Genomic DNA, 233,486 nt, shown 5'->3' with positions numbered 1-233,486 from the left:
GGGGATTGCAGATCTCTGTTTTCGGGTACTCTCATATCAATATATATAGTTCTCTTGAATTTTTGAGAAACCTAAAGAATGATAAGGGAAACAGAATCCCTCATATCAGCTTCTCTTGATGTTGTAGATAATAACTATGAAGGAACCTCTCTGATGAAGTTTAACAGCAGTTAAGATGCTGAGTTTTCACATCACTGGTAAATGAGGGCTAATTAACAGATAAAATGAAGTACTCATTTGCACTTGGATTACTATGCGATAACACTGCTCAAGAGAATTTATATTTCAGTGATTTTTACTGTTTTATAAAAATAAACAACTTTTTATCAGTCCAGAGTTTGCCTTTATATCTTTGTTGTGGTTTTGCCAAAAGGTTAAAAAAATAAGTCTTTGGCTTATAGAAATGTTGAACCATGTTTATACTTACCAGTAAAATATCTCTTACTTGCTGCTCATCAACAACCATTCCTAATATTCTTTAGTTTTTGTAACAGAAGTTTACATACCAGAAATAGTTTGGCAAAAGAGAGAGGAACTCAGTTTCTTTCTTATTTTGCCCCAGTTGGGTAGTTGCCTTGAAAATGATGTTGAATGGGCTCCATGAAAACAGGGCCTTTGGCTCTCTTCAAAACTGTACCTCCAATGCCCAGAACAGTGTTAGACACATAGGAGGTGCTCAAGAAGCATGTTGAAAGAATGGACGAGGGTTGAGAATGTGACTTTCTGAAGGGATTATATGGATAGAACCTTTAGAACAGTCTAGGGCTACCAACACCTGTTAAGAAAGCTTTCAGGACATTTTTACCATTAGAGATTTGTGGGCAAATACAGAGATTTTCATTATTAAAAAATGGTTCTGGAATGAGTAACAACTGGCTTAATTAAATCCTTTGCCTACCATTTTCTGAAACTTTCCCACAGCAAAGGCCCACAGCTAGAACTCTGTGTTTAACTTTGGAAAACTCTTAAAAGCAGTTTGCCAAGTTTTGTATGCAAGGAAGAGGTGAGCCTGGAAACTTTCCCAGTTTGTTTTATTCCTGAAGCTCAAGTAGTGAGGAGTTTTTTAAGGGAAGAAAGGAACTCACTTTTAAAACGCATGATTTGATGAGTCATTGGGTCCAATTAGCTTGATACCTACACTGCAAAATTATTAAGACAGGGTATGAATATATTTAGTATGAATAATAAAGATACATGTTTGGGGATGAGGTTTGCATTTTGATCACTGTATGTAGATGGATGGAACCCTTCCCAGTTACCTAGAAAATAAGCAATTAAAAAGTGTCTTCAGGACAGAATTGTCATGCTAGGGTGCACCAGCAGGTGGCAATATGTCCTGGTCTGACCATTAGGAAAGTGACTTGTAACTTTTAATTCCCTTCTATTCTTTCCCAAAATAAACTTTACAAAATTAGCTAGCTGTGCCCGAATTAAAAAAAAAAAATCAAGTAATAAAGAGTCATCTTTGGTCGTTGTTCATCTTTTCCTTTTTTTAACCCTTCTAACGTCGGCTTTAGTTCATACTCTATTCAAGAATTCGGTCTTTTCATGAATTGTTGGCGACTGACTTTTAGAAACAACATTTTAAAGAAATAATTGTTTCCCTTTCCATATCCACTGTTTACTAGATTTGTTTTGCCACTTGAATTTTCACAAAAAGATTGTGGTCCCGTACCCATCAGCATGGGTTTAAACTCCAAAGTCTGAAAAAAATGTGGATAAAAGTTTAGCCGCTTCAGATATTTGCAGAGGGAAATAAGAAACTATAATGTATGTGGTACTTAAGTAGTTACCATATCTAATTATGCAATTACGAAACTAGATGGATATCTAAATCAAGCCGGTAGAGGGGAAGGAAAATCCAGAACAACTTTTTGCGAACACTTGAGAAAGAACTGTACTGCTATTTACCGGATAAACATTCTTTATTTTCTACTCCCACTTATTTCCACAGCAAGCTTGCTAAGCCGCTGTGGAAAGCACCATGCTTTCTTAATTTGGCAAGTAATACATTTCCTTTTGCCAAAGCAATATTTTTTACCAAGAAATCCTGGCTCCAATTCCCAACTTTCTTTCTCCCCACCCTACGCACCACCGCCCTTCAACCCTCACCCGCAGCCAGGACTTGGGCACAGAGGCCTCTGTCAGAGGACGTGACAAGCAGATGCCCCAAGTGAGTCGCCAAGACCAAAGCTTCTCTTTGCTGGGGTTTGCTTCAGAGTAAAGGACGGTGTCCAGGCACCTGGACTTGAGGTGGTTTCCACTGGTCTAAGAGCAGTCTGTAAGTATTATCAGAGTAAGGAGAACAATTACATTCCACTAATAAAAACACAAGTTTCTAGGACTACAGCCGCTCATCCTGAATTCCTCGGTATAGAAGGAGTGCCTTTTGGCAGTCTCTGGTTAAAGCTAAGCTCAAAAGTACAGGTCCCCGACACCCCCAGGGCCTTCTGGGCGACGGTGGGTCGATGGGTGGGGCTCCCACTTGGGACAATTCCCACCACCCTCTGCCCACAAACAAGATCCCGGGGAACGGGTCCACATTGAGAAAAAGCAGAACAACAGTTCGTGCCGGATCGGTGGCCTCACCGGGACAGCCAGCGACCCCCCCCTGACGGAGGGATCCCGGGTGAGGGGTCTTCCCGAGGTCTGAGGGAAAGAGTCCAAAAAGCCGGCGGGGGAGGGGACGAACAAAGGCTACGACGGAACCGGAACCTGTCAGCGCGCCGGCGATTGTCGCCCCTCACCCACTCTGTCCTAAGATCCACACTACTGCAGGCGGCTCCTTCGGCCTCCTTCACGGCCACTCGAGCTCCCTCGAGGGCCTGGTAAGCCTGCCCTTCGAACACAGTTACCGGTACTGCAGATACCACGAACGCCCCAGCCACCGCAGTCGGCCAGCGTTTCCAGGCGAGGCCTGATGGGAACCTCCCGCATCTCGCGAGAATAGCCGCCTACCGGCTTGACTGGGAGGAGCCGTAGCCACTACTGTAGACTGCGGAAGCACCCACCCGAGTTGCCCAACGGTGTTTAGTAGACTGCAGTACTGACAGGCCAGGTTCTTGTCACTACTCCGTGCAAGGCTCCCTATTCCCAGTCCCTGCTTGTCCCAGAGTACGAAGCCTGGTGGGGGTGACGAGGAAGACGACAGGAATCTCCTGGCTTGCGGGCATGGAGCCGTGCGAGCCTGGCGCAGTACGACCTGAGACGCAGCGGAGGCTACGGCCACCCGCCAGCCCCAGATAGAAAGAGGAGGCCAGAGGGCCCGGTTCTGCGGCAGCGGGAACTTGCAGGCGCTCAAGACCTCAGAGGAGGAGTGGACGCCAAACCCTGAGCTGATCCTGTTCTAGCTCCACAGGGATTCCTGGGCCCAGTTCCCTGCCGCTGTCCCACTGCCTCCGTGAGGAAGTTTTCTCCTGGAGCTTTCTGGAGGATTTATCTCTATCTGTAGAACTTGCTTTCTGGCAGGCCTCCTCGGTTTGTTTTCGGAGATAACTTGTTTTGCTTCAACCCGCATCCCCTTTCCCGGACCCCTTCAACCGGATGTTCTAGATGACTGAATGGAGTTTTGAGTTGGACTTTTTTGCCCCTTCCGGAGTCGGGCCTGGTCCCAGAGCTTTGTGGGTAGGGTGGAGGTGTTACTGTAAAATGCAAGTTGGATGAAAGGAGGACCTTTTGCCAGGGGCCCCGATGAGTGGCACGCAGTCTACTATCACCGACAGGTTTGTACGAACCTACGCTTATTCTCCCTGGATTTGTCCCAACCCAGCAGAAAACTCTGTGATTGCTTTTGACTAGTGAAGTTGACAGGCAAAGGAGAAAGGGTTGTTTAGGAGCTCAGCAATTAAGTCTAGGGTTGCTTCCAAGTTACTTGGTTGATTGAATTTGGAAATGTAGTTTTTTTTTTCTGGAGAGAAACTTAATCGCAAGATTCTCAGAGAAGGGATGTGTCTGGAGCGTGCTGGGATTCGGTACTTGTCCAGGAACTAGAGGAAGGTAATTTTGAGTGAAGGTCGGTGCCCGAAATTAGCTGGGTATTTGTACATTATCAGTTTTACTCCTGTCTTGTAGTTCTGTAGACACTCCAGAAGTTTCTATTTGTGAACTTCATTCTAATACTGCTGCATAATGATTTATGAATTTGATCTCTTTTAAGTATTGTCCTGCACAGTGTTTACCTAATAATTTTCCAGAATGTTGAAGTTACTAGTAAATCACAGACTTTTGCTGGGAGCAGTATCAAGGGGCTTGAATAAAGGTGAGGGAAAATTATAGGTCTTGTTTTTAATTAATGCATTTTAAGTATTTCATCTTCCAGAAACATTAGAGTTTAAGGGATACAAATACCAAGGGAATTTGGTAGTACAAGCATGGCAAGTGGATTTGTTCTGTGAGACTTTTATAGTACTTACCTACATTGCCAGGTGGTGTTCGGTGAATTGAGCTAGATCATTTGTGATTCAATTGGAGTTCCCTTACTCTTAATAGTTATTCTTTTGAATATTAGTTTAAGTGATAAAAGCAGATTATTTTTTACTACAGTTTATTTCTCAATTTAATTATGACATTGTTTCATTGTACCAGATTTCAGCTTGTTTTTTTTCAGTCATCCTTCAAGCTATTACATCATTTGAAAAAAAGAACGAAAAACTCAATTAGGCGCCCAAAGAGAGAGGGCTCTTTGATGAAAAGTGGAACAATAGTTAGTGCTCCTGCAGAAAATAGTTGAATTTCCTAATAGTAATTTCACCTAAATTGTAAGACTCATTTGTTGATTTTAAAAGGATCAAATTCTGTTATCATGGCATAACAGCCACTCCAAAACCAGAACTTCCTCTTCCTGTTTATGCTTTCCAGTGTCAAGTGACTGTTTATCTGAAAAGATGCCATTAAATATTTAAACTGTATTAATTTTCTGTTTGTGTATTTAAAAAATACATTTTAGTTTTCAATGAAATGAAATAATTTTCAAAGTTTTGGGGATTACACTTAACATGAGTAGGAGCAATGCTTATCTTGATTTCTAGTTATCCTCATTCCTTTTCTTTTCAAGGTGTTTTGCTTTTGAGAAATAACTTTCATGGGTGTGTGGGTAATTATTACACTGGCTTTTTCAGTTCTTTCCCACTCTTGAACCTGTAGACAAGAAGTCTTAAAAGAAGGTAGTGTAATGTTGCTAGTTTTTATTGTGATAATAGGGGTGTTTAATTTTATAGAAACAATTTAGAGTCATCAACTCATTCCACTCACACCTACAAGCCCACAAGTAATGCCCTTTCTTCCTTTTTGCTTTTCAGAGATTTCCTTACTCTTTTCATTATCTTGGAAGTAAAATCTTGGGATTTGTGTTCTTTTTATAAGAGAGGAAATATAAATATACAATAAGCATAGAGTGAACAAATGCCTGTTCTTTGCCAGACACTGTGCTAGGCCCAAAGGATTAAATGATAAGGATTAAGTATAAGATGAATATGCAGATTGTTTTGGGTATTAATATCCTTGAATTGGTTCAAGTGCTGCCTGATTTTACATATTTTTTAACATAAAAAACTTAAAAGTCACTTAATTGAATAAGCACTGTGTAGACAGTATGGGTATCTGTTTCTTATAAATTTACTAGTAGTTTTTTAAATAAGAATTACTCATACATGACCATACTTTTTCTTTAAACATATTCTATAAATATCAAGTGTCCATTTGCCCTTTAGAAAAGTAATTGTTTCTGATTTGAATATATGTTAGGGAAAAATACTGGTTTATTATGATTTCTGTGCCAGGATGCCTTAACTTCCTAGCCCTGTCTCCTTTATCCTTATTTCTCACTAACTGCAGTTTCTGATTTGAATATATGTTAGGGAAAAATACTGGTTTATTAAGATTTCTGTGCCAGGATGCCTTAACTTCCTAGCCCTGTCTCCTTGATCCTTATTTCTCACTAACTGCAGTGTACTTGAGATATATTTTGCTGATTCTAGAATTGCTGGCAAATTAACAGTGCCAATGTAGCATTTTAAAGATACTTGGAAGTTTAAAGTACTGTTATGTGATCTGTCTTTGTTTTGTAGAGTGTGCAGACCCACTAGACCAGCTGTCTGAATTAGAGTTCGTTCTTTGTGGTGCTTCTGACTACAGGGTCTCTCTGTCCTTAGTTGAAATCACACTAGATGGTTTTGGATGTTGTTCTGTTCTGCAGTTTGTGGCAGGGGACACATGGCTGAACAAGATAAGGTTTTATTCTTGTGTTAGGGACAAGCTGGGGCTGGGATGAAATTCAGCTATGTTTAGGCTCTGATTAGTCACTTGGGATACTCAGAACTAATGTCCTGTCATTTTGCAGTAAAATTAGCACATTCATTTATTCTCTTTCCTTCTTTTTATCTACTCTCCAAACCTCCCACTCCCTTTTTAAAAGGCATAGTCATCAATTAAAAAGCCAAGTATGTTTTTGGTAGCTACTTTTTTTTATGTAGTATATCTGAACAGCTTAAAAAAGCAGCTTACCTTCCACTCTCCTGCTTTGTAGTACCTGTGAGACCTGTGGACTATAGTTTTCAATTTTTAGAATCATCACTCAAAAAGTGGTAGAGATAGCTGATTGCTACTTTTCAGTTTGCATTGATTCTGCATACAGTCCTAAAATATTTGTTTCCAGTTCCTCTAGATTTCTGTCTTCTGTCTCTGAGAGTTTAGGGGTCCTCTGGCAATTGGAATTTCTTCTGAGAAATAGAAAAGAATGATTTTTCATTGGATTCAGTAAATGATTTCAGGCTATATTGTAGAACACTGATTTTTTTAGGGACAGTACAGGAGGGATTTTGTTATAAGGGTCTTCCTCGAAATAAATGGACCTTTGTCTTGTCTTGAACTTGGATTTTTATTTATTTATGAGTAAACAGAGGTTTTTAATGCATTGGCATTTTCTTAACACTGAGTTCAACTTTAAACTTGTTTAACTTAAGTAAACTTTAAAAGTGAATAGAGGAACCTGTGACTTTATATGCATATACTTATTAATTAGCATTTTAGTTCATCATACTTTTTAAAAAAGATTTTATTTATTTATTTTCAGAGATAGGGGAAGGGAGGAAGAGAGAAACAGATTTGTTGCATGTCCCAGACCCACAACTGGAGACCTGGCCCCCAACCCAGGCATTGAAGGTCTGACCAGGAATTGAACTGGTGACCTTTTTGGTTCCCAGGCTGGCACTCAATCCACTGAGTCAGACCAGCCAGGGCTTGTTACACTTTTTCTGCCAGCATTGCCATATAATGCTTTTGATTAAAGAAAATACAGAAAACTAGTGTAACTGTGCTATTTTGAAGGTTGCTTGAGTCATGTGCAAGGTGAAATTGTTTGTGGTATTTACTTATGAAATCAGTCATTTGATATATACAAAGTTGAAATTGGGTATCAGGATCCCAGTGATGTCTTCTAAGAAGTCAGTATAAAACCCCAATTCATATAGGTATGCAATAGTACTTTTATTTGTTTAGTTTTAAGTGAGAAGTGTGTACAGTCCAAAGTAAATCTTAAAAAAATACAAAGCTGATAAATGGCACATTTATTAGATGCTCTTATTAATTCAGTGAGATGGCAAGAGAAGCTTTATTTGAATCAATATAAAGGTATTTGAACTTGGAAATACCACTTCACACACTCATGGTTTCCAGTTATTTAAATGTAGTATATAATATTGAGTTAACATGTAGGACTTTTTAAAAACTAAGTTTGAATTTTTAGGTGAAAGAATGAATTTTGAGGCATACATCACTGGAACTCATAAATGGTGTGTTTATTTTGGGGGGGCTCCATATTTTTCTGTGGAGCATTGTGGTTCCAGGGAAAACAGTTGGAAAATCTTTATGTAAACATATATGGTTGCTTCTTATAAAAGCCATCTAGAAATAGATATGAATTGCCTACCACATATATGGGTCACAGAAACAGCAGGATATTTTAATAGTTTTTTTCAGAGGTAATTGGAGAAACTCTTTTATGTCATGGTTGTCTGACATAGTTACTAGAGATAGTTCTTACTATATGATTTCTTATCTGCTAGAAACTGACCCAGGCCATATTTTCAGGAATAGGGAGTTTAACTTCATTTGGTCTCATTCTTTAAAACTTGTCTTTGATAGTTTTCAAATTTTATATCAAGTCATGCTCCTTTCCCCTTTAATAATTGAGAGTCTTCAAAATAGTGGCATTTCAACAAATTATAAAATCAGCCAAATTATAAATATTTTGTTCCCTTTCGAGTAAAATACCCTCATGTATGAACTGATATCCTGTAATTCTATAGCATTTACAATGTTTTCAACTCAGCATAGGGCAGATCACCTTTTGTACTTCCGGCAACTCAAAGTTTAAGTCAAGATTATAAAACTGAAAAAGACAGACCCAAGATTTTAATCTACCTCTTTTTGGCTCTCAAGTCTCCCACTTTTTCACTTTAGATTATTGTCTTACTATATACTTAATTTTTTCTTTCCTACTTTCCTTCAATAACTTTCCAAGCTGACCATGTCCAAGTGGGAATTTGTCTCCTAGAGGATATTTTTAGTATCTTATCCATTCTAATTTTAAGTATCTCTAGAGCAGCTACTTATCACTTCCTCAGGAGACTGTACAGCAGTCTGATAGATCTTGTAATCAGGTAGCTTTTCTGGATTTTAAGCTCAAAGTTTTGTTTTGTTTTTTTAAGTTTTCTGGTTGCTTGTATAAACTTGCTATACCAGGCTAAATAATGTTCTCCCCCCGTTTCTGTTTATAGGACTCTAAATGGGTCCGACAGTGATCCACCACTCCACCTTAATCTGTGCTTAAACAAGTTGTGTATTTTCTCGATTCATTGTCTAAAAATCAACCTGTTCCTCTTAATATTTTATTAGCTATTTCCCAATTGCTTTTCTAATGCAAAATGATTTTTCTCTTAGATGTTCTCCTTGTACAAATCAATGTGATATTCTGTATGTTTTTACTCTATTAAGTTCCCTTTTAGAGCAGCACATTTCAAGGGTATTTTAGAGTAGCAAGTTTCAAGTTTAGTTTTACTGTAATTCAGGTTGTTCTCAGTTTTCTTCAAGCATAGCCCAAAATTAGAGGTGAAGAGATTCTGAAGCTCATTTTAATTCCCTTTTATTTTAGATAGTTTTTAGAGTGGATGTGAGATATGTCACAAATAAGATAGTAAACATTTATATAAACAGCATAATTATCAAATTGACTGATTAAGCAATTACTCCTCATGTTACAAAAGGAGTTTTTTAAAAAATATAAGTACCCACAGGGTTGGGATTATAAGACAGAAACCTGTACTTGAACAAGAATTAAATAAAAATTATATTTAAAAAAATATATATATAAGTACCCTAAGGAAAAAAGTATTACATTTACATGACAAAAGGGTAGCAACAAACAAATAATAAGTGTTAGAGGCTGTCTTTGGTTGAAAATCAATCAGAACTGAAGATAAAACATCTCTGAATTTAAAAGTAAATAAAGGGATGTAATTGCAGCTTTCTAAAAAATTTATTTAATTACTTATTTTTAGAGAGATGGGAAGGAAGGGAGAAAGGGAGAGGGAGAAACATCAGTGTGTGGTTGCCTCTGGAGCACCTCCTACTGGGGACCTGGCCTGCAACCCAGTCACATGCCCTACACTAGGAATTGAACCTTTTGACCCTTTGGTTCATAAGGGGTACTCAAGCCTCTGAGCCACACCAGGGCATAATTGTAGCTTTAAAGTAAAAAATCTGTTGCAGTGTGTTGAAATATATCTGGAAGTTGTCTCCTAGAGGATATTTTTTCTTTTTGTAGTGCTTTTTCAGTCTTACCTCAAGTTGCATGTCATTTTTCCCCATTTTTTGTTGTTTTACTTTTTTTTATTCCCACATATTAAGAAATAGGCTACTTAACAGTACATTTCCAGTAAAACATAATGCTTAACAGTACATTTCCAGTAAAAAGCACTATTGTTAAAACAGATAACATTTTACTTTCTTGCCACTGAATTTATAAGAATTGTTACTGATAGTGAAAGAAAATAACAGAAGGAAAAAGTGCATATTTAAGTTATAAAATATATATTATAGAAATTGAATATTAGTAGACCTTTCTCAATGATAACCTAGTTTAAAATTACTTAATTAGATGTTTTTGTACTTTTTAATGTCTTTTTTAAGTGTTCTATTGGTTATACTATTACAGTTTTCCCTCTTTATCCCCCTTCTGCTCTGCATCCCCAAGTCTCCTGCATGCCCCACCCTCCTTGTTCCATGTCCATGGGTTGTACATACAAGCTCTTTGAATTCTCTGTTTCCTATACCATTCTTTTTATAAATTTATTTATTTTTTATTTATTTATCTTAGAGGGGAAGGGAGGAGAGAGAGAGAGAAATATCAATGTATGGTTGCCTCTCGGGTGTCCCCTGCTGGGAACCGGGAACTGGCCTGCAACCCAGGCATGTGCCCTGACTGGGAATCGAACCGCGATTGTTTGGTTCGCAGGCCCGCACTCAAGCCACTGATCTACACCAGCCAGGGCTCCTATACCATTCTTAATCTCTTCCCATTTATTCTATGCCTACCAATTACGCTTCTTATTCCCTGTACCTTTCCCTCCCTACTGAAAACCCTCCAGGTGATGTCTATTTCTCTGATTTTGTTTCTATTCTAGTTGTGTTCTGTGAGCATCTTGATTACCAGGGTTTTGAACTATCCATCAGATAGGTTGGCTATCTCCTCATTGCTTAGCTTTTCTTTAGAACTTTGATTTGTTTTTTCATTTGGGCCATATTTCTCTGTCTCAGCATACCAGTCTGATTGAATGCTTCCTTGATTCCTTTGTTCTCAGAGCTCTGTGCAGTTTGATTTTCTGGCACTTCTGGTTGTTTAGTATTTTTAGATTGGTTGTTATCCTCCTTTTGGTTGTGTGAGGAAGTAAAGGGCTTCTACCTATGCCTCCATCTTAGCTGGAACTCTTTACTTTTGTATTTTGTTAGTGATTGTTTTATCAAAGTTTAGAATTTTGGAAACATGCCAAATTTAGGGCATTTGACTTTTTCAACTTAGAATTTGTAGAGTACCAAAATAGCTTTATGTGAAAGAAGTTTGTAAGACAGCTTCCAACTTACGTTAGCTTCTGATATAGCTTCTTAAGCCCATGAAGCTGTTGGGCTTAAGTTTTTGCTTCTGCAGAGGTACTTACATGATGCTGCTGAAGGTCAGAGGTTTTGCTGAAATTTGATAAGCATGCATTATTGACTTTAATAAAAGGAGAGACACACTAAATTTACTTTGTTGAATTAGCATGCCCCAGTGCAGCTGACAGTTTAGATTTTTACTGGCTTCCTAGTGTTGAGAAACATGCAAATCCAGTGGCCAATGAAAAATTACATTTCCTGTCTTGGAACTATGAGTAATAATTCATGAAGAAATTGGAAATATATAAGAAAATCGGGTCTAGTTGCTGCTTACAGTTAGTCACTTGTCACACTGCTTTTTCTTTTGTTGTTGTAAAGCCTACTGTCATTTAAAGAAACTACTTTGGGACTACAGTTTTGGTCAAATATTATATTGAAATGCTGATTTTTAGATTCACATACAAGACATTAAAGAGGATTTTGTAGTTCTTCTGTGGACTAAGAAAAATGTAGGTAGCTATATCTTGTCCAGAAGAGTAATGTATTCTCAAAATGCAATTAAAAGCATATAGGAAATCTTGTGGAGGTGCTTAGACATATTCTTTTATAAATTTTGGATGAGTTGTCTGTCTGTGTTCCAGACCCAAGTTGTTGATACGTTGTGGTTTGCCCTATACAGTCTTTGTGGTTTACTCAGAGGAAATGGGTTTTTTTGGTGAAAGTCTGATCTTCTCAGAGATTGTTGGTGGCATATGCACTGTCATCTTATTTCCTGTTTTATTGGCTGTTTGGGCAAGACCTCAGGTCAAGTACTGCTGGAGGGGTATTTAAATATTTTGTAGTGAAAGGATAGATGATTGTAATGTTGTGTAATAGCTACCTCTCAGGCTAAATGAAGGTTAATGTTTGTCAGGTGCTTTGAGATTGTAGTCTAAAATGTGTAGACGTGTTCCTAATCATATTTTCAAGATACTGCAATGTTCTAATATTGTTCAAATTTAATTAAAAATATGTTCATGTAGTAACGTCTTACCCTACAGAACTTCAAGTGTTGTTGAATCACTGCAAGATTCATAGTTAGAATTTTTTCCACTTATTTTTTTCTCTTTTAAAATAATTTTAGCATGTATGAGCTAATTTAATAGAGTAAAATATTTTATCTGTAGTTGAGGCTTATTCACAAAACTTAAAGCCAGGAGCAAGCTTCTTCACCAGTTTAACTTTCGTACTAAAATAATTCAGTTGAATTTCCTTTGAGATCAGTAGCCACATAACCCATATAAAAAACCCTATATTTGCTTTGCTGAAACCTATGTCATACTTTTTTTTTTTTTTTTTTGGCCATCAGCAGCCTTTGCCAGTGAAAAGTTAACACTGGATGTTTTTTGGGAAAAGGCTTCTTTTTAATCCTAAATTATCAACTATTTTTTGAGTTTCTCAAGGGTAGGAGGATAGTTCTTAATCATTTTTAAGTAATTATTACTTGCTTAATTATATTTTTATTCAATTTTAATACTCAAAATCATAAGAAAGAAAAAGTAACCCAAATTATCCAAGTACCTAGATGATGTTGTTGAGGTTTAAAAAACATACACAAGAAAATTCAAATGATATATGATAGTATAAATAATGTTTCGCACTGATCTTAATCCCTATCCATGCACCTACTTGGTTCTTGAACTGTCTACTCAGAGGTAGCCATAGTTAGAATTCTTTTTGTCTAGCTTCTAAAACATCCTTATAAAGGTACCAGCCTTTTATTTTAATATTCTTTGTACCTAGCCCATAGTAGGTGTACATATCAGCTGTTGCTAGTTTATACTACCATGGCAATAACTTCAAATTTCAATGACTTATGACAGTGATTTCTTTCTTTCTTACATTATATCCTGTCAGCTGTGGATTTGGCTCTAGCATTTTTGGATACCTGGCTGAAGGAGCCAGGGATATGCCATTATCCTGTTATAAGGACAGAACAGGAAAACTGATGCAAATGTAAGGGTCAGTCATGGTATACATTAGTCATACCAGCTCACGCATGTCATTGGGCAAAGTAAGTTGTATGGTCAAGCTCATCGTCAGTGGGGCAGAGATGTATACTCCACCCATAGGTGGACAATCTTGGCTCATCTGTTTCCTTTTCTGCTTCCCCACTTGATTATTTTAAAGCTATTTCTGGACACCATCATTTTACCCATAAATATTTTACTATCTCTGAAAGAGAAGGTCTGAAAGTATGACTTCTTTTAGTAAATTCTTACTGTCTAATAAGTTGAGGTAATGGCACTGCGGACTGATAGGTGTCAAGTAGGGGACAGTGTTCATGGAGGGTACCTGGACTTTGACAACCAGAAATTTGTTTTATTTCATTTTGAGTATTTCTGGAGGAGGCTTACACCAGAATGTCATCTCTTTTTCTAGCTTCTTTCCCGAGAGAGAGAGAGAGGGGGGGGGGGAGGGAGGGAGGGAGGGAGGGGCAAGGAAATAAATAGTGTGCATGTATGTGTGTGTGTTTATAGGGAAACAGGTTATAAGCCTCTGGAAAAAATAACATTGCAACAGATTTTATTTGCAAGAGTTTTCATTTCTCACTGAGCCTCTCTCAGTTGAAATGATCCTATTTGAAAGGAATCTCAGCCCTTAATGGCTTTAAGTCTTCTGGGAGTTCCTAGTCAGTGATGTTATTTACTCTAGAGAAGATTGGAATCATTTATAAAAATGCTGTATTCACCTATGGTACTTGCTGTGCAGAGAAAGGCTTTAGCAAATCTTTAAAGAGATCCCTAGGGATGATACAAAAGTAAGGAAATGGGTCTAATTTTAAATTAGGAATAATTAAAGCCACTTTTAACTGCTCATGTTTGTTAAAGCCTCCATTTTGACTCAGGACTTTACAGATTTTATTAACATACAGTGTCATACAATAGGTTTCTTTATAATTTCTCTGGTTATAGGGAGTAATAATAGGTGTTACATTATGGATCTAGGATCATCAGTTTCACAGGACATTTCTTTGGAGAAGTGTTATGTAATCAACAGTGGGAAGCAAATAAAACAGACTGGTCTCTTTAGTTTGTAGATTGGTGGATAACAATAAAGTGATCAGAGAGAATTTATATAGGCCAGTAAATAAATAAATTATTGCATATAATGTGAAAATAGCTTGTTTTAGTATAGTGCTACTGTTTTTCTTTAAAAGTTTTTTTTAATTGATTGATTTTAGAGAGATAGAAGAAGGGGGGTAGAGGGGGGGAGAGAGAGAGGCAGACAGACAGAGAGACATTGATTTGTTGTTCTACTTATTTATGCATTCTTTGGTTGCTTCTTGTATTTGCCCTGACTGGGGATCAAACCTGCAACCATGGTGTATCAGGATAATGCTCTAAAAAACTGAGCTACTGGGCTAACTTTTTTTTTTCTTAACTGGCTTCTTTCACTGTATATAGAGACACATAAAGTAGCCTTTCTAGTTTTACAAATAGCTCTAGTTTTCCTTAATTAAGTTGTATTGTTAACCCGATTTCAGATATGTGACTGCAGTAGAAAAATGGCTACCATTGACTTACAAATAAAATTTTTATTTAATTTGAGTTTTCTTGGCCATTGAATTCATTTGTGCTTCAGTTGCTTAGGGCAATATAATCCGTTTAAATGGTAAATAATTTTTTCCATAGAGTATAACTCTTTTTTAAAAAAGATTTTATTCATTTATCTTTAGAGGGGTAGGGAAGGAGAGAGGGAGAGAAACATCAATGTATGGCTGCCTCTTGTGTGTCCCCCACTGGGAACTGGTCTGCAGCCCAGGCATGTGCCCCAACTGGGAATTGAACCGGGATCCTTTGGTTCTCAGGCCTGTGCTCAATCCACTGAGCCACACTAGCCAGGGCAGAGTATAACTCTTTGACTTGCCATTGTTCATGTTATTTTTCTGTTGTATCATTATTGAAAAACATTTATTTTTGGAGATAGTTTGTCATACCTTAGAATAATATACTTCCATTTTGGTTGTATTTTAGTTGCATTTGTTAGTCACACAATTTGGAGGAAGGTTTGTGGTTTCAGTTACTGTAATTTACTCAGAAGCCCTACATGATCAGGATTCTCAAGACAGTGTTTAAAGGTAAATTAGATATGTTGCCTGAATGTGAATGGTGTAAAAAAAAAAAAAAGAGCTTCTCACCATGCAGTTATTGCTTAGTAGGATACAAGGTATAATTCTGTATCCCCCAAAAATAATTTAGTAAAATATTATGTGGATAAATATTAGTAATTACATTAATTTTTACTCTCTGGCAGAATTATTTTTTAGACTCTCCTGTTTGTCAGAGATAAAGAGTAGCTTTTAAAGGAAGAGTTATTTCAGCTCTTCATTTTACATGCTTTTATTTATTTTAGTCTTTGTAGGAGAGGAGCCATAGAATGAGAATGATGTAGAAAAAAAAGCTTGGGTGTTGTGTCAGGCTTGTTCTGCTTCTAAGTAGTTGAGAGTTCTTAGGTAAATTTACCTCTATGAATAAGCAGTTTGGTTTTCTCATTTATAAAAAATGGGAATAACAATTTGCCAAATTGTCATAAAGATTAAGTAAGAATGTGTCTAAATACCTAGCAATAAAAGGTCAATCAATTGTAGTAGCTGTTACTGTTGAAATCTTAGAAATTAGTTATGCTTTTCTAAAAATTTGAGCTATGCATATAAAATGATTTTGAATTCATATGTATTTGCTGCTGTGGTTCTTTTTTCCCTTGTGATAATATTCCTTATCCTTTATATTTCAAATTATAGGCTGTGTTTAAAATTAAGGTGCATTTAGAAGTGAAGAATAAACTTAAGAGATAGTTATTTCAATTCCGACTATGAAACAATAATATTTCTAGTTGCAAAATTGGCAAGATTTTTAGGATGGCTATCAACTTTTTATTTTATTTTTTAAAATTTTGTTTTGTGTCTTTTTTTAAAATTGTTGTTCAAGTACAGTTGTCTCCATTTTCACTCCACCATGCCTCCCCGGATCCCTGCCTCCCACCCCTGCAACTACCCCTTTTGGCATTGTCCATGTGTCTTTTTGGCAGTCAACTTTTAAATCTAGCTTTGGTCACTCAGAATTTGTTCAGTTCTATCTTTACAACATTATTTATTTATTTATTTATTCAGTAAATGTTAAATGTCTGCTCTGTGTAGGTCATTGTTTGGCAGTTATTTTGAGTTCTTGTTACCTGCTAATTTATACTTAAGAATTAAGAAATTTACCTGTAATGTGAGAGTGATATTCATTGATTAGTGCTGAAGATTAAGGTGAGAAGTCTTGTGTATTTTGGGGAAGTAGTGGTATGAAATCATAATTAATGATTAAATTTATCTTTTTCAAACTAAAAAAATTAATGTTACTTCCTATCACATACTGTTTATTGTTTAATTTTTTCTTTTAATTATGTTTTGGTGAGTTACCTAAACTAAAAAGGACACATGGTTTAAGCTGACATTTAAGAAACTAGGTGTTCATTGCTTTTGAGTAGAGGACGTCACATTTTGTTGACTAGGCGTTACTTTAGTCACAACTTGAAGGAAAACCCCTCTACTCATTAGCTACTTCTTTGAAGGTAGCAACCCATTAAATCAATTTGTGCATCCAGTGAGAAATACAGTGATGAAGTTAGATAAGGATTCTGAAAACTACAGTAAGATGGTACTTAAATTATAATAACTTTTTTCTCTAATATTTTACACTTCAGAAAGGTGGCAAGATTAATGTAGGTGAAAATGACTATTTTAAATTAGATGAAATTTAATATTATAAAAGAAATTTGGCAGCAGGAAAAAAAAAAACACTCCTACCCTTCGTGACAGCATGGATGGAACTGAAGAGCATTATGCTAAGTGAAATAAGCCAGGAGGTGAAGACAAATACTATATGATCTCACCTCTAAGTGGAACCTAATGAACAAAACAAAGAAATGAGCAAAATAGAACCAGAGACAAACTGACGATGACCAAGGGGGGAGAGGGGTAATGGGGAAAGAAGGGGAAAAGTCCAGTCAGGGAACATTTATAAAAGGCCCATGGTAATGGACAACAGGGTTGGGATTGACTGAGGGAGGGGGTGATGGAGCAGGGAGGAGCAATGGGGGAAAAATTGAGACAACTGTAACTGAACAACAATTTAAAAAAAAGAAATAGAAAGAAACCATCGGAAAAAAATAGAAATTTGGGAAGTGGTAAAGGATATTTTTACTTGTTGAGTACACACAGAACTAAGTTCTGGGCACTGTCCTAGGTACTTCTTGGACATCTTTTAAAATCTCAGCTGTGTAAGTTAAATATTGCTGTCCTCATTTTAAAACAGAAAAATGAGGCTTTAAGACACTTACTAACTTGTTCAAGGTCACCTGGTTTCACAATGAAAGATTTGGAATTATGACTCAATGCCCATGTTCTTTTTCTTTAAGGCCTGCTTGTACTAAGATTGGTTCAGCTGGATCAGTTAACCTTTTGAATCAGTTGGGTGAAACTCAGGAGGTGGATTTTGTCTTCATATAATGTTGCCTTCATATAATTTCATAACTACACTTTATCTTTCATTTATTTACCTACCCTTTCTAAGATTTCTGACACGGGTTTTGCCTCCTTCCTCTAAGGAATGGCTACATTGTGATTTGGTTTCACTTTTCTTTTTTAAACATTTATTTATTTATTTTAGAGAGAGGGGGAGGGAGGGAGAAAGGGAGGGAGAGAAATATCAATGTGTGGTTGCCTCTTGGTGTGCTCCCACCTGGGAACCTGGCCCATAACTCAGGCATGTGCTGTGAATGGGAATCGGACCCTCAACCCTTTGGTTCACAGGCAGGTGCTTAGTCCACTGAGCCACACCAGCCAGGGCTCAGAAAATTTGTATACTGAATATGTAAAATAAAGAAGAGGCAACAAATGATTGATTTTAATAGTAGGTGATAAGACCTTTGTGAAATATAAATGATTTAAACAAACTGGGTTTAAGTTTTTTTTTTTTTAGCAAGAGTCTGTTTGCTTAAGTGGCAATGGAGAGGTTTTCTTTTTGAAGATTTTCTATAGTAGTGATCTTCCCTTCCTTTCTTTTTTTTTAAATCCTTATCCAAGGATATGTTTATGGATTGTAGAGAGAGCAGAAGGGAGAGAAAGAGAGAGAGAAACATCAATTTGTTGCCTCCTCTGTGCACCCTGACCTGGGATTGAACCTGCAACCTAGATATGTGCCTTGACTTAGAATCGAACTCGCAGCCTTTTTTGGTGTATGGATTGATGCTCCAGCCAGCTAGCTGAGTCACATGGCCAGGCTATGCTCTTCCCTTCTTTATCATTTAGTTTTAATTTTCTATCACTTAAAGAAATAAGTCATTATTTATTTTGTTCTAGCTCCAGATTCATCTCCTGAGCCACAAAACATTGTTACTTGTAATCTTCATTTCTTATTTGTAAATGATTTTTTCTAAGATTCTGTGACATGAGTCATTTTATTCTAGCCACTTTTTGTGTCATAATATTGGAAAGGAAATTTGCTTAAGAGATATTTAAGTGCGTAATTTTTTAACCACCTTTTTAACTATAAATTGTTTTCTTTAATTTTCTTAGTAACCCCTGAGTATCTACAAGAGGTAGGCAGATAGTTGCTTTGAAAAAGGTCACAAATTATTTATTGAATAACTGCTATTTCTCAGTTGAGAAAGACTTGAGAATTTTACTACATTTAAGACTTATAAAAGAGGGTACATACAAAAAGGCAGTGCCCTTTGAAGCATTCTTATGGGTGCAGAGATTTTTGTAGCTCTTAGGGAGTTTTACAAATATCTGCTATGGTGAATTCTGGGAAGAATTCAATGCTGAATTCTTTCCCATTCTTGCCACCTCCCTATGGGGTAAAAGTTCTGTTAATTTAGTATAAATATTTACCATATCTCATTTTAGCAGGTATTGCTTCCTCATTGTTAACAACAAAGAAATCTTTGTTTATCCAACTTGAAAAGTTTACTAGTATTGATAGGACTAGTCTGGAGAATGTTCTGGTAAAGCTTTGAGGGTGATGAAGTTGAAATATAGAGATTGGAAAAATAATGAGATAAACAACCAATTCACAGTTCATAAATAATCTGATTCCTATAGAAATGTTTGCTCATGCTTATTTTTCCATATTTAAAATGAGAATATTGTTGTCCTGGCCAGGAGGCTTAGTTACTTGGAGCATTGTTCCTTGCATCAAAAAGGTTGCAGGTTAGATTCCCAGTCAGGGCACATATCTAGGTTGTAGGTTCAATCCCTGGTCAGGGTGCATACGGGAAACAACCAATTGAATTTTCTCTCTCACATCCATGTTTCTCTCTGTCTCTCTCTCCCCACTCCTCTCTAAAAATTCAATAAGTATATTTTCAGGTGAGGAATAAAAAATGAGATTATTATCATACAAACAGTATAGTTCACTTTAGTCTTGTCACATGTAACAAGAGGAAGTTACTGTCACTTTCATGTATTTATTTGTATGATACTAATAGTAATTTACATTTGCTACATGTTTACAACTGTTCCATCATTTAATAACAATAATAAACAGCTTCTGTTTATTAAACATCATTCTAGGTGCTTTATAGGCCTTATATTTAATATATGTAACAACACTATGAGACATGTTATTTCCATTTTACTAAGTAAAGAAAAAGTTAGATTCAAAGACCTCATTGACTAATTCAGTATTTCCCATCCTAGTACATTTTGGGAACCAGGTTTAAAATCCAGGTCTCTTTATCCTTGGTTCATTGTATTTGCTACTATACACGATTTGGGGAAGATGTCATTTCTTTGAAGTTAGATCCAAATATAAATTGAAAGTGTAAAATTCAGATGACAGGTTTCAGCCAAAGAAAGTTATTTATTTAGTTTATTGTCTTTTAATGTAAAGTACAGTAGCAATTCCTAAGTTGTATTCTAGGGAACATCTAGGATACTTTAATAGGGATGTAATTTTTTGTTTTGCTTAATTTTATTATGAACCCCTCATTATCTTAGGAATTCAAGGCAAAAAGTAGGCTGTAAAATGGAATTAATGTGTAACACACTGCACCTTTTATTTTATTATTTTAAAAAGGTCCAATCTATTTTATCTATTAACAAATCCAGTATTTGAAATTTTATATGATTTAGCCAGGAGTTTCTATTATTGCTTGGAAGGATTCTCTTGTTAAACTTGTGTTTTTCTGCCTAACCATCAACAACTTCTTTGTCTCCATATCTTTTTATATGTACTCTTTGCCTTCATTGTCATCACCAGGTTTTTAACTCTCCTGTCTGACCCCATCTAGAACCTCTGTTCTTCCTCCACCTTTGATTTATTTCTACTTGAGTTCTTTTGCCATTCCCTGCAATTTACTGATGACGTAGTAGATACATAATAGGCTTCCTGGATTGCTTCTTATTTTTCTCTAGAGTAGCCTAGCAAAAGTTATTTCAAAGATGGTACCTTCTATTTTGAACTTTCTCACCCTATTCTTACATACCTAACAGGTTAAATCTCTCTATTCAACATTTTATACATATTATTTTACTTAGTTCTCACAGTGACCCTTTGGGGTAATGGGTTTTGTTATATAATCTCCATTTTACAGGTGAGGAAACAGAAGCCCACAAATTTTAAGTAGCATGCCTATTGAGTGGTAAAACTGGAATTTTAGTCTGAGTTTGTCTGACTTTCCAACTTATGCTCTCAAACATTACGCTATACTGTCAGATATAGTCAGCATTGAATCAGGTACTGCTTATGTCCTTTTTAAAAAATGTAGGGACTTCTGGCCAAGATGGAGGTGTAGGTAGGTGACACACTGTGCCTCCTTGCACAACCAAAAGAAGGACAACAACAAATTAAAAACAAAAAAACAACCATAACTACCAGAAAATTGAACTGTATGGAAGTCTGACAACCAAGGAGTTGAAGAAGAAACATCCATCCAAACCAGTAGGACGGGCAGAGATGGGCAGGTGGGTGGAGAGGACGTGCTCAAGGCAGCTGCTGCAGAGCTGGGGTGAGCAAGGTGGTGCCTGGTGGACCAGGCAAGGTGGTGGCTGGTAGACTGGGTGGTGGCTGGTAGACTGGTGGTCCCACATTCGTGTGCAGATAAACCAGAAGGAACAACTGGGGAGCGAGACAGATGGCACAACTCGGCTCCAGTGTGGGGAAATAAAGCCTTAAAACCTCTAACTGAAAACACCTGTGGGTGATGAGGCAGCACCAGGAGAAACTCCCAGTCTCACAGGGGAGTTTGTTGGAGAGACCCATAGGGTCCCAGAATGTACACAAGCCCACACATCCAGGAATCAGCACCAGAAGGGCCCCATTTGATTGTGGGTAGCGGGAGAAGTGACTGAAAACCTGCAGTGTGGAGAAGTGGCACTTGTTTCCTCTCTGACTCTGCCCCTACATAATAGCATTACAGTGGATCAACAAGTGTTGCCCTGCCCTGGTGAATGCCTAAGGCTCTGCCATTACTACATAAGAGGTGCCATGAGACCAAAAAAAATGACCCAAATGACAGAATAGATCAAATCTCCAGGAAAAATACAACTAAGCGATGAAGAGATAGCCAACCTATCAGATGCACAGATCAAAACGCTGGTAATCAGTGCTCCAGGAACTCACTGGGTACTTAAACAGCATGAAAAAGATGCAGGCAGCAATGAGGGTAGTCTTATGTGAAATAAAGAAACATCTACAGGGAACCAACAGTGTCAGGAAGGAAACCAGGACTCAAATCAATGGTTTGGAGCAGAAGGAAGAAACATTCAACCAGAACAGAATGAAGAAACAAGAATTCAAAAAAATGAGAGGCTTAGGAACCTCCAGGACATCTTTAAATGTTCCAACATCAGAATCATAGGGGTGCCAAGAAATTGAAAACTTATTTGAAAAAAATAATGAAGGAGAACTTCCCCAATCTGGCAAAGGAAATAGACTTCCAGGAAATCCAGGGAGCCGAGAGTCCCAAAGAAGTTGGATTTAAGGAGGAACACACCAAGGCACATCATAATTACATTACCCAAGATTAAAGATAAGGAGAGAATCTTAAAATAGCAGGAGAAAAATATGAACAGTAAAATGACAACAAACTCACAGCTATTAACAACCAAACCTAAAAAAAAGCAAAAACAAAAACAAACTAAGCAAACAACTAGAACAGGCACAGAATCACAGAGATGGAGATCACATGGAGGGTTATCAACAGTGGAGTGGGAGGGGGAGAGGGGGAAAAGGTACAGGGAATAAGTAGCATGAATGGTATGTAGAAAATAGGGGGAAGTTAAGAATAGTATAGGAAACATAGAAGCCAAGGAACTTGTATGTGTGACCCATGGACATGAACTAAAGTGGGGGAATGTGGGTGGCAGGGGGTGTGCAGGGCGGAGGGGAATGAAGGGGAAATTGGGACAACCGTAATAGCATAATCAATAAAATATATTAAAAAATAAAAAGCTCTAGAAAATAAAGATTTTTATTTTTTATTAAAAATTTTTGGGTTGAGATTGGTTAGATTTCAAGTGTACAGGTCTATAATACATCATCTGCATATTGCGTGGTGTGATTTCCTCCTAAAAGTCAAATGTTATTTCATCACTATATACTTGACCCTCTTTACCTGTTACTGCCAACCCCCACACCCGTTCCTCTCTTTTAGCCATCATACTGTCATCAGTGTCTATGACTTTTTTTGTCTTGTTTGTTCATTTGTTATTTTTACTTCTATATCCCACATGTGAGTGAAATCATATGGTTCTTGACATTTTCCATCTGACTTCATTTAGCATTATATTCTCCAGATCCATCCATGTTACTGCAAATGGCAGTATTTCATCTTTTCTTATGGCTGAGTAGTATTCCATTGTGTGTGCATGTGTGTATAAATATATATATACACACCCCATGTTTATCCAGTTATCTGTCTAAGGACACTTTGGTTGTTTCCATGTCTTGGCCACTGTTAATAATGCTGCAGTGAACCTAGGGGTATATACATCTTTACGAATAAATGTTTTTAAATTTTTAAGGTAGATACCCAGAAGAGGGGTTGCTGGGTCATACAGTAGCTTTATTACATTCCCAGTGGCAGTGAATGAGGGTTCCTTTTTCTCCACAGTCTCTCCAATACTTACTGTTACTTGTCTTATGGATGATAGCCATTTTAACAGGTGTAAAGTGGTATTTCATTGTAGTTTTGATTTGAATTTCCCTAATAGCTAGTGAAATTGAGTATCTTTTGATGTATCTCTCGCCCATTTCTGTGTCTTGGGAGAAGTGTCTGTTCAGCTTTGTCTGCCCATGTTTAATTGGATTGTTTGTTGAGTTGTGTGAATTCTTTATATATTTTGGATAATAACCTCTTATCAGAGGTGTTGTTTGCAAATGTCTTCTTCCATTCAGTTGGTTGTCTTTTTGTTTTGTTGACAGTTTCTGTTTTTGCCTTTTTAAGAAGTTGTGGTCTGAAAGAGGGAGACAGAAATGTAGACAGCAGAGTGCACAGGGTGCAGTGGAGATTCAAAGGAGAAGAATGAATACTTTCTGGATAAATTAGAAACAGCTTCATAGACAGATGAATACTTTCTTTGAGTCCTGAAAGATGGGGTGTAGTTACCAGAAATGTAAGGTAGAGAAGAACAATTTAGAAGTAGCAATATAAACAAAAGGCACAGGATGAGTTAGCTCACATTTTCTAGGAATGCATATATTTGTGTGTTTAAAGCATGGAGGTTGATAATGGGGATAACAGTTGGTAAATTTGCAGTAATAAGAGGCACCAGAATATTTTTATGTTGTTCTGAGGAGTTTGTGTTTTATTCTCTAGGTGGTGAGGAACCACTGAAGGCCTTTATTCACAGAGGTAATATGATCAGTGTTATGTTATAGAAAGATCATTCAGTAGCAGTGTGAAGAATGGATTAGTTTTGAGAAACAGTTTTAGGAACACAGAGACCAGTAAGGACACATTTTTCAAAAACCCAGAAGAAAAATGAAAAGACCTAAACTGAAGTTGTAAAAATACAGTTTGTTGTAACAATTTAAAGTAGAAAAGACTAATAGAGCTATTAAGGGACAAATTAAGATACTAAGAACACCTACTGGTGTGAAAATGGTAGGTGGTGAAAGCTAAGGCCTTTCTGTCTTGAATATCTGGGTGGGTGTCGTTACCATTTACTGCAGGGGATATTCATTTGGGGTGTGTAAAAGGGAGTAGGCCTGGTTTTGTCTTGTTATTTTTGTTTGGTTGACTGATGAGATGAAAGATGAAGAAGAGAACGAATTGTAGTAAAGAACAGAATTAGTTTGAGGTACTGTATTAGTTATCTATTATTGCATAATAGAATATTCCAAAACAGTGTATCAATTTGCATTATACAATATGGTAGACAAAAGATATGTGACTATTTAAATTTGAATTAGATATAATTAATTAAAATTGAAAATTTATTTTCTTAGTTACATTAACCACATTTAAATGTTCAGTAGCCACACGTAGCCAGGAGCTACTGTATTTGACACTGGACATAGAGCATTTTAATAATTGCTGAAAGCCCTAAAAATAAAACCCAGAACAGGGGCATAGAATGACAGCATGGTGATTACCAGAAGAAAGGGTGGTGTGAGAAGGTAGAAGAGGGTATAGAAGGGATAAATGATGATGGAAGGACTCTTGACTTGGGGTGGTGAACATACAATATTGTATTGTATATCTGAAAGCCATATAATTTTATTAACCAATAAATTAAATTAAAAATAAATAAAAGTCAGTAAAAGAAAAAACTGCTACTGAACAGTCCTGCTAAATATTACAGTTTACTGTGATCAGAAATCTGGGAGCAGTGTTCAGTCACTGGGTATTTATTGTTCAGGGTCGCTAATGAGGCTGTAGATGATCTGAGAGCTTGACTGGAGAGTAAATGTTGGTTGTTAGTAGGAGGCCTCATTTCCTTACCAGGTGAACCTCTCTGTGGAGGAATTTGAGGCATCAGGCTTTACCCAGTGCAAGATCATAAAGAGCAAGGTGGAAGCCATAGTAGCTTTTATGAGTTGAACTCAGAAATCAAACTCTCCTTTTTGTTATATTCTGTTGGTAACACAGATCAACTGTATTTGGTGTGTGAGGGAACTGTACAAAGGCATGAGTTCCAGTAGGGAAGATTCATTGGTGGTTACTTCAGAGACTGCTCATCACATTATATCTGGAATATCAGGGTTCAAGTGTCTGATAGGCGACTGGATGTATAGGAGTGAGTTCTTGGCTATTGCTATTGTGCTTTCTATAGCATTTGAAGTAATTTGAATAGGTGAGTGCAACAATAATGGGATTACATGAGAAGGATGGCCAGTATAGTATCTTGGGTCACAATTTTGGGAAAGGACAGAAGTTTTCTCAAAGGCTTTTGAGAAACAGTAAAGAGAATCAAAGGAATGGTTACAGAGAAGTAGGAGGACTACCACGAGAATGCACTTCGTGAAGGAATAAAAGTTGAAAGTAGAATGTAATTAACATTTCTACATGATACAGAATAGTCAGGTAAGAGTAAAATGTAAGTTATTCTTTCAAAAATTATTTACTGAATAAATATGCTAGCAACCAGAGAAATATACATAGATAAATAAGACAAAGTCTGTAGTAATATATAATACAGTCTTGAGGAGACATGGTTAGGGAAGATTTCTTGGAGGAAGGTAGTTAAGTACCTTAATGTAGAGCCTTTTTAAAAAGTAAGGAGTTGCATTTGTATGCATGTGTGTGTGTGTGTGTGTGTGTGTGTAGGTGGTGATGTGGATAATAGAATGGACATTGTTCTGTTGTGTGGAATATTACTAGTTTGTTGAGAGAAAGTAGTGAGAAAAGAGACTGGTAGGACCAATAGAGTGATACTGAATGCATGGTGAGGAACTTGCCTGTGTATTGTTGTAGAGTACTGTTGGACACTGTTTGAATGATTTGCTAGTCTTATAATCTCTGAACCATCAGTTACTTAGTGCTTTTTAAACATTACTTTTTAAGTTAAAATTTCATTTTCAAAAGAAAGTTTATTTCATTCTTATATATGGAAAATGATATTTTTGCCACGGACAGAAGGCAACGATAGTAAAAATTACAAACTATTATTCCATTAACTTTTTAAAAATGAAACACAGTAATGAATCCTTTCAAGTTACAAAAATGTCTGCCTGAAAATTAGTTCCTCAAGTGTTTTTAGTCAGCAGTAAAAGGATATTTGTTTGCACACTGCTTGGTGTATAACTAAGATGAGATTTGAGATCGTAACAATAGTTCCATTTAAATGTTTTGATATTAACAAGTACCAAGAATCCTAACTCTCAAGTCTTCTATTTGTAGCTGGAAAGATCAGAAGATAGTATGGTCAACTTTGATGTACAGTAAAATTCTAATAAAAAATTAGTCCTTTTATTTTAAGAAATCACACCTAGAGAAATCTTTTGAATCTTTCCTCTGAGTGTGTCAAGTTATTTGTTAGTTGGTCTTCGTAAGGTGGAAAAGGGTTTTTCATCTACTTTTTGCTGTCATGAACTTTGGGGAAATTCTTGTGAAAAATTATCTTTTAAGATCTTTTAAGCACCTTTACAAATACTGAGAATGTTTTCAGAGGAATCCTTAAGTAGTCCTTTTGTAAAGGAAAAAGAGTCCATCCAACTCACATATATCTTGTAGTTCTAATTTTGCAATTACTTTATTCACTTGTTTTGTGCATGGCAGGATAAATTTAAGTTTGACAGGATAAATTTAAGTTTACAAGAGCAGATATGCTTATTGGCAGAGCTTGTCTCAGTCATGCATGTGGTCTTATAAACTGAACTTTTTTTTCCAGAAATATTTGAAATTCTTCCTGCAACTCAAATGAATGTGTGAAGACTTTTCCAATTTTCTGCAAAACTCGTATATGTAGTTCCAATTTTGAAGTTAAAATAAGAAATACTTTTATAAGATTTTTAATGAATGGTTTTTAGTGTAATAGCTGACAAAAAAACTTGCAAATAATAGTGTCAGGGATGCTGCAAAAGTTCCAAGAAGGTGTATCATTCTTGATGTTAATGTAAAAGTTTTAGAGTGTCTCAGGGTGACCAAATATGTTTAAGGAACTGTTAGCGGAAATGTGTTCAAGATGGGTAGTCATTTAGGAATCCTTGAAGTCCTGTAATGTGAAGGGAAGTTAAACATTATCAATTCTTGAAATGTGGACAAAGTATCTTTTTAGAAGAGGGGGGAAAGAATAGTTGAAATCTCTTGGTTAACCTCAATTAACTGGACTCCATAACTTGTACTCAGAATGTGTTAAATATTGTGTCTGGTAGGCTACTTTTCAGAATGTTTGAATATTTCTACTACTTCCATTTGAACTGTATAATCACAACCTATTGTACTGGTATGGGAATTATATAGTTTCGTTAATATTAAGAACACTGAAGAAATATGGGCATAAAAGAGAAAGGTATTTCTATGAAAACTGAGTTGTCTGCACTTTGGATATGTGAATAGAGACAACACTAAAGAAATTGCTGTCGAATTAGATGCGTGTGAAAAGAGTCTAGTGAGCATCTTTAGTTTCTCACTTCACTGTAAGGAAAGTAAAACAGGAAATATAAATCATAGCCAGTGTACTTTATTTTAGTATAGTTCTTATAAGAAAAAAAAATAATAGGGTACTACAATCAGCAGAACATCCTTACTTTAAGAAAAAACCTTGATCCTATATTTAAAAATTGGTGAATAAATATACCCTTAATCATTTTAAATTAAAACAAAGTTTAAGGTATATAAGTATTTTTTAAAAACAGTTCCTTACTTTAACTGCACTTTTCCATTAAATGAGTAATCACTGATACCGGTGAATTGAATAGGACAGTTTTTACTCTGTGGCTGACGGCATGTTATAATGTTAGGAGATTTGAAGAGAAGGAAACATGAAATGCTTCTTTTTCAAGGCTGCTATAATGATGTATTGCAAGTGTACTGTTACTATTCTTGTTTTCAAGGGCACTTTACTTACATTTCATTTTTTAAAATTTATTTTTGCAAAAGCAGCTGATAAACTATTGTATGTTTCAGGTATACAACATAATGATTAGATACTTACATACCTCATAAAATGATCACCCATTTGACACCATACACAGTTATGATGTTATTGACTATATTCCTTAGACTGTGCTTTACATCCCTGTGACTATTTTTATAACTGGAAATTTGTATTTCTTAATCCCTTTCATCTTGAAAAATTTTTTAAAAATTATAGTTGACATACAGTATTATATTAGGTTCAGGTGTACAACCTAGTGACTAGATATTTGTATACCTGATAAAATGATCACTCTGATAAGTCTAATACTCATTTGACACCATACATAATTATTGTAATATTACCGATTATATTCTCTATGCTGTATTTTGTATGCCCATGACTATTTTGTATTTGATATTTTTTACTTCTTAATTCTTTCATGTTTTCACCCATCACCTGAAGCCCCCTCCTATCTGGCAACCATCAATTTGTAATTTGTTCTCTTTATCTGTGAATTTGTTTCTGTTCGTTATTTATTTGCTTCCTTATATGCTTGCTTATTTATTACTTATTTAGATCCCACAGATAAATGAAGTCAGATGATATTTGCCTTTCTCTGACTTATTTCACATAGCTTTAACCTATATAGATTGTTACAATAGTAAGATTTCATTGTTTTTATGGCTGAGTAATATTCCATTATATTTACATTTCACATCATCTTTCTCCATTCATCTATGAATGGATATTTTGATTACTTCCATATCTTGGCGATTATGTTGCATATAATGCTACAGTGAACATAGGGGTGCATATATTTTTTCAAATTCATGTTTTGGGTTTCTTCAGATAAATAATACATGGAACTATAATTGTTGGGTCATATGGTAGTTCTATTTTTAATGTTTTGAAGAAACTCCATACTGTTTTTCATAATTTCTGGACCTATTTGCAATCACACCAACAATGCAAAGGGTTCCTTTTTTCCATATCCTTGCCAAAACTTTTGTGTTCATATATTGATGATATTCATTCTGAAAGGTGTGAAGTGAGACCTCAGTGTTGTTTAATTTCCATGTCCCTTGTGATTGTTGATCTTTTCATGTCTGTTACCCATCTGTATGTTTTCTTTGGCAAAATGTCTATTCAGGTCCTCTGCCAAAATTTTAATCATATTGTTTGTCCTTTTAGTGTTAAGTTGTATGACCTCCTCATTTATTTTGTATTATTAACCTCATATTGGATATATTATTGGCAAATATCCTATCCCATTAGTAGGCGGTATTTTTGTCTTGATGATTTCCTTTCCTGTGAAAAAACTGTTTAGTTGGATACAGCCTCTTTTGTTCATTTTTTTTTGTTTTGTTTCCCTTGTTCAGGAAGACTTATTAAAAAAAATATTGCTTAGAGCTATGTCAAATAGTCTGCTGCCTATGTTTTATTCCAGGAATTTATGGTTTCAGGTCTTACATTTAAGTGTTTAATCTATTTTAAGTTTAACTTTGTGTGTGGTGTAAGAAAGTAGTTTAGTGTCATTTTTTTTGCATGTGTTTGTCCAGTTTTCACAGAACCATATGTATTAAAGAGACTGTCTTTACCCCATTACATATGCTTGTCTCCTTTGATGGGGATTAATTGACCATATAGATGTGGGTTTATTTCTGTTTTCTCTCTTTTGTTCCATTGATCTATATGTCTGTTTTTATGCCAATTCCATGGTGTTCTGATTACTATAACCTTGTAGTTTGATATTAGCTGGCATGATACCTCCAACTTTGTTCTTTCTCAGTATTGCTTTGGCTACATGGGATCTTTTGTGCTTTAATATAAAGTTCGGATTATTTGTTTTAAAAAGTTCAGTGGTACATGTCATTGGTATTTTGATAGGGATTACAATGAATCTGCATTGCTTTGGGTAGAGTGGACATTTTAATGATGTTAATTCTACCTATCCATTAGCAGAGTATGTGCTTTCACTTATTTGTGTCTACTTCAGTTTCTTTCTTCAACATCTTATATTTTCTTCGTATAGATCTTTGACCCCCTTGTTTAATGTATTCTTAAGTATTTTACTCTTTTTGATACAATTGAAAATGGTATTGTTTCTTTGTATCTTGGCTATTGTAAAAAATGCTGCAGTGAACATAGGGGTGCATATATTGCTTTAAGTCAGTGCTTCAGGTTTTCTTGGATGTCTTCCCAGAAGTGGAGTCACTGAGTCATAAGGCAGTTCTATTTTTAATTTTTTGAAGTAAGTCAGTACTACTTTCCACAGTGGCTGCACCAGTCTGCATTTTTTGTTTGTTTATTTATTTATTTATTGTTATTCAAGTGCATTTGTCTCCATTTTGGCCCCGTAACTCCTCCCGCCCCATCCTTCTTTGCCTCACACCCTTGATCTTACCTGCTTTGGCTTTGTCCATGTGCCCCTAATATATGTTCCTTGATAACTCTTCTCTTATTTTCCCCCATTATCCATCTCTCCCCTCCCTTCTGGTTACTATCAATTTGTTCTTAATTTCATTGTCTCTGGTTCTATTTCAGTCATTTCTTACTGTTCATTAAAGAGAACAGTAAGAACTGTTCATTAGGTTCCACTTTTAGGTGAGATCATGTGGTATTTGTCTTTTGCAGCCTGACTTGTTTCACTTAGCATAATACTCTCCAGTTCCTATTTGTTGATTTGTTTATGATGGCCATTCTGACCGGTGTGAGGTTGTATCTCATTGTGGTTTTAATTTGTATCTTTTTCATGGCTAGTGATGCTGAGCATCTTTTCATATGTCTCTGGGCCCTCTGTATGTCCTCCTTGCAGAAGTGTCTGTTCGGGTCCTTGGCTCATATTTTAATTGGGTTGTTTGTCTTCCTCAAATGGAGTTGTGTGAGTTCTTTGTATATTTTGGAGATCAATCCCTTGTCCGAGGTATCATTGGCAAATATATTTTCCCATATGGTTGGTTCTCTTTTCATTTCACTGCTATTTTCTTTAGCCATGCAGAAGCTTTGTATTTTGATGAAGTTTCATTTCTTTATTTCATTATGTCCCTTGCTCTAGGGAACATATCAGTGAAAATACTGCTGCATTGAATATCTGAGATTTTCCTGCCTATGTTCTCCTCTGCAACTTTTATGGTATGGGGACTTATGTTTAAGTCTTCTATCCACCTTGAATTTATTTTTGTGTATGGTGTAAGTTGGTGATCAAGTTTCTTTTTTTTTACATGTAGCTGTTGAGATCTCCCAACAATATTTGTTGAAGAGGCTATTTTTACTCCACTTTATACTTCTGACACCTTTATGGATTAGTAATTAACCACAGAGAGTTGGGTTTATTTCTGGGCTCTCTTCTATTCCCTTGGTGTATGTGTCTGTTCTTATGCCAATAGCATACTGTTTTGAATACAGTCTCCTTGTAATACAGTTTTATGTCAGGTATTGTGATCCATCCTGCTTTGTTCTTCTTTCTCAAAATTGCTATGGCTATTTGGGATTGTGTACAGTTCCATATAAATTTTTGAAGTGTTTTATATCTGTGAATATGTCATTGATACTTTAATAGGGATTGCATTGAATCTATAATTGCTTTGGATAATATGGATGGTTTGATGATGTTAATTCTTCCAATCCACAAACATGGTATGTGTTTCCGTTTGTGTCTTTCTTAATTTCTTTCTTCAGTGTTCTGTAGTTTTCTGAATATAGTTCTTTTTACCTCTTTGGTAAGATTTTTTTCCTAGGTACTTTATTTTTCTTGTTGCTGTAACAAATGGAATTTATTTGTGTGTGTGTGTGTGTGATTTCTGATTCTGATCTTTCATTCTTGGTATATAAAAATACTTTTGATTTCTGAATATTGACTTTGACCTATGCTGTTTTGCCAAATTAATTTATTAGGTTGAGTAGGGGTTTTTTTTGGTTGATTCTACAGGGTTTTCTATGTGTACTATCATATCACCTGCAAACAGTGACAGTTTTACTTCCTTCTTTCCAGTTTGTATGATTTTTATTTCTTTTTCTTATCTGATTGCTGTGGCTAGTATTTCCATTGAATAGAATTGGTGAAAACTGAATCCTTGCCTTGTTCCTGATTTTAGGGGGAAAGCTTTTAGTTTTTGCCCATTGAGTATTATGTTGGCTGTAGGTTTCTCATATGTGGACTTTATCATGTTGAGGGATGCTCCCTCTACTTCCACTTTGCTGAGTGTTTTTGTGATAAATGGGTGCTGTACCTTGTCAAATGCTTTTTTCGCATCTATTGATATGATCATGTGATCATTGTCTTTCCTTTTGTTTATATGATGTATTATGTTTATTGATTTGCAATAATTGTGCGATCCTTGCATTTTGGGGATTAATCTCACTTGATCATGGCGTATGATCTTTAAAATGTGTTGCTGGATGCGGTTCGCCAGTATTTTGTTGAAGATACTAGTGTCTGTGTTCATCAGTGATATTAGCCTGTAGTTTTCTTTCTTTGTTGTGTTTTCTTTCTGTGTTTTCTTTCTTTCTTTCTTTCTTTCTTTCTTTCTTTCTTTCTTTCTTTCTTTCTTTCTTTCTTTCTTTCTTTCTTTATCTGGTTTTGGGATTAGGATGATGCTGGCTTCATAAAAAGAATTTGGAAGTCTTCCCTTTTCTTGAAATTTTTTTGTAATATTTGAGATGGTTAGGGGTTAGCTCTTCCTTAAATATTTTGTAAAATCTCCTGTGAAACCATCTGGTCCAGGGCTTTTGTGTGCTGGGATTTTTTTGGCTACTGCTTCAATTTCATCAGCTGTTATTGGTCGCTTGAAGCTTTCTGCTTCATTCAGTTTTGGGAGATTATATTTCTCTAGAAATTTGTCCATTTCATCCACGTTTTCAAATTTCATGGTATATAGTTGTTCCTAGTAATTTGTCACAGTCCTTTTTATCTCTGTGGTATCCATTGTAATCTCTCCTCTTTCGTTTCTGATTTTGTTTGTTTGGGTCCTCTCTCTCTCTTTTTTTTTTCCTGAGTCTGATTAAAGGCTTGTGGATTTTCCTTATCTTTTCCGAGAACCAGCTTCTGGATTTATTGATCTTTTGGTGTTTTGTTTTAGTGTCTACATCATTTAATTCTGCTCTGGTCTTGGGTATTTACTTCCTTGTATTTGCTCTGGGCTTTGTTTGTTGTTGTTCCTCCAGTTCTTGTAAATGTAGTGCTGGGTTGTTTATTTGAAATGTTTCTTTTTTAAGCACACCTCTGTCGCTATGAACTTCCCTCTCAGGACTGCCTTTGCTGTGTCCCATAATTTTGGACTGTTGTGTGTTTATTTTCATATGTTTGCAGAAACTTTTTGATTTCTTTCTTGATCTCATTCTTAAAACCTATTCATTGTTTAACAGCAGTGCATTCAATCTCCATGAAATTGAGTGTTTTTGAGTTTTTTTCTTGAGTTTGGTTTCTAGTTTCAATCACTTGTGGTAGGAGAAAATGCTTGGTATGGTTCCAGTTTTTTTGAATTTGTTGAGGCTGGTTTCATGTCCTATTATGTGGTCTATGTTTGAAAATATTCCATGTGCATTGGAAAAGAATGTATATTTTGCTTCTTTTGGATGAAAGGTTCTCTCTATATATTTGTTAAGTCCATTTGATCTAGGGCATTGTTCAGTGCTGCAGTATCCTTGTTGATACTTTGTTTAGGAGATCAATCCATTTTTGACAGTAGGCTGTTAAAAGTCCCCTAGTATAAGTATGTTGCTGTCTGTATCCTTTGTTATGTCTTCCACAAATTTCCTTATATATTTGGGTGCTCCTATGTTGGGTGCATATATGTTTATAATGTTTATGTCTTCTTGATGGATTCTTCCCTTGAGTAGAATACCCTTGAATTTTATATAGTGTCTATCAGTGTGTCTTTTATAGCTTTCCTTTTGAAGTCTGTTTTTATCCAATACAAGTATTGCCCCCACTTTTTTTCCTGTCCATTTGCTTGGAATAATTTTTTGCAGTCCTTCACTTTTAGTCCCTGTAGGTCTTTTTCCTGAGGCAGGTCTCTTGTACCAGCACGTGTGTGGATACTCCTTTCTTAACTATTCAGCTACCGTATGTCTTTGGAATGGAGCATTGAATCTATTAATGTTCAGGGTTATTGTTGTTAGGTACTTGTCTATTTTCCTCGCTTCGTACCTGTGTTCCTCTCTTTTTCACTCCTCTTTGTCATCTTATAGCAGTCCCATTAGCATATCTTGCAGTGCTTGTTTGGTGGAGGTTATTCTTTCATCCTTATTTTGTTTGGGAAACTTATTTCACCTTTCATTTTAATTGAGAGCCTCGTTGGGTAAAGTACTCTTGGTTGCAGGCCTTTACTTTTTATTACTTGGAATATTTTTTTGCCACTCTCTTTTGGCATGTAGTGTTTTCGTTGAGAAACCAGCTGTTAGCTTTATTGGAACTCCCTTGTATGCTACTTGTTGTTTCTCTGTCTCTGCTTTTAAGATTCCTTTTGTCTTTAAAATTTGGCATTTTAATTATGATGTGTCTTGAAGTTGGCCTCTTTGAGTTCATCTTGATTGGCACCCTCTGTGCTTCCAGAACTTGAGTGGCTTTTCCCCTCTCCAGATTTGGGAAGTTTTCTGTCATTATTCTTTGAAACACGGTTTCTATGTCTTGGTCCTTTTCTCCTCCTTCTGGTATTCCTATGATTCAAATGTTGCATTTCATGTTATCTTGGTCCAAGTATCTATTCCTAGATACCTTGGTCCAAGTTAACTTGGTCCTTTCCTTTATCCAGCCTGCTTATAATGCGTTCCAGTGTGTTTTTCAGTTGAGATATTGTATTCTTTCTTTATTTTTTAAATTGTTGTTCAACTACAGTTTTCTGCATTTTTCCTCCACCTCCCAGCCCTCCCCCAGATAAAACACTACATGCCAAAAGAGAGTGTCAAAAAATATTCTTCATTTCTTCCTGGTTCTTGTTTATAGTTTGTGTTTCCTTATTCATAATGTTGTAGTTCCCACTCAGTTCCTTGTAGCTGTCTGTGAGTTTTTTGAGCATCCTTATCATCATTCTTTTCAATTTTATATCTGATTGTTTGCTTGCCTCCATTTCATTTAGCTCTTTTAGTAGGGAGCTCCCATTTCTTTGGATTGCAGGTTCTTTCTTTGTCTCCCCATTTTAGGTTACTCTGTTTGTTTTTGCAATTTCTGATGCTCTTCTTTTCTAGCTGCCTTGGTAGGGTTAACTTCTATGGTAGGAGTTCTGTGGTACTTAGGGGTATGATTTCTTTGATCCCCTTGTCTGGATGCTCTAGGGTTTCCTTTTTCTTCTGTTTATGAGGGCTCTCTTGTTGTATTTGGACTTTGCCCATTGGTGACTCCTTTGTTGGTGGGTGTTCTTCAGTGGGTTATCTATTCACAACTCCCACCTTATCTTGTATATGATTGGAGCAGGACAAAGGTGGAGTGCATTATGACAGCGGGACAGGACTCATCTTTTTGTTAATATCCTCTGCAATCTTTGGCTTACAAACTTCATATAAGCTGGGATTCTGTTGGCCATTCACTCTGTTCTTCAGAAAATTGGCTAGGTGTCCCACTTGGATGCACAAGCAAGTGGGTTCAGCTGCCACCTACCTCACTGCCATCTTCCTCCCTCTCTCACTTATTTTCTTTTGGCATTTATGTTATGATTAATGATGTTGAGGAGTTTTCATGTGATTTTGCCATTGTTTTCTTTGTGAAGTATCTGGTTAGATGTTAAAAACTGGCTTACTTTCTACTGAAATGTAAGATAGGAGTCCTTTATCAGGTATGTGTTTTAAAATTATTTTTCAAGTTTGCAACTTGTTTTACTTCCTTAATATTTTCTTTCAAAGAACAGAAGTTTCATTTGTTTATTTTTTTAATTTTGATGAAGTTCAGTCTATCAACTTTTCCATTCTATGTTTTTGTCTGATAGGTTCTTTCTGAAAAATCTTGACCTAACCCAAGATCTCAAGGAATTGCTCCTAACTTTTTAAAAAGTTTAAGAGTTTAGCTTTTATGTTTAGGCCTATGATACCTATTAGGTGAAAGCTGATGGTCATTGGTGCCAATTCAGCACCAATAGAAATCCCCTATTTGGGGGCTGGTGAAGAAGGAAAGTTTATTCAGTAAAAGAGCTCAATTGTGATACCAGCGTAACTGCAAAAACAGCATAGCTAAGAGGCATGCCCTTCTCAGGTTAGACACCTGTGCTCTGCTCTTTTCTAGTCTGTGTGCTTTGCACTGTGCTGGTCTGCTCTGCTCTGCTCTGAGTGTTTCAGCTCAGCCAGGATAACAGTCTTCATTCTTGGATGGAAAGGGAAAATATACTCCCAGAGCTTATATAGACAGAAGTCCCCATTCCTGGTTCCTGATTGGTCTGTCCTTATGCAAATGAGGTCCAAGTTCTCACAGTTTGGTACAAAAGGCACTTTCCTGACTGGTCCAAATGTAGCTGCTCTGATTGATTGTTGATGGGGCTATAGCTGTGTACCTCCAATTAGATGGGGAAAGCCTCAGTCCCTGTGTTTGAAATAGGATTGCAGTAACACTTTTATAAGGGCTGGCTCAGAACCCAAACACAGTGCAGGCAGGCAGTTCCATGTAGAGGCACGTAGCCCCTTTAGTGCAGGCTTTTCCATGACATGAAGTTTGCATGAGAGACCCTTATGTTAATGGCTGTTAGGCTCTGTTTTTTGTTTGTTTGTTTGTTTTTTATTAAAGCCCAGTTAGCTACCAGGAGCCCTTCTTAGGATTCTTGGGAGGTATCTTTTTTTCTCAGGATCCATACAAATTAACATTTGTATATGCTATGAGGTATGGGTTGAGGTTGGTGTGTGTGTGTGCGTGCATGTGTGTGTTTTGGTATATGTTTCAGTATTACTTACAGGAAAGATTATTCTTTCCCTGTTGAATTACCTTGGCATCTGTGTTAAAAATTCAGTCAACCATCTATTCATGGGTCTGTTTATTCTCTTCATCAATGTGCCTGTCCTTAAGTCTCCAATTTTTTCCTAAAAATTGCTTTAACTCTCTTAGACCCTTTGTATTTCTATATGGTTTTTAGAATCAGCATGTTTCTGTTTTAAAAAACATGCTGTGATTTTGAATCTAGATCAGATTGGGGAGAATCAACATCTTAACAATATGTGTCTTCTGATCCATGAACATAATCTCACTATTTTTTGAGGTCTTTAGTTTCTCTCAAAAGACTCTGTAATGTTTAGCACATAGGTCTTACATGGAGTTTAACTTCATCTGTATGTATTGAATATTTTATGTGCTTTGAGATTAAGTGATATTTACAATTAACTTTTAATTTGTTGCTAGTATTTAGAAATACAGTTGCTTTTTGTATATTGATCTTTTTACTGTTGTCTTGCTAAACTTATTCTACTAGTTTTCTTTATAGAATCTTTTGGACCTTTTATATAGATGATCATGTTATATGTGGTTAAAGACAATTGCAGTTTTTTGTTTTCAGTTTATGAGCCTTTTATATATTTATTGCCTTACTCCTTTGGATGACATGTTAAGTAAAATTTGTGAGGATATGTAGACATTCTTGCCTTGTTCTTGATTTTACGGGAAAGACATTCAGTCTGTTACTATTAAGTATGATGTTTTGTGTTTGTTTTTTCTATGGATGCCTTTTATCAGCTTAGGAAAGTTATCTTCTGTTTTAGTTTATGATAAATTTTATCATTAGTGGATATTGCATTTTGTAAAATGCTGTTTTCTGCATCTATTAAGATAATATGAATTCTTTCAGACTGATAATAATGATAAATTACATTGAATTTTTAATATTGAGCCAACCTTATATTTCTGTGATAAACCATATTTAGTTATTATTTACTATTATTTGTATATATGATAGATTTGGTTTGCTAATATTTTGGTGAAAATTTTACATCCACGTTCGTGAGCAATTTACTTGGTGTTCTGGGTTTTTTTTGAGTCTTTGGAATTTTTTTATTTTTATTTTTTAAAATTATATTTTATTGATTATGCAGTTTTCCCAGTTTTCCCCTTTTTATCCACCCTCCACCCTGCACTCCCCAATCCTCTGGCATTCTCCCCCCCTTAGTTCATGCCCATGGGTTGTATACATAAGTTCTTTCAGTTCTCTGTTTCCTATACCATTTTTGACCTCTCCCTATCTATTTTTTGCCTACCAATTATGCTGCTTCTTCCCTGTACCTTTCCCTCCCTATTCCTTCCTTCCCCCTCCCCACTGAACACCCTCCATGTGATATCCATTTTTCTGATTTTATTCCTGTTCTAGTTGTTTGCTTAGTTTTTGTTTTCGTTGTTGTTTTAGTTTTTTTAGTTTCATTTGTTGATAGCTGTGAGTTTGTTGTCATTTTACTGTTCATAGTTTGGATCTTCCTTTTCTTAGATAAGTCCCTTGAACATTTCATATAATAAGGGCTTGGTGATGATGAACTCCTTTAACTTTACTGGGAAGCACTTTATCTCTGCCCTTCCATTCTAAATGATAGCTTTGCCGGATAGAACAGTCTTGGATGTAGGTCCTTGCCGTTCATAACTTGAAATACTTCCTTCCGGCTCGTTCTTGCCTGCAAGGTTTCTTTTGTGAAATCAGCTGATAGCCTTATGGACACTCCTTTGTAGGCAACTCTTTCCTTTCCTCTTGCTGCTTTTAACATTCTCTTTGTCTTTAAATCTTGAGTAACTTAATGATGATGTGCCTTGGTGTGTTCCTCTTTGAGTTCAACTTTTCTAGACTTCCTGGACTTTCTGGACTTCCTGAACTTCCTGGAAGTCTGTTTTCTTTGCCAGATTGGGGAAGTTTTCCTTCATTATTTGTTCAAATAAGCTTTCAATTTCTTGATGTTGTTCTTCTCCTTCTGGCACTCAAATAATTCGAATATTGGAATGTTTCAGGTTGTCCGAGAGGTTTGTAAGACTCTCTTCACTTTTTTGAACTCTTGTTTCTTCATCCTGTTCTGATTGGATGTTTATTTCTTCCTTTTGTTCCAAATCATTGCTTTGAGTCCTGGTTTCCTTCCTGTCACTGTTGGTTCCCTAAGTGTTTTGCTTTATTTCACTTTGTGTATCTTTCATTTGTGTTTTCATTTTCAGGAGCTCAATCAGTTCTGTGAGTATTTTGATTACCAGGGCTTTTTAAGTTCTACATCAGATAGGTTGGCTGTCTCCTCATCGCTTAGCTCTCGTTCTCAGGTTTTGCTCTGTTCTTTCATTTTGGCCCTGTTTCTTTGTTTGGGACCCCTCTTAAGTTGTAAGTTGTAAGGGGGCAGGGCCTTAGGTATTCACCAGGGCAGGGCAACCATTCTTCCTGCCACCATGCTGCTATGGGAGATGGGCCAGAGAGATGATAATGCAGCACACCTGTTTGTGTGAGACTGGGAATTTCTCCCACTGCAGCAACCTTCTTGGTCCACAGCCACCTCAGGGTCTCAGTTTCCCCTTAAGTCAGCCTGCCACCTGACTGCAGCTAGCCCTGCTCCCATGGCCTACCACCTCACTGTGGTTTCTCACTGTGTACCACCTTACCAGTCTGGTTGTTCTGTCTGACTGTTCCTTTAATTCGGTGGTTGTTGGAGTTTCATGCAGTTTGATTTTCTGGCACTTCTGGTTGGCTATTGATTTTAGATTGGTTGTCGTCGTCCTTTTTGGTTGTGTGCGGAAGCCAAGGGTTTCTACCTACTCCTCCATCTTGGCTGGAACTAGGACTTATCAGAATCTAGTTTTTCATTTTCTTGTATTGGCATTGACTTGTTTTGATTTCAGAGTAATGTTGGTCATAGAAAATGAGTTTGGAAATGTCATCTGTTTCCAGAAAGTATGTATAGGATGTTATTATCTTTTTGCAAGAATTCACCAGTGAAGTCACCTGAGCCTGGTGGGTTTTTTCATAGGAGGGTTGGGAGGAATGTTTGCAGCCAACAATTGATGTCACTACGTAAGAGTACCTATTGTTCTGACTTTCAGCATCATAGACTAATTACTCAATAACTTTCTTATTTTGGAATAATTTTAGATGTACAGAAAGTTACAAAAATAGTATGGAGAGTATATTTCACACTGTTTTCCTCATTGCTAGTGTCTTGCTGTACTATGGTACATTTGTCAAAACTAAGAAACTGACATTGGTATTAACTAAACTACTTTAAACTAGACTTCTTTGGATCTCTCCATTAATGGTCTCTTTCTGTTTTAGGATCCAGTCCAGGATACCATATTGCATTTAGTTTATATGTTTCCCTGGTCTCTTTCATTTATGACAGTTTCTCAGTTCTACTTTGTTTTTCATGACCTTAACAGCAAGAGAAGTACTGGCCAGATATTTTTAAGACTATCCTCTGGTCTGAGTTTGCTGGTGTTTCTCATATTAGGGTTATAAATTTTTGTGAAGAATACAACAGAAGCAAAGTACCCTGTTTATTTTATCATATCAGGGATATATGATGTCTACATGACATCCATATGACATTATATTAATCTTGACCACCTGAGTAAGGTGGTGTTTGTCGGATTTCTCCACTCTAAAGTTACCTTTTGTTTTCTTTCCAAACTCTGTTTTTAGAAGCAAGTTCTTAAGTCCAATCTATACTTGGGGGAGTAGTAAGTATGTACACATGTGATTCTTCTGTGAGGAAGATTTGTGTTTTCTTCTACTACTGGTTTACTAAATTAATATCAGTACAGTCTAATATATATTTAATTTTATACTTTGAATTTTAATCTAATAGTATATTTTTATTTTGTTGCTCATATTTTTGCAATTTTGACCATTGGAAAAGCTTTCAGGTTGGTACTTACCCTATCCTTTTGTATTTTGAGCCCTTCCTTACTTTCTGGTAGTATAAGATAGAGTTGTGATTCCTTTTATTGGGTAATTGGGAAACCAAAATGTGGGTTCTGGGTGTGCTCATTGTTATTGAGATGCCATTTCTTTTAGGCTCTATCAATGGACAGGGTTAGGTAATATATGTATGTATACTAACCCATATGTACCCATATATATATATATAAAATTGTTTCTTTATCCATTGAGTTCATACTGATGTCTCTGATTTTAATTCAGTACCACAGTCTAGTTTTCCTTTCTTGTTTATACATGACTTTGTAATCTGACAGTATGAAACCTGGCTCCAACTATGTAGTACCTATTTACTTATTTGTTCAACTCCAATAAACATGAAAAGTGTTAACTTATTTACCCATGAGAAACAAATTTTCCAAGTAGAGTATAGTGTTTATTTTTGTCTACTACTTCCAGTCTAAACATTGTTTCCCAAAGTTAGTTAGGTCGGCTCCTTTTCTCACCCACTTCTTAATGCCTTGTGTCATGATTTGTAATGTAAGTAGTAGATTCATTTGTCACAGTCTACGTTTCATCTTGAAATCTTCCAACATTTTGGTTGATGGTTTTTTGAGTGTTGCTTGTCAGCATTCATTGAAGTTCAGTCTTTGTAATGTTCTGTGGGTTCTGACAAAAGAGTAGAGTCCTGTATCCACCACCCTAATCTTAGTATCATACAGAACAGATCCTGCATTTTAAATGCTCCCCTGTGTAGTCAACTATTCTCCCCTTCCCTATTAACTGCTAATCTATTTTTAATTTTGCATTTTCCTGATTTCATCTGAATGGAATAATAGGAAAACCTTTGTTTTTTGCAGCTGCTTTCTTTAACATAATAAAATGCTCTTAAGATTTATCTGTATTGTTGTATGAATAAGTAGTTTATTCTTTTCTTTCTTTTTTTCCTCCCCTTCTCCCCAGTAGTTTATTCTTTTTAAATTGTTAAGTAGTATTCTATTTTATAGGTGAATCACAATTTCTTTATCCATTTCTCCATTGAAAGATGTATTGATCAAAGATAGCCTTTTCAACAAATGGTGTTGGGAGAACTGGACAGCTACATGTAAAAAAATGAAACTCGAGCACCAACTTACACCGTACACCAAAATTAATTCAAGGTGGATAAAAGACTTAAATATAAGCCGTGAAACCATTAAAGCCCTAGAGGAGAACATTGGCAGGAAAATCTCAGATATTCCACGCAGCAATATTTTTACTGATACGTCCCCTAGAGCAATGGAAATAAAGGAAAGAATAAACAAATGGGATCTCATCAAAATTAAAAGCTTCTGCATGGCTAAGGAAAACAGTATCAAGATAAAAAGAGAAGCAACAGCTTGGGAAAACATATTTGCCAATGATACCTCAGACAAAGGTTTAATCTCCAAAATACTCAATGAACTCACTCAACTCCACTCAAAGAAGACAAGCAACCTAATTAAAAAATGGGCAAAGGACTTGAATAGACATTTCTCCAAGGAGAACATACAGAGGATCCAAAGACACATGAAAAGATGCTCTATATCACTAGCTATCAGAGAGATGCAAATTAAAACCACAATGAGACACCTCTTTACACCAGTCAGAATGGCTATCATAAACAAAGAAACAAACAACAAGTGTTGGAGAGGTTGTGGGGAAAAGGGGACCCTAGCTCACTGTTGGTGGGATTGCAAACTGGTACAACCACTATGGAAAACAGTATGGAATTTTCTAAGAAAACTAAAAATGGATGTGCCTTTTGACCCAGCAATTCCACTGTTAGGAGTATATCCTAAGAACCCTGAAACACCAATCCAAAAGAACCTATGCACCCCGATGTTCATAGCAGCACAATTCACAATAGCCAAGAGTTGGAAGCAACCTAGATGCCCATCGGTAAATGACTGGATCAAAAAGCTGTGGTACATTTACACAATGGAATTCTATGCTGCAGAAAGGAAGAAGGAACTCCTACCCTTTACAACATCATGGATGGAACTGGAAAGCATTATGCTGAGCGAAATAAGCCAGGCGGTGAAAGACAAATACCATATGATATCACTGTTAACAGGAATCTAAACAACAAAACAAACAAGCAAGCAAAATGTGACCAAAGACACTGAAATACAGAACAGGCTGACAGGGAACAGAGGGGAGAGGGAAGAGAAGCACAGAGTAAAAGAGGATGGACTCACATGAACAAATATAAAGGACACATGGACAATAACTAAGACGGGGGGCGGAGATGGGAGGGGGGTGGGGAGCACTGGGGGGGGGCAGGGCTGGGAATACAAGACAGAAAACTGTACTTGAACAAGAATTAAATAAAAAAAGAAAGACGTATTGATCATTTAAGTTTAGCAATTATGAGTAAAGCTGCTACAAACATCCAAGGACAGGTTTATGTGTGGACATAAATTTTCACATTACTTGGAGATATAAAACTAAAAGTATGATTTCTGGGTCATATGGTTGTATAATGTTGTAGCACTACCTCTCTGTTAAGTACTTACAAACCATAAATTGAATAAAGTAGTTCTTTAATATTGCCCAAGCAGAGCATTAAAATCATTGGTTTCTACTTTAGAATATGTACATAATTACTCATTTATTTGTCCTTTGGTTCTTTTATTTATTACAAACTACATTTTGCCATTGTGTGGTTCCTTGGAACCTGATTTATCATAGACCACTGACTTTAATTCTGTAGTTTTTGTGAGTGAAGTGATTACTGGATTTTAACTTAAAATTAGATACTTTAAAATGTTTTAGGGAATATGTTTCATAAAACAAAGAATATGTTTTTCATTATTACTACTATATTGATCCCAGAAATTATGTGTGTGCAACTTGTCAAGTTGGGTTGTTGCTTCAGAAAGGGAAAGTAGAGGCTAAATGTATCTTCTTCCTATGGCAGTGCATTTGTAAGAGCAGTGTTTGAAGCAAATTACTGCTTTAGCAAAATTACAGGGCTTCTAAAGATTAGATTGAATGAATATGTCTCTTGTCTCTTTCTTAACTTAAAGTGGCAGGGATATTAGTTAACAGAGGGCTTGACATCATAATGCCTGCCCGCCTAGTTAGAGATGAGGGAAGATTTACAATAATAAGATACAAACTGACAGAATAACATGAAGAAATTTCAGTGTTCCTAGCCTTGCTCACAACTTTAATTAGGCTTGTTGGGACAGAAAAGTTTTTTCCTCCTTCCATTTTTTATGTTTTTCCATAAAAACATTCCATCTCCACCTCCTATCCCAGATTATCTTTGAAGAAGTCACACACCAACAAAAGGAGTCTTGTTTTTAATGTAAATATCAATTAATCTGTTTTATTTGGCTTTAGGGAAAGGAGCAGTAGCAACAACAAAATTTTAAGATATTTGAGGACCTCCAGTTTTGGTAGAGACACTATGTTTTTCTGAAAATTGTACTTTATTCAGGACATTCTGACAAAAATTAATGTTAATATGTTGTGGTTATATAATTGGATCTTTAAGCAAGTATTTTTAATTTTGTAGGAGCTGTTTGTCTTAGAAAATTGTAGGAAAGTTTTTGCGTTCTTTATCACTTATGTATTTTCAGTGTTTTTCTTCTAAAACAGTGTATACAGATGCTGTTCTTTGCCTTTCCATTAACAGTGAAGTGTTGGGCTTCAGTGGATGATGGTAGATGATTGGGAGTGAGAGAAGAGGTGGGGTTTATTCATATCATCCCTCTGCAGCCAAGGATCTCAAGTATATATATAAAGGAAAAGCCTAGGATTGTTAAGGGAGTGGTTCTTTGGTGAGGATTTCATTCTCCTGTATTCCATGGAAACAACCTTTTGAGCTTTCACTTCTTTGCTGAGTTGTCCTGTGATCCCAGGTAACCTATAGCAGTCTTTGTTTTCTTGATGGGTGTGAAATGTAGCAAAATGGTAGAAAAATAGCATACGTGAAAGGGTTATACCTATAACAGGAATAAAACTAAGAGGGAAAAGGATATTTTGTATTGTTTATTATTATTACAATAGCTTTTAAGATTTCTTCATGTTTAAAAAAGCCTAATTTGACCTTAAGGAAGCAAACTCTTGTTTTTGAAAACCTGGTGCTTTAATTGCTCAGCTTGAGAACAAAGGTTTTAATATCCAGCATTGCAGGGATATTTTTTATTCAGAAGGATAGGAAACAGCATCTTTCTTTTATTGTTTTAGAGCTGAATTGACATTACTTCTGAATCCTAGCTAGGAACTTTGATTTATTATTCTCTAAATTGTGATTTAATTATCTGAAGCTCCTGGATGGTTGTTTCCCTTTTATACCCAAGGGACATTGGTTGGGCTATTGAGAGTTAGGGGCAGGGATTAATTCTATAGTGGGGGAAGGGAATGTTTTTACAAAGCAGTTTTTATGATTGTTTTCTATTTGAAATTAAATCAGAACATACAGTTATTTGGAGAAGATGATATTCATGGCATCAAACACTTACCCATTTGCATTATTTTATCCTTTGTTCAGTTTGTGGTTATTTTGCCTTTGTCAGCTAAAATGGTTATGAATACAAAGAAGCTGCTAGATTACTATGTGATGGCATTGGAATTGCATTCTGCTATTTTTTCTTTTGCACTCATATTTGTGAATACAGGAGCAGAGGCATGAATATGAAAAGCAGACATGGTATAAAGTACTGTAGGCTTTTTTTTCTTTTAAGGTGCTTTTCACAGTGGAATTTATTTTCTTGTGGACAGAAAGATCCAGGACCATAGTTTATGACCCTAAAAAGTGTTTAGTGCTTATAGACTTCTCTGTTTAGAAAAGATAGATCAAAAATATTTTTAAGCATACACTAAAGTTTTCAGTTGATTTGATTATTGCCAACTTACTGATGTGAGTTATCATAACGTTTGTAACATTTTGAAAGCTGGTTGATCCCTCAGAATATTAACAAATTAATGAATGCTTATTTAGCATTTACATAATATTTAGTATTTTATATGTGTATGAGGTTTATAGTCTCATAAAGATATAAAAACTCATGAATATGATACACTATTTTTGATGCTAGTATATTAGTATTGGTTATATACCTATGTACTGATATGTAAATTATATAAACTACTATATAATCCTCCTGACAACTCAGTAATAAAATTATCATCACTCTTTTATAGATTATGAAATTTGTACTTTGTGACTGGTTAAGTAATTTACCATAAGTAACAAAACCATGAAGTGAGGAAGGCCAGATCAAACTTTGATATTTTTTCAACTCTCCACATTAGCACATTAAAAACATTTTATCATAATTATTTGACTTCACAAAGAGTGATGCCAGTAGAGTGAACAGAAGATAGGGCTCCTAATTTCTGCCAAAAACTGAGTAATTTCACATCATCTGTAAAGTGTAAAGGTTGGACTAGGTTACCTAAACTTCAGTTCTAATATTACATGATTCTATTCAGTGTAAGAGATTTTTGTGTGTGGCTCTGGAAACAAGTCTCATTGCTTTGAAGTTTTTATTATAAATGTATTTAGTCTATCCCTGATCCTTCATATTCTGCTTTACTGGTTTTTTCTTTGGGGTGGGGGTTATACCTATAAAGCATATCACATTCTGATATATTACAGTATACATTTATTTATTGAGAACATTATTGTCTGTTTTCTCCCCTTCTCTTTTTCCCATATGTATTGAGTGCAAGGACCTAGACTAGTGCCTGGCCATATAATGTGCAGGTATAAATACATGAATGATGTGTTTGTATAGTACATTGGTATATAGAAGTAATTTTATACTTTTTAATACTAACAGACTCTCTTGGGACTCAAATTATTCACTTTACTATTACAGTGATCCTTTAGGGAACTAGTTAGTATGAGAACCTTGAAAAGAAGAAAACGTATCCAATAATTAAGTTTAGGCAATATTTTTTTAAAAAATACTTTACCTAAGCCCTGGCTGGTGTAGCTTAATGGATTGAGCCATGGGCCTGTGAACCAAAGGATCGAGGTTAAATTAAATTAATTAAATTTAATTAATTTAAATTAATTAAATTAAAAAATGTTAAATTTTTAACATTTTAACAATGTTAAATTGTTATCAATTTAAATTATATTTAAATTGATATATCAATTAATTATAAATGTTAAATCAATTAAATTATAAAATGTTATCAAATGGTTAAAAAGAATAGGGTAATTATGGGAGGTAGTAATACGAAGGGCCCAATTTAAATTGAGGGGCAGAGGTCAAGAAGGGCTTTTCTCAGTCAGCATTCTTTAAGCAAAGACCTAAAGCATAATTATGAGCTGGGTTGGTAGAGAGAGTGGCCTAGACAGCGACATGGAAAATCATGCATGTGAATGAAGCACTGAAAGAAGGCCACTGACTGGAGCATAGTGAGTGGCTGAGATTAGAAAGGCAGCAAAAACTACATTTTATATTTGGGCCTTGTAATGTCATGTTTGGTGTTTGGATTTTTTTCTACCCTAAATGCAGTGTGAAGCTATTGAAAGAATTTAAGCAGGGGAAAGACACCATAAGATTTGTCTTTCAAAATTATGGATGCTCTATGGCAAAATGAATTGGAGGTTGTGTGCAAGAGAAGTGGCAAGACTTAGTAAACTACAGCAACATTGTAGGCTTGGGATGAATCAGGTGGCTAGCTCTAAGCTAGCATTGGCAAAGGTCAAAAATAGGCAGATTTGAGATATGTATTTACGATAAAATCAGTAGAATGCAATGATGAATGTTAACTCCACAAAAATGGGGAGTTTTATGTATTTTGTGTTTCAGTCTTTAGAGCAGTGCCTGATATGTAATACATGCTCAAAAATTTTGTTGTATAGATGGAGAGTTGAATGTTTGGGATTTGAGGCCTGAGGGAGAGGTGTCAGGTGGATGGAGGTTAATTGAGATGGACAATTGGATTTTGAGAGGAAGAGTCAGAATTTAGTTTTGGATGTATTGAATTTGAGATATCGGAAATATGTCCAGATGGCAGTTGGTTAAAGCCCAGAAGATAGAATAAATCCATATGCTCATATCTGTTCTTCTATTAGACAAATATGTATTGAACACCACTCTATGCCTATCAGTCTCCTGGGATTTGGTAGTAAAACAGGAATCCTGCCATCAAAGAGCTTATATTCTCCTTCAGGTCGGGGAGTTGAGTGGGTGATATTTCAAGTTACCCTCCTAAAAAGCATTATTTCTTGAGTGCTGTGCGCAGAGAAGTACCATCTGAGGTATAGTGAGGGTACAAAATTTAAAAAACCCACTATTAAGCTAATACTGGTGTTTCACTGGATGGCAGTGGGTGGAGGTGGCTTTGATTAGAGGTACAGTTGACCCTTGAGCAACACGGGTTTGAACTTGGGTCCAAATATAGGCAAATTTTTTCAATAAATATACTTGGCTCTCTGTATCCCCTAGTTTCACATCCTTGGATTCAGCTGGCCATGGTGGTTGAAACAGTATCTTCGATCCACAGTTGGGAATTCCTAGAGGTAGAGAACCAACTGTCTGCTTTGTTGTATACCATTTTATATAAGGGACTTGAGCATTCACAGATTTTCGTGTCTGGGGGGGTCTAGAACCAATCCCCAGTGGTCAAAAGTTATATAAGAGCTTTGACTCAAGAGGAGTTGCTACCTCTAATCTCTAGGTTGTTTGCAGGTCAATGGTATTTATTATTTCCTGGATATTAATGAATTTAGTGCTTACCCTCAATCCTTTTACGTTAGTTTCTATATTCCTGAGTTTTTAAATTTTGATTATGTAGTCATTGGATGGATTTTCGTATTCAAGTAGGTTTTTTCCCTCTCCAAGAATGGATTGTAGGTACTTTATTTTGCTAAATGTTCTTTATGTCTCTATGTCCAGTGTGCATAGAAACTTCTAAAAGAAATTTCACATGTTGCCTCACATTGGAGTCATATCTTCTGGCATATGGAACCTTGTTTGGAAGCAATCTGGAGGCTAATTTAATCTTTCCCACTTGCACATGATTTAAGATTTTTTTGGGGGGGGGATCTAGGTGCTTATATAGCTCTTTATTTTTAAAATCTTAAATTTTCAAAAATTTAACAGTGTATGTGTTACTCTTGATTATTTTGTGTCTGTTTTTATAGGGTACAGCATACATACCCTTTCTGTCTTCAGAATCAAATTATTCTTTATTTTTTATATTTTTAAAGATTTTTTAAATTGATTTATCTTAGAGGGGAAGGGAAGGAGAGAGAGAAATATCAATGTATGGTTGCCTCGTGCGTCCCCTGCCAGGAACCGGGAACTGGCCTGCAACCCAGGCATGTGCCCTGACTGGGAATCGAACCGTGATCGTGTGGTTCACAGGCCCGCGGTCAACCACTGAGCTACACCAGCCAGGGCTACTCTTTATTTTTAAGATATTCTTTTTATTCTGTAAAGCATAATGATTAAGAACGAGGCTCTATAACTATGGGTCTGGGTTCACATCTCAGCTTCTCTGTTTACTGTCTGACCTTGGGCAAGTTCCTTAATCTTTGTATACCTTAATTTCTTCATCTATAAAGCAAGGTTAATAATAGTATATACCAAGAATTAAATGAGTTAATATATTTAATGCAGTTACAACACTTACTAGTATATGTTACATGCACAGTGTTAGCTATTAACTGTTCCATTTTTCTATTACTTACTGTTTGTTTCTCAGTGTTCAAAAGGCCTGTGTTGCTTGTAGCAAAATTCTTGGGGTCACAGGTTTCTCTTTATTGTGTTCTGGTGGCATTTGTTCTGTCTTTCCATTATTATCTTCATTACACCTCCAGCAGTACTCTAAACCTAGGAATGTATCAGCATATTATTTTACTTTAATTTTGTTTGGTATTTGAAATGCAACTTTATTCTGATTCTAAACAAAAAGGGATGGGAATGACAGTGACAAACAAGATTTTACCACCGAATATTCTGATGTGGCTACGGCAGTCTTAGAGTTTTGAAACTCAGTAAGGAGATAACTGTTACAAAACAGTTAAACATGCAGGTCCAACAAATGGATGTATTTTTAAACTGCCACATTCACTCTGAAGCCCATTCATCTCTTTCAGCATCCCAAAGATCAAGCACAGGTTCTGCTTAGCTATGTAATAAAGTGGCAAACACACTGCACCACTGATGTCACAGGACAGTTGCCTATAAATCTAGACCTCTGGTGCTGGGCACCAACTTCCCTTTCTCACAGGTCATCGTCCTCATCTGGGAGAGTGGTAGTCTGAGCAGCCTTGAGGCTGTGCTCATCCTGTGTTGCTAATGCCAGGGCCATGACAACCTCCGGTGGGGCCAGATCAAGCATGGCGACAAAGTCTAAGTTATGGTCTCCAATTAGTTTTCTAGCAAGCCAGAGGAAGGGTTTTTCAAAGTTGTAGTTACTCTGGGCAGAAATGTCATAGTACTGAAGATTCTTTTGGTGGAGGACAATTGATTTTGCTTTAACTTTTCTGTCCTTAATATCCACTTTGTTGCCATACATCACGGGGGGGATTCTTTCACACACTATTACCAGATCTCTATGCCAGTTAGACACATTCTTGTGAGTAACTCTTGAAGTGCCATCAAACATTATAATGGCACACTGTGCTTGGATGTAGTAGCTGTTCCACAGTGCGTGGAACTTCTTCTGGCCTACTGTGTCCCACATGTTGAGAAATTGATGGGCACTCGGTTGTCGTGGAATACCGGTGGATGGACCTCCATGCCCAGGGTGGCTACATATTTCTCAAATTCACCCATCAGCTGGCATTTCACAAATTTGGTTTTCCCAGTCCCACCCTTGCCAGCTAACACAAGTTTGAACTGAACTTGGGGTTCTCCGTGGGACTGGAGAACATATGATTCTCCATGGGTGGTCATGGTGATGTGACTTCCAGAAGCATCTCGCAGCCCATCTGACTGAGCTTACTTTAATTTTATTTTCTCCTACTGTTCTGGATCTCTACAGAGTCCCCTACTCCCTTTCTAGTTAGATTTACATTTGAGCTCTGTGATCCTTATGTATGGGGAAATCTGTTTTCTGTTCAAGTCTATCAAGCCTTCTTTGGTATGTATGGATCCAGAATTTAATAGATATGGCAAGTATCTTTTGTAGTTAATGTTTCAAGGTTATAATCATGTCCTTCTTTCACAGAAGATGGATTTTTCTTCTATTTTTTTCTTTTTAATATTGAGGAGGGCTAATAGAGTAAAATTGCTTTTGTTTTATTTCTTTTATCTTTACCTGTACTTTAGTACATATTTATTGAAGGAATGAGTGGTTTGTGAGAATGTTGCCAGGAAGAAACATGTTCAAGTGGTATAGCTGGCAAGTGGCCCATGTAACAGGTAGGTATTAACTGAATTCACCAAGCTTTGGGGTTTGGAGACACATTCTGTAAGATTGGAAGTTCTTTTGTAACCAGTCTTTATCGACTTACCATTGGCTAAAACTATATAGAGTCTGAATACCTGCCTTTCTAGCTAAGTATTTTGTAGTTGTACCAGATGTAGTTTTTTGAGTACACATGTGAAAACTTTTAGTAAACTGTTAAAAAAAAGCTATGCAAAGGGAAAATAATGTTTTGTGGTAATGCAGTAGTCTGGAAGCTGAGAGCAGGGGCTGTAGTCAGACTGTGAAGTTTGAATCAAATGTTTTTCATATAGTTATACAACTTCTGTGAGTTACTTTACTTGTTTGAACCTTGTATTTTTCTGCTATGAAATGAGGCTAAAATAATATGTATCTGTGTTTTAGAATAATTGCTAGAATTGACTGTGGGAGCGGGGGTGAGCTGGATGGGGAAAAGTTGGGACACCTGTAATTGAGCAACAATAAAAAAAAGAATTATTGTTGGAATTAAATTAACTAATATGTATAAAATACTCAACACAGAGACTGTCAACAGTAAGTACACAGTAAAATACTGAAATAACTTTTTACCTATTATCATTATGATATTGGTAATCATTGTTATGGACAATGGAGAACATATATTTAGATCGATCTGCCTAGCATAATTTTTTGCACTTTTAATAAAGATTTTTTTATTAAATATTTTATTTTTGCTCAATTACAGTTGTCCCAGTTTTCCCCCTTTTTCTCTCCTCCACCCACTCCAAATCCTGCTCACAGAGTCAATCCCCACCCGGTTGTTCATGTCCATGTATCATTCATACATGTTCCTTGACTAGTCCTTTCCCTTCCCATCCTTATCCCTGTCCCCTTCCCCTCTAGTGTCCATCTGTTCCATGTTTCCATGCCTCTTCTTGTATTTTGCTCGTTTGTTTCTTTTGTTCATTAGGTTCCTCTTATAGGTGAAATCGTATGCTATTTGTCTTTTACCGCCTGACTTATTTCACTTAGCATATTCTCCAGTTCCATCACTATTGCAAAAGCTAGGAGTTTTTCTTTCTTTCTGCTGTGTGTGTAGTATTCTGAAGCATAAATGCACCACAAAATTATATTCTACTTATTTACTGATAGGCAATTAGGCGATTTCCAGCACTTGGATATTATATATAGTGCTGCTGTGAACACAGAGGTGCATAAGTTCTTTTGCATTGGTGTTTCAGGATCCTTAGGGCATAATTCCAGCATTGGAATCACTGAGTCAGAAGGCAGTTCCATTTATAATTTTTTGAGGAAATTCCATACTGTTTTCCACAGTGGCTGCACCAGTCTTAATTCTCACCAACAGTACTTTAGGATTCCCTTTACTCCACATCCTCACCAGTATGTGTTATTTTTTGATTTTCCCCTCCCACCATCCCTCCTTCATTCCTTCCTTGGTTTTCACTTACAGTAGTCCCACCTTTCCCCCATTGTTCTCCCCTGTTTTGTTTGCCCCCAACTGCACTGTCATCATCCCCCATTGTCCCTGCCCATAAGTCCTCTATTCATGTTCCTTAACTTCCCTCTTCCCCTTCTTTCCTCCATTATGTCCCTCCTCTCTCCCCTCTGGTCACTTTCAGTTTTTTCTTTTTTTCCATGTCTTTGTTTTTATTTTGCTCATTGATTTGTTTTGTTGATTAGGTTACACTTATAGGTGAGGTCACAAATTATTTGTCTTTCACTGCCTGGTTTATTTCACTTAGGATAATGCTGTCTAGATCCATCCATGCTGTTGGGAAGGGTAGGAGTTCCTCCTTTCTTTCTGCTGCGTAGTATTCCATTGTGTAAATGTACCAGTTTTTGATCCACTTATTTACTGATGGGCATTTAGGCTGTTTCCAGCTCTTGGATGCTGTAAATAACACTGTTGTGAACATTGGGGTGCACAGGTTCTTTTGAATTGGTAATTTAAGATTCTTAGGGTATAATCCCAGCAGTGGGATGGCTGGATCAAAAGGCAGTTTCAGCTTTAGTTTTTTGAGGAAATTCCATACTGTTTTCCACAGTGGCTTCACCAGTCTGCATTCCTACCATCAGTGCACTAGGGTTCCCTTTTCTCCACATCGGCTCCAACATTTGTTGTTTGTTGATTTGTTTATGATGGCCATTCTTACCAGTGTGAAGTGGTATCTCACTGTGGTTTTAATTTGCATCTCTCTGATGGCTAGTGATGTTGAACATTCTTTCATATCTATATATCTGTGGGTTCTCTGTATGTTCTCCTTAGAAAGTGTCTGTTTAGGTCCTTTGCCCATTTTTTAATCAGCTTATTTGTCTTCCTGGTGTGGAGTCATGTGAGTTCTTTATATATTTTCGAGATCAAACCTTTGTCTGAGATAAATATGTTCTCCCATACCGTCAGTTTGCTTTTTATTTGGATGATGCTTGCTTTAGCTGTACAGAAACATTTTAGGTTGATGTAGCCCTATTTGTTTATTCTTCCCTTTATTTCCCTTGCCCTAAGACATATATCAACAAAAATATTACTCTCTATATCTGAAATTATATTGCCTATGTTTTTCTCTAGGATTATGGTGTAACAACTTATATTGAAGTCTTATATCCCTCTTGAGTTTATTTTGGTGTATGGTGTAAATCGGTGGTCAAGTCTTCATTTTATTGCATGTAGCTGTTCCAAACTCCACTTATAGATGAGGCTGTTTTTACTACATTATGTGCTTCTGCCCCCTTTGTCAAATATTAGTTGACCATAGAAACATGGGTTTATTTCTGGGCTCTCTGTTCTGTTCCCTTATCTATATGTTTGTTGTTATGCTGGTGCCAGACTGTTTTGATTACCATTGCCTTGTAGTATAGTTTGATATCAGGTATTTTGATCCTTCCTACTTTGTACCTCTATCTCAAGATCGCTGAGGTCCTTTGGGGTCATTTTTGGTTCCATATAAGTTTTTAAAATATTTGTTCTAGATCTGTGAAATATGCCATTAGTATTTTGATAGGGATTTGTATTGAATCTATAGATTGCTTTGGGTAGTGTGTACATTTTGATGTTAATGGGTCCAATTCATGAAAACGGTTTGTGCTTCCATTTATGTGTGTCTTTCTTAATTATTTCTTTAGTGTTGTCTAGTTTTCTGAGTACAGGTCTTTTTCCTCCTTGATTAAACTTATTCCTAAGTACTTTATTTTTTTCATTGGTATAGCAAATGGGATTTTTTTCCTGACTTCTGTTTGTGATATTTCATTATTGGTGTACAAAAATACCTTTGATTTCTGAATATTGACTTTGTATCCTGCTTTATTGCCAAATTCTCTTATTTGGTTGAAGTAATTTTTTGATAGAGACTGTAGGGTGTTCTGTGTGCACTATCAAGTTATCTGTAACCAGTGACAGTTTTACTTCCTCCTTTCCAATTTGGATGCCTTTTATTTCTTTATCTTGTCTGATTGCTGTAGTTAGAACTTCCAATACTATGTTGAATAACAGTGGTGAAAGAGGACACCCTTGCCTTGTTACAGATCTTAAGGAGAAAGCTTTTAGGTTTTGCCTGCTGAGTGTGATGTTGGCTGTAGGTTTCCCCTATATGTCCTTTATTATGTGAGGTGTATGCCTCTTTTCACATTCTGGTGAGTGTTTTTATTATAAATGGGAGCTGTACTTTATCAAAATCTATTGATATGATCATGTGATTTTTGTTTTTCCTTTTGTGTTATGGTGTATTATGTTTATTTGTGAATATTTTATCATCCTTTCATCCCTGTGATGAATCCCACTTGATCATGGTATGTTTGATCTTTTAATGTTGCTGAACCCAGATTGCCAATATTTTGTTGAGTATTTTAGCATCTATGTTCATCAGAGATACCGGCCTGTAGTTTCTGTTTTTTGGTTATGTTTTTATCTGGTTTTCAAATTAGTAAAAGTAATCTCCTAAAAAGAGTCTGAGAGTCTTGCCTCCTCTTGATTTTTTTGGAATAGGTTTAGAAGCTTAGTAGTTATTTCTCTTTTAAATGTTTGGTAACATTCTCATGTGAAGCCTTCCCATCCAGGGCTTTTGTGTGGTGGGAGTTTTTTGATTACTGCTTCAATTTCACTTGTTCTTGGTCTATTTAGGCTTTCTGCTTCTTCTCAGTTCAGGTTTGGAGGATCATATTTTTCTAGAAATTTGTCCATTTTCCCCAGGTTGTCCAATTTCTTGGCATATAGTACTTTCTTAACATCATTTGTATTTTTGTGGTATCAATTGTTACTTCTCCTTTTTTCTTTTTTGTTTTATTTATTTGCATTCTCTCTCTTTTTCTTGATGTGTCTGGTTAAAAGAGTTGACAGTTTTGTTTATCTTTTCAAAGTACCAGCTCCTGGATTTACTGATCCTTTGAATTGTTTTTTTTTCCTCTCTCTTTTAAGTCTCTGTATTTAATTATGCTCTGATCTTTATTATTTCCTTCCTTCTACTCTGGGCTCTGGGCTTTGTTGTTGTTCCTCTTTTCTTTTAGATATGGCCTTAGGTTTTTTATTTGAAAATTTTCTATTGTTTTTAGATGGGCCATATTGCTGTGAACTTACCTATTAAGACTGCCTATGCTCTGTAGCATAGATTTTGGGCTGTTCAGTGTTCATTTCCTTTGGTTTCTAGAAACTTTTTGATTTCTTCTTTGTTCTTTTTGTTAACCCATTCATTGTTTTTTTTTATATTTTATTTATTTATCTTTAGAGGGGAAGGGAAGGAGAGAGGAAGAGAAACATCAGTGTATGGTTGCTTCTCGTGCATCCCCTGCTGGGAACTGGCCCCTGCCCGGAACTTGCCTGCAACCCAGGCATGTGCCCTGACTGGGAATCGAACGACGAGCGTCTGGTTCTCAGGCCCACGCTGGTGTAGCCCCGCTGAGCTACACCAGCCAGGGCTAACCCATTCACTATTTAATGGCATGTTATTCCGTTTCCATGTATCTGAAAGTTTTTGAGTTTTTTCCTTGAGGTTGGTTTCTAGCTCCAAGCCATTCTTATCTGAGATGATTGATAGGATTTCACTTTTCTTGAATTTGTTGAAACTTGTTTTGCGTCCTGTCATGTGGTTTATCTTAAAAAATATTCTGTGTGCATTTGAAAATAATTTATATTTTACTGCTTTGGTGTGAAATGTTCTGTATATATCAATTACTTCATTTGATCTATAGTGTTGTTCAGTGCCACAATATCCTTATTGTTTCTTTGCTTGGAAGATCTACCCATTGTTGACAATGAGGTGTTAAAATACCCTACATTGAATGCATTGCTGTTGTATTTTTCTTGAAATCCTCCAACATTTTCCTTATATATTTAGGTGCTCCTATACTGGATGTATATATGTTTACAAGGGTTATATGTTTTTCATGAACTACTCCCTTAAGTGTTATAGTGACCTTCTTTGTCTTTTTTTATAGCCTTTGTTTTATGGTCTGTTTTGTTTGATGTAAGTATTACTACTTCATCCTTTTTTTTCTTTCTTCATTCTGTTTGCTTGGAATATTTTTTTCCATTTTTTCAGTTTCATTCTATGTAGATCTTTTGTTCTGTTATGGTTCTTTTATGGACAGCATATATACGGGTCCTATATACTTGTCCATTTAGCTAACCTGTGTCTTTTGATCAGAACGTTTACTCCATTTACCTTTAAGATTATTGATAGGTATTAATTCATTGCCATTGTTTCCCTTTGTACCTGTGTTCCCCCCCTCTCACTCTTTTTGTACATCTTCTTAAAGTATTTCCTTTATCATATCTTGCAGTGCTGGTTTGGTGGAGCTATATTCTTTTAGCCTTTTATTGTCTGAGAGATTCCTTACGGCGCCTTTATTTTACCAAATTTTTCGAACTGTAAGACATACCCCCTCCCCAATTTGGGAAGAATAATGGTTTTTAATGCTACTGTTGAGTTCTGTTTACATTTACACTGGTGAAATACTATGTTGTTTATGTTATTAAATATTTTACCACATTTTTTGCTTCAAAATTTTTTTCATACTTTCCTCCTCTAAAACCTAGGTGTGTTGTATGGTCCAAAAAATATTGTAATTGAGAGCCTTGTCAGGTAGAGTAGTCTTGGTTTTTCGCCTTTGTTTTTCATTACTTGGAATATGTTCTGCCATCCCTTGTAGCTTGTAGTGTTTTTGCTTAGAAATCAACTGATAGCCTCATCAGAGCTCCCTTGTATGTTACTAGCTGGTTCTTCCTTGCTCTCTTTAAGATTCTTTGTCTTAAATTTTGCCATTTGAATTGTGATGTATCTTTGAGTGTGTCTTTTTGGGTTCATCTTGATTGGAATCCTCTGTGCTTCCTGGACTTGTGTGACTTTTTCCTTCATCAAGTTAGGGGAGTTTCCTGTCATTACTTTTTCAAACAGGTCTGCTATCCCTTGATCCTCTTCTTCTCCTTCTTGTATCCTGTGATATGAATATTGTTATGTTTCATATTATCCTACAACTCCCTTAAACTGTCTTCATTCTTTTTGAGTCTTTTTGTTTTGTTTTGTTTTGTTTTGTTTTGTTGCTCTGGGATTTTTTTTACCATGTCCTCTAGCTCGCTGATTCAATCCTGTGCTTCATCTGTTTTTCATTTCAGATACTGTATTCTTCATTTCTTCCTGGCTCTTATTGATAGTTTCTGTGTCCTTTATCATGCTGATGTAGTTCCCAGTAAGTTGCTTGTAGCTTCCATAGGTTTCCTCATAGTTCTCACTGTGCTCCTGAGTATCCTTATAATCATTATTTTGAATTCAATGTCTGATAGATTTATTACCTCAGTTTCATTTAGCACTCTTTATGGGGAAGCCTCCTTTCCTTTTAAGTAGGGTTTTTTTTTTTTGTCTCCACATTTTGGGTGACTCCTCTTGTTTGTTTCTGCATATTAGGTTCATTTGCTTTGACTCCCTGTCTTCATGGATGACATTTTGTGGTAGGAGACCTGTGAGAGTCAGTGGTGCAATCTCCTTGATTTCCTGAGCTGGATGTTCTTGGGATGCCCTTTATGCCGTTTATGTGGGTTCTCTGGTTGAAATTGGGTTTTGTTTGTCATTTATGTGATGTTCCTTCCTTCTAACTGTCTGAGATTCACATAGCCCACCACATATTGTATGCTGTTGTACATGTGCTGGCAGAAAAAAACAAAACATCCAGACATGAACCCCCACCACACACACAGTAATTACTGCCACCCAAAACAACACTATCAACAGCAAATGAGCAAATATTAATAAAGGTTTTAAAAGATTGACTTGTTATAATAAAGGAAAAATGAATATGAGTGATTAACTGAAAGAAAAATGATTTTGTGAGGGTAGAGGGAGGAGAAATAATATGACTCAAGAATAAAAAGGTGAAGAAAGAAAAAAATAGAATTTATATTGTAATTTTTAAAAGCTGGGGAAGAAGGCAGAATGGAGTGAGAAGAGTATAGTCTGAGGTTTATAAACCTCAGAAATTTGAAATAGTAGTGAAAAAAGTAGGAACCATATTGGAGGAAAAGGTCCACTAAGGGAGTATCAACAAAAATGAACAAAGATTAATACTGGTGGAATGGGAACAAAGAAGGACAACAGGAAGATGAAAAAAGCTTATGAGATGTCTAGAAAAAAGAGAAGTGATTTTGAGAGGATAGAGATAGAGGGATACTAAGAGTGAGGAATGAAAACCAAGCTAAAACAGGGAAAAAGTACAATTTGAAACAAAACAAAAGAAGGTCAGGAGGAAGGCAAAATGGAGTAGGAGAGGGGAACAGTGAAATTCGAAATACAAAAATAGTGAAGATCTTGGAATAAATTTGAAGAAATGCAGTAATAACCATCGTGTCAACAACCAATGAAGAAAGATTGATAAAAGTTAAGAGAGATTAAGGGTATTTTAAGAGCGAGGGAAAGAATGTGAGATGACTAATGAGAAAAGTGGTTTTGAGAGGCTGGAGGGGGGGTGAATAGGAAGAGTGTGAAATAGAAACAAGTTGTAGCCAAAGAAAAAATATTTAAAACAAAAGAAGAAGGAAGAAGGTAAAATGGAGTAAGGGAAGGGAGGAGCAAAATATGAGATTTGAAATAAACTAAAATAAAAATCTGTGGGGACAGCTTTGCTCGCAGAGTCCCCCTGTCCGCCACGGATGAAAGTGAAACTACCAAGACATGATCTGCTTGGTGAGGAGAGGTAGCCAATCTTTCAGAGCAGAAAGGCCGAGAGCCCTTTCCTCAGCAGCTTTTATTGGGTTGTAATACACAGGAATACAGGCAGCAAGGATCAAACAGTAGATAACATTTCAAAGAAATCTGAGGGCTTAGTCTGAGTCAGTGTCTATCAGGTAAGGGGGTTGCAAAAACTTTGGGAGACATACTCATTTCCTGCTCAGACCCTTATCATATGAATGAAAGCACTCTTAGCAAAGCAGGCTTCACAGGACTTTAGGAACTCTTTCTTATGCCCCATCACCCCGGATTTCACTCTAGCTGGCAAGGGGCTGTACCACCTCCCCATCATAGGTTTTCAGGCTTAAGTGGATTAGATCCAGGAAGAGCTTCTCCCAGCGGACATGGGGACTCAGGCTATGTCAGAATAGCTGGGGGGGGGGGGTGCGGGGTGAGGGTCCATCTTTGTTACAGCCCCCTGAGTCCTTCCATGATGGCCTCCCAAGTGGTTGTGTCTGGCTTAGGTTGCCTCTCTCTCTGAGGGATCTTACCCATCATTGACTAACTAATCAAGCATTGGGGGCAGGTGAAGAAGCAGAGGCAGTGCTTGCTGCCAGAGACAAGCTTTGTTTCCTTAGTGGCTCGCATTCCGGAGGTCGCTTACTCAGCCTTAGCCATGGGAGTCAGTTACAACTCCTGAAGCCAGGAGAGCAGTTCCCAACAAAAATCCTAGTGAAATAGGTACAAACTTGAAGGAAAAGAAATGAATGTTAAAAAGGTATACAGGAGAGAATAATGCAAATAATGAAGAAAACAGTGGTGGAATTCATATCAACAGAATCCATTGTTTACCACTGTCTTCTCTTTCTGGATCCATCCCTTGTAATGTCAGATGGTGTCCTAGTCTAGCCCTAGGAAGCTTGTTTGAGACAACAAGTGATCCACAGTCTATGACTGTCTCCTTCAGATTTGGCTGGTACGCCCTGTTCTGCCCTGCTTGCTTTTCATCAGCCTGGGGCCCAGGAGTGGTTCATTTAATGACCTGAGAGGACTGCCAGTACCTTCTCCACCTGACTCGAGGTTGCCTCTGGTACAATTGGGAGAGTGAGAACCCTGGGTTACCCTCGGTGGGGCACTGTTCGGTCTCCAGGGAAGATGGCAGGAGTGTTTCCCTGCCCCCTTGCTGTGTGTGTTGGTCTGTCTCATAATCTTTCCAATAATGAATGGTTTCTGTCAAATAATTTGTTTCCTATGAGGGGCTAATCTGTGTAAAAGGGGCAGCTTTTTCCTGCTTGATGCAGACCTGCTCTGTCTAGGTGCTGAGGCTGGGCGTGGCTGTGTACACCTCTTGTTGTACCTGTGTGTAATTTCTCTGCTTTGCAGTTTCAGTGGATCAGGGCCTGGGGAACAGTGTAGCTCACGGTGTCTGGAAAAAAGGGCCAGCCAGCCCTTTCAGAGCTTTACCTTCTTTTCCTTATGGACATATTCCCAGCAGAGGGCTCCTGAGCCTGGCTTCATTGGTTTGCAGAGCCTGCAGGTGAGGGTTGCGCATGCCACCTTGGCTCTTGAATCTCAGGTATTCAGCTCCTGGACATCTAGTCCTTAGCCTGCCGCCCTCGTAGAAGACCACCAAACTGTCCACTCTGCACAGTCCCCTGCTCACCAGCTGTGCTGGGTTGAGTACCACAGTTCCTTGAGAGTAACTCTATCACTCTTGAGTTCTTTGTTGGGAGAGCTGCTGCACATGCATGCACACATTTGTGAGCAACAGGCTCCCTCCTGTTCTAGAATCTCCACTTAGCTCCTCTTTTAAAAGAGTTTCTCTGTGGCCCCCCCTGCCCCACAGCGCTGAGCCCTGGGAGATCCTGTCATCCACGTGCTCCTCCTGCTGTTAAAAAGCACAGGCCTCTCAGTCAGGGTTTGCCACAGTTTGTCAGAGCCTCTGACAGTTTTAGGTAAAGTTTCTCTCTGGATCTGTCTCAGATGGCTCTGAGAAAAGTCCCACAGCTATACTATAACATGGGGCGGGGGGGGGGGGGCGGCGGGCAGGGTGTTCTCTCTGCTCCCTCCAGTGTTTCTCAGCCCTATCCCACCACGCAGTTTCTACAGTCAGCATTGCCCCAGCTATCTTTTTCCACCTCTGGTCTTCTCAGTACATGAATCGATCCTCAGCCTTCTGAGTCAGATTCTGTCCTGTTTTCGGTTCCCATAGCACCCCGAGTTAGGAAGGCTACAGCCCCTTCCCCAGTAGGAACCACAGTCCCTGGATCCTGGTTGGTGGTGACCATTGACTGTGTGGCTCTGCCTGGGGCCGAGGACAGAGTCAAGTCTGGGCACCAAGCTCTGGGCACTCCAGAGGCGTTCCCAAGGATATTTTAAATTCCTCAAAATGTCTCCCACAGATATTTTAAATTCTGTGCAGCCGGAAGTGCTGGGATGGGCAGTGGCAGCAGCTGCTCTGCTGGGAGAGCCCAGGCTGCCTGCTCTGAAGTGCCTTGCAGGTGGGCAGGCTCTTGCTCACTCTTTCACATGCCCCACATACTTGTCCCTATAACACTCACACATGCTCCCACTCAACTCTCAGCTGGATTTTTTAGTTAATTGTTCTGTGGATTAGCTGCAAGACTGTTCTGGATCTGGGAGTAAGTGGACAGAGCTTCCAGCTACTCTGTAGCCATCTTGGATCTCTCTGCTTAGCATAATTTTTGACTACCAAGTGTAACTGCAAGATACTAAGCATTCCTCAACTAGCCATTCTTCTCAAATGAGTATTTTTCCACAGTCTAATACCAGGAACAGCTTACTATTATTCTTTACCACTATAATTTACATTTATTTTTAGCCTGTTCACCTCCTCTTTAGATGCAAGTTCAGCAGAATGTTTTTTTTTCCCACAAGAATTCAGAAACCTTTTTTCTGACAATGAGCCCATTTAAATTTGGATTTGAACACTGATAGAAAACAGTTGGGTTCCCTAAGTGGGTAATATGGACACATACACACACACCCCAGGGTAGAATTTGTTTTAAGAACTAAATAGTTTTATATAGCAGGGTCTTCCTGCCCTTAGCAGTAGAGCAGTAGAAAGGCTACATTGAGCATAGCTGCTGGGGAAAACCAGTTTTTCTTCTCTGGACTGTAAATACTGTTCTGTTTCTGTGAGAAAATACTGATATTGCAGTATACTCTTGGAAAAATCCAAATACTTGTGTTAGAGGAGGGCTGGGCAGAGATTAAATGACCAAATTATAGTTGTAAGTTGCCTCTCAGTCATGCTATGCTTAAAAAAAAAAATCTGGAAGTTTCAGCCCTGGGTAGAGTGGCTCAGTGGATTGAGCACCAGCCTGTGAACCAAAGGGTCACAGGTTGGATTCCCAGTTAGGGCACATATCTGGGTTTCAGGCCAGGTTCCCTAGTGTGAGGCACAGAAGAGGCAACCACACATTGATGCTTCTCTCCCTCTGTTTCTCCCTCCCTTTTCCTCTTGTCTAAAAATAAATAAAATCTTAAAAGAAAAAACAAACTACCAGTTTCAGACATTATCTAGAGTTACTAGGTTAGAACAATTTAACAGCCCCCTACTTCCATTTTTTTTGCTAGTTTATCCTAATTTTATTTATTTATTTTTCCCAAATAAAAGCTAAACTCAAGATAATGTGGAATTCATGCTTGGTGAGCACAAGATGTATCAACATTATAAACTTTGTGTAGTGTTCTCCACATATTGGGTGCACTCTAAATATTTGATGTTTGGAACCAAATTCATTGTTAACTGTAAATGTAGACTGAGTTTGACTTTCTTAGTATTCACATCCATGAAATATAAAGGTTTATTTATTCATCAGCGTGCTCCTTCATGATATACTGAAAAATGGTTCCTAGCCTAAATATTTATAAAAGAGAATTGATTAAATTAATTAAGTAGCTCTATCACAAAGCACTTGGCAGCTATCAAGCATTATTTAGAGGTCTTTTTTTCAAATCTTTATCTTATTTGTAAGTTCAATATATAGCATAAAAGCTGAGCACCTCTGGTATATGAGGAGGCTAGAGTTCCCACCTACTACTCACTTTTGCTCCTTGAGGTACCTCTTTTGAACCCTGAGAGTTCTATGAAGCATAATTTAAAATTAGTGCTGTAGTGAAATATTTAATGATGTAGAATTATGTTGACATTTTATAAAGTTAAAATTATTAAACAGTATGTTCAATTTGCTTCAATTTTTATTAAAAACTATATACACTATGTTTCTACTTTATACAAATAAAGAAATCTATACTTAAAAGATGGAGGAAATAATCATAAAAATGCTGGTTATTGATAATGTGGCTGGCTTTTATATTTTATTTTTTAAATTTTATACATGTACTTCTTTGGGAATAAAGACATTTCTTAGTATTAAAAAGTAGAGAACTATTGCTTTATATAGAACTTTATATTTTGGGAAAGGTAATCTTATTCCTCAATCCTTTGACAGAGGAATTGTCTTGAAAATACTATAAATATATCAGTAACAGATTTATTTAGACATTAGTACTGTCAAAAGCCTTATGCATTAACTATGTTAGGGTAACTCACCTTTTTAGCATCTAAAGAGAAAATAGAACTGCATGTCAGTGAAATTTAAGTGAACTGAATTTTGTAAAGTAGTGATTCCCATTCCAAATTCAGTGCTGTGGTGAGCCATTGGTACTTACAAGAGTATACCCCAATTCTAATGCATTGGCTTTGGGTCAAGAAAAGCTCTTGTAAAGAAAGTTAAGAAGAGCCCTGGCTGGTGTAGCTCAGTGGATTGAGTGCGGGCCTGCGAACCACACGATCACGGTTCAATTCCCAGTTAGGGCACATGCCTGGGTTGTGGGCCAGTTCCCAGCAGGGGACTCACAAGAGGCAACCATACATTGATGTTTCTCTCCTTCTCTCCTTCCTTTCCTCTCTAAAGATAAGTAAATAAAATCTTAAAAAAAAAAAGAAAGTTAAGAAGACATGAATATAACTAATTTACCACCTTTTCCCCAAGAAATCAGAGGTATTTTTTCTTTGTGGTGGTTTGAAAGCTTGGAATATTCAGATTTGGTTTCGTAAGTGAATAGCTGGGAGTAATTGTTAAGATTTGATGCCAGAGCCAAAGCATTTGTGAAGAGGTATTTCTCTACTTTTGAAGCAAAAAATTTCATTAAAGTGTTTGTTATATACATATCCCATAAAAAAATATTTGTAATGAAAAAGTGTTTTTTTGTAATGTTTTTTTAAAAATTTTAATTGTCAACTACTGTTGACATACAATATTATATTAGTTTTAGGTGACCAACATGGTGATTAGACATTTATATACCTTACAAAGTACTACTCAAGTAAGTCTAGTACCCCTCTTCCAATATACATAATTATTACAATACTTTTGACTATGCATCCAATGCTGCACTTTACTACTGGTAACTATTTTTTAATAATAAACTTTGTTTATTCATTTATTCAACAGTTATTTTATTTTTTATTTTTAAAATATTTATTTATTTATTTTTAGGGTGAAGGGAAAGGAGGGAAACATAAGTGTGTGGTTGCCTCTCATGTGCCCCGTACTGGGGACCTGGCCTGCAACCCAGGCATGTGCCCTGACTGGGAATCAAACCATCAACCCTTTTGTTTGCAGGTCTGTGCTCAATCCACTGAGCTACACCAGCCAAGGGTGGTGACTATTTCTATAATTGATACTTTGTATGTCTTAATTTTTTTCACCTTTTCACGTGTTTCCCCAACCACCTCTCCTATCTACCGATGATCTGTTTGTTCTCTGTGTGAATTTGTTTGTTTTGTTTATTTTGGTTTTCTTGGCTGGAACAGAGGAAACAAGTGAAATAGCCAGGAAGGCCCTTGACATAGTTAGTTATGTATATGTGTAATTACACGTATATATTAACATAAATATACGCTTGTATACCAGTACATTAAAGTGAAATTTAGTAGAGAAAAAGTATTGTGATTAAAAAATTTATTTCCCTCTTTTTCTATTGCTCACCCCCATCCAGCCAGCCCAACTCCCATGGTCAATGCCCTCGCTCATTTTCCATGTCCATGAGTCCTCTATTCATGTCCTTTTGCTTTCCTTGCCCCCTTCTTTTCCTAGTTATTCCCCTGTCCCCTCCCTTCTGCTCATTGTCTGATTCTTCCTTAATTCTGAGTCTCTGGTCCTATTTTGCTCATTTGTTTGTTTTCTTGATTAGGTTACACTTAATAGGTGAGATCACAAAATATTTGTCTTTCACTGCCTGGTTTATTTCACTTAGGATAATGCTGTCTAGATCCATCTGTGCTGTTGGGAAGGGTAGGAGTTCCTCCTTTCTTTCTGCTGCGTAGTATTCCATTGTGTAAATAAACCATAGGTTTTGATCCACTTATTTACTGATGGGCATTTAGGCTGTTTCCAGTTCTTGGATGCTGTAAATAACGCTGCCGTGAACATTGGGGTGCACAGGTTCTTTTGAATTGGTAATTTAAGATTCTTAGGGTATAATCCCAGCAGTGGGATGGCTGGATCAAAAGGCAGTTTCAACTTTAGTTTTTTGAGGAAATTCCATACTGTTTTCCACAGTGGCTTCACCAGTCTGCATTCCTACCATCAGTGCACTAGGGTTCCCTTTTCTCCACATCGGCTCCAACATTTGTTGTTTGTTGATTTGTTTATGATGGTCATTCTTACCAGTGTGAAGTGGTATCTCATTGTGATTTTAATTTATATCTCTCTGATGGCTAATGGTGTTGAGCATCCATTCATGTGTCTCTGGGCTCTGTATATGCTCTATATGTCCTCCTTGGAGAAGTGTCTGTTTAGGTCCTTTGCCTATTTTTTAATTGGATTGCTTGTCTTCCTGGTGTGCAGTTGTATGAGTTCTTTATATATTTTGGAAATCAAACCCATGTCTCGGGTATCATTGGCAAATGTGTTTTCTCATCCGGTTGGTTCCCTTTCCATTTTAGTAATGTTTTCTTCAGCTGTGCAGAAGCTTTTTAGTTTGATGTAATCCCACTTGTGTATTCTTTCCTTTATATCCCTTGTCCTAGGGGATATATCATTGAAAATATTGCTGGGTGGGATATCTGAAAATTTCCTGCCTATGTTTTGCACTAGGACTTTTATGGTGTCACAACTTACATCCAAGTCTGTTGTCCATCTTGAGTTTATTTTGGTGTGTGGTGTAAGTTAGTGGTCGAGTTTCATTTTATTGCATGTATCAGCCCAAACCCCCAACTCCATTTATAGAAGAGGCTATTTTTACTTCATTTTATGTTCCTGCCCCCTTTGTCAAATATTAACTGACCTATTGACATGGGTTTATTTCTGTGCTCTCTATTCTTTTCCATTGGTCTATGTGTCTGTTCTTACATCAGTACCAGGCTGTTTTGATTACAGTGGCCTTGTAATACAGTTCGATATCAGGAATTGTGGTCACTCCTACCTTGTTCTTCTTTCTCAGAATTTCTGAGGCTATTCTGTGTTATTTATGGTTCCATATAAATTTTTGAAATATTTGTTCTCTGTCTGTGAAATAGTCATTGGTATTTGTATAGGGATTGTATTGAATCTATAGATTGCTTCGGGTAGTGTGCGCATATTAATGATATTAATTCTTCCAATCCATGAACACAGTATATGTTTCCATTTATTTGTGTCTTCCTTAATTTATTTCTTTAGTGTTGTCTGGTTTTCTGAGTATAGATCTTTTTCCTCCTTGGTTAAACTTATTCCTAAGTACTTTATTTTTCTTTTTGTTATCGCAAATAGGTTTTTTTTCTTGATATATCATTGTTGGTGTACCAAAATGCCTTCAATTTCTGAATAGTGACTTTGTATCCTGCTACTTTGCTAATTTCTATTATTTAGGTTGAAGTAGCTTTTTAGTAGAGACTGTAGGGTGTTCTGTGTACACCATCATGTCATCTGTAACCAGTGACAGTTTTACTTCCTCCTTTCCAATTTGAATGCCTTTTATTTCTTTATCTTGTCTGATTGCTATGGCTAGAACTTCCAATACTATGTTGAATAGAAGTGGTGAAAGCAGGCCTCATTGTCTTGTTCCTGATCTTAGTGGGAAAGCTTTTAGTTTTTGCCTGCTGGGTATGATGTTGGCTGTGGGTTTCCCGAATATGGCCTTTATTGTGTTGAAATATGTTTTCTGTATTTCCACTTTGCTAAGTGTTTTTATCATAAATGAGTGCTTACTTTATCAAATGCTTTTTCAGCATCTGTTGATATGATCATGTGGGTTTTTGTCTTTCATATTCATGTGGTGGTGTATTACATTTATTGATTTGCATATATTGTACCATCCTTTCATCCCTGGGATGCATCCCACTTGATCCCATTTTTAATGTAATGTTGGATGCATTTTGCCAATACTTTGCTGAGGATTTTAGTATCTGTGTTCATCAGCAATATTGATCTGTAGTTTCATTTTTTGTTGTGTCTTTATCTGTTTTTGGAATTAAGGTAATACTGGTCTCAAAAAAGAATTTGGGAGTCATCCCTCTTCTTGGAGATTTTGGTATGGTTTGAGAAGAATCAGAATTAGCTCTTTTCTAAATGTTGGGTAAAATTGTCCTGTGACTCCGTGCAGCCCAGGGCTTTTGTGTGCAGGGAGTGTTTTGATTACTGCTTCAATTTCACTAGCTGATATCGATGTACTCGGAGTTTCTACTTCTTTTTGACTCAGTTTTGGAGGATTATATGTTTCTAGAAATTTGTCTATTTCAGCCTGGCTTTCAAATTTTGGGCACATAATTCATAGTAGTTTCTTATCATCCTTTGTATTTCTGTGATATTGGTTGTAATTTTACTTCTTTCATTTCTGATTTTATTTACTTGGGTCATCTCTCTTTTTCTTAATGAGTGTGGTTAAAGGCTTTTCTTGAGTTCATTTATATTTTCAGAGAACCAGCTCATGGATTTATTGTATCTTTGAATTGTTCTTTTAGTCTCTGTGGCATTTAATTGTGCTCTGATTTTGATTATTTTCTTCCTTGTCCTCTCTCTGGGTTTTGTTTCTTGTTGTTCCCCTAGTTTTTGTAGATGTAGGGTCAGGTCATTTATTTGAAAAATTTCCATCATTTTTAAGTAGGCCTGTATTGCGATGAACTTCCTTCTCAGGCATGCCTTTGCTGTGTCCTACAAGTTTTGGGTTTTTGTGTGTTCATTTTAATTTGTTTCTAGAAAATTTCGATTTTTTCCTTGATTCCATTGTTTACCCATTCATTGTTCAGTGGCACGTTACTCTTTCTCCGTGTATTTGATAGTTTCTGAGTTTTTTCCTTGAAGTTCCTTTCTAGTTTCAAACCATTGTGATCCTAGAAAATGCTTGATCTAATTTTGTTTCTACTGATTTTGTTGAGGGTTATTTTGTGTCCTATCATGTGGTCCATCTTTGAAGAGGTTCCATGAGCATTTGAAAAGAATGTATATTTTTCTTCTTGCCAAATATCGAAAACTATTGTAAATATTGTATTTGAAAACTTCTATATACCATATTTTCGGATCATAAGATGCACATAAGTTTTAGAGAAGGAAAATAGGAAAAAGAATTTGAAGCAAAATATTTGGTAAAATATTTAATAACATAAATAACATAGTATTACACCAGTGCAAATGTAACTCTACATTTGGACTATAAGACACACCCCACCCCACCCCCAATTTTTCTTCCAGATTTGGAGGGGGGGGGTGTGTCTTATATTCCAAAAAATATGGTATACCAGTTCAGCCCATTTGATCTAGGGTATCCTTCAGTACCACAATGTCCTTGTTCATTCTCTGTTTGGCAGATCTATCCATTGTTGATAATGGGGTGCTAAAATCCCCTGCTATGTGTGTTGCTGTCTGTGTCTTTCTTTAAGAGCTCCAAGATTTTCTTTATATATTTCAGTGCTGCTATATTGGGTGCTTATATGTTTACAATTTTTATAGTGTCCTGATGGACTCTTCCCTTTAGAATTATAAAATGGCTTTGTCTCTTTGGGCTTTGTTTTTATCATGCATTTTATATGATGTAAGTATTGCTACCCCGGCTTTTTTTTTCCTGTCCATTTTCTTGGAATTTTTTTCCAACCCTTTACTCTCAGTCTGTGTGGGTCTTTTGTTCTGAGGGGATCTCTTATAGGCAGCATATGTGGATCATGATATCTTATCAATTCATCTACCCTATGTCTTTTGATTGTAGTATTTAATTCACTTACATTTAAGGTTATTATTGATAGATACTCATTGCCATTTACCCCCTTTGTACTTTCGTTCCTCTCTCTCACTCTGTTTCTTCCATATCTTAAAGCTTCTTTGGCATATCTTGTAGTGCTGATTTGGTGGAGGTATATTCTTTTAACTTTCTTTTGCCTGGGAAACTCCTTGTTTTGCCTCCCATTTTAAATGATAGCCTTGCTTGGTAGAATAGTCTTGGTTGCAGGCATTTGCTTTTCATTACTTGGAATATTTCTTTTCAGTCCCTTCTGGCTTGTATTATTTTTGGTGAGAAATCAGCTGGTAGACTTATTAGAGCTCCCTTGTATGTTACTATTTGTTTCTCCCTTGCTGCTTTTAAGATTCTCTCTTTGTCTTTAAAATTTGGCATTTTAATTATGATGTGTCTTGGATGAGGCCTCTTTGGGTTCATCTTGATTGGGACCCTCTGTGCTTCTTGAATTTGTGTGGCTTTCCCCTTTTCAGGTTAGGGAAGTCTCTGTCACTATTTTTTCATATGGTTTTCTGTCCTTACTCATTTTCTTCTCCTGGTATTCCTGTGATTCATATGTTGTCCTGAAGTTTCCCTGAGCTAACTTCATACTTTTTAAGTCTTTTTTCATTTCGTTGCTCTACCTGGATATTTCTTTCTACCTTGTTTTCCAACTTACCTACTTGATCCTCTGCTTCATCTAGCCTCTTATAATTCCATCTCGTGTATTTTGTATTTCAGAAATTGTTTTCTTCATTTTTTCCTGGTTCTTGTTTATAGTTTCTATTTCCTTTTTCATGCTGTTGTAGTTCCCACTTAGTTCCTTGTATTGTCACTTAGTTCCTTTAGCATTGTTATAAGCATTTATTTGACTTCCGTATCTGATAGATTGCTTGCCTCAATTTCCTTTACCTCTTTTAGTGGAAGAAATGAATTTTTCCATTCATTTCTATTAGGGGTTCTTTCTTTGTCTCCCCATATTAGGTGACACTTTTTGTTGTTTCTGCATCTGAGGGTGCTCTGCTTTGCCTGCCGGACTTAGTGTGGCTGACTTCTGTGGTAGGACATCTGTGGGACTTAGTGATGCCGTCCCTTTGGTCTTGCCTGGAATGCTGTAGGGCTGCCCTTCTGTTTGTGTGGGCTTTCTCGTTGTCCTTGGGCTTTAGTTTTTGGTGGCTTCTTGGTTGGTGTGTTCTTTTCTTTCAGCAGGCTTACTGGTAGTCACAACTCCCACTTTGTCGTGTATCATTCAATTTGAAGCAACATCTGCACTCTTGGGAGTCCAAACTTCATATTTGTTAAGATTCTGTGGCTGTTCACTTTGATTTTTGGAAGATTGGCTAAATGGCCCAGTTGGGTGCATGAGCAGGTTTGGTCAGTTTGCACATACTTTGCCTCCACCTTCTCTGTCCAAAAATTTTTGTTTGAGGAAAGTTTTTTTTTTTTTTTTTTTTTACATTTTATTTATTTCTAGAGAGAGGGGACAGGAAGGAGAAAGAGTGTGAGAGAAACATCAATGTATGGTTGCCTCTCATGTGTCCCCTGCTGGGAACTGGCCTGCAACCCAGGCATGTCCCCTGACTGGGAATCTAACCAGCGACCCTTTGCTCCACAGGCCCGTGCTCAATCCACTGAGCTATACCAGCCAGGGCATGAGGAAAGTTTTTTATCTGTACTTTATGAATGTGTTAAGTAAATTATGGTAAGCAAGTTATATTGTAGGATGGTACTTTTATCTTCTCATTCCATTTTTATCCTGTTTTATCCCTTTCTTTTCCACTCTCTTGCAAGAGAAAATAGCTCAGAACATTTTCTTACAATCACTAGTCTGGGATCGTCTGAGCTTCTTTACCAAAATTTCCATGGGTGTTGCAGTCCCTGACACAAGCAACATTGTTTTGGGGTAGAAATTTTTATAATGGCTACGAGGCAGAGTGACTAAGTTTGCTAACTACAGGTGTTACCCTTTCCAAAAACTCAGTTGGAAATTCTTTCCTGCCAATTCTTATATTCATCTGTAAATTAAAAGTCATGTTCCTATCCCATTCCCTCTGTAAGTAAGGATGGACTACTTAGGAACTTTTACTTCCGAATATTTGGTAATCATTTGTAATCAGTATATTTTCTAGAGCAGTGTTCTCTCATCCTGGATCCCCTGCCCGTGTTATCCCTAACTGTGTCGTGAGTTGACATACTATGTTTTATTAGAGGAGGTTGTAAATTCTTAGTCTTTCTTAGGATCAATTTTGATTTATATAGGAGTTAAAGGAAATTGTAATTAAACTTGTACTGTTTTTAAACCAAACTACTTCCATGGCAAATAAAGTAGTCATTCCACTATCACTGTTTTATGTTTATTTCTTACTATCTTTAATAACAGTCTTTTTTAAAAACCCTAATTTTAGCCCTGTTTGGTGTGGCATAGTGGATTGAGTGCCAGCCTTTGAACCAAAATGGATGCTGGTTTGATTCCCAGTAAGGATACAGGCCTGGGTTCCAGCCAGGTCCCCAATTAGGAGTGCATGAGAGGCAACAGCACATTGATGTTTTTCTCCCTGTCTTTCTACTTCCCTTCCCGTCTCTTTTTTTAATATATTTTATTGATTATGCCATTACAGTTGTCCCATTCCCCCCCTTCATTCCCCTCCACCCTGCACACACCCTCCCACCCATTTCCCCCTACTTTAGTTCATGTCCATGTGTCACAAGTTCTTTAGCTTCTACATTTCCCACACTACTCTTGACCTCCCCTTGTCTATTTTCTCCCCACTGTCTATGGTACTTATTCTCTGTACCTTCTTCCCCTGTCTCCTCCTCCCACTCCCCTGTTGCTAACCCTCCACGTGATCTACATTTCTGTGGCTCCGCTCCTGATCTAGCTGTCCTCTTAGTTTGCTTTTGTTCTAGGTGTGGTTGTTAATAACTGTGAGTTTGTAGTCCTTTCACTGTTCATGTGTTTTATCTTCTTTTTCTTAGATAAGTCCCTTTAACATTTCATATAATAAGGGCTTGGTGATGATGAACTCCTTCAACTTGACCTTATCTGAGAAGCACTTTATCTGCCCTTCCATTCTAAATGAAAACTTTGCTGGATAGAGCAATCTTGGGTGTAGGTCCTTGCATTTCATGACTTGGAATACTTCTTTCCAGCCCCTTCTTGCCTGTAAGGTCTCTTTTGAGAAATCGGCTGACATTGTGATGGGAACTCCTTTGTAGGTGCCTGTCCCCTTATCTCTTGCTGCTTCTAGAATTCTCTCCTTCATTTTAATCTTGGCTAATGTAATTATGATGTGCCTTGGTGTGTTCCTCTTTGGGTCCACCTTCTTTGGGACTCTCTGAGCTTCCTGGATTTCCTGGAGGTCTATTTCCTTTGCCACACTGGGGAAGTTCTCCTTTATTATTTGTTCAAATAAGTTTTCCACTTGTGGCTGTTTCTTTCCCCCTTCTGGTACCCCTATAATCCGGATGTTGGAATGTTTAAAGATGTCCTGGAGGTTCCTAAGCCTCTCCTCATTTTTTTGAATTCTTGTTTCTTCCTTCTTTTCTGTCTGGTTGTTTCTTTGTTCCTTCTGGTCTACTCCATTGATTTGAGTCTCAGTTTTCTTCCCATCACTATTGTTTCCCTGTTCATTTTCCTACATTTCACTTAGTGTAGCCTTCATTTTTTCAACTAATTTACGACCCACATCAACCAGTTCTGTGAGCAACCTGATCACCAGTGTTTTGAACTGAACATCTGATAGGTTGGCTATCTCTTGGTCAGTTAAAAGTATTGGCTCTGGGGCTTTGATTTGTTCTTCTGTTTGAGCCATTTTTGGTCAGGTTGCACCTGTTACGTATGAGTAGCAAAACCTTAGGTGTTCACCAAGGTGTGGCAACCCAGGTGGCTTGGTTGTGATGCTGTATGTAGGGGTGGGGTCAGAAAGGGGACAATGGCACTTGTTCAGCTCTCTCAGATTTCAGTCCCCTCTGGTGCTTCCCACAAGCAAATTGGGCCCTTCTGGTGCTGGTTCCCAGGTGGGTGAGCTTATGTATGTTCTAAGACCCTGTGGGTCTCTCCATCGAACTCTCCTGTCAGACTGGGAGTCTCTCCTGGCACCTTTTCAGTCGGTGCTTTTAGGCTTTATTTCCTGTTCCTGGGGCCCTGGGTTGTGCGGTTTGTCTCGCTTCCCTTTTTTTGCCTAATTTATCTGTGCACAAAAGTGTTACTGTGGTCAGCCAACTTCATTGCACGCTCTGCTGGTTTCCTCCTTGCACTGCTTATGTTCCCGGGCTGGTAGCCACCGCTGTTTCCTGCTGCCTCAATCCCTCTCTATTGGCCGAGGACTCTGCCCCTCTTATTGGTCTGGTTAAATGGTTGTAGGACTTTGGTACAGTTCAGTTTTCTGTCTGTTCTGGTTGTGTTTTTATTTCTACATCTTTGTTGTCCTTAATTTGGGTTGTGGGAGGAGGCACAGTGTTTTCACTTATGCCACCATCTTGGCCGGAAGTTCCCTTCCCCTCTCTTTAAAAATAAATTAAAATCTTTTCAAAAAGTAAAATAAAATAAAAACCTGATTTTACTGATACTTATGGTAAACTGTTGTTACCTAGAATAAATAATTTTAGGTAATTTTTAAAAGGACAGAAATGAAATGAGGAATGGGAGGAAATTTGATAACACATTCTAGACTTAGATTAGCATCTATGTATAGCATCAAACTCTTATCAAGAAGCCTCCAGTAATACTGCTGTTAAAAAGGACAACCAGGATTCCCTGGTGTGTGGCTCAGTCATTGAGCACGGGTTTGTGAAGTGAGAGGTCCCTGGTTCCACTCCCCATTAGGGCACAGGCCTGGGTTGGGCCAGGTCGCCAGTTGGAGGCATTGGAGAGGCAACCAGTGGATGTTTCTCTCCTTTTCTCCCTCCCTTCCTCTTTCCCTAAAAATAAATAAAGAAATCTTTATAAAAGTTAAAAAGACTACCAGGAGGAAATGATATAGTTCTTTAAGCTTACAGGACCAAATAAGAAAAAAACATACCCTTTGTTTTCTGCTGTAGAAATGTAGTTTTAATAACTAATAGTATTCCAGTGGTAACTTTTTCTAAATTTCTGTTATTAAAGCTAAGCATAAATAATTGAGGACCATGACTTAATCATGATCAAAGGATAGATAAATAGAGCAGTAGTCAGCACCCAGATATTTTAGGGAGAGAGGTGAGGTGATGGGCAAGGAGGAAGTTTTCCTTTCTAGGGAAACTAAGTATAATATATTAATGGTAAAATATTTTTCTTTTCTTTGTTTTTTTTAACCTGTAACATGGAAATATCTTCATGGTTATTGTTTAGAAGAAGATAATACATGTAAGGAATTTAATGTAGTGCTTAGTATCTAGTAAGCCCTCAATAAATTTAACTGTTGTTGTTATTATTTGGAATTTTAAAAAGAGAACTCATAGTTATGAACAGCCTAGGGTAAATACACCTGCAGTTTAAAATTTAACAAAGTATTGAACAAGAATTAAATAAAAATTATATTTAAAAAAAAAATAAAATTTAACAAAGTAGGTCCTGGCCAAGTAGCTCAGTTAGAGCACTGTGCCCATATGCCAAGGTTATAGTTCAGTCCTTGGTCAGGAGTGGTTAGAGTGACAGACTGATATTTCTCTCCCTCTCGCTACTTCTCTTTCTTGCTTTCTCCCTCTCCCTTCCCCTGCTTCTCTCAAATCAGTTTAAAAAAGAAGATTTTGCAAGGTATTTAAGATACCAAAAACGATATCCAGCTTCTTACTTCACCTGTTTGTTGAATTGCTTTGGGAAAGTTAGCATAAAATTTAAGTTCCTTATTCTGATTAGTAGAAGGCATAAATTTAATGACTATCTTATAAGTGAAATAATTAAACTTATCCCTTTTTTCACTTTGTTTCAGGTTTCCCCTCAAAAAACCTATAAGGTAAGTTGTTCAGTTGCACCTCATACATTTTAGGTTAAATTTCAATCGAAAGTATTCCTTTGAAATTATGGTGATTTTTTGTGGTTTTTGAAAACATGGATTTTAGTTTAAAATTTCAGAATATTTTGTCAATTTAAAATGTAACACGTATTTCTGTTTTTTTCTGTAAAATGGCTTTATTTTGATAAATGTTTTTAATATAAGCATTTTAAATATTTGTTCAAGTTGATGCTTAAGGTCACACCCTATGAAGAGGCTTAATTTTACAGTCTTTTGTGACTGCTTTCAGTTAGGAATATTGTGGGGGGTGTAAATGGATTATCAGTTTTTGATGTGTTTTATCATCTGGGTAACTGTAACTGCCTTTAGTTAATGAATTGTGGGAAACAGAATCAGTCTTCATTACTTCAAGACAGTAAAGGGGAAAAGTCCACAATGTTCAAATGCTGGTGCCCATATTTATATCTCCACAATTACTAATTTCCCAGGATTAAATGTCTCTTTCTCAGTACTTCTTCAACATCCTTCTCTTTCATCTTAATTGTCATAAATATTATTTAAAATGTAGGTAGCATGTCATTCCTAATTATTATAGTTTATTTATCATTTTAATGACACCATAGTACAAGATACCAATGCTAATCTTGGCATTTCAGTTAATTAGTAGTGTATATATTTATTGTGTTGGCCAGAATATTGTTTGATTTTTCTTGTAAGATGGCTCCAGTAGTGCTTAGTTGTCTTAACTTCATTGAAAACAATTTTGTTAGATTGTACTATGACAGCTGTCATATCAGTGTGCATTTAAAACAACTTATCAAAATTGGTGACTTCTTGTGTAGCTGTTTTAATATTGAAGATGGAAGAAAGTAAGCAACATTTTTCAGCATGTTATGCTTTATTATTTCAAGAAAAAGCAAATTTCAGTTTATGCATTGTATGGAGAAGGTGCTGTGACTGATCAAATGTGTCAAAAGTTGTTTGCCCCTCACTGTTGTTTGGATAATTATAATAAAATAACAAAACTTTTTTTAAAAAGTGGTTTGTGAAGTTTCATGCTGGAGGTTGGAAGGTACTTCACAGTCAGGTAGACCAGTTGAAGTTTATAACCATCAAATTGAGGCATTAATTGAGAACAATCAATGTTCTATCATGAGGATATAGCTGATAATCTCAAAATACCCAAATCAATAAAGTTATTGGTGAAAATGCAAAACATCTTTTATTTTACAAATGAAAACCATACTTATGGTTTTATTTACTGTCCAGCCATTATCTGATCAGGTAATTTGATAAACCATAAGAAAAATAATAATTCTAGTGTTGTCTGGGCTCGGTCAAGACTGCGTGACTAGAATTGTAGGCAGGCTTTAAGTGAAGTTTTCCCGAGATTTTTTTTTCAGCTGCTCTCATCAGTGCTATATTTACACAGTGATCTTGAACTTGATCCTGATATATATAGGTTTGGGCAATGTGTTGAATTACAAGTAGGCAGTTTTCTTATCTGTTAAATGAAAACAATAATGATTTTTCTTTGAAAACCACTAAAAGAATTTAAGCAGTTATTTCTAAGAATGAAACTGAGTTTATAACAATACTACTTTTATCATTTTTTTATAACTAAGTAAATAGACTGTATTACACGCAGCGCAGACTAATTTTAAAATTTCTTGGAAAATGTAGAAAGGTTTATGAGACTGTGTAAGGTAAATTGCTCTCTTGGTTTCTTTTTGTAAGACACACTTGAGATTTTTAAATTATGTTTTTCTGCTAATGACTTTTTTTGTAATAATTATTTGATTGTTTTGATTTAATTTAGGCATGGAAGTATTTTGAACCGAGAGTCACCAACAAATAAGCAGAAAGTTGAGCGCAGTGTATCGCATGATTTTGACCCTACAGGTAAAATATCCTTTTCTTCCAAATTATACTGAGAGAAATATACTTCAGAATGCTATAGCTTGAGCTACATAATGACCTGAAACACTTGTTTCAGAAGTAGGACTTCTGTTTATGACTTCACCTTCCTCTTCAATTATATCATATAAAATCTTTGCATTCAGGGAATGCAAACATTTTTAACTTTCAATACTATGGATTCCACTATGGAAGCATCATTGTAGAGTGTAGTTAAATATGGTGATGATAATAGAAATAGTTTTTTATGTCACCATAAAAACTATTGGGTGTTTTGTTAAGATCAAGGACTTAGTATTAAGATAAATCATAAGTATCAACCAGTAGTAAGTCAAAATCAAGTCCATAACAACTACCAATTTCTGCAGTCATTTAAAAATTCAGGTCTGGAGTAGATAAATTCAATTTCAGAATTAATTATCTTCTCATTTTAGAGGAAGCAGATGAAGAGATCCCTTTTTCTTCAAAAAGTATTCTGAACTCAGCTGTATTTCAGCCTTAGTTGTACTGCTCTTTCGTCGAGTTTTCATGTTAATAGGCTTTCACTTATTTATATCCCTTAATTTATGCATATAGTTTGAACTCTTCTTGTAAAATATAGGCTGTTGCTTTCTCTTTGTAAATTCACCAAGTATTTAATTTTTTAAAAAATTGCTTCATAATTTTGCTTTCTTCATTTGAAACTGTGATATGTCTTCTTTGAGCACATACTGTTTTATTGAGTTGTATGTTCCTGTGACAAAAGATAAAATATGTATATACTAAGGTTCCCAGATATATAAATATAATGTGTCTGTTTTAGATATTTAGAAAAAAATTATAAAATTTTAATAGTATTTTTTGTGTCTAATTAAGACTAATAAGTAAAAAGGAAACCCCAATCATAAATTCGTGAGGTTTTATTGGTGGGAATATGTGATATGTAACTTCTGGATATCCGTTAAAAGATAATTATTTCTGACACATAATTTTGACATTGTGGGGCTCAGTGACTTTTATTTATATGATTAGTTATTGTCTTGCTAATGAGGGTCACAAGTTCTGCCCTATGTTCATAAAAGTGTTTGTGGTCTTGTTAGATTGACTTATTCTTGCATTGTTTATCTGGGATGTGACCATTTCTGCAGACAGATTTAGCAAAGTGATATTCAGTGCTTCATAATGAGATTATGATAGTTTTTAGTGCTTTTGCCATCTCTAAAGTTGTCATATATGTTTTGTAGACTATTCATGTATTGTTTTTTTGAACATGTTTTTATTACACTGTCTTTTCTTTGGTAAATCTTTAAAATACATTGTGGCTATTCGTGACTATTCTAAGTGCTGTCATCTGTGATGTTCATACTTTATGTTTGCACGATTTAACTTGATCATGATTCGTTCTTTCTCCCCCCATAAATTTTTCCCCTTACATTGGTCTCCATATTTTCTATATCTCTCTCCTTTTCTCTCACTCTTGTGCAGATAGCTCCTCCAAGAAGACAAAGTCTAGTTCAGAGGAGAGTAGATCCGAGATATATGGTAAGCTTTATATAGACAATTCAGCCTTGCACCTTTGGAGTTTGCTTCATGCTGTTTCCTTTTTAAAGATAACTACAGCCTTCCTGTGTCTGCTCTGCATGGCATGATCTGCTGGGAAAGGGAGCCTGGGCTTTTAATATGGCTGTGATGTGGAATCTTAAGGTTGCTAGAAACTAACATTGTAGAATAAGAATAGGCCACATAGTCATCTCTTTTATTGTGTTCATGTTAGCAAAGTGATTATTTCTCATATGTTTGGGTTAGTTTCCTCCATGTAATATGGATGAGCATTGAATAATAATAATTCTTCTTCTTTCCTCTTTATTCTTCTTCCCTCTCCCCCCCTCCTCTTCCTTCCTCCTTCTTCTCTTTCTTCTCCTACTCTTCTTTATTTTCTTTTTCTTTATTTTTAACTAGGGCATTAAATTCTTATTATCTTCTTCTCATGTCCCACTTGCAAGGTTTGGGTCACATAGAATTTCGTCAGTGCTACCAGTCTTTTTAAGTATAGTTCTGGTATAACTTAATGTGTGTTGGCAGTTCTTTGGAATTTTTATCTTTTATTTGGTTTTTAATTTTTAATTGCATCATCCTTTGGAAATGTTGTTCTTGTGTAATTTATCTACAGTGACAAAATGCCTTAAGTATTTTATTTTTATAACTTGAAGAATTTGTCTATACCTTTCATAAGTTTCCCCAAAGCTTATTCTGTCTGAATGGGCAAATTACAAATTGGTATGATTTAAAAATAATCTTTACAAAGATCAGGTTTAACCAGAATGGTCAACTTTGGTAACAGGTTATTGAAACACTACATTTCCAGATTGTGTCCTGTCTTCCAAGGATAATATAAACCATATTTGTGAAGTTTGTACATATTTTTCTTTTTCCTTTGCAAAGTTTCACCTTTCCTGTTTCCTGTTTTGATATCTAATCAGTATTTTTGAGAAAAGTGAATAGCAGAAGCAGAGCCTAAAACAAAAACTTTGAAAATAATCTCTAAAAGACTAAGAAGTTATTTTTTTATAAGATTCCCAATTTGTCACAAAAGAAAACCATGACTTCTTTAATAGAGCCAAACATCTGTGAAGTAGAAGTTTTCCCTGGTATTGCTGATTCCTAGCTTTTGATATACATGAAAGGAAGTCAAATATGAAAATGTCTCTAACCTTTTAAAGATATTTTATAATTTATATCTCCTGATACTTTAGCCAGTAATATCAGATACTTTTTAATATCATGAGGCTTCAGTGTTGGGTTATAAAGCAGTAAATGCTTTTTTGTTGGATACATATATAAAATTGTTTGTTTGGGTTTTTGAGACCAGTGCTTTTTCTATGTAATTAAACGTTTTACAGTAGTTCAACAGAAATGTATACCATGCCAGACACATAACAAGTTTATGTTTTTTTCTCCCAAAGTATTTGGCTCCATATAAGTAAGAAGTAGCTTCTGGATTTCTTGAGGCTCTTTTTTTTTGTTGTTGTTGTTCTGTATAAAGAGTTTACTGTGGTTTATTCTCCATTTAGGAATGAGAACTCTGTCTTTATAGCCCCATTCTTTTTGAGTACCCTCTGCAGTGTCGTTATTTTTATCTTCCCCGCCATTTTCCTAGATCTGTGGTGTGTGTGCAAAAGCTTGCTGTTTGCTTAAGATGATAGGGTCTTTGCTTTGGATGATAGATGATAGGCATGAATGAAAGCTTCCTGTTTGATTTGGATGTTAACAGTATTTCAGACATGTCATTGGCTTAGTAGTAATAGAAATGGTTTAAGCAGTAATGAGGATGCAAGGTATGGATTCTCTGTGTGTTTGTTTCTTGAGAACTGTTGAAGTGTCTTTTGTGGAGGTAACTGAGCCATGAATTCTCAAAAAGCACTTAGAAAAGAGTTTTTCAGAACAAAGTTAATTAGCATTTTAACTTAAATCTCTTTCACATTACAACTATTTTATCACCAGTGTAAATAGACTTCAGACTATGTGCAGCTAGCATGGATGAAAAAAAATCTCTAATCTCCAGGGAGCCAAGGAAAGCTTGGACATAATAGAATATGAGAGTAGAATCATAGCCACTGGTGACATTGCTTTGGCATGGGGCCTCTTAACAAGCCAACTTCTAATTTTAGAGATTATACATTGTCTTGGAGTAAAATTCATTAGTTGGATACTTCATGCAACTGCCATTTATTCATGTATAAATTATTTACTTTAAAAATTTTTAGCCATTTTACAGCTTTTTTTATCAGATAGATTTGCTTTGCTCATTTTAAAAGGAAACCTAGTGGTGGTTTTTTTTTGTATTGACTTCTTTTGTTAATTTTCTACCCCATACAGTAGATCAATATTTATTCCATATCCCCTTATTTTTCCTTGTACCTTTTAGAGTCTGTTGATCTTATACAGATGTATTTTCTGATCTGCAATTGAATGATAGTTAATTTTCCATTTTTCTTACTAATGTTGTAGTGAAGAAATTCTGTAGCTTTTGTGGGACATAAGAGATTTAACAAGGGAATTTTGAGTTAGATACCCCTTCCTAACTTCTGTCTTGGTTTCATGAAGAGATTCCAGCTGATAATATTTTGTACAAGAAAATAAGTCATGTCTTTTTGAAGCTGTCTTTAGTCTGCTGGGGCTGCTATAACGAAACACCAGAGACTTGGCTTAAATAACAGAAATGTAATTATTTTCTTACAATTCAGGAGTCTAGAGTATGAGATTAGCATGCCAGCATGGTTGGGTTCTGGTGAGGGCTCTTCTGGATTGCTTTGGCTCACATGTTCTTTCCTTGGTGTAAGCACATGGAAAGAGAAAGAGAAAGAGAGAGAGGGGAGGGAGGAAGAGAGAGGGTGGGGGATAAAGGTTGCAGAGAGAGAGAGAAGCACACTCAATATATGACTTTTGTGGGGGACACAAACATACAGTCATTAACATAGGCAAACTGTTAGATTCTCATATCTGTAAAAAGAGAAGTTCTTGGTTTGATTTATTTATTTTATTTTTAGAGAGAGGGAAAAGGAGGGTAAAAGAGAGGGAGAGAAACATTGATTGGTTGTCTCTTGCACATGCCCCAGTAGGGGACCAGGCCTACCCAGGCATGTCCCCTGACTGGGAATAGAAACAGTGACCTTCTGATTTGTGGGACAATGCTCAATCAACTGAGCCATGCTGGTCAGGGCTCTTGGTTTGATTCTTACTTTCACCAAATTATGATTCTCTTTTTTTCTTTAATTTTTCAAAGAGCATTCTGCAATATGAATTTTCTATGTCCTTATAAAGTATTCATTTCTTAACTTCTTGAAATCTGATATGTGAACACATGCTATTTGGAAGGTAAACCAAAATATTAGACTTGAAAGTCTGTGAACTTATTCTCAGTTCTTACCATATTTCTGAGCCATTTGACAATGCTAACTAACACTCTTCCTTTGGTTTCTGGAATATTAGATCAATCTTGTTCTTTTTTCTTTATAATTATTTTATCTTTTCTATACTTAACTGCTTTTTCCTTTTACAAATGTAAAATGACCTGAGTTTCTGTTCTTGATATTTCTTTTTCTAGTTTTATATTTTTAAATGTTTGTGAATACTTTCCCTCTAACTGTTCTTCATATTCAGAATGACCAATCTGAAATTCATCACTGTTCTTTATGGATAGAAGAAATCAATCTTCCCTTGATATTCCTGATTTTTTTTTGAGTGGCACTGCCACCTAGTCTTACTTTTTTAATAGTTATTTTTGACTTCCTTTACCTTGTCCTCTCTTGTTGTTTGCAAGGTCCCATTGATTCTACCATCACTTTATTTTCATCACTCACTATTTGATTCTGTTCCCACCCCTTTTCATCATTTCATCAGACTATTTTAATAGACTCATAATTTTCTTTCACTTTTATTTCACGTTGATCCACTTCCTATTCTCCATTCTTGTACATTTTGTCAGATTAGTATCACTAACAAGGATTTGAGCATTCACTTGTTAGGAAGTGCAAATAGTTATTAAAATATGTCACAATTTTGTTTCAGACTTATTCTGTCTTAATTTACTGCTCACCTAAATGTACCACCGTCTCCTTCAAATGTTCATTTCTGAAATATGGCTTGGTTTTCATTCTTTGTTCATGCCATTCCCATTGTCTTGAAAGGTTTAAACCCTAGAACTTCTTATTAGAAACCTCCTCATCTTTCCAGGCTTTCTTGGAGTTGCCCTGCTTCTTCTGTTCTCTGAGCTCTGACATCCTGCTTTGTGTCTAGTTATTTGTACTTAGGTTTGTCTTCTCATCACCCATCATGCTTGAAATCCTAAGGCACTCTTTCAGTTTTGATTAAGTGATTGTCGAGATTGGGATGAATATTATAGGAAAAAGATTTGGTGGAATAAAATATTGACTCAATGGGATTTTTCTTCTGAAAAATTTTAACATGAAAGAAAAAGTAACTTAGAAATGAGACTTACTATTGGTCGGAATAGCGTAAAGAAAGAAATCAGCATACTTGGAACATAAGACACCTCTTGTGGGCAGTATTGTGTATTTAGAATCAAGAAGCTTTTTAAAAAAAGATTTATTTATTTTTAGAGGGGAAGAGAAAAAGAGAGGGAGAAAAGCATCAATGTGTGGTTGCCTTTCATGTGCCCCCTACTGGGGGTCTGGCCTGCAACCCAGGCATGTGCCCTGATTGGAAATCAAAGAGGCATCCCTTTGGATCTCAGGCCAGTGCTCAATCCACTGACCCACAATAGCCAGGGCAAGAAGCTTGTTAAAGGATTATCTGAGGTGTTGTTACTCATAAAACATATATGTCTGGCAGCAATTTAAAAATGAATGGTCTTTATGAGGTTGCCCATGGTCTTTTTTCCACACTCTTCCCTGAAGCTAATTCTTTTATTATCATTTTTTAAACATTTTTTTATTGTTGTTCAAGTACAATTTTCTGCCTTTTTCTCCCACCCCTGCTCATGACCCCAGCCATCCCCACCTCCCTCCCCTGTTTCCACCCATTCATTTCGTCCATGTGTCCCTCATAGTTGTTCCGGTACACCCTTCACCCTTTTCACCCTAATTATGCCCTCCCTTCTCCCCTCTGGTTATTCTCAGCCTGCTCCCAGCTTCAGTGTTATGCTTTTGCTTGATTGTTTTGTTGATAAGGTTCCAGGGAAAGGTGGGAACATATGGTTTGTCTTTCACCTCCTGGCTTACTTAGCATAATGCTTTCCAGTTCCATCCACGCTGTTGCAAAGGGTAGGACCTCCTTTCTGCCGCAAAGAATTCCATTGTGTAAATGTTCCATAGTTTTTGGATCCATTCATTTACTGATGAGCACTTAGTTTGCTTCTGGTACTTGGCTATTGTAACTTGTGTTGCTATGAACATTGGGGTGCATAGGTTCTTTTGGATTGGTGTTTCAGGGTTCTTAGGATATAATCCTAGCAGTGGAATTGATGGGTCAAAAGGCAGTTCCATTTTTAGTTTTCTGAAGAAATTCCATACTGTTTTCCATAGTGGTTGCACCAGTCTGCAATCCCACCAACAGTGCACTAGGGTTCCCTTTTCTCCAAAACCTTTCCAACACTTGTTGCTTGTTGCTTTGTTTATGATGGCCATTCTGACCAGTGTGAGGTGATATCTCATTGTGGTTTTAATTTGCATCTCTCTGATGACTAGTGTTACTGAGCATCTTTTCATATGTCTCTGGACTCAGTGTATGTCCTCCTTGGAGAAGTGTCTGTTCAATTCCTTTGCCCATTTTTTAAATTGGGTTGCTTACCTTCTTAGAGTGGAGTTGTGTGTGTTCTTTATATATTTTGGAGATTAAATCCTTGTCTGAGGTATCGTTGGCAAATATGTTTTCCCATATAGTTGGTTATCTTCTTATTTTAATGCTGTTTTCTTTAGCCCTGCACAATCTTTTTATTTTGAAGAGATGCCATTTGTTTATTCTTTCTTTTATTTCTTTTGCTGTAGGGGACACGTAGGCAAAAATATTGCTGCATTGAATATCTGAGATTTTCCTGCCTATGTTCTCCTCTAGGACCTTAATGGTATCGTAACTTATATTTAAATCTTTTATCCATCTTGATTTTATTTGTGTGTATGGTGTAAGTTGGTGATCGAGTTTCATTTTGGACATGTAGTTGTCCAGCTCTCCCAACATCATTTGTTCGAGAGGCTATTTTTGCTCTATTTTATGCTTCTGCTCCCTTTGTCAAATACTAATTGACTGTAGAGACTTGGGTTTTTTCCTGGGTTCTCTGTTATGTTCCATTAGTCTGTGTGTCTGTTCTTATGCCAGTACCAGGCTGTTTTGATTACAGTGGTCTTGTAATACAGTTTGATATCAGGTACTGTGATCCCCCCTACTTGGCTCTTCTTTCTCAAAATTGCATCTATTTGGGGTCATTTATGGTTCCATATAAATTTTTGAAGTGTTTGTTCTTTATCTGTGAAATAGGCCATTGGTACTTTAATAGGTATTGCATTGAATCTATAAATTGCTTTGGGTAGTATGGACATTTTGATGATGTTAATTCTAATAATCTATGAACATGGTATATATTCCCATTTGTGTGTGTCTTCCTTAATTTCTTTTTCAGTGTTGTGTAGATTTCTGAGTAGTCTGTGAAGAATAGGAGTTAGCTCTTCTTTAAAGGCTTTGTAGAATTCTCCTGTGAATTTGTCTGGTCCATGGCTTTGGTTTGTTTGGAGTTTTTTTTTTTTGATTACTGCTTCAGTTTTGTTAGGTGTTATTGGTCTCTTCAGGCTTTCTGCTTCTTCTCATTCAGTTTTGGAAGATTATGTTTCTCTAGAAAATTTTCCATTTCACATAGGTTTTCACATTTCTTGGCATATAGTTCTTCATAGTAATTTCTTACAATCCTTTGTATTTATGTGGTATCTAGTTGTAATCTCTCCTTTCATTTCTGGTTGTGCTTATTTGGGTCCCCTCTCTTTTTTTCTCAGTCTTCTTCAAGGATTGTCAGTTTTGTTTTTCTTTTGAAAGAACCAGCTTCTTGATTTATTGATCCTTAGAATTATGCTTTTAGTCCCTTGTTGTTTACTTTTACTCTGACTTTGATTATTTCCTTCCTTCTACTTGCTCTGGGCTGTCTTTGTTTACTGTTCCTTGAGTTCTTATAGGCATAGGGTTAAGGGTTTTTTTGAAATTTTTCTATCTTTTTAGGTTGGCTTCTATTGCTATGAACTTCCCTCTCAGTACTGCCTTCACTGTGTCCCATAAGTTTTGGATTGTCTTGAGTTCATTTTCATTTGTTTCCAGAAACTTTTTGATTTCTTTTCTGATCTCATTCTTGATCCATTCATTGTTTAATCACATGCTATTCAATCTCCATGAGTTTTAGTGTTTGGGGTTTTTTTCCTTGAGGTTGGTTTCTAGTTTCAGTTCCTTGTGGTTGGAGAAAATGCTTGATATGATTTCAGTTTTCTTGTATTTGTTGAGGCTTGTTTTGTGCCCTGTGATGTGGTTTATCTTTGAAAATGTTCCATGTGCATTTGAAAACAATGTGTATTTTGCTTTTTTGGAATGAAAGGCTCTCTATATATCAGTTAAGTCCATTTTATCTAGGATGTTGTTCAATGCCACTGTATCTTTGTCTATTTTTGACAGTGGGGTGTTAAAATCCCCTACTATAATTGTGTTGCTGTCAGTATCTTTCCTGAAGTCCTCTAAGATTTTCTTTATATATTTGGGTTCTCCTATGTTGTGTGGACATATTTACAATTTCTTGCTCTTTCTGTTTTTTTTTTCTATTTTGTCCTCCAGCTCATTGATTCAATTCTGTGGTTCATCTAGCCTGCTTTTGATTCCTTCTACTGTATTCTTCAATTCAGAAATTGTATTCTTCATTTCATATTGACCCTTGTTTATTTGGCCCTTGTTTTTATATCCTTTTTTATGATGATACAGTTTTCAGTGAGTTCAGTGTAAAGAAGTTCATATGTATCTCCCCTGTAGTTTCTAGTAGCTCATTGTGAGCTCTTTGAATTTCCTGATAACCAGTGCTTTGAATTCAATATCTGGTAGCTGACTTGCCTGTTTTTTATCTAACATTCTTTCTGAGGTTTTCTCCTTTCCTTTCATTTGGGGATTGTTTCTTTGTCTTTTCATTGTTTGTGAGACTCTTCTTGTTAGCCTCAGCTTCTTAAATTGATCTGTACTGACTCCCTGGGTTTATCGTGTGAACTTCTATGCAAGAAGACCTATTGAGATTCATTGGTGCAGTCTCTTGATCTCCTGAGCTCACTGGTATTTATTGGGCTGTCATTTATGTTTGCTCTCTGTATGTCTTTGGTTTTTGATTGTTGTTGGGTCTTTCTTTGGTGGGTGCTTCCCTCTAGCTGGTTAAGTGGTGATCACTCCATCCACTAAGTCTTGTATTCTGTTGTACAGCTATGGACAGGTTTTGTTGAAGCTGTTTTTTCTGACGATACTAGGATTTGAGGGTTCTCTCTCATTCTTATTCAGTTGTCTGTTCTGGGTAATTTCTCCACTATTCAATTTTATTTCCGTAATGGTCCTGGGTTGAGGTTACTGTGGATTCCACTCCCTCCTTTAGCTTCATCCGCTCTTATCTGTTGGTGGTTCCTTTGTTAGTGAGTTTCCTCTTGCAGCCAGTATACTGGTGTTCATAGCTCCCACCTGCCATTTTTTGTGATCATTTGGTGGGGTAAGGCAAAATGGTTTAAGACGGCCGGGAGTGTAATCCATGGTTTTTAAAGTACCAACTGGTAGAGAAGAGCTAGGAGATCCTTTGGATATGTATAGTGTTCACTCAACTGGCCACTTTTTAGAAAGGGTGGAAAAAATATAAGACTGTTGTGTGGGGGCGGGGATTGTGAGTTGGTTTTGGAAAGCAGTGAGCTTGTGGAAGGTCAGATTATGAGATATAGTAAGAGTAAAGGATAGAAAATAGGTGTAGTGTGCAAGCGGGTAGTTCACCACGACAGTAATAAATTTCCAGAAACAGTGAAGTGAGCTGAGGTCTGGGTGTGGTGCTGTGTAGTATTTACTCTTGTATGGAATAGCGATTATTTACAGTACCAATGGAGCAATAATCATATGACACAATCTATGTGATCTGAATAACAAGAATAGGAAGTATAAGACGTAGAGTAGTGTGCTAATAGAACACAAGTGAAGTGAAAGACGGAAAATTAAAAATACACTATGAAAGAGAACAAAGAAAACCAGTCAAACCAAGCAATTTAACAAACCAAGCAAAGAAGACTAAATAGAAAGAAGAGAAATACAAAAGTACTAATAAAATAAAAAATGAACGAATAATGAAATCATAATAGTGTTTTAAATATACAATAAGTTCCAAGTTCTCTGTAATAGCAAAGTGAAATTTGTCTCACTGTCACCGTTGTTGAGATGAACCCCCTCTGAGGGTCTAACTCTGGTTCTTTCACAGCTCCAGGTTTTAATGTCTCACTTTTGGGGATTGAAAAAAAAGGAATGAAGGAAGAAGGGGAAAAAAAAAACCCAAGCCTCCTGCAGGCTTTAATTCAGCCAAGCCTGTTCTGCTCTTCTTCCTGGCTGCAGCAGGGTGAGGGGGTTTTGGTTTAGCTTTTCTTCCTTCCTGTGGTTTTATGGCCATGAGGTCTGTATCTGAGCTATACTCTTCACAGTTTCCCAGACTCTATCCCAGTTCCTCAGTTTGCTCCCAGGGCTCCAGTGCCCTTCTGTGTCCAGCCTAGCATTCAGTCCACCAGTTGTGCTGTCCTTGAGGTGCACCATTTAGGGGCAGTTCACACACCACCTTCTTGCTCTTTGCTGTCCTCCTTCCTAGGGACTCTCAGAGTCTCTTCAGAGTGGGTCAGCTCCCCCACTGAGTTCAGTGTTTTGGGGGATTGCTGACTTCCTGAGCCCTGTTGGTCTCCTCTGCTGGGTCCTCTTGCCTTGTTCCTAGTGAGTCTGTGGGCCCTCAGGGCGGGGTTGCTGCACTGGTGGAACTGAGGGATCACATCTCCTGTACTGCTGTGCCCAGGCAGTGGGGTTGGGCATTTGGTGCTTCTGGGCAGCGTGGTCAGGCGCACTCCGTTGGGGGCTGCTGGCTTGTACGCTCAGTCTCTGCTGCAGGGGTGGGATGGGCAGCCAGCTGGCCACGTGGTCTGGCTTGTGCCTTCCCTAGGCTGTGGGTATGAGTGCTGGGCCTCCACTTCTGGGGTGGGATCAGCAGCTGCTGGGCCAGGAGGTCATACACAGGACGTCTCCAGGGCTTCTGGTGTGAGCACTCAACCCCCACTGGTGAAGAGGGAGCATAGTTGTGGGGCAGGTGCCAGCTTATACAATGCAGCAGGGGCAGCCCTGTGGGGTGGGGTGCGTGGCGGCTAGGTTGGTGGCCCACTGATGGGGTCTCCAGTGTAATTGGGTGTTCTCTGCCTCTGCAGCTAGCATTAGGGTTATAGCTGTGGTGCTGGCAGCAGAGGTGGGCCCATGGCTGAGACTGTGAAAGCTGCAGGGCCACAGCCTGGGGAGTCGGTGGTGGCTGCTGCAGGAGAATTCCCCGAACAGCCCGAGTGCGTTGTGTTTTTTTTTTTCTTTTTGAAAAATTCCTCCTGTTCAAGCCTGCCACTCTAAACAAGCGCCTGGCCTCTCACACAGCCCACCTCCCCAACCAGACCCCAGACTCACCGGGTCAGGGTACGTCATGGCCCAACTCTTCCCAGAACCACATCCACATTCTCAGCGGGTGCACACTGCCCCTATGTATTTGCCACTTTGTCCTTATTCCCTTCAGCAACTTCAGGCATCAAGGTCCATCCTGGTGTTGCTCAAACCTTGTTTGTCAGGGGAGGGAGTCGTTGACCTGGCTCTCTCCCAAGAATTTTGTAGCAGACCCTGAGGGCACCAGGCCTGGGGATGCAGCCACCCTGGTCCCCGTGCTAGGCCCAGGGACCTTATTGTCCCAAAGCAATCTCCTACCATCTAATTTTTCAATGTTCTATACAGTTTTGGCCTCCAGCCTTTATCTGAGCACCGTTGGCTGGTCACTCTGTTCCTCAGAAGATTGGCTAGGTATTCCATCTGTAGGCCAGAGAAAGTGGCCTCTGTTCCCATTTATCTCCCTGCCATCTTCCCCCTTGAGAAACATGTAATTTGATTTTGAATCAGAAGGAACATAATAGATCTAAGCATTCAAGAGATTGGATTTTTGAATTTTGAATATCACAGCTTAGTTTTCAGTTAATTAAGTTTGTGCAGATAGCATAGATTTGAAATCTATAGATTCTGAATTGGCTGAAACATATATAAAGTATGTTTTCTTTTTATATTGGTCTAGTAATTCTTATGTTAATCAGGTTCTCAGTTTAGCAGATGGACTTAAATAATAATAAGTGGACAATAAAGTGGGGTTGGGTAGAGAAAAAAGATGAATAGGATGTGGCATAGTTCTTTATCCTTTTCCTCTTTATCCTTTGTTCCTCATCTTTTGATGTAGAATTAAAAGCAAAAATTATCAGGCTAGACCATTTTGAATTGGAGAAAACAGGTTTATAGTATTTTGAGGGAATCTCATTATATTTACTCAATCCTTAAAAGTCTGTTAGTACCCTAGGCATATTTGTTAAAACTGACTGTGTGTGGTGGTTATTTTTTTCCTCCTATATAGCTCCCTTTCTGTGATTTCATCTATTCGTAGACTCCTCTAGTTTTCCAATTTTTATTAATTTATGAACAATTTTTAAAAAGTTTTTTTTTATGCCAGAACATATGTCAGATCCTGAGATAAGATTATAAACAAGACAGAGCCCTATGTACCCTTGGAACATAAAATCTTATGAAAGCATAAAAACAAATACACATCAAATGAAACTATGGAGTAAATACAGGGTACAGTGGGTGTCTGTAAGAACTCATCTATCCCAGTATGGATATTCAGGAAAAGCTTACAAAGAGGGAGGTGTCCAGTTTCTTGAGACCTTCCTGTTGTCTCTCATCTTCTGAAATTACTGTGAACATCCTCTGTTCAGTTTTCGTTCTCTCCTCCTCTTTCATTACAACTGATTTGCCTGTAGAGCAGTGTGGTTATTATGGGGAGGGGTGCATGTTGGGTGGAAGTGGGTATAGGGGTATAAATGGTAATGGATAAAAATACAATAAAAAATAAAGCAAAAAATAAAACTAATTTGTCTGCTACAAAATTCAGACAAAAAATATAAATGAGGATTGATCCTTTTAGAGGAGAATTTGCAAAAGTGGTAGGAGTTTGTTAACAAGAAAATAATTTAAATAGATTTTTAATTGAAAGCATTGATAGATAAGTAATGTGTTTTTGATTAGGAAATTTCAAGGCAACCTACACTCAGTCATAATAAAATAACATTTAACATTTATGATCCCTTAATATATGTCAGGCATTAAATTAGTTACTGTATGTTCATTATATTAAAGTGAAATACACAAACATACAAATGCTTAAATCTTCACTAACAAGGAATCAACATTAAGCAAAGGAAGAAGGTTGAATTCAAATAGGTTACCTTTCCTCTACCCTCATTACAATTTACTGTTTTATGGGAGTGGTGAATTCAGATGCTCTTTAGTATTTAGTAGTCTCTTGAGTTAAGGGTATCACTTTTTTAATGTTGAAAGTCATTTCTTGGAGTACAGTTTACATGAAATAAGGTAATTTGTTTTATATGTGCAGTTCACGGAGTTTTGAGAAATGAATATACTCATGTAACTTTTACCTCAATTAAAGAATAGAATATTTCCATTATCCCCAAAAGTTTCTTAATGTTCCTTTACAGTCATTCTTGCCATCCTGCTCCTAGGCAGTCACTAATCTGACTTGTTATTATACTTTAGTTTTGTCTGTTTTACATCACATTCATATAGCATGTACTGCTATACTCTTTATTAGCAGAAGTGTTTTTGCAATTGATACACGAATACATGCACACATGAGTGTGCATATGTGGGTAGCTTTTGTTTTATTTTCTAGTTTTGAGCTTTTATGAACAAAAAACTATCAACATTTGTCTACCAGTCTTTGTGGACATGTGTTTTCATTTCTCTTGTGAGTGAAATTGTTAGGTTATATGTAAATGTATGCTTATTTTCTCTAAGAAATTTCTGAACTGTTTTTCATACTGTGTCATTTTACACTCCCATCAATATGTATGGACATTCTGGCTGTTCCACATTTGTGCCAACATTTGGTATTTTAAGTTTTCTTTCTTTCTTTAGCAATTTCAATTTATGTATAATGGTATCCTCAGTATGATTTTAATTTGTATCTTTCTGATGACTGCAGACATTGAGCACCTTTGCATGTGCTTATTGCCCATTGCCATATCTTTTTTTGTCAAGTGTTTTTTCAAATCTTTTGTCCCTTTTAAAGTGTCTTCTATTTTTGAATTGTAGAGTTTTCTTTAATTTGGTTATGAGTTCTTTATCAGATACTTGTTTTGTGAATATTTTCTTCCAGTCTGTGGCTTGCCTTTTCATTTTCTTAGTGTCTTTTAGAAGAGCAGATGTTCTACATTTTGAGTTCAGTTTACCATTTTTCCCCTTTTATAGTTGATGCATTTTTGCATCCTAAACAATCTATGACTACATTAAGGTCTTGAAGATTTCTTCTGTGGTTTCTCATGAAAAATTTTATCTTTTTGTTTAGGTCTATGATCTGCTTTAAGTTAATTTTTGTAAATTTAAGATTCATATTGTCCATGCTGGAGTGTAGTTATTTCAGTAATTTATCTGTAGTAGGCACACATACTTGTGATACTTCATTAACAGCAAGAAACCTATACAGGGTCTCTCTGGAAAATGTACAGCCATTATTAATAATAACAGGAAGAGTTCATTAATGTAACCTGGCAACCAAGGAGAATGGACCGGAATGTGCATGCGTGAACAATGACGACTTCATTGTACTAGTCATTGGGGGCCGTAGATGCCATTAAGTGAAGTTGGGTAGAGTGCGGCCATCCCATTCAAAATAACTGAGCAAGTAGAGCAACAATGAATCTGCATCAAATTGTGCATTAAGGTTGAACATTCCTCCATGGAAACTATTCAGATGATTCAGAAGGCCAAAACTATGGAAAACTGGTGACTGACAGCTTCATCATGACAATATGCCCACTCATGCATCATTTCTTGTGCAGAGGTTTTTGGTGAAACATCAGATCAGCAGGTGATTCAGTCCCGATACAGATTTGGCACCCTGTGACTTCTGACTTTTCCCCAAACTAAAATCACCTTTGAATGGCTAGAGATCTCAAGACTGTCAATAAAATTCAGGAAAACACAATGGGGCAGCTGGTGGCAATTGGGAGAACTGTTTGAGGTCCCAAGATACCTGTTTTGAAGGGGATTGAGGCATCACTGTCCTGTCTACAATGTTTCTTCTATTTTCTTCAGTAAATGTCTCTGTTTCTTCATATTACATGGCTGAATACCTTTTGGACTGATCTCATACATATAAATCTATATAAAAATATGCAATATTTAACATATGCTTTGTTTTGTATACCAGACTTAATGTAAAAAATCATGGCCCTGTATAAAATATTTTGAAGTATATTTTCTAATCATCGTATACTTGTGTTATTTTACATGTATTTATGTATTGAGTTTTGGTGAAATGATTAGATTCTGTAAAACTGAAAGTATGTGTTAAATCTTTGGTTAACATGGAGTTCAGGATGATCATATCCGATCCATATTAAAACAGCTAGGCACTAATCAGGATTCTTCTATTCCATGACATACTCATTCCTTTGAGTCCTCTCTCACCTTGCCCTGACAGTTTTCATTTACTTTTTTTAACTGGAAAGAAAATGAATATTCCTGTAGGAATCAGGTCAATATATGAAAAAGATAAAAGAACTGGTTGAGCTCACAGATTTTCTTCTTTTCTGCTTTTTTCTCCTTTCTTTTTTTTCCTTTGAGCCAAGATCTTTGTTCCCTATGAATTTTTTCATTCTTTTGTCTTTTGGGGAGAAGAGGTACACATGCTCTGCAAGCATCTCCTTTCTAAGCATATTTTCCTGAGAGTGAAGTTGGATTTCTCTAGAGTTTACTATGGGCTGCTTGTAGCTTAATGTTTAGAATGTTTTTATTTTGAGGAGAGGATGTTAAACACCAATAAGAGCGCAAAAACAGAGGGTTGTAGGGAGGAATTTTATATTATACAAAGTAGGATAAATGTGAATGTACTTTTCTTCTATCTCCTGTCTAATACTTCATCTTTTCCAGTTTGCCATAGCTGTGTTTAATCTTGGAGCAATTTTATTCTGGTTTATATTGGTTTCCAATGAGAAACCAATATATATAACATTGTGATGTTGTAGTATTTGTCTTGTTCATGGAGTTAGTGCCCTTATTTTATATCTGGGTTTCATGTGCTACCTTGTATTTCTCCAGAAATAATACATTTCATTACTAATATGTAATTACTGTCTTTTTTCTCTTTGTTTTTCTCTTCCTTCTCTTTTTACCCTTTGGTTCTTGAGCAGGTCTCGTTCAGCGTTGTGTGATCATCCAGAAGGATGACAATGGATTTGGGCTGACGGTCAGTGGAGACAATCCAGTCTTTGTACAGTCCGTCAAAGAAGGCAAGACATTTTTCAAATTGTCTTGTCACTTGAAAGCAAACAGAGTAAGAATAGAAAAGCTTAAATAACCTCTGTTGCCCAGAATAAAATAATGACATAGGTTTCAGATTATGTGACTTTTGTTTTGCTAATTTTATCTTTAATGTTGTAGTTTGAGGCATGCATTTCCCCCAGTTGATCTTCTGTGTGCTTTATAGTTCTAGAAATCACGTAACTCTTTGATCATGGATCTTTATGCATCATCGCTTACAGAAGTTTGTGTTATAAAGATTATTTTGGTAGAAACAGGCTAAGCAGATGGTTATAGACTCAAAAATGTCTGTTCTTTTTCCAAAACATTAATGTTTTTGTTGCTATTACCATTTATTGAATATTTCCTTTATGTTTGGTGCAATAATTTGAGGTAGGTGTATATTATCTCTATTTTATAAATGGTATTGAGACCTAGATTAAAAACCATAAAAACAGTCCAAGGTCACACAACTAGTGAGTGATAGAGGCAGCATTTGAATGTAAGTCTGTATGACTTTACAGCCCATGTTCTTAAGTACTTTGTTATGCTGCCTCTGTTTCAAGAAGATTATCAATCAATTCAAATGAGTTCCATTTTAAGTAATTAATTTCTCTTACAGATGGAGCAGCCATGCGGGCTGGAGTACAGACAGGTGATCGAATCATCAAGGTAGGGAAAAGACTAATATAGAATTTATGGTAGAATTTAAAAAAACAGTGTATGTTAGCCATAGCTTCATTTTTTTCGCTTGAATTTTTATAAAAAGCAACACTTGACATGTGATGGGTTTATAGACTATAAAAACTTACTTATTTTAAAATTAATATAACCCTATACAGAAAGGCATAATAAAAAGCTTGAATAAATAATTTTTTAGCAAGAAATTCTCATCCCACTGAGGGGGACCTCACACAGTTCTCCCAATTTCCATCAGTGGTCCCATTGTATTTTCCTGAATGTCATTGATGGTCTGAAATCTCTTCCCTTTCAAAGGTGATTTTAGTTTTGAAAAAAGCCAGAAGTCTGGGCTAAAAGTGGTGTTGAGTCACCTGAGTGATTTGATGTTTCACCAAAACTCTGCCCAAGATGTGCTGCACGAGCGGGTGTGTTGTCATGATGAAGCTGTCAGTCACCAGTTGCTCACAGCTTCAGTCTTTTGAATCATCCAAATAGTTTCCATGTAGGAATGTTTGACCTTAGCACAAAATTTGATGCAGATTTGTTGCTCTACTTGCTTAGTCATTTTGAATGGGATGGCCACAGAGTATACATGCTCACTCCGGGGTGTCTGTCATATCCCACTGACTAGTACAGTGAAGTTGTCATTGTTCACACATATGCATTCTAGTCTACTCTCCTTGGCTGCCAGGTTAAATCAATGTCATGCAAACTGTTCTCATATTAACATTAGCTGTACTTTTTCTAGACAGATCTTGTAAAGTAGGTAAAATTTGTTTGAATGGAAATTTGTGAACATATATCAAAAATTACATACTTTAAGTTAAGTATATACCTTTGATCAGCAATTTTGCTTTTAGGAATATATGTAAGGAAATAAGTGTACAAACATGAAATGCTATGTATACAGGGAAATCTATTTCAGCTTCATCATACTGAAAACTTACAAACTTTGAACTAGAGAAATAAATTGCATATTATCTGTAGCTTTTAAAAAGAATTTTTGTACCTATAATGAAAGATATCTATAATAAAAAGTATTTATTTTCAGAAAAACAATTATAATGCATATTTACATGTGTCTGTGGTGTATGTAATTGGAATAGTGGTTCAAAGATTAAATGTGGTTAACAAGTAATCTCTGGTGCTCACAATGAATGTACTTTTAGTTATATTTTATATACTGATATGTTTGAACTTACAAAAATCGGTATCATTTGTGTCAGAGAAAAAGTAGTTTTAATGCTAGATCCATGTTCAGCATACCTTAATTTGTTTTGTTTATTGGAGATTTTCGATAACATATCCTACATTTAACTTCTTAAAATTAATTTTCTTTGTAAAGGTTAGGTCATAATTAGGAAACTGAAAGTAAGTTGAATGTTATTTTGGAAATATTTATTTTTCATGTTTCAAAAATACATTATGATTTTGACAAATTACTGAATTTATAATTATAAGCAAAGAAATGTTTTCTATTTGCAAGAGCCCTCCACTGTGAAGGATTTGTAAATCATTTTCATGATATGTTTTTTCATCTGTCATGGTGAATACAGTTGTATTGCCCTTTAAATCAAGGCCTTTTTGTGTGTTCAAGTTCATTTTGTTGCTGAGTATAACTTAGAGAATAATGGAGAAGTTAATATTATACAAATATATACATAACTTTGTTTACTATATTATAATTGTATATACTGTGTATAGTAATTCCTGAAATCAGTTTACTCATGGTCTCAATAGAATATATCTGACATATTACTACTTTCATTTTCTTGCAGGTGAATGGAACACTGGTGACTCATTCAAATCATTTGGAGGTGGTAAAGTTAATCAAATGTAGGTGAATGTTATTCTGTTTTGTTTTCCCAATCCCTTAAGCAAGGATTAGCGAACATTTTCTGTAATAGTCCATATAGCAAGATATCTTAGGCTTTGTGGGAGCTACCTGATGCTGTCATTATAGTCTGAAAAGAGCGATAGACATATGTAAATGAATAGGTATGGCTATGTTTCAATAAAACTTTATTTGCCAAAACAGTCTGTGTGCTAGGTTAAGTCCCTTGACTAGTGTTTGCTGACTCCTGAGTTAAAGAAAAGTCTGAGATGAAAATTCTTAATAGTTATCTTATGTCAGCTTCATTTTTGTAGTTGATTATAATATTCTTATTGTGGTAATATTGAAAGCACATATTTGAAAGAAATGTCTTAAAGCCACCTAAGAGAGAAGAGAATGAGAAATTGGATGCAATGGCCTGGATGAACTGGAAAACCTTAAAATATATATAAACTTAAAATTTCCTCCAGGTCATAGATAGCATTTATGACCACTAGGTGTAAAATAAAAAAAAGTTTTTAGAAACTAAAACATTGTGAAATAACTGAGGTCTGCAATCAGGTTAAATTGCAGAAAGGTGTGAAATACATTTAGAAGTTCTGTTGAAAAGTCTAATAAGAGAAAGATTTTTGTCTATTAAGGGTCAGTTACCTTTATTTGAAAGGCTCATTTCTGCTTGAGGCTAGATAAAAAATTAATATCTTTTGTTGAGTATTTCTGGTTATGGTTAATTTTGCTTTCTGTAGTTTTTATTTCCCCCCTCTAATATACCTAGTGAATTTCTGTCTTCCCCAAATTTTTTAAATGAAAACTCAGAGCTTATTTATTGAGTATTTTCCCAGTTTTTGTTGGGTATTTTTTGTCAGTTTTATTTTGTAAAGGTATTTTAAAATTGCATCATTATATTCTAGAAAATTAGTTAAATTCTGCCTAATTATTATCATTTTAAAATATGATTTTTTAAATTTTCATTTTAAGAAATTAAACATAGCCATTAGTAGATGATTGATTTTAAGTCACTCTTCTCAGATTAAAATCTGAGGGTTATCAATTTTATTTTTTTAAGTAATGTTGTAAGTAATAATTTGCTATCTGAAAATGAAGTTATTTTTTTAGATTCTTAGAAGAGCCATAATAAAAGATTAGATTCTTTTTATGTGGATAAGTGATTAGCAAATGATGAAACTTTTGCAAATGACCGGATCTTCTTAGAAATGTCAAAGACTAAGTAGTGAAATGTTGTAAAAGTTTTTTTACAATGTTATTTTCCCTTCATTCCTCTTTTATCTCCTTACCCCAAGCTGGTTCCTATGTAGCTCTCACTGTTCAGGGACGCCCACCTGGGTCAACCCAAATTCCACTTTCTGATTCTGAAGTAGAACCATTGGTCATTGGACATATGTCTCCCATTATGACATCCCCTCATTCACCTGGAACATCTGGGAATATGGAGAGAATCACCAGTCCTGTGCTCATGGAGGTGAGTGGGAAGAAATCATTGTAAATGCTCAATTGCATAATGGCTTTGCTTTGTATTCAGCATTTGATGTACTGAACTGATAAATACATTTAAGTGCAAGATTCTCGAAAGTAACTTTCTAATATAATTACATAATACAGTTGACCCTTCAACAACATGGGTTTGAAATCCACTATACATGGATTATTTTCAATAAATACATATAGTACTCTAAATATGTTTTTCTCTTCCTTATGATTTTCTTAATAACATTTTCTCTACCTTTGTGAGAACTCAGTATATTATACATCTAACATATAAAAAATTGTTAATTAACTTTTTGGTAAGGCTTCCATTCAGTAATAGGCTATTAGTTAAGTTTTGGGGGAGTCAGAAATTACATGCAGATTTTTGACAGCCCAGGGGTTGGCACCCCTAACCCCCACGTAATTCAAGTGTGATTTGTAATTTGGAATATTACAGTATTGAGATAGAAGACTTAATTCAACAAATATTAAATACCTATCATACAGAGAACAGATTGCCACTCACAAAAATATTTCAGATATCCAGTATTCAAGGTCCTTATTATCTAATAACATATACTTTGAAAGGATGAATGTGTTTGTTTGTTTGTTTGTTCACTGTTGAGTCCATAGTGCCTGAAAAAAGAATATAGCAGGGAGTGTCCAACCTTTTGTTGTCTCTGGGCCACACCTTAAATACATTGTGACATGTAATCACACAAAAAAATCACATAATGTTTTAAGTAGATTGCTTATTTTGTGTTGGGCTGCATTGATAGCCATCCTGGTACTCATGTGGCCCATAGGCCACAGGTTGGACATCCCTTGGCATATAGTAAGTGCTTTATTAACCTTTGTTGTTTGAGATTGAACTAAGACTATAAAAATAATTAGAGTACAAAGGCAGAATATAACCTGAGGGCAAAAAATATTAAGTTCTTTAAATAATTCAAAGGAGGGCAAAGAGTATATGATAAGGAAGGACTTCGTGGAAAGCTAGTTTTTGAATTGAGTCTTGAAAAACAGAACATTTCAGTGGTGGCAGTGGAAAGGAGGGCAACCCACTTACAGGAAGTAGAGTTAGCTAGGACTGTTGTTTGCTTGGTGCCTGTTAAGGATTTATGTAGTAGGTGGCAGTGGAAAGGAGGGCAACCCACTTACAGGAAGTAGAGTTAGCTAGGACTGTTGTTTGCTTGGTGCCTGTTAAGGATTTATGTAGTAGGAAATAAGCTTGAAAAGGTAAGACTATTTGTTTTTAAAAATCACAACTACCAGGGTGGTTTACATGTAACTGGATAGGCAGTGACAGCCAGTAAAACTTCTTTTGAGCAAGATAGTGATGTGATTATAATAGGATTTTAGGAAGACTAATTTGATAAAATAAGGAAGGAATATTTCATTCCTTTGAAATAAGGAAGATGGTGTGAAGTGAATTAGGGAGCTATCTTAGTATTTCAGGTAGGAAGTATTGGAAATTTGAGCCATGCATGGGGGATTGAGAGTAAAGATCTAAAGAAGGGAAAATAGTAATATTATTTTTATGCCTAAGGCAACTTTATTTTTCCAACTAATACAATATTTACTGTTTTCTTGATCTAGTTTAGTAAAAGTGAAAAGGGCTGAAATTTCCCTGTAGCCTTTTATCTTTAGTGTCATGTCTAAAAAAAGTCTAACCTTGTAAGTGCTAGAAACAAAATCTTATTAGGTATTACAGATTATATCTGGGCATAATATAGTATGTCTTGTTTTCACCGTTCTTTCCCTGTATTGGTTCTTTTGTTTGTTTGTTTGTTTGTTTTATCTTTTTCTAGGAGGAAAACAATGTGGTTCATAACCAGAAAGTAGAAATTTTGAGAAAAATGTTACAGAAAGAACAGGAACAGCTACAGGTACTAAACTATAGGGAAGGGCTGTTTACAGGCCAAATTGTGAGTTGCTGTTTATTATAATCACAATCAAACAGTATTATAATCAGTCCTTCAGCTATTTGATTAAGAATAGACTTCTCTGTGTCTTGACATAAGTAAGTAATATCAAAATATTTTTTATAACTTTTCAGTTATTACAGGAAGATTACAACCGAACACCTGCCCAAAGATTGCTAAAACAGATTCAAGAGGCCAAGAAACACATTCCTCAGCTGCAAGAGCAGTTATCCAAAGCCACAGGTTCTGCCCAGGTAGCAACACTATTAAAAGCACTACCCAGCTTTTTTTGCTGGAGTGTATTCTTTGAGGAATGTGTTAGAGAATGTTGCACTTGCCTTTTGAAAAAGTTATAGTGCTTTTTCTAGCAGGAGGTGCTTTGTAAGATGTTATAGAACTAACGATTAGAAGAAATGTGGGCTTCTGATTATTTGCTGGCTTATGATTTAATGTTTCTTTGTTCCACAATAATTATTTTCCTTATGTATTTTTATTGATTATGATATTACAGTTTTCTCAATTTCTCCCTCTTTATCCCCCCTCTGCCCTGCCCCCAGACTTTCCAGCATTCCCCGCCTTAGTTCATGTCCATTGATCGTACATGTAAGTTCTTTGAGTCCTCTGTTTCCTATGCTATTTTTGATCTCTCCCTGTCTATTTTATGTCTACCAATTATGCTGCTTCTTCCCTGCATCTTTTCTACCATTTCTACCTTCTCCCTCCCCATTGAAATATCTGTGTGATCTCCATTTCTCTGATTCTGTTCCTGTTCTAGTTGTTTGCTTAATTTTTGTTTCCATTATCTGTCTTTTCTTTTTAGGTTGATAATTGCGAGTTTTTCTCTATTGGTTGATAATTTTGAGTTTTTTGTCATTTTACTGTTCATAGTTTTTTAGATAAGTCCCTTTAACATTTCATATAATACGGGCTTGGAGATGATGAACTCCTTTAACTTGACTCTATCTGGGAAGCACTTGATCTGCCCTTCTATTCTAAATGAAAGCTTTGCTGGACAGAGTATTCTTAGATGTAGGTTCTTGCCTTTCATAACTTCAAATGCTTCTTTCCAGCCCCTTCTTGCCTGCAAGATTTCTTTTGAGTAATCAGCTGATTCCCTAATGGGAACTCCTTTGTAGGTAACTGTTTCCTTTTCTCTTGCTGCTTTTAAGATTCTCGCTTTGTCTTTAATCTTGGATAACTTACTGATAATGTACCTTGGTGTGTTCCTCTTTGGGTCCAACTTCTTTGGGACTCTCGATTTCCTGGAAGTCTATTTCCTTTGCAAGATTAGGGGAGTTCTCCTTCATTATTTGTTCAGGTAAGTTTTCAATTTCTTGCTCTTTCTCTTCTTCTCCTTCTGGTACCTGTATGATTCAGGTGTTGGAATGTTCAGGTTGTCCCAGAGAATCCTCAGCCTCTCTTCATTTTTTCTAATTTTTGTTTCTTCATTCTGATCTCCTTGGATGTTTTGTTCTTAGCCTCGTTACAGATTGTTGCCTGAGTCCTGATTTCCTTCCTGTCACTGTGTTGGTTCCCTGACTATTTTGCTTTATTTCATTTTGGGTATTATCTTTCATTTGTGTTTTTCATGTTTTGAGCAAGCTCAATGAGTTCTGTGAGCATTTTGATTACCAGGGCTTTAAAATCTCCATCAGATAGGTTGGCCATCTCTTCATCGTTTAGCTCTCTTCTCTGTCTGAAGTTTTGCTCTGCTCTTTCATTTGGGCCATATTTCTTTGTCTTGGTGTACCTATTAAGGTGTAACAGGGTGGGCCCTTAGGTATTCACCTGGGCAGGGCAACCCTCCTTGTGCTGTGGCACTGCCTGTTCAGGAGGGGCCAGAAGGAATAATACAACTCGCCTGCTTGGCACTAGCCCACTTTCCAGTGAACTCTCCTGTGAACTGCTCTAATCCATGGTCATGTTGGAGTCTGAGTTTCTCGTTCAGTCAGCCCTGCCCGTACTGTCCATTGCCTTGCTGCGGGTTCGTACTGGTCTGTTTCTTTGATTCCTTGGTTGTTGGAACTCCATGCTATTTGATTTTCTGGCACTTCTGGTTTTTTATTGATTTTAGATTTGTTGTTATCCTCCCTTTGGTTGTGTGAGGAAGCGAAGGGTTTCTCCCTATGCTTCCATCATGGCTGGAACTCCCCACAATAGTTTTTAAGGGAGTGCTTTTGCTTTGATGGGTCAAATGTATTTGGATACATGTATTTATTGTTTTGAGGTTCATCCTCCAATTATGTTTTTAAGTAGGGATATAAGATTTTCAGTTAGATAGGCATTGGGCTAAGTACTTGGGCAAGCATTTTTCTAGTCTCCATAACAACCCTCCGAGATTAAATATTATGTTGTCTCTCCTACCTGTTTACATACACACTTAAAGAAGTGATGTTTCACATAAACATCAAAAGTGGTGGAACTGGAATTTAAGCTGAATCTGATGAATTTCACATTCTTAATGACTGTATTTTAATAATTTTAAAATAGATTGCAACAGGCCCTGGATGGGAAGCTCAGTTGTTTAGACCATCGTCCCTGTACCCTAAGATTACAGGTTTAATTTCTGGTGAGGGCACATACAAGAATCAACCATTGAATGCATAAAAAAGTGGAATAGCAAATTTATGTTTCTCTCACTCTTTTTCCCTCTCTCAGACGAATAAATAAAAATTTAAGAAAATGAAAGTAAAATAATAAAATATCAACAGAATTTGCCAAATAGGTATAAGTATGGAGATGATGGTCTCATAAAAAATATCTCAGCATTTATATCTCAAGTAGATTTATATTCTATAATATTCAGATTTGGGATATGAAAGGCTCCTTTTACTTTATTTTAAGGAAAAATGGTTCTGGTCAGTGTGGCTCAGTTGGTTGGAGCTTCATCGTATAAACTGAAGGGTTGCTGGTTGGGTTCTTGGTCAGGGCGCATTCCTAGATTGCAGGTTTGGTCCTTGGTCAGGGCACCTATGAGAGACAGCCAATCAATGTTTTTCTCTTACATCAGTGTTTCTCTCCCTCCTTTCCCTCTCTAAAATCAGTAAGTATGTCCTTGGGTAAAGATACAAAAAAAAAAAAAAGCAAAATGGATAAGTTGGCTGTATCATTTAAAATTAATAAAAGCTTTTGACTTGCTATTTTTCCTCAGTTATGTCTGTAACTGAAAGCCAGATTCATAGAACTAAAAGGATGTTTTTAAGATCATCTAGCCTAATTAAAAATCATGCTATGGTTGTGAAAACAAGGGCCTAAACTGGTTAAATGACTTACAGGAGGTCACACAGTTATAAGGTCCCTTGAATTGCTGGTTTAGTGTACTTTCAGTTACATATTATTTATTTTTTTCTTTACTTACAGTCCTATTAACTGTCTCTAATGTTACTTACATTTTATAACCACAGAATTGGTAGTTTTTATGTTTTTAACTTTCAAATCTTTAAGCATTCTTGATTGTGTGAAAATGTCCAACTTTTAGTGGTCTCCTTGAGTTTGTAGTGCAACTCTGATTCTTTATGCAATCAGTAATGAATGTATTTTTTTAATGTGTTTGTGTATGTGTTTAATCTGTTTTAGGATGGAGCTGTAATTACTTCCTCCAAGCCTTTAGGTGACACACTAATAGTCAGTGAGTTAGAGGCAGATCCTGGTGATGGAATAGGCAAAAATGACTATAGCAGCGGAGATGTTTTTTGGCCCAGGAGTGACAATGTAAATGTAAGTGTTTATATCTTAATCTTCTTGGGTTCTTCTTTACAGTCCCTCTCTACATTTGATGTTAAGTTACATGAGTTACAAGTGTGTTCTCTTATTACTTATTGTCTTTTTATCATTGCCATCTTTGATATAGCAGTTTGATGAACAGAAATTCTGGCCACTATTGTATATTGAGCTTTTAATTCCAGAGTTCTCTTTTTCCCTTGGACAACTGTTCCAAATGTTTCTTTAGAGGACATGGAACTTTCTCTAAAGAAAAGGGTAGAAAAGGGTAGTGATGCCAGTGCTTTTTTACTGAACTGAGAGGCTAGCTGTTGATATCTTTAAAAGCCTGTTAATATTCTATCTGTGGTCAGAGTAACTCAGTCTTGAATCATGGGACACTTTGCCATTACAAAGAGAAAAAGACTTAGTTCTGTTAGACTTCAGTTAATAACCCATGTTTAGTAACACTTTTCTTGATGAATCCAGAAACTTGCCAGATGTACATGGATACCTGTTAAAAGAAGATATTTTAAGTTGAATATGATATGGCTTCACCGTCATATGAATTCAGGGTTACTCAGCAGTATTTTGTAAGTAGTATACAGAATAGGAATAATGACTTAAGAATAGATCACCCTTTAAAACATGAAGGTAGTCTGAACCAGTGTTTTTAAAACTGTGATTCATGAAATCAATGTAGTTGTTTGGGACCAGCATGTCAAAAAAAAAAAAGAAAGAAAGAAAGAAAGAAATAAGAGTGCTTTACAGAATGGTGGCAAAGTAGGTGAGACTTAAATCCACTTGCTCATGTACCCAACTGGTTGATTTTCCAAAAAAACAAAATGAACAGCCAACAGAATCATAGCTGATAAGAAGTTTAGAAGCCAGTGTGCAGAGGACAATTGGAAACAGGCAGTAAGGAGGTTTTATAGGCAGTCAGTGAAGGTTTCCAGGCATGGTGCCAGAAACCACGGATGCTGCAGAGGCAATATCGGAGGAGAGCTGGGTCAGTGATAGCAGCCTAGAAATTCCCTTCCCTCCCAGGTGGGGAATTCCCAGACCCATTCCAGTGTAAAGTCGCTGTGGCGGGGGAGGCAACAAACTCATTCACAGTTGAGGATCACTGAAGCTGGAGCAGCAGTTGCCAGCCAGGAAGTCCCAGAGAGTGAGGTAGGGGTTAATCCTGGCAGTTTCTGGAGCTGGGAAAAAAGGTAGGCTTCGACTGGCCATGAGTGAGATAGACTCTGGATTTGCTAGAGAGTTGGAGTGTGTAGAAAACCAGGCACTGGCTTGGAGTGGCAGTGGCGCTAACAGAGACTTTTTAAAAGAGGAACTGAGACACACAGGTCAGGGACCTCCCATGCACAACTGGTGGGCAACGAGGAAGGAGTATTGTCAGGAAACCTTACAGTTGATCGAAGGGGTACAAAGTGTGGTGGTTTATCAATGCCAATGTGGAGCAACTGTGCAGAGAAGAGAGTGTGGGCCACTCAGTACTGTCAGGAGGTGGAATGGAAACTGGGCACATGGATTATTGAAGCACAGACTGAGTCCCCATCCTTTCTGAACCATTGAAAAGAGAAAATGGAGCCCAACCCTGCCCCACCCCTGACCCCACCATGTGCAGGACCTGAGATTCTACAAAACTAATTTGTTATACTTAACAATCAACAGAATACAAGACGAGGTGGGAGTTGTGACTACCGGTAAGCCTGCTGGAGGGGAGAACCCTCCAACAAAGGAGCTACCTGAAGTAGATCCCAACTAAAACAGAAGAGCCCACACAAACAGAAGAAATGGCAACCCTAGAGCATCCAGATGAAGAGATCAAAGAGATCACACCACTGAGTCCCATAGATCTAGCTGGCAAAGGAGAGTAACAAGATAACTTTAGGGAAGTGCAGGACAACATGAAATGGAACAATATTCAAATCATAGGAATACCAGAAGGAGAAGAAATGAAGCAAGGGATAGAAAACCTGTTTGAAAAAATAATGACTGAAACTTCCCTGACCTGGAGAGGGGAGAAGCCATGAAAATTCAGGAAGTACAGAGGGTCCCAATCAAGATGAACCCAGGGAGGTCTATTCTAATACACATCATAATGAACACGCCAAATTGTAAAGACAAAGAATCCTAAAAGCAGCAAGAGAGAAACAGATAATAACATACAAGGGAGCTCCGATACGGCTAGCACGTGATATCTTGGCAGAAACACTACAAGCCAGAAGACAATGGCAAGAAATAATCCAGTAATGAAGAGCAAAGGCCTGCAACCAAGATTATTCTACGGAGCAAGGCTGTCATTTAAAATGGAATGTGAAATAAGTTTCCCAGACAAAAGCTTAAATGATACTCCTCCACCAAACCAGCATTGCAGGACATACTGAAGTGATTGCTTTAAGAAGATGAAGATATAGAGTGAGAGAGAAAGGAACACAGGTACAAAAGGAAAACTGGGAATGAATAAGGGGCCCTTCGGTAGTAAATGTTAAATGGAAATGGATTAAATGCTCTGATCAAAAGACTAGGTTCGCTGAATGGAAAAGAAAATATGACCCATATGTATGCTATCTACAACAGACCAACCTCAGAACAAAAGACCTGCACAGACTATAAAAGTGAAGGCTTGGAAAAACTATTCCAAGCAAATGGACAGGGGGGAAAAAAGCCGAGGTAGCAATACTTATATCAGAAAAAATAGATTTCAAAACAAAGGCCATAAAAAGAGACAAAGGTAATTTCATAATTCTCAAGGGAAGCATACATTAGGAAGCTATAACAATTGTAAACCTATTTTCACCCTACATAGGATCACCCAATTATATAAGGAAAATCTTGGAGAACTTCAAGAAAGATGTAGACAGCAATGTACTCCTAGTATTTGACTATTAACACACAACTGTCGACAATGGACAGATCTTCCAAACAAAAATCAACAAGGTCATATTGGCACTGAATGACACACTAGAGCACATGGGCTTAACTGATACATATGGAACCTTTCACAACAAAGAAGCAAAAATACACATTCTATTCAATAGCATATGGAATATTTTCAAAGGCAGATCACATGATAGTACACAAATCAAGCCTCAAGAAATTCAAGAAAATTGAAATTATATTAAGCATTTTCTTGGATCACAATGGCTTGAACCTAGAAATCACCCTCAAGGAAGAAACTAAAAAACAGTCGAATATATTGAGACTGAATAACATGTTATTAAAACAATGAAAGGGTATAAAATGAGAACATGGAAGAAATTAAAAAGTTTCTGGAAACAAATGAAAATGAACACACAACAAACCAAAACCTATGGGACATAGAGAAGGTAGTCTTGAGAGGGAAGTTCATAGCCTTTCAGGCCTATCAAAAAGATAGAAACTTTTCAAATAAATGACCTAACCATATATCTACAGAAACTACAGAAACTATAACAAAGCCAAGAGTGAGCAGAAGGAAGGAAATAATCAAGATCAGAGTAGAATTAAATGCCATGGTGACTAAAAGAACAATTAGGGTGATTGATGAATCCAGAAGCTGGTTCATTGAAAAGATAAGAAAAACAAGAACCCTTTAACTGGACTCATCAAGAAAAGTAGAGAGGACCCCAGTAAGTAAAATCAGAAATGAGAAAGGTGAAATTATAACCAATACCACAGAAATAAAAAGGATTGTTAAGAAATTACTATGAACAACTCTATGCCAGGAAATTTGAAAACCTGGGTGAAATGTATAAATTTCTAGAAACATAATCCTCCAAAACTGAGTCAAGAAGAAGCAGAAACCCTAAATAGACCAATTACAACTAGTGAAATTGAAGTAGTTATAAAAACACTTCCAGCATACAAAAGCCATGGGCCAGATGAATTCACTGGAGATTATTACCAAACATTTAGAGAAGAGCTAACTCCAATTCTTCTCAAACTATTACAGAAAATCCAAGAAGATGGAATACTCCCAAACTGTTCATGTGAGGCCAGTATTCTAATTCCAGCACTAGATAAAGACACAACAGAGAAAGAAAACTACTATGTTCATCTATGATGAACTAGATGCTAAAATCCTCAAAAAAATTGGCAAACCACACCCAGCAACACATTAAAAATATCATATACCATGACCAAGTGGGATTCATCCCATGGTTGTAAGGATAGTACAATATATACAAATCAATAAATGTAATACACCACATAAATAATACGAAAGACAAAAACCCCCATGATTATATCAACAGATGCTGAAAAAGCATTTGATAAGGTACGTCACCCATTTATGATAAAAACATTCAGCACAGTGGGAATACAGGGAGCACACTTCTGCATAATAAAGGCCACATATGGGAAACCTACAGCTAACACCATACTCAACAGGCAACTAAAAGCTTTCCCACTACCACTGTGGACAAGATAAGGATGTCCGCTTTACCACATCTGTTATACACAGCATTGGAAGTTCTAGCCACAATGATCACAGGAGAAAAATAAATGGATCCAAATTGGAAAGGAGGAAGTAAAGCTATCACTGTTTGCAGATGATATGATAGTTTACGTAGAAAACTCTGTAGCTATGTCTGATGTGCTTCAGTGGATTTAGTGCCAGGCTGTGATGTAAAGGGTCGCTGCTTCAATTCCCAGTCAGCACACATGCCTGCTTTGTGGGCTGAGTCCCCAGTAGGGTCAAGGCAACCATAAATTGATGTTTTGCTCCCTCTCTTTCTATCTCCCTCCCCCTCTCTCTAAAAATAAATAATTTTTTTTTAAAAAGGAAGCCTTATAGACTCCACCAAAAAACTACCCAATCTTACAGGTGAATGTGACAAAACAGCAGGATTCAAAGTCAAAGGCCTTAGAAATCAAAGGCCTTTTTGTACACCAGCAATGAAATACCTCACTAAACAAACAAACAAACAAGTAAATGAATAAGAAAAAGAATTCTATTTAGTATAGCAACCAGAAAAATGAAATACTTCAGAGTAAACTTAGACAAGGAGGGCAAAAGACCAGTACTCAGAGAACTACACAACACTGAAGAAAGAAACTAAGGAAGACACAAAGAAATGGAAACATATACCATTTTTATGGATAGGAAGAATTAACATCATCAAAATGTGCATGCTACGCAAAGCAATCTATAGATTCAAAGTACCAATAACATATTTCACAGTTGGAGAACAAATATTTCAAAAGTTTATGTGAAATTATAACCCTGAATAGCCTCAGCAATTTTGAAAGGGAACAACAAAGTAAGAGGGATCTCAATACCTGATATCAAAGTATATTATAAGACAAGTGTAATCAAAACAGTCTGATACTTATGTAAGAACAGACATATAAACCAGTGGAAGAGATTAGAAAGCCCAGAAATGAACTTGTGCCACTATGGTCAGTTAATGTTTGACAAAGGGCCCAGAACATAAAATGGAGTAAAACTAGTCTCTTAAATAAATGTTGTAGTATATGTAAAAAAAAGAAAGAAAGAAAGTAGACCACCAGTTTATACCATATACCAAAATAAATTCGAGATGGATAAAAGACTTTAGTGTAAGTCATGACATCATAAAAGTCCTAGAGGAAAATGTAGGCAGAAAAATTTCCTATTTCCCACACAGGAATACTGTCACTGATACATCTTCTAGAGCAAGGGATATAAAGGAAAGAATAAACAAATGAGACTACATCAAATAAAAAGGTTCTACACAGCTAAAGAAAACATTACCAATATGGAAAGGGAACCAATGATATGGGAGAACATATTTGCCAGTGATACTTCAGACACAGGTTTGATCTCCAAAATACACAAAGAACTCACATGACTTCACACCAGGAAAACAAACAATCCAGTTCAAAAATGGGCAAAGGGCCTGAACTGACACTTGTCCAATGAGGACATACAGACAGCCCATAGGCATATGAAAGGATGCTCAACATCATTAGCCATTACCGAAATGCAAATTAAAACCAAATCATACCAGTCAGAATGACCATCATAAACAAATCAACAAACAAGTGCTGGTGAGGTTGTGAAGAGGGATCCCTAGCATACTTTTGGTGGGAATACAGACTAGTGTAGCCACTGTGGAAAATCGTATGGGATTTCCTCAAAAAAATAAAGATGGAACTGCCTTTCCGATCTAGTGATCCTGTTGCTGGGACTATACCCTAAGAATCCTGAAACACCAATTCAAAAGAACCTATGCACCCCAATATTCACAGTAGTACAATTTATGATAGCTAAGTCCTGGAGGCAACGGAAGTGCACCATCAGTAAATGAGTGGATTAAGAAACTATGGTACATTTACACAATGAAATAGTACTCAGCACAAGAAAGGAACGCTTATCCTTCACTACAGCATGGATGGAACTGGAGAACCTTATACTAAGTGAAGTGTGCCGCACAGTGAAAGACAATTACTGTATGATGTCACGTTTAAGTGGAACATAATCAACAAAAGAAACAGTTGAGCAAAATAGAACTAGTGATATGAAAATAAAGAAGAAAGTAAAAGTGACCATAGGGGACCAGGGAGGAGTATAATGAGGGAAAGATGTGGAAGGCTCAAGCAAAGGAACACAAATAGAGTATTCATAGACTAGAACATTGGGGGCCATTGACTCTGGAAGTGTAGGAGTGGGATAGAGGTGAGCAATTGGGGAAAAGGTAGGACAACTGTAATTGGACAACAATCATTAAAAATTATTTAAGAGTTCTTTACATGTTGAAGTGGTGTTATCTCTTGTGACGTATATACACATGTATGTATATTTGTGAGTATGTAGACAAGTAGAGACCCCATAAAAACTCAGAATTATTTTCTGGAGGTTATATACTTTGTAGCCCAGCTTCCCCCTTTAGCTTAGCGTTCTAGCAACCCATCTCAATTATGAGTGTACTAGTAGGCCTTGTGAGAGGTTGCATTCAGCTTTAGTAAATTTTTTTTGTAGACTCGAAATTCAACACATTTGCCCATTTCATGATGGGTGATTTACAGGCACACCTGCCTACACTGTGCTAAGTGTTCAGTTTTTTACCAAAAACAGTATAACCCCCATGCCCTACTCTCCCCATTTGCCAGATCTTGCCTTGAGTGACTTTATTTTGTTTCCCTGGTAGAAAAAGTCTTTAAAAGGGAACAGTTTGCTGATGTTGGAAGAGGTGAAACAAAAAACTCAGGAACACTAAGGCATCATAATGGACAAGTTCAAAAACTGTTTTCAGCAATAAAAAAAAAATCTTGATAGGTGTATTGTATCAAATGGAGAGTAATTTGAAAGTGCCTGAAGTTTAAACATGTAAGAATAAATATACAATTTTTATAAGTAAATTCTGGGATTTTGTGTCCACACTTGTATATGTGAATATACCTATACACACATGCACAGAGGCACACCCATGTATGCTGATTAACAATGTGAAATTTCTTCCTTAAGGTTGTAGTTAGAAAAATAAAAGTTATATACACATATAAATAATATAGCTTATATATATATATATATATATGTGTATATATATATAAAGCTACTTGTTTAAGTAATCATTTTAGCCATGTTTTGAGGCTTAGGTCCAATGACTCAGTTCCCCGTAGAGAGAAATGAGAGCTTACTTTCTTATTTTTGAAAGATGATGATAGGAGTGGAATAACTGGATAGGCTAAAGATTTTAGTGAAAAATTCAATTGTGACTCAAGAAAAAAATTTAATAGCCAACATTTATTGGGTATTAATACCATATGCTATTAGTGTTTTACATTCCATAGCTTAGTTAATTATCAAAACAATCATGTGATGGTTGTAAAAGCAGTACTGTTTTTATCATAATTTTAGAAAAGAAAAAACTGAGTCCAAATGGAGTTAACTAACTAGCCAAACTTACCCAGGTTGTAAGTGATCTACCTGTACCTAGGCTGCAAAGCCAGCACTCTAAATATAAACAAAGGGACTTTTGTATGAAAATGGACAACATTTTGGGAAAACAGTAAAAATTTTCCTTGTATACTAGCATCATGGAGGAAATGGCTATAGTTTCTTTTAGAAACACTGTTGAGATCAGGGCTTCAATTTGTTCTAGCAGTATTGCTTTGGGGAATACTTTTCATATTCTCCTGTTTATTTTAGTGCTACCTCTCTCTACTTTCATGGCCTGTTTCCACCATTACATGGAAATTTTTTTTAGAACCCATGGGCCATCTTATGTACCTTTATGTTTCCAAAGGCTGGCAGATTGTACAAATTTAGAACAAATGATAAGAAAGAAGAATTTGAATTTTATCTTAAATTTAGAGAAACGTTACAGTAAAAATCTATGGCTTAGATATATAACTTTATAAAATAGAGTGAATTGGCAAGTGTAGAAACAGGGATTCCAGCGAATTAAGACTGTTTGAGATGTCGGTGTTTATGAAGTATTTGAACAAACAGCAAAATTAGTGATTGAAAGTTTGGGCATTATCTTGTATTCAAAAGAGAGGTACAAACAGAAACATGTCAGAATAGAAAATGAAGTGGAATAAGGAGTCAGGGAGATCTGTAAGAAAAGAAGACTGCTTTACTTAATAGGAACTTAAATGTGTGTTGAATGGCTAATAAATAGTTATCATTTAGTGAATACCTGCCTTTGTGTCAGCACTTAACCTAATACTTTACAGGTAGTTTTTTTAGCTGTCATAATAATCTTCAAGAAGCAGTATTACCATTTTATAAACCAGGAAACTGAGCCCAAATAAATGAATGGATATTGCAGAGATCCAGGTGATACTATGTGTAGGCTACGATATGTACTAAACATACAACAAAGAAGCTTAATTTCTTCATGTGTCTGTTTGAAGCTAAGATGTGCTACTTGTAACTAATAGGATTCCATGTTTGTTTCAGTTGAACTGTGTTAATATAGTAGGAACCAATAGGTGTTTTTATCTTTTAAATCAATGCTTCTAACTTTTTTCCCATTTTCTGTTCATGTTATAAAATAATATCCCTGCGGTGTTTGTGATATTACCATCATTGTAAAATTCCTTCCTTTTGTTTGCTTGAAAGATGATTTTAAAGAATACCCACATACCCAGTTCTCACAAGATAAGCTACTGTGAAAAGTAGAGACTAGCATAGTGGTTTTCCCAGCCTTGGCAATCATCAACAGGTGTTCAAATTTGTCTGTAACCCCCATTCCTCACTCACTAATACTGGAGTATTTTAAAATAAAATCCAATACATTATTTCTTGTTTTTTAAAATGTTATTTATTTTTATACAGAAGGCAAGGAAAAGAGAAAGAAAGGGAGAGAAAAATCAGTGTGTGGTTCCCTGTCACTTGTCCTCACCAGGACCTGGCCTGCAACCCAGGCATGTGCCATGACTGGGAATGGAACCCACGACCCTTTGCTTTGTAGGCCTACAATTAGACTTCTGAGTCACACTATCGAGGGAGCAACACATTATTTCATTAATACACAACTTATCGAGAAAAAAACTTAAAAATTTAGCCATATTACCATAAACAAGTCCTTAGAATTAGTGTCTTTTTAAAAACTGTTATTCATTTATTTTGTTCTTCTTCAAGCACAGTTGCTCCACTCTCCCCTACTCCACCCACCTCCAATTCCCACCCTCAATTCTATTCCCCTTTGACTTTAACCATGGATACTTTATACATGTTCCTTTTTAAAAATATATATTTTATTGATTATGCTATTATAGTTGTCCCATTTTTCGCCCCTTCATTCCCCTTCAGCCTGCCCCCCCCATCATTCCTCCACCTTAGTTCATGTCCATGGGTTGTACATATAAATTCTTTGGCTTCTCCATTTCCATATTATTATTAACCTTCCCATGTCTATTTTGTGCCTACCATTTATGCTTTTTATTCCCTGTACCTTTTTTCCCATTCTCCCATCTCCCCCTACTGGCTGATAACCCTCCATGTGATATCTATTTGTGAATCTGATCCTGTTGTAGTTGTTGCTTAGTTGCTTTTTGTTTTGTTTTTTAGGTTCGGTTATTGATAGTTGTGAGTTTATAGTTATTTTACCGTTCATATTTTTTATCTTCTTCAATTTCTTAGATAAGACTCTTTAAAAGGCAAAAGATTTATGCGATCTGAAGAGAAACCAGAGTATAAGACTCTTTAATAATTCATATAATAAGGGCTTGGTGATGATGAACTCCTTAAACTTGACTTTATCTGGGAAGCACTTTATCTGCCCTTTCATTCTAAATGATAGTTTTGCTTGATAGACACTATTCTTGGATATAGGTCCTTGCCTTTCATGACTTGGAATACTTCTTTCCAGCCCCTTCTTGCCTGCAAGGTTTCTCTTAAGAAAGCAGCTGATAGTCTTCTGGGAACTCCTTTGCAGGTAACTGTCTCCTCTTGCTGCTTCTAGGATTCTCTCCTTCTCTTTAATTTTGAGTGATGTAAATATGATATGCCTTGGTATGTGCTTCCTTGGGTCCTACTTCTTTGGGACTCTTCTATGTTTACTGGACTTCTGGAAGTCTATTTCATTTGCCAGATTGGGGAAATTTTTCTTCATTATCTTTTCAGATAAATTTTCAGTTTCTTGCTCTCCCTCTTCTCCTTCTGGCACCCCTGTGATTCAGATGTTGGAACTTTTAAAGTTGCCCTGGAGGTTCCTTAGCCTCTCGTCATTTTTTTCTTTTTTTGAATTCTTATTTCTTCATTCTGTTCTGGTTGAATGTTTATTTCTTCCTTCTGTTCCAAACCATTGATTTGAGTCCCAGTTTCCTCCCTTTAGTGTTGGCTCTCTATGGGTTTTCCTTTATTTCACTTTTCATAGCCTTAATTTTTCCTATATTTTTCGACCAAAACTCAACTATTTCTGAGAGCATACTGATTACCAGTGTTTTGAACTCTGCATCTGACAGGTTGTCTGTCTCTTTCCCCACTTAGTTGTATTTTTTCTGGAGCTTTTATTTGTTCTTTTAATTGGCCTTTTTTTTTGGTCTGGGCACACCTGTTACATAGTAGGGGTGGAGCCTTAGTTATTCACCAGGGTATGGCAACCCACATGGCTGTGTTGTGGCACTGTATGTGGCTGAGGGGTCCAAGAGGAACAATGCAAGTTGCTCAGCTCTGGACAGGCTTTCAGTCATTTCTTCCACAACCCACAGGTAAATTGGGCCCTTTTGATGCTCATTTTGGGCTGGATGATTTTGTGTACATTCTAGGACCCTGGGGCTCTCTACAGTGAACTCTTCTGAGAGGCTGGGACTTTCTCCCGCCTCCTCAACCTCCAGAGCTTTTTCATTCAGAGGTTTTGAGGATTTATTTACCCCCACTGGAACCTTGGGTTGAGAGGTCTGTCTCACTTCCCCCTTGTTCCACCTGATTTATCCACACACAAGTGTGGAAGTGCCCATACTGCCAGTTCTACCTTGCTCCAAGTCCTCTCCACCCACCTCCCCATCTCAGACCCTTCTACCAGTGTGGCTGAATGTTTCTTCTTTAACTCCTTAGTTGTCAGACTTCTGTACACTTTGATTTTCTGATGCTTCTGGTTATTTTTTTGTTTTTAAGTTGTCCACTTTTTGGTTGTGTGAGGAGAGGAAGTGTATGTACCTATGCCTCCATCTTGGCCAGATGTCAGTTTGTTCCTATACATGTACCTTGACGACCCTTCCCTTTTTTATCCCTCGTTATCCCCCTCCCCATTGCCCTCTGCTTACTGTTAATTTGTCTTTACTTCAATGTTTCTTGTTCTGTTTTTGTCATTTCTTTGTTTTGTTCCTTAGGTTCCACTAAGAGGTGAGATCATATGGTATTTGCCTTTCACTGCCTAGCTTATTTCACTTAGCACAATGTTCTTTGTTTCCATCCATGCTGTCTTTAAAAGTATGAGTGTCCTCATTCTCTGTTGCATAGTATTCCATGCTATGCAACAGAGCCACAATTTTTTGATCAGCTCATTTACTAAGGGTCACTTGGGTTGCTTCTAGCAATTGGCTATTGTAAATTGTGCTGCTATGAACATTAGGGTGCATAAGTTCTTGTAATTTGTGACTCTATGAACATTGGGGTACATAGGTTCTTTTGAATTGGTGTTTCAGGACTCTTAGGTTTTAATCCCAGCAGTGGAATTGCTTGACCAAAAAGCAGTTCTATTTTTAGTTTTGTGAGGAAATTTCACAGTGTTTTCCATAGTGGCTACACCAGTTTTCATTCCCACCAACAGTGTACTAGGGTTCTCTTTTCTTCACAACCTTGCCAGCACTTACTGTTTGTTGATTTTTTATGGTAGCTGCCTCCCACCACCTCAATACCCATAGGTTTTTTATTCTGACCCGTGTGAAGTGGTAGCTTCTTGTGATTTTAATTTGTATCTCTCTAATGGCTAGTGATGTGGATCATCCTTTCATGAGCCTTGGTGGCCTCTGTATATCCTCCCTGGAGAAGTGTCTGTTCAGGTCCTTTGCCAATTTTCTTAATGGGTTTTTTGTCTTCCTGGAGTGGAGTTTTGTGAGTTTTTTGTGTATTTTTGAGGTCAAACCCTTGTTTGAGCTATCATTGGCAAATATTTTTTCCCGTAAGATTGGTTCCCTTCATTTTGCTGATGTTTTCTTTAGCCATTCAGGACCTTTTTATTTTGATGAAATCTCATTTGTTTATTTTTTCCTTTTTTTAAAGTATTTTTATGGATTACGATATTACAGTTTTCTCAATTTTCCCCCTTTCGCCTTCGCCCTGCCCCCCTAACTCTCCAGGATCCCCTCCTTTGTTCATGTCCATGGGTTGTACCATATAAGTTCTTTGAGTTCTTTGTTTCCTATATCATTTTTGATCTTTCCTCATCTATTTTGTGCCTACTAATTATCCTTCTTTTTCCCTGTACTTTTTCCTCCCATTCCTCCCTCCCCCCTCCCCACTGAAATCCCTCCATGTGATGTCCATTTCTTTGATTCTGTTCCTGTTCTAGTTGGTTAGTTTTTGTTTTCATTGTTTTTCTTTTCTTTTAGGTTCGTTTGATAGTTATGAGTATTTTTATCATTTTACTATTCATAGTTTTTTAACTTCTTCAATTTCTTAGATGAGTCCTTTTAATATTTCATATAATAAGGGCTTGGTGGTGATGAACTCCTTTAACTTGACCTTATCTGGGAAGCACTTGATCTGCCCTTCCATTCTAAATGAAAGCTTTGCTGGAAAGAGTAATCTTGGATGCAGCTCTTTGCCTTTCGTGACTTCAAATACTTCTTTTTAGCCCCTTCTTGCCTGCAAGATTTCTTTTGAGTTATCAACTGATAGCCTAATGGGAACTCCTTTGTGGGTAACTGTCTCCTTTTCTCTTGCTGCTTTCTTTTTTTTTAAAAATAAGGATTCCTGCTTTTTAAAAAGATTTTATTCATTTATCTTTAGAGGGGAAGGGAAGGAGAGAGAGAGAGAGAGAAATATCAATGTCTGGTTGCTTCTTGTGAGTCCCCTGCTGGGAACTGGCTGGCATCCCAGGCATGTGACCTGACTGGGAATTGAACCGCGATCGTGTGGTTCGTAGGCCTGTGCTCAATCCACTGAGCTACACCAACCAGGGCTTCTCTTGTTGCCTTTAAGATTCTCTCTCTGTCTTTAATCTTGGGTAGGTTACTGATACTGTGCCTTGGTGTATTCCTCTTTGGGTCCAAATTCTTTGGGACTCTCGATTTCCTGGAAGTCTATTTCCTGTGCAAGATTAGGGAAGTTTTCCTTCATTATTTGTTCAGGTAAGTTTTCAATTTCTTGCTCTTTCTCTTCTTCTCCTTCTGGTACCTGTATGATTCAGGTGTTGAAATGTTCAGGTTGTCCCAGAGAATCCTCAGCCTCTCTTCATTTTTTCTAATTTTTGTTTCTTCATTCTGTTCTCCTTGCATGTTTTGTCCTTCCCTTGTTACAAATCGTTGCCTTGAGTCCTGGTTTCCTTCCTGTCACTGTGTTGGTTCCCTGAATATTTTGCTTTATATCATTTTGGGTATTGTCTTTCATTTGTGTTTTTCATGTTTTGAGCAAGCTCAATGAGTTCTGTGAGCCTTTTTTAAAATTTTTATTTAATTCTTGTTCAAGTACAGTTTTCTGTCTTGTACTCCCAGCCCCGCCCCCACCAGTGGTCCCCACTTCCCTCCCATTTCCGCCCCCCACCTTAGTTATTGTCCATGTGTCCTTTATTCTTGTTCATTTGAGTCCTTCCCTTTTTCCCCTGTGATTCTCTCCACTCTCCCCTCTGGACCCTGTCAGCACTTTCTGTATTACAGTGTCTTTGGTTACATTATGCTTGCTTGTTTGTTTTGTTGTTTAGATTCCTGTTAACGGTGATATCATATGGTATTCGTCTTTCACCACCTGGCTTATTTCGCTCAGCATAATGCTTTCCAGTTCCATCCATGATGTTGCAAAGGGTAGGAGCTCCTTCTTCCTTTCTGCAGGATAGAATTCCATTGTGTAAAGGTACCATAGTTTTTTGATCCAGTCATTGACTGATGGGCATCTAGGTTGCTTCCAACTCTTGGCTATCATAAATTGTGCTACTATGAACATTGGGGTGCATAGGTTCTTTTGGATTGGTGCTTCAGGGTTCTTAGGATATACTCCTAACAGTGGAATTGCTGGGTCAAAAGGCACGTTCGCTTTTAGTTTTCTTAGAAAATTCCATACTGTTTTCCATAATGCTTGTACCAGTCTGCAATCCCACCAACAGTGAACTAGAGTCGCCTTTTCCCCACAACCTCTCCAACACTTGTTGTTTGTTGCTTTGTTTACGATAGCCATTCTGACTGGTGTTAACTGGTATCTCATTATGGTTTTGATTTGCATCTCTCTGATAGCTAGTGATATCGAGCATCTTTTCATGTGTCTCTGGATCCTCTGTATGTCCTCCTTGGAGAAATGTCTGTTCAAGTCCTTTGCCCATTTTTTAATTGGGTTGCTCATCTTCTTTGAGTGGAGTTGTGTGAGTTCTTTGTATATTTTGGAGATTAAACCTTTGTCTGAGGTGTCATTGGCAAATATGTTTTCCCAAAGAGTTGCTTCTCTTTTTATCTTGATACTGTTTTCCTTGGCCATGCAGAAGCTTTTAAGTTTGATGAGATCCAATTTGTTTATTCTTTCCTTTATGTCCCATGCTCTAGGGGATGTATCAGTAAAAATATTGCTGCGTGGAATATCTGAGATTTTCCTGCCAATGCTCTCCTCTAGAGTTTTAATGGTTTCATGGCTTATATTTAAGTCTTTTATCCACCTTGAATTAATTTTGGTGTATGGTGTAAGTTGGTGCTCGAGTTTCATTTTTTTGCATGTAGCTGTCCAGTTCTCCCAACACCATTTGTTGAAGAGGCTATCATTACCCCATTTTATGTTACTGCCCCCTTTGTCGAATATTAATTGACTGTAGAGACTTGGGTTTTTTCCTGGCTTGTCTGTTATGTTCCATTAGTCTATGTGCCTGTTTTTATGCCAGTACCAGGCTGTTTTGATTACAGTGGCCTTGTAATACAGTTTGATATCAGGTATTGTGATCCCTCCTACTTTGTTCTTCTTTCTCAAAATTGCAGCTGCTATTTGGGTTCTTTTATGGTTCCATATAAATTTTTGAAGTGTTTTTTCTATGTCTGTGAAATATGCCATTGGTACTTTAATAGGTATTGAATTGAATCTGTAAATTGCTTTGGGTAGTATGGACATTTTGATGATGTTAATTTTTCCAATCCATGAACACGATATATGTTTCCATTTGTGTCTTCCTTGATTTCTTTCTTCAGTGTTGTGTAGTTTTCTGCATATGGGTCTTTTGCCTCCTTGGTTATGTTTGTTCCCAGATATTTTATTTTTGTTTTTGCTATACCAAATGGGATTTTTTTCTTGATTTCTGCTTCTGCTGTTTTATTGTTGGTGTACAAAAATGTCTTTGATTTCTGGATATTGACTTTGTATCCCGCTGTTTTGCCAAATTCATTTATTAGTTCGAGCAGTTTTTTGGTAGAGGCTATTGGATTTTCCATGTACACTATCATGTCATCTTCAAACAATGACAGTTTTGTTTCCTCCTTTCCGATTTGGATGCCTTTTATTTCCTTTTCTTATCTGATCACTGTGGCTAGAACTTCCAATACTATATTGAATAGAAGTGGTGAAAGTGGACAACCTTGTCTTGTTCCCGATCTTAGTGGAAAACATTTTAGTATTTGCCCATTGAGTATGATATTGGCTGTAAGTCTTTCATATATGGCCTCTCTTATATTGAGGACTGCTCCCTCTATTCCCACTTTGCTGAATGTTTTTATCATAAATGGGTGTTGTATCTTATCAAAAGCTTTTTCTGCATCTATTGATATGACCATGTGGTTTTTGTCTTTGCTTTTGTTTATGTGGTGTATTACATTTAATGATTTACGAATACTGAACCATCCTTCCATCCCTGGGATGAATCCCACTTGGTCATGGTGTATGATCTTTTTGATGTATTGTTGGATGCGATTTGCCAGTATTTTATTGAGGATTTTAGCGTCTATGTTAATCAGTGATTAACACAGTGAAAACTTTAGTGACCTGAAGTTTTCTTTCTTTGTTGTGTCTCTATCTGGCTTTGGAATTAGGATGATGCTGATTTCATAAAAAGAGTTGGGGAGTTTTCCCTCCTTTTGGATTTTTTGGAATAGTCTATGAAGAAAGCTTTAGTTCTTCCTTTAAAGCTTTGTAGAATTCTCCTGTTAAACCATCTGGTCCAGGGCTTTTGTGTGATGGGAGTTTTTTTATTACTTCTTCAATTTCATCTGCTGTTATTGGTCTGTTCAGGTTTTCTGCTTCTTTTTCATTGAATTTTGGAAGATCATATGTTTCTAGAAATTTGTCCATTTCACCTAAGTTTTCAAATTCCTTTGAATATAGTTCTACATAGTAATTTCTTAGAATCCACTTGTATTTCTGTGGTATCAGTTGTAATCTCTCCTCTTTCATTTCTGATTGTGTTTATTTGGGTCCTCTCTCTTCTTTTCTTGATGAGCCTACTTAAAGGTTTGTGTATTTTGTTTATCTTTTCAAAAACCCCAACTCCTGGATTCATTGATCCTTAGAATTGTGCTTTTAGTCTGTAAGTCATTGAATTCTGCTCTGATCTTGGTTATTTCCTTTCTTCTACTTGGTCTGGGCTGTCTTTGTTTTTGTTCCTTGAGTTCTTGGAGGCGTTGGGTTAGGTTCTTTGTTTGAAATGTTTCTATTTTCTTTAGGTAAGCCTGTATTGCTATGGAGATCCCTCTCAGGACTGCCTTCACTGTGTCCCATAATTTTTGGGTTGTTGTGAGTTCATTTTCATTTGTTTCCAGAAACTTTTCGATTTCTTCCCTAATTTCTGTCTTGACCCATTCATTGTTTAATAGCATACCATTCAGTCTCCATGATTTTGGGTGTTTTGGGTTTTTTCCTGTGGGGTTAGTTTCCAATTTCAGTCCTGTTTGATCAGAGAAAATGCTTGGTATGATTTCTATTTTCCTAAATTTGTTGAGTCTTGTTTAGTGTCCTGTCATCTGGTCTATATTGGCAAATGTTCCATGTGCATTTGAAAAGAATGAGTATTTAGCTTCTTTGGGATGGAGGGCTCTATATATATCAATTATGTCCATTTCATCTAGAGTGTGGTTTAATGCTGCAAAATATTTGTTGATATTTTGTTTGGAAGATCTGTCCATTTTTGACAGTAGGGTGTTAAAATCCCATAGTGTAATTGTGTTGCTGTCAATATCTTTCTTGATGTCCTCTAGGATTTTCTTTTTTTATTTGGGTGCTCCTGTGTTGGGTGCATGTATATTTACAATGTTCATGTCTTCTTGGTGGATTCTTCCCTTGAGTAATATGGAGTGACCTTCTGGGTCTCTCTTTATAGCCCTGTTTTTGCAGTCTGTTTTGTCTGATATGAGAATTGCTACCCTGGCTTTTTTTTCTTGTCCATTTGCTTGGAAAATTTGTTTCCAGCCTTTCACTTTTAGTCTGTGGTGGTCTTTTGACCTTAGGTCAATCTCCTGTAGACAGCATATGTGTGGGAGTCTTATCCATTCAGCTATTCTCTGTCTTTTAATTGGTGCATTTAATCCATTTACATTTATGGTTATTATTGAAAGGCACTTATTTATTGCCATTTATGTACCTGTGTTCCTCTCTTTCTCTTTTTCTTCCTTTCCTTAAAGCAGCCCTTTTAGTAATTCTCGTAGAGCTTGTTTGGTGGAAGCCTATTGTTTTAGACTTCTTTTGTCTTGGAAGCTCTGTATTTGGCCTTCTATCTTGATTGAGAGCCTTGCTGGGTATAGTAGCGTTGGTTGTAGGCCTCTGTTTCTCATTACTTGGAATATTTCTTGCCATTCTCTTCTTGCTTGGAACGTTTCCATTGAGAAGTCAGTACCCAACCTTATTGGGACCCCCTTGTATGTTACTTCCTTTTTCTCCCTTGCTGCCTTTTGGGTTCCACCTGATTGGGACTCTCTGCACTTCCTGAATCTCTGTGACTTTATCTCTCCTCAACTTAGGAAAATTTTCCGTTATTACTCTTTCAAGTAGGTTTTCTATCCCTTGTTCTTCTTCCTCTCCTTCTGGTATTCCTATTATTTGGATATTATTACGTTTCATGTTGTCTTGCATTTCTCTTAAATTCTCATTTTTTCTGATTCTCTTTTCCATTACTTGGTCCGTCTGGGAGATTCTTTTTATCCTGTCTTCAATCTCACTTATGCGATCCTCCGCCATATCGATTCTATTCTTCATACCTTCTACTGTTTTCTTCAGTTCAGAAATTGTATTCTTCATTTCCTCTTGGCCTTTCTGATGGTTTCTATTTCCTTTTTCATGTTGGTATATTTTGCAGAGAGTTCATTGTAGCTCCCCTGTAGTTTTTGGTAGCTCGTTGTAAGCTCTTTGAATTTCCTGATAACCAGTGCTTTGATTTCCACATCTGATAGTTCACTTGCCTCTATGTCATCTAACATTCTTTCTGAGGCTTCGTCCTTTCCTTTCGTTTGGCGATTGTTTCTATGTCTTCCCATTGTTTGTCATACTCTTCTTGTTGGCATCAGCTTCTTAAATTGATCTGTTCTGTTTCCCTGGGTTTATGGCGTGAACTTTTGTGGTAGGATTCCTGTGAAATTCAGTAGTGCTGTCTCCTGCAGGTATCTCAGTGTTCTGCGCTTCCACCTACTCCTTTCTTTATTGTGCATGTGTGATCAGTTGTGGGGGAGGCAAAATGGTTCATCATAGCAGACGATATTTTATATTATTTACAGACACAGTCGGCAGAGAAGAAATAGACAATCTTTAGGTTATGTATAGAGGTAACCGTGCTCTTCGACCCAGCTTGCCACTTTTAGGAAAGGATGGACATAAGTTAAGTCTCTTGTTGGGAAGGGGGGCGCTTGTGAGTTGTATCTAGAAAGCAGTGTGGTTGCGGGTGGTCAGATTTTGAGGTAAGGTGAGAGTGCATGTTATTAACTGGGTGTAGCATGTGAGTAAATAGAGTAATAGAATTCAGGAACCTGTAGGGTGGTCTAAGGTCCGAGAAATGTGTTATGAAGTATTACAGTTGTATAGAACAGCTCTTATTTTCAATAATATTATAGTAACGGTCTCGTGATAGACTCTATGTGATCTGTCTAAATGGGGATTTTAGAGCTTGGTAGTATGGCAAAGGAAAGCAAGTGAAGTATAGAAAATTAGCAATACACTGTGGAGGAAAGAACAGTGGGAACCTGTCAGGTAGTACAATATAACCAGCCAGGAGTAAGAAACCTGTACAGAAAGAAGAGGAAGATATTCTTAAATAAAAAAAAAAGAAGTAAGAGTAATGGAAAAATAATAATAATACACCTAAAAGAAAACTAAGCAACACACAAACAATCCTACACACAGACACACAAAAGTGAGGAGAATAGAGGAATAAGTGGAAAATTTGGGAAGAACGGAAGGACTAAAACCGAACAAAATGAAAAAGAAATGAGCGACAGAATATTGAAAGATAGAGCAACAATACAGTTTAAAAGATATAAGATTACTTAAAAAAAGAAGTTGAGAGAAAAAAAGGGGGGAAGGGGAAAAATACACACACACACACACACACACACACACACACACAAGCACACATTAAAAAAAAAAAAAAAAACACCCTTCCTTTGTAGGTTTCAAACTGTCCAAACTGGTTTTTCTGGTTGCGGCCAGTGGGGCCTCTCTGATGGGAGGTATGCAGGTGTGCCCAAGCCAGGCTACCGGATTGGGATGTGGATGCCCACACCCCTGGGAGGCTGCCTGTGTCCCACAGTATCTCGCACTGTCCTTCTCAGTCCCATGGTGGGACCCAGGTGTTCCCACCACTCCCCTGGATGGCTGCTGGGTGGTTGGGCTGTGAGGCAAGTTGCTGTCCCATAGCACCTCAGTTCACTTTCCAACAGAGACTTCTCCACAAAGCCTGCCTCTCAGCCCAGCCCAATCAGAAAAGATCAGCAACGTCGGTGTCCTTAAATCCCCTGGGCTGGCGGGTTCAGCAGGCTGGTGACCACAGAGTCTGCAGTTGAATAGGGTCCTCCTCCCTTGCCACCCTTTAGGTTAACTTAAGCCCACAGGTCTCTGCCCGGTATTAACCTGCCTAGACGGGGAGGGGGGAGTCAGTTCTATCCCACAGACCCTGTGGCAGGCCCACGGCTCCCACGGAGTCTGTTGCCGTCCCACCAGGTGCCGGGCCTCTGGAGTTCTCTCCGCCACAGGCGCCCGGGCCCTGGATTCAGACGGGGCCTCTGTTTCCCACTGATGGTGCCCGCCCAGATTGCCTGCCTCCTCTCATCTGTACTCATGCACCGCCATGCACCGCTGGAGGTTGCCTGCCTTGAGCGTGCCACGGGCACAGCCCGCAGCCGCTTTTGTCCTCACTTGCCTTCTGGAGTCCTCGCTGACCTGCAGCTATCTGGTTCCTCTGTCACACTCTCTAGTCTCTTACTTTCATAAATGTTGGGGAATTGTTGGTTGATTATGCTGTTCTTTGGTAGATCCGCCTGGATTTTCTACCAGATGCATGGGAGCTGGGTTCCCTCCATGCTACTCTGTCGCATCTTCCCGACTTCCCTCTCTGTGAGCATTTTGATTACCAGGGCTTTAAAATCTCCATCAGATAGGTTGGCCATCTCCTCATTGTTTAGCTCTCTTCTCTGTCTGAAGTTTTGCTCTGCTTTTCCATTTGGGGCATATTTCTTTGTCTTGGTGTACCTATTAAGGTGTAACAGGGTGGGCCCTTAGGTATTCACCTGGACAGGGCAACCCTCCTTGTGCTGTGGCACTGCCTGTTCAGGAGGGGCCAGAAGGAACAATACAACTCGCCTGCTTGGCACTAGCCCACTTTCCAGTGAACTCTCGTGTGACACTGGGAGTTTTTCTCACCATGACAACTGCTGTAATCCACAGCCAGTTCTGAGTCTCAGTTTTGCCTTCAGCCAGCCCCACCTATGTAGTTTGCCGTTCGATTGGAGTGTTTCTAAGCTGGCCCTGCCAGCTTGGTCAGCAGCTTCACTATTGTTTTTCTGAGCTGACTTGGCCTGTTTGGTTTGTTACCTTGTCCCAGTTTTTCTGAGCCAGCCCCACCTGCATGGTCTTACTAGTCTGGTTGTTCTAGTTGATTTTTTCTTTGATTCCTTGGTTGTTGGAGTTTCATGCAGTTTGATTTTCTGGCACTTTTGGTTGTTTATTGATTTTAGAGGACTTTTATGATGTCGCAACTTATGTTGAAGTTTTTTGACTTCACTTTGAGTTTATGTTGGTGTATGATGTAAGTTGGTGGTCAAGTTTTATTTTTTTGCATGTAGCTGGCGAGATTTTCCAAAACCATTTGTTGAAGAGGCTATTTTTACTTCATTTTATGCTTCTCTCCCTCCTTGTCGAATATTAATTGACCATACAGACTTGGGTTTATTTCTGGGATCTTTGTTCTGTCCCATTGGTCTGTGTGTCTGTTGTTACTGAAGAACCAGACTGTTTTGATTATTTTGGCATGTAATATAGTTTGCCTCCTACTTTGTTCTTCTTTCTCAAAATTACTACAGCTATTAGGGTCCTTTTGGGTTTATATAAATGTTTGAATTGTTTATTCTGTACCTGTGAAATATGTTATTGGTATTTTAATAGGGATTGTGCTGAATTTATTAATTTCTTAGAGTGGTATGGACATTTCAATTATGTTAATTCTTCCAATTCATGAACAGTATATGCTTCCATTTACTTGTGTCTTCCCTGATTTCTTTTCTCAGTGTGTGTAGTTTTCTGAGTATAGGTTTTTTACCTCTTTGGTTAGGTTTATTCCTAGGTACATTATTTTTCTTGTTGCTATACCAAATGGGATTTTTCCCCCTGATTTCTGTTTCTGATATGTCCTTGTTGGTATTGAAAAATGCCTTCAATTTCTGAATATTGACTTTGTGTTTTACTGTCTTGCCCAATTCACTTAGTAGGTCGAGTATTTTTTTTGTTGGAGTCAGTGGGGTTTTCTGTGCTCACTATTATGTCATGTGTAAGCAGTGACAGTTTTTCTTTCTCCTTTCCAATTTAGATGCCTTTTATTTCTTGGTTGATCATTGTGGCTGGGACTTCCAATATTATATTGAATCGAATAGTGAAAGTGGACATCCTTGTCTTTTTCCTGATCTTCATGGGAAAGCTTTTAGTTTTTGCCCATTGAGTATGATGTTGGCTGTAGGTCTTTCATATATGGCCTTTATTATATTGAGGAATGCTCTATTCCCTTTTTTCTGAGTACCTTTATCATAAATTGGTGTTGTACCTTATCAAAAGGTTTTTCCACGTCTATTGATATGATCATGTGGTTTTTGTCTTTCTTTTTGTTTTAATACATTTATTGATTTGCAAATATTGTAACATCTTTGTATCCTCGGGGTGAGTCCCACTTGATCATGGTGTATGATCTTTTTAACATATCACTGGATGCAGTTTGCCAAAATTTTGTTGATTATTTTAGCAGGTATTTTTATCAGTGATACTGGGCTGTAATTTTCTTTCTTTGTTGTATCTTTACCTGGTTTTGGGATTTGATGATACTAGCTTCATTAAAAGAGTTTGGGAGTCTTCCCTCTACTTGGACATTTTAAATGATCTGAGAAGGATAGGTGTTTGATCATCCTCAAATATTTTGTAAACTTCTCTTGTGAAACCATCTGGGCTTTAGTGTGATGGGAGTTTTCTGATTAGTGCTTCTGTTTCACCAGCTGTTATTAGTCTGTTATTAGTTATTAGTTAGTTATTAGTTATTAGTCAGGCATTCTTCTTGACTCAGTTTTGGAAGGTTATGTTTTTTTTTTGATTTTGTCCATTTATTTCAGATTTTCAAGTTTTTGGCATATAGTTGTTTGTGGTAATTTCTTACTACCCTTTGTATCTATGTGGTATCAGTTGTAATCTTTTTCTTTAATTTCTGTTTTTCTTGTTTGGGTCCTTTCTGTTTCTTTTGTGATGAGTCTGCCTAACAGCTTGTTGTTTTTGTTTATCTTTTCAAAGAACCAGCTCCTATATTTATTAATCCTTTCAGTTATTCTTTTTGTGTCTGTTATTTAATTCTGCTTGATCTTTGTTATTTCTTTCCTTCTACTTACTCTGAGCTTTGTTTGTTGTTGCTTCATCAATTTTTGTAGATGTAGGATTGGGGGGGGGTTTGAAATGTTTCTGTCTTTTTTATGTAGGCCTGTATTGCTATGAATTCCCTTTCAGGGCTGTCTTCACTGTGCTCCATAAATTTTGGACTGTTGTGTTTTTATTTTCATTTGTTTGCAGAACCTCTTTGATTTCTTCCTTGATCTCATTGTTAACCCTCGCATTGTTTAATATCATGTTATTCAATGTCCACGAGTTTGAGTGCTTTTGAGTTTTTCCTTGAGGTTGGTGTCTGGTATCAGGCCCTTGTCCAAGGAAATGCTTTATATGATTTCAAGTTTTTTTGCATTTGTCGAGGTTGGTTTTGTGTCCTATTCTGTGCTTTATCTTTGAAAATATTCCATGTGCATTTGAAAAGAATGTGTATTTTGCTTGTTTGGGATTAAAGGTCCTACAAACACACACACACACACACACACACACACAGTTAAGTCCCTTTGATGGAGGGCATTGTTAAATGCCACTTTATCTTTGTTGATATTTTGTTTGGAAGATCTGTCCATTTTTGAGGTGGGGTGATATAATCCCCTAGTTATAAGTATGTTTCTTTACATCTTTCTTGACGTCCTCCAATATTTTTCTTATATAATTGGGTGCTCCTATATTGGGTGTATATATGTTTATAATGTTTGTGTGTTAATGATTAATTCCTCCTTGGAGTATTAGGAACTGTCCTTCAGTGTCTCTTTTTATGGCCTTTGTTTTGATCTGTTTTGTCTAAGTATTGCTACACCAGCTTTTGTTTCCTGTCCATTTGTTTGGAATATTTTCCTCCAACCCTTCACTTTCTGTCTGTATAGGTCTTTTGTTCTGAGATGGGTCTCTTGTAGGCAGCATATGTGTGGATCATGTTTTCTTATTCACTCAGCTACCCAGTGTCTTTTGATGGAGCATATAGGCCATTTACATTTAAGGTTGTTATTGATAGGTATTTACTTATTTTCCCCTCTCTGTACCTGTGTTCTCTCTCACTCTTTTTTTTCCTTTTCTTAGAACAGTTCCTGTAGCATGTCTTGCAGTGCTGGTTTGGTGGAGGTGTACTCTTTCAGCCTTCTTTTGTGTGCAACACTCCTTATTTTACCTTACATTTTAATTGAGAGCCTTGCTGGGTAGAGTAGTCTTGATTGCAGGCCTTTTGCTTTTCATTACTTGGAATATTTGTTTCTTTTTTTTTTTTTTTTAATATTTGTTTCCATTGCCTTTTTGCTTATAGTCTCTCTATTGAGAAATCACCTGTTAGCCTAATGGGAGCTCCCTTGTATGTTACTTCCTATGTCTCCCTTGTTGCTTTTACAATTCTGTCTTTGTCTTTAAAACTTGGCATTGTAATTATGATGTGTCTTGGAATAGGCCTGTTTGGGTGCACCATGATGGAGACCCTCTGTGCTTCGTAAACTTACCTGGGTTTTTCCCCTCTCCAGGTTTCAAGAAGTTTCCTTGTAGTTTTTCAAATAGATTTTCTGTTGTTCCTCTTCTTCTCCTTCTGGTATTGCTATGATTCAATACCAGAAATTGTTATTGTTACTGTTATTTAAATTGTTCCTTTTTTGGCTGGTAGAATCTCCCTAAATTTCTTCTGTATTCTTTTGACAGGACTCACAAGTAGCTTTGGCACCTTTTCTATTTTCTCTGACTTGTGGTATTTTGGTGTTTCATATTGTCTTGTAGTTCCCTTAAGCTGTCATCATTTTTTTTGTTGTTTTCTTTTTGTGTGGCTACTCTATCTGGGTGTCCGTTTCTACTTCGTCTTGTGTCTTGCTAATTCTGTCCTTTACTTCATCCAGTCTCCTTGTCATTCCTTCAAGTGTATTTTTTATTTCCGAAGTTGCATTCTTTATTTCTTGTTTTATTTCTATTTCCTTATTCATAAGGAAATAGTAGTAGTTCCCACTCAGTTCCTTGTATTTGTCTGTGATTTCCATGAGCATTCTCATCACCATTCTTTTGAATTCTATATCTAATAGTTTGCTTGCCTCCATTTCATTTAGGTCTTTTACTGGGGATTCTGACATGGATTTTGATTTTTTGGTCTTTCTTAGTCTCCCTATTTTAGGTGACTCATTTTGTTTGTTTCTGCGATTCCCAATGCTCTGCTTTGCCAGCTGTTTTCTTAGGGTGAACTTCTATAGTAGGAGATCTATGGGACTTGGTAGTATGGTTTCTTTGATTTCCTTGTGTGAATTCTCTTTGGTTGCCTTTTTTATTGTTTGTGTGTGCTCTCTTCTTGTACTTTGCTGTATTTGTCGGTGGCTCCTTTGTGGGTTTCCCCCCTCCAGTGTGTTTACTGGTATTCTCAACTTCCACCTTGTCTTGTATGCTATTGTACAGGTGTTGGTTAAAAAAGCAGTGTTACCAGGCAGTCAGACCTACACCAGGACAAAGAATGGGTACCAAAGAGGTACCACATCAGCATTCTCAATCACATTTGAACTAATATTAATAAAGGTGAAGAGAGATTGTGGATATTATAAGATATGACAAGGGTCAAATGAGACCTGCTTAAAGATGGGGAAATTGTTGTGTGGTAAGAGGGAGGAGAATTTATAAGAGTTAGGATACAATGGAGGTGGAGAAAGGGAGATAACAAAATTTATGTGAGTAATACACAAATGGGGACTTGCTGTTGAAGTTTGAAGTAAAATTGAAAAGGTACTAGAATATCAGGAGCAAAATTACAAAATTACTAGAACATCAGGAGCGTAGAAAAATCATGGCAGGGTCAATGGCAGTGACAGTTGAATGAAGTTTAATGAAGGTGGATTGGGACAAAGAATATTGTAGAAAAATGAAAAGTGAATGTGAGATGTCTATAATAAAAAAATTTGTTTTGAGAGGATAGGGAACCAAACTAATAAGAATAAGGAATAAAGTTCAGGTTGAGAGAGAGGAAAAAGAAAGAAAAGAAAAGAAAAAAAGAGAGAGAAAACAATGAAATAAAATTTTTACTCAACTGAGCAGGGGTAGGAAGAGGGCAAAATGGAGTAAGACAGCGGGAGATTATTCTGTGGCATTTAAAGTACAAACAAGTGGTGAACAAATAGGAGTTCCTTTGGAGAAGTATAGCAATAACCATGATATTTTGCTCAACTAGCCACTGTTTATTTTCTTTTTGGTGAGCCTATTGAAATAAACTGAATATTTTTTTTAAAGTCCTAAGAGTGGCGTGAAAGAGAAGATTTATCTAGAGGAAAACCTAGAGTAAAGTGAAGTAATTCAGGACATTGTGAGTGTGAAATCTATAAAGTGATAGTGTTTTCCTTATACTTAAAGTGACAAACATCTGCTATTTATATATTATTATTGAGAGCAAGCTTAAGTTTTCAAGGAACTTAATAAAAATTTTAAAATACATTTTATTGATCATGTGATTACAGTTGGGAACTTAATAACATTTTTGATAAATGGAGAGCTACTACATAGTATTATTAGGTAGCTTAAATTTTTCATTGCAATAAAATATATATAACATAAAATTTACCACTTAATTATTTTTAAGTATACTGTTCATTGGCATTAAGTTACATTCATGTTGTGCAGCCATCATAGCATTCATCTCTAAAACTTTTTCATCTTTTTACAACTAAGACTTGGTACACACTAAATATTAACTCCAGATTATCCTCTCCCTTGAGCATTACCATTCTACTTTCTGTCTCTATGGATTTGACTACCTTAGAAACCTCATATGAGTAGAATTGTACAATATTTGTCCTTTTGTTTACCAGCCTGTTTCACTTAGCATAATGTCTTGAAGGTCCATCCATGTTGTAGCATGTGTCAGAATTTTTTTCCTTTTTAAAGCTGAATAATAATTCATTATATGTATACACCACATTTTTTTATTTATATGTGGTGTATTATATGTATACACCACATTCATTTATCAGTGAACACTTGAATTATTTCTATCTTTTGGGTGTTGTGAATAATGCTATTGTATACATGACTATACAAATCTGTTCAAGTTCTTTCAGTTCTTTTGGGTGTATACCTAGAAGTGGAAATATACTTTTAGCATTTTTATTTTATTTTTTAAATTAGAATTGTATAAAGTTTTATAGTAAAAACCTTAATATCATACTATGATATATTGATTATTAGGAACATATAAAATCAGATAAATCAGCTATAAAATCAATAGTTGTCTAACTACTACTGTTATATATGCCTTTCTATTGTTTCACCTGATGTTTTTCTTAAATTATTAAAACATTGGGTTTTAAAAACTAGTTTTTTCACAATGGAATATTACCCAGCTGTAAAGATGAGTAAAACTTTACTCTTTCAACAGTATGGGTGGACCTGAAGAACATTATGCTAAGTGAAATAAGCCAGTCACAGGAAGACATATACCATATGATCTCTCTCATATGTGGAATCTAATGAATAAACCAAACTAACAAACAAAATAGAGACTTAAACATGGAGAACAGGAGGACAGTTTTAGGGTGGGGTTTGGGGTGTGGTGGGATTGAGCGAAAAAGAAAAAGAGCTCATGGACACTGACAACAGTGTGGTGATTGCAGGGGAGTAAAGGTAGAAGAGTGTATAAGGGGGATAAATGGTAATGGAAAAAATACAATAAAAATAAATGAATAATTAAAATATATGTGTTTCTGAAAAAATAAGTAGTAGAAAAGGCCAAATCAAGTTTAGGAGGTGCAAATATATAGTGTAAGAGCAACATTTAAGGAGATGAAGCAACAGTTACATATTATTTACTTAATTTATAATTTGTTGGATCCATTTCATAGTTTTGACTGTAACCACTTTGTACATGACTCCCAGATGATTATAGCCTCACTCTCTTTGAGTGAGACAGATCTTGCATGTTCAGCTGCTGCCAGATTTAAGCCAAACTCATTCTTTTCTATTTTTTCCAAATTTTATTTCTCTTGATGCTCTGCAGTCTTTGATTTTGGTATTTGTGGTCTTCAGACATCCTGTATTTTTTACAGTATACATTAATGCCTCTGTGCTGCCTTTTTCATGCTGATTTTACTTGGTGAGTTGGCAAATGGATGACCTGCTGCATGGAATGAGATCTGTTATTTTTGTAATTTTTGTCACCTGCTTCTATAGTAGTTTTTTATGTGATTACTTCAAATTTTTGCATTGTGCCAAATGATTTCCAACCAGGAGTGATTGATTGATTGATTATTTATTTATTTATTTATTTTTGCCTCCGGGGACATTTGGAAGTGTTTGGAAACATGTTTGATTGTTAGGACTGAGAGGCTGTTACTGGCATGTAGCGGATGGGTAGAAGGCAAGGATGCTGCTGAATATCTTACAGTGCACAGGACAGCTCCCACAACAAAGAATTATCTGACCCCAAATATCAACAGTGTCAGGGTTGAAAAACCTTGCATTATGCAAATATGAAAAAGAATTAAAAATTAAAAATAGGGTTTAGTGGTGGTTTTTAATATGTGACATTAATAGAAATCTTTGTATTAACCTCTACTAACTTTGTCTTATCATTTCTACTCTCATCCTTCCTTTGTCCTGTTGTCTTCACTTACTTTTTAAAATCTAACTTTTTAAAATAAGCTAATTTTTTTCTTTCTGTAACAAGGTTTAGATTTGTATGACATAATAAATGAAGTATACAGAGAGTGATAAGAATCAGAAAACCAAGGGTATAGTGAGCAAAGAATGTTTTATATTTCCAGGGGAATACTCTTTTTCCCACAAGAAAAATAGTAAATACTATAGTAGTTTTCTTTGCTACAGTTGTTCATGGCCTTGATATTTGGAAACCACTTCTTTGAAAATAAAGTGCATAAAGAAAATAAATTTTAAAAAATCCCACCTGTTTAGTGAACCACATCTTTTGATGGTTTGACTTTATCCTGTCTCTGAATTTGAGGACTAGATAATTTTTTCATTTCTTTTCTCTGAATATTACCAGGACATTCAATCACTTATTGGAAGTCCCTCAACCCATGCAGCACCTCATATTATTGGAGCAGAGGATGATGATTTTGGTACTGAACATGAACAGGTAATGATATTTTTTCTAAAAGCCCATTAGTTTTTTGAGATTTTTGGTTGTAAAAATGAACACGTTTGGGAGATTGACATTAAATTATTAAGGATTTGAAGCTAAATTTTAGGACTAAGATTAATTGGTTAGTTGCGTGGGTTAGTTAGTTGCTTATTTTAGTTTTAAACAATAGAAATGACTTTGCTTTTAAAACTGGTAAGAAGTCATAATTATACCTAAGTACTTCATTTGGGGAGAGGAAGGTGTTATTGTAAAGTTTTTTAAAATTTTATTTGAGATTCCAGTCATTTATTGATAGCATATAGGAGTATAATTGTCTTGATTCTTGCCTTTGGTACTTCCAGGAACTTGTGAAAAAACTTTTTGGGATTTTCTACATAGACACCATATGGTGAATGATTAGAGACAATGCTTTTTTGTTTCCAATTTGTTTATCTTTTATTTATTGTGCACTGATTAAGGTTTCCAGTATGAGGTTGAATTGGATTGGTAAAGTAGAACATCTTTGGTTTATTACTGATCTTAGGAAGAAAGATTAGTCTTTCATCATAAAGTATTATAAAGTTAGCTCTAGCTTTTTTGTAGATATTTTTTATTATAGGTTAAGAAAAATTTCCTTCTATTCCTAGTTTGTTAAGAGTGTTTATCATGAATGAATACTGAATCTTACTGAGTGAGTGAGATGATTATAATAGTCTCCTAATAGGACAAATTACATGGATTGATATTAGCATGTTGAGTCAGTTTTAGATTCTGGGGATGTACTCTAACTGGTCATAATGTATTTTTCTTTTTATGTGTGGCTGTATTCCATTTGCTATTATTTTGTTGAGGACTTTTGTGTCTGTGTTTATGGGGGTGTGTAGTTTTTTGTTTTTTCTTTTTTGATAATTATTTTTATTGGTTTTGATAGTTGGGTAGTTACGGCCTTTTAGAATTAAGAAGTGTTACCTCATATTTTCTGAAAGAGATGGTGTAGAATTGGCATTTGTTTAGATCAACTTTAGTTTCACCTTATTTAAAAGTAAAAAAGTATATGAAAATTGTGATTCTAGTTACCTCTGTTATAACTATTACTGTTTTCTATTTTTAATCTAGTTAGGCAATATACAAGTATTCTAGGCGGTGTCTTACTTAAAATCATACAATTCCATTTCCTACCACAATATCTACAATTAGCCCAAAAGAAAAGGAAGATAGCTATCTGATTATTAGGCAAAAAGCCTTTCATTACAGTTTTAGAAGTGTTGTTAGATAGTTTTTTTTTGCGTACTGATTTATAGATATCTCAGCTCCTTGATAATCATCTTCTAAAGTTGAATTCTCCCAAGATGGGCATTCTTCCATCCTATTTCCAAGAGTTTATGTATTTCAGAGGAAGCGATTCTATAGCCTCTGTTGCTAATACATTTTAGTGAAATATCTTAAACCTTGAATTTTTTAGCGTAGATCAAAGTAAAATTTTTATATCTTTAGTTGAGCATTTGTGTTGGAGTTATTGACATATAATTATTTCTTTTCCTAGGTCAATGAACAGTGCAGCTGTTTCCAGAGCATTGAACTGCTAAAATCTCGCCCAGCTCACTTAGCTGTTTTTTTACATCATGTAATTTCACAGTTTGACCCTGCGACATTGGTAATATATTTTACAATTTAGCCAATTCAGAGTTCTTTTATTGATTCATAAACCATAAAACTTTTCACTTATGCAAGATAACTGGATATACTTCTTTCAGTTTTCTAAACATACAAGGATAAACGTGAAAGATACTTAAAATGTTATTTTTTAACACTTCATTATATGATAGTCACTATATTATTTATGGTGACTTACCTGTTCCAAACATTCATACTCTATGAGAATCTAACAGATTATATATATTTTTTAAACTTCTCACTTTATCTTTTCTATTTTCTTCTTTACTACAGCTTTGTTACCTCTATTCAGACCTTTATAAACACACCAATTCTAAGGAGACTCGTCGTGTCTTCCTTGAGTTTCATCAGTTCTTCCTGGATCGATCTGCAGTAAGTTACCAAGATAATATTAAACTCTTTGTTATTGTAAATTGAATAATTGGCCTCCTATTTCCAAATTTCCCTCCCATGTTTTTGGACTTTGTTGTGCTTTGTGGGCTGTGATTACTCTTGACTGACTTTTTATCATTTAAATTAGTTGTAGGCATATGAATTGTCACAGTAGGTTCTAAGAGATATGTATATTTGGGTTTCTACATATTTATAGTTAGGATGAGGGAGTAAAAAGAGAACATAAGTAATACACACATTTGTATATTAGGATCCAAAAGATAATACTTGCATAATTGAATTCTGGTTGGCCATTTTGAAGTTTGTAAGTACAAGTTTAACAAAAAAGTGATGGAAAAGATCTTACACATAAATGATAGTAAATGATAATAGTGTTTTATTTTACCAATCGAAATCTTAATAGGTTTTTAAACTAAGATTTTTTAAATTAGCCTTGCTATAGTGTACATAAGAGTTAGCCCTAATGCTCCCTGGATAATCATACTGCATGTCCTTAGTTCTTTCATATTTGTATTTCTCCTAGCTGTCCATTTCATATCTTCATTCTCCTAAAACTTCCATCACTTCCTCTCTTATCTTTCTGCTGATGACATGGTGTTTCTTTGAGAAATTTAAAGTATAATAGTATGCAGAAGAGAACTTCTACGGATACTTCACCTATTCATCATACCATGTGTATTATGTCTCTTTATACTTACTCAAAGAGTCTATTTAAATGATATCCCATTTTATCGTGCATCATCAGTTTTTGTTTTTTGTTGAACCATTTACATTAGCATGCATTGTTAGTTCTCATATCTTAAAGTAAATGAACACACACACACACACACACATTTTGGCCCCACCTCTTTGTTCAGATCCTTGCTTTCTTTGTATTCATTTACAAAGTTGCCTATGTACTGCTGAAAGTAATTACCTTCTCATTGAAGCCTTCCCTGACCCACCTGTTTAAAATTTGATCCCCTTCACTTCATGTTATGTTTCTTGTTATTTTTGTCTACAGAACTTTTATTTATTTATTTTGTTTGTATTCCTACTCTTCCCTTAATGTACACTTCATCAGAACAGATGGTTTTATTCTATCTATTCACTCCTGTTTCCCCAATATTAATAAATCCTGGGTGCTGGCCAGTGTGTCTCAGTTAGTTGGTTGGAGCATCATCCCATGCACTGAAAGGTTGTGGGTTCAATCCTGGTCAGGGTACATACCTAGGTTGCAGATTCAGTCCTCGGTCTGTGTCTACAGGAGGCAACCAATTGATGTTTTTCTCTCACATCGTGTGTCTCTCTCTCTCTCTGTCCGTTTTCCTCAGGTAAGGATTAGGGGGAAAAATTCTGGTATGGAGTAGTCACTTAGATTTTTTTATTTTTCCTTTTCATTTTATTTTTTTATTGGATGGTAATGACATAGGTGCCTACCTACATTTTATTTTGCCATGTAAATGCACTAAAGCAAACAAAAAGTTATGTATAATAATAATAATAATAATAATAATAAAATTATGGAATGGGTATTTTATTGTGGACAGAATTGATCCATAAATTGATATTTTGACCACTTGACAAAGTTTTCCCTGGATCATTGGACTTTGCCTTTTGCTCACCATGCATAATATAAATGTTCATTTAAAAAATCTTAGGAGTAAAATATGATGGGCTAGATTCATAAGTATAGCAAATTTCAACTACAGTGAAAATATCTTAGAGGAGTTCTGGCCAAGATAGAGGCGTAGGCAGAAATACTTCTCCTTAGGAGAGGAACTTTGGCCAGTGAGGTTCCCGGGCCGCTGCAGATGAGAATAAAGAGTTGTCCCGGACACAATCTTGTCGCTCCAACAGGAAAAGGGGTGGCAATTCCCTCTAGTGGAAAATGCCCTGAGCCCTTCTCCTACATGGCTTTTATTAGGGTTGGAAAGTGCAGGGGGAACTTTCCAACACAAGCACATAGCTAACAGTATCTATAGATAACAATTAAAGAAGCGCAGCAATCTTTTCAGGTTGGGGTTTGTGAGACATATAAGTGCCAGATGGTGATAACGGCATATATCATGAAGTAGGGAGTTTCACTCCTTATGCTTTGAACTCAAGATATCTGGGTTATACTGACAGGGCTTATTGCTGAGCAGAACCAGCTTCAAAGGACAAAAATGTACCTTTTAGGCCTGATTCCCATGGGACCATTGATGTTAGAATCGAGTCATGCCTGCCACCTGTGTTATAACCTGGTTTTCCAGGGAGACTTACCAGCCCCTTTCAGAGCTTGCACTTGTAGGACTACAATCTCTAAAACCACACAGAGTGGTCCCCAATGTCCTTGTACCACCAAGAGAAGGATAAGAGAACCAATTTAAAAACAAAGAACAACTAGAACTGCCAGAAAATCAAACTGCATGGAAGTCCAACAACCAAGGAGTTAAACATTCATCCAGACTGGTAGGAGGGGCAGAGAGAATGCACGACAAGACAAAGTGATGGACTGTGTGAGTTATCCCACAATCGTAGGTGGATAAGCAGGGAGGAACAACTGGGGAGCGAGGGACCATGAAACTCGGGGATTGAGCACAGGTGAAACTAAAGATTCAAAACCCCGGGCTGTAAAAATCTGTGGGGGTAACTCCTAGTCGCACACAACAATCTGTTGGTGAGGCCCACAGAGTCCTAAAATGTACACAAACCCACCCACCTTCAAATCAGCACAGGAAAGGGCACTACTTGTGGGAAATGAGGGAAGTAACAAAGTGGGACAAGAGCCAACCAAGCAAGCGGTATTGCTGCCTCTCTGATCCCTCCCCCTCAGACAGTGCCACAGCACAGCAAAGAGGGTTGCCCTCTTAGGGTACTTTCTGGGACAGTACCCTAAGGTTCCACCCCTTACCACATAACAAGTGCAACAAGACAAAGAAATATGGCCTAGATGAAAGAACAAATCAAAACTTCAGAAAAAGAACTAAGTGATGAGAAGACAGACAGTCTATCTGATGCAGAGTTCAGAACACTGGTAATTAGGATGCTGACAAAATATTGACCTGGGTTGCAAAATGAAGGAAGAAATGAAGAATATGAAAAGTGAAATAAAGGAAAATATGTAGGAAACAACAGTGAAGGAAAGGGACTTGGGCTGAAATCAACAATTTGGAACAAAAAGAAGAAGTAAACATCCAACTGGGACAGAATGAAGAAACAAGAATTCAAAGAAATGAGGAGAGGCTTAAGGACCTCTGGGACAACTTTAGATGTTTCAACATTCAAATCATAGGGGTGCCAGAAGAAAAGGGAGAGCAAGAAATTGAAAACTCATTTGAAAACAAAATAAACCCAATCTGGTGGAGGAAATAGACTTCCAGGAAGTCCAGGAAGATCAGAGAGTCCCAAAGAAGTTAGATCCAAGCAAGAATTCACCGAGACAGGTCATAATTACAGTACCCAAGATTAAAGATAAGGAGAGAATCCTAAAAGCAGCAAGAGAAAAGGAGACAGTTACTTACAAAGGAGTTCCCATAAGGCTATTAGTATATTTCTTTAAAAAACCTTTGCAGGCAAGGAGAGGCTGGAAAGTATTTGAAGTAGTAAAACAAGGACCTACATCCAAGATTACTCTATCCAACAAAGTTATCCTTTAGAATGGAAGGGCAGATAAAGTGCTTCTCAGGCAAGGTAAAATTAAAGGAGTTCATCATCACCAAGCCCTTATTATATGAAATATTAAAGGGACTTATGTAAGAAAACGAAGATCAAAAATATAAACAGCGAAATAACTACAAACTCACAACTATCAACAACTGAACCTAAAAAACAAAAACCAAAAGGAACTAAGCAAACAACTAGAACAGGAACAGAATCACAGAAATGGAGATCAAATGGAGGGTTATCAGAGGGGGAGTGACACAATAGGGGAAAAGGTACAGGGAATAAGGAGCATAATAGGTAGGTACAAAATAGGGGGAGGTTAAGAGTAGTATGGGAAATGGAGAATCAAAAAAACTTACATGTACAGCCCATGGACATGAACTAAGGATGGCGGGGGGAATGCTGGAGGGTGCAGGGGTACAGGGAGATGGGGGATAAAGGACAGAAACAAATTGGGGCAACTATAATAGCATACTCAATAAAATATACTTAAAAATATCTTATTCCATACAGCATATTTTTCTTAAAAGTTTTTAGCCAGAAACTTACCTATTTATATATGAAATGATGACATGTCAAAGATGCCTACATTTTTTGCCCACTAATGGTAGATCAGTAAATGGTATCTTGATGCAAAAAAGAAAATCTGGCAGAATCACTGTTCTTAAATAATACATGAAATAGTACTTGAGAATTAGAAACCAATTGGTCAGTTTTCATGCTTCTGGAAAAATTTATTTTAATAAATCAATATGGATCCACCTGAAGTACTGTGGTGGGGGGGGCTCCACCTGCGTGCCCCCCCCCCCCCCACTGCCACAGATGAGAATAAGTCTACTAAGACATGATCTGCTTGGGGAGGAAAGGTGGCCAATCTTTCAAAGGAGAAGGGCCTTTACCTCAGTGGGTTTTTATTAGGTTCATTTTGCACAACAATACAGGTAAAGTTCATTAATCATTGTCAGACAGTAAGGATCAAACATAAAAAGAACCCTGAGGGCCTATTTTGAGTTAAGGTCAGATAGCTAAAGGGCCATAAAACTTTGAGGAACAAACTTGCTTCCTGCTTAGACCCTTATCATTTAATTGAGAGCATTTTAAGCAAAGCAGGTTTCACAGGATTTTACATATTCTTTCTTAGGCCTGATCACCCTGGGGAACCCTCCCTTTCTAGCACAGGGCTGCACCCACTACCAGCATTGTTTCAGGCTTAAGGCATTGTTTCAAGCTTAAGTCAAGCAGGGGCAGTAAGGCAGCCAAGAGATTAGGAGCCTTGTTTCAGGCAGAATGAGGACTCAGGCTATGTCAAAGCCTGAGGGGGGCTTACAGCTTTTGAAACTAGTCAGGGTGGTTCCCAACAAAATACCAAATGTTAAGTAACAGTGAACACAGATTTGTCAGAAACAATTTTTCTGTCAAAGATTATTTACTTTGTAAGCAGGGAGCAGTTGGCACAAGTATCAAAAAACTACAGAAACATTGTAGTCAGATTAAACAGAGTAACACTTAATGTCCAAGTTTTCAATTGTATTTTACATTTATAGAAATTATGAAAAGTTGCCCTGGTTGGTGTGGCTCAGTGGATTGAGTGGCGGCCTCTGAGCAAAAGGGTTACCAGTTTGATTCCCAGTCAGGGGACATGCCTGGTTTGTGGGCCAGGTCCCTGGTAGGGGGTGTGCTAGAGGCAACTACATGTTATGTTTGTCTCCCTCTCTTCCCCTCTCTCTAAAAATAAATAGGTGACACCTTTAAAAAAAGAAATTATCAAAATTCATCTAAAATACATACAAATAGTTTTGTCAGTGTCTTTAGCAACATATAGTATTGGCTAAAGATTATGGATTTCTTTTACAGAGTTCTTTAAAACTTCATTTCACTAGAATGGTAGAAATACTGATTATTTTTGAAAAAATGTAAACAATATTCTGTATACTTACAATCCATTTTTTCATAAAAAAAGAAACTTAAGTAATAGCATAATTACAGAATGCATTTTAACTCTACATTTCTGTTATTTTAGTGTCAGTTTGTGAATAGTGGTGATTGATCTGGTTTTCACAGATTTTGGTGTTTTTATTTTGTTTTGCAGTAGTTTCTCTTATTTTAAAAATCTAAACACCTTAATTTGACTTACACTGCCCTATAAAATTTACTTCCTTACAGCCTTTCTAGTTTTTTTATCTTATACCCACTTCCATCACATCCAGGATTAGATTTTTTAAATGAATTAATTAGGATTCTGATTTTACTGCTGTTGTTTAAAATATTACATATTTTATTTATTAAGATAATTTGCTTCCATGAAGAAATGATAGTATATTGAATTGTATTTGAATTTCACATTTCTTAAGGAGCTCCATGCTAAGTTAAAACTTTGTATTTTGCTACTGATCTGTGAGTTTATTAACATTAAAGTATAAGAACCTTGATGAATTTGCTAATTATTTTTAAGCCATGGGTGACATTTATTTCATATAAATACCCTCATAAAGAAATGACATTTATATAATTTTTGTATTTGTGTTAGAAATAGCTTTAGGAAAGTTGATTTGACTACAGCATGGCAAATTTAGTTAAAGAGAAAACTTTGAAATCTGTTTCCCTATTCTTCACAGTGACTTACTTTCAAATATAAAAGTTCAGATTTTAAAGGAATTGTTTAACTTGTGGAAGTATATGACTATATTTATACAATAATAAAAATAAGTTTGCAGATGTTAAAATGTTACCTGTAAATGCAAAAAATAATTATTTTTCAAGATATTTCCCAAATTAATGGAAAGAAAAATGAAGCTACCTGGTAGTGGGACAAGAAACTGCAGTTATTATGGGGAAAATCCTAGATGTGAACTAAATTATGACACAGTAGCTTTAATTAGTTCAATAGTATAAATACTATAGGTGGTAACTAGAGATTTAAGACACCAAACCCTCAACATTGACATCCAAAACCTTTTCATTGGAAATGTGACTATTGTGAGGGTTCTTTAAATTTACATAGGAAAGTGACTGGGAATATCATGGTCTGTAGTGGGACTATCTCACATACAGCAAATAAAATTTATGGTTATCTAAGTAAATTTTTCATAAATGTATGTATATATATCATTTAGGTTTTACCTCTATTAATTCAAATGATGTGTGACTAATTATATTAACCAATGATCCTAGAAAGCCAAAACTGATAGGAATATTCATTCTAGAAAGCCAAAGCTAATAGGAGTAAGTTAGGCACAGAAGTATTTAGTCATCCAGTAAATACTGTAGATATTTTCTCTTTTTTTTCTAAATATAATTTTTATTTAATTCTTGTTCAAGTACAGGTTTCTGTCTTATATTCCCAACCCTGCCCGCCCCCCGCCCCATGCTCCCCGCCTCCCTCCCCTTTCCACCCCCCACCCTTAGTTATTGTCCATGTGTCCTTTATACTTGTTCATGTGAGTCCATCCCCTTTTCCCCTGTGATTCTCTCCCCTCTCCCCTCTGGACCCTGTCAGCCTGTTCCATATTTGAGTGTCATTGGTCGTATTTTGCTTGCTTGTTTGGTTTGTTTAGATTCCTGTTAACGGTGAGATCATATGATACTTGTCTTTCACCGCCTGACTTATTTCGCTCAGCATAATGCTTTAGATATTTTCTTTACAGAATGATCCTTAGGGCTTATTTTCTAGTTTAAACAATAGAACATACCAAAGCTGTGAATTTTGAGTGAATGGAACATAGTAAATGAGTTATACTTTAATATGCTTATAAAAATAGGTATTCAAGTTCTATTTCTTTACTTTATATAGGTACTTATATACATCTTGAAAATCCATTAATGCTGTCTCACTTTTTGTTTGCATTTTTGTTTTAGCACCTGAAAGTTTCTGTTCCTGATGAAATATCAGTAGATCTAGGTAAGTTCAGAATACCAATATCCTGGAGAAATACGTCTTTATAGTTATATACCTCAGCTCATCTCTAAAGGTTTTATGTGTCATATGGTGACTAGTAAGTCACCTGCATTTAAGGGTAAATGAAATCTGAATTCTGAGATGAAATACATGAATTGAATTGAAGAATTTCTCTTTGTATTATTCCAAGATAAGTTTACATCAGATGGCATCGTTATGTTGCCAGTTATAATACCTTTAAATCAAGTAATTCTTTCCCTTTTCTTTTGCAGAGAAAAGACGACCTGAGCTTATTCCTGAGGATCTGCATCGCCACTATATTCAAACTATGCAAGAAAGAGTCCACCCAGAAATTCAGAGGCACTTAGAAGATTTTCGGTAAGGTTGGTGATAGATATAAGCTGATATGGTTATTCTGGTTTTCTTTTCTTTTTTTTTTTTAAGGTAGGAAAGGTTATGCATTAAATCCTTGGCGAACATATGGTCTTTATCACTGTTAATAAAACAGAATGAATATTTGGAGTCAAAGTGTTGGAGTGGTAGAGAGTACCTGCTTCCCATTCCCTATGATTTCAGCATTTGAGTTCAGTATTAAGTGTGTTTCTTCAGGATATGTTTTTCTGTTAAGTGATTGCCTCTAGAATTTTTTTCTAGTGTCCTAGGTGACACAGTGCTCTGAAATAAAAAATTGTGACATTTTCCATTTAGTGGAAAGTCATTGCTATGGAAACTTTGCCAAGGGAGATAGTTTTTCTTTAGACTCCCTCAGGAAATTCTTCTTATTCTTTTTAGGCAGAAACGGAGCATGGGGTTGACCTTGGCTGAAAGCGAATTGGCTAAACTTGATGTAGAGCGAGACAAGGATCGGGTAACTTTGGAGAAGGAACGGGCATGTGCAGAACAGATTATTGCCAAAATTGAAGAAGTGTTGTAAGTAATACAAGTATATATAGAACTGCCCTCTCTTCTAAGATGCTTATTATGCTGAAAGTTCACTCTGAACAGATTTAGAAGTGTCAGATTAGGTATGTGGAGCTATTTATTTTGTCATAATATTTAAGAAACTGGAATTTTTTATTATTGCTGATACTTTATTTTAAATAAAGGTCTTGAGTTTCTTTTTCTGGATATTAACAAAATGAGTAACTACAAAATTTCTAACTGATCAAAAACAGAATACTTCCATTGATTTTAATTTAGAAGGTTTGGAAATAGTTCTTATTATAAAACATTTACAGTTAATAATATTAGAGTGAAAAACATATACTTCCTTGTTTTTTTCTTATTATATTTGATGTAGCAGAGATTTAGTGTGGCTCCCAAAGCATTCAGCTATGTTCTGTTCTTTCAGGTATCTCAGTTTAATACAACTCTTATTATGTTTTAATATTTCATTTTTAAATGTTTTTATTTTTAGGATGACTGCTCAGGCTATAGAAGAAGATAAGAGGTAATATAACTTTTTTCCTAGAATTCTAAGAACAAGAAAAAAACTATCTTTTGTCAGTCCTAAATTATATATTTTTTCTTTTAACTTAAAAAGTATGAACTATCTCCCACTGGTGGCTTATATTTTATGTGACTAATATTTTAGTGTCTCGAGTGAATTCTTAGAATCCATCATTGAGGTTTTGAAGTTATTTGTAATCTTTATTTTACCACCTTCCTTTGTCAGAAGTCTTATTTTACCTAATTCATTCTCCTCTAGTTCAACAATGCAGTATGTTATTTTCATGTACATGAAGCATTTGGGAGTAAAAGTGAAAGAACCTCGAAATTTGGAGCATAAACGGGGTCGGATTGGATTCCTTCCAAAAATCAAAGTAAGACTAGAAAAATAACAGTACATTTAGTTTTCTCTGCTTTTTTACATTTGGTTCAGTGCTTTCCTTCTACCTGGTATTTACTCTCTCAGCAAATTAGCAATAGACATGCTGATAGGTATGAGATATGGCCCCTGTTGTCAAGAAACTAAAAATCTAGTGAGAAATCCAGACATATGAACTAATTACTAGACAATATGGAAAGTGAAAATAGCAATTTACACAGAGTACTGTCCCCAAGTCTGTTATGGCCTTTTCTTTTGTGGGACCTGTCCAGTTTGTAATTATCTGTGTTTCCATTTAATTTTTGTTGGATTGTAAAGCTCTATGAGGGCAGGCAACACCTTCATCATTGTATCCCCAGTGTTTAGCATTGTGCCTTCACATTTTATGAGCTTAGTAAATATTTGTTCAATGGGTAAATAATCATTTAGAACAAGTTCCCAGCAAATATGGTATGTAACTACCTTTTTATTTTCCAGAATTATCAGGTCTATAGAATTTTAAAAATATCTTAAGTTTTTTTAATTGAATTTATTGAGGTGACATTGATTAATAAAATTACACAGGTTTTTGGGTATACAGTTCTGTAAAATATTATCTATGTGTTGTGTTGTGTGTTCACCACTCCAGGTTGTCTCCTTCGATCTCCATGTAGCCACACTACACCCTCTTCTACCTCCCCTCAGATATCTAAGTTTGATGTATATATAGAAGTGTGTGCAAGGAGAATTGTGTGTGTCTTCCATTTACATTTAACTAATTTCTTAATAAATGATAGTTGGAATTGCATTTCTGTACTCGAAAGCAACAATATAAATCTGCTTTGTTATATATCTTAATCTCTTTGATTGTACCTGGACTCTAGCAAACTATGAAGAAAGATAGGGAAGGCGAAGAGAAAGGAAAGCGAAGAGGATTCTCCAGTATCCTAGGACCCCCAAGGAGGCCAAGCCGTCATGACAACAGTGCAAGTATGTTGAAGTTTGAAATGCTACCATTCCATGCCTCCTTTTATCAGAGGGTCATTTAGCCAGAATGAATTGTTGGAAAAACATATTCTTGTCATTGATTCCACTGAACTTCCAATGTGCCTTGTTTCCATTCAATGTTACCCCTGAATGGAATTTTTTTCCACTAAATTTTTTTTCCACTAAATTTCTCCATGTGGCAATATAATTGTTATAAACATCTTCTTTAACGGCAGTAGAGCATTCCATCAGTTATTCATAATACAGCTTATTTACCTGTTCTAATTTTGTTTGTATTCAAGTTCTGATTGTTAATTAAAAAAATGCATATGTGCCTGGATCTCTCCACCATACTTTGTTAAATCTCTTTATACACATATTATTCTTTCCTTAATTCCATAATTTTTCATCTTTCAATTGTGCTTTGTTTTCTTATCCCCCTCTACCCTCTGACTTAATGGAGAGCGATCAGCCCACTAGAGAAGGCTGAAGGAGTAATAGGAATAATGGTACTATGGGGAGGAAACTAGTTCAGGTAGTGGTCCATAACTTAGGCAGTACCATGTTTGAATATGGTGGCATGGTTGTATTGGAGATGGTATTGCTTTGTAGTGATACTAAATGTCCTTCACAATGAGGAATTTTCACTCAAATGCCATTAGTACCTTTGTTGAGAAACATTGAGAAGATGGAGCATTTTACATATGCTGACCAAGAGTTCCAAGGGATAGAGAAGAAAATAATTTGTGGAATTAGGGAAGAAAGAATTTTAGGATTAATGATATATAAAGCTATGTGAGGATGTGCAGTGGTGTGGAGGATGGATGACCTGAAAGGTTTTAGCTTTTTGTGGCGACTGATGTGCAGAGGGGTAATAAGCAGGATAAGAATTAGTATGGATGATCTCGGAGGCATGTTGTGATGATGAAGTTGTGAGTGTTAGGGACAAATGAGGAGCTAAGAGTTCACAGAGCCAAAAGGCTTCATCACACTTACAAATGAACATAGTTCTATATGTATCTATCTTCCCCCTCCTACAATAGCTCTCCTCATCTCCTTTTCTCATGACTCATCTTTTTTAACCTCCTATCTCTCCTCATCTTCCACCATCGCTCTCCCTCTTCTTTTTATCCACCTTTTATGTCCTTCCTTCTACCTTTCTTTGCCTTTTTCTGTCATTTTTCTTTCTTTTTTTCCTTTCTTTCTCACCATGTATAATAACTAACCTTGTATTTTCCTAGGGCCTACCTGGTTTTAGACATCTTTCTAGATCTTTTAGATCATCTATTTTTAGCTGTTTTGAAACACAAATTTTTTTACCTTTCTTTCTGTTCAGTTGGCAGAGCCATGGAACTACAGAAGCAGCGTCACCCTAAGCATTTATCCATACCCTCATCTGTGAGTCCTGAGCCTCAGGACTCTGCTAAGTTGCGCCAGAGTGGGTTAGCAAGTGAAGGATCAGACATTGGATACCTACCAGCCAGTTCTATGTCTTCTGTGACTTCAGTGGCCACTCTTTTCCAGGAAGGAGGGAAAGAGAATGACACGGGTGAGCTGTAGTTCAACTTAACTAAGTATTGAGATTTTAAAACAATAAAACAAGTAAGAAATAGAGTGGCAGATTATTTTAATCAAGACTGAATCCCAGTTCAATTTATTTTTAAATTTTAATATTTTACAACTAGTGAAAACCCTACATGAATGATTATTTATTTTTAAGTTCTCATCCATTCAAAAAGTGCTTTTGAGCTTCATAACTGATGTTAGCATACAATAATTATACATAAATTATTGCCCCACAAGAAATCTCAGATTAGTCTCATGGGGAGATGGTCATACACATACAAACACACACAAATTCAAATTGTGCTAAATACAATAGAGGAAAAGTAAAGTGAGCATTGAGGGGACTGGTCAGTGGTTAGGGTTAGATGTGAGGGATCTAAAGAAGACTTTAAAAATGAGAAATGCTAGAAATGTGTTTTAAATACTAAGGGGAAACCAGTTGTAAGAACGAAGTTGAACATGCAAGAAATAAACTATATAACCAATAGAACAAAGTTTTGTAAAAGAAAGAGATGAGATGCAGTGTATGTGTGAAAGATAAGGTGAGGTTTAAGAGGGAGGCTTTGGTGAAAAGAGCAAAGGGATTTAAAGATGTGAAGTAATTGTAGATAATTAGGAAAAGAACTTATTAGCATATTTCTTTATACTTGTTATAATGGGTTTCAGAACCCATTATAAGCAAGTGAGCTGAGAGAGTAGGTGGTTTTATTTGGAAAAGGGAATGCTTATCTTTATTAGTGATTGGGGAGGCAGTTCTGTTTCTCGTGATGTCAAGATAAAGTGATAAAGTTGTGGGAGTGTCCAGTGAGGCGGTATTGAGGAAGTTGTCAGAGATGAAGAAGGTGAGGAACCAAGGAGACAGCTTAATATGTATATGGATTTTGAGGACACCTCATGTGATATGAGCATTAAGAAGAAAACTTTGAGCCAGCTGCCAAAGCTTCAGTGTTACTAGGTGATTGGTGTAAGGAAGGAGAACATGTGAGAATATCTAGACAATGAGGGAAGGCCTTAGTGGAACAAGGGTATTTTTATAAGACAGCTAGATGATGATCTAAAAAGTATTGAGGAAGGAGGAGACTGTCCATCCCATCTCTACCCTAAAGTACATAGTGTATGACAGAAATATAGGTCTCTATTTGGGAGACCTGTCACAGAAGAAGTAGCATTCTCATGGGATAGGCAGGTTTTTATTTAAGACAAAGAAGTATGGGTGACATTTGGAGAAAAATCTGGAGATTTTGTCTGATTGAGAATTTTGAAGATGTTGAATTATGTACATTAATTTATGTATCCTATATCTTACTGAAATGCAAATGTGATAGGTAACAAACAACAACCATAAAGAGAAAGTATATACAGGAAGATACAATGTTATCAACAAATAAGAGATTTCAACACGTTTTTGGGAGATTGAAAGAGGACAATAGTGGTTTAATGGATAAAGCAACATGAAGGAAACTGGAGCCCAAAATTTGTTTGAGAAGTTCAATGTGGGAGCCAGTCTGCTCATAAGAAGCCTGTTGAGACTTAAATCTCAGGACATGCATCTGTTACAGAGTACATGAATAAGAAGAAAAGTTGAAAATAATGAGTAAATTGAAAGTCTGTAATCAAAACAATTATGTCAGTAGGTGCTGATCCTTGCATTATAAAATATAAGTAGTTTCTCATTTATGTACCAGAAGAAAATGAGTATGCTCTGTTTTAGGGAAGTTGAATGAATTATAAAGAGAAAATTAAGTTCTCCATGATATGTTGTCCTGGAGTTCTAACATTTCAGTAAGAAATGCAGAGTGTATGTGAAAGATAAGGGGCCTAAAGCCTGACAGTAGGCAAGCTAGGGACTCATCCTGCTCAGAAAACTCCAACTGAAATGGATCTACTTACAAATTGTAGCAAAAGAAAGCCAAATCATCAAATATAAGATGCCAGGTCTTATATTTTTAAATATGAGCAGTATTACTCACTCTTGGGAAAATGTGCTTGTTAGAGTCAAGATGTAAGATAGTATATAATGTCAAGCATATTGGTGGTATAAAAAAGAGAATATAAAAAGAACAGAAAAAATAGCAGAAAACAATAATTTTGATAATAGACAAGCACTTAAAAATACCTCTTACATTAGGCAGTTACTTGGGAAGAATAAATTATTATATTTATAAAACAAGAATAGGATGCTATAAAAAAGCATTCAAAGACCAGAAATAGTTTCAGTATAACTACTACATGTAGTACTATAATTATTGTATTATTTATCAATTGTCGTATGATAAATTACACCAAAACTTAAGGGTTTAACTCAGAAAGCATTATCTCACATATTTTTGGTGGACAAGGAACTCAAGAGTAGCTTAGCTGGATGTTTCTGGCTTTGGATCTCTCATAAGGTTACAGTTAAGATGTCATTTGAAAGCTTAGCTGAGGTCAGGAGACTGGCTTCCATGCTCACATGGGTGGCTGGTGGCCGAAAGACCTTAGTTCCTTGCTGGAAGCCTCAGTTCCTTACTACATGGGCTTCTCCATAGAACTGCTTTAGTGTTCCATGACATAGTAGCTGACTTCCCCCAGGATCACCCTGGGGATCCAAAGACAGAGCAAGAAAGGAGCTCCAATGTTTTTTATAACTTCAGTTTCTGTAAGTGCATATTGTCACTTCAGCAAGTTAAAAGCAAGCCATTAAATGTAGTCCACACTCAAGGACAAGAATTAGGCTATACCCCTGAAGAGATAAGTATCAAAGAATTTGTGGACATATTTTCAAACTGCTATAACTGCTAATATTTAAAGAAACAAATAGTCCCTAGAAATATAGTCAAGGATATATTTCAGGATATGTATTATAAATATCAAGAGATAGAAATTAAAGAGACAAGAATCATATAGAGAATCACTACAAAGGTCATCTTCACAAAACATCAATAGAGGAAAATGAGAAGAGGCAGTTAGAGAAATGACAGAAGAAATCTTCCCAGAGTTGAAAGAGAATACAAATTTTCAGATAGAAAGAGCTCACTTGGAACTAACTACAGTGAATAATAATAAAAATAAGAGATCCAGACCTAAAATATCTTTGGAAATTTCAGTGTACCAAAGATAAAAAAAGAAAAATGTTTCAAGAGAAAATGGGGGTTATGCTGCATCACATTTCTCATTATAACACTAGGTGTTTGACTACAAAGAACAATGCCTTCAACTTTCTGAAAGAAAATGATAATGAACTTAGAATTCTGTATTCATTCAGACTTATCTGTAAAATATGAAGAAAGATATAAAGAGATTTTCAGGTATGCCAAGATTAAAAGTCTAACTTAAATGTAGCTTTTTCTTGAAAATTATTTGAAGGTACCGCTTCAGCAAAATGAGAAAAGCATTAAGAAAGAAAATGTCATGAGATCAGGAAAAAATGGAAACAATTTAGAAAAGTGATGAAGAGCAGTTCTAGGATGGTAATTGTGTCACAGGCCAAGGGAGCAGTTCTTTCAGATTGGAATGCAAGAACATAAAGGATAATAAGCAAGAGAGGGATTTTAAGCATACTGTTGTATGATGTAGCCAATGAAAAAATTTGAGAGTTGATGAAACTATATTACTTTGACAGTAATGATAGAAAAGCATTAAGAAAAACAGCTGTTCAGAAAGTTAAGTCATGATTTTAAACATGAAGCAAAATAAAAAGTGGCATAATTTTAAAGTAATTAATGGGGTATAAGACTTTAATAGAATGAAACTTTTATTTCAAGTGGCCCAGGAATTTTGCATTATTGGGCAAATAGGAAAAAAATTATAATCCTAACTAGCATACCTATTAACCTGACATAAATAATAGTTATGTGTATGTTGTATATTGAATATGACAATATGTATATAATGACCTAATAATGTAAGCACTTTACTGGTTTTTAGACTTTTAGAATCAACTTCTTAGGCAAAGCATAGAATATTTAGTTGTGGCCACAGATCAGAATAGAAATGTCAAAAAAAGTAAAATTGTAGTTGAAAGAAATGAAGGTAGAAGATAGAAATATAATTATAAGGAAGGATATGTACACCAAATACCCAATCTGATGTAGAAGGAGAGTTAAGGTATTAACTTCTTGATGTAACAAAAATATAGATATAATTATGTTGTTCAAACTTGGTTAAAAACCAATAACCCAACTAGTAGTGGTTATTAAATATTGGGGATAAATGGGGAAAGTGAAAGTAGGAAGCATAAATGAGCAATATCTTCAGAGGAGGAAGAAATAGATATTACTTAAAGATAATAAATTAGGAAATAGAAATACAAAGTATTTGTTGTTGGATCACCATACTGTCTAAAATTTGAATGAAAAAGATTGGGAATAGAAAAACATGGTAAGAGAATGTTGTTTTCTGAGTTATTGCCATGTTCTGTGTTGAATTTTAAAAGCTATTAAAATAGATTTTCCTGTTTTAGTGCATTTTAAAATTTTATAGACTTGAATTTTGGTTTTAGCTAACCCACAATTATTTAAATACGAATGTGACTATAGATTTGGTTGAAGTCTTTGGGACTAACATTTTTTTGTAATCATCTTAATATTAAGTATTAACATGAATTGAATGTGTGACATTTGTCTTTGCAGGATCAAAGCAGGTTGGAGAAACACCAGTATCTGGAGACTCCTTGGATGGCACATCTCGTACTTCTAATATCATCTTTGATTTTCTGCTTCCTCCATTAGATCAGGTGCAAGAGGAGGAATGGGAAATAGAAAGGTAATTCGGTGATCATTTAAGTGTAAGTTTAGGACATTGCTTAAAGTTTTTTGATTGTATAGTATCCATATATTTTGCAGAATTTTTACCACATGTGATTTTGGGGGAAGAAACTAGAACTTATGTTGGTAGTACATATTACATATTAGGTAGTACTTATGTTGGTAGTACATATTAGGTAGGTACTGAATATTTCTTAGTTTGATATTAATCATATAATATCCAGTAGAATTATTTATCAGCCACTCATTTAACCCAGTTTTGAGTATCTTTAGCAAAAAATTTTTGATTACATTTTGTTTTTATGTTAATTATTTTCTTTTGTTTTAGGATACCTGAACATGGGACACCAAAGCCCTTTCGAAAGTAAGTAACCCTAAAGTACCTTTTATTAGAGGCTTATTTTTCATTGATTTTGAGAGAGAGAGAGAGAAACACCAGCATCTTAACTCCACTTACTCATGCATTCATTGCTTGCTTCTAGTGTGTTTCCTGACTGCAGATTGAACCTGCAACCTTGGTATAATGGGACTGTGCTCTAACCAACTGAGCTGCCTAGCCAGGGCTAATGGAGGCATAATTTAAGAACTACATATTTTTCCCCTGATGTTCTTTTTTAAAGGAAAAGATTCTCAGGACTTCTTCTCAAGATGGTAGAGTAGGTAAACGCTGCGCTTACCTCCTTCCATGACCGCATCACATTACAACTAAATTATAGAACACATCATTGGGAACCATCTGAAGACTAGCTGAACTTAGAGATACTATAACTAAAAATATAGAGAAGCCATGTCGAGAGTGATAGGAGAAGTAGAGATGCAAAATGTGCAGGTTTCACACCCATGTGGGGTGATTAAGAATCAGAATGGATATCTCAGCTGTAGAGGTCTCCCCTAAGGAATGAGGGGTCCCAGCACCACTTTGGGCTTCCTTGACAAGAGTCCCCATAATGTCTGGCTGTGAAAACCTGTGGGAATTGCATCTGAGTGAGGCTGACGGCTGTTGGAGTCCTAGGCGTTCCTCTTGAGAGGGCTATGGGCTGACTCCCTCATGATTTTCCTCCCTCTAGGCACCAGCACAGAAATAGCAAGGACTTGCAAAGAGGAACTGAATAGAGTAGCTTAGGGGTGAGAGATGGAAGGGCAGAGGTCAGAACAATACTCCCTGGGGACCAAAGTACTGGTAGGCACTACTTTTGTTACTTTGTTGACCCCTCCCACCACTTATCTGGCAGGCTCAGGTTGGCTCCAAATCTGTACTCTCCATTAACCTGGCTAACACTGTTTTTCCAGACATGTTGATTGACTCAGACACCAACACACCCTGAGCCTCTTCAGTGGCTGTTCCACACAAGCGGTCTGTGTTAGCTCATGCTGTGGATATATTTCTAAAATATCTCAAGAGTCTTCAAATCTGAACAACCAGGGGCCTGGCCATGGCATGTCCTATACCACTTGTTAAGACTCCCCAGGTGCAGTACAACTAACAGTCTGTCTCATCTTGCATTGTAACTCCCATCAGATAGCCACAAGCCTGGCATAAGCTGTGTCCAGAGTTGGCTTGGAAAGTAGCTTCAACTAAGTGACCATAAGGCTAGCACAAGTGGCCACTAGCATAGGCACACATCAAGGTGATCACCAAAAGATCTGAAACCTGGCACTATTTTTTTTTAATTTACTTACATGAATTTAATAGTAACATGAAATGCAGTGAACGTTGTTTATTTATATTGTTTAATTACACAGGAAAAACTGAAAATTAAGCTTACAATGTCAATATGATGTAAAGGATTTTAAATTATTAACAAGCAAAATGAAATCTGATTCATTTTCAGATCTACTAAAATAATATTAAATTTTTCATTCATCCTAGTATCTGAAATACTATTTATTTTATTGTTTAAGAAATTTATTTTGTTGACACTATTATAGGTGCCCCTCATTTTTTTCCCCTTTGCCCATCTCCACTCAGCAGCAGCCCCCTTCTACTGGTCTTCACCACGCTATTGTCTGTATCCATGGGATGTATATATATATATATATATATATATTCTTTAATCTCTTCACCTTTTTTATCCAGTCCTCCCCTGTTCTCCCCTCTAACATTTGTCAGTCTATTGCATGTATCTATGCCTCTGGTTCTGTTTTGTTGGTTAGTTTATTAGATTCCATATATTAGTGAGATCATATGGCATTTGTCTTTCTCTGAATGGCTTATTTTGCTTATCATAATAATCTTCAGATCCATTTATGCTGTTGCAAAGGGTAAGAGTTCCCTCTCTTACACAGCCGCATAGTATTCCATTGTGGAAATGTACCACATCTTTTTTTCCCACTCATCTATTGATGGCCATTGGGCTACTTTCAGGTCTTGGCAATTGTAAATAACACTGCTATGAACATTGAGGTATATATATTCTACTGAATTGGTGTTTCAGGATTCTTAAGATGTATTCCACAAGTGGGATTGCTGGGTCAAAAGGCAGTTTCATTTTTAATTTTTGGGAGGAAACGCCATACCGATTTTTACAATAGCTGCCCAGTCTGCTTTTCTACCAGTAGTGTACTAGCATTCCCTTTTCTTCGCATACTTGCTGGCACTTGTTGTTTGTTGATTTATTGATAGTAGCCATTCTGCAGGTATGGGGTGATCATTGTAGTTGTGATTTGCATCTCTCTGATGATGAATGATGTTGAGCATTTTTTTATATGTCCTTTGGCCATCTGTATGTTCTCTGTGGAGAAGGGTGTATTTGGGTGAGTCCTTTGCTCATTTTTTAATTGGATTGTTTGTCTTCTGATGTTGAGGTGTGTAAGTTCTTTATATAGTTTGGATTTTAACCCCTTACCAGATGTATCGTTGGTGAATATGTCCTCCCATACGGTGTGTTCCCTTTTCATGTTGTCGATGGCTTCTTTAGCTGTACATGGCTTTTTAACTTGATATAGTCCAATGTGTTTATTTTTTTCTTTTGTTTCTTTTCCCTAAGAGGCATATTGGCAAAAATAATGCTCTGGGAGATGTCAGAGATTGTACTGCCTATTTTTTCTTCTAGGATTTTTACAGTTTTGACAACTTATATTTAAGTCTTTTATAAATTTGAATTTATTCTTGTTATGGTGTAAGTTGGTGGTCTAGTTGCATTTTTTTTGCAAGTACCTGGCCAATTTTCCCAATACCATTTATTGAAGACATTGTTTTTATGCCATTGAATGCTCTTGCGTCCTTTGTCAAATATTAATTGACCACAAAGGTGTGGGTTGATTTCTGGACTCTCTGTTTTGTTCTATTGATCTATTTGCCATTCTTGTGCCAGTACCAAGCAGTTTTGATTACATTGGCTTTGTAGTGTAGTTTGATATCTGATATTCTGATCTTTCCAACTTTGTCTTTCTCAAGATTGCTGAGGCTATTTGGGGTCTTTTTGGTTCCATATAATTCTTTTTTTTTTTTAAAGATTTTATTTATTTATTTATCTTTAGAGGGGAAGGAGAGGGAGAGAAACATCAATGTATGGTTGCCTTTCGTGCGTCCCCTGCTGGGAGTTAGCCTGCAAGGAACCAGCCTGCAACCCAGGCATGTGCCCTGACTGGGAATCGAACCGCGATCGTCTGGTTCACAGGCCCACGCTCAATCCACTGAGCTACGCCAGCCAGGGCTCCATATAATTCTTGAAATATTTATTTAGAACTGTGAAATATGCCATTGGTATTTTATTAGGAATTGCATTGAATTTATAGATTACTTTGGCAAATATGGACATTTTAACGATATTAATTCTTCCAGTCCATTACACATTATATACTACCACTTGTTGTATTTCCTGCTATTTCTTTCTTTAATGTCCTATAGTTTTTTGAGTTAGGGTTTTCTGTGTGCATTATCATGTCATTTGTGAATAATGACAGTTTTATTTCCTCCTTTCCAATTTGGATGGTTTTTATTTCGTCTTGTCTGATCACTGTGAAAGTAGACATCCTTCTCTTGTTCCTGATCTTAAGACAAACACTTTCAGTTTTTGGCCATTTATTATGATGTTGCCTGTAGGCTTGCCATATATGGCCTTCATTATGTTGAGGTATGATCCCTCTATTCCCACTTTGTTGAGAGATTTTTAAATCATAAATGGGTGTTGGATTTTGTTGGATGTTTTTTCTGCATCTGTGATATGATCCTGTGATTATTTTTAATTTTGTTTGTGATGTATCATATTTATTGATTTGCATATTTTGTACCAATTTTGTATCCCCAGAATTAATCCCACTCGATCATTGTGTGCCATCTTCTTAATGTATTGCTGGATCTGGTTTTCTAATACTTTGTTGAGGATTTTAGCATCTATGTTCATCAGGGCTATAATTTTCTTCTTTGTTGTATCTTTATCTGGTTTTGGAATTAGAATAATGCTGAGCTCATAAAAAAAAGCTTGGAAGTCTTTCCTACTCATGAATTTTTTTGGAATAGTTTAAGGAGGATTGGTATTAGTTCCTCTTTGAATGTCTGGTAAATTCTCCTGTGAAGCCATCAGCCCAGGACATTTGTTTGCTGGGAGTTTTTTGATTAATGCTTCAAATTCACTAGCTGTTTTTGGTGTGTTCAGGTTTTCTGATTCTTTCTGATTGAGTTTTGGAAGGTTGTTACGTTTCTAAGAATTTGTCCATTTCTCTCAGGTTGCCCAATTTGATGACATATAGCTGTTCACACAACATTTTCTCTAGTCTTTAATATTTCTTTGATGTGAGTTTTTACTTCTCTTTTTTTCTGATTTTATTTGGATTCTCTTTGTTTCTTGATGAGTGTAGCTAAAGGTTCAAGGTTCATTAGTCTTGTTTATCTGTATAAAGAACCAAGTCTTGCTTTCATGTACCTTTTGTATTTTTTAGACTCTATCATTTATTTCTGCTCTGATCTTTATTATTTCCTTCCTTTTGCTTACTCTAGGCTTTTCTTGTTTTCCTTTTTTTTTTTTATTTTGTAGTTCATATAGGTATAGGGCTAGATTGCTTATTTGAGTTTTTTCTTGCTTCTGGAGGTAGACTTGTAAATGCCATAAACTTCTCATTTAGAACTACTTCCACTGTGTCCCATAGATTTTGGGTTGTTGTGTGTTACTTTTCATTTGTTTCCAGGTAATACTTTATTTTTTCCTTTACATCACTAGTAGCCATTCATTGTTTAATAACATGCTATTTAGCCTTTATGTGTTTGAGTGTTTTTTAGCTTTTTAAATTATAGATGATTTCTAGTTTCATGCAGCTGTGATCTGAGAAGGTACTTCTGGAATTTTTTGAGGCTTACTCTGTGTCCTACCATGTGGTCTATTTTTGAGAGTGTTTCATGTGCACTTGAGAAGAATGTGTGTTATGTTTTCAGATGAAATGTTCTATAAATATCAATTAACTCCATCTGATCTAGTTTGTCATTTTAGGTCATTGTTTCCTTGTTTTTTTAATCTGGAAAATTTATCCAGTGATGACAGTGGTTTGTTAAAATCCCCTACTATGACTGGATTGCTGTTGATCTCTCTCTTAAAGTCCATCAGGAGGGTTTTTTTTTATGGATTCGGGTGTTCCTATACTGTGTGCATGTATGTTTACAAGGGTTATATACTGTTTTTAGATCGATCCCTTTAGTACTAATTAGTGACTATCTTTGTCAGATATAAGTATTGCTAGTATGGCCCTTTTTTTTAAAATTTTCATTTCCATTTGCAAGGAATATTTTTCCCATCTCTTCACTTTCAGCCTGTGTGTGTCATTTGTTCTGAGTCTGGTTTCTATATAAACAGCATATATATGGATCATGTTTATTTTCCCATTCAGCCACTCTATGCCTTTTGATCAGAATATTTAATCCATTTACATTTAAGGTTATTATTGATAGGCACTTATTTTTTTCTCTTTTTTTTGTTTTTTTTTTAATATAATTTTTATTTAATTCTTGTTCAAGTACAGGTTTCTGTCTTATATTCCCAACCCTGCCCGCCCCCCACCCCATACTTCCCGCCTCCCTCCCCTTTCCACCCCCCACCCTTAGTTATTGTCCATGTGTCTTTTATACTTGTTCATGTGAGTCCATTCCCTTTTCCCCTATGATTCTCTCCCCTCTCCCCTCTGGGCCCTGACAGCCTGTTCCATATTTGAGTGTCATTGGTCGGCACTTATTTTTTTCTATTTTATCCTTTATACCTAGGTTTCTCTCTCTGTTCTTAAAACAGTCTTTTTAACATTTCTTGTGTTTCTGGTTTGGTGACAATGAAGTCCTTTAGCTTATTTTTGTCTGGGAAGTTCTTTGTTTCCCTTCAGTTTTAAATGTTAACCTTGCTAGATAGAGTAGTCTTGGTTTCAGGCCCCTTATTTTTCATTACTTTGAATACTTCATGCCAGTCTTTTCTGCCTGAAGTGTTTCTGTCAAGAAATCAACTGACAGACTTATGGGAACTCCCTTGTAAGTAACTGTATATCTCTTGCTGCCTTTAAGATTCTATATGTTTTTATTTATTTTTTTAATATTGTATTTATTTTTAGAGAGAGGAGAAGGGAAGGAGAAAGAGTGGAAGAGAAACATCAGTGTGTGTGTTTGCCTCTCACGTGCCTCGTATTGGGGACCTGGCCTACACCCTAGGCATGTGCCCTGACTGGGAATCAAACTAGCGACCCTTTGCTTCACAGGCCCGTGCTCAATCTAGTGAGCTACACCAGCCAGGGCAGAGTCACTCTGTTTTTAATGTTTGCCATTTTAATTATGATGTGTCTTGGAGTAGATCTATTTGGGATCATGTTGATTGGGACTGTTTGTGCTTCTTGAAGTTGTGTAACTTTTTTTTCACTTGGTTAAGGTTGTTTTATGTCATTATTTCTTCAAATAAGTTTTCTATCCCTTGCTCACTTAATTCTCCTTCTAGTGCCCTTATAATTACAGGGTATTATTGTATATTACTGCGTTTCAGGCTGCCCCAAAGTTCCCTTGAACTCTCCTTGTTCTTTTTAATTCTTTTTTCTTTTTGTTGCTCTGATTGGGTATTTTTTCTATTTCATCTTTCAAATTGCTGATTTGATCCTCTGCTTCATCCAACTGTGTTTTAATTGCTTCTAGTGTATTCTTCATTTCAGATATTGTATTCTGTATTTCTGACTGGTTCTTATTCATTGTCTATGTCCTATTTCATGCTGATGTTCTCGCTAAGTTTTTTGAGCATCCTTATATTCATTACTTTGTACTTTGTGTCTTACAAATTGCTTGTCTCCATTTCATTTAACACTTTTTCTGGAGGTTCCTTCTTTCCTTTCATTTGGGGGTTGTTTCTTTGTCTCTCCATTTTAACTGTCTCTTTGTGTTTATTTCTATGTATTAGATGTAACTGCTATGACTCCCAGTCCTAACAGGGTGGCTTATGTAATAGTTGTTCTTTGGGACCTAGTGGTGCCATCTCCTTGATCAGAGCTGGATGCTCTAGAAATGTCCCTAGTGTGACTTTATGTGGACTCTCCTGTTGTAATAGGATCTTGGTTGTTGCTGGCTCATTCATGGGTGACATCTCCCTTCAGCCTGGCTGATCATGAGGCTCAATCCTAATCACATTACACAAGCTGTTTTACAGGTGCCAACAAAACGAAACAAAACAAAAGAAATTTTAAAAAAACAATAACAAAAGAACAAAGCATAAGAAAAAAGAATAAAGAAAACAAGAACATGAGAAGAAAAGGGGGAAAATATGAAAGGAAAGAAGGAAGAGAAAAAAGATTAGAAAAGCAAAAGGAAAATATAAGGAAAGGATAAAAGATAGAAAAAAGGAAGAAAAAATAAATATAAAAGATAAAAGGGGAGAAGAAAAAGAAAAAGAAAAAATTCTTAAAAAAGAAAGAATAAAATAATGAAAAAGACCAAAGTGGAATTTGCTCCAGCAGAATTTAGTACCTCTTGGGATTTTCCTTTAGATCCTATTCCAAAGTTGTCTGAAACTGGCCACTTAGTGTGCCTGTTCTGAGCCTTTTTGGAAGTTTTCTATGCAAGCCAATGTCAGATTATGCACATAAGCCTCAGCAACCTGTTGGAAGCTACAAGCAATCTACAGTTTATGGCTGGATTTGCTGGGCTTGGCTGTGCACGGGAGAGGCCCAGCTTCTCTTTACCAGCCAGGGCACAGGGATAGGTCAGCATATGCCCAAGGCATGCCAGGATCCACCTTCCCCTGCCTTCTGCTGTCAGTCTTAGTAACTGAAAAAGCTGTTTCTGAAAGGGCTTTTGGCAGAATCGGGATAATAGGACCCTGATCTCCTGTGAGGGGGAGGTGCCGTTCAAACTTTAGAGAAGATGGTGGTTTTGTCCCCTCCCACCTCAGAGCCACATTTCTGTATTAGTATTCCAATGGGTGGGTTGTGTGGGATTCAAGAAGTTAAGGTAATTAGTATCCCAGAGGGTTGGGTAATCGCTTTTCCCCAGGCTGGTGCTCCTGGGTGGAATGTGTTCCTCTTAATAAAATGGCTGTTGCAGTATCCTGGGGACAACCCAGCACAGTGATCCTGTCACCTGTTTCCTCACATATCCCACCTATATCCCATTCCAGACTCTGTTCAGGTGACTCCAGTCCTCACCACCCTCCTTTTGCCAGAGCCCAGAGTGAGTCTTTCTAGAAAAAAAAATCTTATGCTTTGGCCCTTTAAAAATTATGACAGTCTCCAGCAGGCTCCGTCTCTTCTTGGCATCGAGAAACTTCACTCCTTTCACCAGTGGATGCTACATGGGTAGCTGATCCTAACTCTGGTGTTCTAAGCTGAGGAGCCCAGTCTGGGGTCTAGGCTTCACTCCTCTCAAGAAGAACCTCCTGCATCTGAGATATCCCTTCACAACCTCAGCCTGCCCCCTGCGGGAGCAGGGCTAGCCCCTATTGCAATCCCGCTCTTGCTACCAGTCTCAAGGTGGTTCCTGCCTATGCTTGGTTAAAAGTATCCTCTTCACATAGTCTTCAGTTGGTAATTCTGGGTGAATGTTCCCCAATATAGTTTTATTTCCAGTTTGGTCCTGGGAAGTGGTGTGAGGAAGATCTACTTACTCTGTCATCATTTTGAAACTCCATGCCTGGCACTGTTGACAGCTGACCTGTGTTGCAGCATAACAGCTTCCCAGTCCCTCCAACTCCAGCACAAGAGGCAACCAACCACAGATCCTTTGTAGTTCCCACCAGGTGACACATGCTGGACATTTACAGGGGTTGACCTTAGCCTGCACAAGAGCCCTTCCTTAGAGGCTTCAGAACCAACACACCCTGTGGCTGGCTTCAGATCTCACCAGAACAACATTCAATCAGCTGTATCTATAACAAATCAGAAGGGTATATTCAGCTGCCACTATAGTCCTGCTAGAGGAACTCCCATTCCATGGGATCAGCCCTGCCCTTGCACAACAGCTGGTCTGATCTACTCATGGCCATCCCTTATTGCCATCAGCCTAAGGGTCACTCCCACCCACTGATATGCCAAAAGCAATCAAGATGCAACTCTAACAGGAGGGCACACACAACCCACACAGGAGACACTGCAAGAGCTCTCAGCTCAGGTAACCAGGGAGACTGTGCAAGTATGCCTTATAGGATACCTACTACATAAGGCCACTCTGCCAAGAATGGGAAACATAGCAGATCTACCTAATACATGAACACAAATACCGGAGTCAGCCAAAATGTGGAGACAAAGAAACATGTTTCAAAAGAAACAACAGAACAAAAACCAGAAAAAAGAACTAAATAAAATGAAGACAAACAACCTACTGGGTAGAACTCTGGTTCAGAACCCTGGTTATATGGATGTTCAGCGACCTGAGGGGAAGAATAGCTAGACTCAGAACTTAAACAGAGAGATAGAATACATAAATAAGGAGATACAGAACTTAAAGAAGAAGCAGTTGGATGTGAAGAGTACAATAACAGAAATGAAGAAAACACTAGGGGAATCAGTAGCAGATTAGATGAAGAAGAGCATCAAATCTTTGACCTGGAAGAAAAAGCAGAGAATATCCCACTAGAATAGTAAAAAGGAAAAAAAACATTAAAAATAATGGTAGTTTATGGGATCTCTGGGACAACCACCATTGTACCAACATTTGTATCATATGCATGTTGAAGGAGGAGAGAGAGAGCAGAGGACTTGAAACCTATTTGAAGAAATAACAACTGAAAACTTCCCTAGCCTGGTGAAGGAAATAGACATGCCAGTTCATGAAGCACAGAAAGAACCAAAACATGATGAATCCAAAGAGGCCCACACCAAGAGACATCATAATCAAAATGTCAAAGGTAAAAGACAAAGATAGAATCTTAAACACAGACAGAGAAGAGCAATTAATTATGTCCAAGGGAGCTCCCGTTAAGACTGTCAGGTAACTTCTCAACAAAACTTTGCAGACCAGATAGGGTTGTCATGAAATGTTCAAAGTGATGAAAAGCAAAGACCCACAATGAGCATTGCTCTACCCAGCAAGGCTATCATTTAGATTCAAAGGAGAGATAAAGAGCTTTCCAGACAAGTAGAAGATAAAAGACTTCATCACTAATAAACCAGTAGTATAAGAAATGTTCAAGGGATCTAGGCAAACACTTAGTAAAAGCAGAGAATCAAACAACTATAAAGTTAGTACAAAGTATAAAATGCAGCAGTAAGAAGATCATGTGTAATTACAACAATAAAGTGAGGGATACACACAAACACATGAAGTATTAAAAATAATGATAAAAACATACATGTGGAAGGGTTGAGTGAAAATTGTCATATTAGAATGTGGTAAATGACCATCAGCTTAAAATAGACTTATAAACATAGCTTGGTATATATGAAGCATGTGGTAACCACATAATAAAAATCTGTAAGAGATGTACAATAAGTAAAGAAAGGAATCTGAATATAACACTGTAGAAAGTCATCAACATATTAAAGAATAAGAAAGGAACTTCGAAAACAAATAGGAAATGATTAATAAAATGGCAATAACTGCATATATATCAATAATTACTTTAAATGTAAATGTATTAACTATTCTAAGTAGTACATATAGAGTGGCTGAATGAATTAAAAAAATAAGACTGGTCCATATAATGCCTACAGACCCATGTCAGATCTAAAGACACAGAGAATCAAAAAGTAAAGAAATGGAAAAAGGCATTTCCTGCAAATGGAAGTGAAAAAAAAAGGCTGGTGTAGCAATACTTAGAGAAAATAGAATTTAAAGTAAGAATTGTAATAAGAGACAAAGAGGGCACTTTATAATAATAAAGAAATGAGTCCAGCAAGACAGTATAACTATTGTAAACATCTATGCATCCAACATAAGAGTACCTAAATATATAAAACATGTAGTGATCGACATAAACAGAAAAGTTGATAGTAAGACAATAATAGTAAGGGACTTTAACCACCCCATTGGTATCAATGGATAGGTAATGCAAACAGCAAATTAACAAGGAAATCAGTGCCCTTAAATGACACATTACATCAAATGTGTCTAATCTGGGTTGATATGTTCTTGACATTACAACCCAGAGCAGCAGAATATACATTATTCTCAGGTGCATAAAGAACATTTATCAGGGCAAGCTACATGTTAGGCCACCAAACAAGTCTCAGTAAATTGAGGAAGGAAGTAATATCAGTCATCATCTCTGATAACATTAATATAAGACTAGTAATTAATAAGAAAGCTGAAAAACACAAAAATATAGAGGCTAACATGCTACTAAACAATGAATGGATTAACAATGAGATCAAGGAATATACCAAAAGGTACCTTGAAACAAATGAAAATGAAAACACGATGACCAAAAATCTGTGGGGCACTGGCAAAGCAGTTCTAAAATGGACATTTATAGCAATACAAGCCTACCACAAGAAACAAACAAAAAAAATCTAACTATATCTGAAGGAACTAAACAAAGAAGAACAAACAAAGCTCAAAGTCAGCAGAAGGAAGAAAAAAATAAGGATAAGAGCTGAAGTAAATGAAATAGAATTCAATAAAAAAAAGAAACCATTAATGAAACCAAAACTTAGTTCTTTGAAAAAATAAAATTGATAAACACAGACTCGTCAACAAAAAATTAAAAAGAGGTGGGGGCCAAGCAAAATCAGGAATGAAAGAGAACAGACAGCCTATATCACAGAGAATACAAAGATTTATAAAGAAATACTACAAACAGATTTATTGCCATAAATTGGAAAACCTAGAAGAAATCTGAGGGGGGAACCCCATCCCGCAGAGTTCTCCTGGTTGCAGATGAAGTGAGTTGGCCCAGACACTGTCTGGTGGGAAAAGGGGTGATGATTCCCTCTAGTGGAAAATGCCCCAAGCCCTTCTCCAAATTGGCTTTCATTGGGATCGGTGTGTGTAGGGGTATACAGCATACATGAATAGCTCATCAATCAATGTCCAAAGGCTATAGTTATGGAAAACATATTATACATAGATAACAGTTGAATAAAGACAGAGATCTGCCTCAAGTTAGGGTCTGTTAGACATTGCTGGTGCCAGATGGTCATTAAGGCATGTTACATGAGATAAGGAGTTTATTCCTTATGCTTTGAACTTAAACACCTGGTTTATATCAACAGGGCTATATAGAGCAAAGCACGCTTCAAAGGGTACAACATACTTTTCAGGCCTGATTTCCCATGGGAACCCTCGGTGCTAGCATAGGGTCATAACTGCCTCCTGCATTCCTGGTTTTCTGGGCAAGTCTTACAGGCCTCTTTCAAGGCCTGGCTTGCACAAGGTTACAGTCTCCACTACCACACAAAGTGATCCCCAGTATCTGCCCCCCCTTTTTTTTTGCTATGGCAGATATGGTGGTAAATCCTATGAAGCCTGCTACTTTTTGCGTATACAATCTCTGGAAAACAATTTGTATATATATCTCAAGGCACAAAAGACTACAACAATAAAGAGGCATCCCGTAGCCCCTATGACCCAGATACGCAAATTTAGTCCTTCAAACCAAGTCCTCAGATTGAGCCATTGTAAGTTGTCATGTAGGGTCTGAAAGACCTTCTGTTCAATGAGCTGTTTAATGTCCTGGAGTTGATGATACAGCTCAAGTTTGAGTTCATTGATTTGTCCCTTGAGATTTAGTGGAAAAGTCCCCTCACAAGTGATGTTGGATCTCCTCCCATGAGTGCTGACTGGAGTTCTGCTTCAGGGTAGGTAACACAGCTTAGAGAAGAAGCTTGGATCACAAGTGAGCATCCTGTTGTTCACCCAACCATATTACCACAGACTCTACTGCCTCACAGACTCTACTGTGAGGATTTCTTGATCAGTATGCATTTTCTGTAACATGTAATTAGTAGTGTTAGTGAGCAAAGTGTTCACTGCGTGGGCCGTTTGGACTGATTCAGCTAATGCTATCATAGCTGTGGCTGCAGTGACAACCATAATAATGTCAGAGACAGTGCATGCTATGAGAGTACCAACAAAGCATTTGACTTGTACTATTGCTGGAGCTTGGTTGAGGGCAGCGAGACCCCCAGGGTCCTGCTATTCTCAGGTAGCATTGACTGGTAGCCAAAGCTTGGCTGTCGTCAAACTATGAAGACAGTGGTCAGATTGAGTTGGGTGACATTACTATGAGTTAAGCAGCCAACATAAAAAGACCTGTTGGATAGGATTAAACTATATAAATGAAAGGCATTATCATAGGTAAGCTGTGGTATTCCAGGCATAGTTAAGAGACGGCAGGGGTGAGCAGTGCAAACAGTAACTGGCTGGCTATCATTGGCAAAAAATCCGATAACAACTAAACCTGTTTTGTTGTTGATTTGTGTAAGTCAGATTCCAACACATCTCTCCTGAAATGAGAGCCAACCCTGCCATAAGTTTTTATGCCATGGGCATTAACTTTCCCCTCTTACTCTTAGTAGTAAGTCTTCTAGTCCAGTTCATTTCCAGGCAAGGAGCTTACAAATACAATTAAACTCTTCCTCAAAGTAAGTGTTGTTACATCTAGCTTGAAGCCTCGGTCCCTAGTCCTCCCACCAGAGAGGAATACCAGGGATCTCCCCTTTCCTGAGAAGCATCTGGCTACAAAGCTCCCAGTCTCGGTGTGCCTTTTCCGTGGAACAGCTAGGGAGGACAGGACACTCTTGCTGATCTATCTTTTCTATAGTCTGGTTTAGGGTAGACCCTGGGCTACAATAACTCTTAATCCCTCAATACCCTGTAATCTTATACTGATATGCAGTGGTACAAAAGCTCTTGGGCAAGCATAGACTCCAGGGATAGTAGTAATGCAAGCAGGTAAATATTTTATTCTGGCATCCAATCCCAATGAACTCCTTGCTCTAATGATCCTTGAGGTGGGAGCCAGGCACCCCCAGTCCATTCAGTATCATTGGAAGAAAAAGGAGGCTCAGAATGCCACCAGGTATGCAATAAAAAAAAAAAAAAAAAACAGTGGATCAAGGATGTGTGCCCAATAAACTGTCTCAGAGGAGGCTAATCTTCCTCCTTCAGGGTAGGAAGAAGTCAGAGAATGAGTATACTGCGTACTGAATTGGAAGAGATGATGGCTAAAAAGGTGAGAAAGCATGTCTGGGGAGTATCCTCTACCCCTCTCTGATTTAACATGCTGTCTGCCTCCTGATTCAGTTATTTGAGACTACCCCAAGTAAATCAGTATGTGTAGGTCCTCTATCCCCTTGGTGGGGTTGGTAGCCATCCCGTCGGCACTGGTCCTTCACTTCCAGCATCCTCATCATCTGTGCTATTTCTTCCTGGATCTGGGGAGTCCAGTGGAACAGAGGTGGGTTGCAGAGTGGGGTAGCCTCTTTCATGATAGGGCTTCACTTTCTTTGCTGGGAGCCACAAGGGTCCTTCTGAAGCGGAGACATAAGCACACCCTCTTCCCCATGTCAACAATTCAACTGGTCCTTCCCATTTCTCTTCTCTCAAGGGATCTCTGTACAACACTAAGGGGTGGGGCCCCTTATTATCTGCCTTTTTTCGATTGAAATGTTTCTCAATTGGTGTGTTAAGAGAATTATCACAATTAAGGAAATTGTAAGTATACATGGCCAGCATTATCAGATTTCTGGGAGAGGTTTCCTGGCTCCCCCTGTTTTGTTTGTTAAGGAGAGTTTTAAAGGTATGATAGGTGTATTCAACAGTTGCTTGGCCTGTGGGATTATAAGGGATGCCTGTTTTGTGTTGAATTCCCTATTTTTGTAGGAAATGTTGAGTAGATCAGGCTGTATAACCCCAGTCTGTTGTCAGTTTTAGTTTGTTGTGAACGGCCAAGAAACCTAAAAGCCTCAATCCAGTGGGCCTGAATGTTCTTAGCTGATTTGCCTGTAAGGGCAGAAGAAGGTAATTCTCTGGAGAAAGTATCACTAAAGACATGAATAAATTTAAACTTTCCGAAAGGGAGTTAATGGGTGACATTTGTTTGCCAGAGTATTTGTGGCTCCAAACCTCTGGGATTAATTCTGATAGAGGGCAGTGCCTTACCTAAAGCCTGGCAGTCTGGACATTCTTTAATAATTTTGTTTGACCTGAGAACGTGGGAGTTTGAACTCTTTGTGAAGTGCATGAGTATTTTGATGAAAAATTGAAGAGTGGATAGCCTTTTGTAAGGTATCTACTGTGCTTACTAGAGCATCAGCTTGGGCATTGCCTTCAGACATAGGACCAGGGAGTCCTATATGGGAATGTATAATGTGTAACAAATATAATGTGTTTCCTTCTATCTAGCAAGGTTTTTTCAGGTTAAAAATAGACTGAGTAGAGGAGGGTCAGTGGACCCCTTAAGGAAAGCCTGGTCTATATGAATGAGAGTATACACAGTATAACCAGAATCACAAACTAAATTCAAGGGCTCATGAGACCACTGTTGGAGAGCCATAATGGCTGCAGGAGAGCTCAGCTCATTAAGTGGAAACATGACCATAAGAAATACAGTGTTCCTATTCCTCATTTTCTTGCCAGGTGATGGCAGCTTTCCCTGTTTTTCTTGAGCCATCAATGAAAATAGTCCTTGCTTTGGGAATAGTGGTTTTACTAATTTTTTTCTTTCAAATGAACATTAAGAACTGGGATATTTTGCAAAAATTTACCCAAGGGCAGGCTAGTTTCTATTTTGCCAACAAAATCTGTGATAGCACAATGAAATTCTAGAGACTGACTGGACAATTGTAAATAGATTTGGGTAAGCAGGACTCAACTGAATCATGGCCAAAAAGTTGTTGAGTTCTCTCACGTCCTTTAATAATAAGATGACATAGAGCTGTAATATAAGTGGCAGTAGTACGTTGAGGTTAATGAGAGAGGAATAGCCATTCTGTCATGCCTAACTGAGATAATAGTTCACCAGTTAGTCCTGTGGGAGTACCTAAAGTGGGAAAGCAGAATAGCCTCATGGGAAATTGGTGGTCAACTCTTGTGAACTGTCTTTTATTGGTATGTTGATTGACAAGATCTAGTTCTTATAGAGCCTGGGGTGATAAATTCCCCTTGTAGGGGAATTTAGATCAGAGCCTTCTTTTAAGGTATTGAATGAATGAGTAAGCTGATAGGTGGTAATTCTTAGGCTAGGTTGAATCCACTTAACACCCAGTAGTTGTTGGAGGCTATTAAGGGTTGGGGGTTCTAATAGATTGATTTGTAGTGTTCGAGGCTAAATTATCTGGTGAAAAAGAATATGCCTCGGGTATTTCCAAGGCTCAGATTTTTTGGACCTTTTCAGAGGCAATAATTAGGCCTGCATGAGATATGGGTGGCTTCTTGGTAAACATAGGTCTCAGCCAGTATCTCAGAAGGTGAGACAGTGATTAGAATGTCACCCATATAACAATATATTATAGGATTAGAGAACCTTTCCCGAACAGGTTGGTAAGGTTTGGTGGATGAAATGTTGACAGATTGTTGGGCTATTTAACACACCTTGAGTGAGAACCAGTGGAATCTCTATAATGGTTAAAAGTTGTTAAGAACTGGGATAGAGAAAGCAAATCGCTCTCTGTCCTTTTCAGCCAAAGAGTTGTAAAAAAAACAATCTTTTAAGTCAGTGACTACAAGTGCCCAATCCTTAGCTAGGCAGGCTGGATTTGGGACTCCAGGTTGGAGAGTGCCCATTGGTTGAGGTATCTCATTAATTTTTCTAAGATCATGTACAAGCCTCCATTTCCCTAGTTTTTTAGGAACTACAAAAATCGGAGAATTCCACAGATTGTTAGATGGCTCAATATGTCCTGCTTCTAATTATTGTTGTACTGATTCATGGTGTTGTGTTTTTTTTAACCTCTCTCCTTCAGTGGCTACTGATCAACCCACACAGGCATGTCTGAAAACCATATGAAGGATAGAGGAGGTATTTGAACAGTGTCCCCAAGCAAAAAGGTGGGAGGGTGATTTCATTCCCCAGAGTAAGAAGCTGGAAGGACATAGGGCTGAATTTGCCCTACCTGTCCATCAGGGCCATAGAACCTATGTGGCTGAGAAACACCTCGTATGCCAGTTATGGATATGTTGGCCTCTGCTAGTGGCCAATCTGGAGGCCAAAACTGGCTAGAAATTACAGAGACATCTGGTCCTGTATCTAGCAGGCCATGGAAGGTTCTGTCTTTTATCGTTACTTCTAAAAGAGGTTTATGTAATTTGATGGAAGTGGCCCAAAAAACAGATAGGTTATTAGTACTACCAAAGCCTCTTTCCCCTTTCTTACTATTTTGAGTATTTGGCACTGTATAGGGAAGAAGAAGTTGGGCTATATGAGTTTGGGCACGAATGACACAGCATCCAAAGGTTCTGATCGTAATTTTGATTTCTGCCTGATAATCAGAATCAATTACTCCAGGCTGGGCCAAAATTCGCTAAAATCTAGTGTTAATGCTAGATCTTCCTAAAGTCGATCCAGTGGTGCCCTCAGGTAGTGGTCCCCATACCCCTGTAAGAGCCATGAGGATTTTATCCTGTTCACTTAAGATGAGTTCCTGGGTAGTGACCAAGTCCAATCTTGAGCTTCTTCTTGTGGCAACGCAGAGATCAGTGACTTGGTCCTGAGTCCAAACAATTGGTTGCTGCTGCCTGGAAAACTCCTGTTGGAATTTGGGGCACCGGAGTTCGCAACCTGGTGCTCCGCCAAGCCCATTTCCCTGAGGTGGAGGTGTTTTGCCATTTTTATCATATTTGGATCTGCATTGATTGGCCCAGTGTTTGCCTTGCCACATTGTGGGCAGTCTTACTGGGCAGGGTTTTTGGGTTATTCTCTTGTTTGTTTCAGCACTCCCGATGGGTGTGTCCTGGTCTGCCACAATTAAAGCATTTAATTTCCCCCTTTATGGCAGCCACTAGCAACATGGCTTGATGCTGTTCCATGCCAGTGTTTTGGCAAGCCTTGGTAAATTGACTAGTATTAGTGGTGGTTAGTCTGAGAGGATTGAGTACAGCCTTACAATCATTATTTGCATTTTCATAAGCCAGTTGTAATGAAAGGGTCTCAGCTGCTTCCTGACTCTCAACCTGTTTTTGTATTGCTTCTTGTCATCTATCAAAAAAATCTAAGTGAGCCTCTGTGGCTCCTTGCCAAGTATTAATGAAGGACCCTGGTCCCCAGGCTTTAGCTTCCAGAACTATCTTCAGGGCATGGAGAGCAGCCTGGAAACATTGGGAGAAAGCTTGAGGGTCTGTTTCCACTTGCTCTTCACTGGATTCTTATAGATCAGTTCCTTCAAGAAGCATTTTAAGCTGGATTGGGTTTCAGCTTCTGCTATTCTCAACCACTTGGCAGCAGCAGTGATCAGTATATTCTGAATGCCATACAGTATACTGGGTGGGAGTAAGCCTTTGCATATTTCAAAAGGCAAAGATTCATACATTGGCTGCCTGTGCTGTTTAGTATAACAGGAAAAGCAGATAGAGCTTTCCAGTCTCCAGCTTTTGCAGCCTCTCAGAGACATTGTTGCATGTTGGTAGTAGTCTGGCTAAAGTCCAGATGTGAATCTAATAGAGGAGGAGGGGGAGGAAGTAGATCCTCCAGTGAGTTGCCCCATAGTGGGGCCGAAGGAGTGCTGGAAAGGAAGCCATCACCCTCCTCTTGCAGCGGCGGGTTTTTATTACTAGGTTCAGCAGCCATGAGAGGTCCCTTCTTTTACATCTAAGCTTTCTTGATTATGAGGGTTTCTAGTATGGATAGGGGTAAGAGCCATTCTCACTCTGCTCCAGGTTAGTAGACTCTGTTGTCATATAAGGGTCCCGTTTTCCTAATGCCATTTCAGTTTTTGCCTTACTTTTTCCCATACTTTTAAATATAAGGAGCCTTTATCTGGGAACCACGGAAAGTAGCTCTTTACTGTCTGTAATAAGTTAATTAAATTCATTTCTTTAACCTGACGTCCCTCAGCCTTAAGCTGCTGAAGCAGTCAAAAATATATCTCCTGCTCCTTAGAAAGCCCTGAGCCCTTTTTTGCAGCTGGGGTATTTTAACTTACGATTTTGTTTCCCTTTGCCTTGGCTCCGCCTACCTCATTCTGTAAGCTTCTTCTAGCTGATTGCTGAGGACTGAGATAAATGTCATGAGTCAAAGTGTGCTGCTTGTGAAGAGGGCTCCCAAGGGTGTAACCCTTTGATCATCCCTACCTCTCTTATGTGTCTCGGTTTCTCTCCCAGTTTTCTAAAACAGCTGGGGGGGCTCGGAGTGCTGGATGACCAACCCTTATGTCACAAATCCCCAGACAAGCCAAAAGTTATATTACAGTGGTTGGAGTTCCCTATGAGGCCCCTGGATTGACCCCAGACACCTCAGCTAGGCCCTCACTCGTGTAGGTACACCCAGAAACTCAGGCCAGAAGGAGGAAATGCCTCTCATCTTTGGAGACCAGACAAAACCAGGAGCTCTCATTCAAGTCTTGACTATTAGTTTTTTAGCTGATGGTGGCTTCCTAGTATACCTAAAAACAGAGGGAGGAGAAGGAAGACTGAAACCAAATGGCTGTAAGAGGCGGCCCTTAAAGAAATTCCCCTTTCCCTTTTCATCTAAGACACACTGGCAGCATAACCAAAAGTGCTGGGGCCTCTGTCCCTTACAGTGGGTGCTGAATCCCATCTGTCTAGGTGTACCTTCTTCGTAGCCTCTCAACTGATGCAGCCTCTCAAGATTATATTGGAATTGCTAGCTGCAGCAAGCACAATAAAAATAACTGAAAGAAGCCCTGGCTAGTGTAGCTCAGTGGATTGAGTGCGGGCCTGGGAACCAGAGTATTGCGGTTCGATTCCCAGTCAGAGCACATGCCTGGATTGCAGGCCAGTTCCCAGAGCAGGGGACACACGAGAGGCAACCATACATTGATATTTCTCTCCCTCTCTCCTTCCGTTCCCCTCTAGAGGTAAATAAATAAAATCTTTAAGAAAATAACTAAAAGACATCCAGTTTGGAAAGGAATAAAGACAGCTATTTGCAAATATAAAAGACCTATACTCAGAAAACCCTAAGAAATTGAGGAAACAAATTGAAGAAGATACAAATAAAAGTATAGCATGTGCTCTTAGATAGGAAGAATTACCATCACTACAATGTCCATACTTCTCAAAGCAATCTGTAGATACAATTGAAATCATATCAAAATAGCTATGTCATTTTTCACAAAGCTAGAACAAATAATGTTAAAATTTATATGGACCCAAAGACCTTGAGTAGAGGTCTCTAGAAAAAAAGAACACAATTGTAGGTATCACATTACTTGGTATCAAACTACACTACTGGGCTGTAGTAATCAAAACAGCATAGCAATGGCATAAAAACAGATCAATGGACCAGAAAAGAGTCCAGAAATAAACTCATGCCTATTCAGTAAAAGGCATTAAGAAAGCTGGAAAGACATGTGCAAAAAAATGAAACTGGATCACTCTCTTACACCATATAAAAGAATAAACTCAAAACAGACTAAAGATTTAAATGTAAGATCCTAAACCATCAAACCTTTTGAAGAAAACATAGGTAGTAAATTCTTTGCCATCACTCTTAGTAATAGGATTTTGGATATGTCTCCTCAGGCAAGAAAACCAAAAGAAAAAATAAGCAAATGGGACTACATGAAGCTAAAAAGTTTGCACAGCAAAGGGAAAAATCAACAAAACAGCTTACTGAATGGGAGAAAGTATTCACCAATGGTACATCCTATAAAGGGTTAATTTCCAAATACATAGAAAAATCATACAATTTAATACCCCCCCCCAAAAAAAAAACCCCTAAACATTTAGATTAAAAATGTGCAGAGGACCTGAATAAACATTTTTCCAGAGAGGACATACAGATGGCTAATATCTACTGATGCAGTAACATCTACTGATATGTAAGGTTGCTCAACATCACTAATCATCAAGGACATGCAAATTAAACCTACAGTGAGATACTACCTGACATGCTTCAAATGGCTGTCTTTAATAACAAACAGCAAATTTTGGAGAGTATGTGGGAAAAAGGGAATCCTTGTGTACTGTTAACCACTATGGAAAACACTGTGTTCCTCAAAAAATTAAATACAAAACTACCATATTACTCATCAGTTTCACTTCTGGATATCTATTTGAAAAATCCAAAACACTAATTTGAAAAGATAAGCACCCCTATGCTCATTGCAGTATTATGTGCAGTAGCCAAGATATAGAAGAAACCTAAGTATCCATCAGTAGACGGAGAAGATGTAAACATATACAGTGGAATATTACTCAGCCATAAAAAGAATGAAATCTTGCCATTTGCAACATTGTGGATCTAGAGGGTATTATGCTAAGTAAAATAAGTCAAAAAAGAGAAAGGTAAATACCGTATGTGGAATCAAAAACTTCCATAGATTTGGACAACAGTCCGTGGTTGCCAAATGAGAGTGAGATTGGTGTGATGGCAGAAAAAGGTGAAGGGGTTAAGAAGTACAAATTGACGGTTATAAATATTGTCATGGAAATATTAAATACAGCGTAGGGTATATAACCAATATTATTGTAATAATTATGGTATAAGATAGATATTAAACTTATTAGGGTGATCATTTCATAAGTTATATAAACACATCTATTCACTGTGTTACTGCATCTAAAACTAATAATACTGTATGTCAGCTGTCATTGACAAAAAAATTTTAAAGGAAATACTGTACACAATCTATCAGACTGATCAAAGACTATTGCTATTTCCTATTGTCTGCCTGGTGTCCTCAGAAAGAATTCATCATTTTTTTCATTAGGTTTGACAACATAGGTTTTGGAGAAAGTCAAAGTGAAGATGAACTGTTTGAAAATGACTTAGAGACTGATCCACCCAACTGGCAACAACTTGTTAGTCGAGAAGTATTATTGGGACTAAAGCCTTGTGAAATCAAAAGACAGGAAGTAATTAATGGTGAGTTTAATTAGTTTTTGTTGTTGTTTATATATAGTGAGTTTTATTAGAGCAGAAAATACCCCAAGCCTTGGTGTTTGCTTCACCGTTTCTGCTTGCCTTTTGTTTTAAACAAAGAGGAAATTAAGCTATATACGTGATCCTTGAACTTTATAACTTGCAAAATTATTAAGACAACATTGCCCTGTCACTTTACTTTCAGGCTAAGTTAATTTATGCATAGATTATAAATGAGGATGCTAAGGCTCAGGTAATTGAACAAATAAAGATTGTAGCTGATAAGTGATAGGGAGAAAACTAGAACCAGGTCTCGCTTTATCCTAATGCAATGCTGTTTATCCAAGCATTTCATGTAACAGAGATGCAACTTGAATGCTGTACCCTCTACTGTCTTTAGATTTTATTTATTTATTAATCTTTAGAGGGGGAGGGAAGGAGAGGGGGAGAGAAACATCAATGTATGGTTGCCTCTTGTGCTGGGAACTGGCCTGCAACCCAGGCATGTGCCCTAACTGGGAATCAAACCTCGATTGTTTTGTTCACAGGCTCTCGCTCAATCCACTGAGCTACACTAGCCAGGGCCCTATCTTTAGAATATGATTTGAATAAATATCCTCTTGTCCTTGATAACATTAAGACATAGTGGAATTATCAGTCTGGCCTTAGAAATGAGGGTTTATAGGCAAATTAGATAACCAAAAGTACTGTTACTTATGAGGAGGGCTCAATTTAAAGGCTATATGATATTTGGGCTTACAGTTTTCCAATGTTATGGTTGTGATTGATGGGTGTTATTGAAAAAAACCACATGAGTTTGGGAGTACACTGTTAAATTTGAAGTGCAAGTTTTGTAGTACACTTAATTTTTAATTACCAAATGGTTTTGAATGATGTTTTTTATTTGCTAGTATTAAATTCTTACAGCTAATATGTAGGAGGGTTGTATGGAATCAAGAAAATGACTTCAGAGTACCACAGTTTCTAAACTATAAATAAATATTATGTAACTTATTTGCTAGTTAATTTCAGCTAAAGCCTATAGGAATATAGTCAATAATATTGTAATAACTATGTATGGGATAAGTTAAGTGCTAGATTTTTCATGAATTATTATAAGTCAGGCAATATTTATATTAACCCTTTTTTCTCTTTAGAGTTGTTTTATACTGAAAGAGCTCATGTTCGAACACTAAAGGTTCTTGATCAATTGTTCTATCAGCGAGTGTCCAGAGAAGGAATTCTGTCACCTTCAGAGCTACGGAAAATTTTTTCAAACTTAGAAGATATTCTTCAACTTCACAGTAAGAGAAATTGACCCTGGTCTTTGTCCCTAACATTTCCAATAGATAAGAGATTGTGAGTATATAAAGATACCATAACAGTAAAATCTTATAAGTGTATCCATGTTCGTTTTTCTGAAATTATATATATGAGGACAACATCTTTGAATATACGCCCCCTACCATGTACCAGCCTTTTCTATACAAAGGGTTAACAGAGGACTTAGTATCTAATGTCAATGTTTAAGATAAAAAACATGAGCAGTCAAAATTACCCTAAAAATTTTCTATCAATTACAGTATATATATATATGTTCTTAAAAAGAAATGTCCCATATAATATATATGTATAAATGAATTTTGAAAATAGTAATATATCGTATGTAACCCCATGATGGTATCATTTTTAGGAATTGTGTATATATATATGTATGTATGTATTTATTGCTTGGAACTCTTGAGTAAATATCAAAAAATCCTTTCTTGCTGGCTTCCCTTGGTTGAACTCATCTCAGACTTCCTAGTCAGTACTGTCAGTTCCTCTCTTTATAAGTCACTGTTTCTCTGTGACCCTTAATTTTTCATTTTTCTTTTTTCAGGGATGCCCTTATCACCTTTCAATACCTGCCCACCAGGTTGAAGCCTTTTACTTCTTTGGGGGTGATTTTAGGTTTCACTGGCATGCATTGACAAGTTCAGGCTTGATTATATCCATTGTCTGTGAACATACACATTTTGAAAGAAATAGTAGGCAGAATCACCTACACTATTTAAATTTAAGTTCTTTATAAGCACAGTTATAGGTGGAGTCATGAAGTTAAATGAATATTGGATTTGCTTATCCTGCATGCAATTTGCTAGTTTCACATTGTTTTATGGTTTGCCACCTATTTTTCAGATAGAGCTCATAAATATCTGTGCGTAGGGACCCCCAAAATCCTGGAATTTATTTATTAAAAATGTTTATTTATTCTTACATGCTTAAACTTCAGTCACCTTCAGAGTACTCTTCATTTGATGCAGTACAACTATTGAGCAATTTTTTTCACTGCTCAGAACAGTTTTTGAACTCGTCGATTTTGATGCCTTTTACTGCTTATACCATTTTTTGTTTAACCTCTCCCACATCAGCAAAACATTTCCCTTTTAGGACATTCATCTGGGGAAACAAAATGTTGCTCGGGGCGAGATCGGATAAAGATGGAGGGTGGGGCATGGATGGGGTCTTGCTGTTTTTGGCCAAAAATTGCTGAACACTCAGCACAGTGTGGACAGGTGTGCTCCTAAATCACCCATCATGAAATATGCAAGTGCATTGTAAGAGTCTTCAAAAAACTTTACTGAAGCCAAGCATGGCCTTTCACAACAACGCCAGCTAGTACACTGATACAGATTTTCTGATACCAGCTGGTACACTGATACATGGGTCCTAGAACACTCACCTAGAGGGAGAAGCCTGCACTTACAGGGGGCCCACCCTCCAGAAGATAATTCTGGTTTTGGGGGGATACTCCCTTGTGGATGTATAAGAATTGTGTCCAAACCTATTTTAAGGAGAAGATTTAAATTCTTGGTACTACCAGTAACTCAGCCTGAAATAAGTATATGCTTAATTTTTTTCCATTTTATTTTTCCCCGTAGTTGGGTTGAATGAGCAAATGAAAGCTGTTCGAAAGAGGAATGAGTCCTCTGTTATTGACCAAATTGGAGAAGATTTGCTGACCTGGGTAAGGAAATAAGCTATTTTATTTTAATATTTTTATAGCTATTTGAAAATCAGATTCAAGTTTAAGTAATTAGCCTTTCCAAATATGCGAACTTATCCATTTTTCAAAGCTACTGTAAAGATGAAGACCCCGGAGTATATGTTTTTTGGTTAATGTCTTCTGTTAAGTGCTCAATCAAACTACGTGCTCTTTTTATTTTTAATCAGATTAAAGATATTAGTTCCTTGTGTTTTAAAGAATATAAACTGAATTTTCATAAAAATAACTGTATAGAATTTTAGCTATTTTCTGCTGTCCAAATCTCAGAATTGTAGTGCACGTTAAAAATTATAGATCCAGAATTTACCATCACAAAAGTAGAAAAGTGAAAAGTACTTAATTTTATTTATAGTATAGTAAAAGAGTTCAGAGACTGTATCAAGTCATGGTTATTTTTTTCTGATTCTTTGTCAGTATATACCCCGCAATATATATTTACCGGTATTTGCTAAACACTGTGCTGAGAATACAGAGGTGATTAAAACAGACATGGCTCCTCCCCTAGTGGAGCTCACAATTAATAGGGCAACTGTTGTTAGTTATTTCAAGTTTGATGAGTGTTAACAAGAAGGGGAAGAATACAGGTTGTTATAGGAATATATGGAAGTAAGACCTAAAGTTGGATATACAGAAAATCTTCCAATGGGAAAAGGAGTTTGATTCTGACATTTAAAGAAATTACTATACTTAAGGCTATAGATAATGGTAAAGTATATCATGTAGTCTGCAAAAATTTAACACAGGTTGAAAAGGCACTGTTTAGATACGTCCATAGAAATTTACTTCAATATGTAGTCTGCCATGAGTATATGAGAATTCTACAATTATAAATTTTTAAAAGATTAAACACTACCAGTTCACTAAAATCTTTATCTTACTACTTTCATGGATGGTGAGATCATGGTGTAAAATCTACTAATCCAATAGTTGGTCTCTTCTTAGTTATTTGATTCATAGAACAGGATTAGGGAATCATAATTCAGTCCTATTTTGCATTTACTGAACTTTCCAAAGCAATTTCTCTCTTGGCCCACCCTAGGATCATTGTTTTTAAGGAGATTTACTCCGTGAAAAGTTAGATTTATTCTGTGGCTACTCTGTAATAGTCTGATTCATTTTGTTTCTTGATGTCATTGTAGCAGTGAAAGTTATGACTGAGTTCTCTTAGCTTGGTAGCAGACTGCTTAACTTGAAACAGAAAATTTGTAGGATGACATAGCGTAGTATCAATTCATGTGAAGTGTGGATTAAAAGTTATGTTATATGGATGTAAGATACCAATCTTGATTCTAAGGAGTTTAATTTGCACCTCATATAAACTAGTGTTTAAACCAAGTCTCCAGTGAGATTCATCAAAAATGTGGAACAGAAGTGCAGTTGGTCCTCTTATCAGAGTCCATTGGACTCCATATATGCCTCTACGTGTTAAAACAAAGTAGAGAAACCTATTAATAGAGTGGGACAAAATTTATTTTAGTACATGTAAAATGAAATATATTATTTTTTAATACTGTCTTTCAATTATAATTTCAGTATTATTTTGTATTAGTTTCAGGTATACGGCAGAGTGATTAGATAGACTTAGACTTCACAAAGTATTGCCCTGATATTTCCAGTATCCATCTGACACCGCAAGTAGTTATTATAATATTTTTGACAATATATTCCCTATGATGTACTTTACATCATGACTCTTTCATTACCAACAATTTGTACTTCTTAATCCCTTCACATTTTTTACCTAGTACCTTAAACCCCCTCTCAACTGGCAACTGTCATTCTGTTCTCCATATCTATGAATATGTTTTTGTGTGTGTTTATTTGCTCTTTAGATTCCACATATAAATGAAATTATATAGTGACTGTTTCACTTAGCATAATACCTTCTAGGTTCATCCTTGTTGGGAGGTAAGATGGTAAGATTGGTAAGATTTACTTATTTTTTATGGGCAAGTAATACTCCATTGTGTATGTGTACCACATTTTTTTATCCACTTGTCTGTTGATGGGCACTTGAATTGCTTCCATATTGTGGCTATTATATTATGAGTAATGCCACAGTGAACATAGAGATGCATATATTGTTTCAATAGTGTTTTGAATTTCTTCAGATATATACCCAGGAATGGCATTGCTAGGTCATAAGGCAGTTCCATAGTTTTGTTTATTTATGTATTTATTTTTAAATATATTTTTCCATTTAAATCTTTTTTTAATTGTATTTTTTTCCATTGCCATTTAGTCCCCTTGTACCCCCTCCTCCCAGCAATCACCACACTGTTGTCCATGTCCATGAATCCTTTCTCCTTTTTGCTCAAACCCTCCACCCCCAAACCTTCCCTCCCTACCTTAGCTGTCATTCTGCTCTCTATGAGTCTGTCTCTGTTTTCCTTGTTAGTACAGTTCGCTCATTAGATTCCACATGCAGTAAAATTATATAGTATTTGTCTTTACCTGATTGGCTTATTACACTTAGCATAATCTCCTCCAGGTCCATTCATGCTGTCACAAAGGGTAAAATTTTCTTCTTTTTTATGGCGAAGTGGTAATCCATTGTGTACATGTCTCATAGCTGTTTTAGCATCTGTTGATGGACACTTGGACTGTTTCCATATTTTGGTGATTGTAAATAATGCTGAAATGAACATTGGGGTGCTTGTGTTCTTTCAAATTAGTGTTTTAGGTTCCTACAGATATATTCCCAGAAGTGGGATGGCTGGGTCAAAAGACAGATCCATTTTTTTTTTTTTTGAGTTATTTCCGTACCACTTTCTACAGTGACTGCACCAATCTGTATTCCCACCAATAGTGCAGTAGGGTTCCCTTTTCTCCTAGGGATCCTTGGGTAGTAGGTGTCTTACGGATTTCAGTGGCACAATCTATCTTGTCAACTGATCCAGGTGGTTCAGGAATGTTTTTTGTGGGGGATGTTTGAGCCTTTTTTTTATACTTGGGTGTTGATTGCCCTGGTTGACCATGAGTGGGATTGAGCCTCATACTGGCTGACTATGAGGATTGACCCCAACCACAGTGTTCAGTCTGCTGTGAATGGGCTGACTCCATGAAGCAGAATTTTCCCCAGCAGGGTTTGGTGCTTGAGGAGATATCCCTTTGGGTATGCCTCTTGTGGAGCTAGTTGGACTGTGCTCTGATTTGATCTGAAGCTTGCCACCATGTGCGTTGCTTGGTGGTGTTGGGGGGGGGGGGACACGTTGAGAGGGAACCCAGTGCAGGTCAATGTCATACTCAGTCTCTGACCCACCCTTGGTTACCTGTTTTGAGCTACAAAGAGATCCTAGTTTGTTTCTGAGTCTGCTGGGCTTGGGTACATGTGGAAGGGACCAAACTGCATAACAATGTCAGCTTCCACCAGCTCCTAGCACAGAAGCATGTCGGCAAATGGCCAGGGCACTCTGGGGTATGCCTGCAACTGCTGGCTGCTTGTTAGGCCCAGTATCTGAAAGAGCCTATGTTAGTACCTGATTTACATAAGTTCTCGTTCAGTATCAGGTAGGGTGAGTGCTGTTTATCAGGTTGATACAAAATTGAAATTTGGCACCGGTGCTGGGTCTGAGACCACTCAGCAAGTCTTTGTATACAAAGGCCAGCTGCTTGTGGACCATTGTGGTAGGGCACAATCTAAGGGAGTTATCAGGGTGAGGCCAGCAGAGTCAATCATGCTAAAAGAGACCATTATTTGGCCATGTGGAGGGAGGGCTCTGCATCACAATGGTGGTACTAGTTGGCGTGAGGGGGAAAAATGGCCCCTTCCCTATTGCCACACAACTCAGCCTCACCCTGTACATCTCTGACACAACCTGAGTCTATTCTACCTAGATCTTCTCAGGAGCCCTCCAAGAAAGACTGCAGTGTGGATCCAGGCTGGGCCCATCCAGCATACTTCTCTGCTGAACATGAGCTTGACAGGGCTGGGCCACTGGGAGTCAGGAGGAGGAGCTACTGAATTTCTCCAGGTTGATGCTTAATAGAGGAGAGTGTTCAACACAGGATATATGACATCTCTGGGTTGTGTGGGAGCACAGGGACCTTGGCAACCTTGGCAGCTGTTCCACGCAACTCATATCTCCCCATAGGACTCCAGTTTGCTTTGAGCCGCCTTCCCTCTGCAAGAGCCCAGAGTGAGTGGCTATCAACAAGATTTTGTGCAGTCCCTTTCAGAGGACACGTGGGTTTCTAGCATGATCTCTTCCTAGTGGACAGAATCTCTGCTGATTTATACAGCCAGACATTATGTGGGTTCCAGTTCCCAACTCTGGTGCTCTGGTCTTGAGATCCCTCACTCCTTATTGGGTATTCTTTGCACCTGACATACCCTTCTGAATTCTCAACCACTGCATATGAGTGCAAGGCTGGCCCTTTTTGCATCTTTACCCTTCTTACCAGTCTCGGTACAGCTTCTTGTGTAAATCCTTGGGTATGGGTCTTCTATTCAGCTAATCTTCAGTGGGTTATTCTGGTTCATTATTCTTTAATTTAGTTGTAATTCTGGTTCCTGAGAGGAGGTAAGTGTTATTTTTATCTACTCTGCCACAATCTTGGACCTTCCAAAAGAAGTGTATTCCTTTTTTTCCCACTAATTTACTTATTTTTAAATTTATTTATTTTTAAAAGAGATGGGAAGGAAGGGAGAAAGAAAGACTGCTGTGAAAAAGAAACATTGACTGGTTGCCCCTTGTAATACAACAACTGAGGACCAAACCCACAACCTAGGCATGTGCACTGACTGGAAATTTAACTGGTGACCTGTTGCTTTGTGGGGTGATGCTCAACCAACTGAGCCACAGTTGTTTGGCTAGGGTTCCATTGATTTTTTAATTGAATTTATAGGGATGACATTAGTTAATAAAATTATATTGGCTTCACGTATACAGTTAAAAAGTATATTGTCTGTTATTTTATTCTGTATTTACTACCCCAAGTCAAGTTTCATTCCATCACCATTAATCCCCACTTTACCTACTGATACCTTCCCCAATCCCACCCCCTTTTCCCTCTGGTAATCACCATATTGTTTTCTTTGTATACGAGTTTTTATTGCTTATCCCTTCACCTTTTTCATCCAGCCCCCCAAACCCTCACCACCTGATAATTACCAGTCTGTTCTCTATGTATGAGTCAGTTTCTGTTTGTTTATTTTGTTCATTAGTTTCCACATGTGAGTGAAATCATACGGTACTTGTCTTTCTCTGACTGACTTGACTTCTTTTAGCATAATACAAGTGTGGACCCCCCCAAAACTCAGAATTTATTTATAAAAAATTACATATTTTTGCATGTTTAAACTTTAGACACCTTCAGAGTACTCTCCATTTGATGTAGTACACCTATTGAGACTTTCCACTGCTCAAAACAGTTTTTGAACTCATGGATTTTGATTCTTTTCAGTGCTTCTGCTGTTTTTTGTTTCACCTCTTCCCCATCTGCAAAACATTCCCCTTTAAGGAATTTTTTCACTGGGAAGACAAAGTCACTCAGTGTGAGATTGGGTGAATAGGGAGGGCAGAGCATGGGGGTCATGCCATTTTTGGTCAAAAACTGCTGAACACGCAATGCAGTGTGGGCAGGTGTTCTCATAAATCACCCATCACAAAATGGGTAAGTGCATTGAAAGAGTCTTAAAAAATTCACTGAAGCTGAACACAGCCTCTCACAACAGTGCCAGCTGGTACACTGATACAGATGAGTTCCTAGGACACTCACCTAGCATAGGAACTCCAGAAGATAGTTCCATTTTGGGAGGCATCCCCCCTCATGTTCTCCAGGCCTATCCATGGTGTCGCAAAATATTTCCTTCTTTTTTTAGCTGAGTAGTAGTCCACTGTGTAAATGTACCATAGCTTTTTTTATCCACTCACCTACTGATGGACATTTGGGCTGTTTCTAAATCTTGACTGTTGTAAATCATGCTTCAGTGAATATAGGGAGTGCATATATTCTTTCAAATGAGTGTTTTGGGTTTCTTTGGATATATTTTCAGAAGTAGAACTGTTGGATCATAAGACAATTCCATTTTTAAATTTAGAAGTAACTCCATATTGCTTTTCACAGTGGCTGCACCAATCTACTTCCACCGACAGTGCACAAAGGTTACCCTCTCTCCACATCCTCTTCAGCACTTGTTTGTTTTATTGACGATAGCCATTTTAACCGGTATGAGGTGATATCTCATTGTGGTTTTAATGTGCTATTTCTCTTATGATTAAATGACATTGAACATCTTATCTGTCTATTGGCCATCTGTATGTCCTGTTTGGAGAAGTGTCTATTCAGTGTCTATTCTTTGCCTATTTTCTAATTGGATTGTTTTCCTGATGTTGAGTTTTATAAGCTCTTTATAAATTTTGGATATTAATCCCTTATCAGTTGTATTGGTCAATATGTTCTATTCGGTGGATTGTCTTTTTATGTTGTTGGTTTCCTTTGCTCTGCAAAAACTTTTTAGTTGGCTGTAGTCCCATTTGTTTATTTTTTCTTTTGTTTTCCCTTGCCCAAAGCAATAATATCAGAATATTGCTACAAGAAATGTCTGAGATTTTACTGCCTCTATTTTCCTCTAGGATTTTTATGGTTTAGATTCTAATATTTAATTATTTAATTCATTTTGGATTTATTCTTTGTGTATAGTATAAGAAGGTGGTCAAGTTTCTTTTTTTGTTTGTTTGCTTGCATATATCTATATCATTTTGCCCACACCATTTTTTGAGTAGACTATTTTTACCTCATTGTATATTTTGCCTCCTTTGTCAGATATTAGTTGCCTATAAAGTCACAGGTTTATGTCCAGGATCTCTGTTATGTTCCATTTATGTATGCCAGTACCACACTGTTTTGATTACCAGGGCCTTTTCTTATTTTTAAGATTTATATTTATTTAGAGAGAGGGTAAGGAAGGGCGGTAGAGAGGGAGAGACACATTAATGTAGGGTTTCCTCTTGCATGCCCTTTACTGGGGACTTGGCCTGCAACCCAGACATGTGCTATGACAAGAAGTGAACTGGTGACCGTTTGGTTCTTAGGCCAGCACTCTATCCACTGAGCCATAGCAGCCAGGGCTGATTACTATGGCCTTATAGTATACTTTGATATCAGGTAGGATGATTCCTTCAACTTTGTTCTTTTTCTGGATTGCTGTGGCTATTCTGGGTATTTTGTGATTCCATATAAATTTCTGGAATATTTGTTCCAGTTCTGTGAAATATGCCATTGGTATCTTAGTAAATATTGCATTGAATTTCTAAATTGCTTTGGGTAGTTAATTCTTCCTATCTGTGAACACAGTATATGCTTCCACTTATCTGTATGCTTCTTTAATTTCTTTATTCATTGCCTTATAATTTTTTGAGTACAAGTCTTTTACATCCTCAGTTAAATTTTTTTCTAGGTGCTTTTTTTTTGAAGCAATTGTGAACAATAATTAAATTTAAAAAATGCTTTTTAAAAAGAAAGACATTGTTTGTGCATTAAAAAAAAAAGAAATGTCGCTTAATATGTGTCCTAGTTGAAAAAACACTCTGACTATACCTACAACAGTTTTTAACAAAATATTTTCATGTACAGACTTCTGCAATTATGGTTTTAAAGGGAAGATTTTATCAAAAATTTATTTATGAATCATAACAGCAATTATTAGAAATATAAAGCTGGTTAAAAATAATTTATTCAACCTATATTAATAAAAGTACCTGTTAGGAATGAAGCACTTGTTATGTGTTTTGTCGGAAACATTAAAATTATGGCACATAAAAATTTAAATTTATGAATTAAAATTATCAGTAAAAAGTATTATTTTTAGCAAAGAGATTCATAGGCTCATGGATCTTCCACAAGAGAGAGATTGATGGCATGGATAGCTAGCCTCAGCCCAAGTGAAGCAGAGATAATTTAATTTTATTGCAACCCAGAAAGTTTTAACCTGACCTGGATTTTATACTAAGCAATAATAAAAAGAATCATTTTTGTAAAGGTGCCAGATTCTAAGAACATGAAATTTTAATCTCAGTAAATATTGTTTTACACTATATTTTTTATTTTATTTATTTATTTCAATTAAATTTATTGGGGTGCTAATTGGTTAATAAAATTACATAAGTTTCAGCAGTACAGTTCCATGATACATCATCTGTATATTTCTTTGTCCACTCCCCAGAGTGTCTTTTAAGTGTTTTATGTCTCATAATTTCCCAAGTGTCAACTGTTCTGTTTAATATAGAAGTGGTATAGATTGAGAAGTTAATAATCAAAGCCTCCTTGTGGGAGGCTACAAGGAAGAAAACATTAGAGTATAATTAGAAAAGGTTTGAATGTGTCAGAGTCAGATGTTTTTAATAGAGAAACATTGATATTCCGTATATATATATATATGTAGTTCTTTGTTTCTTATTTTTTGAGAATACTTACTGAAATACCGAAAAGATTGTGGATGTCTTTCATTTTCTCTGGCCTTTTATCAGCTAAGTATTCCATTCTCTATTGTGTTCTTTGCTTTCTTGGTACAGTTCAGTGGACCAGGGGAGGAGAAGTTGAAACATGCTGCTGCTACCTTTTGCAGTAACCAACCTTTTGCCCTGGAAATGATCAAATCTCGTCAGAAAAAGGATTCTCGATTTCATACTTTTGTGCAAGTGAGTTGACTGTGTCCTGTAGGAGAAAAAATGATGCAATTAAATTAAGTATGGAATAAATTGGTGAATTGTGACTAAGTCTTTTACAAGCATTGTATCTATGTTAATGTTTCTTAAATCTATACATGCTCTCTCAAACTACTGGAATAGTGACAAATAAAGAATGCATTTCATGATTAAAATACTTAACATAGGAGTTCACATTACCATGGGGATATTGTCCAGAAGTGGCCCATGTACACTATTAAAATAATATCATCAAAACATAAAGAATGGGTTTATATCCAGCTCAGGGAGCAATATAACAACAATCATACTTACTGAGGTATACATTGGTATAGAGGAAGGGTCAGTAAGCTACAACCTGCTGGTCATATCTAGCCTCTTGCCTGTTTTTGTAGATAAAGTTATATTGGAAACAGTATAGTAATTTTTTATCATTGTATAGTAAATTACCACAAGCATAGCAACTTGAAACAATGCAAATTTATTGTGTCAGTGTTTTTGTGGTTCAGGAGTACAGGTATATAGTTTACTTAGGTTCTTCTTTCATGCTTTCACCAGGCTGAAGTCAAGGTTTCAGCTGGAGCCATAGTTCTCATCTGAGACTTGGGATTCTCTTTTAAGCTCACTTGTTAGCAGAATTCATGTCATAAATGTATAACTGAGATCTTTGTCTTCTTACTATTGTTAGCTATGAACTGCTCTTGGTTCCTAGAGAATACCCATATTTGTTTGCCATGTGACCCCTGTAGGCATTTTACAAGATGGATATTTGCTTTCTTCCAAGCCAGTAGGAAAGAATCTCCCTGGCAGACCTTTCCTTTAAATATTCCTCTAAATAAGTCAGACTCGCCTAGGAAAATCCTCAGAAGTCAGCTGATAGTAACCTAAGCAAAAGGAACAATATGCCATCATATTCCAGGGTCTCTCCGCACACAAGAGGAGGGGATTATATAGAATGTAAAAAACACAGGGGGAATTTTGGGAGCCATCTTAGAAACTTTTAATACACATAGTCATGTTCCTTGATTTACATATTATCTGTGGTGCTTTGTTTCTAAAAACAGCAAAGTTGAAAGTTGCGATAGAGACTATGGTATGCAAAGACCAAAGTATTTACTGTTTGGCACTTTAATGAGAAGTTTGCAGATCCTTGCTATAGATGAGCTGCTACATCCAGACTGGTGACCTATTTTGCCTATTTGGGATGGCAGCCAGCAAATTAGCTCACTTGTTTTGGGTAGGAATGCCAGTTATAAGAAACTGTAACTAGATTTTTTGAATATGTTAAGATAAAACTTTTATCCCAAGAAAGTGATTATAAGAGTTGATTATGAATGCATGCAGTCCTTAAACAGATAACAAAGAAGCCATTGGTTTAGGAATAAAAAGAGAAAGCAGAAGTATATTGTGGCAGTGGTATGTGTTGGCATATTTTAAGTCTTGATTTGAGTACCCAAACTATGATGCTGTAGACACTTATATGATGAATATATGGTAGAACTTAAAATTCACTTATTTCACTTTAATTTTAGGATGCTGAAAGTAATCCACTCTGTCGTCGTCTGCAGCTGAAGGATATCATTCCTACCCAAATGCAGAGGCTTACTAAGTACCCTCTTCTATTGGATAATATTGCGAAATACACAGGTACAACATATTCACTGAAATTAAAAAGCTTTGGGGCAAAAAAAGGAACAAAATTCCGTCACAGCATTCTGGTGCCTAGAGGTTTCCAAATAGTAGAGCAAAATTTTCTAGTAAGATTCAATCCAATCTTCAGAATATTTGATATAATGGACTCTATTAATAGAGTCTAGCACAGGGTTTGTCAATCTGGATCATGGGCCAAATATAACTAATCACCTGTTTTGTAAAGTTTTTTAGAACATAGTCATGCTCGTTTGTTGACACACTGTGCTTTTGCACTACAAAAGCAGAGTTGAGTAGTTGAGACAAAGACCATTAGGCCTGCAAATTATAAAATACTTTTTACTGGTTCTTTATAGAAGTTCACCAATTCTTCCTCTAGCGTATATCATATTTCCTTTGAAGAATGCTAATAATTGGGTTGAAGAGATGTTTTTTATCTATATATGAACTTTGATTAGCTCAGCTGATTAATGCATTATAATTCCAACTCTTCTGTTTTAAAATAAGTAGTGGAGGCATAGCACTACTTCTCAGTGCTGGGACCACATCTGCTCTGCAAGCAGCTAGCACATAAGTCTGCTGGCCAGGCTCTCTGCCACTGCTGCTGCTACAGAATTAGTAGCACTACTGCTCACCTCCAGAAAATTTATATGTTGAACTTCTGGCCAAGATGAAGGTATAGGTGGATATGTTTTGCTTTCTCACACAACCAACAGAAGGACAACAACCAATTTAAAAACCAAAAACAACCGTAACTGCTGGAAAATCGAACTGTATGGAAGTCTGACAACCAAGGAGTTAAAGAAGAAATATTCATCCAGACTGGTAAGAGGGGCAGAGACAGGCAGCTGCAGTGAAGATGTGCAGCAAGGCAACAGACCAGGCCAGTGAGGTGGTGACTGGTGGACAGGGTGGTCCCACATTCATGAGCCTGTAAGCTGTGAGGAACAACTGGTGAGCAAGACATACTGTGCAACCTGGGATTCCAGAGTGGAAAAATAAAGCTTCGAAACCACTGCCTATAAAAACCTGTGGGGATTGTGGTGGTGGCAGAAACTGCCACCCTCACAGAAAAGTTCATTGGACGGATCCATGGTGTCCTAGAATGTACACAAGCTCACCAACCTGGGAATGAGCAACGGAGGGGCCAGTTTGCTTGTGGGTAGTGGGAAAAGTGATTGAAAGCAGGGTGAGAGCAGAACAAATGGCATTGTTTCCTCTCTGAACTCTCCCCCACTTAGCACCACAATGCAGTGAGGTGGGTTGTCTCTGCCCCTTACTACAGAATAGGTGCATGGAGACAAAGAAATATGTCCCAAACGAAAGAACAGATCAAAACTCCAGAAAAAGAGGAGATGGCCAACCTATCGGATGCAGAGTTCAAAACACTGGTAATCAGGATGTTCACAGAATTGATTTGAGTATGGACACAAAATAGAGGAGGGAGTAAATGCTATGCAAAGTGAAATACAGCAAAATATACAGGGAACTAACAGTAAAGAGAAGGAAACCAGGACTCAAATCACCAATTTGGAACAAAAAGAAGAACTAAACATTCCACCATAACAGAATGAAGAAAAAAGAATTCAAAAAAATGAGGAGAGAATTAGGAACCTCGGTGACAACTTTAAACATTCCAACATCCAAATCATAGGAGTGCCAGAAGGAGAGGAGGAAGAGCAAAAATTGAGAACTTATTTGAAAAAATAATGAAGAAATACTTCCCCAGTCTGGTGAAGGAAGTAGACTTCCAGAAAGTCCAGGAAGCTCAGAGAGTCCCAAAGAAGTTGGACCCAAGGAGGAACACAAGACACATCATAATTAAGTTACCAAAGTTTAAAGATAAGGAGAGAATCTTAAAAGGAGCAAGAGGAAAGGAAACAGTTACTTACTAAGGAGTTCCCAGAAGACTATCATCTGATTTCTCTAAAGAAACCTTGCAGGCAAGAAGGGGCTGGAAAGAAGTATGTACTTTTTTTTTTTTTGGAATTTTATTGATTATGCCATTACAGTTGTCCCATTCCCCCTTTCACTCCCCTCCACCCTGCACACCCCTCCCCCATCATTCCCCCCCTTTAGTTCATGTCCATGTGTCACTAGTTCTTTAGATTCTGCATTTCCGATAGTATTCTTGCCCCCCCTGTCTTATTTTCTACCCACTAGCTATGCTACTTATTCTCTGTACCTTCTCCCCCCCTTCTCCTCCTCCCACTTCCCTGTTGCTAACCCTACATGTGATCTCCATTTGTATGGTTCCACTCCTGATCTAGCTGTCCTCTTAGTTTGCTTTTGTTTTAGGTGTGGTTGTTAATAACTGTGGGTTTCTGTCCTTTCACTGTTCATATTTTTATCTTCTTTTTCTTAGGTAAGTCCCTTTAACATTTTATATAATAAGGGCTTGGTGATGATGAACTCCTTGAATTTGACCTTATCTGAGAAGCGCTCCAGCTGCCTTTCCATTCTAAATGAAAGTTTTGCTGGATAGAGCAATGTTGGATATAGATTCTTGCCTTTCATGACTTGGAATACTTCTTTCCAGCCCCTTCTTGCCTGTAAGGTCTCTTGAGAAATCCACTGACAGTTTGATGGGCACTCCTTTGTAGGTGACTGTCCCCTTATCTCTTGCTGCTTCTAGAATTCTGTCCTTCATTTTAATCTTGGCTAATGTAATTATGATAGAAGTATTTAAATTCATGAAAGGCAAGGACCTACATCCAAGATTAGTCTATCCAGGAAAGTGATCATTTAGAATGGAAGAGCAGATAGTGCTTCCCAGATAAGGTCAAGTTAAATGAGTTCATCATCACCAAGCCCTCATTATATGAAGTGTTAAATGGGCTTACCTAAGAAAAAGATAAAAACTTTGAACATTGAAATGACAACAAACACACAACTATCAACAACTAAACCTATAAAATAAAGTAGAAAACTAAGTAAATGACTAGAACAGGAACAGAAATGGAGATAACATGGAGGGTTATCAGCGGGGAGGGGGAGAATGGGGGAAAGGGCACAGGAAATAAGCATAATTTGTAGGAACAGAATAGACAGGGTATAGTTAAGAACAGTATAGGAAATGGAGAAGCCAGAGAATTTAAACCAAGGGGTGGGGCGAAATGCAGGAGGGTAGGAGGATCCAGGGAAGAAGTGGATAAGGGGGAAAAAATAGGACAACTGTAATAGGATAATCAATACAATATACTTAAAAAATTTAAAATAAGTACTGAATAAGCTTTAGGCTGTCATAATTAATTTTCATTAATAATTTTATGCGAGTTCCTGTTTCTTATGCCTCAGAATTTGAAAACACTCATAAACATGACTTTTATATTTTAGTATATCTGTTTATTATAGTTAGACTATGTTTGGAGGATTGTAATTTTGAATATTTTGATTTTGGTATGTACGTTGTATACCTCAGTGTAACTAACTCATCGTATTGTGGCAAATTTCGTGTTTTATTCATTTTTAATTTTTTAAATTTGTTTATTGATTTTATTTTTTTGCTTTTCTTATTGTTGTGCAATTATAGTTGTCCCCATTTTCTCCCATTACTCTCCTCTACCCTGCCCACATCCATTGCCCACATTCAGTCCTCCAACACCCCCATTGTCTTTGTCCATTGGTCCATTATACATGTTCCTTAATAACACTTCCCCTTTCTTGCCCCATTATTCTTCTCCCTCGACCCCTCTGGTCATTGTCACTTTGTTCTTAATTTCCATGTCTGTGGTTATATTCGACTTGCTTGTCTGATTTGTTGATTAGGTTTCACTTGTAGGTGAGATCATACTGTATTTGTCTTTCACTGACTGGCTTATTTCACTTAGCATAATACTCTATAGGTCTGTTCGTGCTGTCAAGAAGGAGTTCCTTCTTTCTTTCTGCTGTGTAGTATTCCGTTATGTAAATGTGCCACAGTTTTTTGACCCATTGTTTAACTGATGGGAGAGACCCATTGTTTTTTGTAGTTAAATGTACCACAGTTTTTTTAACCATTGTTTAACTAGTGTGAGAGAAAGTAAAATTTATAGCAACAATAATTCCAGGAAGATGACAATATGAATTAAGACCTGGGAAGGGTGCTGTGTTGGATTTGGAATAACAGTAGCGTGATATGAAATAAATAATCTGAATAAAAAGAGTAAAAGTACAAGACCAAGAGTAGTGAGTTATTTGGAATATGAGTGAAGTGAAAGAAGAAAATTAAAATACAACCTGAAAAGGAGAATAAAAAAACAAAACAAAACAAAAAACCTAAATGGAATGAAGTAAGACAATTTTTTTTTAAAAAACATGCAAGTTCTGCTGAAGAGCCAAGTGAAATTTGTCTCAGCTGTTGGTGTTCACCTTCTGACTTATTTCTCAATCTGTGTCTGGCTTTCTCTCCCTTCCAGATCTTACAGTTGACAGGGGGGAAAAATCGTCTGCCCAGCTAGTTTTGCCAATCTTCCAGTTTCCTGCAAGCATAGAGAGGCTGGGCTGTGTTTTTTCCTTTGCTGTGGTTCTATAAGAATGGTGGCTTACTGTAGGCTACTATAGTCAGAGGTGCCCAGTTTCCAGCCCAGACCCTCAGATCACTGTGCAGTTTACACTCTCCACTGAGCATTTGCACCTATCTATCATCGATAAGGCAACTCATTTTGTACTCCTTTAATCAGTCCATGACGGTCCCTGAGTGGGAGTGATTCAAGCCCCCACTCCTCCCTCTTTGTTGGCTGGGGCAGTTTTAGGTAGATCCCTGCCAACAAAGCATCTAAGTTCTCTCTCATCTAAGACTTTTGAAAAAAGTCTCTTTGGGCACCATTGCTGCTCTGAGCCACTCCATGGCTTTCCACACAATCCAACCCTCTGGCAAATCCAGAGTTTTATTTGGGTCAACACCCAGTTGCAGCCTGCCTCCTCTCCCAGCTCCAGGTGTCACCAGGATCCTCCAAATTCTCTGGCAATGTCCCAACCAGTAACCACAGACCCAGCCTTGGTACTCTGCTGGCTGTGTGTTGCTTGCTACTCCCCCCGCCACACACACACTTAGTTCACCCTACTGGATGAATCGTTCCTGTATGTGCCATGCCTCTCCTGGCATGGGTCTGGGACTTCTCCTCCATGGGAGGAGGGGGAGCCTGTAGGCTGTTATCACTGACCTGACTTTACTCCAATGTTCCCATGACAGCTGCAGTCTCTGGTGCCAGGCCTAGGGGCCTTCCCATTGGTCTATGAAACCTCCTTACTGCCCTTTTTGAAGGGTCCTCTGCACACTTTGGCTTCCAAATTTCATTTCAGCTGAGATTCTGTTGGCTGTTCACTTTGTTTTTTGGAAGATGGGCTAAGTGTCCCAGTTGAGTGCACAAGCACGTAGGCTCAGCTCCCACCTATATAGCTGCCATCTTCTTAACCTGTTTATTGACTTTAGAGAAAGAGGGAGGTGGGAGGGAGAGAAAGACATCAATTTGTTGCCTCCCATATGTGCCCTGACCAGGAATTGAGCCCCCAAACTTTTGGTGTACAGGACAATGCACCAACTAACTGGGCCACACCAGGTAGGGCCGGATTTTATCTTCTTTTAATGATACAGATTTTCTAATCTATTTTATTCCTATAAATCTAATTTCAAATTCAAAGAAACTTACTTTGGGGTTATTTTGAGTTATTTTGAATTATTTTGTATTTTAATTCAAAAATTGGCTTAACGGGTGCACTGTACTTAATCATGTAGGCTGAGCACTGTGATATTTTAGTGGGGAGGGCTCCCATTTATATTGCCTACAATGTGAATGAGACCTACTTTCTGGAGTGTGTAAGATTGATACTTAGTGTAAAACATATGTCCTTGTGTTGAGGTCCTATACTATGATTTCTTTTTAAAGATTAGTATTTGTTTTAAAGTACTGTCATATGTAGTTTCACACATCCAAAGACTACCTGAATTGACATTCTTCCATTGGTTTTAGCCTGGTATGAAAATATTCAGAATCTTAGTATGTTCTTTTAACTATTCAAATAGAATGATGCATATGATATCATTTTTTTCTTGATATCCTTCATTTTCCATTTTGGATTTCTTGCCCTTATTTAGAGTGGCCAACAGAAAGGGAGAAGGTGAAGAAAGCTGCAGATCATTGTCGTCAGATCTTAAATTATGTAAATCAGGCTGTCAAGGAGGCAGAAAACAAGCAGGTAAGAAGGAAAAAGCAAGATACGGGATGACATTCCCCTAAGAATATTAAATTAGTGTTTCTTGGAATCTGTGAAATAATAATCGAAAGGTGGACATTTGTTAACTATTCATGTAGTATGTGGGTCTGTATCAATTTGTGATAGAACATCAGAGTTGTACCTTGACTTTTTTGAGCATTCCTAGTTGCTTGTTTGCTCGTTCGTTCAACAGATATTTATACAGCATCTAGTTGTATGCTAAGTGTAGGGTATATAGTGGTTGGGAAAAAATGAGTACAGTTATTGCCTCCACTGGGCTTCTTTTGTAGCAGAATGGAACAGCATTGAACAGATTATAGTGCAAGTATGCAATATTTTATATCAGTTGTGATAGCTGCCATGAAGGATAATTTTAGGATGCTAGGAGTGTCTAATTTGGGGGGGGGGGTCAGGGCTAGTCTAGTTTGAGGATGTTAGGTAATGGCCATCAGAGTAAGCTTCTTGAGGAACTGACATTTAAGCCCATTTCTGAAGGATGAGCTTGAAGGATTGGAATGAAATAAAATAATGTGGGAATGAGCAACCTTACAGGTAGAGGGAACAGTATGTAGAAAGTCTTAGGGTAGAAAAAGCATTATCTGTTTGAGAAACGGAAAGATTAGATTAGTGTTCATCAGGCCTAAATGAAAAGTCATAGTGATATGAAATGAGATACAGTAGGCTAGGGCCAAATTATACAGGGGCCTGTAGACCATGTTAATAAAGATTTTGGTTTTTATTGTAAGAGCACTGGGAATTCATTATAGTCAGAGAGTAGCATGTTCAGGTTTTTCATTTCTAAGTACCACTCACCTACTGGATGAAACATTAATTGAAGAGGGAAGAGAGTAGATGAAAGAGCTCACTTAGGAGTCTTTGAGCAGTCTAGGATAGATGATGGTGGCTTAGGGAACTGTAAGAATTGTAAAAATATTTCAAAGATAAGATTGACAGGACTTGGTGCCTGATTTAGAGAAAGGGATTTGAAGAGAATTGATGTCAGGAACAAATCAAGGTCCCTGGCTTGCACATTTGGATGAACAGGACGAGTGGAGATACGTGGGGAGGATTAGGAGTTCAGTTTGCAATATCAGGTGAAAACATACAGTAAACAATTGGCAACATGTACCCACCTCTAAGAGGACTGTACTGAAGATAAAACTGTAAGATAGTAAGCATATAGAGGCTTAGTAAATCCATAGACCTGGGTATAATTTCTTAGGAACTGAGTATGACGGTGGCTCTGTTGGGTGAAGCTGTAGGAAGACAAGTATTTTAAAATGTATTGTTTGGAGTATAAAATGATAAAACCCCAAAGGGCAATTTGGCAATATTTATCTAAATTAAAAATACACATATTCATACATCTACCTTTTGATCCACAATTCTGTTCCTAGAGAAATGAAGCTATATGCCCAGAGACTTGTATGGGAATGTTTATAACATAAACCAAATGTGGTATAATTATAAGTGAGAATTATAACAGCAATAAAAAGGAATGACCGACTGATATAAACAACATAGGTGAATCTCACAAAGATGCTGAGTGAAAAAAAAGACACAAAAGAATATGTACATGTAATTTTACTTATGGTAAACTTCTAGAACAGACCACTAATCTGTGGTGAAAAAAATCAGAAAAATGGTTGTCACTGGGGATTTTGGACAGATATTCATTAGGAAAAAGTGTGAGGGTGATGGAGTTCTATTGCACAGGTATACATGCATTTGTAAAAACTCATGGAAAGGTACATTTAAAATGTATACATTTTTTCACTGTGTAAAATTTACTTTATAAAAAGAACTATAAACAATTATTGAGCTCTTGTTAATTACAGGAATGCTAAAATGTTTAAAGGTAAAATGTGCTTATGTCTGTAACTTATTTTGAAATGCATCCAAAATATAAGGTGGATTGGTGGATAGAGGGATGACTAGATGAATGAATACATGACAAAACAAATATAGGAAATGTTAATAATTGAATGTAGGTGGTGGGTATATGGGTATTCAGTATACACATTCAAACTTTTCTGTGTATTTGGAAACTTATAATCTGGGGAAAATATACATACCCTTTAATCTAACAGTTCTTCCTTTAAAAATTTATCCTACAGATATATTTACAGTCATGTACAAAAGTATATGTTTAAAGCCATTTTATTACAGTATTGTCTGATGAAGGAAAAAATTTGAAGTAACCTATATGTCCATCAGTAAGATGTGGTTAAATAAGCTATGTAGCTTATTCAGAATTGAATACCATGCAGCCATTTAAAAAATGAGACAGCTTTCTCTAACTATGTACTAGTGTGGAACAGTCTTTAGGATGTATTGATGAGTGATACACATACACACAAAAGTGTGTATATAAACATATTATGCTACCATATCTTTTTGTTGAAGGATATATACATACAACATGTAAAGAGACAAGCATACATGCATATTCTATTTGGTTGGAATTTTTGTCATAGACTACCAAAGAAATGGGTATTTCTTTAGAGGAAATTGGTGGTGGAGAGGCAAAAGAACAAAGTTGGAGGGAGACTTACTTTTTATTGTGTACCTTGTATTACCTTCTGAATTTTGTACATGTATGTGATTTACATATTCAGAAAATAAATACAAGCTAGCTAGAGGCCAGTAAATTTGAAAAGATTGAGAAAGCACAGAGCCAAAGATGTAAGGCAAAAGCTAGGAGAGTTTTCAAAACCAAGGGAAGGAATGTTTTAAGAAAGAGTGTGCTGTCAGTTTTGTCCAGTATGGCAAAGAGCTGTGTAAAATGTAGGTTAAAAAATTTCCATTTGATTTGGGAATGGGGAGGTCACTGATACCCAAAGCAGTAATCTTTGCTCTATCCTGTCTAATTTTCAGCGTTTAGAAGATTATCAGCGTCGCCTTGATACTTCCAATCTGAAGTTGTCAGAGTACCCAAATGTTGAAGAGCTCAGGGTGAGAGATGGTCTAATAATTATTTAAAAAAATAAAATGTACTAAAGACCTGGCAGGTAATTAACATCTCAGTGGGAACATACATTACCTGAATTGAGTTTTTTCATTAAATGTCTCATCTGTGTAAAAAGATGACTTCAGTCTTTCACTAAAGGAGTATTTTTGTGAGACTGTTTTGTGATAGAAATTTAGAGGAGGCTAAAGAACATTACTTATTAAGTTTAACTTATTGTGTTGTATAGTTTGAATATGAATAGGGCTGTTTACTATGGGAACTTTAGTAACTGTCACTTTTAGCATATGAGGCTTTTCTATTATTAACAACTACTTAAGCTTTTAACTCTTTCTTGTAGTATTGTGCTGGGTGGTTGTTTTGGCAGATTTATTTGGTGGCTGTTAAAATAGACCTATATATGACAGTTTATATAACAGTTTATCAAAAAGCATACTAATGTGCTTAGACCTGACCATAAAATGAGGTTTTTCTAGAGCTACTTATACTTCAAGATGGTTTTCTTACTAAATTATTAATATTTAGATCAGGCCTGAGAACTCTCTGGACTTTTCATAAACACCATTCCTTAGAAGTTTCTTTGGAACTAGAGTCTGGAACTTAGAGCCATATTACAAATAAGCTATGCATTATCCTCATCTAGTCATTTATAAAAAATTAAGCCGTGGGTTGAGAATCTGTGGCTTAATATTTATAGCTTTATTTTTTTTGCCTTATTTTTATAGTCTACACTATTACAGATGTCCCCATTTTCCCTGCCCTTTGCCACCTCCTCCCCACACCCTCCTTCCCTCTGGTCATCACCATACTATTGTCTCTGTCTGTGGATTATACATATGTGTTCTTTGGCTAATCCCTTCACCGTCTTTCATCCAGTCTCCCCTCCCCCATCCCTCTTGAAAGCTTTCAGTTCCAGTATCAGTGCCTCTGTTTCTATTGTTGGTCAGTTTATTTTGTTCATTAGATTCCATAAATAAGTGACATCATAAAGACAATGGAACTCTTAACTTTTGTAACAGCATGGATGGACCTGGAGATTATTATGCTAAGTGAAATAAACCAGTTAGTGGAAGACAAATACTACTTTATTTTATAAGCGAATATCCTCTATTTACAGTGAGATTTGGAAGACAGTACTCTTGAATGTTTCCCAGGATTCTTTTCCTTTTTAGAAAATTTTATGTAGTTTACTTTAACTTGCTTTTTATTTCATAGTTGAAAGATACCAATAATAATAGTGAATATAAATGGTAATTTTACATTAAGAATTTTTTGAAAAGAGACTGAAATATTACCCTACTAAATACTTAGGAATAATTTATGTAATTCTTTTTATTTTGACAGAATTTGGATTTAACAAAAAGGAAGATGATTCATGAAGGGCCATTGGTTTGGAAGGTGAATAGAGATAAAACTATTGGTAGGTCAAATATCTGTCAATTTTGGAGAGAGTGAAGAAAGGGAAAGAATGGGAAAGTTTCTTAGAAGAGATAACCATTCACCGTTTTCAGTTATAAAACATTCAGTTATAAAACTAGCAGTGCTAGTTTGTGTTATTTATACATTTACAGAAGATAACGCTTATGTGATTTTGTTTTATGTGAAGTGTTACATACTTATTGAAGGAAGAAGCAGAAAACTTTGTCATGATTCTATCTCCATCATTCTTATATTTGAATGATCTTTTTTAAAAAATAACTTTTATTATTATTTTTTAAGATTTTATTTATTTATCTTTAGAGGGGAAGGGAAGAGAGGAGAGAAAGATCAATGTATGGTTGCTTCTTGTGAGTCCTCTGCTGGGAACTGGTCTGCAACCCAGGTGTGTGCCCTGACTGAGAATCGAACCACTATCATATGGTTCGCAGGCCCGAGCTCAATCCACTGAGCTACACTAGCCAGGCAGAATGATCTTTCTTTAGATCACTAAATCTAAAACTGAGGAACCACTGTTTTTCATTTCTTGTCAGTCACAGACTAACACTTGAGTGTAAAATTTTTTTAAGATTTTATTTATTTATTTATCTTTAGAGGGGAAGGAGAGAGGGAGAGAAACATCAATGTGTGGTTGCCTTTTGTGTGGCCCCCGCTGGGAGTTGGCTTGCAGGGAACTGGCCTGCAACTCAGGCATGTGCCCTGACTGGGAATTGAACCATGATCTTCTGGTTCACAGGCCTGTGCTCAATCCACTGAGCTACACCAGCCAGGGCCTAGTGTAATTTTGTAATACAATAAAAATGAATGAAACTAGATCACCAATTTACACTATAAACCAAAATAAACTCAAGATGGATAAAACACTTCAACGTAAGTCATGACACCAAAAAAGCCCTAGAGGAAAACACAGGCAGAAAATTTTCAGATATCCTACGCAGCAGTATTTTCACTCATATGTCCCCTAGGGCAAGGAATATAAGGAAAGAATAAACAAATGGAACTACATCAAAGTAAAAAGCCTCTGCACAGCTAAGAAAACACCAGCAAAATGGAAAGGGAACCAACAATGTGGGAGAACATATATGTCAATACCTCGGACAAGAGTTTGACTTCCAAAATATGTAAGGAATTCACACTACTCCACTCCACAAAGACAGTCAATCCAATTAAAAAATGGGCAAAGCACCTGAACAGACACTTCTCTAAGGAGAACATACAGATTGCCCATAGGCATGTGAAAGGATGCTCAGCGTCACTAGCCATCAGAGAGATGCACATTAAAACCACACAATGAGATACCACTTCACATCGATCAGAATGGCTATCATTAACAAATCTACAAATAACAAGTGCTGGCAAGGTTGTGGAGAAAAGGGAACCCTGGTAGACTGGTAGGAGTGCAGATTGGTGCAGCCACTGTGGAAAACAGTATGGAATTTCCTCAAAAAACTAAAGGTGGAACTGCCTTTTGATCCAGCGATCCCACTGTCTGAACTATATCCTAAGAATCTGAGCCACCAATTCAAAAGAACCTATGTACCTCAGTGTTCATAGCAGCATTATTTACAGTAGTCAAGAGCTGGAAACAGCCTCAGTGCCCCATCAGTAAATGAGTAGATCAAAAAGCTATGGTACATTTGCACAATGAAATACTACAGAAAGAAAGGAGGAACTCCTACACTTTGTGACAGATTGGTTGGAACTGGAGAGCATTATGCTAAGTGAAGTAAGTTAGATGGTAAAAGATAAATACTGTGTGATCTCACCTATAAGTGGAACCTAATCAACAGAACAAATGAGCAAAATAGAGCCAGAGACTTAGAAATAAAGAACAAACAGACAGTGACCAGAGGGGGGGGGAGGGGTATAATGGTGGAAAGAAGGGGAATGGGCAAGCAAAGGAACATGAATGGAGGGTTCTTGGGCACAGACAGTGGAGGGGGGTGGTGATTGACTCTGGGTGTGGGGCTGCCGGGTAAGCGTAAGTAATGGGAAAAAAGGAGGGACAACTGTAGCTGAACAGCAATAAAAATATAGTAACAAGTTAATTACTAAAATGTACTAGATTTAACAGAAAACATCTATTGAATTACTATAAAGTTTATAAAGCACATCTCAATTTCTGTACTAATCACCTTTTTTTTGTATTTTTTATTTCTAGAGCTATATACATTGCTTTTGGAAGACATGCTGGTATTGTTACAAAAGCAGGATGATAGACTGGTGTTAAGGTGTCATAGTAAGATTCTGGCATCTACAGCTGATAGCAAACACACATTTAGCCCTGTCATTAAGTTGAATACAGTGTTGGTTCGACAAGTGGCAACAGGTGAGTATTCCTGCTGAATGATACTAACCACCAGTTTCATTGTAAATTCTGTAAGATATTCAATGTTATCTAAATAGCACAACTGCCATAAAGTTTTTTCTTTTTATATTCTTATACAAATTAACTGAAATTTATTTACTGTTTATAAAGTGAATTAAGCCCTGGCTGGTGTAGTTCAGTGGATTGAGCACTGGCTGTGAATCAAAGGGTCACCAGTTCCATTCCCAGTTAGGGCACATGCCTGGGTTGCAGGCCAGGTGTCCAGTGGGAGCCACATGAGAGGCAACCACGCATTGATGTTTCTCTCCCTCCCTTCCCCTCTCTCTAAAAATAAATAAATAAAACCTTAAAAATAAAGTGAATTAAGTGTTTATACTCCCTAATTAGGACACCTATATTCTGAGTAATTTTCTGCATTTGAAAATTTTCTTCATGTCATGGGCCTGTGAACCAGACGATCACGGTTCGATTCCCAGTCAGGGCACATGCCTGGGTTGCAGGCCAATTCCCGGCAGGGGCCAGTTCCCAGCAGGGGATGCACAAGAAGCAACCATACATTGATGTTTCTCTTCCTCTCTCCTTCCCTTCCCCTCTAAAGATAAATAAATAAAATATTTAAAAAAATTTTTTTCTTCATGTTACTTTCATCTTTATTCCATGTTAAAATTGTTGATAGACATCAATGAAAAGTGAATTGGAAGATAATCCCAGTGAAAAGACTTTTATTAGAGTGATATGTGTTTTGATTTGGTGGGGGGGGCAAAAGGTAAAACTTGAAGATACGGGTATAGATTGGGTTTTTGAAATCAGTTTCAGGTAGCAAATTATGTATTAATGATATTAACAATGAAATCCTTTTTAAATTAATATTTTGTTGACGCTGTTACAGATGTCGCCATTTTCCCCCCTTTGCTTGCCTCCACTTATCCTTCAACTCCCTTCCTTCTGTCCATCCCCACACTATTGTCTGTGTCTGTGACTTAATGTATATTTTTCTTTGACCAGAGATCTCTTTTAAAGCTCATTAGTTCCATGATGGCAGGGAAAATTTATGACCTCTGTTCTCTAACACCCACTGAATATTATTAACTAACTCTTGAGCAAAAGGCCAATTCAAAATAATTGCCAAAGAATCATAGTGTTTAGTTTAGGAACTTAGATACTTTGACTTTTTGTTTCTAATAAATTATTGTGGAATTAGTGCTAGTTTTTATAATCTAAGCTTTATTGAAGTATAATAAATATAGTATAACATACAATATATTGCAGCAATATTAAGTGTATAGCTTGGTGAATTTTTACAAAGTAAGCACAAGTATACAAAGTGAACATATGTAACTTTTACTTGGATTTGATGCAGAATAATATCAGTAACCCTCGAAATGTTCTCTGTAGGTCATATTATGAGAGTAATTTTTGTCTTTTTTTTCCCCTAGATAACAAAGCTTTTTTCGTCATTTCCATGTCAGACAATGGAGCCCAAATTTATGAACTGGTGGCACAGACGGTTTCTGAAAAGACTGTGTATGTATTAGATATAGCTACCTTGCTGTTTTTTTTAATTAAATTTATTGGGGTGACATCAGTTAATAAAATTTTATAGGTTTCAAGTGTACAATTCTATGACACATCATATGTGTATGGCATTATGTGTTTACTACTCAAAGTCGAACCTCTTTTTATTGCCTTATGTTTGACCACCTTTACCCTTTGCTACCCCCCTACCCACTGGTACTCTACTGTGTTTCATATTCTGAATATAATCTTACAAATTTTGTTTCTTCAGTAGGACTTTTGACAACCAAACAACAAGTTTCCTTTATAGTCTTTTAGATAGGTTCTGAGAACTTATTTCTTTTTAGATGCTTCTTATTTTTGCTTTTGTTCTGCTGAAAGTATTTCTAAAGAAAAGATTCTACAAGGATCAAGTGCAGTTTTTTTAATGGGTAGTGTATCCATTATGTTGTAAGGTTTTTCTTTAAGGTATAGAGTATGTGTAATCTCCACTTAATAGTTATTGCCAAATATATATATATATATATATATATATATATATATGTATATATATATTTAGGACTATATGATGTACCGGACTATAAGACACACCTAGGTTTAGAGAAGGAAAACGGTAAAAATTTTTGAAGCAAAAAATGTAAAATATTTAATAACCCATGACCCCACTCCACCGCTCCCCGCCCCCCGACAGCGAGCCAGGCATGCTACATTCAGACAATAAGATGCACCCCCATTTACCTCCCAGATTTGGGGGGAATGCATCTTATAGTCTGAAAAAATACAGTGTTCTCTGGCAGAAAATAGAGTGTTTTGTTTGTTGGGTTTTATTCTTTGGTTTGGTTTTATTTGTTTCTGGTTTGTTTTATTTTGTTTTTATTTTTGCTTTCTTGGTGTGTTTAAAGGACATTTCTTTTTACTTTCTCTTTTGTATTTTGGATTCTTTTCAAAATTTCACAGCTGGCAGGACCTAATCTGTCAGATGGCTGCATTGGTGAAGGAACAATCTACAAAGCCAATTCCATTGCCACAGTCACCACCTTGCGAGTGAGTGTGCCTTTGCCTTGTAGGAGGACTGACTTTGTGATTTTGGGCAAAAAAAGGAATGGGTAATTTTACATTTTGTTGCAATGATGTATAGGCACCTCATGAAGTTCAAAGAATGTTTTCTTTCTTTTATAGAGGAGACAATGATGAAGAACCTCCAAAAATAAAAGTGGAATGTCATGGCATTTCAGTAACTTGTCTGCAGAGCACAGGTAAATTTATTTGTTAGTTTACCTGGAAGAATTTAGTCCATATATTACTTACTAAAATGCAGAGAAACTTTAACTCTTTTGGTTTATGCAGATTCTGGCATCAGCTATTTATGTTAACAAGCTTTGCTGTTGAGCCTTGTAACACTGCTCTAAATGTATTTGGTTACTCATGTGGTTACTTTTTCCCAAGTATTTCCTGAACACTTCATGTTAAAAGTTGAAAGATATGGGACTTCTGCCAAGATGGAGGCATAGGTGGAAACACTGTGCCTTCTCCCACAACCAAGTTTGAATACAACAAAAGTTTTGGAGAACTAGGACATACCCAAAGACCAGAAAACGGAATTATACGGAAGTCCGACAGCTATGAACCGTTCAATGGGGACGGTAAGAGAGGCGGAGCCAGCAGCGGAGCTGGGTCGGGCAGGACAGATCCCCCGACCCAGGCACGCAGGCAGCCCGGAACTAGTTGGGGTGTGGGGCAGACTGACCATGGTCGCACATTCGCGCACAGTGAGACGGACCACGCAGGCCCCAGGGGGCGAACCCAGTGGTGGAGGGCTGACGGCGGTGGCACACTTGCGTGCAGTGGAACGAAACGCGTGGGCCTGGTGACGGTGGTGGCTGCGGTGCCGGTGGGGGTCCCAGCAGCAGGCGGCAGAGGGAAGCCATTGTCCCTCATTGACCCCACCCCCATATACAATGTCACAACCCAGCGAATGAGTTGCCCTGCTGTGGTGAAAACCTAGGGCTCCGATACTGCTACTTAACAGGCACGAACAGCCCAAAAGATGGCGCAAGAACAACTCAAAGTCCCAGGGCCAATAACTCTAAGCGACCAACAGATTGCCAGCCTCTCAGAAGCCCAATTTAAGACACTATTTATCAGGTTGCTCACAGAATTGGTAGATTACAGTCACAAATTAGAGGAACATATGGAGGCTAAACTAATTGAAATGAAGGGAGATGTCCAGGAAACCAATAGTGATGGAAAGGAAACTGGGACTCAAATCAATGGAATAGACCAGAAGGAAGAATGAAACATCCGACCAGAAAGGAATGAAGAAATGAGAATTCAAAAAAATGAGGAGAGGCTTAGGAACCTACAGGACATCTTTAAACATTCCAACATCCGGATTATAGGGGTACCAGAAGGGGGAAAGAAACAGCCACGAGTGGAAAACGCATTTGAACAAATAATAAAGGAGAACTTCCCCAGTCTGGCAAAGGAAATAGACTTCCAGGAAATCCAGGAAGCTCAGAGAGTGCCAAAGAAGTTGGACCCGAGAAGGAACACACCAAGGCACATCATAATTACATTAGCCAAGACCAAAATGAAGGAGAGAATCCTAGAAGCAGCAAGGGATAAGGGGACAGTCACCTACAAAGGAGTACCCATCAGACTGTCAGTGGATTTCTCAAAAGAGACCTTACAGGCAAGAAGGGGCTGGAAAGAAGTATTCCAAGTCATGAAATCCAAAGACCTACATCGAAGACTGCTCTATCCAGCAAAGCTTTCATTTAGAATGGAAGGGCAGATAAAGTGCTTCTCAGACAAGGTCAAGTTCAAGGAGTTCATCATCACCAAGCTCTTATTATATGAAATGCTAAAGGGACTTATATAAGAAAAAGAAGATGAAAAATATGAACAGTGAAAGGACAGCAAACACACAGTTATTAACAACCACACCTAAAACAAAAGCAAACCAAGAGGACAGCTAGATCAGGAGTGGAACCATAGAAATGAAGAACACATGGAGGGTTAGCAACAGGGGGGTGGGAGGAGGAGAAGGGGGGAGAAGACACAGAAAATAGCATAGAGGGTAGGTAGAAAATAAATAGGGGGGAGGGTGAGAATAGTGGGGGGAAATATAGAATCTAAAGAATTTGAGACACGTGGTTATAAACTAAGGGGGGGAGAATAGTGGGGGAGGGAGTGTGCGGGTGGAGGGGAATGAAGGGGGGAATAGAACAACTGTAATGGCATAATCAATAAAATATTTTTAAAAAATTAAAATAAAATAAAATAAAGAAAGATATGTTCTACTTTTTCTGTTTCATTGGACAGACAGAGATTTGGAATTAGAGTCTCCCTTGATATCATCAAAAGCTCAACCTCATTCACTGGATGCCTCTGGGAAATCAGAGGTAGATGATCTCTTAGTGGCTGAGAGAGAGTTTGCAAAGGAACAGCATGCAGATGGGACTGTAAAGGAAGTTGGAGTAAAACATCCAAACACATTTCCAGATTCACACCTGCCTGTCTCAGAAGGACAGTGGGCATTGGATGCACTAAGGAATTGTAAGTTTTATTTATAAATTAATGCAGATGATAAGTACCAGAGTTGTATAATGTACTCTGCAATCATTTAGGGAGAATCCAAAGAAGTATAACTGACTTTTTCCTGCAATACTTTTTTAATCTAGTTGGGAATATGGTAGAAACTTTGCCCATATTTTTAAATAAATAATCAGTACAAGTGTATATTTTTTAAAGATTTTATTTATTTATCTTTAGAGAGGAAGGGAAGGAGAGAAGGAGGGAAATATCAATGTATTGTTGCCTCTCGTGAGTCCCCTGCTGGGAACTGGCCTACAACCCAGGCATGTGCCCTGACTGGGAATCGAACCACGATGGTGTGGTTCACAGGCCCGTGCTCAGTCCACTGAGCTACACCAGCCAGGGCTCAATACAAGTATATTAACGATGATTTGGTCGGGGTGACCAGGGAAGGGAAGCATCAGAAATCAAGAGAGATGTGGTTAATGCCTTGAAGAAAGAATACATTTCTGATAGTTATTTAGAAGAATAGAAGTCATTCAGACAAGACTAATAGTAGGACCAGAAAGGAGAAAAACTCTGAGAGTGTTCAGTGAGCAAAAAATAGACCAGTAGGCCTATAGTAAACCATTTAAGTTACAGGAGTTATGGGAGATAAGGGTGGGAAGGTAGCAGATGTGTTGTTGAGCCCAGCTGCTGTGAAACTTGAATACTAGATTGAGTCTTCTGAACTTCAAGGATGGCACATCAGTGTTTTGAGGGTTTTTCAAACTACAAATTATTCTTCTAATACTCTTATGGAAATTGTAGTGTTTTCCACCAAGGCCCATCCTTTTCACATATGTGCCTGCACATGTGTACACACCCACAAGAGTGGATGGTCCTTGCCACTCTGTTAGCTAACCCCCTCCCTCTCCACTCATTGATAATCAGTTCCAAAAGGGAGTGTATCACATTTCTCAGACGTATTTGGAGTTAGGGAGAAGCTTGAGAATGATTGCTTTAGCTGTAGAGAACCATTTGAAGTTTTTAAACTATGGTATAACTAATGAAAAGAGATTAATTGACTGCAAGCTTTTAAAGGGTTTTAATGAAAAGAGGTTTGGAGTGGTACAGTTACCATTAAACTATTGTAGTAGCCTGGGCTTGAGGCTAAAAGGGTTTGAACTAGAGTGATGTCAGAGGAATAAATATAAAGTGAGTAGTCAACAAATATTTAAAACAATTAACTTGTTTGGATGTGAGTGTAAAAGAAAGGGAAAATTTAGAAATAACTAATTTTTTTTATCAGAAATTAAAGTCTTAAAGAACCAACACTGCCCACTGTTACACTTTCCCCCCCTTTTTTATTTGCCAAAGAGTATAGGCTTACTTTTAAAACATGTTGAGCTTAATATAGTGAATGATAAGCCACTTAAGAAATGATGAGTAGGACGTTAGAGTTTAAGACTGGAACTTTCTAGAGAGACTAGGGAAAGAGATGGATTTTAGTGTCAAAACCATAAGACTTTAGAGCATCTCTCAGAAAATGAATGTAAAGCAGAAAGACAGAGGGTCAAAGATTCATAGCTATGTGGAGAAACAGGAGGTAGAAATTAAGCCCGAGCTGAAAGTAGGGAACTAGTCAAGTTCTTTAAAACCGAATTAATTCTGGAATCTTCTGAATTAATATTGATATTGATTTATTTTTAAAATTTTAAAAATATTTTTAATTGCAGTTGACATTCAGTATTATATTAGTTTCAGGTGTAGAACATAGTGGTTAGGCTTTTATAAGTACAATTAAGATTTCTAATGGTTTGACTGACCTTGTCTCAGTAACTATCATTGTATGAATGACCTTACAGCATAGACTTGCCCATTCAAAATCAAATTTGTTCTGTTTTTAACAATCTAAGGAAGCTGTGCCATGAGTAAGGCCATTTATAAAAAACTAATAAATATTTTCTTATTTTTTGAAATTATACATACTGCCAATCATCAGAATTAAGTTTTTTTCCACAAAGAAGTCTATTTTCTTCTTCACTATTTAAGGAAATTCTGTAGGTTATTCTAAATGATAAAATAAATGTTCTGTGTGGCTAATAAAATTAGAAAAAATGATGCCTGTGTATATAGTGTCTGTGTCTAGAAAAAAATAGAACCTTCATGTCTAGTTTAACACAGTGTTTCAACATCCATTTAAGAAGTACCATGTGGATATTATTCCAGTTATATGGAAGAAAAAATAGAGGAAGACATGGTTTTGTTTACTTAGTAGTTCAAAATAGGAGTACCTCACCCTGGCTGGGGTAGTAGCCCAGTGGATTGAGCCTTCGAACGGGCCTGCGAATCACATGATCACAGTTCGATTCCCAGTCAGGCCACATGCCTGGGTCGCAGGCCAGTTCCCAGCAAGGGACACATGAAAGGCAACCATACATTGATATTTCTCTCCCTCTCTCCTTCCCTTCCCCTCTAAAGATAAATAATCTAAAAAAAAATAAAAAACAAAGTCTCTCCTCTTAAAAAAAAATAGGAGTCCATCCCCAATACAAATATTTAGATCTTTTTAAGTCTAGTTTAATATAAAATCATCTGTAGATGGTGTTTGATTTTATTTTTCAAACAAAACAAAAAATGACTGTATGAAATTAATATTTTGATTGTATGTTTTACTAAATAGGTGCTTACTTTGAGATATAATTGATAATTCCACTAATTTAATTTTGGCACTCTGAGTTGTGAATGTACATTGTCCCCCCTCCTTCCTAAATCTTTTAGTGGATTTGTTGAAGCAGTTGCTGGTACAGAAGCTGAGTTTGACTGAGAAGAGCACTCAGGAAGATTGGCCACATTTCTCAACATACAGGACAGCCTCCCCTGGGATGCAGAGAGACAGTGGAACCCAGAACTTTGAAATTATTAAGGCCTATCATCCTGGTGAAAGACAGATGCCCTTTAGAACTGGAAATGGTGACATTTCAGCTTGTTACAGTCCCCAGGCTTTAACTGACTCTTACGTTCCACGGGATTCATTGTTACTGGCATTCCAAGATAGCCAGGCAAGTAACATTTTAGTACTGGACCACATGATTATGACCCCAGAGATTCCTCCTACAGAGCCAGAAGGAGGTCTTGATGAGAGTGGAGAGCACTTTTTTGATGCCTGTGAAGTACATAGTGATGATAATCCATTAGAAGGTGATGGAGCAGTTAAAACAGAAGAAAAGGATGCTAATTTACACATCTCAGGCAAGTTCTTTCACATTTAAACTTTGATTTTGATTGCCATTAACTGTCCTGTGTGCTAAAGTTCATGTTGTTTGGGTTTGCAGGCAGTGTGTGTGTGTGTGTGATGTGGTATTGACTCTTTATTGCACTAAATGATTTTTGAATCTAGTCTAGATGCTGGGAGATGTAGCATTGAATAAACATAAATATCAATTATTCTCATGAAGGTTAAGTGCCACTAGGGGAAAGAGTAATGATAAAAAAGTAAACAAATAAGTAGATATCAAATATAAAAGTATTCACAGGAAAAATAAGTCTCACTAAGGGACAGCAGAGAGTAATGGGAATAGACAAGGTGATCAGGTAAGAGGGTGTCTGCTGAGGTAGCATTTCAGCAGAGACCCAGGGGAAGAAACTACATGAATATCTGGAGGCAAGTGTTATAGCAGAGAAGAATATGGCTATGTGGCCAGAGCAAGTTCTTTGTGGTTAAGGAATATAGGGCAAGGAAGACAAAAACAGTAGAAAATGAGGCAAGAAAGGTATTCGGCAGGGGAAATGGCAGTAAGATCATCTATGGAATTAGTTTTCAGCTCTTAACTTTTAAAATGGCCAACTAATATGAAATTATTCAGAAAGTACCATGAAAGAAAGATTGCTAAGTTTAACTTGAACCTGAAGTGAAAATTCTGATGTACTTAAAATTAAACTTGGGAATTTTGGAATTAATGGTTCTTGCCCCTCTTTAACAGCTTTTAAAGTTGTCAGCAGATCTGATGTTTTGATAGCATTACTAAATCTCACAAAACTGTTCTGCCTATACCAATAGGAAACTGTTTGATCCTTGATGGCTACGAAACAGTGCAGGAGAGCTCCACAGATGAGGAGGTCACCTCCTCCCTTCCTCCACAACCCATGAAAGGCCACCCCTTTGTGGACTCTACCCACCAGCCGCAACGTTCTCTCCAGAATGCTCTTTCTGATGGGGCAGTTTCACCATTCACCACAGAATTAATGGTCCAGCAGTGCTGGGGAACTGTGGAGGATTCCTGTTATGAGACTCAGAGTGCCTCCGCTTGTGCAGATTCAGAAAGACAGATCATGGAGTACATTCATAAGATAGAGGCTGACCTTGAACACTTAAAGGTACCTCAGACTTCAACATACTTAGGACTTGTTTGGTAATTTGCAAGGAAAGGTCTATATTTTAAAGTTTGCCATAGCAGACAGCTTCTAGAGCCCAAATGTTTTTTTCATTACATCATTCAGTTGGAGGCTTTAGGGACATTGTTAAAACTGTTCCTAGCCTTTAACTAAAGGCTAGTCTCCATTAGTTTTTCTTTAACTTCAAATGATATGTTTCCCCTTTTTCTTTTCTTTTCTTTTACTTATTTTCTTTTACTTTAATTTTTTTATTTAATTCTTATTCAAGTACAGTTTTGTTTTATATTCCCAGCCGTGCCCCCGCTCAGTCCTCCCCACCTCCCTCCCATTTCCACCCCCCACCTTAATTATTGCCCATGTGTCCTTTATATTTATTCATGTGAGTCCATCCCTTTTTCCCCTATGATTCTCTCCCCTCCTGAGGCTGATGAGAGGAGTTATACTAAAGTCCATTGTGTGTAGGTCTCACATACTAAATGTGGGACCATTTTCAGGGTGATTCCTAGGGGTGGGAGAATCACTTTTATTCTGTACTCTCGCCTCTACTTTCTTTTCACATGATTAAGTTTTAAGTCAAAGCAGAAACAGGTAAAAAGGAATAAAATTCACATTTTTCCTCCACTAACAAAATTTTAATTATGTTTATGTTGAAATTTGGAAGCATACCTATAATATAAAAAAACTTTTCCTATTTTCAAAAGTGTTTTTAGGATATTCAAATGAAAAACCTATTGGCTTTATTTTACAGAAGGTGGAGGAAAGTTACACCATTCTTTGGCAAAGGCTGGCTGGATCAGCCCTCACAGACAACCACTCAGGTATGTGAAAGTTGTAAATTCCAGACTGTAGAATCATTCTCCCTGAACAAATGCAGTAGATGAAATTATTTCCTGTTCTGTAAAGCAGAAGCCTTATGAGATTCCTTTTTTATCTTTAAAAAATTGTTTGTACACATCAGTAATCAAACAGAAGTTGTTATCTGCTCACTCAGCTCTTTGTTTTCTAAGAGGAACTACAGTGGTCAGTTTTCCTGCCACCCCTTTTCTCTGTCTTCTTCACCTTTGCAAAGCAGAAGGCAGAGTGGTGGTAAGCCCAAAATCCTCAATCCCCTTTGAAACTTGTCAGTTCTGCTATAACTTCCTAAAGGTGGAAGCTTGATCCCTCCTCATGTCTCCTCACATACTTTTATGTCTTTATGACTACAAGTGGATCTGCGTTCAGTGCAGCAATTTGTATTCATTTGCTCCTGAATGAGGCTGTTCTGTTCTGATCCAGAAACAAAGATGTAAATAACCATTCCCACAGATTTCATAGGCATTCTCTAAGTGTTGATATGTTTTTTCTTCTTAATTTGATACCTACATATCTTTTTTTCTTCCAGATAAAAGTTAGAGCTGTGTGTCCTGGAGGTTGTTGGGTTTTGAGCATCAGCCTTGTGTCAACACATCCTGGCTCCAGTGTGGATGAAAAGAGAATATGTGATAGGATCTGCCTGTGAAGCCCCTGGGGTCAGTCATGTCCCAGGGGTCCCAGGACAGGACTAGTTATTCACAGTCTGGCAGCTGCATAACTCTGTCAGTGAATATTCCTTTCTCACTCTGCTCTCCTCTATCAGAAATTCATTTTGATTCAGAACAAAAACCAAATGTACAGAGCTTTGGGTTTAGGATATGAAATTTTATTTAGACTTCAGAAAATGAGAAAATCAGATATATTTATTTGACTTCATTCCATATTTGAAAGCACATTTTAATTTTTATTTTGCCATTTTTTAAGTGAGTAGTGAGAGTTGTGGCCCTTTGTATATAGTATACCGAAGGATCAGTAGCTTCTGAAGCAAAGAGTTCAGGATGGGGTATTAGGAGGTACGGTAAAGAGGTAAAGAAAAGAAGGAAGTGAGAAGGGGAAGAAGGAGCATCTAGCCTTCTAAACTGTATCTCATACCCTCTGCTGTCCAGTATGCTGCTTCTTAATGGTTCCCTCAAAGCACTGTACAAAAGACTCCTCTGTGCAAAAGACTTGAGCTGTGTGCTGTCCAGGTGAGTTTCCTCCCATCCGAGGCAAACACCTCTTTTCTACCTGGGATCAACTTCCAGTTACTAGGAATCCTCAATGTACTAAATTCCTGGCACTCGAAAATAGGTGTTTTTTTCTTATTTTCTTTTCTGTCAAGGGTTGGGATTTGGGAAGGAGAGGAAACAAATTTTATTATCTTAATTATAAATTTGTTTTTCTTAATAATTGCTTCATTGTTATAACTATGCATCAGACTTCAGCACTTGTGTAAAATTATTCCTGCAAATTGAACAGGAAGTAAAAAAAAAAAGGAGATGCTTCAGATGGTGGCAGTGGTGGGAGTTACTGAGGAGGGCTTGGAGACTTTGGAAGGTTATGTAACTGAATCTCTACTGAGTTGAACAATGGCTGTCATTAGCCACAGGCACTGCTGAGTAAATAGCCAGTAAAATGTTAGTGTCTGGAGGTTTGACTCTAATTTTTACACTGATCATGCCAAAGGACTCTTTGAGTTAAAAGCAGTGAGTGCCAAGATAGGAGTGGAAAGATGTGGAGAAGGCAGAGCTGCCCAAACCAGCTTCAGAAGCACTTCTTCTAACTTTAGTGCTAGAACTTTTTCCACACTGGTGTCTGACTGACCTTTAAAAATTGCAGATCAGTACAGACACTGGATACTGCAAGCAAGGTGTTGGCAACTGCCTGTTCTAGAGTGACTAGTATATTGGAAGCATCCTATAGAGGATAAAGGTTTCAGAATTGTAACTCAAAAACTCCTTCACTTGTTGTTTTTTTCTGATTTTTGGTATGCATCAGGTATATATGTTTTGGATTATTTTTGCCAAGTAAAACTAAATCATTTGTCAAATCTTAAAATGCTGTTAATATGCAATGAGTTAATCCACTGCTCTTACCTTTCAGTAGAGCCTTCTGAGCTTTATGAGTAGTCAGGATGTAACGCTATTCTTCCCTGCAGTCCAAATATATATACACACACACACACACATATACATACACATTCATCGCAAGTGGTAAGGATTCCCAATTACTCTTATAAACAGCACTACAGCTTATAACAAGCTCATCTATGTCCAGATTCCTGTTTCTGTCTTTTCAGAAGTGATCTGTCTTTAAGAAAACTGACCAACTTGGACTGTTGCACACTCATTTATAAATTATAATTACATTTTGGGTTGTAGACCCAAGTATAAATTAAATCAGAATGAGATTAAAAACTTTAGAAGCAGAAGCTCCTATATAAGTGGACTTGAACTTTCTGATCTCTTAAGCCAGTAGAAACTAATGGTCACATTGTGCTGCTGAAAATAATGCAGTTGCTCACAAAGGGTTTCACCTGTAGCCACTTGACACAAATACCATCAGTGGGCAGTTAATCAGGAAAAAGGTGGATATAAATAGAACTTTCACCTCACCTTCAGACACTACAGGGAAATTATGTAATTCTCTAGCACTAACTTAAGAAATTTTGTAGGTTAACAATGTTTTGGTTCCTTTTCTAGCTCAGCAAATATCTTGTCCTTAGCAACTATTTACAGTTCTTTTCCTGCAGTTTAACCTATCCTTGGAATAATAACACTGCTAACTAGAAAATACTTTGACCATAGCTTTAGTACTTCTAAATAAATTTATATGTAGATTTTCAAATGAAGCCCTAAAATGAAGTATAATTTTGAAAAGATCCCGTAATTTCGAGTATTCTTTTTATCTTACCAGCTGAACTTCTTCCCTCCTCCTTCCTAGCCTGGCCTCCCACACCTTCCATTTTATTTTAGCTGTTACAATCACATCTATTTTACTTTGATATTAATACTGCCTTTCAGGATGATGGAATTCAATCTGTCCTTGAGTGGAAATGGTTACCATTAAAGTTGTTTTCAAAGTTACAGGATCAGATATTGGAATCTACTTCCATTCAGAAGAACCCAAAGATAGTGGGACAAAGCAACATTCCCAGGAGAGCTGGGAGAGCTGGGGTTTTGCTACTGAAGTGGGCTTAATGGCTCCTTTGCTACTAAGTGGCAAATTACATGTGAAGTGAGAGCAAAATACAGAGTTAATCATGGCAAATCAGTAAGCGCTCAGAGTGCTCTAATTTAAAATATTGATTACTGCCCTTGAAGCTACATATTTTACATACCTTAATATCAGCTAACTTGGTCTGCTTGAGTTATCTTGGCTTTTCAAACCTAAATGGTAACTATTTATTATACTGCATGGGAGGTATATTTCATAAGCTCTGTGGCTTTTTTATGAAATATACTTACCATGAAGTATAATAAATAGTTACAGTTTAGGTTTGAAAAGGAAAAAAAAAAGTTTTATTTGATTTTGGAGAGAAGAGCTAATGTGATAGTAGAGGGGGAAAGTCTGTTTTTTATTATTTTTAGAAGCTAAAGAAAATATGCTTTCTAGGTTATCTTTTATTTGTGTACCTTTTTTCTTTTTGATATTGGTAAATTTGGTGTGTTACATGGAGCATCTATATTTCAAACTGGAAATTATTTTCTCTGAAAGTGATATTATCTAGTACTATTATTGGACTAGAGCTTTGGTCAATATTTTCTTGCCTGTATGTCATAGAAGACATCATTGAGAACTGAGTACAGAGGATCTCAAAATAGACAGCAGGACCTTCCAGTTATCTCTGTGCTGGATTTTTCCTCCTAGTGTTACAATTTTTGTTTTCTAAATCATGTTTTTTTCTGATTTTTCTACCCCTCTTCAAAGTGGTCTGGAAAATTGTTTGAACTTTCCTCAAGAAAAGAGTTCCTTTGCTTCATTTCTTACGCCTTCCCACTGGTTCGGATGATGTTGATAATAAATTGGTAGGAAAAAAAATGTACCTCCTAGAAGGAAGCTCTGTCTGCCATTTCTAGGGGCCAACACTTAAGCATGTGTACTATAAAAATAACTGTAATATGCACACTGCTATTTTTAATAAGCCTCTTCCTACTTAAACATTTTATTTTCCTTGTTCACCATACAATCCTGTACTCTTTAACAGAAATTACTTTTTAAAAATCTGGAACAACCTTCAAGAAAAACCGGTATTAATAATCATGTATTTTTCACTGATCACATTTTGAAATACCTAAAAGACCTTATTGTTCTAATTATCCAGGTACACCTTTGTAAAATAGCTCTTTTAAGAATTAGCTGATAAGGCTGTATGTTTCTGGAACAAAATACTGGTCATCTAAAAACTTTCTCTTTTCTGGGATCTGGGAAAATAAAAAATTAGAGTTCAAATATTAAATATGCTTAAAGGAACCAAGTATGTGACTTTTTACATGTATTCTTGTTGATTTGTCTTATATAAATTATGAGAAAAGTTTAGGTGCCAAGGAGGCCTTAATTAATTTTACTGGCAGTGACTATTATACATCTTCCTGTTTCTTTGAGCATCTTCACTAGTGAGACTACAGTTGATCTCTCTAGTTTATAAACTTTCATGAGGACACTAACAGCTGGGATTGCCTCACCATCTGGAACAGCTTTGTTATTTCTTAGTTTTATTGAAATATAATTCACCTATCACACTATTCACTCATTTAAAATGTACTATTTAATAACTTCTGGTATACTGCATTATTGTTTTAAATTGTGATAAAATATGTATAACAAAATTTGTCCTTGGAATTATTTTTAAGTGTATAGTTCAATGAGATTAATAGGACAGTTTTTATGGCTCACTTGAAGATAACTTGTTTAATACTACCCTAAATGAAAATATGATGTCTTTATTACCATTCTTATCCCCAATGCTGGACTTCCTAAAGTACTAACCTTTCTATGCTGTTAATGGATTTCATTTCAACTCAGATGACTCACTCAATTTGGGGGTTTTCATATGTTGATTTGGACATAGAAGTATAATTCGACTTATTCTGGGGATGATATTTTAGCTTTCAATCATTCAGGAGCACATTTGGCTGATAGAACTAATAAACATAACAAAAATGCTTAGTGTTTTGTGTCATCTTTTAGTTTAAATCTTTTGAAAATTAAGTGTTAGTCAGATGTCCTTTGCATAATTAACATGTCTGTACTCTTAGCTCTCTCTATTTATACACAACTGATAGAACAAGTAAATTCCCATATCATTGCTACCTGCTCCTAGATGCCCATGTTCTACTATGAATGGAGAAAGTAAAGGGCTGTCTTTGCTTGTGAGCAGTTACTTTCACTTTTTGCTCTCCACCTTCAAGCCAAATGACTAGTTCAGCAAAGGTTAATATGGACTAGAAATATAAGTGGATATGTCCTGATGAAGTTGCTTTTCAATGTGATGTCTCCCTACTATGATTAATGTCATAAAATGTTATAGATAAATAGCTAGCTGTAGGTGTTTTCAATTTTTTATGTAGTATCAAATATAATTCTTTTACTGATTGAATGAAACACTTTCTTTATTTTAGCTGTCAGGGAGTGTTTGTTTTGCCATGTGTTTTTACTAGTGAGAAATTTTTATTCCCTGAATATCAGCTGAGACCTTGGTTTGAAATTGTATAAGGTAGGTTGAGGTCTCTATTATAGTCTTTTTCTTCTGCTTTGATTTGGGTGTTTTAGGACCTACTGATAATTTAAGGCTTCCTTTATAGCATTTCATTTCAGGGGATTCCTTTCTTTGTACATGTGGCCACAGTTGGGGCTCTCTGAACACATTCTGATTAATAATAATAATTAGGTTACATCTTATTAATCCTATCTTCATGTGGATTATATCTTATATTTATTAGAAATTAAAATGAGAAAATTTATATAAACATTAATTCATTTAGACTTCCAGCCAAGATGGAGGTACAGGTAGATACACTTTGCCTCCTCACACAACCAAAAGAAAGACAACAACAAATACAAGAACAAAAATAACCAGAACTACCAGAAAATCAAACTGTGGAAGTCCAACAACCAAGGAGTTGATGAAGAAACACACATTCAGGCCGCGCCACAATGCAACAAAGTGGGTTGCCCCACCCCGGCAAATACCTAAGGCTCTGCACCTTACTATATAACAGGTGTACTGAGACAAATATGTCCCAAATGAAAGAACAGATCAAAACTCCAAAAATAGAACTCAGTGATGAAGAGATAGCTAGCTTATCAGATATAGAGTTCAAAACACTCCGTATCTGGTAATCAGGATGCTCACAGAAATGGTTGAGTATGGTTACAAAAGAGAGGAGAAAGTGAAGGCTATGCAGAGTGAAATGAGAATATACAAGAAACCAATATTTAAGGGAAGGAAACCAGGACTCCAATCAATGGTTTGAAGCAGAAGGAAGATACAAATATGCAACTAGAACAGATTGGATAAACAAGACTTCAAAAATATGAGAGGTTGAAGAACCTCTGGGACAACTTTAAATGTTCCAATATTTGAATCATAGGGGAGCCAGAAGGAGAAGAGGAAGAGCAAGAAGTTGAAAACTTGAACAAATAATGAAGGAGAACTTCCCCAATCTGGCAAAGGAAATAGACTTTCAGGAAGTCCAGGAAGCTCAGAGAGTCCCAAAGAAATTGGACCCAAAGAAGCACACACCAAGGCACATCATAATTACATTACCCATGAATAAAGATATGGAAAGAATCTAAAAAGCAGCAAGAGAAAAGGAGACAAAGGAGTTTCCATAAAACTGTCAGCTGATTTCTCAAAAGAAACCATGCAGCAAGCAGGAGCTGGAAAAAAATATTCAAAGTCATGAAAGGCAAGGACCTACATCCAAGATTGCTCTATCCAGCAAATTTATCATTTAGAATGAATGGACAGATAAAGTACTTCTCAGAAAAAGTCAAATTAAAGGAGTTCATCATCACCACATGCTTATTATATGAAATGTTAAAGGGACTTATCTAAGAAGAAGATAAAAACTATGAACAGTAAAATGACAAGAACCTCACAACTGTCAAAAAACAAACCAAAGAACAGGAACAGAATCACAGAAATGAATAACCTATGGAGGTTTATCAGCAGGGAGGTTGAGGAGGGAGAATGGGGGGGGAGTACAGGGGGAAAGGGCATAAATGGTAGGTACAGAGTAGATAGGGAGGTTAAGAATAGTATAGTAAGTAGAGAATCCAGGGAACTTACATGTATGACCTATGGACATGAACTATGGGAAGGTAATGCTGGTGGGAGGGGGTGCTGGTGGAGAGGAATAAAGGGGAGAAAAAGGGACAACTGTAATAGCATAATCAAAACATACTTAAAAATAAACATTCATTTAAAAATAATGGTAAACTCATTACATGTTATATGAAGAACTATATTTTCCAAAGTCACAATATTTATTGAGAGCAATGGGGGGAAAATTGGGACAACTGTAACTGAACAACAATAAAAAATACTTATTGGAGAATGTTTTATAGTTTATCTCTTTAATGTCTGATATGATAGAAGACAACTGGGTTTTCATATATACTTATGGATACAATCTAGTGTGATAATGTTGTATTGGTTGAATTATATGAAAATAATCCAGCCTCACACAGGCACATATTTTAAAAAGGGAAAAGTATTTCAATAGCCTTTTTAGATCATTGTGGATATTCTTCTTTGACACTACCCTGAAACTTGACAAGTGGTAGATCTTCAAAGAGTGGAATCTGAAGCCATATCAATGAAATTTGTATACTTTGTTACACTAAAATCTATCAGACCATTTCATACTTTAAATATCTGAAGAAAGGGATCCTTTGCCATGCATGATTTGATAATAACCTATATTATGAAACTAATAATTGGAACTAACAATTTGGAAATTGTTAGTTTACTGAATCATGCAGGTCTTCCAGATGTTGACACATTGTATAATATCAAAAAATCACATTTGTTAATTCCAACAACATAGCTTATCAGAAAAGTCTTGAGTCTTGTGGTGGAAACAGACTTCTAAAACTAAGTTTTGTTTGAAAGCTCAGAGTTTGTCATTGGTAACAAATGCAGTTTTTTTTTTCCTTCAAATGACAGGCTCACTTTTTTTCCTTTTTGAGAGAATATCTGCTATATACTTAAGCCTGAATAGCCTTTTTTACCAGTCATCCTTTAAAGTTTCATTTGGAAAAAAAGGCTAGTTTAGCTCTCAACTCTAACTATTGCACAATTACTTTTCCTTTAGACACATCTTGGGTATGTGGCAGAGGTACTTTAGCCATACTTCTCAGTCACAAAACATTTTAAAAAGTGTAATCAAGGATTGAAATTTAATAAAATTACTATTAATTTTTACTGCTTCATCAAGGGCATTCCAAAATGACACTGGTAGTGTTTATTGTCAGGACAGGCGGGGTAGGACAAAATGGCGGCTGAACTACAACCTGGAAAAGACGGCTGACGTCAAACCAGGGAGCCGAAATGGCAGGCTTTGCCAAAACGGATATCTGCATAGCAACCTGAGCCCAAGGAGAACCACCAATGATATATTGCCGCTTTGTTCAAAGGGGATCAATCCCCAGCTCCCACGAAGAGAGCCAACCAAAATAAAACCCAGCCATATTCCCTGCTTGGGCGTGACTTCTTCGGCCCCACTTTGTGGGGGAACCGGAGAAGCTCATGACCAGTGGCAAAGGCTATTAGTGAAATTTGGTGTCACTGCCTTGATTCAGGCTAAATTCTGAACAACTTTACCCTCCATTGCTTTTGCACCATCAGTGCAAATGTTCACAGTGAAAGGCAAATAGTGTCTTTAGTTTTATGAAGATAGTTTTCCTGGATCCCCCCCTCATGGGTCTTTGAGATTCACAGAAGTTTGCAGAGCACATTTTAAAAACTGATGTGAAGAGAGTCTGGACTTAGACTAAGTAAGTTCCAGTTCTCCCAATTTACAGCAATTGTTAGAGCACCTTGAGAAGGTTACCCACTTGGTTTTCATTTTGTTACCTATAAATTGGTGTAAATAACACTTAATCCACCAGAGTTGGCTGCCTGCCTCCTACACTGTACTTTCCAGAAACACTCCTAGGATGAAAATTCAAACAGGGTGAGGACTTCTGTTTGTCAGCCTCCCTTCTATCTCAGGAGTGCATTTTTGGTTTCCACTGAAGACTGGATTTTCCTGGTTTGTAGCCATAACACCAAAGCTGTCTTGCTGGAGTGGAGCAGAGGTGTCTCACCAGAGAGGTGTTAGCAACACTGAGCTTCAGCACCGGGGCTGCTTTGTTCAAGGGCTACCTTACCGTAGGACCATCCTGGGCTATCTCATGCCCAGGCTGCCTCACAGCCATGTTGTTCAGTAGCTGAGCTGCATTATAATTGAGCTGTTTGTACTGAATAAATCTCCCCCTTCACCACATTGCAAAATAGGGTTTCCTGTTGGCATTTAATTGATGCCAGCGACCTTTGGGTTACATTGCAAGGTAGTGGTGGTATCTGAAGTGACAGATTTTCCTTCCAGTGTCATCTTAAACCAGTGCTTTGGCATCTGATTGAGTCTCTTGAGCTCAGTTAATCCTCCTGTCAGCATCGGGAGGATTTTGGATGAGTCCTCTCAGATCCAGGGTCTGCAGGTTTTTGGTTATTCTTAGAGACATTACTCAGTTAAGGTAGGGTAGCATCATTTGTGACTGGTTCATACGTTTGAACCCCTCCATATGATTTGGGTATGGCTTCACTTTGTTGCACTTGGTACTTGGTGAGGGTATTCTCCAGTTAGGTTTGGAGAAACCCCTGGGAGGGTTTCTGAAGGTTGGGATTTGGCCTTGTCCATAAGGTGGGGACTCATGCTAAAGGGCACTTAGGGGTGGGGATGCCACTCAAGGAAAACTGCAAAATGGGTAACTCATGCTCTAAAATTCTCATGTTAATCAGCCTCCTCCTCGTGGCAGCAGTGCACATTTTTGCTGATTACATGTACAACAAAAGTTACAGTATAGACGATTGTAATTGACTAGATATCTGGATGGAAAAAAAGTGGAACAATCTTAACCTTTGTTGGTCAAGAAGTCCTCACCCTTTGGAACCACAGAGCTTGTCTATTTTCACCCCCAATTAGGACAAAGGCGATGCTGTACTTCCCAGAAACAATGAGAAGCTTAAGTGGTACTTTGAGAGCACTAAAAATGAACTGAGTGTTATGCATTTTTTAAATGGCTTCGGAGGTGGGCTCTTTTCACCCCATCTTCTCTACTTCTGGGAGTATGGGGGAGGTGAGCAGCAGCTATTTGTGTTAAGTACCACCCTTCTTTCTCCAGGAATATCGTCCCCCTTTTAAATTCAGACCTTCTGAGGCTGCTTACTACTTTCTGAGCTTTTCGACTTTATTATGCACACTTGCTTTTTATATTCTTTTGTGTTTGTTGATGAGTCAACTTTAAGGGACACTTTTAGAAGAGGATCTCAGACCTCTCAGAGAAAACAGAATACATTTGTTGATTGAGAGACAGCTTTAAATAAATTCTCACAGCATGTAAAAACTTTGGCTATCTAAGCAAAACCATAACTTAATCCACCTACCAGAAAACAGTTTAGATCCAGTTCTCTTTTGAGTTTTGTTTTATTGTGCTGCTTGGGTGTTTATGTCAATATATGTATGTTATAGATATGCTATAGTTGTGATGCTGAACATTATTGTAATTACAAAATGAGGTTATAAAGGAGCCCTGTTTAACTAGGCTAAAACAAATGAGTGCTCATACAAATTGGAGAAATAACATAAACTATCCCAATTGCTTATTAAGTCCATGTGATCTAGGATTAATCTTTAGTAAATAAAAACAAGCCTAAGGATATTGATTGCTATTACTCTGTTAGTTTTAGGACTGGAAGACAACAGGAAAAGCAGGTTAATAAATTTGGAGAGCTTAGGGTATTACTTTGTAAGGCTAGAAGGGCACAAAATGCCTCAGATTAAGATCCAGACACTAGTGATGAAACCTGATTGGGATGCTATGGAGAATAAAATATGTGTGCTTGGTAAAAAAAAAAAAAAAAAGTACAAAAAATGGAAATTTATTTTTGTTAAAGGAAAATAATAAAAATTATTCGGTAGAGTAAAATGATTTACTCCATCTCCTAGAGTAAAATGATAGTGTTAGAATAAGAAAGGGGAAAGACAGAACAAAAGTTGAAGGGTTTCTGCATGTTGCAGGTTTGTTGAAGTTGCAAAAAGTTCATGGAGAAGGGATCTTGAGAGAAGAACTCTTTTACGTAGTCAAACTAACCAAGATCAGAATGTATTTAAAGTAATTTCAAAAATACAGTGGTATAGATAAAATCCTTTTAACAGTTTCTCTGTTAAAAGGGCAAAATTTTCCTGTACTATTGCTGTGCTTTTGGTAAGAAATTGTAAAGGAAAACTAAGGATTTTGTGTTTGTTAAACTATTTCCTATGCTCTGTATCAGACCTTTGATTGAGTAAACTAAACTTTCTAATATTGAAAGAGCTACATTTTTGTTTCTAACCAAATTTAAATTTCTATAATTGCTTGTCAAGTTTTTGTCACCATGATAAAATAGGAAATATTTTTAAATGGGGGGAATAAACTAGTTAGGCTTCTTTGAGGTTTGGAAAGTGGATTTTGATTTAATTTCCCCACCTTCAAAGATAAAGGTATACTAGTGATAATTCATATGTGTTTGCATTAGGTACAGGTATTACCATGTCAAAGGAATCATAGCCATAGCAGTTACTAAAATACCTCTAGAAAGAAATGTTCCTGCTTGAAAAAATCTCACATATCCCCATAGCAATCAGGGGAACCATTTTAAAAGACAAATTCTATACCAGATATGCATAATTTGGCCAAAATTGCAGCACTTCCATTGTACTTATCCACATTCCTCTGATTTTATAGAGCAAATCAACAGGTAGTTAAAATTAAATAGGTAAAATTTGTTGACTTTTTAAATTTGCCTATCCTACAACCCTTTCCCTGGTATTACTTAACATCTGCTTCCTTTGGTAGACACCATTTTTTAAATTGTTACTGGAAGGCCTATGAAGCTAGATTAGAAAATATACAAATCTGCCTTATTAAGCAGAGCTTCTGACTTTGTGAAGAACTTAAAAAAGCTCTGGAGCCCTGGCTGGTGTAGCTCAGTGGATTGAACACGGGCCTGTGAAGCAAAGGGTCTCGGTTCAATTCCCAGTCAAGGCACATGTCTGGGTTGCGGGCCAGACCCCCAGTAGGGGGCATGTGAGAAGCAACCACACTTGATGTTTCTCTATCTCTCTCTTTCTCTTCCCCTTTCTCTAAAAATAAATAAAATATTTTTTTAAAACTCTGGAAATTAATTCAAAGCTTGTAGAACAATCATTTGACAGCACACTCCTGAGAAATGAAGACAGTGACACAGCCTACCATCTAGAGATACGGTCCCTTGAAAAGAATATCTCCAGAACTTACTCCAGACTCACTGGAAGGGAATGGGTATTGTTAATAAACCCCTTCTTTGCAAACTTAAAACTATTTGATTTATGGATTTATGTTTTGCACTTAAAAAACTACACTTCATGCGCCTGGCTGGACAGAATACCTCAAATTGAAATTGTTCACAGCATACAGCCACTTGGGCAAAAAAAAGCAGATGACATTTGTAGCAGGCAGCCTTTTCTAACATCTTGGACCAAATCAGTGGAGTTAACTCATGTATAATCATGTTTATTTCATACTTGTCATATTCTTGGGTATATTAATGTTCTTAATTCTCTTGCAACAAGTTGATACACTTCCTTCAATATTCCATATTATTAACCTTTACCTATATAACACTTCCTAACTTTTACTGTTTTAACATTTTAAAATGGGACAGCTTGGCATAAAAGTATAAAACAATGCTCTCAAACCTTAGCCTCCACAGGGAACATGCTTGAATGCTGGATCTCCATCTAGTGCCTTCCTTTACCTCTGGAAAAATTTATGATGTCATAGTTATTCCTGTTAGCAGTTTTTCAACTGTCTCTAACTTTACAAAATCTCCCTGTCAAGCCACTATGGTGGGAAAACAGCCTGATTCAGCCTGCTCCTACCTCTCTACCATTGAAGTTACCATTCCAGTGATTTCACATACCATCTGAGAGCAAAATTATTAGTTATTAAGGATAAATAGTAGCTTCAGTTTTCTTTTGTACAATGAGCTGTTTTGGACATATACACATTTTCCCTTGTTTCTGACCAATCAGTGAAGCAAAATCTGTATGTTCTGGTAGAATGAAGTGCTGCTAGTTATGAAAAGTATGTTATTTTAAATGTGGGTAATTTTCTTTTATCCTGCTGGGATTTTAAACCCCTATACTCATTTTATATCACTATTCCAGTGAAAAGGTCCTATATTTCAATTGAGGTGATTTAGGGTAACATGGTAAGATAAACTTGATGTTTTAAAAATAACTTATATATAGTCTTTATGAGTATTTTAGAATGTGTATTGTCTTTTTCCAAAATACATTAAGCCATATCTTTTCACTTCACTTTTGGGGCTAATTGCATTAAATAAAATTCAGTATTTTGGAAGTTACTTCCCTTTGTGAGTTTCTTATTTTTCACCTCATGCCAATGGTTAAAAATTGAAATGAATTTCAACTGATGTCAGAGAGAACAAGCCCAACATTTTAAATATCTACTAGTATGGATAACATTTAATGTAATTTTTAATGAATCTGCTTCACGTTATTGGAGTTAATGTGTATCACATGATGGATTGAGGTTTTCTCTTTTTTTTGAATTTTTAAAAACATTTTATTGATTATGCTATTACCGTCGTCCCATTTTCCTCTCTTCCCTCCACCCTGCACACCCCCTCTCACCCACATCCCCCCCTTTAGTTCATGTCCATCGGTTGTACATATAAGTTCTTTGGCTTCTACATTCCCTATACTATTCTTAACCTCCCCCTGTTTATTTTCTTTATTTTTGGGGGGATTTTATTTTATTTTATTTTTGATATATTTTATTGATTATACCATTACAGTTCTATTCCCCCCTTCATTCCCCTCCACCCTGCACACCCCTCCCCCACCCTTCCCCCCTTTAGTTTATGACCATGTGTCTCAAGTTCTTTAGATTCTATATTTCCCATACTATTCTTGCCCTCCCCCCTATCTATTTTCTGCCTACTGTCTATGCTACTTATTTTCTGTATCTTCTCCCCCCTTCTCCTCCTCCCACTCCCCTGTTGCTAACCCTCCATGTGTTCTTCATTTCTATGGTTCCACTCCTGATCTAGCTGTCCTCTTGGTTTGCTTTTGTTTTAGGTGTGGTTGTTAGGGACTGTGAGTTTGCTGTCCTTTCACTGTTTGTATTTTTTATCTTCTTTTTCTTAGATAAGTCCCTTTAGCATTTCATATAATAAGGGCTTGGTGGTGATGAACTCCTTGAATTTGATCTTATCTGAGAAGCACTTTATCTGCCCTTCCATTCTAAATGAAAGCTTTGCTGGATAGAGCAGTCTTCGATGTAGGTCTTTGGATTTCATGACTTGGAATACTTCTTTCCAGCCCCTTCTTGCCTGTAAGGTCTCTTTTGAGAAATCTGCTGACAGTCTGTTGGGAACTCCTTTGTAGGTAACTGTCCCCTTATTTCTTGCTGCTTCTAGGATTCTCTCCTTCATTTTAGTCTTGGCTATTGTAATTATGATGTGCGTTGGTGTGTTCCTTCTCAGGTCCAACTTCTTTGGGACTCTCTGAGCTTTCTGGATTTCCTGGAAGTCTATTTCCTTTGCCAGACTGGGGAAGTTCTCCTTTATTATTTGTTCAAATGCGTTTTCCACTCGTGGCTGTTTCTTTCCCCCTTCTGGTACCCCTATAATTCAGATGTTGGAACATTTAAAGATGTTCTGGAGGTTCCTAAGCCTCTCCTCATTTTTTTGAATTCTTGTTTCTTTATTCTTTTCTGGTTGGATGTTTTGTTTTTCCTTCTGGTCCACTCCGTTGATTAGAGTCCCAGTTTCCTTTCCATCACTATTGGTTTCCTGTGCATTGCCCTTCGTTTCAATTAGTTTAGTCTTCATATGTTCCTCTAATTTGTGATTATAATCAACCAGGTCTGTGAGCATCCTGATCAGTGTTTTGAACTGTGCATCTGAGAGGTTCAGTATTTCTCAGTTGCTTAGAGTTATGGGCTCTGGGGCTTTGAGTTCTTCTTGAGCCATATTTTGGACTGTTTGTGCCTGTTACATATGAGGAGCAGAGCCCTAGGTGTTCACCAGGGCCTGGTGACCCAGTCTTTGGGTTGTGAAGCTGTATGTGGGGGTGGGGCCAAAGGAAAGCAATGGTAGGCCCCCTCTGCTGCCTTTGCTGCCACCACTGCAGGCTGCATGGTCTGTCCCACTGTGCACAAATGTGTGACCTTGGGCAGCCTGCCGCTGGGTTTGCCTGCTGGCGCCTGTTCGGTACGTTTCACTGCTCCTTTGCTGGTTTATTTGCGCGTGAATGTGTGACCACAGCCAGCCCACTGCCCCAAGTCCTCACTGGGTCAGCCCGATGAGGAGCTGCCTGGGCGCCTGAGGTTGGGGGATCTTTCTTGCCTGTCCCTGTTCTGCTGCTGGCTCCACCCCTCTCACTGGTCCAGTTGAAGGGTTCGTTGTTGTCGGACTTCAGTATAGTTCAATTTTCTGTTCTTTGCCTTTGTCTGTGTTCTCCAAACCTTTGTTGTATTCAAACTTGGTTGTGTGAGAAGGCACAGTGTTTCCACCTATTCCTCCATCTTGGCAGAAGTCCCGGATTGAGGTTTTCTTTGAGGTAGGAAGAAAAGAATTATTTGCAGATATTCACCAAGTGGAACTCATCATACCCATAAAACTTTAGTAGTTGCTACAAAAGATACAGAAAAAATAAGATGTAATCCTATGCACTAGAAATTTTAATTTGATAGAAAAGATCAAACTGTTAGCTGACAGGGAACAGTCTATCTTCATTGACAGCTGGCCTTAACTTCTCAATCATTTATCCAGAAAATGTTTCAGACACAGATATGGATGTCTGGTAGACAGGCTGGTACAGTATCAGCAATATTCTAGAACAAAGATAATAAGTTCATTGCAATAAGTCTAGTATCAGATGGAGAAGAATAGGTAAAATGATAGATTGAATTGTTCCCTTTCCACTTGTGGAAGTATGATAATGGAAGAAATATTTAAATATCTCTTCTAAAGTAACATTTTGGTGAAAGAGTTAACTTTGAAACAAATGCTTAGAAATTCAGGAATTTGGGGTTTTTACCCCTTATAAGTTGAAGCTGTCTAATTGGTGTAATTTGCTACATATTACTACAATATTTATAAAAACTTTGTTCTCTTAACTGTTACAATTTTTAAAACGGCTAGTTATACAATAAACACGTTATTATGTTTCTTTGCAAATCCAAGTATGATTCTCATATTTCTGTTGATGTAAATTATTTTTCTTTAATACTGTTTCATTATGTGTAGCAAAAAATCCAATTATGTAATTATTTTAATTTTTTTTTATTACAGGTTGCATTCTGCATCTTTTTTTATTAGTTTCAGGTGTACAGCACAGCACATATATGTTACAAAGTGTTCCCTCCAATAATTCCAGTGACAGCCTTGCTCAATGAATAGTTATTACAATATTGTTAAATATACTTTCTATGCATTTTCTTACATCTCCATTTGTGTTTTGTAACTATCAATTTTTACTTCTTAATCCCAGCTCCTCTTTGTAACCCTGTCACCCAACATCTATTTCCTGTAGACTCCTTCAGTTCTCTGTGTCTGTAAGTCTATTTCTATTTTGTTTATTGGTTTATTTTATTATTTAGATCTATATATAAGTGCTACCAGATGTTATTTGTCTTTCTCTGTCTGGCTTATTTCACTTGACAAAATACTCTGTGGTCCATCTGGGCGGTCCAAGTGGTAATTCTTTTTTATGGCCCAGTAATATTTTATTTGTGTGTGTGTGTGTGTGTGTGTGTGTGTATGTGTATATATATATATACCACATGTGGTATATATATATATACCACAATGTTTTTATCCACTTGTCTGTTGGTGGCCACTTGGATTGATTCCATATCTAATATGAACATGGAGGTGCATATATTCTTTCAAATTAGTATTTTGGGTTTCTGTGAATATAAACCCGTAAGTGGAATTGCTGAGTCATAGGCAGTTCTACTTTTCTTTTTTTTTAAATTTTTTTCTAAGATTTTATTTATTTATCTTTAGAAGGGTAGGGAAGGAGAGAAGGAGAGAAATATCAATGTATGGTTGCTTCTCATGGCGTCCCCTGCTGGGAACTGACCTGCAACCCAGGCATGTGTCCTGACTGGGAATCGAACCACGATCGTGTGATTCACAGGCCCACACTCAATCCACTGAGTTACACCAGCCAGGTCTATTTTTCATTTTTAAGAACCTTTCACACATTTTCTGTAGTGATTGTACAAAGCTGCATTTTCTTCAACTGTTCATGAGGGTTTCTTTTTATTCACATTCTGGCCAACAATTGTTAATTTATTGATAATAGCTTTTCTGAGAGGTGTGAAGAGGTATCTCATTGTGGGTTTCTTTCAACTTTGTTTTTATTATTTACTCTATTACAGATATCCTCATTCATTCCCTACTCTCCTTTCCCCACCTCCAGCCAGCCCTCACCTTCATCTTCTCTCAGGCCATCACCACATTGTTGTCTGTGCATATGGATTATGCACATACATTATTTGGCTAATCACTTTCTTTTACCCAGTCCCACCTGCTCACTTCCCCTCAGCTGTTAGTCTGTTGCATGTATCCATGCATCTGTTTCTATATTGTTCACCAGTTTATTTAGTTTATTAAATTCCCCATATAAGTGAGGTCATGTGTTGTTGGCCTTTCACTGACTGACATAATTTCGATTTGGATTTCTCTGATGAGATGTTGAACATCTTTTTTTTCTTTTCTGGTTACAAGGAGTAAATTCAACATTGATTTGATTTATATTCTTATTTTTATGTTAATTTCTTTTTAAAAGTATATTCTATTGATTATGCTATTATAGCTGTGTCAGTTTCCTTTTTTTTTTTTTTTACTGTTCAAGTACAGTTGTCTGCATTTTTCTCCCACCACTCCCGCCCCCCACCAGCCTCCCTCCCCATGTTCCACACACACTGCTTTGGTTTTGTCCATGTGTCCTTTATGGCTATTCCTGAAATTCTTTTCCCATTTCCCCCCCATTATACCCTCCCATCTCCCTCTGGTTATAGTTTGATTGTTCTTAGTTTCAATGTTTCTGGGTATATTTTGCTTGCTTGTTTGTTTTCTTGATTACGTTGCACTTAAAGGTGAGATCATATGTTATTTATCTTTTAAATTTATTTATCTAATTGTTCAAGTACAGTTTTCTCTCTTTCCTGGTACAGGTGAGATCATATGGTATTTGTCTTTTACCGCCTGGCTTATTTCACTTAGCATAATGCTTTCCAGTTCCATCCATGCTGTTGCAGAGGGTGGGAGATCCTTCTTTCTTTCTGCTGCATAGAATTCCATTGTATATATGTACCATAATTTTTGGATTCATTTATTTACTGATGGGCACCTAGGTTGCTTCCATCTCTTGGCTATTGTAAGTTGTGCTGCTATGAACATTGGTGTGCAAAGGTTCTTTTGGATTGGTGTTTCAGGGTTCTTAGGATATAATCCTAGCAGTGGAATTGTTGGGTCAAAAGGCAAGTCCAATTTTAGTTTTCTTAGAAAATTCCATACTGTTTTCCATAGTGGTTTTACCAGTCTGCAATCCCACCAACAGTGAACTAGGGTCCCCCTTTCCCCACAACCTCTCCAACACTTGTTGTTTCTTGCTTTGTTTATGATGGTCATTCAGGCCAGTGTAAAGTGGTATCTCTTTGTGGTTTTAATTTGCATCTCTCTGATAGCTAGTGATATTGAGCAACTTTTCATGTGTCTCTGGATCCTCTGTATGTCCTCCTTGGAGAAGCATCTGTTCAAGTCCTTTGCCCATTTTTTATTGGGTTGCTTCTCTTCTTAGAGTGGAGTTGTGTAAGTTCTTTGTATATTTTGGAGATTAAACACTTGTCTGAGGTATTATTGGCAAATATGTTTTCCCATACAGTTGGTTGTCTTTTTATTTTACTGTTTTCTGTAGCCAGGCAGAACCTATTAATTTTGATGAGATCCCATTTGTTTATTCTTTCCTTTATGTCCCTTGCCCTAGGGGACATATCAGTAAAAATGTTGCTGCGTGAAATATCTGAGATTTTCCTGCCAATGTTCCCCTCTAGGACTTTAATAGTGTCACAGCTTATACTGAAGTGTTTTATCCACCTTGAGTTTATTTTGGTGTATGGTGTAACTTGGTGCTCTAGTTTCATTTTTTTGCTCTTAGCTGTCCAGTTCTCCCAACACCATTTGTTGAAGAGGTTATTTTCACTCCATTTTATGTTACTGTCCCCTTTGTGGAATATTAATTGCCTGTGGAGACTTGGGTTTATTTCTGGGGTCTCTGATCTGTTTCATTGGTCTGTGTGCCTGTTTTTATGCCAGTACCAGGCTATTTTGATTACAGTGGCCTTGTGATACAGTTTGGTATCAGGTATTGTAATCCCTCCTACTTTGTTCTTCTTTCTCAAAATTGCAGCTGCTATTTGGGGTCGTTTATGGTTCCACATAAATTTTTGAAGTGTTTGTTCTATGTCTGTGAAATATGTCATTGGTACTTTAATAGGTATTGCATTGAGTCTGTAAATTGCTTTGGGTAGTATGGACATTTTGATGATGTTAATTCTTCCAGTCCATGAACATGGTATATGTTTCTAATTGTTCGTGTCTTCCTTGATTTCTTCCTTCTGTGTTGTGTAGTTTTCTGCATACAGGTCTTTTACCTCCTTGGTTAGGTTTATTCCCAGATATTTCATTTTTTGTTTTTCTTATATTGAGTGGGATTGTTTTCTTGATTTCTGCTTCTGCTGTTTCATTATTAGTACAGAAAAATGCCTTTGATTTCTGAATATTAACTTTGCATCCCACTGTCTTGCCAAATTCATTTATTAGTTCGAGCAGTTTTTGAGTAGAGTCTGTAGAATTTTTCTCTTTTTTTTTTAGTTTAATTCTTGTTCAAGTACAGTTTTCTGTCTTGTATTCCCAGCACTGCCCCTACCAGTGCTCCCCACCTCCCTCCCATTTCCGCCCCTCACCTTAGTTATTGTCCATGTGTCCTTTATACTTGTTCATGTGACTCCTTCCCCTTTTCCCCTGTGATTCTCTCCCCTCTCCCCTCTGGACCCTGTCAGCATGTTCTGTATTTCAGTGTCTTTGGTTACATTTTTCTTGCTTGTTTGTTTTGTTGTTTAGATTCCTGTTAAAGGTGATATTGTATGGTATTTGTCTTTCACTGCCTGGCTTATTTAGCTCAGCATAATGCTTTCCAGTTCCATCCATGATGTTGCAAAGGGTAGGAGATCCTTCTTCCTTTCTGCAGGATAGAATTCCATTGTGTAAATGTACCATAGTTTTTTGATCCAGTCATTGACCAATGGGCATCTAGGTTGCTTCCAACTCTAGGCTATAGGATTTTCCATGTACACTATCATGTCACCTGCAAACAATGACAGTTTTGTTTCCTCCTTTCTGATTTGGATGCCTTTTATTTCCTTTTCTTGTCTGATTGCAGTGGCTAGAACTTCCAATACTATATTAAATAGAAGTGGTGAAAGTGGACAACCTTGTCTTGTTCCTGATCTTAGTGGGAGAGATTTTAGTTTTTGCCCATTGAGTATGATGTTGACTGTAGGTCTCTCATATATGGCCTTTATTGTCATTGAGGAATGCTCCCTCTATTCCCACTTTTCTGAGTGTCTTTATGGGTGTTGTACCTTATCAAAAGCTTTTTCCACATTTATTGATATGGTCATGTGATTTTTGTCTTTGTTTTTGTTTATGTTATGTGTTACATTTATTGATTTGTGAATATTGAACCATCCTTGCATCCCTGGGGTGAATCCCACTTGGTCATGGTGTATGATATTTTTGATGTATTGTTGGATGAGATTTGTCAATATTTAGTTGAGGATTTTAGCGTCTATGTTCATCAGCGATATTGGCCTGAAGTTTTTTTTTTTCTTTGTTGTGTTTTTATCTGGTTTTGGAATTAGGATGATGCTGGCTTCATAAAAGGAGTTTGGGAGTCTTCCATCATTTTGGATTTTTTGTTATAGTCTGTGAAGAATAGGGGTTAGCTTTTCCTTAAATGCTTTGCAGAATTCTCCTGTGAAACCATCTAATCTAGGACTTTTCTGTGACAGGAGTTTTTTTAATTTTTATTACTGCTTCAATTTCATCTGCTGTTATTGGTCTTTAGGCTTTCTGCTTCTTTTTCATCGAGTTTTGTAAGATTATATTTTTCTAGAAGTTTGTCCATGTCACCTAGGTTTTCAAATTCCTTGGCATACAGTTCTTCCTAGTAATTTCTTACAACCTTTTTTATTTATGTGGTGTCAGTTGTAATCTCTCCTCTTTCATTTCTGATTGTGTTTATTTGGGTCCTCTCTCTTCTTTTATTGATGAGCCTACCTAAAGCCTTGTCGATTTTGTTTATCTTTTCAAAAAACCAGCTCCTGGATTCATTGATCCTTAGAATTGTGCTCTTAGTCTCTATGTCATTGAATTCTGCTCTGATCTTGGTTATTTCCTTCCTTCTACTTGCTCTGGGCTGTCTTTGTTGTTGTTCCTCAAGTTCTTGCAGGTGTAGGGTAGGTTTTTTGTTTGAAATGTTTCTATCTTTTTTATGAGCCTGTATTGCTATGAACATCCTACTCAGG

At 37.0% G+C, this 233,486-nt stretch overlaps 2 protein-coding genes across 7 annotated transcripts; one reads left to right on the top strand and one right to left on the bottom strand.

Annotated features, from left to right (window-relative positions):
• The first annotated feature begins 3,002 nt into the window (after nucleotides 1-3,002).
• On the top strand, nucleotides 3,003-215,786 carry ARHGEF12 (Rho guanine nucleotide exchange factor 12). 6 transcript variants are annotated; one of them, XM_037028528.1, is made up of 40 exons: nucleotides 3,003-3,722; nucleotides 75,641-75,664; nucleotides 77,484-77,566; nucleotides 79,046-79,102; nucleotides 94,591-94,689; nucleotides 95,322-95,371; nucleotides 97,159-97,216; nucleotides 98,516-98,694; nucleotides 100,511-100,588; nucleotides 100,759-100,878; nucleotides 104,201-104,341; nucleotides 133,897-133,989; nucleotides 135,518-135,628; nucleotides 135,922-136,020; nucleotides 143,524-143,566; nucleotides 143,836-143,941; nucleotides 144,356-144,493; nucleotides 144,981-145,013; nucleotides 145,272-145,386; nucleotides 146,255-146,360; nucleotides 147,694-147,906; nucleotides 152,534-152,666; nucleotides 152,997-153,032; nucleotides 174,881-175,035; nucleotides 176,190-176,336; nucleotides 177,957-178,042; nucleotides 186,598-186,723; nucleotides 188,262-188,376; nucleotides 194,456-194,556; nucleotides 197,452-197,529; nucleotides 198,887-198,962; nucleotides 201,141-201,308; nucleotides 202,745-202,832; nucleotides 203,781-203,867; nucleotides 204,003-204,079; nucleotides 206,148-206,381; nucleotides 209,124-209,594; nucleotides 210,403-210,719; nucleotides 211,486-211,555; nucleotides 212,119-215,786. In XM_037028528.1, the coding sequence occupies exons 1-40, from the start codon at nucleotides 3,691-3,693 to the stop codon at nucleotides 212,127-212,129; spliced, it is 4,554 nt and encodes a 1,517-aa protein (XP_036884423.1). In that variant the 5' UTR covers nucleotides 3,003-3,690; the 3' UTR covers nucleotides 212,130-215,786. The 6 variants fall into 6 exon arrangements, with proteins under 6 accessions (XP_036884423.1, XP_036884422.1, XP_036884425.1 ...); XM_037028527.1 differs by having other exon boundaries at nucleotides 100,511-100,627; XM_037028530.1 differs by lacking the exon at nucleotides 79,046-79,102.
• LOC118974947 (GTP-binding nuclear protein Ran-like) lies at nucleotides 49,941-50,777 on the bottom strand. Its single transcript, XM_037028534.1, has one exon. The coding sequence runs from the start codon at nucleotides 50,677-50,679 to the stop codon at nucleotides 50,218-50,220; it is 462 nt and encodes a 153-aa protein (XP_036884429.1). The 5' UTR covers nucleotides 50,680-50,777; the 3' UTR covers nucleotides 49,941-50,217.
• Nucleotides 215,787-233,486: the final 17,700 nt, after the last annotated feature.

The sequence above is a fragment of the Sturnira hondurensis genome, unplaced genomic scaffold, assembly GCF_014824575.4.
Source record: "Sturnira hondurensis isolate 20B ecotype Veracruz unplaced genomic scaffold, ASM1482457v3 Scaffold0019996, whole genome shotgun sequence".
Lineage (NCBI taxonomy): Eukaryota > Metazoa > Chordata > Mammalia > Chiroptera > Phyllostomidae > Sturnira > Sturnira hondurensis.
This window is presented reverse-complemented; position numbering and strand designations above follow the sequence as displayed.

Coding starts and splice junctions, on each gene's coding strand:
- ARHGEF12 (XM_037028527.1), top strand. CDS start 3,691: ATGAGTGGCACGCAGTCTACTATCACCGACAG. Junction 152,667..152,996: donor GAGGAATGGGAAATAGAAAG/GTAATTCGGTGA, acceptor CTTTTGTTTTAG/GATACCTGAACATGGGACAC. Junction 178,043..186,597: donor GAGAAGATTTGCTGACCTGG/GTAAGGAAATAA, acceptor TTCTTGGTACAG/TTCAGTGGACCAGGGGAGGA.
- LOC118974947 (XM_037028534.1), bottom strand. CDS start 50,679: ATGTGGGACACAGTAGGCCAGAAGAAGTTCCACGCACTGTGGAACAGC.